At 46.5% G+C, this 237814-nt stretch overlaps 6 protein-coding genes and 1 pseudogene across 11 annotated transcripts; 1 reads left to right on the top strand and 6 right to left on the bottom strand.

Moving 5' to 3' along the window:
- Positions 1-21937: 21937 nt before the first annotated feature.
- LOC144695820 (class I histocompatibility antigen, F10 alpha chain-like) lies at positions 21938-41575 on the bottom strand. 4 transcript variants are annotated; one of them, XM_078566834.1, is made up of 8 exons: positions 41350-41575; positions 35431-35691; positions 32647-32922; positions 32251-32529; positions 31171-31287; positions 30372-30404; positions 22832-22871; positions 21938-22518 (listed from the first exon to the last, which is right to left on the bottom strand). In XM_078566834.1, the coding sequence occupies exons 1-7, from the start codon at positions 41399-41401 to the stop codon at positions 22834-22836; spliced, it is 1056 nt and encodes a 351-aa protein (XP_078422960.1). In that variant the 5' UTR covers positions 41402-41575; the 3' UTR covers positions 21938-22518; positions 22832-22833. The 4 variants fall into 4 exon arrangements, with proteins under 4 accessions (XP_078422960.1, XP_078422959.1, XP_078422961.1 ...); XM_078566833.1 differs by having other exon boundaries at positions 21938-22871; XM_078566835.1 differs by lacking the exon at positions 22832-22871.
- A 21380-nt stretch (positions 41576-62955) lies between these two features.
- Positions 62956-76917, bottom strand: LOC144695834 (class I histocompatibility antigen, F10 alpha chain-like; annotated as a pseudogene). The gene is made up of 5 exons (XR_013580021.1): positions 76760-76917; positions 68320-68595; positions 67943-68211; positions 64873-64908; positions 62956-63777 (listed from the first exon to the last, which is right to left on the bottom strand). The product of XR_013580021.1 is annotated as a class I histocompatibility antigen, F10 alpha chain-like (transcript).
- A 3803-nt stretch (positions 76918-80720) lies between these two features.
- Positions 80721-186425, top strand: LOC144695828 (class I histocompatibility antigen, F10 alpha chain-like). The gene is made up of 7 exons (XM_078566847.1): positions 80721-80951; positions 83846-84106; positions 96490-96765; positions 96883-97161; positions 184500-184616; positions 185379-185411; positions 186211-186425. The coding sequence occupies exons 1-7, from the start codon at positions 80900-80902 to the stop codon at positions 186237-186239; spliced, it is 1047 nt and encodes a 348-aa protein (XP_078422973.1). The 5' UTR covers positions 80721-80899; the 3' UTR covers positions 186240-186425.
- On the bottom strand, positions 115199-135105 carry LOC144695819 (class I histocompatibility antigen, F10 alpha chain-like). Its single transcript, XM_078566832.1, has 8 exons — positions 134960-135105; positions 133335-133595; positions 129260-129535; positions 128864-129142; positions 124247-124363; positions 123540-123572; positions 116104-116196; positions 115199-115775 (listed from the first exon to the last, which is right to left on the bottom strand). Exons 1-7 carry the CDS (start codon positions 135009-135011, stop codon positions 116126-116128), a joined length of 1089 nt encoding a protein of 362 aa, XP_078422958.1. The 5' UTR covers positions 135012-135105; the 3' UTR covers positions 115199-115775; positions 116104-116125.
- LOC144695824 (class I histocompatibility antigen, F10 alpha chain-like) lies at positions 155651-174495 on the bottom strand. Of its 2 annotated transcripts, XM_078566841.1 has the most exons (8): positions 174332-174495; positions 168847-169107; positions 163018-163293; positions 162631-162909; positions 160993-161109; positions 160288-160320; positions 157102-157137; positions 155651-156248 (listed from the first exon to the last, which is right to left on the bottom strand). In XM_078566841.1, the coding sequence occupies exons 1-7, from the start codon at positions 174381-174383 to the stop codon at positions 157106-157108; spliced, it is 1050 nt and encodes a 349-aa protein (XP_078422967.1). In that variant the 5' UTR covers positions 174384-174495; the 3' UTR covers positions 155651-156248; positions 157102-157105. The 2 variants fall into 2 exon arrangements, with proteins under 2 accessions (XP_078422967.1, XP_078422968.1); XM_078566842.1 differs by lacking the exons at positions 155651-156248; positions 157102-157137 and adding an exon at positions 156512-156611 and having other exon boundaries at positions 174332-174465.
- A 13421-nt stretch (positions 186426-199846) lies between the features above and the next one.
- LOC144695454 (class I histocompatibility antigen, F10 alpha chain-like) lies at positions 199847-213113 on the bottom strand. The gene is made up of 6 exons (XM_078566340.1): positions 212927-213113; positions 205344-205619; positions 204948-205226; positions 201231-201350; positions 200441-200473; positions 199847-200076 (listed from the first exon to the last, which is right to left on the bottom strand). Exons 1-6 carry the CDS (start codon positions 213111-213113, stop codon positions 200012-200014), a joined length of 960 nt encoding a protein of 319 aa, XP_078422466.1. The 3' UTR covers positions 199847-200011.
- Positions 213114-217198: 4085 nt separating this feature from the next.
- LOC144695826 (class I histocompatibility antigen, F10 alpha chain-like) lies at positions 217199-237177 on the bottom strand. The gene is made up of 8 exons (XM_078566844.1): positions 236972-237177; positions 234561-234821; positions 228716-228991; positions 228320-228598; positions 223710-223826; positions 222832-222864; positions 218151-218186; positions 217199-217779 (listed from the first exon to the last, which is right to left on the bottom strand). The coding sequence occupies exons 1-7, from the start codon at positions 237021-237023 to the stop codon at positions 218155-218157; spliced, it is 1050 nt and encodes a 349-aa protein (XP_078422970.1). The 5' UTR covers positions 237024-237177; the 3' UTR covers positions 217199-217779; positions 218151-218154.
- Between the last annotated feature and the right edge of the window lie 637 nt (positions 237178-237814).

Raw genomic sequence — 237814 nt, 5'->3', positions numbered from 1 at the left:
GTAATACGTTTATCCCACAAGGGCGTATTGTAAAAAGGACTGGCTGTTAACAGGCAGAATGGACAATGAACAATTTTCATAAGTACTGAACCCGCAATTAGTGAGTTTCTGTCTCATGATCTCTTCTGGACAGGCCCAGTGATTCCCTCCTTGGTGACACTTTGACAAATCTGCCCCTTTCTCAGCACCGTCCATTATGATGGCGTGAGATGGTGGGTTGCTCAAAGATATCCAAGTACCCTCATGATACTTGCCCACGTTATGAACTCTTTTTAAAGGGTTGGTCAAATTGCTTCCATGCCGGGGAATATGAAACACAGCCCCAACATAATATATCTCTGGTATGAGTCGCTACCCCAGTCAATATTCGCATAGGTGTGGTCCCAGTGGACCATAATTTTACCTCGACTGTCACTCCCCGATGGTCGCTCAATAAATGGGCCCACAAATTGACTAATGATTTTTCCCTCTGGGATTACTGACAATGTCACCTCTAGAACTTTATTGCATGAAAACTGTACTCCCGCTCCCTCCGGTATACCCAAAGTTTTTCCTGCGCACGTTAACCCATCCATTCCCGTATAATACAAATTTAATTCCTCTCTTTTCCCTTTGTTGGTTCGGACTGTCTTATTCTGCAGAGCAAAGTTGTTCCTGGTCTCGGGATATCCCTCCGCTGTCGACACTGCTTCAGGCACGTTCATTCGTTGTGACAGCTCCGAGGCAGGTTCAACCGCAGTTCTGATGATGGTCAATCCGATAGCAACAAAATGCACCATCCCCTTCATTTTAGGCTGGACCTGTAATGAAAAAGTGTAATTTCTGTCCTTATTTACAGTTTCTTTTGAGTACTATTTTAAGTCCAGTCTCTCCATATACTGAGCCAGACCGTCCATATCCTGTTCCCAATTTGTTTCAGATTCTAACCGTCCCTTTCTTCTAACCCACTTATTCCCCCTCTTTCTTTTATTTTTCTTTTGTTTTTTTTCCCTGGATTCGCCTCTGCATGTGAAAGGACAGTATCAAATTTGTTTTCAATCACCTCCTCTTTGATCTGTAGCTGGTCCTGTTCTTGATCTCCCTGACCTTCGAGATTCGGAACATAATTAGCATCGAGCAGTACATGCCAATGGTGATTATCTTGTTTTTCTCCCACTAACTTTAGCTGATTAATGTGATACCAGTCGCTCTTATCCGGTGTCGTTAATATCTTGTATACAGATGGGCTAGCTTTATCTACTCTCTCATAGGGGCCAGCAAACTTTGGACTCAAGAATGAGGTGGGCAGGTGTATTCTAATCATTACTCTTTATCCGGGGCTCAACTCTATCGGACTGGCTTTTACATAAAAATAAGCCTTGCTTTGTTGTTTCTTCTTTCCCTGTCGGTGAGCAGCTATATAATTTGCTTCTTTTACTGTTTCTACTAGCTGTTGTACTCATTTTTCTGATATATTGTGGTCTACCTCGGATTTGGACAAATCCAAACCTACCAACCCCTCCATTCCCCTCATGTCCCTTCCTGTCATGAGTCTATAAGGACTGTAGCCTGTTGATGAAGCCACGGTATTTCTGATTATCAGCAGCACATAGGGCAGAACGACCTGCCAGGTTGTCCTGTGCTGCTGCACCATTTTGGCTATCATGTTTTTCAATGTCCGATTCATTTTTCCACAATTCCATTAGACTTTGGCCTATAGGGTATGTGGAATCTCTGTCTGACTCCAAAAAGGGTCATAACATCTTGCATTACTTGGGCTGTAAAATGTGTTCCCTGATCTGATTCTATGCTTCGGGGTAAACCCCAATGGGTAAACACCTTTTCGAATAGAATTTTCGCAGTAATTTTGGCTGTTTGTTCTGATTGGAAAAGCTTCCACCCATTTAGTGAAGGTATCCACAATTACTAGAATATACTTGTATCCTCCTGGAGTGGGGGGAAGGGGTTCTACATAGTCTATCTGTAAATTAGTCCAAGGCCCTTCTACTGCTCTAGTATGTCAGAGGGCCCCTTCCCTAACATTTCTATCGGGGTTGTGTTATGCACAGATCAAACCATTCTTGACATAGTGTTCCACGTCACCTTTCATTCCGGGCCACCAGCACACCTCCTTTACCTGATCCAGGGTGCTCTCCGTCCCTTTATGTCCCCATAAGTCATGGTACCAGTGGATAATTTGGTTTCGTCCCCCCTCTGGCACCACAAATTTTCCCTCACATAAAACCTCTCCGTCTTGAATATTGACCCCCTCGTGCCTTTTGTACGTGTCTGACTCTGCTCCTTCTATTAGTTTTTTCAATTCTCCGTCTTTCTTTTGCTCCTCCGTTAAGTCCATTACTTTGACCTGCTTCTCTTTCTGGCCCCCGATTTCCCCAATCGGTGGCTGCCATTCCTGTCCATTTACAGCACCTCGTTTGGCTAGTTCATCAGCTTTCCTGTTCCCTTCGGGAGATAGTTTTGAATGAGCTTTCACTTTTGTGACCCCAAATCCTTTCCCCTGTGCTTCTTCAAAGATGTAACGTAATAGCGGGGCCGAAGGAAGGGGCCTTCCATCCGCTGAGACAAATCCTCTCGCTTCCCATAGGGGCAAATGTTCTGTGAGGCTATTACAGACATACATGCTATCAGAATATCTGACTGATCTAGGTGGAAAGTATTCCAGGTGGCCAACCACATATGTGATGGCTGCTAGTTCTGCTGCCTGCGCACTCATGGTTTTAGGTAATTTCAAAGCCGCACTATATCTTTCCTGTCCGTGTTCATCCTCCATGTATATCCCACAGCCAGTTCTCCTTTCCCCATCCTGTACTGATGAAGAGCCATCCACAAACATTTTAAAATAGAGATCTTCCTTTCCTGTTTCCTTTGTTTTTTACTACTTTCAGGCCCCGTCTTACTCCCTCCCTTTTTCTTTGATACAAATGGGCCCTTGGGGTCATTTGCTATCATCAATTGACACTCATGTTTTTCTCCCTGATAAACTAAGTTGTCTGCTAACATAGTGGTGGTTTTTACCCCCTTTACGGTTATATTTCTCCCTTGCAGCAACAATGTCCATCTAGCGATTCTATTTTGGCTAGCTGCACCATCCTTAATCCTTCCGTCTAACAGTAGCTGTACAGGGGTGTGTTCTGTTAATATTGTAAGTGGGTTTAGTCCTACTATTTAGGTAAAATGCTGCACTGCCCAAAAGACAGCTAGCAAGTGTTTTCCGCATACTGTATACCCCTGCTCTACTGGTGAGAGCATGCGTGAGGCATACGCTACTGGTCGTAATTTCCCGTGTGTCTCCTGTAATAGAACTGCCGATAGGGTGGTGTCTGTGGTAGCCACTTCCAATGAAAACGGCTCAGTTAGATTTGGGGTTTTCAGAGCAGGCGCGGCAGCTAGTGCTTGCTTTGGAGAGGTCATGGCCTGGGTGTGTTCTGTTTTCCACTCCCAGGCCACATTCTTTTTTAATAATTCCATCAGCGGGGCCGCTTTTGTGGCGAATCCATCAATGTGGTCCCTGCAATATCCCACCAAGCCTAAGAAGGACCTTAACCCTTTTACATCCCGCGGAACAGGGAGTCTGCCAAACGTCTCTATCCTTCGCTTGTCAATGTCCCTCTTCCCCGGTGTCAGAATCATTCCCAAGTAAGTAACTTTTTGTTTCATGATCTGCGCTTTTTTAGGGTTAATCTTTAATCCCAAGTCATGTAACAACTGCAGTAATTCACTTAGCAGTTGATAATGTTCCTTTTTGCTTTTTAGTTTGTAGGAGTAAGTCATCTACCTACTGCACTAGACATTCGGGCCTTGAGAATCCTTTTAACCCTTCCCTCAGCCGTTGGTGAAATATGGACGGGGAATTGTGAAATCCCTGCGGCAGGGCTGTCCATGTATATTGCTGTCCTTGGAAAGTAAACGCAAATTTATATTGATATTCCTTCTCCAGTGGAATAGACCAAAAACCGTTACTTATGTCCAAAACCGTAAACCACTGCACATCCTCATTTTGTCGAACTACTGTCTCTGGGCTAGTTGCTACAGTAGGGTCTGTTAACGGGGTGACTTTATTTAATTCTCTGCAGCCTATTGTTAGTCGCCAGCCACCGTCGGGTTTCCTCACCAAATAGGTGCGTTATTAGTAGAAGCTATTGGTCTTAATATCCCTTGCTGCAGCAGACTTTGTATCACCTTCCCTATCTCTTCTTCTGCTTGTTTTGGGAAACCGTACTGCTTTTGTGGTTTGGGGTCTGGACCTTGTATACACACACTCCCAGTCATTTCCCACAATCATGTTTATGTCGGGCAAATACTACTGAGTTTTGTGCGATAATTTGTTGTACTTCAGGATCGTCACTCATTTCTCCTGGTTCTATCCACATTTCCCCGATCGTGCATATCCTATCCTGTATTCCCCCACTGGGACGAGTGTGTGATTTATACTGCCTATGCCCAAAGGCATTTGCCAAATCATACAATTAACGGGGTCAAAGCAGAGTCCTGCTTTGGCCATATTTTCACTCCCTAATATATGTTCTTGTTCTCTGGGTAATTTGATAAGGACCACTGAATGCTCTATCACTATGTCTCCCACACTGACTTCCAATGGTACACTTACATATCCTACTTGTGAATGCCCTGTGAATCCGCTTAGAATAATTTTGTTTTGAATTTTCCTATCTACGCCATTGATCTGAGTGGTGTTAATGGTGGTGCGGGACCCCCCTGTGTCCCAAAGGAATGTAATAGGATGGCCTCCAACCCTTCCATTCATTAGGGGTCTCCCCGTGTCATCCTACCACGTATCACACACCCATAACAGAAAGGCCTGAGACCGTCAATGCAGTTCGGGGTACAACCCAGAACTCAGTGGTATTTCTATCATATCACACTGAGAAATTGGTCTATTCGGCCCTTCCACGGGTAGGCTCTGGTTTCCTCCTCGACCTGCATTCTCTCGTCTCGAGTTTGGGCAGTCCCTTGTGAAGTGACCCTCTTGGCCATAGTTATAGCATCTGGGCACCTCACCCTGAGTTCTCCCCGTTCCTGAGAAGTTTCCTTTTCCTCTGCCTCTACCTCTTCTCACTGTCTGATAAGCTGGAGGGGGTTCCCTCTGAGTAGGTCCCCTCCCTTCATTTCTCCAGGTTGTCGCCTGATTCTTAACAGGCATTGCTCTGTCCCTGGATGCCTTGGGTAGTTTTGGTGTTTCCTTTTCCCATACTCTAACCATCTTCCTAATTATCCAGGTCTCTGTATGTGTGTCATCAGTGGGATCAAACTGATCTAATGCTCTCCCCGTCTCCTCAGTACCCTGTGACACTAGCGTTCTCAGCCATCGGTTCCTAACCTCCGGCTGTAAGTTATCCCTATCTAGGCCTGTGCCATAGACCCCTTGAAACACCACCCAAATGCGAGCAGAAAATGCAGTGGGGTGTTCATCTTTTCTTTGATAGCATTTCATCAGCGCCTCCACTATGTCCCCTCTATTATCGCTCATGACAGATAATACCTGGTTCTTTAAGGCCTCATTTATGCCTCTACCAAGTTTTTGTTCCTCCGGTAGGGCGGAGTGTATATGTGGGTGTAGGCACATTAGGATTAATTTTCTTTCCTCAGCATCGTCTAAGTCGTGTACCCCTCCTTGTTGCCTGACCGCTAGGAACAACTCCCGAGGATCATCTGTTCCGATGATGCCACTTTCTAAAACAGTTCCTCTGACATGCCTTCCTTCTTCCTTAACTGAGGTTTTCCACCCATGGTCATTGACCGGGCCCTCAACCGTGTCCAGCCCATCTCCCGCGCATCCGCCCTCACACCTTCCTCTCCCTCCCAGAACCATGATAGGGTCCCCCTTGTCCTCACTTATCACCCCACCAGCCTCCGCATTCAAAGGATCATCCTCCGCCATTTCTGCCAACTCCAGCATGATGCCACCACCAAACAAATCTTCCCTTCACCCCCCCCACCCCTCCCCTTGGTGGCATTCCGCAGGGATCATTCCCTCCGGGACACCCTGGTCCACTCCTCCATCACCCCCTACACCTCAACACCCTCCCACATCACCTTCCCATGCAACCGCAGAAGGTGCAACACCTGCCCATTTACTTCTCCTCTCCTCACTGTCCAAGGGCCCAAACACTCCTTTCAAGTGAAGCAGCATTTCACTTGCACTTCCCTCAACTTAGTCTACTGCATTCGTTGCTCCCAATGCGCTTTCCTCTATATTGGAGAGACCAAATGCAGACTGGGTGACCGCTTTGTGGAAAACCTTCAGTCTGTCCGCAAGCATGACCCAGACCTCCCTGTCCCTTGCCACTTCAACACTTCACCCTGCTCTCATGCCCACATGTCCATCCTTGGCCTGCTGCATTGTTCCAGTGAAGCTCAACGCAAACTGGAGGAACAGCACCTCATCTTCCGACTAGGCACTTTACAGCCTTCCGGGCTGAATATTGAGTTCAACAACTTTAGATCATGAACTCTCTCCTCCATCCCCACCCCCTTTCCGATCCCCCTGTTTTCCAATAATTTATAAAGATTTTTCTTTTCCTACCTATTTCCATTATTTTTAAATGTATTTCCATCCATTGTTTTATCTCTACCTTTTAGCCTATTTCGATCCCTTCCCCCCACCCCACCCCCACTAGGGTTATCTGTACCTTGCTCGTCCTGCTTTCTACTCTTAATGTCACCTATTAGCACATTTCTTAGATAATATCACCACCGTCAACAGCTCTTTGTCCTTTTGTCTATGACATCTTTTGGCAATCTCCACCTATCACTGGTCCTCTATCCAGCTCTACCAGTCCCACCACCCCACCTTAAACCAGCTTATATTTCACCTCTTTTCTATTTTCCCTTAGTTCTGTTGAAGAGTCATACGGACTCGAAATGTTAACTGTGTTCCTCTCCGCAGATGCTGTCAGACCTGCTGAGTTTTTCCAAGTATTTTTATTTTCCCTAGGATCATCCCCGGGCGCACACGTCCCAATATCTTTCACAATATCCCTCAATTCTTGTACCCCAAGTAGGGTGGAATATGTCATATTCGGGCCGGCTGGCCGCTGGCCATCTGCCCCTGCTTGTGCTCTAGTGGTTACAAGGGGGGCCATTGGGGCAGACGGTTTTTCCGGCTCTGGAATATATGCCGGTGGTGGATCCTCTGGTGGAATTTCCCCGTCACTGCTGCTGTATCTATCTGCCCCGTCTGCTAAATCATCCCAATCTATATTCCCTTGACCACTTTTTTCACCTCTTCTGGGTGCGAAAGCACACAGTATGCCCCTCTGTGCGGCTAACTGATCTTGCAGCCTCACTATCAGTTTCAGACACTTTGCGTGATCACCAGTACTGCTCCTCTTTTCCTGAGCGGCTCTGTGAATCACATTCATAGCAGTTTCTAAATCACTACATTGTTGTTTCCATCCCTCCACCTCAGCTTTAGCTGCTTGGGTTTCTCCCTCTCTCTTACTCTTTTCATGAGCCAATTTTTTGCACTGTAACTGATATTGGTTCATGTGCATAAAATCCGCAATTCTCTGTCCCTTTAAATCAGTTACCTTCTCACTAAGGCGGGCTATCTCCTCACAGAGTTTTTTATTCTCTTCCCCTAGTCTGTCTCTCTCCCTCCTAGCCTGCTGTCGGCATTCTATCCATTCCTCAAATAAACATCCGATCGCTGTGGACTTCTGTACCTTTTTAAATTTCTTATCTGACATCTTTGTTTGTGCAATTCTCCAAAGGGCCTCCCCAGCGGGTTTTCCCTTGTCGCCAATGTGACCTGCATACTCCCCGTATTGCGGCCACTTCCCTATTACGTATTTTTGAGGAGTCCCTTCCAGTCAAAACAATCCAAGTCCCCAGGGCTTGGAGATTCCCTTTGATTCGTCATCTTATGTTAATAGTTATGAATTAACCCAAACTCCTGTTCTCTGTGTACATTGCCAACTCAGTTCGGCTCGAGTCTCCCGCTGACTCAACGGAGAGATTTATTCTCAAGCCCACCCAGGGACGCCAAATATGTTGCCAGAGGTCACCGGTAACGGTTGTTGGCTTAGTACAAAGAGGAGAAGAGTCAATTCTCTCTTAACTCTAAATTCGCTTTATTCACATCGTTAGATCATCTACATATAGCTTATACATCTGGTTAAATATAGACATGAAGTTTACAGCAGGTTATACGGTTTTATGCCCAAACTAGGATCTAAATGCACACCCACTAGGTTTCTCTGACACTCCCTTAGTAGTCACAGAATATAAAAGCTAATACCCGAAAAGGAGAGCTGGCGCTGGCCAAGTGTTCTGTTCTCTCTCTCTCGACGTCGACTCTACATTGCCGACGTAGGTTCTTCCGCTTCTGCGAAGGTTGGACTCCGGAGTTCTCGCTGGGTCCACACCCGAAATTCTCCACTCTTATACTGAATCTTATCTCTTCAAGCTGTGCTGTCTCTCTCCCGTTGGTTTAAGCTTGCTTGCCTAGTCTGTGTCATCTTCTCATTGGCTTTGTCCCAAGGACTTAAGTAGCATTACCTCATTACTCCTTTCCTAAATAAGGACTTGTGTCTTATCTCATTCCCTTTGTTTTTTAAGAAACTCAGCTACTTCAAGCCGGTTCCAGCCAGCTCAGACCAGTGACTGGACTCAGGTTATTTCAGGTCAAAAGTTGCTTTTGCCTATGCAAGCAGTTTGGCTGCAGCCCCTGGCCAACATAATGCCATTCACTCACCCCACCTTGGCCCCTCATACCCTCTGTACCAACTAACGTCATTTACTCACCCCACCATGGCCCCTCAAATCCTCTGTACCAACTAATGCCATTTACTCACCCCACCATGGCCCCTCATACCCTCTGTACTAACTAATGCCATTCACTCACCCCACCATGGCCCCTCATACCCTCTGTATCAACTAATGCCAATCCCTCACCCCACCATGGCCCCTCATACCCTCTGTACTAACTAATGCCATTCACTCACCCCACCACGGCCCCTCATACCCTCTGTATTAACTAATGCCATTCACTCACCCCACCACGGCCCCTCATACCCTCTGTATTAACTAATGCCATTCACTCACCCCACCACGGCCCCTCATACCCTCTGTATTAACTAATGCCAATCCCTCACCCCACCATGGCCCCTCATACCCTCTGTACTAACTAATGCCATTCACTCACCCCACCACGGCCCCTCATACCCTCTGTATTAACTAATGCCATTCACTCACCCCACCATGGCCCTTCATACCCTCTGTACCTAATAATGCCATTCACTCTCCCCCCATGGCCCTTTATAACTCAAGTTCCAAATTAATGCCGACTCGTGTCAACCCATGCCCCCCCACCCCGCAACTATTTCTCTTTTACCTACCATGCCAACCCACCCAGTATCCATTATGTGTAGTCCTCAGGACTAATGCTGAAATTAAAGCTTTTAAGTGTCTATTGATGAATTCAGTATTTCAAAAAAACACTTGCATTGAAAAGAAACTATTCATTACATTTAACTTCCTTTATTCCATTATAAAAACAGGCATTTGAATTCATAGTCTCACTTCAAAGAGTTTATAACTGCTTGCAGCTGTCAATCAAACTATGAACTGACAGGCACCCCACTGTGATAATGGGCGGTTGTGAAATCAGCCATGCAGCACTAACTCTGTAATGATAGATCACAGACTATTGGCAACAGAGAGAAAGGCAAAAACTGATATTTTCTAATAAGGCAGACAATGTTTTTCAAATATTGAAAGGGCAGGAGATTAAAATGCCTTGACAGCTTCACAGTCCTCTTGACAGTTCTCTTGCCAGCTCCAATGAGCTTGACAGTTCCAATGAGTTTATGCATTTTTTGGCATTTTCACATCTACTTTTAAAAACTTGAAAGGGCACCTGACCTCTCCCAAAGGACACCTGACCTTTCCAAAAGGACACCTGGCCTTTCCAAAAGGACACCTGACCTTTCCAAAAGGACACCTGACCTCTCCAAAAGGACACCTGACCTTTCCAAAAGGTGCCTTGGAATCATATGCAAAGGGGTACCTTATCTCTCCGAAAGCGTACCCTACTTCTCCAAAACACTCAGGCAGCTTTAGACTTTCCCCGACCAGGTCTAAATTGCACCAGTCTTGTTTTGGACATCCCACTAATCACATCAGCCTTTAACAAGTGCAGTTGCCTCTGTGAATCGCAGGTGTGCATTTTAGAACTTACCCCCATTCCCCAACACCTAACAGCCCCCATGAAAATTATGACTGCTGGGTCCAGGGGTGGGACTTCCAGATTCAGGCCTTCGCTGCCGTTTCCATAATGACAGAGAGTCTCTCTGTCTGCCCGCTACTTCAGGCTGTATGTCTGGAGGAACGTCAATATGTCTATTGGTATTAAAATGCCCAAACTCCTATAAACAAAAGCTAGTGAAAATCCATCACAGTTCGAGTACACATAACAGGGAGTTCAAAATGGAAAAAGGATAGAAGGCACAAGGTTCCTGAACTAAAACCTTTCGAGAGGCAAACTTCAAGGCCCAAAAGAAAGTCATTAAGAGAGTACCTCATCCAAAAAAGGACAATGGGGAACTGAAAGCTGAAACAGAAAGATTGGCTGCTGCAGACAGTGACAGCTGGAGCAGTTGGAAGATGGATGTGTGGATACCTGAATGAGAGCAGAGTGTGGGCTTGAGATGTTCATGTTTCTCTTGCTTCACCAGGAAAACCAGGGAAAAAATGTAATCCAGGTTCCTTTTTGTTCCCGTGCGGCCGGGATGTGTCAGCTCAGCACTATCTTGTCATGTTCCTTCCTCACTTTTAAGTATGAGCTTTATTCAATGTGGATACTTTGGAATTAACTTTCCCTTTATAAAGTGGGCAATGCGCTACACTGGCTACAAAGGTGATGACCTCCCTTGTGAATTTAAAAATCGACTCACTATCTAATAGAGACAATAGGGCACATCCCAGGTGAAAAGTTGTTAATTACAAATAATCTGAGATCATCAAAAGGCATTCCCAATGTTTTTTTATTCATTCACGGGATGTGGATGTTGCTGGCAGGGCCAGCATTTATTGCTCACCCCTAATTGCCCTTGAGAAGGTGGTGCTGAGTTAACTTCTTGAACCGCTGCAGTCCATGTGGTGTAGCACCCACAGTGCTGTTACGGAGGGAATTTGACCCAGCGATAGTGAAGGAACGGGGATATATTTCCAAGTAAGGATGGTGAGTGACTTGGAGGGGAACTTCCAGGTGGTGGTGTTCCCATGTGTCTGCTGCCCTTGTCCTTCTAGATGGTGGAGGTTGTGGGTTTGGAAGGTGCTGTCAAAGGAGCCTTGGTGAGTTTCCTTTTTTGAAATAAAGAAGATGATCGTCTGAACCTCCTCAGGATGAATGTCTTAAAACAATAAACCAGGATGTGGCTTATTAACCTGGTGACACCACCACAATTTCAAAAAGGAACAGTGAGAAGTCACATGGTAGGGCAGTCACGTTTATCTCCTTTTAATCTATATCTGCTGTCTGCAGAAAGATAGGGTAGAAAGGACAATAACATCTATGCCTTAAGGACTGGGGGCTATAACATCGTGAGGTCTCCATACCTGTACCACTTTAGGATCAAGAATATAGCGTACTGACTTCCTTCATTCTGAGACAACAAGCAACCAGCTTCATGACCTGCATGAAGTCCTCAAGAGAATCCTGAAAACAACTGTGGCCTTACACTTTGTTAAATTCACCCAAACTACACTTCAAGAGTCAGGACATCTTTTTATCAGATTTGTAACACATGTTTTCCCAAACAAGACAATCATGTGAATTATGAACTATTCCTTTTGTTTATAACTTATAAAAGTGCATTACTCTCTTCAACTATATTTTGCTTGAGTGTGTTTGTGTGTGTGTATGTGTGAGTTGGTGCCGTAGCGTTAGATTTCAGGGTGAATGATTAATCATGCAACCATCTTTCTTTATTTAAACCCACAAGAAACTTGCTGCTGGTTATTCACATTGTGCACACTCTAACACGTTAAACAAACACACACACACACACACACACACACAAACACACCTCTTCTTATCAGAAACTTACTGATTACAGACAGTTGGGAAGGGAACAGGAATTTCAGCAGTTCTCTCTCACTCTATCCGTAACAGTGTGTAAATGTTTATTAAGCTACCTTTAATTCTTTTGTTTTCCAGACACCAATTCATTGACTGTGATATACACTGCAGTCTCTGGAATCACAGGATTTCCTGAGGTTTCAAAAGTTACTCTGGTCAATGGAGTTCAAGTTAATTATCGTGATAGTAATAGTCGACAGACCATCCCCAGGCTGCAGGTCATGGCAGACGGTATCAATGTGGAATTCTGGGAACATCTCACAGATCTCTGCAACACAAAATCAGACATGGCGGGAGAGAATCTAAATACAATAATGAAGAATATAAACCAGACATCCGGTAAGATCAGAGATGTAGAATCATCCATTGATAGTCCGGTTTGATCAGGGCTGGACAGGTCCCCAGCCATAGCTATACTGCAGACTGTGACTCTGGGGTGTACAGTGTGTGGGACACCATGAATCACGTACAAATGGAGGGTTATTCAGTCCCTTCTCCCTGTCCCGATTGTGATATTTACAAAGTATTTTAAATAAGTATATTTACATTGATGAAGATGAGGAGATAGGTTTGTGATTGAACAAGTTGAGAATATGGTGAGATGGTTGAGATCATCCAGGAAAGGGCAGCTTGTTGGGGAATTCCTGTCCTCTTGCTGTGTCTCAATGTATCTTCATATATATGGGGGTGAGCTCGATCTTATCCAGTATTCCTGAATGGACAGTGTGAATCCAGGAGGCAGTGTGAAAGGAAAATGGGAATGTCTGTAATCAATACCCCTGTGAGGTAAGGAAGTGAAGATTATCAAGGACAGAAGCACTCACTCATGGATGGAGAATGTGAGGAGAACAATCAACAGATATTAACATACTGAGCATGTGTGTGTAGGGAGGAGGCCTCGATGTTCCTGCTCAAACAATGACAGGTTAACTGTTTGTACTTACACAGTAACTCAGATAGTGGAAATGTGATTCTGTATTAACCTAATGTAAGTTTCCCGTGATTCACCATTCACCAAGATTTTGGATTTGGGAACATTTTAGAAACTCTACCTTCTCTTGCAAAGTTCTAGCCTGTGCAATCTGGAGGACACAGAATACAAACCCATGATGGGTTCTCAGTTCATGAGTGCACTCGGTACTAGTATCATGTGCTCTGCATGTAGTCGATTGTATTAGTCTTGTTAGAATCTCCGGAGAGATTGTTTATTTTACAGAGAAATTCAATGAAGAAATCACTCCACAAGGTTTCTCATTTTTAAAAGATAAACAAACTTACTGGTTTCTAGTGACGCAGTCGGTTTGCAATATGGCAGTAAGGAGGCGCCTGAATTGCTGAAGTTGTGAGTTCAAGCCTTGCCTACAGCAGCTTTGTGCGGAGGTTGTGATGTAGTGGTAATGTCACCAGGTCAGTAATCCAGAGACCTATGCTAATGCTCTGGGTACACAGGTTCAAATCCCACCATAGCAGCAGTTAGAATTTAGATTCATTGAATAAGTCTGGAATTAAAAGGCTAGTCTCGGTAATAGTGACCGTGAAACCATTGTCGACTGTTGTAAAAACCCATCTGGTTCATTAATGTCCTTCAGGGTAGGGAATCTGCCATCCTTACCTGGTCTGGCCTCCATGTGACTCCAGACCCACAGCAATGGGGTTGTCTGTTAAATGCCCTCTGAAATGGCCGAGCAAGTCCCTCGATTGTATCAAACTGCTACAAAGCCTCAAAAAAGAATGAAACCAGACAGACCACCCGCCATCGACCTAGGCACCGGAAACGACAATGGCAAACTCAGTCCTGTTTTCCCTGCAAAGTCCTCCTTACTAACATCTGGGGGCTTGTGCCAAAACTGGGAGAGCTGCCTCACAGACTAGTCATGCAACAGCCTGACATAGTCATCCTCACGGAATCATACCTTATAGATAATGCCCCAGACACCACCGTTACCGTCCCGGGGTGAGTCCCGTCTCACCGTCACCGTCCCGGGGTGAGTCCCGTCGCACCGTCACCGTCCCGGGGTGAGTCCCGTCCCACCGTCACCGTCCCGGGGTGAGTCCCGTCCCACCGTCACCGTCCCGGGGTGAGTCCCGTCTCACCGTTACCGTCCCGGGGTGAGTCCCGTCTCACCGTTACCGTCCCGGGGTGAGTCCCGTCTCACCGTCAGCGTCCCGGGGTGAGTCCCGTCGCACCATCACCGTCCCGGGGTGAGTCCCGTCCCACCGTCACCGTCCCGGGGTGAGTCCCGTCCCACCGTCACCGTCCCGGGGTGAGTCCCGTCTCACCGTCACCGTCCCGGGGTGAGTCCCGTCTCACCGTCACCGTCCCGGGGTGAGTCCCGTCTCACCGTCACCGTCCCGGGGTGAGTCCTGTCCTACCGTCACTGTCCCGGGGTGAGTCCCCTCTCACCGTCACTGTCCCGGGGTGAGTCCCGTCTCACCGTCACCGTCCCGGGGTGAGTCCCGTCTCACCGTCACCGTCCCGGGGTGAGTCCCGTCTCACCGTCACCGTCCCGGGGTGAGTCCTGTCCTACCGTCACTGTCCCGGGGTGAGTCCCCTCTCACCGTCACTGTCCCGGGGTGAGTCCCGTCTCACCGTCACCGTCACCGTCCCGGGGTGAGTCCCGTCTCACCGTCACCGTCCCGGGGTGAGTCCCGTCTCACCGTCACCGTCCCAGGATGGGTCCTGTCCCAGAGGTGGCGGCACAATCGTATATAGATGGGAGGGAGTTACCCATGAGTTCTCAACATCAACTCCGGACCCTATGAAGTCTCATGGCATCAGGTCAAACATGGGCAAGGAAACCTCCTGCTGATTACCTCCTCCTGCCCCCTTGACCCTAGGTAGTTTGAGGTCCGTCATCTCAGCCCCAGGACATCACTGCAGGAGTTCCTCAGGACAATGTCCTAGGCCCAACCATCTTCCTCTGCTTCATCAATGAACTTTAAATAGCCGTTTGGTAGCACAGAGCTTGAGTATTAGTGAAAAAAGAGACATGTCAAAGCTTTTTGTCTTGCACACATCAGGGCACTCGCAAGAATACCCATATAAGGGGGAAAACAACAATTTATACATTATGTGAAGAGAGTGCTGATTTTTTGGCAAGTGGCATTACCATGGAGAATGCACCACTGATGGTGACTGACAGTTAACTGCCACGCATTGTTTGAAATTTAAACCAGGCTGCTTGAAACTGATTGGTCGAGGCATTGCCCTGAGGAATGAGTCTACTATGGTAGAGACCCCCCCAACAGATTTCTCAACTTGTATGTCAAGGAAGGGGAGTTCATTTGACTGCTCCATTTCAAACATGAGCTTGAAAGCAGGATGGAGCCCATTAAGACAGGTAAGGAAATTGTTACATGCAGATGCAGATTTAAATATAGCAAATATAGCATCCACACATCAGAAATATGCAGTGGTGGTGGTTCTAGATCGCAAATATCTCTGGCTTCCTTAAGTGGAACATTGGTGAATAGACTAGCAATGTCAAATGAGCACATGGACACAGCATTGCTATCAATACACAAGCCCTGTATGGCCATCGCAAATGCAAACGAGTCCCTCACCATGTATGTGGAGAACCTGGTCCAAACTGATTGTAACAATTCACCAAACCATTTGGCCAGTTCATGTTGTGCGGTGCCAGTCATAGATAAGATGGTGCGTAGGGGACATCACTTTTGTGTGTCTTGGGCACCCCATACGTACATGGACACAGCGAGCCGTGAGGATGAGCCCTGTAATATATATCACGTGGCAGCTCATCGCTCTTACACAAGTCCAGCAGGCATTTTTATCTACCTTACTTTTGAGCAAGGCTCTCCGGTCATGTTGAGCGGCAGGTCCAATGGATACGAATTTGGCCCTGTCATTAAGAATGGGGTGTATTCTGTTGATATAGTCACACTTTTTAAGGATGACTATTCCTGTCCCTTTGTCAGATTTACCGATGTGTATGTCTGGGCTGGTCTTAAGTCCTCGCAATGCTGTAAGACATTCGCGTTGCATGTGAAAGTTTGATAGGTTGTTTGGAATCCCGCAATATGCATGAGCTAGATCAGCTGGGCAACAATTGTTCCAATCAGTTTTGACCAAGTTTTCCACATACACTGTGAGAGACGTGATCTTCAAATCCTGAGATTGGAAACCTTAGTGAGAAAGACAAAGTTTCAGTGAGATTAGTTGGCTCAGAATGTGACAAACGTCAGTTTGGGTGGGTTGTTGAGAAATCCATGGAATCTGCTTTGGTTGCATCTGTCATCTGTGGTGTTCAGCGTGTGTGTCAGAGAGAGAAGACAGGAATTTTTAAGCTCTCGGAGAAGAAAAAGCTACACAGTCGTTAACTGAATAATCAGGTGTAGGACTCAGAGAGGAAATCAATTTAGTAGAGGTGTACTGGAAGCCTGAGTTTAAGGAACATATTTGTTTGTTCTGCAGTTGAAGAAACAGTGAGTTTAGAGCACAGTTTTTGGGTGTCTTGGGGAGAGATACGAGTTTGGTGAGAAACATCAAGTGGATGCTGAGGAATTCATCAGAAGATAATTATCTGCAACTGTACCAGCCTCAAGTGAGAAGCCTTTGTGTCGGGCTAGTGGTAACTCTTCACTGGTTTGTGTTTCTGGGTAAAGGAATAGTGGGAATTTGAATTATCTTCTTATGTTTGTATTGAGATCTTTCCAACTTTTTTGTCTGGTGTAATATAGTTCATCTTTCTCAAATGTTTCATTCTTTATATTAAAAGTTCATCAGCAGATTCCTGTGCATTTGTTCAGTAACTATCCTCCAAGGCTTCTGAAAAAATGTTAGGATCTATCAAGCCAGGTTTCACTCTGGGATTTGACTTGCCCATTATTAACATCAGCTGGGATTGTAACACTGCTTAGAATGGTGTAAAGTTTGGGTAACATCTATGAGGGTTCCAAAGGTTTTGCACCTTGTTTGGTCTTGTTAATCTTATCAAGGACAACATCCTTGCTGGAAATCCATCTGATCTGGATACTGGCTGTTGTGAACGGAAATCCCTGGGAGAAATTACTGATCATCTCACTTCTTACCCTCCACGTTTAGAAATTTCCCCTGCTTTTCTTTGAAGCTGAACATCAGGCTACCATCCAAGTTTTCTCTGCTGCTAGTTTCAGAGCTTTCATCCTCTCAAACAGACTCTGGACCATTCTGCTCAGGTTTTAACTCCTAATCTTCATTTTCATGCAGGGTAAGTTCTGGAGTCACATCCGACTACAGCTTTATAACTCTCCGAGTTTCACTGGTCCAATGCCCACCAAAAGACACACCTTTCCGGAACCTTCACAACACTTCCTCCCGGAATCGGCTCTTTTTGGTCTCCTTTGCCGGCTGTGCCAACACCTCCCACCTTAGCTGCATTTACACCCGGACTTTCACCGTCCATCTGAACTGTTCGATAGGTCACCAAATAGTGACAGATGTCGGAAAGATAATAAATTGAGAACCAAGCTGAATAGAGAATGTTCAGAGGGGAAATGAAAAAAGAAATAAATAAGGGCAGCCAAATTAAAATATGAGAAGCGATTGGAGTTAACATAAAGGGAATCCCAAAGTCTTCAATATAAATAGTAAAAGGGTTTTGAAAGTAGGGGTGCAGCCAAATAGGGACCTAAAGCAGGATTTACACATGGGGGCAGGGGCTTGGTTGAGATGCTAAGTGAGCACTCATACAACCCACACAGAATGGTCGTTATTTAAATTCATTCATGGGGTTGTGGGTGTCGCTGGCTAGGCCAACATTTGTTGCCCTTCCCTAATTGCCCTTGAGAAGGTGGTGGTGAGCTGCCTTCTTGAACCGCTACAGTCCATGTGGTGTAGGTACACCCACAGTGCTGTTAGGGAGGGAGTTCCAGGATTTTGACCCAGCGACAGTGAAGGAACTTAGCAATATTAATAAAAACAGAAAATGCTGGAAATACTCAACAGGTCAGGCAGCATTTCACAGAATCACAGTGCAGAAGAGGCCCTTTGGCCCATTGAGTCTGCACCGACACGTGAGAAACACCTGACCTACCTACCTGATCCCATTTACCAGCACTTGGCCCATGTCATTTGTGGAGAAAAACAGATTTAATGGGCGGAATGTTCTGCTCTCACTAGTGGTGAGCTTGGAGCTGGGAAGGCTCTGGAATTAGATGGGATAGTGACATCGCTGAAATCTGTTGCCATCCCGCCTCTGCCGGGATTCAGTTCTGGATTGGAAGGCTATGGCCGACTTTCCTGCCTCACCTCCTATTGAGGCCCCTCAGTGGTCAGTAATGACCACTTAAGACCCTCATCCCACCTCCACTGGTATTGACACAGCTACAGGAGGGTCTGTCACCATGCGTTGTGCACAGCGGCTGAAACCATGCAGCCGGCTTGTCACTTCCAGAGTCGGGGGGAGGGGGTGTTGGGTGGAGGGCGGGTGTGCTGGGTCCCTCAATCAATGGCACTTGGTGCCTGATCAAGGGACTGGACATCAGGCAGGGGGGATGAGGGCTGCTGAGAGCCACCCCTCTAAACCCCTCACCCCATGGCCCCAACACCCTGAACAGCTCCCCCGACCAGACCCCAGCACACAAACTGCCTGTGACCTGGGCCGCTCTGCAAGCCTGGATCTCCAGGAGGTGATTTTCCTGCAGCTGCCACCGCCTCCCCTGTGGCGCTGCTGAGCACCAGAGCTGCTGGCCTCTGATTGGCCAGTGGCCAGTGACCTCACCGCTCAGATTGTGCTTCCACGGGCTTTCCCGAAAAGAGGCAGCGAGGGTCTATAGCCGGCTCTCCACAAGTGTTATCTCTACCTTTTAGCCTATTTTGATCCCTTTCCCCCACCCCACCCCCAGTAGGTCTATCTGTACCTTGCTCGTCCTGCTTTCTACCCTTAATGTCACTTATTAGCACATTCCTTAGCTAATATCACCACCTGCAACACCTCTTTGTCCTTTTGTCCATGACATCTTTTGGTTATCTCCACCTATTACTGGCCCTCTATCCAGCTCTACCTGTCCCCGCCACCCCCCTCTTAAATCAGCTTATATTTCACCTCTTTTCTATTTTTACTTAGTTCTGTTGAAGAGTCATACGGACTCGAAACGTTAACTATGTTCCTCTCCGCAGATGCTGCCAGACCTGCTGAGTTTTCCCAGGTATTTTTATTTTTGTTTTGTTCTCCGCAAGCAGGACCTGGCTCCTCTCGATCAATTCGTCCAATGTTTCAGAACTGACGACAGGTCACTGACCTGAATCGAAACTCCGTTTCCCTCTGCATAGATGCTGCCTGACCTGCTGAGTATTTCCAGCATTTTCTGTTTCTATTTCAGATTTCCACCATCTGCAGCATTTTGCTTTTATCTCAATGTAGCAATTACAAACCTCCAGTCCACTGATTATTCATCATCATTTGCTCTCTGACAGGAATCCACATTTTCCAATGGATAGAGATTGTTGAGGTCACTGAAGACGGCAAAGGAGACTCGGAGGGAGAGGACAGCCTCTGAGATTCCTGGATGGATATCCCAGTGGTGTCCAGCTGCTGCTCCTCCTCCCTTCGGGTGTCTGAGGGCCCCGGCCTGGTTCCTGGAGGGGAAGGAGCACCTGGCGGGATATCGAGGTGCCCCATTTCCCTCTCGCGTTCCCACTGCAGCAACTCACCCATGGCTCCCGTGATGGATGGCAGGTCAGCACACATCTCCTGATGGGCCAGGGTCTGCCAAACTCCCCATGGAGGCCTCCATATGCGCACATGTGGGCATCGCTTCATCAGAGAGCAGGCAGACACACTCCTCCGCCTCGTGTGCCACTCTGTTGAGGGCTTCCAACAGCTCTGCATGATGTTCCCACGCCTTCTGCTGACTCTCCACAATGAGCTGGAAGGCCAAATCCACAGGCTCATCATCTGACTCGGGCCTCACAGATGCCTCTTCCCCAGCAGTCCTCCGAGTGCCAGGGAGCTCGGCTGAACCTGTCTCCTCCTGCTGCAGACACGTGTCCGTGTGGTGACCACCAGAATGTGAACCTGAACCTGCTCTAGATCTAGGTCCCACCGAGGTGTGTGTCTCTGCGCTGGTGGAGGGTGTGGGTAAGAGCTGTGATGGGTCTTCCAGGCTGCTTATTTCCAGCTCTTCAATGGAGGAGGTGTCCTCTTGGCTGGAGGTGAGGACCTGGATGGAGCTGAGGGACTGGCTGGCTGAGGATGTCGGTCACTGGACAGAGTTCCCTGTGAACCAAAGTAGAGATAGTTAGTGCATGGCAACAGAGTGAAAAGCAGGAGAGAGAGAGAGAGCTCTCACAGTTGTGTTGAGAGAGGGATGATATGGTGCAGGATCCACACGGAGGGTATTCACCGCCGACCTCACTGTCACCACAGGCAGGGTCCACATTCTCACCAGCCAGCGCGATGGCACACTCCTCAAAGTGAGTGATGGGCCTAATGTGGGCCACTGCACCCCCAGTCTGGGGCCTCTCCCTGTTGTGAGGAGCTTCTCCTGCCTGAAAACAGATGGAGTGCGAACAGGACACATGGCACTGCCAGGAATGTTTGTGTGGTGAGCGGAGACATGGACAGGATGAGCACACGAGCTCCAGAGGGTATGAGCCTGATGGAGATGTGAGGGTGTGTGTGTGTGTGTTAGCGGTGTTGTCCCTTGAGGTGTGAGATCCCTGAGAATGTGTGACGGGTTTGTGAGTGTGAGAGTTGAGAGCGATGGGGAGAGTGACTTACCCTGACAGAACGAATGAGACAATTCGCCCTGTAGTGGTATTGGCTGTCTGCCCTCTTTGACAGGGCATTGGTGCTGCCCACCACTGCCATCACTTACCAAGCCGGATTACTGATCTTGCTGAACCTCCTGCAGCCAGAGTGGGGTTAGGGGACATCACGGTGGGCCTGCACTGTGTACAAAAGGTGCTTGAGGGAGGTATCATTAAACCAGGCGGCTGCAGTCTTCTTGCCTTTCGGGGCCATGTCTTGTGCAGCAGTCCTGGGCTGGAAGCATGAACAGCTGTGCACGCGGCTGCACTTTAAATATGGTGCCCATTGTGATGAAGCGGCGAGGTGATGGCGTGGCGGGCGAATGAGACCCGCCCACAATTTAAACAGCCTGTTTCCCGGGAATACATAATTAATGAGGCAGGATTGGGACGATACAGCGTGAAAAGCCACCATTGCCACCAGTGGATAAAACGTCCTTTTTCCCACCCGCTACTGCACATAGTGTCAAATCTGGGATGGTTCTGCCCTCAGTGAGTGTGTCTCCAATGGCAACTGAATTTTACCAGCACTTGACATCATCCACCCCTGACCAACCCATAAACCCATTCACAGGATCTTCACTTCATTACCCATTAAATCTTCAATAAACATTTAAATGATAAAAACTGCAAGAACTCTACAAACCCTGTCAGATTGTGTGAACTCATTCCATTTCTTTCAACATTGCTGTGTGGACCATGGAACAGTGCAGTTAGCAGTCACACTCTCTGTCACCTCCTTCCACACCAAGACACTAACTTTACTCAGTAGCCCACACTTCTCATTACTGAGACACTAGGGACACTTCACCTCCACCTCACTGACAAATGTGTTGAAGTTTGATTCACTAAAGTTATAACACGTCTTCCTCTCGTCTGTCTTTTGCTCTGTCACCTTCTTGTCTGTAAACAAGTGAATAAACGCTGATGGAAAGCAGTGAATGATGCTGACATTTGGTATGAACTCACCCAGTTCACATTGAACTGAACCTCAACAACTGCCCATTCCAAGACCCACAAGCTGCTGAGTGAATGAATTAAACCTTTCTTGTGAAATCAGTAAAGAAGAATTTAGACAAGTCAACTACTGACAATTATTTATTGACAGCAAACCACAATGATCAGCACTTGTAGTGAAACATTGAGGATATAAATGTGTTTTATCTCTGTAAATACTTGTTAGTTGCAAAATTTACAAATGTACATTATATAACAGTGTAAATCTGACATTACAGAAAGTGCAAAATAGATCAGCTTCTATCAATATAAAATGTGTCTCTCTGAGTTGCCTCACGACATTTACTCTGTTCAGGTCAATCACTCAACCTGAACAAGTTGCTGAAAATATGAAAGTGTGAGGGAAAATCATCCCTGAAGTTCCCTTCGACTGTGAGAGCCATCACATTGTGGATACTGGATGGAAACGCTACTTGAGAAAGTCTCACTTGAAGAATCAGGATCCCAACCTGGTGGCTCCAGGATCCACTGCTCAATCTGTGGAAGCACATTCCCAGGAAAAATAGATCTCCATCATCAAAGAACTCAGTGTAAACAATGAGCTGTGATTCTGTGTGTCTGCTGTGATATGGAAGGATGGACGATGATGTCCATGTTCACACTAGAACAGGGGAATCCACTTATTCATCAATGAAGCTCTGGGAATGTCCTGCAGTGGAACACAGTAAACCCACGAGGTAAGGAATGGACAGAAACAGGGCAATCGGTTCAGGGTCAGGAGGGCAGTGAAATTAGTCTGACAGGTTTTAACAGTGTCTGGGAGGGTGAGACAGGGTCAGGAGGGCAGAGAAATTAGTGTGACAGGTTTTAATAGTGTCTGGGAGGGTGAGAGAGGATCCGGAGGGCAGTGAAATTAGTCTGATAGGTTTTAACGGTGTCTGGCATGGATTTGAACTCAGGGCCCGAGAGCATTAAGCTGGGTGTTTGGATTACTCGTGCTATGACAATTCCACTACGCCAACCTTTAGCTCCTGGAACATTCTGGAACAGTGACATCAGAAGCTGAGAAAATAAAAGAGAGCATGTGAGAAATGGGACAATGAGAGTGTGAGATATTCTCTATCCCTCACTGGGCCCAGGATAATCACCTCCCAGCATTAACTAAACTGACTCACACATGGGCCTGAATTTTACCTTCGTTGGGCCTGCACGATTGGCGGGCCCGAGAGCGGATGGGAACAATTAACGGGCAGCCAGCATGAAATGCACCCTCAGAATGGCTCAGCACTGCCGCTGGGAGCGGGAAGAGGGCGGGGTTGAAGTGAAGTCCCCTGGAATCATAGAAACTTTCAGCACAAAAGGAAACCATTCTGCCCATCTTCCCCTGCTGGCTCTTTGAAACAGCCATTATGCTTGGTCAATGCTGACGTCACCGTGGGTGCTGGTGAGCACTTCAACTGAGCTCCCTGAAGGCAGACAGATGGCTCAGGGAGCTGCAGACCTCCAAATAATAAAAGGAAACACTAAAATGCTGCAAAAACTGTCCCTGCAGCACAACCAAGCATCTGAAAGCAGACCTGATAAAAAATGCAGTCCCCAGATATTGCTATTTATTTTATACTCTAACGGTGATTCCATTCTGCCCTTGGATGAGGTTTCAGCAAAAATGTAAAGCCTGCCCGGCCATTTGGCCTGTACAGTTCGACGGGCTACGGAAAATCACTTACAATTGGGGCATTGATGATCTTAATTGCCCCTTTAATTGCCAGCGGGCGCTCTTCCGACTGCTGCACGTGCCTGCCAAGTAAATATCGCGCAAGTGCAACACTCTCCCAGCTTCATCTGGGGAGATTTTACACCCATTCGGGTCTGGTGCGTGTCTGCCCCCAGGACATAAAATTCTCTCCATGGTAAGTGAGCACAGAGGGAGTGGAGGGTGAGGGAGTTGAGGGTGAGGGAGTGGAGGGTAAGGGAGTGGAGGGTGAGGGAGTGGAGGGTGAGGGAGTGGAGGAACATTGTGAATCCCGCTGTGGAATTTGAGTAGAATGTTCCTATCTTCTCCAGTGTTGCCTTGGCTAAGAGGTGATCTCATTGAAACAGATAAAATTCTGAGAGGATTTGATGGGAAGATATTGAGAATCTCTTTCACCTGTCTGGAGAGTCTAGATCCAGGATTCCCAGTCTCAGGATAAGGGAACAGTCAGTTTGGGCTGAGATGGGGAAATGTCTTCACTCAGAGAGTTGTGAATCTTTGGAATTGTCTATCCAGAGGGTTGTGGGTGATCAGGTGATGAGTACATTCAGCACCGAGATCCATCGATTCTGCAGCACTGAGGGGATCAAGGGATCTGGGAATGAAATGGGAATGTGGAATTGTAACTCAGTTGAAGTGAAGTCCCCTAGAATAATAGAAACTTTCAGCATAAAAGGAAACCATTCTGCCCATCTTCCCCTGCTGGCTCTGTGAAACAACAATTATGCTTTATCCCAGATTCCCGCTTCTTGTCTTTATCCCTGTAAGTTCCTCATCTTCAAGTATCTGTTCAACCCCCTTTTAATATTATTTATGGGATCAGCTCCCACCACATTTTCAGGTGCAGCGTTCCAGATCCCAACAACTCCCAGAGTGAAAAACGTTTCTCCTCTTCTCCTCCCTGGATCACTGAGCGATGATCGTAAATCTATAACCTCTCGTTATCGATCACTCACCAGACAGAATCATTTTTCTCCATCTACGCTATCAAAACCTTTCATCATCTGGAAAATCTCTATTCAATGACCTCTTAACCTTCTCTGTTCCAAGGAAACAGTCTGAAGTTTTCCAAGGGAGGTTGGGAAGGTTTTAAACTAACTCGGCAGGGATATGGGAAGCAGGAGATGCCAAGGTGCACAGAATATTGGGAAAGATAGATCACACTAGAGCAGGGAATAGTAAGTTAATAGTTGGGGTTTGAATAAAAGAAATTAATGGAGTCTAAATCAGGGTTACAGTGCATGTGTGTGAATGTACAGAGTGTGATAAATAAGATTGGTGAGTTTCAGCTGCAGGTTACCATGGGGAATTGCGATGTTGTGCCGATATCAGAGTCCTGGCACAAAGAACTGCATGACTGGGCATTCAACATCCCTTGATACAAGGTGTTCAGGAAAGATAGGAAAGGATGAAAAGGAGGAGGGTGGTGCTATTGTTTAAGGGAAGTATTGTAGGGCTGGAGAATGAGGATGACCCAGAGGGGTCAAGGACAGAAGGTGTTAGGCTAGAGATAAGTAACAAAAAGGCTGCAGTTACATTGCTCTGTGTACGGTGTAGGACCACAAGCAATGGGAAGGATGTAGAGGAACAAATTTGCAAGAAATTAAAGAGCGGTCCAGAAAATATAATGTACTTGTAATGGGGAACTTTAATTATCCAAATATAGACTGGGATAGTATTAGTGTGACAGACAGAGAGGGTCGAATTCCTAGGGCAGAATTTTCTGCCTTTTGGGTGGGCCCGACCCAATCGCCGCCGGGCGTGGAGCAGATCGCCGCCAGCGAAGCGGGCCGCACCGCCATTTTACGTGGGCGGGGCAAGTAAGGCCCTCCCAGCGTGAACTCCGCTGGGAAGCTTGATGCGCTCCCTGTGTGGAGAGCCGGGGCGGAGGGGCAGAATTACTAATGTCAAGAGTGCGCTCTTTCACACATGCGCACGAAAGAGCGCACTCATCTCCCCGAGGCTAAGTGAAGCCTCAGGGAGATCGCTCCGACTTTTAAAACTATTAAAAACATAGAAAAGAAAAATCCCTTACATGTCCCCTCATGTGGCAATGTCACATGAGTTGGGACATGTTCGTGATTTACAGAACAACTTTATTACAATTTTTAAAACCCTGCATGAAACCTCCTCCCGCCGGTGGATGAGGTTTCATGTTTTTTCTATTTGCCGCCGGAGCTCCTGGACTGCCCGCTAACCTTAAGGTTGGAAGGGCAGCTCCTTAAATTGTATAAATGATCCTGGCAACGGCCTCAATTGGGCCCGGAGCTGATTTTGTTGCGCCCCCGCCTTCCTGAATATTTAAATGGGGTGAGATGATGTCGGAGGTTCCGCCCAACATCATCCCGCGTCATTTTACGCATCGGCGAGTGGGCACCACCCCCTGCTTGCCGACGGCAAAATTCTGCCCCTAAAGTGTGTTCTGGAAAATTTCCTCCAGGAGTCTATGTCCAGTCCAATTTGAATGGAGGCACTACTACACCTGGTTCTTGGGAATGAGTTGGGCCAAGTGGATCAAGTAGCAGACGGAAAGCATTTCAGGGAGAGTGGTCATTGTATCATAAGGTTTAGGCTGACGATGGGAAAACGGGAACGAATTGGAGTCAAAGGTTGGTTGGAAAAACAGCCAATAGTCAACGGACTACCTGCAAAGAAGAGACAGTTCAGGCACAGTCAAGGAGTATTCCCTCGAAAGGGAAAGGTAGAGCAAACAAACCCAGAGCTGCCTGGATGACAAAGGAGGTAGAAATTAAGATCGTGTGCTTGTGACAGGTGTCAGGCAGAAACTAACACTGAGAACCAGGCTGAATATAGAAGGCTCAAGGGAGAGGTGAAGAAGTAAAAAATAGAAGCAAAGAGTGAGTATGAAAAGAGACAGGCAGGTAATATAAAAGGGAATCCCAAAGTCTTATATTAGGCAGATAAATAGTAAAAGGATGACTAAAAGAAGGAGTAGGGATGATGAGGACCAAAAAGGGGTTTTAAACATGGAGGCAGAGAGAATATCTGAGGTATTAAATGAATATTTTGTGTCTGTCTTTACAAAGGAAGGAGGTGCCAAACAAGCCATGATAAAAGGGAATGCAATTTGGACACTAAAGAGGTTTAAAATTGAAAAGGAGGAGGCATCAGATAGGCTGTCTGCACTTGGAGTTGATAAGGCACCGGGACTGGATGAGATGCACCCAAGGATATTGTGAGAAGGGAGAGTGGAAATTGAGGAGGCACTAGCCATAATTTTTCATCTTCCATAGACTCAGGGGTGGTGCCAGAGGACTGGAGAATGGCAAATGTTCAAAAAAGGGTGTAAGGACCAGTCAGTTTAACTTCAATGGTGGAGAAACTTCTAGAAACAATAATTCAGGATAAAGTTAATAGTCATGTGTACAAATGGAGGTTAATTAAAGAAAGCTGGCATGGATTTCTTAAGGGAAAATCATGTTTAACTAACTTGCTGCAGTTTTTTGAACCGGTAACAAAGAGGATTGATGAGGACAGTGATGTTGATGTGGTGCACACGGAGTTCCAAAAGGCATTTGATACAGTTCCACATAACAAACTTGTGAGCAAGGTTATAGCTCATAGAATAAAATGGACAGGAGCAACATGGATATGGAATGAACTGAGTGACAGGAAACAGAGAGTTGTGGTTAATGGATGTTTTGCCGGCTGGAGGAAGGTTTGTCGGGGATTTTCCCAGGGGTCAGTGTTGGGGCCACTGCTTCTTCTGATCTACATTAATGACCAAGACCTTGGTGTACAAGACACAATTTCAAAGTTTGTGAATGATACAAAACTCAGCAGCATTGTGAACTCTGAGGAGGATAATGAAAAACTTCAAATGGATAACGAGAAGTTGGTGGAACGGACGGACAGGTGGAAGGTGAAGTTCAATGCAGAGAAATGTGAAATGATTCAATTTGGTAGAAAGAACATGGAGAGACAGTATAAAATAGCGGTACAGCTCTAAAGGGGTTGCAGGAGCAGAGGGACCTGGGTGTACATGTGCATTGAAGGAGGCAGAGCAGGCTGAGAGCGTGGTTAATACAGCATACGGCAGCCATAAGACATAGGTGCAGAAATTAGGCTATTCGGCCCATCGAGTCTGCTCCGCCATTCAATCATGGCTGATAAGTTCCTCAACCCAATTCTCCCGCCTTCTCCCCATATCCTTTGATCCCCTTACCAATCAAGAACCTATCTATCTCGGTCTTAAATACACTCAATGACCTGGCCTCCACAGCCTTCTGTGGCAATGAATTCCATAGATTCACCACTCTCTGGCTAAAGAAGTTTCTCCTCATTTCTGTTCTAAAAGGTCTTCCCTTTATTCTGTGGCTGTGCCCTCAGGTCCTAGTCTCTCCTACTAATGGAAACATCTTCCCCACGTCCACTCTATCCAGGCCTTTCAGTATTCTGTAAGTTTCAATCAGATCGCCCCTCATCCTTCTAATCTCCATCGCGTATAGACCCAGAGTCCTCAAATGTTCCTCATATGTTAAGCCTTTCATTCCTGGGATCGTTCTCGTGAACTTCCTCTGGACCCTCTCCAGGGCTAAAACATCCTTCCTGAGATACGGGGCCCAAAATTACTCACAATATTCTAAATGTGGTCTGACCAGAGCCTTATAAAGCCTCAGCAGCACATCGCTGCTTTTATATTCTAGTCCTCTCGATATAAATGCCAACATTGCATTTGCCTTCCTAACTACCGACTCAACCTGCAAGTTAACCTTAAAAGAATCCTGGACTGAGACTCCCAAGTCCCTTTGTGCTCCAGATTTCTGATTTCCTCCCCATTTAGAAAATAGTCTATGCCTCTATTCTTCCTACCAAAGTGCATGACCTCACACTTCCCCACATTGTATTCCATCTGCCACTTCTTTGCCCATTCTCCTAAGCTGTCTAAATCCTTCCGCAGCCTCCCCACCTCCTCAATACTACCTGTCTCTCCACATATCTTTGTATCATCTGAAAACTTAGCCAGGATGCCCTCAGTTCCTTCATCTAGATCATTAATGTATAAAGTGAAAAGTTGTGATCCCAATACTGACCCCGGCAGAACTCCACTAGTTACTGGCCACCATCCTGAGAAGGACCCCCTTATACCCACTTTCTGCCTCCTGCCAGACAGCCAATCTTCTATCCATGCTAGTACCTTGCCTCCAACACCATGGGCTTTTATCTTACTGAGCAGCCTTCTGTGCGGCACCTTGTCAAAGGCCTTCTGGAAGTCCAAGTAGATAACATCCATTGGCTCTCCTTTGTCTAACCTATCATTACCTCCTCAAAGAATTCTAACAGATTTGTCAGGCATGACATCCCCTTGATGAAACCATGCTGACTTTGCCCTATTTTACCATGCACTTCCAAGTATTCTGAAATCTGATCCTTAATAATGGACTCTAAAATCTTACCAGCGACGGAGGTCAGGCTAATCGGCCTGTAATTTCCCGTCTTTTGCCTCACTCCGTGGGCTTTATTAATAGGGACACAGAGTAAAAGGGCAAGGAGGTTAAGATGAACTTGTATAAGACACTAGTAAAACCTCAGCTGGAGTCTTGTGTACAGTTCTGGGCACCGCAATTTAGGAAGAATGTGAAGGCATTGGAGAGAGGGCAGAAAAGATCCACGAGAGTGGTTCCAGGATGAGAAACATCAGTTATGAAGATAGATTGGAGAGGTTATGAATGTTTTACTTAGAGAAAAGAAGGTTGAGAGGAGATTTAATTGAGGTCTTCAAAATCATGAGGGGTCTGGACAGAGTAGATATGGAGAAACTGTTCCTACTCGTGAAAGGATCCAGAAGGAGAGGGCACAGGTTTAAAGTAATTAGCGAAAGAAGGAAAAGTGAGATGAGGAAAAAACATTTCACACAGGGAGTGGTTAGGGTTTGGAATGCAATGCCTGAGAGTGTGGTGGAGGCAGGTTCAATTGAAGCATTCAAAAGGAAATTAGACTGTTATCTGAAAGGGAAGAATGTGCAAGGGTGTGGGGGAAAGACAGGAGAATGGCACAAAGTCATAATGCTCATTCGGAGAGCCGGTGCAGACACAATGGGCCAAATGGCCTCCTTCTGCACTGTAACAATTCTGTGATTCTGTGACTCAATGTCTCCTGTTGATATCGAGGATCAGCCATGATCTTATTGAATGGTGGATCATGTCTGAGGAGCCAAATGGCCAATTTCTGTTCCTATTTCTTATGTTCATCTCCCTGAGTCAGTGACTCCAGGTGTGGAAAGGGAGGGAGTGGGGAAGGAGGGAGTGGGGAAGGAGGGAGTGGGGAAGGAGGGAGTGGCGAAGGAGGGAGTAGAGAAGGAGGGAGTGGAGTAGGAGGGAGTGGAGAAGGAGGGAGTGGAGAAGGAGGGAGTGGAGAAGGAGGGAGTGAAGAAGGAGGGAGTGGAGAAGGAGGGAGTGGAGAAGGAGGGAGTGGAGGAGGGAGTGGATAGGGAGGGAGCGGATATGTTTCCATTCTGATCCCCAATTCTAGACTGACCCAGTCAACCTCGTGAATATAAGAAAGTCTCTGATAATTATTTCAATACTCGGTGCAATTAACGTTCATCAAGATTGTAAAATAATCCACAAACACAACAGAACAAGGGTCCATAACTTCCCTGTTGCTGTAAGATTATCAGAGGAACAGAGTGAAGTCTGGAAAAACAACTTCAAAGACCATTCACATCTTTCCAATTGTTTCTCCGTGGGATCGAGAATCTCCATGCAGAGAATTCCCAGGAAATTGTAACTGTACAACTTTCAATCCCTTTTATATCATTCCCAACAATCTGTCCCTCAGTCACTTACTCTGAGCTGTTGTGTAGGTCACACTTGGTGAATCTGCAGAAGCAAAATAAATGTCAGTTAGAATGGGGAATAATCCATTCTCAGAGAGTGAGAACACAACAAGTGTGAGGGAATGGAGATTGGGTAAGAAATACTCATTCCCACACTCCCCTCCATCCTTACACTTTATGGAGATCCTGTCGATCTCTCCCAATCCATCGATATTCAGTAGGTGAGGATGTGAGTGTGTGTGGTGGGTTTAATGATCAATATTAGACCTGGTCTGGCCTGATCACACAAAGGAAGGTCAGACAGGGAACAAGACGTGTTTATACGTGTGTATCTGTGTGTGGGAATTAAATCAGTTCCATTAAACACAGTGTCCTGTACTCCCAGTACTGGAGATTCCCTCACACTCACTCTATCCCCTCAGTTCTACATTCCCTCTCTCTCTCACTCTCCCCTCTCAGTGTCCTGTACTCCCAGTACTGGAGATTCCCTCACACTCACTCTATCCCCTCAGTTCTACATTCCCTCTCTCTCTCACTCTCCCCTCTCAGTGTCCTGTACTCCCAGTACTGGAGATTCCCCCACACTCACTCTGTCCCCTCAGTTCCACATTCCCCTCTCTCTCACTCTCCCCTCTCAGTGTCCTGTACTCCCAGTACTGGAGATTCCCCCACACTCACTCTGTCCCCTCAGTTCCACATTTCCCTCTCTCTCACTCTCCCCTCTCAGTGTCCTGTACTCCCAGTACTGGAGATTCCCTCACACTCACTCTGTCCCCTCAGTTCTACATTCCCCTCACTTGGATTCTTACCTCTCTGTTGCCTTTTCCAAATGAACATTCCAATTATCCCGAACATAAAAATTCCAGCGATCACTAATCCTGTTACAATTCCAAGATACAGAAGATCTCCACTGTTTTCCTGGATTTCTGAAACACATTTGTATAATATCAGGATTGTCTCTCTGTTCCCGGATCCATTTCCAGGTCTGACCAGGGACATTGGCAGGATGTGATAAGTTGTATTCCCCAGGGATCTGTACTGGGGCTTCAGCTTTTCACCATCTATATTCATGGCTTGGATGCAGGAACAGAGAGTTGTTGATCCAAGTTTACAGATGACACTAAGTTAGGAGACAGAGTGAAGGGACATTGTCAGATTAAATGAGTGAATTCCATCTGCCACAGTTTTCCCTAATGTGAGTAAGTGTGGGAACCTCCACATTAAATCTGGGAAAGGCAAATTGGAATATTTTCATCATTTTGAGATTCTAAGAGCTGTAAAAAATCAGAGATGTGGATGGCCATGTACACAAATCACTAAAAGCGCATTCACGGTTATAAAAAATCAGTCAGAAAGGCTAATGGGCTGTTGTCCTTTATCTCAAGGGGGTTTGAACACAAAGTGAGGAAATGATGCTTCAGTTGTACAGAGCTTTGGTCAGACTCCATCTGGAGAATGACATTCAGTTCTGGACACCAAACCTCACATCAGATATACTGGCCTTGGAGGGGGAACAGTGTAGATTCAGCAGAATGATCCCACAGCTCAGAGGGTTCAGTTATGAGGACTGCTTCTATAAAGCTGACATGTATTTCCTTGTGTTTAACAGGGTGAAGGATGGAGATGTTTAAAATGATAAAGGGAGTCGATAGGGTTGACAGAGAGAAACTATTGTCTGTAGTGATGGAATCCGGAACAATTTGAGGCCACTCAGGAGTGAAATCAGGAAGCGATTCATCACAAGCGATTCATAAAAAGGGCAGTGGACATCTGGAACTCTCTCCAGCAAGCGGCTGTGGGAGCCGGGAGTCAACACACAGGCATGCACGCACGCGCACACACACACACACACACACAGACACACACACACACACTCTACAGTTCCTTACCCCACTGATAGAGCTTGCTCTCTGCCAGGCTGCTGTGTTCAATTTGACAGGAGTATTGACCCTCATCCCCAGCATTTATTTCAATCTCTTTCTGGATCTGATGGGTCCCATCGTGGTTGGGTCGAACCCCCGAGGATAGTGTCTCAGACATTACCTCTCCATCCCTTAGCCAGCTCACCTCGATGTCTACAGGATAAAACCCAGTAACCAGGCAGGAGAGAGTGAGCGGCTTGTACTGACTATTGGGCTCACTTCTGGAGATGAACACTTCAGGCTGAACTGTAATGGGAAAGGGTGAAAACACAAACAATAGACAGACACTGAATGGAATGGGAGAACGCTTTCATAGACCAGTGAAGTTAGAACAGAACATGGGATTAAAATTGATATAAATACCCTTCCTTTCAAAATATTCCTTTCCAGCTTGCAAAAATAGCCGTAAATTTCTCACAAATCCTTGTTCCATATCCTCTTTCCAAAGTTGATTCCAAGATTCATCCGAATCCCATTTCTCTTTTGTCTTCACTGCAATGTGATTGGTTGCAACCCATCTCATTCTGTCTGGTTCTAAACTAATATAATCCTTTCCATCAAATCCAAACCGCATCGATCTCTTAATGGAGCCGTCTTCAGTGATCTCAACAATTGTTATCCATTGGAAAATGTGGATTCCTGTCAGTGGCAAAACAGGGGTCAGTAATCATTAGTGACTGAAAAACAGCAATAAATCAGGGGGGAAAGGAGATCTAATGTCAGATAGAAATGGGGGATTATAGTCACAGTCTATTCAGAGGGGAAAGGGGATCTAGTATCAGATAGAAATGGGGGATTAGAGTCACAGCCTAATCAGAGGGGAAAGGAGATCTAGTATCAGATAGAAATGGTGGATTAGAGTCACAGGCTGATCAGAGGGGAAAGGGGATCTGGTATCAGATAGAAATGGAGGATAGAATCACAGGCTGATCAGAGGGGAAAGGGGATCTAGTATCAGATCGAAATGGGGGATTAGAGTCTCAGTCTGATCAGACGGGAAAGGGGATCTAGTATCAGATCGAAATGGGGTTTGGAGTCACAGGATGATCAGAGGGGAAAGGGGATCAAGTATCAAATAGAAATGGGAGATTACAGTCAGTCTGATCAGAGGGGAAAGGTGATCTAATATCAGATAGAAATGGGGGATTAGAGCCACAATCTGATCAGAGGGGAAAGGGGATCTAGTATCAGGTAGAGATGGCGGAATTAGAGTCACAGTCTGATCAGAGGGGAAAGGGGATCTTGTATCATATAGTAATGGACAGAGTGGAGTGACCCAGGGGTCAGTGCTGGGAGATAAACTAAGTGGAGTGACCCAGGGGTCAGTGCTGGGGGATGGGCTGAGTGGAGTGACCCAGGGGTCAGTGCTGGGAGATGGACTGCGTGGAGTGACCCAGGGGTCAGTTCTGGGAGATGGGCTGAGTGGACTGTTCGTGATAGTCCAGTTATAGTGTAAGTTGACATGGTGAATGCGCCATTGTTTGAGCAGGAACATCGAGGCCTCCTCCCTACACACACGTGCTCAGTAGTGTTAACATCTGTGGATTGTTCTCCTTACAATCTCCATCCATGAGTGACTGCCTCTGTCCTTGATAATCTCCACTTCCTTACCTCACAGGGGTATTGATTACAGAGATTCCCATTCTCCTTCACACTGCCTCCTGGGTTCACACTGTCCATTCTGGAATACTGGAGAATATCAAGCTCACCCCCATTTATATGAAGAGACATTGAGACACAGCAAGAGGACAGGAATTCCCCAACAAGCTGCCCTTTCCTGGATGATCTCAACCATCTCACCATATTCTCAACTTGTTCAATCACAAACCCATCTCCTTATCTTCATCAATGTAAACACAACTTTGTAAATATCTCAATCAGAATAGGGAGAAGGGACTGAATAACTCTCTATGGGCCCCAGATTCATGGTGTCCCACACGCTGTACACCCCAGTGTCACAGTCTGCAGTATAACTGAAGCTGGGCACCTGAATGGCTCCCATCAATAGGAAAAGAACAAAATATGACTTTGATTGATGCAACAATTTCCTGGACCACAGGATATCTCAAAGTGTCTGTCAGCTAATTCCCTGTCGTCACTGATATAAAGTAGGAATTGGGACAGTGAACATGCACACAGAGAGCTCTTTCAAGCAGCAATATTGGAATGTGCGGATGTTTTTGGGATGTTGGTTTAGGGATAAATATGGACCAGGACATCATCATCTCTTCTTTGAAATAGTGCTCCATGTAGCTAATAGGGCAGACCAGGACTGGGTTTAGCATCTCATTGGAAAGACAGTAGCTCCAACAATGCAGCACTCTCTCAGCTCTGAACTGATGTGTTTGTTTTTTCTGTCCTCGAGTGGGACTTGAACATACAACATTCTGACTTAGAACGAAGAGTGATGCCAACTGTGTCACACCTGACACACAAGCCAGTCAGTGGGAGATTCTGCATCACTAGGGGAGCACTTAGTGAACAGTGTGTTATTCCCGAGGTTATAACTGGAGCTGTGCACCATTTCTGCTCTCCCTCTTTGTCCATTTTCCACACGTTTGTAATTAAAATTGTAAATGCCAGAGGTGTGCGTAGGAAACACGTGCAGTTCAGCAGCAAGGGGAGCTTTTCATGGGTGAACCAACACCACCAGCTGGAAGTTCCCTTCAAGCCACTCACCATCCTGACTTGGGAATATATCGCCATTCCTTCACTGTCACTGGGCAAAATCCTGGAACTTCCTCCCTAACAGCACTGTGGGTGTACCTACACTACATGGACTGCAGCGGTTCAAGAAGGCAGCTCACCACCACCTTCTCAAGGGAAATTAGGGATGGCCAATAAATGCTGGCCCAGCCAGTGAAGCCCACATCCCATGAATAAATAGGGAGAAACCTGCCATTAGTTGACAATGCTGCATCCGCAGGCTGGCTCGAGAAGAGCCCAAACCCCACGATGGACACAGGTTTGGACAGTACTGACACCACCTTTCAGGCCCCTCATTTCCTTACCTTCATCGACTGTCCCAATACCACCCCCCACCACAGCCAGGATGTCAGGCCATTCCCATGTCATCCGCCATGCTCCAACCCCAGCCCACACCCACTGCACCCCTCCACCCGCCCCCGCCTTCACCCCCGACCTTACCGGATGTCTGGTTTGTGCTCTTCATCATTGCCTTCAGATTCTCCTTTGCTATGTCCGATTTTCTATTCCCTACATCTGTGAGATATTCCCAATATTCTACGTTGAAAAAGTCTGCCATGAACTGCTGTCTGGGGATCATCCGATTGCTGTTAGAGTCATGATAATTCAGTTGAACTCCCTTGACAACCGCAATGTTAGAAACCTCGGGAAAATCCTGAATGCCGGAGGTTGCCGTGAATATGACAGTCAGTGAGTTAGTGTCTGTAAAACAAACAATTAAATGCTCATGTTAATAAACACGTACAGAACCTAGCACCTGATCAAAGTGAGGCCCACCCATATAGTGACAATCTCTAATAATCAACCACTTTCTCACAACTTCATTGTCGTTCCTTATAATTCTCTGCATGGGATCTGGGCTTCGCTGCCTAGACCAGCATTTATTGCCCATCCCTAATTGCCCTTGATAAGGTGGTGCTGAGCTGCCTTCTTCAACCGCTGCAATCCATGTGGTGTATGTACACCCACAGTGCAGTTAGGAAGGGAGTCCCAGGATTTTGACCCAGTGACAGTGAAGGAACTGCAATATATTTCCAAGTCACAGTGGCAAATTCCTTTGAGAGTGTTAGGGGGAATACAGTAAGAATTTATTGAAAGGGAATTACTTAAAAACCCCGCCAGTCAGTGCCATCAAGTACATTAACAGTTAAAGGTTACCAGATGAACTTTGCACTCCCTTAGGGCCTGCAATCACCAAAAAGACCCTGGGAACTAGACTGGAGACAGAGAAAAAAACAAGATAGATTAAGCATGCTCTTCAACGGATAAGGACAGATGGTCCCAGCTTAGATAGGGGGAGAAGGCTCTGCCTGGGTGAAAGGGGGGTATATGTGCCTAGAAATGTGAACCTATATGCTGACAAGATTGGAATCTGAACAATGTTCTTGCATGTGATCAGTGGTGTAAAAATAAGTTGTATACTTGTAATTTGGTAGAGTGCTATCTCAAGCTGCTTTGAGGTTGTTCTCTCCTTGCAATTGCTCGAATAAACGATCATGACCTGTACCTGAGCCTCCTGTGGTTTGTTTGTCAAAGATACGCCAACAAGAGGAACTGGCAGGTGGTCATGTTCCCATCTGTTACCCTCGCCCTTCCATGTGGTAGAGATTTTGGAATGTGCTGTCGAAGGTGCCTTGGTGAATACCCGCAGGGCATCTTGTAGATGGTACACACTGTTGCTACTGTGCATCAGTGAGTGTTGTGTGGATGTGGTGCCAATCAAGTGTCTGCTTTTTCCTGGATGGTGTCAAGCTTCTTGAGTGTTGTGGGAGCTGCACTCATACAGGCAAGTTGAGAGTATTCCATCACACTCCTGACTTCTGTTTTGTAGATGGTGGACAGGCTTTGGGGAGTCAGGAGGTGAGTTACTCGCCACAGAATTCATAGCCTCTGACCTGCTCTTGTCGTCACAGTATTTATATGGTTAGTCCAGTTCAGTTTCTGGTCAATGATGACCCCCAGGGTGTTGGTAGTGGGGGATTCAGTGATAGTAATCCCATTGAATGTCAAGGGCTGATGGTTAGATTCTCTGTTGTTGGAGATGGTCATTGACTGGCACATGTGTGACATGAATGTTACTTGCCACTTGTCAGCTCAAGCCTGGAGACTGTCCAGGTCTTGCTGCATTTGGACATAGACTGCTTCAGTATCTGAGGAGTCACATTGTGCAATCATCAGTGAACATCCCCACTTCTGATCTTATGATGGGAGGAAGGTCATTCATGAAGCAGCTGAAGATGGTTGGGCCGAGGAGACTATGTTCACTCTGTCTATCACTAACCTGGAACAGTAATCTGGGACACATCGGGTCTATCACGAACCTGGAACAGTAATCTGGGACACACCCAGTCTATCACTAGCCTGGAACAGTAACCTGGGACACACCGGGTCTATCACTAACCTGGAACAGTAACTTGGGACACATCCGGTCTATCACTAACCTGGAACTGTAATCTGGGACACACCTGGTCTATCACTAACCTGGAACAGTAACCTGGGACACACACGGTCTATCACTAATCTGGAACAGTAACCTGGGACACACCCGGTCTATCACTAACCTGGAACAGTAACCTGGGACACACCTGGCCCATCACTAACCTGGACCAGTAACCTGGGACACACACGGCCTTGGTGAATACCCGCAGGGCATCTTGTAGATGGTACACACTGTTGCTACTGTGCATCAGTGAGTGTTGTGTGGATGTGGTGCCAATCAAGTGTCTGCTTTTTCCTGGATGGTGTCAAGCTTCTTGAGTGTTGTGGGAGCTGCACTCATACAGGCAAGTTGAGAGTATTCCATCACACTCCTGACTTCTGTTTTGTAGATGGTGGACAGGCTTTGGGGAGTCAGGAGGTGAGTTACTCGCCACAGAATTCATAGCCTCTGACCTGCTCTTGTCGTCACAGTATTTATATGGTTAGTCCAGTTCAGTTTCTGGTCAATGATGACCCCCAGGGTGTTGGTAGTGGGGGATTCAGTGATAGTAATCCCATTGAATGTCAAGGGCTGATGGTAAGATTCTCTGTTGTTGGAGATGGTCATTGACTGGCACATGTGTGACATGAATGTTACTTGCCACTTATTAGCTCAAGCCTGGAGATTGTCCAGGTCTTGCTGCATTTGGACATAGACTGCTTCAGTATCTGAGGAGTCACGAATGGTGCTGAACATTGTGCAATCATCAGTGAACATCCCCACTTCTGATCTTATGATGGGAGGAAGGTCATTCATGAAGCAGCTGAAGATGGTTGGGCCAAGGAGACTATGTTCACTCTGTCTATCACTAACCTGGAACAGTAATCTGGGACACACCGGGTCTATCACGAACCTGGAACAGTAATCTGGGACACACCCAGTCTATCACTAGCCTGGAACAGTAACCTGGGACACACTGGGTCTATTACTAACATGGAACAGTAACCTGGGACACATCCGGTCTATCACTAACCTGGAACTGTAATCTGAGACACACCTGGTCTATCACTAACCTGGAACAGTAACCTGGGACACACACGGTCTATCATTAATCTGGAACAGTAACCTGGGACACACCCGGTCTATCACTAACCTGGAACAGTAACCTGGGACACACCTGGCCTATCACTAACCTGGACCAGTAACCTGGGACACACACGGCTGAGACCATAAGACATAGGAGCAGAAATTAGGCCATTCGGCCCATCGAATCTGCTTCGCCATTCAACCATGGCTGATAAGTTTCTCAACCCCATTCTCCCGCCTTCTCCCCGTAACCTTTGATCCCCTTACCAATCAAGAAACTATCTATCTCGGTCTTAAATACACTCAATGACCTGGCCTCCACAGCCTTCTGTGGCAATGAATTCCATAGATTCACCACTCTCTGGCTGAAGAAGTTTCTCCTCATTTCTGTTCTAAAAGGTCTTCCCTTTATTCTGAGGCTATGCCCTCAGGTCCTAGTCTCTCCTACTAATGGAAACATCTTCCCCACGTCCACTCTATCCAGGCCTTTCAGTATTCTGTAAGTTTCAATCAGATCGCCCCTCATCCTTCTAATCTCCATCGCGTATAGACCCAGAGTCCTCAAATGTTCCTCATATGTTAAGCCTTTCATTCCGGAGATCGTTCTCGTGAACCTCCTCTGGACCCTCTCCAGGGCCAGAACATCCTTCCTGAGATACGGGGCCCAAAACTGCTCACAATATTCTAAATGTGGTCTGACCAGAGCCTTATAAAGCCTCAGCAGCACATCCCTGCTTTTATATTCTAGTCCTCTCGAAATAAATGCCAACATTGCATTTGCCTTCCTAAGTAAGGCAAGTTAACCTTAAGAGATTCCTGGACTAGGACTCCCAAGTCCCTTTGCACTCCAGATTTCTGAATTCTCTCCCCATTTAGAAAATAGTCTATGCCTCTATTCTTCCTAACAAAGTGCATGATCTCATACTTCCCCACGTTGTATTCTATCTGCCACTTCTTTGCCCATGCTCCTAACCTGTCTAAATCTTTCTGCAGCCTCCCCACCTCCCCAATACTACCTGTCCCTCCACCTATCTTTGTATCATCTGCAAACTTAGCCAGGATGCTCTCAGTTCCTTCATCTAGATCATTAATGTATAAAGTGAAAAGTTGTGGTCCCAACACTGACCCCTGCAGAACTCCACTAGTCACCGGCCGCCATCCGGAGAAGGACCCCCTTATCCCCACTCTCTGCCTCCTGCCAGACAGCCAATCTTCTATCCATGCTAGTACCTTGCCTCTAACACCATGGGCTCTTATCTTACTGAGCAGCCTTCTGTGCAGCACCTTGTCAAAGGCCTTCTGGAAGTCCAAGTAGAAAACATCCATTGGCTCTCCTTTGTCTAACCTATTCGTTACCTCCTCAAAGAATTCTAAGATTTGTCAGGCATGACCTCCCCTTGATGAAACCATGCTGACTTTGCCCTATTTTACCATGCACTTCCAAGTATTCTGAAATCTCACCCTTAATAATGGACTCTAAAATCTTACCAACGACCGAGGTCAGGCTAATCGGCCTGTAATTTCCCGTCTTTTGCCTCACTCCCTTCTTAAACAGGGGGGTTACCTTAGCGATTTTCCAGTCCTCTGGGACCCTCCCTGACTCCAGTGATTCCTGAAAGATTACCCCTAACGCCTCCACTATCTCTTCAGCTATCTCCTTCAGAACTCTGGGGTGTAATCCATCTGGTCCAGGTGATTTATCCACCTTCAGACCTTTCAGTTTTCCTGGCACCTTCTCCTTGGTAATGGCCACCATACTCACCTCTGCCCCCGACTCTCTTGAACTTTGGGGATGTTACTCGTGTCTTCCACCGTGAAGACTGACGCAAAGTACCTATTCAGTTCCTCCGCCATTTCTTTGCTCCCCACTACTACTTCTCCAGCGTCATTTTCCAGTGGCCCAATGTCCACTTTTGTCTCTCTCTTACCCTTTATATATCTAAAAGAGCTCTTGCAATCTTCTTTTATATTACTGGCTAGTTTACCCTCATATTTAATCTTCTCGCTCCTTATTTCTTTTTTAGTTGTCCTCTGTTGGTCTTTGTAGGCTTCCCAATCCCCTGATTTCCCACTGCTCTTCGTCAAATTGTATGCTTTCTCTTTAGATTTCATGCTGTCCCTGACTTCCCTTGTCAGCCATGGTTGCCTCGTCCTCCCTTTAGTGTGCTTCTTCTTCCTCGGGATGAATTTTTGCTGTGTCTCCCAAATTACTCCCAGAAACTCCTGCCATTGCTGTTCCACTGTCTTTCTTGCTAGGCTCATCTCCCAGTCAATTCTAGCCAGCTCCTCCCTCATGCTTCTGTAGTTGTCTATCACTAACCTGGAACAGTAACCTGGGAAACACCGGCTCTATCACTAACCTGGAACAGTAACCTGGGAAACACCGGCTCTATCGCTAACCTGGAACAGTAACCTGGGACACAACTGGTCTATCACTAACCTGGAACAGTAACCTGGGACACACCCGGTCTGACTGAGGCTAGGGTAGCTTAAACATGGGTTATCCTTCTCCTCTCTGTTGTGTTTTGAAGAGTTTAGACCAGGAGTGATGAAACTCTTTTAATTCTCCCAATCGATGTGAAAATTAAAATAGTCAATTTGTACCATTTTCCATTTGCTCCAAGCTTCTCTGCTCTCGGTGTTTCTACATCCTGCTGTCAGGAGAGCTGGACACAAATCCCATCAGAGTCTTACAGACTGTGCTGACTTCAATGGTGTAAAATATCAGGCTGGCTGTATAACAGGCGGCTGATCAAACATCACCCATTTCAAACTCTCACCAAAAGATTCCAATTAACCCCAGAGAGAGAGAGAGAGAGTGAGAGTGAGAATGGAGGGCTGAATTCTGTACTTACCGGGAGAGACCCAGGAAATACACAGGGAGATGGAGAAAAGGATCAGCAACATTCTGGGAATCCACTGTCCCTGTTCCAATCAGGGACTGGGAATGAAACACTCTGAGGGAGAAACTAATACTATTCATAGACTGGGGAAAAACAACAAAAATAACAAGTTTATCGAGGATCCATTTTACTGTTTAACTTGCACTTTGATAATTTCCTGATTATAGAACTAAAGGGTGAATGATTGGTTAGTTTCAGAAAAATACCCAATTAAATGGATAAACAGTCACTAGTCACCAGTTACCAGGAAGATCAAACTGAGACAGGTTAAGATGTTGGCAGAGAACAACAACTTATATTTATATAGCACCTTTCACCTAATGAAATATCCACAAGACGCTTCAGGGGAACATTATAAAACAAAGGATGACCCTGAGCCACACAGGTCAATGCCCACGAGCTTTCTCAGGGAAGCAGCTTTTAAGGAATGTTTTACAGAGAGACTGAGAGGTGGAGGGAGGGAATTCCAGATCTAAGGGCCAAGGCTGCTGAAGGCACAGCCCCCATTGTGGGTGATTATAATTCCTGATGCTCACAGTGTCAGCATTAGAGGAGCACAGATATCTCACAGGGATGTGGGGCTGGAGGAGATTACAGAAATAGGGAGGGGCAAGGCTGTGGACAGATTGGAATTTCAAAATTGAGGTGTTGCTTGACTGGGAACCAATGGAGGTCAAAGAGCACAGGGGTAATTGAGGAACAGGACTTGGGTCGAGTGCAGAGAGCTCAGTATGGGGGTTCATGGAGTGAATCCTGTAGACAGAGCTCAGTGTGTGGGTTCTGTACTTACCGGGAGAGACCCAGGAAATACACAGGGAGATGGAGAAAAGGATCAGCAACATTCTGGGAATCCACAGTCTCTGTTCCAATCAGAGACTGGGAATGAAACACTCTGAGGGAGAAATAAATCCTTTTTATAGACTGGGAAAAACAACACAAATAGTTTATCTCAAGAAGCTAAAAGCTACTGCGGATGCTGGAAATCCAAAACAAAAACAGAATTACCTGGAAAAACTCAGCAGGTCTGGCAGCATCGGTGGAGAAGAAAAGAGTTGACGTTTAGAGTCCTCATGACATTTCGGCAGAACTGAAGTATAGTTAGGAGAGAGGTGAAATATAAGCTGGTCTAAGGTGGGGGGCAGGGGGAGAGAGAAGTTGAGGGTGGGGTGGTTGTGGGGACAAGCAAGCAGTGATAGGAGCAGATAATCAAAAAATGCCACCTTCAACACCTCTTTGATCCTTTTGTCTGTGACATCTTTTGATTATCTGCTCCTATCACTGCTTGCTTGTCCCCACAACCACCCCACCCTCAACTTCTCTCTCCCCCCGCCCCCCCCACCTTAGACCAGCTTATATTTCACCCCTCTCCTAACTATACTTCAGTTCTGCCGAAGGGTCATGAGGACTCGAAACGTCAACTCTTTTCTGCTCCACCGATGCTGCCAGACCTGCTGAGTTTTTCCAGGTAATTCTGTTTTTGTTTTAGTTTATCTCAAGGCTTGATCATTTCCTGATTCCAGAACCAGCGGGTGAATGATTGGTTAGTTTCAGAAAAATACCCAATGAACTGGATAAACAATTGCTTATCACCAGTTACCAGGAAGATCAAACACAGACACAGTGAGATTCAGGCTGGGAAACAGAAAGTAAAAGCTGAAATTTTAACAGGCAACAGGATCCGGGTGTGTTTAGGGGTCAGGAAGCTGCCTCCGGTGGGAAAGTGATGAAAGTTCAGATTTTCACAGGGTTGCCCCTGTAAGTGATCTGGAGACAGGTTCCCTGTCCACTTAGAGCCAGTGGGGGTGGGGATGGAGCTGGGTCAGATGAGGTGTGGGACTGATTGACACTCCCCACGACAGACATCACTGAAGTTGCTGCTTGTCCTCAGGGAGAAGCTGGTGTTTGTGCCAAAGCTCCCACAGCAGCAGAGGGAAGTGAGATGGCACAGGAGAGATGGAGGCCCTGGCACCTGGGACAGGGCTGCCCCTCACTTCATCGATGCCAACCTGGATGTAATGCTGGAGGCCGTGAGGGAGAAGAGGGAGGTGATCTTCCTGGAGGGTGGCAGGAGGAGGGCAGGGTGTCACACAGGGCACTGAGGGGGTCACTGGGGGGTGTTCTTACTGTCTCTCTCTCTCTGCTGTTTTCCTCTCTTTACACTGTGTACATGATGACAGTTTAAGTCAGACGTTGGGGACTCCGGTTATTGCTGCAGTGACAGGAAAAGTGGGATGAGGTGGTGAAAGAGATAATGGGATCCTCCACAGTGAGGGGAAAACCTCTGGACAGATGTGCTTCCACCATTGATGGTCAGTGATGAGATATTCCAGGCTGCCTCTTCTATACATGTATTAGCACAGGGATCTCAGAATCTCTTCCATCTCCTGTCCCTCACCCTGGGTTAGGGGGGGATTCAGCTGAAACGTTCCTGAATCAGTAGATTCCTGACATTCATGACATCCTCCCGACCCCTTCACACCCCCAGCTGTACCCGGCCGCCTCACTGTGCAGCCGGGTCACCTCTCTGTTCAGTGTCATCTCCCTCCACCTCCACTTCCTCCTCCTCTCTCACCTCCTGTTCCTCCCCCCGATGAACTGTCTCCTTCCAGGGCCTCACAATCCTCAGGGTCCACTCCTCTTTGGAGGGCCATGTTATGGAGAGAGCAGCAGACCACCACAGTGACCGAGACTCCTGCAGGAGGGTATTGGAGGACACCACCTGACCGGTTCAGACACCAGAGTCACATCTTCAGAAACCCGATACCCCGATCAATGTTTCTCTGAATGAGTCGGTGACATTGGGTGTATCACCTCTGTCCCTCTGTCTGGGGCTCCAGTAGAGGGTGAGTAACCATCTCCTCCAGGGATTTCCCTTGTCCCCTCGGATCCATCCACACACTGTGGGGGTTGGAGTGAAGATGTGAGGCGGACTGGACTGGCGGAGGATGAAACACCATTCCAGCTGCCAGGAGAGAGAGTGTACACACATGGAGGGAGCTCTTGTTGTGGTCACAGACCAGGTGGACATTGAGGGGGTGGGTGTTGTTCCTGTTGATGGATCTCACTGGCAGGTCACTGGGCGTCTCGATGGCCACCTGGGTACAATGGATGGTGCCCTGAACCAGGGAGAATCCGGCGAAGGAGGTGAACCCAATGCCCTCTGTGCCTGTGACGTTGGGTCTGTTGGAGGAGAGTGAGGGGAGGGAGTCAAATGAGCAGGAGGAGAGTGAGGGGAGGGGGTCAAAGTAACAGGAGGAGAGTCAGGGGAGGGAGTCAAATAAGCAGGAGGAGAGTGAGGGGAGGGAGTCAAATGAGCAGGAGGAGAGTGAGGGGAGGGAGTCAAATGAGCAGGAGGAGAGTGAGGGGAGGGAGTCAAATGAGCAGGAGGAGAGTGAGGGGAGGGAGTCAAATGAGCAGCAGGAGAGTGAGGGGAGGGAGTCAGATTAACAGGAGGAGAGTGAGGGGAGGGGGATCAAACTAACACCTCAAGATTTTGGGTATTGACCTGTGTGCCTCGGAGTCATCCTTTGTTTTATAATGTCCCCCTGAAGCTTGGGGACGTTTGATGAGGTGAAAGGTGCTATATAAATATAAGTTGTTCTTGTTGTTTGCTCTCAGTCTGAGTCTCACTCTGAGTTTGATCTTCCTGGTAATGTGGCAGATAACTGTTTATCACTTTAATTAGTTATTTTTCAGAGACTAACCAATCATTTACCCTGTGCTCCTGCAATAAGGAAATGATCAAAGTTCGAGTTAAACAGTGAAATAGAGTTTCCATAAACTTGTTATTTTTGTTTGTTTTGTTGTTTTCTTGTTTTTCCCCAGTTTATAAACAGTATTAGTTTCCCCCTCAGAGTGTTTCATTCCCAGTCCCTGATTGGAACAGGGACAGTGGATTCCCAGAATGTTGCTGATCCTTTTCTCCATCTCCCTGTGTATTTCCTGGGTCTCTCCCGGTAAGTAGAGAATTCAGCCCTCCATTCTCACTCTCACTCTCTCTCTCTCTCTGGGGTTAATTGGAATGTTTTGGTGAGAGTTTGAAATGGGTGATGTTTGATCAGCCGTCTGTTATACAGCCAGCCTGATATTTTACACCATTGAAGTCAGCATAAATTGCAGACCGATGTCCAGAATGATCTCTCTATTCACACCAAATAAACTGAAAATAGCATTTACTGTGTGCTACAGTTGTGCTTGATGTATTGTGCAATTGTTGAATAATGGGCTACTTGGTAAAGCAGTTGACGGTGACGATGAAGTCAGTGTCATGGACATGAAAGAGGCTGAATGTGATTTTGGACCAAGGATGGGTAGGAACTTCATGTGGAATCAATGGTTCTCTGTGCTGACCTGGCATATGCTCTTGACATGCCTTGTCCTGCTTGACGATAGCTTCAATGTCATTGTTCATATTCGGCCAGTAGACAGTCTCTCTTCTCATCCGATCTATGCCCATGTGTGAGTGAATGATGAAATCTATGTTGTCCATGAGATTGACAGTGTGAAAACTGTGTTACTGCTCTTCATCTCATCCGGCACATTGTCATTCTCTGGTTTGTTAATCACCTCATGTATATGTTTCTGAGAGGATACCGGATGGTCATTCTTATTGCCTGAAGATACCTGTTGTGTCCGGTCTGTTTGGATCTGTGCACGGCTCTTCACAGCTGCATCAGCCTTTGCTCTAGTGCACCACTGCTGCCAATGGCCCTTTCTACCGAATGCCTTGCAGAATTGCTGGAAAGCTGGGCATTTCCTTGGTGTCTGGAGAAGGCCACACCTTCCACATGTCTTGCTAGGTTTAGATGTTCTAGTGAGTGCATCAATAACTGGGGATGTACTTAGGACCTGTAAGCTTTATTAACCTGTGAGGATCGGTTAATACTCACATCCATCCTTCAGTAGATCTCCAATGCTAAATGTTTTGGGTTTGTCTAACAGATCTTTCTGGAAGGTTTTCATGGGAGTGGGTGTGATCAGAAAATCAACAATTCTGTCTGCCAGCTCTGTGTTTGAAAATTCACAGTACGTCCCCTTTTCTCTGTATCTACTGACCAAGTGGTCCATGGATTCTGTAGACTGTTGTCAAAATGACATGAACTCTCGTCGATGAATACGGAAGTTTAACCTGATTCTGAACCGGTCTTCCAATGTAGTCCATATCTCCTGGGGACCCTTTTGCTCTTCTGCTGTTAATCCTGATGTGTTCAGCCTGTGTAGACCTGCATTCCCAATTGCTAGGTGATTTTTTATGGCTTGCTTGTCTGGTTCAGACACACATGAATCAAGAAACCATAGCTCTGTGCACTATTTAAACATGTTTAATTCGGGCAGTGGGTCAGCTGCATCCCAATTCAATCTGGGGAATCTTCTGGACATTTTGACAATAACCCTTTGACCTTCCTTCTCCTATTGTACCCAGGATGAGTGTCAATCTAGCTGCTTTTTCCAGCTTAGAATCACAAACTTCTCTGGCTGATTTTTATGACATGTTTGGGTTTTTTTGGTTTGACTTCCCCCACTCGCTATCAGCCCAGCCCACCCCCTGGACACTCCCCTTTCCCGACGGAGCTAACCCAGCGCTGGTCCTCTCGACGCACTGACCCACTCACTGAACTGACAGGCTTTGCACTGCAATCTCACCATGAGGGATCGGTCTGTTTCCCAGCTCTTTATTTGAGTACTATCCTGGCAATGTGCCTTCAAAGCTTATCTGTGCAGTCACCACACTGCAATTTCCACACTCTCCAACGCCTCGCCTTTGTTGCAGTCTGACCCAAACACCAAGGGTCATCTCACGCTATGTGGTACAATCTAAGCTGTTTATCATGTCGGACCTTAATCTCGCTGCCAGGCCATTTGACCACCACTGAACACCATGTTCTGTTTTGATAATGATATAAAGGCACCAATCACTCATAAGGGATTGGGTAAACAGGTTGTGGATTTATTTCTTAAGACTTGGCACATGAAACAGATATACATGGAGAGAAAATTTGAAGATATCAGAGCTGTGCTACGTTCTGCTCATAGCCAAAAGTAAAACTAAAACTGGATCACATGACACACTTCCTTTCTAGTGATGTAAGGGTACTATCCCTTTAAAACATATAACAACAAAGACGCTAAACAACAGACCAGCCCAGAGTGACTCTGATTCTGGGTTTACTCCCTGTTCTGAGAGGCTGCAGCATCTAATTCTGACCCAGTTTAATCAGATTCTGTTTATAATATCAGACAGGATTCTGACCTTGTGATAAAGTGGTGGATTATTGGAGATTGTCCCTGTGTGGATGGGCCTCACTTTGATCAGGTGGCAGTGTGTGGAAATGTTTATTAACCTGTTCCTTTAATTGTTTAATTGTTTTACAGACATTAACATATTTACAGTGATTTTCACACCATCAGTGATGTTCCTGAGCTTTCTGGTATCATTATGATCAGAGAGGTTCAGGTGAGATGATTCTGATGCTCATGTTGGTGTTTATTAAAGTGTCCCTTTAACTGTTTGCTTCACAGACACTAACACACACATGGTGATATACACAGTAATCTCTGGCATTGAAGGTTTTCCTGAGATTACAAATGCTGCGATGGTGAATGGAGTCCAAATCGGTTATTATGACAGTGATGTCCGTCGGTGCATCCCCAGGCAGCAGTTCATGGCTGAATATTTCGATGTAAAATTCTGGGACCATGTCACAGATCTGGTGGCCTCACATTCAAACCTGGCAATGGAGAATCTGAATGAAATGCTGAAGATGACAAACCAGACATCCGGTAAGATCACAATGTAGAAACTCATTGTTGATTGTCCCGCATTATACCCTGGGTCACTCCACTCAGCCCATCCCCCAGCACTGACCCCTGGGTCACTCCACTCAGCCCATCACCCAGCACTGGCCCCTGGGTCACTCCACTCAGTCCATGTCCCAGCACTGACCCCTGGGTCACTCAACTCAGTCCATCTCCCAGCACTGACACCTGAGTCACTCCACTCAGTCCATCTCCCAGCACTGACCCCTGGGTCACTCCACTCAGTACATCTCCCAGCACTGACCCCTGGGTCACTCCACTCAGTCCATCACACACCATGGGCTAGGAATTAAGTTCTGTCTTTAAAGTGCCGGCAATTAATTCCTGTCAATAACGCGCTGGGAATTAACTCCTGTCGTTAACCTGCTGGGAATTAACTCCAGTCGGTAATGTGCTGGGTATTACCCCCTTTCATGAACCTATTTGAAATGATCTACTTTCGTTAGCTTGCTGCTAATTAACCCTTCTTGATGTGCTTGGAAGTTAAATCTGCATTGAGGAACGATCTCGAGGGGCAATGTGATGTTCTCATGCTGCTCCTCCTTGTTGATACATCAATCTGTTTTCCCCTGAAAGAGTTTTTGTTGGGTCAGCCCCTCTCTGGGAGCAGATGTCAGGTTAACAGAAGTTTATCTCTGCCCAGGTTAGATTTGATATTGTTTCCAAGTTGCCAAGCACACGGACTTTGTGATTGATGGGAAATATCTCAATTCCACTTACAGGTGTCTGAGCTGGTGGGGGAACGGAGCGCTGTGCAGGTTCTAACGTGTGCTTTTCATGCCAGAGCTCTGTATATCAGCGTAGCTTGGTGCATGCAAATGATCAAACCACCAGCAGGGCAGACGTTAAGTTGTGCAATTTAATTCAGCTCTCATTAATCAAGGTACATGAAAGCAAAGTATCATGTCTGTAACCAAGATGGAGCTGGGGCCTTCCAGTCTGCAGAGGATAGAGAACCAAATAATGAAGTAAATGTCTTGGAATCTTACTGTGCCTGGAATCTGCCAGCTATCAGATTGTCATGAGCCTCTCTGCCGTGTCATACCCTCACAATGGCCTTTGCATGTACCTCCACGACATCCCTGGCCCTGATCTCCATTGTCTTCACTGTCCTCATCGTCAGAGGAGACATCTCAGTCCTGCAGATCTCCCTCAGCCAAGACATTCCCCCTTTGTAGCGCTAATTTGTGCAGGGCACAGCGCACGATGATGATCCTGGACACTCTGGGTGGTGAGTATTGGATAGCCCCACCTGAGCGGTCCAAACACCTAAACCTCATCTTTAGGAGGCCTATCATCTGCTCAATGGTGGGCATTGTGGAGACATGTGCGGCATCATCGCACCCCTCAGCAGCACTTTGTGGGCAGCGAAGTGGTGTCATCAGACAGATTTTTTGGGGGTATCCCTTGTGTTCAAGGAGCCAGCCCTGCGATTGCTGAGTTACTTCAAAATGCTATGGTATCTGGGAGTGAGTCAGAATGTAGGTGTCATGAGATCTCTCTGGGAACTGAGCACAAACATGCAGGATTTCTCTGTTGTGATCACATATCAGCTGCATAGTCAAAGAGTGGAAACCTTTTCTGTTGATGACTGTGACTGGCTGTTGCCAGGGAGCTCTCAAGGCCGCATGTGTGCAGTGAATTATTCCCTGCACTTGTGGGAATCCTGTTATTACTGCAAATCCCAACACCCTTGCTGCCTTGTATTCCAGATCCAGGTGAAATTGGATCAATTGCTGCGCTCTCCTGAACAGGGAATCTGTCACCTCCCGGATGTACTTGTGTGTCACTGACTGGGAGATGCCACACTGGCCCCCAGTGGAGCCCTGGAAGGAAGTTTAAGTGACTGTTACATTTAATGCCACTGGCATGGGATTGTCTCCAAGTCTTTGCAGCCACAGCTCATCCAGGAGAAGCTGACAGATGTGTGCAACCAAATTCCGGGAGGTTCTAAGGTGCCTCCGGCATTGCCTTTCACTCATCTGTAGACAGGAACATTTGGAGCAGGAGTAGGTCATTCGGCCCCTCGAGCCTGCTTCACCATTTAACTAGATCATGGCTGATCTTCTATCTCAACCCCATCTCCCTGCACTGTCCCCGTATCCCTTAATGTCATTCGTATCTACAAACCTATTGACCTCTGCTTTAAACATACTCAGTGACGGAGCCTGGTTCCCATCCAGTTGCCTCATGATTATTAGGGTGTCCCTTTGGTTGGCCAATTGTGCTGACCCTGAACTCCATCCACGGGAAAAGACCCTCCCCTCAGTTCGAAGTATCACAGTTTTACAGTGATTGTGTTGCATCGGTGAGACTCTCAATATGGTGCATGTAAAATTTGAGACTCACACCACCAATTTCAAGGCCCTTCACACCCCCTGGCACCCCCAACTTTCCCCATCACCCTTGACCCACCAAATAGAACCATTCCCCTCCCCTCAGTTACACTTAAACCTCCGCCTGTTAGCCTTACACCTATAACCATCACCCTCCACATGACCTTCTGTCCCCTCAGAGCCTACTCCCATTACCATTCCCATACCTACACTGACCCCTCTTGTTACGCTTTCATGACCATTCCATGGAACCTTCAGCTACCCGACTGTCACCCTGGATCTGCCACCCCACCACATCCAACTCCCCCTCTCACTGTGCCTGGTCCTTCTGCTGCCCAGTGCCCTCAGTTCAACCCCCAGGACCCCACTGGAGACAGAACTGACCCCATCTCTAGGAGCATCTCTCTCCCACCATTCCTGCCCAGAAACTCCCTCCCTCACCCAGCCACAAGATCCCCAGACCCCACAAGCAAGGCCATTTCCTCCATCCCACATTGCTGCACCCTCGCATTCCCTTACTGCATCCCTTCCTGCTCCGGACGGTCTGTCTTTATTCCCTGGGCAATCTCCCCCCACTTCCACTTTTTGCCTAACTTCCATGTCCAACCCCCACTCCACCCCACACCCGCCTGCCCAACCTTAGCCGGCCTCTCATGTCCATCCTTCGCACAGCTTGGCCCGGCCACCCCCTGATATGAGTCAAGAGGCTGAGATTTGTGAGCAGCCCCCGAGACGGTCAAAGCAGCTTCCACTCACTTCATAGTCGCGGAAGAAGTCAACCTCACCAGGGGAACGTCATTTATATGCAGCTGTAAATGTGAATGTTCCAATTTCTGACTGACGGGGAACTTAATTTGGAGAGGAAACTGTTGGGAAACGATATCTCCAAGATCTGTATGTTCTTTTAAAATTTGGAAGGACATTGCATCATTAAATTTTAAAAAGGTTAAAAGTTCACCTTGGAATGTAAGCAAGCCTGTCTTTTCCAAGAAACCACCTGACCAGCATGGTACTTGAGGAGGAGAGCGATTTGCTTATTTCAACAGTAATTACTTTAATGGCTGGGGAAAAAAACTTGTAAAGGCAGAGGCCCTGGTGATTTACTGGAAATCACCTGATGAAGATTAGCTTTATGTTTTGTCCTGCGTGTATGTGTGTGTGTGTGTTTGTGTGCGCGCATGTGTTGATGTGTGTGTGTGTGTGAATACGTGTTGATGTGTGTGTGTGTGTGTTGATGTGTGTGCGCACGTGCATGTTGATGTCTGTGCGTGTGTGTTGATGTGTGTGCGCAATTGTATTTATGTATGTGTACACACGTGTTGATGTGTGCGCGCACATGTATTGATGTGTGTGTGTGCGAGTTTTGATGTGTGTGTGTGTGTTGATGTGTGTGTGTGTTGATGTGTATGTATTGATGTGTGTGTATTGATGCGTGTGTTGATGTGTGTGTGTGCGCCTGTGTGGATGTGTGTGTGTGTGTATGTGTGTTGATGCGCGCGCGTGTGTGTGTCAATGTATGTATGTGTTTGTGCACCTGTGTGGATACATGTGTGTGTGCGTGTGTTAATGTGTGTGAGCATGTGTTGATGTATGTGTGTGCGTGCTGATGTGTGTGTGCATATTGATGTGTGTGTTGATGTGTGTGTGTGTTGATGTGTGTGTGTGCGTGTGTGTGTGTTTTGATGTGTATGTGTGTGTTGATGTGTGTGTGTGTGGATGTGTCTGTGTGCATGTTGATGTGTGTGTGTGTGTGTGTTAATGTGTGTGTTGATTTGTGTGTTGATGTGTGTGTGTTGATGCGTGTGTGTGTGTGTTAATATGTGTGTGTGTGTGTGTGTCTGTATCTGTGTGTGTTGTGTGTGTGCACATGTGTTGATGTGTGTGTGCATGCACGTGCATTGATGTGTGTGTGCACGTGTGTGTTGATGTCTGTGCGCATGTGTTGATGTGTGTGCGCAAGTGTGTTGATGTGTGTGTGTGTTGATGCATGTGTGTGTGTTGTGTGTGTGTGTGTGTGCGCGCCTGTGTGGATGCATGTGTGTGCACGCGTGTTGATGTGTGTGAGCATGTGTTGATGTGTGTGTGTGCTTGCTGATGTGTGTGTGCATGTTGATGTGTGTGTTGATGTGCGTGTGTACGTTGATGTGTGTGTGTTGCTGTGTGTGCATTTGTGTAGATGTGTGTTTGTGTGTTGATGTGTGTGTGTGGTGCGTTGATGTGTGTGTGTTGATGTGTGAGTTGATGCGCGTGTGTGTGTTGATGCGCGTGTGTGTGTTGATGCGTGTGTGTGTCTGTGTCTGTATCTGTGTGTTGATGCGTGTCTGTGTGTGTCTGCGTGTGTTGAGACTTATGTGTGTGTTGATGCGTGTGTGTGTTTGTGTTGATGCGTGGCTGTGTGTGTGTTGATGTGTATGTATGTGTGTTGATGTGTGTGTGTGTTGATGTGTGTGTGTATTGATTTGTGTGTTGATGTGTGTGTTGATTTGTGTTGATGTGTGTGTGTGTGTGTGTTGATGTGTGTGTGTGTGTGTTGGTGCGTGTGTGTTGATGTGTGTGTGTTGATGCGTGTGTGTGTGTGTGTTGATGCATGTGTGTGTCTGTGTCTGTCTGTATCTGTGTGTGTTGTGTGTGTGTGTTGATGTATATGTGTAGATGTGTGTGTTGCTGCGTGTCTATGTGTGTGTGTGTTGATGCGTATGTGCGTGTGTATTGATGTGTGTGTGTGTATTGATGTGTGTGTGTGTGTGTTGATGCGTCTGTGTGTGTGTGTTGGTGCGTATGTGTGTGTGTGTGTTGATGCGTATGTGTGTGTTGATGCGCGTGTGTGTGTGTGTTGATGCGTGTGTGTGTCTGTGTCTGTATCTGTGTGTGTGTGTTGATGCGTGTGCGTGTCTGTGTCTGTATCTGTGTGTGTGTGTTGATGCATATGTGTGCATGTGTGTGTGTGTGTTGATGCATGTCTGTGTGTGTGTGTGTGTTGATGCATATGTGTGTGTGTGAGTTGATGCGTGTGTGTGCCTGTATCTGTGTGTGTTGTGTGTGTGTGTTGATGTGTATGTGTGTCTGTATCTGTGTGTGTTGATGCATATGTGTGTGTGTTGATGCGCATGTGTGTGTGTGTGTTGATGCGTATGTGTGTCTGTATTTGTGTATGTTGATGCATATGTGTGTGTGTGTTGATGCGCATGTGTGTGTGTTGATGCGTATGTGTGGATGTGTGTGTGTGTTGATGAGTATGTGTGCCTGTATCTGTGTGTGTTGTGTGTGTGTGTTTAATGCCCAGTTGTGCAGTTCTTTGTGCCAGGACTCTGATATCGGCACAACATCGCAATTCCCCATGGTAACCTGCACCTGAAACTCACCAATCTTATTTATCACACTCTGTACATTCACACACATGCACTGTAACCCTGATTTAGACTCCATTAATTTCTTATATTCAGGCCCCAACTATTAACTTACCATTCCCTGCTCTAGTGCGATCTATCTTTCCCAATATTCTGTGCAACTTGGCATCTCCAGCTTTCCATATCCCTGCCGAGTTAGTTTAAAACCTTCCCAACCTCCCTTAGAATACTTCAGACTTTCTCCTTGGATCAAAGAAGGTTAAGAGGTCATTGAAGAGAGATTTTCCAGATGATGAAAGGTTTTGATAGAGTAGATGGAGAAAAATGATTCTGTCTGGTGAGTGATCGATAACGAGAGATTATAGATTTACAATCATTGCTCAGTGATCCAGAGAGGAGAAGAGGAGAAATGTTTTTCACTCTGGGAGTTGTCGGGATCTGGAACGCTCCACCTGAAAATGTGGTGGAAGCTGATTCCATAAATAATATTAAAAGGGGGTTGAACAGATACTTGAGGATGAGGAAGTTACAGGGATAAGGACAAGAAGCGAGAATCTGGGACAAAGCATAATGGTTGTTTCAAAGAGCCAGCAGAGGTAGATGGGCAGAATGGTTTCCTTTTGTGCTGAAAGTTTCTATGATTCTAGGGGACTTCACTTCAACTCAGTTACAATTCCACATTCCCACTTCATTCCCAGATCCCTTGATCCCCTCAGTGCTGCAGAATCGATGGATCTCGGTGCTGAATGTACTCATCACCTGATCACCCACAACCCTCTGGATAGACAATTCCAAAGATTCACAACTCTCTGAGTGAAGACATTTCCCCATCTCAGCCCAAACTGACTGATCCCTTATCCTGAGACTGGGAATCCTGGATCTAGGCTCTCCAGACAGGGGAAAGAGATTCTCAATGTCTTCCCAGTCAAATCCTCTCAGAATTTTATCTGTTTCAATGAGTTCACCTCTTAGCCGGGTCAACACTGGAGAAGATAGGAACATTCTACTCAAATTCCACAGCGGGATTCACAATGTTCCTTCAGTCAATCATCCTCCACTCCTGCACCCTCCAGCGTCCCACCCTCCACATCACGCCCTCCTTTCTCTCATCCTCCACTGCCTCATCCTCCACTCCCTCTGTGCACATTTACCATGTGTGATTCCGTTTAGTTAATGCTGGGAGATAATCGAATGCTGGGCCCAGTGAGTGATATAGAATATCTCAGTTACTGAATTTTTATATTTTATTCCGTATCTCACATTCAGTTTTTATTTTCTCAGCTTCTGATGTCTCTGTTCCAGAACCTTCCTGATTCAGTGAGTGACATTTCTATTTGTCCGCCATCGATATTGTTGCATCTTTTTCACTACCTTCCTGAGCCTGTCTCACCCTCCCAGACACTGTTAAAACCTGTCAGACTAATTTCACTGCCCTCCTGACCCTGTCTCACCCTCCCAGACACTGTTAAAACCTGTCAGACCAATTTCACTGCCCTCCTGACCCTGTCTCACACTCCCAGACACTGATTAAACCTGTCAGACTAATTTCACTACCCTCCTGACCCTGTCTCACCCTCCCAGACACTGTTAAAACCTGTCAGACTAATTTCACTGCCCTCCTGACCCTGTCTCACCCTCCCAGACACTGATTAAACCTGTCAGACTAATTTCACTACCCTCCTGACCCTGTCTCACCCTCCCAGACACTGTAAAAACCTGTCAGACTCATTTAACTCCCCTCCTGACCCTGTCTCACCCTCCCAGACACTGTTAAAACCTGTCAGACTAATTTCACTGCCCTCCTGACCCTGTCTCACCCTCCCAGACACTGTTAAAACCTGTCAGACTAATTTCACTGCCCTCCTAACCCTGTCTCACCCTCCCAGACACTGTTAAAACCTGTCAGACTAATTTCACTGCCCTCCTGACCCTGTCTCACCCTCCCAGACACTGTTAAAACCTGTCAGACTAATTTCACTGCCCTCCTGACCCTGTCTCACCCTCCCAGACACTGTTAAAACCTGTCAGACTAATTTCACTGCCCTCCTGACCCTGTCTCACCCTCCCAGACACTGTTAAAACCTGTCAGACTAATTTCACTCCCCTCCTGACCCTGAACCGATTGCCCTGTTTCTGTCTATTCCTTACCTTGTGCGTTTCCATCCAGTATCTGCAATGTGAAGCTGATCCATTTTGCACTTTCTATAATGTCAGATTTACACTGTTATATATTGTACATTTATGAATTTTAGGATTAAAGTATATTTATGGAGAAAAATCTCATCATCAATGTTTCACTACAAGTGCTGATAATTGTGGTTTGTTGTCAATAAATAATTGTCAGTAGTTGACTTGTCTGAATTCTTCTTTACTGATTTCACAAGAAAGGTTTAATTCATTCACTCAGCAGCTTGTGGGTCTTGGAATGGGCAGTTGTTGGGGTTCAGTTCAATGTGAACTGGGTGAGTTAATACGAGTGTGAAATTTTCCCATCCCATTCTCATCAGACATCATGGACTCTGAAGGCGTGAAGGGTCTGGGGATAGAGCTGGTCAATGGCATCGAGATAGAGGGACCCCATGATCATATTGAATGGCGGAGCAGGCTCGAAGGGCTGAGTGACCTACTACTGCTCCTAGTTTCTATGTTTCTGTGGTGGGTGTGAGTGGACAATATGGCAGGAAGGTCAAAAATCCGTTTCACAACGTAGTAAAAGCAGTTTCCAATTGTCTGCTCCGCCCGTCAATGGCGGGCTGTGTTTCCCATTGCCGTATATCAGGAACTTCATTTTAATACGTCTGTGTATCATTCTAACCCCAGCCTGCCGGAACCTGTATAAAGTGACTATTTCTCCGCAGCTGAGACAGTTCAGGCACAGCCACATTGACATGTGTGGACTCGGGTCTCTAGATTATCTGCCCCCTCAGCAACACAGAGGCATGAAAGTGCCACCAAGTGCTCCTGAACATTTCACGCCTCGGGCACAGACTACAAACTAATGAGTGTTTTAGTGAACTGCAGAAGAGTTGGCCGACTGGGCCTCAGGAGGAAGGGGTGGCTGGGGCTCCCACACACACTGCTGAAGAGCCACAGGCAGCCGATACTGGTCGGTGCCCGGCTAGACCCAGGGTCTATAGACAGTGCTTGTCATTCCTGCACGTGACTGAGAACCAATGTCGCTGAAGGCTGCACATGTCGAGGGAACTGGTCAGTCACATCTGCCACCTGCTGCAGGGTTTAACACCACAGGGACGTGGAGGGCATCCACTGCCAGTGGCTGTGAAAGTGACTGTGGCGCTCAATTTCTACACCAGTGGCTCCTTTCAGGGCTCCGCAGGCGACCTCTGTGGGATCTCAGAAACCACAACTCACAAATACATCCATGGGGTCACAGATGCCATCTTCTCGAGGGCACAATACTTTGTGTATTTTACCCGGGATCAGGAGATTTGCCCACACCGCTGGTTCCGACAGGTGCAGCTACCATCGACTGCACTCACGTGTCACTCAGATCTCCATGGCAACAAGAGGGCAACTACCTGAACCGTAAGGGCTTCCACTCGCTGAATGTTCAGCTGGTGTGTGACCACCACAAGTGCATCCTGCAGGTCTGTGCACGGCTCCCAGGGAGTGTGTGTGACTCCTACATCCTCAGTCGGTCTCAGATCCCTGACCTCTTCCAGTGTCCAGAGAAGCTGCAGAGTTGGCTCCTCAGGGACAAGGGCTACCCACAGAGGAGGTGGCTGATGACACCCGTGTGGCAGCCTCAGACTGCAGCAGAGCGAAGGTAAAATGAGGCTCATGCAGCAACTCACAACTTGGTGGAGCAGATCATCGGGATGTTGAAAATGAGATTCCGGTGCCTGGACCGGTCTGGTGGAGCCCTGCAATACAGTCCACAGAGGGTGTCACACATCGTCATCGTCTGCTGTGTCCTTCACAACCTGGCACTGCAACGGGGAGAGGAGCTGGCTGAGGAGGAGATGGAGGAACTTCACGTCTCTTCCGCTGAGGAGGACATCAACAGGGATGAGGGTGAGGAGGTCCTCAAAGGCATTGATGAGGCCCTCGCACTGGCGAGACGAGGCAGGCACGCTAGGGAGGCCTCATAGCTGCTAGATTTCTGGAGGGAGATGATGACACCCTAGATCCTCATGTTGTACCTGTGAACATTTGACTCCAGTCTGGTTGATGGCAGCGCACATACCCTCTGTGATAAGGCTCCAGTCATGGAGACACAGCAGATACCCACAGTCCCTCCATTCCAGGAGGATGATGACATGCAGTTGGGACACTCCATAGATCCCCACGTATCTTATGTGAATGTCTGACTCCTGTCTGGCTGATGGCACCTCACTTTCCCTCTGTGAACAGAGTCATATCATGGAGACGCAGTGGGGAAACTTTAACTTCTCCTGATCCTATGTCATCCTTCGTGAGCTGAACCCTTCAGGACCAGACTGTCACCGGACACGGGTTGACATGACAGCGGATCATTGTCCCGAATTACTTACAGACATCTTGAACTTTTGAAAATAACCTATGTTTTTTTTAAAAAGCATATACAAGCCAAAGCTGGCTGAGACTGTAACCACTGGATGGAAAATTCCCACGTGGATTACACTTGACCAACTAGTCCTGAGGGAACAGAAAAGGAGTCAAAGTCTCTTTCAGACAGAGACACTTCAAAAGAAGAGATGCAATGCCAAGAAAATACTGATCACCACCTCAGCAGAAACCATCTCCTGTTGAGTTATATCCCAGACTGTGGACATGATCCGTGTTGAAAAAGGCCATTCAGCCCATCGTGTCTGCAGCAGCCAAAACAGAGAAAAATGAAACTAGCCACTCACTTTAATCCCACGTTCCAGCACCTGGTCCATAGCCCTGCAGATTACAGAGATTCAGGTGCAGGTCCAGGTACCTTTTAAATAAACTGAGCATTTCAACCTCAAACACCAATTTAGGCAGTGTATTCCAGACACCCACCACCCTCTGGGTGAAAATGTTTTTCCTCATGTCCCCTCTAATCCTTCTACCAATCACCTTCAATCTATGTCCCCTGGTAATTGACCCCTCATTAGGGGAAACAGGCCTTTCCTGTCTACTCCCTCTAGGCCACTCATAATCTGGTACCCCTCGATTACTGTTCTGGTGTGTGTGATGTGAAGGTCACAGCTGAAGAACAGCGACTGGACATCCCTGTGTTTGCAGCTAAAGAAGACTTTCTCTCTGATTGCTGGAAGCAGGTGCCAAGTCAGCAAAGCCACAGTCAAAAAGGAAACAGGACAACTCATTTCAGCAAACCTGCAGAACCAAGTGTCTCCAGACCAACTGCTCAACTGCCAGAGTCAGCTCCTCCAGAATCATCCAATCTCACTGCCGGAGCGTTTCACCATCTACCCCTCATGGACAAGCCAAAGACTGATTTGTTTATTGTTTTTAAGTGTTATCTTTGGACTCACTTCACATTTCTATTCATTGTGTATTTGTATTGCATTTTTATTATTTTTTTTTGTGATTTAATAACAAATAAACTGACACTTTCTTTAACTCAGGAAAGCCAGTTTAAACTGGTTCTTTCTAACTCATAAATACATTTGGACTGGGAAAAGGCATCCTCGAGGGAAGGGATCTTTTTTAAATTAAACTTGTTGTGACCAAATGAAGCAGTTGAATTAAGTAGCGGAACCAGGTCATTCCTCCTCATCTGGGAGCATAACAATTTGGGGAATCTCATCTGGGGGCAGTCGTAATAAAATGTAAGGATGGAGGGGAGTGTGGGAATGAGTATTTCTTACCCAATCTCCATTCCCTCACACTTGTTGTGATCTCACTCTCTGAAAATGGATTATTCCCCATTCTAACTGACATTTATTTTACTTCTGCAGATTCACCAAGTGTGACCTACACAACAGCTCAGAGTAAGTGACTGAGGGACAGATTGTTGGGAATGAAATACATTTACATTTTCTGCACATTTCTCTCATTCTAATTTATCTCAGTTTTAAAAGGTCCTTAAATGTACATGGATTTTTATCAGGAGTTTTCTGACTCAATATAAAAGACTCGTAAACACGTCAAGTGAGACAATTGAGGGGATAAAATCCCATTTCTGGAGCTTGGACAGGTGAGGGGTCACTCTCCAACCCTCTCCTGTTAAAGTGTCGGGGTTTGTGTTGGTCTCTTCCCCACTGCACAACTTTCCTCTGCAGGAAGGACCGACCCTTCACCTCACTGACCAGATTGTTCCAGAAATCGATGGAACGAAGGATCCCAACATGGATGTGACTGGAGCCAGGCCTCACAGAGAAGCTGAGGAAACTCCGACTGCAGCTGTCGGGGCAGCTGGAAAGCAGCTGGGAGCTGATACATTTGGACATTGAGAGTGAGAAAATCCCTCTCCCTCCCCCAGGAAATCAGACCAAAGAACAGTGTAGATGGAGAGTGAAACAAGTGACATTTTATTTTAACAGCAAATCCCCATTGCAAGACCTTCGAGGTAATCAGTGTTGAACAATGTAAACCTCAGAAAATTAGTCTAAAACATTAAATAACATTTATGTTAATGAGTTATTTTTCTACTTTGTAAATTGTTGTAATCTTAAAAGTTTCATGTTAATAAAAGTTATTTTGAATTATTTAGAATGACTCCAGGATGATGGGTAAATACAACAACAACAGACTCAAATAGAACACAGTCAATTTATAATTTACAAATAGAATTCTCATTAAATAAGACAACACAAACATTTCCTCAAAATGTAACAGCAACAAACCCCCCCTCTCTGTTCCTGAGGGTCACTGTCACAAAGGGGGAAGGGGTGAGATAAAGACGTCCACTCTGCAAGAGCTGCCACCCTAATGCCCCCTGCATCTTCCCCGTACCCGTGTCCTGCCCCCTCTTGTGCCAGAGACATGCCCAGCAGCTGATAACTCCTCACTGGGGAGCTGCTGACCAGAAGCTGCATCCATTCGAGGTCCAGCTGCTGTCTCGTGGTCCTGCTCTGTTTCTGTACTTGGAGCTGTCAGGAGTGGCTTTATTGGGGTTATTTGTATCACTGCAATGCTGAAGGTGCAACATTGGGGCAGGAGAGACAGTGTCACTTCACCTGCCCTCCCACCCAGGGTGCTCACCCTCCTGTTCGTCTGGATGTCACTCCCTTTCCCCGTCCAGCTCAGTCAGTGTCTCACTTCCCTCTGTGACCCGGGGCTCAGTGTCTTTTCCAGGTTCCCTTTCAACCCCCTGGGCTGCTCTCACTGACTCACCACCACCTCCAGCCACTGTGTCCAAAGACAGCACCTGTCAGGAGAAAACAGGAGCCTCACTATACCCACAGTTACAGTTTATATTGAACATACTCATTTCATGTCCATCACTCAAACCGAATATTTTACATGGTTTTCAGCCCCTCAGACCCCCGGAGGGTCTTAGTCAGTGGTCTTTCCCAATTGAGCCTCTGCAGCAGCTGCTCCAAGTTTTAATATGTCCCTCAGCATTAGTCCTGGAACTTGGAATGTGCCATTCTGCAACACTCACTCATCAACAACACTGGGCACTGGGAGAGCAACTAGTTTCAGACAGACCAAAGCACATCCCTCACTCAGTTGATGGTCCTCCAGCAGCAGATGCTGTTTATCTCGGTGTGTGTTCCTGGGAAGAGCCCGGAGAACACAGAGTCCTGCTTAATGGAGCTGCTGGGGTGAACAGTCTGTGACTCTCTGGGAACTCACTGCCTCGATTCTCACCTTCTCATAGCACACGACTTGTAAAGTGAAGTGACTCACTCATTTCTGCCTGTAACTGTCTAGTATAACCATCCACACTGACTTCTGGAACCTGTTCCTCTCTGTCCTGATTTACATTGTACTTGTTCAACTTCCCTTCAGTATCTGTGAAGAGAATCTGTGGAGTGGTATGTGTCACACACCCTCTGATATACATTGAAATGAAATATAAAACCCTTTCCATTCAATTCACCAATCTGGGTGGTACATACGACAGAAGGGTGAATCCCTCGTGGTGTCAATCACTTCGAACAGTTGTGTAAGTCTTCCTGAAGAACTCTCGGTTCATGAAGCCTGAATACCTCGACATGTCAGTCAGGAATACAACACTCCCTAATATCTCAATCTGTCCACAACAAGGGATGAACCCCACCCCAGAAACAGTCATGGGATATTTCTGGATATATGGATCTATAACGATGGGCGGAATTTTACGGATCCTCCTGCTGTCGGAATCTTCCGGTCCCGCCGAAGCCAATGGGCTTTTAAACTGTTCACCACATTTTGGGCCCCGCCCCCACTGTGGTGGGTCTGTAAAATTCTGCCTTATGTGTCTGACGTTTTTGTGTGTGTGTGTGACAGCGTGTGTGTGTGTGTGTGTGTGACAGCGTGTGTGTGTGGCAGTGTGTGTGACGTGGGTGTGGCAGTGTGTGTGTGTGTGTGACAGCGTGTGTGTGTGAGTTTGTGTGTCAGTGTGCGTGTGCATGCGTGTGTCACTGTGTGTGTCTGTTTGTGCATGTGTGTCACTGTGTGTGTGCGTGTGTGTGCGCATGTGTCAGTGGGTCTATGCCTGTGTCTGTGCGTGTACATGTGTCAACGTGTGTCACTCTTTGTGTCTGTGTGTGAGTGTGTGTCTGTCACTGTTCGTGTATGTGTGTGTGTGTCTGTGTGTGTTGTGTATACTGATGTATCTGACATTGTATCCATTTCTGTCTGTCTCCTTTTCCCTGTCTTCCTGTCCACTCTTTATGAATCTATCTATCCACAAGATCCTGCTTTATGTCTGTGAGATGTGGATCACATATTCTGACCACAATAAGAAATGGAATCACTTTCCCCCCGAGCTTCCTGTTTCCACAAATGAAGATCAGATGATTAAACAAGATCTCACACACCAAAGTTGTTATGACACAGCCGATGATAAATGCTGAGCTGTTCAAATCCCAGAGGGAGACTTGAAACAACTGTCATAACCAATTTTGCAATTGGTATTTCGAGATGCAGGCTTTGAATTCAGTAGTAATAAGACCACCGAGTCTCAAGAGGTTCTTATAAATTAAACATTTATTAACTAAAAGATTGTAAGCACATACATATGTCTAAAAATTACTACTATAATAGTTTCTAAAAATCCCCTAATTGCTCTGATTCCCAGTTACACCTCTGTTAAGACAACAGTAAACCACATATATTTAAACACGCTCCTGGCAAAGCGCACCCTGGACGCATTCAAAACAAGTTTCTTTCAGCTTTGGAACCATACAGGCAATGGCTTAAGGGTTACAGGCTGGAGGCTTTAGGTCTTTGAATCCCTCTCCTTTTACAAACAGACTTCTCTTCCTTCATACATATTTTCCTTTTTGAATGCAAATTCTCATTATATCACTAGATTCTTTGAACTTTACCTCTTACAACAATAAGGCCCTTTCATCATACCAATTTTATTAGAAAGCTTTGAAAAAAAATAAACACATTGTTTGGCTTCTTCTGGCTAGGTGTAATATTTCACCTTCTCTTCTGACTGGTCTATTTTAAAATGCAAATTACCCCCATGTTTATTGAATTAATAATTCAAACCTACTTCTCTTCTATACATCATTCACGTTGACTAGCTAGCTTTAATCCAATTAAGGCTCACACAGATAAACACAGGCACCACTAAACTCTATTTGAAATATAATTTCCAATAAAATTACAAACATTATTATATCTTCTTGACATAGACCATCAACAAGCTGAGCTTCCAGGTCTCAATGCTCCAATTGTGAATCACGGTGACAATGGTCAGCTCACGAGGTTCCAGTGTCTGTTGCACCAATCCCCAAGATGATCTTTTCTAGAACATTTCAGGGTGATCCTGAGAGTTATAAACTCTGTTTAAAAGGGAAACAGAAACAGTACAAGATGGACGTCCATAATTGGGAACAAGTTGTTGAAGACAAGAAAGGAGGAAGGAAAACAATCCCTGAATGTCCCTTCGGCTGTGAGAGCCGACACATCACCGATACTTGAGAAAACCTCACTTGAAGAATCAGGATCCCGATCTGGAGGATCCGGGATCAATCTCTGGAAACACATTCCCAGGAAAAATAGATCTTCATCATCAAAGAACTCAGGGTAAACAATGAGCTGTGATTCTGTGTGTCTGCTGTGATATGGAAGGATGGACAATGATGTCCATTTTCACACTAGAACAGGCAAATCCAGTTATTCATCAATGAGGCTCTGGGAATGTCCTGCAGTGGAACACAGTAAACCCACGAGGTAAGGAATGGACAGAAACAGGGCAATCGGTTCAGGATCAGGAGGGGAGTGAAATTTGTCTGACAGGTATTAACAGTGTCTGGGAGGGTGAGACAGGGTCAGGAGGGCAGTGAAATTAATCTGACAGGTTTAACAGTGTCTGGGAGGGTGAGACAGGGTCAGGAGGGCAGTGAAATTAGTCTGACAGGTTTTAACAGTGTCTGGGAGGGTGAGACAGGGTCAGGTAGGCAGTGAAATTAGTCTGACAGGTTTTAACAGTGTCTGGGAGGGTGAGACAGGGTCAGGAGGGCAGTGAAATTAGTCTGACAGGTTTTAACAGTGTCTGGGAGGGTGCGACAGGGTCAGGAGGGCAGTGAAATTAGTCTGACAGGTTTTAACAGTGTCTGGGAGGGTGAGACAGGGCCAGGAGGGCAGTGAAATTAATCTGACAGGTTTAACAGTGTCTGGGAGGGTGAGACAGGGTCAGGTAGGCAGTGAAATTAGTCTGACAGGTTTTAACAGTGTCTGGGAGGGTGAGACAGGGTCAGGAGGGCAGTGAAATTAGTCTGACAGGTTTTAACAGTGTCTGGGAGGGTGAGACAGGGCCAGGAGGGCAGTGAAATTAGCCTGACAGGTTTTAACAGTGTCTGGGAGGGTGAGAGCATCAGGAGCAGAGTGGAAATGTAACTGATACATCAATATTGAAAATTGAAGATGTCACTTACTGAATCAGGAAGGTTCTGGAACAGAGACATCAGAAGCTGAGAAAATAAAAACAGAAGGTGAGAAACAGGATACCATATAAGAACCGAGAGTGTGAGACATTCTATATCACTCACTGGGCCCAAGATCCATTCACTCATCGGCTCATAAACGTTTCCAGCACCGAATGAGGCCATTCAGCCCATCGTGTCCGCGCCGGCCAACCAAGGCCAGGCTACACTCATCCAATTTTCCAGCGCTTGGCCCATAGCGCTGGAAGCTATGGCAATGCAAGTGAATATCTAAATACTTCTTAAATGTTACGAGAGTTTCTGACTCAACCACCTTTTCAGGCAGTGAGTTCCAGACTCCCACCACCCTCTGGGTGAAAACATTTCTCCTCAACTCCCCTCTTAATAACCTCCCAGCATTAACTAAACTGACTCACACATGGTAAATGAACACAGAGGGAGTGGAGGGTGAGGGAAAGGAGGGTGACGGAATGGAGGGTGAGGGAGTGGAGGGTGAGGGAGCGGAGGGTGAGGGAATGGAGGGTGAGGGAGTGGAGGGTGAGGGAGTGGAGGGTGAGGGAGTGGAAGATAATTGACTGAGAAAGACAGTGAATCCCACTGTGGAATTTGAGTAGAAAATTCCTTTCTTCTCCAGTGTTGCTCAGATAAGATGTGATCTCATTGAAACAGATAAAATTCTCAGAGAATTTGATGGGAAGACATTGAGAAATTCTTTCCCCTGTCAGAAGAGTCTAGGTCCAGAATTCCCAGTCTCAGGATAAGGGATCTGTCAGTTTGGGCTGAGATGGGGAAAAGTCTTCACTCAGAGAGTTGTGAATCTTTGGAATTGTCTATCCAGAGGGTTGTGGGTGATCAGGTGATGAGTACATTCAGCACCGAGATCCATCGATTCTGCAGCACTGAGGGGATCAAGGGATCTGGGAATGAAGTGGGAACGTGGAATTGTAACTGAGCAGAAGGGAAGTCCCCTAGAATCATAGAAACGTTCAGTCCAAGAGGAAACCATTCTGACCATCTTCCCCTGCTGGCTCTTTGAAACAACCATTATGCTTTGTCCCAGATTCCCGCTTCTTGTCTTTATCCCTGTAAGTTCCTCATCCTCAAGTATCTGTTCAACCCCCTTTTAATATTATTTATGGGATTAGCATCCATCACATTTTCAGGTGGAACGTTCCAGATCCCGACCACTCCCAGAGTGAAAAACATTTCTCCTCTTCTCCTCTCTGGATCACTGAGCAATGATTGTAAATCTATAATCTCTCGTTATCGATCACTCACCAGACAGAATCATTTTTCTCCATCTACTCTATCAAAACCTTTCATCATCTGGAAACTCTCTACTCAATGACCTCTTAACCTTCTCTGTTCCAAGGGGACAGACTGTAGTTTTCCAAAGGAGGTTGGGAAGGTTTTAAACTAACCCAGCAGGGATATGGGAAGCAGGAGATGCCAAGGTGCACAGAATATTGGGAAAGATAGATCGGACTAGAGCAGGGAATAGTAAGTTAATAGTTGGGGTCAGAATAAAAGAAATAAATGGAGTCTAAATCAGGGTTACATTGCATGTGTGTGAATGTACAGAGTGTGATAAATAAGATTGGTGAGTTTCAGGTGCAGGTTACTATGGGGAATTGCGATGTTGTGCCGATATCAGAGTCCTGGCACAAAGAACTGCACGACTGGGCATTAAACATCCCTCGATACAAGGTGTTCAGGAAAGATAGGAAAGGATGAAAAGGAGGAGGGTGGTGCTGTTGTTTAAGGGAAGTATTGTTGTGCTGGAGAATGAGGATGACCCAGAGGGGTCAAGGACAGAAGGTGTGAGGCGAGAGATAAGTAACAAAAAGGCTGCAGTTACATTGCTCTGTGTACGCTGTAGGACCACAAGCAATGGGAAGGATGTAGAGGAACAAATTTGCAAGGAAATTACAGAGAGCTCCAGAAATTATATTGTACTTGTAATTGGGAAATTTAATTATCCAAATATAGACTGGGATAGTATTAGCGTGAAGGGCAGAGAAGGTCGAATTCCTACAATGTGTGCTGGAATATTTCCTCCAGCAGTATATGTCCAGTCCAACAAGAATGGAGGCACAACTAGACCTGGTTCCTAGGAATGAGGTGGCCAAGTGGATCAAGTAGCAATAGGAAAGGTCAGAGGGTTCAGTTATGAGGACTGGTTCTATAAAGCTGACATGTATTTCCTTGTGTTTAACAGGGTGAAGGATGATCTGATGGGGATGTTTAAAATGATAAAGGAACGATAGGGTCGATAGAGAGAAACTATTTTCTCTGGTGATGGAATCCAGAACAACAGAGAATCATCTTCAAATTAGAGTGAGGTTATTTAGAAGTGAAATCAGGAAATTCTTCCCACACATTGAGTTAATGTGACTGGATGAGTCATCCTGAGGCCCAGGAGTATTCTTGGGAACCCAGTCTCAAATACTGCCACACCAGCTGGTGGAGTTTAAATTTCAATTTATTTTAAAAATCGTGACTTGAAAACTACCATCGATTGTCATAAAAACCCATTTGGTCACTCGTGTCCTTTAGGGAAGGCAATTGGCTATCCTGACCTGCTCTGATCTATATGTGACTTCAGACCCAGAGTAATGTGGCTGCCTCTTACCCACCCTCTGAAATGGCCTAGCAAGGCACTCGGCTGGTCAGATCAGTGAAGGATGGGAAACAAATGCTGACCTTGCCAGTGATGGGCACATTCCAGCAAAGAATTCAAATGGGCAGTGGAAATCTGGAACGTTCTCTCATAGAAAGACTGTGGATGCTGACGGTCAACTGACTTTGTCAACACTGAGATGGGAAGATTTTTGTTGTGTAAGAGCAGCGAGAGATAAGGAGCAATAGGGAGTAAATGGAGCTGAGGTACAGATCAGTCAGGTTCCCACTGAACGGTGGAGCAGACTCAGTGGACAGAATGGCCTAGTCCTGTTCATATGTTACACGCACACACACACACGCACACACACACACACACACACACGCACGTGCACACGCACACACACACGCACGCGCGCACACATCCAGTACAGTTTTTTACCCCACTGAGATAGCTTGGTCTCTGCCAGGCTGCAGTGTTCAATTTGACAGGAGTATTGTTCCTCAACGACAGCATTTATTTCAATCTCTTTCTGGATCTGATGGGTCCCATCGTGGTTGGGTCGAACCCCCGAGGATAGTGTCTCAGACATTACCTCTCCATCCCTTAGCCAGCTCACCTCGATGTCTACAGGATAAAACCCAGTAACCAGGCAGGAGAGAGTGAGCGGCTTATACTGACTATTCTGGAGATGAACACTTCAGGCTGAACTGTAATGGGAAAGGGTGAAAACACAAACAATAGACAGACACTGAATGGAATGGGAGAACGCTTTCATAGACCAGTGAAGTTAGATCAGAACATGGGATTAAAATTACCTTTTCTTTCAAAATGCTCCTTTCCAGCTTCGAAATATCTTTTTAAATTTTGTACACCTATTTCTTCTATACTCCATTTCCAATACTTGTTCCAGGATTCATCCGAATCCCATTTCTCCTCAGTCTTCACTGCAAAGTGATTGGTTGCGACCCATCTCATTCTGTCTGCCTCTAAACTAATATAATCCTTTCCATCAAATCCAACTCGCATCGATCTCTTCATGGAGCCGTCTTCAGTGATCTCAACAATCTCTGTCCATTGGAAAATGTGGATTCCTGTCAGAGAGCAAATGATGATGAATAATCAGTGGACTGGAGGTTTGTAATTGTTACACTGAGATAAAAGCAAAATGCTGCGGATGGTGGAAATCTGAAATAGAAACAGAAAACCTGACAAAGGGACAGGAATAGTCATTCTTAACAAGTGTGACTATATCAACATAATACACCCCATTCTAAATGACAGATCCAAATTGATATCCATTGGACCTGTCGGTCAACATGACCGGAGAGCCCTGCTCGAAAGTAAGCTAAAAAGAAATGCCTGCTGGACTTGTGTAAGAGTGATGAGCTGCCACGTGATATATATTACAGGGCTCATCCTCACGGCTCGCTGTGTCCATGTACGTATGGGGTGCCTAAGACACACAAAAGTGATGTCCCCTACGCACCATCTTATCTATGACTGGCTCCGCACAACATGAATTGGCCAAATGGTTGGGAAAATTGTTACAATCAGTATGGACCAGGTTCTCCACATACATGGTGAGGGACTCCTTTGCATTTGCGATGGCCATACAGGGCTTGTGTATCGATAGCAATGCTGTGTCCATGTGCTCATTTGACATTGCTAGTCTATTCACCAATGTTCCACTTAAGGAAGCCAGAGATATTTGCGATCTAGGACCACCACCATTGCATATTTCTGATGTGTGGATGCTACATTTGCTATATTTAAATCAGCAGTTGCATGTAACAATTTCCTTACCTGTCTTAATGGACTCCATCCTGCTCTCAAATTCACCTTTGAAATGCAGCAGTCAAATGAACTCCCCTTCCTTGACGTACTAGTTGAGAAATCTGTTGTGGGGGGTCTCTACCACGGTCTATTGCAAGCCTACCTTCACTGGTCAATACACACACTGGGACTCTTGCGGTCCAACATGCTATAAGATTGGCCTTATCGGCAACTTCGTAAATAGAGCTCGAGCCATTTGTTCAGCATGCAAGCTTGATGCTGAAATAGGGCACATTAAAGCATCTTGCAGGATAATGGTTACCCTGATCAGATCATTTCACACTGTATATCACACAAACTCATGGACGGGCCTAAGACTGTCACTTTCAGCATTGAAAAGTGCCCAGTCTACCTCAGGTTACCCTGGAAGGACAAGGTATCTCAAAACGATGAGCAACAGGTGAAGCTAGCTGTTTCACACTGCTACTATGAAGCAGCAACACGAGTGGTATTCACCACTAACAGGATGCTGCCATCAAACCAATAAGGCATTCTGCCTATCACACAAATGAGTACTGTGGTATATGAATTGTAGTGACCATGTGATGCTCGGTATGTAGGCCATACATCCCAAAGACTGGTGGGTCATATCAAACAGCACGTTCCTTCTGCTGTTCACAACGGGCAAGGTACAGATCATACCCAACCAGCCCGTGCTTGCAAAACTCAAAACCACAGTGTCCAACACTAGATGTGATTCCACGATTGGACAACATTCAGTAAATAATCCTCAGTGTGCTGAGAATTACGCTGACAGTCAATTTAGGATTCTTAGTCAGGGTCGCAGTGTGGCGCATTGGTGTGTACTGAAAGCTACACATATTAACACACAGGGCCCTGTTCTTTGCAGCCGAAAGAATATGTACACACATTATGCATGTTTCAGCTCAACAAAATAAGTGACAGCCATTCGCTGACTCATTCCTCAGGGCAATACCTTGACCATCCAGGTTCAAGCTGCCTGGTTTAAATTTCAAACAATGCTTGGCAGTTAACTGTCAGTCACCATCAGTGGTGTATTCTCCATGGCAATGTCATTTGCCAACAAATCAGCACTCTCTTCACATAATGTATAAATTGTTGTTTTTCCTCTTATATCGGTATTCTTGCGAGTGCCCTGATGAGTGCAATACAAAAAGCTTTGACATGTCTCTTTTTTCACTAATACTCAAGCTCTGTGCTACCAAACGGCTATTTTAAGTTCATTGATGAAGCAGAGGAAGATGGTTGGGCCTAGGACATTGCCCTGAGGAACTCCTGAAGTGATTTCCCGGGGCTGAGATGACGGACCTCAAACTACCACCACCATCTTTCTTTGTGCTAAGTATAACTCCAACCAGTGGAAAGTTTTCCCCCTGATTACCACTGACTCCAGTTCTGCTAGGGCTCCTTGATTCCACACTCGGTCTAATGCTCCCTTGATGCTAATGGTAGAATGAGGGATATGCTGGACCATGAGGTTACAGATTGTTGTTGCTGCTGCTGATGGCCTACAGCATCTCCTGGGTGCCCTGTTTTGATTTGCTAGATCTGTTTGAAATCTATCCCATTTGGCACGGTGGTAGTGTCACACAACACGATGGAAGATATCCTCAATGTGAAGACGGGACTTCATCTCCACAGTGACTGTGCGGTGGTCACTCCTGCCGACACTGTCCTGGACAGATGCATCTGTGGCAGGCAGGTTGCTGAAGACAAGGTCAAGTAGGTTTTTCCCTCTTGTTGGTTCCCTCACCACTCGTCACAGATCTGGTCTAGCAGCTATGTCCTTTGAGACTCGGTCAGTAGTGGTGCTACCGAGCCACTCTCGGTGATGGACATTGAAGTCCCCCACCCAGCATACATTCTGTGCCCTTGCCTGACTTCAGTGCTTCCTCCAAGTGGTGTTTAACATGGAGAAGCACTGGTTCATCAACTGAGGGTCAAGGGGGCACGAAGTGGTAATCAGCAGGAGGTTTCCTTGCCGATGTTTGTCCTGGTACCTGAATTTCTCTGTAAAATAAACAGTCTCTCCGGAGATTCTAACAAGACTAATACAATCAACTACATGCAGAGCACATGATACTGGTACCGAGTGCACTCATGAACTGAGAACCCACCATGGGTTTGTATTCTGCGTCCTCCAGATTGCACAGGCTAGAACTTTGCAAGAGAAGGTAGAGTTTCTAAAGTGTTCCCAAATCCAAAATCTTGGTGAATGGTGAATCACGGGAAACTTACGGGAAAACATGTGTTACAAATCTGATAAAAAGATGTCCTGACACTTGAAGTGTAGTTTGGGTGAATTTAACAAAGTGTAAGGCCACAGTTGTTTTCAGGATTCTCTTGAGGACTTCATGCAGGTCATGAAGCTGGTTGCTTGTAATCTCAGAACGAAGGAGGTCAGTACGCTGTACTCTTGATCGTAAAGTGATACAGGCATAGAGACCTCACGATGTTATAGCCCCCAGTCCTTAAGGCGTAGATGTTATTGTCCTTTCTACTCTATCTTTCTGCAGACAGCAGATATAGATTAAAAGGAGATAAACGTGACTGCCCTACCATGTGACTTCTCACTGTTCCTTTTTGAAATTGTGGTGGTGTCACCAGGTTAATAAGCCACATCCTGGTTTATTGTTTTAAGACATTCATCCTGAGGAGGTTCAGACGATCACCTTCTTTGTTTCAAAAACAGAAACTCACCAAGGCTCCTTCGACAGCACCTTCCAAACCCATGACCACCACCAGCTAGAAGGACAAGGGCAGCAGACACATGGGAACACCACCACCTGGAAGTTCCCCTCCAAGTCACTCACCATCCTGACTTGGAAATATATCCCCGTTCCTTCACTGTCGCTGGGTCAAAATCTTGGAATTCCCTCCCTAACAGCACTGTGGGTGTACCTACACCACATGGACTGCAGCAGTTCAAGAAGGCAGTTCACCACCACCTTCTCAAGCGCAATTAAGGATGGGCAATAAATGCTGGCCCAGCCAGCGACGCCCACATCCCGTGAATAAATAAAACAGAATTGGGAATGCCTTTTGATGATCTCAGATTATTTGTCGTTAACAACTTTTCACCTGGGATGTGCCCTATTGTCTCTATTAGGCAGTGAGTCGGTGAGGTCACCTGACCTTGGACAATCACCTTTGTAGCACAGTGTAGCGCATTGCCCACTTTATATAGGGAAAGTTAATTCCAAAGTATCCACATTGAATAAAGCTCATACTTAAAAGTGAGGAACATGACAAGATAGTGCTGAGCTGACACATCCTGGCCGCACGGGAACAAAAAGGAACCTGGATTACATTTTTTCCCTGGTTTTCCTGGTGAAGCAAGAGAAACATGAACATCTCAAGCCCACACTCTGCTCTCATTCAGGTATCCACACATCCATCTTCCAACTGCTCCAGCTGTCACTGTCTGCAGCAGCCAATCTTTCTGTTTCAGCTTTCAGTTCCTCATTGTCCTTTTTTGGATGAGGTACTCTCTTAATGACTTTCTTTCGGGCCTTGAAGTTTGCCTCTCGAAAGGCTTTAGTTCAGGAACCTTGTGCCTTCTATCCTTTTTCCATTTTGAACTCCCTGTTATGTGTTCTCGAACTGTGTTGGATTTTCACTAGCATTTGTTTATAGGAGTTTGGGCATTTTAATACCAATAGACAAAGTGACGTTCCTCCAGACATACAGCCTGAAGTAGCGGGCAGACAGAGAGACTCTCTGTCATTATGGAAACGGCAGCGAAGGCCTGAATCTGGAAGTCCCGCCCCTGGACCCAGCAGTCATAATTTTCATGGGGGTTGTTAGGTGTTGGGGAATGGGGGTAAGTTCTAAAATGCACACCTGCGATTCACGGAGGCAACTGCACTTGTTAAAGGCTGATGTGATTAGTGGGATGTCCAAAACATGACTGGTGCAATTTAGACCTGGTCGGGGAAAGTCTAAAGCTGCCAGAGTGTTTTGGAGAAGTAGGGTACGCTTTCGGAGAGGTAAGGTACCCCTTTGCATATGATTCCAAGACACCTTTCGGAAGGGTCAGGTGTCCTTTTGGAAAGGTCAGGTGCGCTTAGGGAGAGGTAAGGTGCCCTTTCAAATTTTTAAAAGTAGACATGAATATGCACAAAAAATGCATAAATTCATTGGAACTGTCAAGCTCTAAGGAGCTGGCAAGAGAACTGTCAAGCAAACCATCAAGAGGACTGTGAAGCTGTCAAGGCATTTTAACCTCCTGCCCTTTCAATATTTAAAAAACACTGTCTGCCTTATTAGAAAATGTCAGTTTTTGCCTTTCTCTCTGTTGCCACAAGTCTGTGATGGATCATTACAGGGTTAGTGCTGCATGGCTGATTGCACAGCCTTTCATTATCACAGTGGGGTGCCTGTCAGTTCACAGTTTGATTGACAGCTGCAAGTGGTTATAAACTCTTTGAGGTGAGACGATGAATTCAAATGCCTGTTTTCATAATGGAATAAAGGAAGTTAAATGTAATGAATAGGTTCTTAACAATGGGAGTGTTTTTTTGAAATACCAAATTCATCAATAGACACTCAAAAGCTGTAATCTCAGCATTGGTCCTAAGGACTACCCATAATGGATACTGGGTGGGTTGGCATGGTAGGTAAAAGAGAAAAGGGTGGTGGATGGGGGGCATGGATTGACAAGAGTTGGCATTAGTTGGTACAGGAGCTATAATGGGCCATGGGGAGGTGAATGAGTGGCATTAGTTGGTACAGAGGGTATGAGGGGTCATGGTGGGGTGAATGAATGGCATTAGTTGGCACAGAGCATATGAGGGGCCATGGTGGGGTGGGTGAATAGCATTAGTTGGTACAGAGTGTATGAGGGGCCATGGTGGGGTGAGTGAATGGCATTAGTTGGTACAGAGGGTATGAGGGGCCATGGTGGGGTGAGTGAATGGCATTAGTTGGTACAGAGGGTATGAGGGGCCATGGTGGGGTGAGTGAATGGCATTAGTTGGTACAGAGAGTATGAGGGGCCATGGTGGGGTGAGTGAATGGCATTAGTTGGTACAGAGGGTATCAGGGGCCATGGTGGGGCGGAGTGGATGGGTTTCTTCTATAAAGCGCTGGAGCACTGAGGTTGTTCTTTCGACCAGTGGACCTCCACACCCGGCACCTTGCGAACTCTTTCTGGGGTCGCCCACCATGATTCCCATTTTCACCCTCCCGCCAACATCTCCTCCCCTCTACCCCCGGTACCAAAACTCTACCTCCCAGGGCACTTTTCTCCAGGTAGGGTTTGTGGAGCAGGGAATTGTCCTGAGCCTGTGGTCATGTCACAGGACTGAAAATTCAGGCCATAGTCTTCAGTGCGTTTTGGGCTATGTGGAAACTCAAGTTCGACTCTTGAGTCCTTGAGGAATAGTGTTTGGGTACTTTCCCTGTCCTTGTTTAGATCCTTAAACACCGTTCCTGCCAACCAGACCTCTGGTACATTCCCTTTGACCTCAGCTGCTTTTACCTCAGCTCCTTTACATTCCTCTGCCTTGGCTTCCTTAAATCCTTAAATCCTACTGGCTTTCCTTTAGCCTCTTTCACTTTACTGGCCCTATTGTCCCCTGTTGGGATTTTGGGACCGCCTCAGCCCGCTGCAGCTGCAGAATTTTGCTTCTTCCCCTCAGTTGCTCCATCTCCGTGGGCTGTTCTAGACCCTCTAGAAACAATATCATTCTTCCCCACAAGGCACTGCCCAGCAATAGGCCGACCCCCTGCATTGGGAAGTACAGAAAGACCCCGACCGTCACTACATCGGTGACCAGCTTACTGCGTAGGCAAACGGTAAATAAGGGAAGATGTAAACATTTGCCAGGAAGTCCTTTTACCAACACCGCGATGTTTGTCCTGTGTTCAGGTGACATCTCTGTGTTTGAAGCCAACTGCTAATCCTGAGGACAGTGATCTCTTTTCCTGGTGCCTGGGATACAAAAGGCATCATTTTCCCTTTTCACAAAAAGTTCTTGCAGTCAATGTGGTTCTCACCAATTACGTTTGAGCAGAGGCCTATCACGTTCAAGGCTGCAGACACTGTTCTGACTGTATCGCCTTCTGTTGGCTTTTTTTGGAACGACAACAATATTCCCTCATATTCCCAGACTTCACACACTGAAAACACACTGGTTGTGCCCCTGCTGGTTTACCATCCTGGTTCCTTCTTTTAAAAGTTGGAGACTGCTCTATTTCCCTTTCCTGCTCTCCTTTTCACTCATGCCCATTTCTACTTCTTGTGCATCCACTGTCTGAAAGTAAAAAGATGAAATTAAGATACAGACTGGCAGTGGGAGAAAATAAATTTATAATGGAGGACAGGGCTCATGGTCTGAAGTTGTTGAATTCCATGTTGATTCCATAAGGATGGAAAGTGTCTAACTGGAAGATGGGGTGCTGTTCCTACATCGTGTGTTGGGGTTCATTGGAACATTACAGCAGGCTGAGAACAGGAATGCGGGCATGAGAACAGGATGGTGAATTAAAATGGAAACTCACCAAAAGGTCAGGGTCAGGCTTCTGCACTGCAAAGTGGTCACTCAGTCTGCGTTTGGTCTTGTCAATGTAGAGAAGACCAGATTGTGAGCAGCGAATAGAGTGAACTAAATTGAAAAGAGTGCAATGAATCACTGCTTCACCTGGAAGGAGAGTTTGGGGCCCTGGACAGTGAGGAGAGAGGAGGTAAAGTAGCATGTCAGTCCCCACCCTGCACCCACCCTGCTCTCCGTTACAACTCCTCTTATCCATTCTTGATCTTTTCATTGGGGATTGTCAGCATGATATCAGTCATCGTGACCAGGGAACATGTGGTGTGAGTGAATTCCAGATTGAAATGAAGAGAAACAAGAATATTTGGGAGGATGAAGTGTGATACCATAGTGGGGGGGACAGTCACTGTATGAACAGTCTGACTGTCAAACAGGGTGATGGACAATCCAGAGCAGGGTCTCCACTGTCCCTCACAGAGCTTTTTAATCACCCCTTTATACAGGGTCAGGAGGATGTTGGTGGTCTGAGATAACCTGGTTTATTCAACCATGAGGGCGTCACAGCTGATCCTGGGTTGGGTTAAACATGGATTATCCTTCTCCTCCCCGTAGTGTTTTGAGGAGTTTAGACCGGGAGTGATGAAACTGTTTTGCTTCTCCCAATCGATGTGAAAATTAAAAGTGTCCATTTGAAGTATTTTCCATTTGCTCCAAGCTTCTCTGCTCTCGGTGTTTCTACATCCTGCTGTCAGGAGAGCTGGACACAAATCCCATCAGAGTCTTACAGACTGTGCTGACTTCAATGGTGTAAAATATCAGGCTGGCTGTATAACAGACGGCTGATCAAACATCACCCATTTCAAACTCTCACCAAAAGATTCCAATTAACCCCAGAGAGAGAGAGAGAGAGTGAGAATGAGAATGGAGGGCTGAATTCTGTACTTACCGGGAGAGACCCAGGAAATACACAGGGAGATGGAGAAAAGGATCAGCAACATTCTGGGAATCCACTGTCCCTGTTCCAATCAGGGACTGGGAATGAAACACTCTGAGGGAGAAACTAATACTGTTTATAAACTGGGGAGAAACAACACAAACTGTTTATCTCAAGAATTGATCATTTCCTGATCCCAGAACCAGCGGGTGAATGATTGGATAGTTTCAGAACAATATCGAATGAAATAAATAAATAGACGTTTGTCACCAGTTACCAGGAAGATCAAACACAGACACAGTTAGATTCAGGCTGGGAAACGAGAGTAAAAGCTGAAATTTCAGCAGGAAACAGGATCCGGGTGTGTTTTGGGGTCAGGAAGCTGCCTCCGGTGGGAAAGTGATGAAAGTTCAGATTTTCACAGGGTTGCCCCTGTAAGTGATCTGGAGACAGGTTCCCTGTCCACTTAGAGCCAGTGGGGGTGGGGATGGAGCTGGGTCAGATGAAGTGTGGGACTGATTGACACTCCCCACGACAGACATTACATGGAGGGAGCTCTTGTTGTGGTCACAGACCAGGTGGACATTGAGGGGGTGGATGTCGTTCCTGTTGATGGATCTCACTGGCAGGTCACTGGGCGTCTCGATGACCACCTGGGTACAATGGATGGTGCCCTGAACCAGGGAGAATCCGCCAATGGAGGTGAACCCAATGCCCTCTGTGCCTGTGCCACTGTGTCTGTTATGAAATGCAAGTACTGTCCAGCTGTGGGAAAGAGGGCATCAGTGCCCAGCCAGATGCAGTGGTGGACAGCTGTTTGTGAGATGTCACTAAGGCCCTCAGCTGATCCAGGGAAGGAGCCAGGAGTGAAGAGGTTAAAGGGCACAGAGACATTGACGGTTACAGGAAGGACCTAGCGGCCATGGCTGTGAGGGTCCAGCTCTTCGGCAACAGGGTGCAGATGTTTGTGACATTCTGCCTGGGGGGTCACAGTCTCCTGTGACCCTGGGTCTCAGTCACCTCCAGGTAGCTCTGTCTCTGCTGGTGAATCCTGTGTTGAGGGTATTATCTCCATGCCCTTCCTGCCCCCTTTCCTCTCCTGTACCCTCCAGCTGTTCAGGGTTTTGCCCGTCCTGCGGAAGGTGTTGTCCCTCTTCACACAATGTCTGACAGTCGTGCCCCCATTGCCAGCTTCAGCCTAACTCCTGTACAGGTGGCTGTCCCATTGTGATTGGCAGTCACACTACAGTCAAACTAACAGGAGGAGAGTGAGGGGAGGGAGTCAAACTTACAGGAGGAGAGTGAGGGGAGGGAGTCAAACTAACAGGAGGGGAATGAGGGGAGGGAGTCAAACTTATGGGAGGGGAGTGCAGTGAACGGGCTGAATCCCCCACACTGAGCTCTCGCTACAGGACCCACTCCATGAACCCCCTCACTGAGCTCTCTGCACTCGACCCAAGTCCTGTTCCTCAATTACCCCTGTGCTCTTTGACCTCCATTGGTTCCCAGTCAAGCAACACCTCAATTTTAAAATTCCAATCTGTCCACAGCCTTGCCCCTCCCTATTTCTGTAATCTCCTCCAGCCCCACATCCCTGTGAGATATCTGTGCTCCTCTAATGCTGACACTGTGAGCATCAGGAATTATAATCACCCACAATGGGGGCTGTGCCTTCAGCAGCCTCGGCCCTTAGATCTGGAATTCCCTCCTTCCACCTCTCAGCCTCTCTGTAAAACATTCCTTAAAAGCTGCTTCCCTGAGAAAGCTCGTGGGCATTGACCTGTGTGGCTCAGGGTCATCCTTTGTTTTATAATGTTCCCCTGAAGCGTCTTCAGGACGTTTCATTCGGTGAAAGGTGCTATATAAATCTAAGTTGTTGTTCTCTGCCAAAATCTTAACCTGTGTCAGTTTGATCTTCCTGGTAACTGGTGACTAGTGACTGTTTATCCATTTCATTGGGTATTTTTCTGAAACTAACCAATCATTCACCCTTTGGTTATATAATCAGGAAATTATCAAAGTGCAAGTTAAACAGTAAAATGGATCCTCGATAAACTTGTTATTTTTGTTGTTTTTCCCAGTCTATGAATAGTATTAGTTTCTCCCTCAGAGTGTTTCATTCCCAGTCCCTGATTGGAACAGGGACAGTGGATTCCCAGAATGTTGCTGATCCTTTTCTCCATCTCCCTGTGTATTTCCTGGGTCTTTCTCGGTAAGTACAGAATTCAGCCCTCCATTCTCACTCTCACTCTCACTCTCTCTCTCTCTCTCTCTGGGGGTAATTGGAATCTTTTGGTGAGAGTTTGAAATGGGTGATGTTTGATCAAAACAAAAACAGAATTACCTGGAAAAACTCAGCAGATCTGGCAGCATCGGTGGAGAAGAAAAGAGTCGACGTTTCGAGTACTCACAACCCTTCAACAGAACTCGAAACGTCGACTCTTTTCTTCTCCGCCGATGCTGCCAGATCTGCTGAGTTTTTCCAGGTAATTCTGTTTTTGTTTTGGATTTCCAGCATCCGCAGTAGTGTTTTGATGTTTGATCAGCCGCCTGTTATACAGCCAGCCTGATATTTTACACCATTGAAGTCAGCACAGTCTGTAAGACTCTGATGGGATTTGTGTCCAGCTCTCCTGACAGCAGGATGTAGAAACACCGAGAGCAGAGAAACTTGGAGCAAATGGTAAATGCTTCAAATGGACACTTTTAATTTTCACATCGATTGGGAGAAGCAAAACAGTTTCATCACTCCCGGTCTAAACTCTTCAAAACACTACGGGCAGGAGAAGGACAATCCATGTTTAACCCACCCAAGGATCAGCTGTGATGCCCTCCTGTTTGAATAGACCAGTTTATCTCAGACCACCGACATCCTCCTGACCCTGTATAAAGGGGTGATTAAAAAGCTCTGTGAGGGACAGTGGAGATCCTGCTCTGGATTGTCCATCACCCTGTTTGACAGTCAGACTGTTCATACAGTGACAGTTCCCCCTCTATGGTATCACACTTCATCCTCCCAAATATTCCTGTTTCTCTTCATTTCAATCTGGAATTCACTCACACCACAGGTTTTCTGTGAATCCTGTATAGAGGCTATGATCTCCGTGCCCTTCCTGCCCCCTTTCCTCTCCTGTACCCTCCGCCTGTTCAGGGTTCTGCCCGTCCTGCGGAAGGTGTTGTCCCTCTTCACACAATGTCTGACAGTCGTGCTCCCATTACCAGCTTCAGCCAAACTCCTGTACAGGTGGCTGTCCCATTGTGATTGGCAGTCACGCTACAGTCAAACTAACAGGAGGAGAGTGAGGGGAGGGAGTCAAACTGACAGGAGGGGAGTGAGGGGAGGGAGTCAAACTGACAGGAGGGGAGTGAGGGCAGGGAGTCAAACTTATGGGAGGGGAGTGCAGTGAACAGGCTGAATCCCCCATACTGAGCTCTCTGCACTCGACCCATTTTCTGTTCCTCAATTACCCCTGTGCTCTTTGACCTCCATTGGTTCCCAGTCAAGCAACACCTCAATTTTAAAATTCCAATCTGTCCACAGCCTTGCCCCTCCCTATTTCTGTAATCTCCTCCAGCCCCACATCCCTGTGAGATATCTGTGCTCCTCTAATGCTGACACTGTGAGCATCAGGAATTATAATCACCCACAATGGGGGCTGTGCCTTCAGCAGCCTCGGCCCTTAGATCTGGAATTCCCTCCCTCCACCTCTCAGTCTCTCTGTAAAACATTCCTTAAAAGCTGCTTCCCTGAGAAAGCTCGTGGGCATTGACCTGTGTGGCTCAGGGTCATCCTTTGTTTTATAATGTTCCCCTGAAGCGTCTTGGGGATATTTTATTAGGTGAAAGGTGCTATATAAATCTAAGTTGTTGTTCTCTACCAAAATCTTAGCCTGTGTCAGTTTGATCTTCCTGGTAACTGGTGACTAGTGACTGTTTATCCATTTAATTGGATATTTTTCTGAAACTAACCAATCATTCACCCTCTGGTTCTATAATCAGGAAATTATCAAAGTGCAAGTTAAACAGTAAAATGGATCCTCGATAAACTTGTTATTTTTGTTGTTTTTCCCCAGTTTATAAACAGTATTAGTTTCCCCCTCAGAGTGTTTCATTCCCAGTTCCTGATTGGAACAGGGACAGTGGATTCCCAGAATGTTGCTGATCCTTTTCTCCATCTCCCTGTGTATTTCCTGGGTCTCTCCCGGTAAGTACAGAATTCAGCCCTTCATTCTCACTCTCTCTCTCTCTCTCTCTCTGGGGTGAATTGGAATCTTTTGGTGAGAGTTTGAAATGGGTGATGTTTGATCAGCCGCCTGTTATACAGCCAGCCTGATATTTTACACCATTGAAGTCAGCACAGTCTGTAAGACTCTGATGGGATTTGTGTCCAGCTCTCCTGACAGCAGGATGTAGAAACACCGAGAGCAGAGAAGCTTGGAGCAAATGGAAAATGCTTCAAATGGACAATTTTAATTTTCACATCGATTGGGAGAAGCAAAACAGTTTCATCACTCCCGGTCTAAACTCTTCAAAACACTACGGGCAGGAGAAGGAGAATCCATGTTTAACCCACCCGAGGATCACCTGTGATGCCCCCCTGGTTGAATAAACCAGGTTATCTCAGGCCACCAACATCCTCCTGACCCTGTATAAAGGGGTGATTAAAAAGCTCTGTGAGGGATAGTGGAGATCCTGCTCTGGATTGTCCATCACCCTGTTTGACAGTCAGACTGTTCATACAGTGACTGTTCCCCCACTATGGTATCACACTTCATCCTCCCAAATATTCCTGTTTCTCTTCATTTCAATCTGGAATTCACTTACACCACAAGTTTTTTGGTCATGACTGTCATGTTTTGATAATGATATAAAGGCTCCAATCACTCATAAGGGATTGGGTAAAGACATTGGGGTTCATTTCTGAAGAGGTAGACACAGGAGAGCAGATAGACATGGATAGAAAGCTTGAAGACATCAGAGCTCTGCTATCTTCTTCCAGCCAAAAGTGAAGCTAAAACTGTGACACACTTTCCTTCAGGTGATTTAGAGCGACTGCCCCTTAAAAGTACATTACAACATCCCCATTTCTTTTTAGAGAGACTTTTCCCCCTTCCAACGAAGTTGAACTATTTACAATACATGTTCATGTCTCGTTATCATTACATAAGTGTGTGGAGCAGATGTATCTATCAGTGTCTAAAGTGTAGAGGTAATCTGCTCATTCATCCAGATCTTGTCATGGTCACCTTGTCTGGAGGTGTCTTTAATTGATCACAGTGATCTGTGGGATTGTCATTACTGGATGTTGCTCCTGTGTGGATTCGGGATCTTGTCCTAGATGCAGTCGGACTGTACGGTGATTGAGGAGCTGGAATGGATCTGATTTGTCCTCGATTACCCCTCACCATTGCGCCTTTGTGTCTGATGTCTTCATAGGAGCTTGGTCCTGAACTAATCCTTGTCACCTCGTCTGGTTGCCGGGTACATTCTGTGGGATCCTGGATGTGAACTTGTCCCAAATCTGAACAGATCTTTCTGGAAGGTTTTCACGGGAGTGGATGTGATCACAAAATCAACAATTCTGTCTGCCAGCTCTGTGTTTGAAAAATCACAGTACATACTCTTTTCTCTGTATCTACTGACCAAGTGGTCCATGGATTCTGTAGACTGTTGTTGAAATGACATGAACTCTTGTCGATGAATCCGGAAGTTTAACCTGATTCTGAACTGGTCTTCCAATGTAGTCCATAGTCCCTTTAGCTCTTCTGCTGTCAATCCTGATATGTTCAGCCTGTGTAGACCTGCATTCCCAATTGCTAGGTGATTTCTTATGGCTAGCTTATCTGCTTCAGACACACATGAATCAAGAAACCATAGCTGTGTACACTGTTTAAACATGTTTCATTCAGGCAGTGGGTCAGCTGCATCCCAGTTCAATCTGGGGAATTTTGTGGATATTTTGACAATAACCCTTTGACCTTCCTTCTCCTATTGTACCCAGGATGAGTGTCACTCTAGCCACTTTTGTGCGCTTAGAACCACAACCTTCTCTGGCCGACCTTTATGACATGTTTGGGTTTTTTTGGTTTGACTTCCCCCACTCGCTATCAGCCCAGCCCACCCCCTGGACACTCCCCTTTCCCGACGGAGCTAACCCAGCGCTGGTCCTCTCGACGCACTGACCCACTCACTGAACTGACAGGCTTTGCACTGCAATCTCACCATGAGGGATCGGTCTGTTTCCCAGCTCTTTATTTGAGCGCTATCCTAGCACTGTGCCTTCAAAGCTTATCTGTGCAGTCACCACACTGCAATTTCCACACTCTCCAACGCCTCGCCTTTGTTGCAGTCTGACCCAAACACCAAGGGTCATCTCACGCCATGTGGTACAATCTAAGCTGTTTATCATGTCGGACCTTAATCTCGCTGCCAGGCCATTTGACCACCACTGAACACCATGTTCTGTTTTGATAATGATATAAAGGCACCAATCACTCATAAGGGATTGGGTAAACAGGTTGTGGATTTATTTCTTAAGACTTGGCACATGAAACAGATATACATGGAGAGAAAATTTGAAGATATCAGAGCTGTGCTACGTTCTGCTCATAGCCAAAAGTAAAACTAAAACTGGATCACATGACACACTTCCTTTCTAGTGATGTAAGGTTACTATCCCTTTAAAACATATAACAACAAAGACGCTAAACAACAAACCAGCCCAGAGTGACTCTGATTGCAGGTTTACTCTCTGTTCTGAGAGGCTGCAGCATCTAATTCTGACCCAGTTTAATACGATTCTGTTTATAATATCAGACAGGATTCTGACCTTGTGATAAAGTGGTGGATTATTGGAGATTGTCCCTGTGTGGATGGGCCTCACTTTGATCAGGTGGCAGTGTGTGGAAATGTTTATTAACCTGTCCCTTTAATTGTTTAATTGTTTTACAGACACTAACACATTTACAGTGATTTTCACACCATCAGTGATGTTCCTGAGCTTTCTGGTATCATTATGATCAGAGAGGTTCAGGTGAGATGATTCTGATGCTCATGTTGGTGTTTATTAAAGTGTCCCTTTAACTGTTTGCTTCACAGACACGAACTCACTCACGGTGATATACACTGTAATCTCCGGCATTGAAGATTTTCCTGTGATAACAAATGCTGCGATGGTCAATGGAGTCCAAATAGGTCATTATGACAGTGATGTCCGTCGGTGCATCCCCAGGCAGCAGTTCATGGCTGAATCTTTCGACATGAAATTCTGGGACTATGTCTCAGATCTGGTGACCTCACATTCAAACCTGGCAAAGGAGAATCTGAATACAATGCTGAAGATGACAAACCAGACATCCGGTAAGATCACGATGTAGAAACTCATTGTTGATTGTCCAGCATTATACCCTGGGTCACTCCACTCAGACCATCTCCCAGCACTGACCCCTGAGTCACTCCACTCAGTCCATCTCCCAGCACTGTCCCCTGGGTCACTCCACTCAGTCCATCTCCCAGCACTGTCACTGGGTCACTCCACTAAGTCCATCTCCCAGCACTGACCCCTGGGTCACTCCACTTAGTCTATCTCCTAGCACTGACCCCTGGGTCACTCCATTCAGTCCATCTCCTAGCATTGACCCCTGAGTCGCTGCACTCAGTCCATCTCCTAGCACCGACCCCTGGGTCACTCCATTCAGTCCATCCCCCAGCACTGATCCCTGGGTCACTCCACTTAGTCCATCTCCCAGCACTGACCCCTGGTTCACTCCACTTAGTCCATCGTCCAGCACTGACCCCTGGGTCACTCCACTCAGTCCATCGTCCAGCACTGACCCCTGGGTCACTCCACTCAGTCCATCTCCCAGCACTGACCCCTGGGTCACTCCACTCAGTCCATCTCCTAGCACTGACCCCTGGGTCACTCCACTCAGTCCATCTCCCAGCACTAACCACGGGTCACTCCATTCAGGCCATCTCCCAGCACTGACCCCTGGGTCTCTCTACTCAATCCATCTACCAGCAGTGACCACTGGGTCACTCCACTCAGCCCATCTCCCAAAAGTGACCCCTGGGTCACTCCACTCAGCCCATCTCCCTGCAGTGACCCCTGGTTCACTCCACTCAGTCCATCACACACCATGGGCTAGGAATTAAGTTCTGTCTGTAAAGTGCCGGCAATTAACTCCTGTCAGTAACGCTCTGGGAATTAACTCATGTCGTTAACGTTTTTGGGAATAAACTCCTGTCGTTAATCTGCTGGGAATTAACTCCTGTCGTTAACGTGCTGGGAATTAACTCCTGTCATTAACGCGCTGGGAATTAACTCCTGTCATTAACACGCTGGGAATTAACTCCTGTCATTAACGTGCTGGGAATTAACTCCTGTCGTTACCGCGCTGGGAATTAACTCCTGTCGTTAACGTGCTGGGAATTAACTCCTGTCATTAACACGCTGGGAATTAACTCCTGTCGTTAACGCGCTGGGAATTAACTCCTGTCGTTAACGCGCTGGGAATTAACTCCTGTCGTTCACGCGCTGGGAATTAACTCCTGTCGTTAACGCGCTGGGAATTAACTCCTGTCGTTAACGCGCTAGGAATTAACTCCTGTCGTTAACGCGCTGGGAATTAACTCCTGTCGTTAACGTGCTGGGAATTAACTCCTGTCGTTAACGCGTTGGGAATTAACTCCTGTCGTTAACGTGCTGGGAATTAACTCCTGTCATTAACGTGCTGGGAATTAACTCCTGTCGTTAACGCGCTGGGAATTAACTCCTGTCCTTAACGCGCTGGGAATTAACTCCTGTCGTTACCGCGCTGGGAATTAACTCCTGTCCTTAACGTGCTGGGAATTAACTCCTGTCGTTACCGCGCCGGGAATTAACTCCTGTCGTTAACGCGCCGGGAATTAACTCCTGTCATAAACGCGCCGGGAATTAACTCCTGTCGTTAACGCGCTGGGAATTAACTCCCGTCGTTAACGCCATGGGAATTAACTCCTGTCATAAACGCGCCGGGAATTAACTCCTGTCCTTAACACGCTGGGAATTAACTCCTGTCGTTAACGCGCTGGGAATTAGCTCCTGTCGTTAACGCGCTGGGAATTAACTCCTGTCGCTAACGCGCTGGGAATTAGCTCCTGTCGTTAACGCGCTGGGAATTAGCTCCTGTCGTTAACGCTCTGGGAATTAACTCCTGTCGTTAACGCGCTGGGAATTAACTCCTGTCGTTAACGCGCTGGGAATTAGCTCCTGTCGTTAACGCGCTGGGAATTAACTCCTGTCGTTAATCTGCTGGGAATTAACTCCTGTCGTTAACGCGCTGGGAATTAACTCCTGTCGTTAACGCGCTGGGAATTAACTCCTGTCGTTAATCTGCTGGGAATTAACTCCTGTCGTTAACGCGCTGGGAATTAGCTCCTGTCGTTAATCTGCTGGGAATTAACTCCTGTCGTTAATCTGCTGGGAATTAACTCCTGTCGTTAACGCGCTGGGAATTAACTCCTGTCGTTAACGCGCTGGGAATTAACTCCTGTCGTCAACGCGCTGGGAATTAACTCCTGTCGTTAAAGTGCGGGGAATTAACTCCTGTCCTTAACGCGCTGGGAATTAACTCCTGTCCTTAACACGCTGGGAATTAACTCCTGTCATTAACATGCTGGGAATTAACTCCTGTTGTTATTGTGCTGGGAATTAACCCCTTTCATGAACCTATTTGAAATGATCTACTTTTGTTTGCTTGCATTTCATTAACTCCTCTTGATGTGCTTGGAAGTTAAATCTGCATTGAGGAACGATCTCGAGGTGCAATGTGATGTTCTCATGCTGCTCCTCCTTGTGGACACATCAATCTGTTTTCCCCTGAAAGAGTTTTTGTTGGGTCAGCCTCTCTCTGGGAGCAGATGTCAGGTTAACAGAAGTTTATCTCTGCCCAGGTTAGATTTGATATTGTTTCCAAGTTGCCAAACACACGGACTTTGTGATTGATGGGAAATATCTCAATTCCACTTACAGGTGTCTGAGCCGGTGGGGGAACGGAGCGCTGTGCAGGTTCTAACGTGTGCTTTTCATGCCAGAGCTCTGTATATCAGCGTAGCTTGGTGCATGCAAATGATCAAACCACCAGCAGGGCAGACGTTAAGTTGTGCAATTTAATTCATTCCTCATAAATCAAGGTACATGAAAGCAAAGTATCATGTCTGTAACCAAGATGGAGCTGGGGCCTTCCAGTCTGCAGAGGATAGAGAACCAAATAGTGAAGTAAATGTCTTGGAATCTTACTGTGCCTGGAATCTGCCAGCTATCAGATTGTCATGAGCCTCTCTGCCGTGTCATACCCTCACAATGGCCTTTGCGTGTACCTCCACGGCATCCCTGGCCCTGATCTCCATTGTCTTCACTGTCCTCATCGTCAGAGGAGACATCTCAGTCCTGCAGATCTCCCTCAGCCAAGACGTTCCCCCTTTGCAGTGCTAATTTTTGCAGGAGACAGCGCACGATGATGATCCTGGACACTCTGGGTGGTGAGTATTGGAGAGCCCCGCCTGAGCGGTCCAAACACCTAAACCTCATCTTTAGGAGGCCTATCATCTGCTCAATGGTGGGCATTGTGGAGACACATGTGGCACCATCGCACTCCTCAGCAGCACTTTGTGGGCAGCGAAGTGGTGTCATCAGACAGATTTTTTGGGGGTATCCTTTGTCCCCAAGGAGCCATCCTGTGATTGCTGAGGTCCTTCGAAAAGCTATGGCATCTGGGTGTGAGTCAGAATGAAGGTGTCATGAGATCTCTCTGGGAACTGAGCACAAACATGCAGGATTTCTCTGCTGTGATCACATATCAGCTGCATATTCAAAGAGTGGAAACCTTTCCTCTTGATGACTGTGACTGGCTGTTGCCAGGGAGCTCTCAAGGCCGCATGTGTGCAGTGAATTATTCCCTGCACTTGTGGGAATCCTGTTATTGCTGCAGATCCCAACACTCTTTCAGCCTGGTATTCCAGATTCAATTGTTCTGCTCTCCTGAACAGGGAATCTGTCACCTCCCGGATGTACTTGTGTGTCACTGACTGGGAGATGCCACACTGGCCCCCAGTGGAGCCCTGGAAGGAAGTTTAAGGTGACTCTGACATTTAATGCCACTGGCATGGGATTGTCTCCAAGTCTTTGCAGCCACAGCTCATCCAGGAGAAACTGACAGATGTGTGCAACCAAATTCCGGGACATTCTAAGGTGCCTCCGGCCTTGCCTTTCACACATCTGTAGACAGGAACATAGGAGCAGGAGTAGGTCATTCGGCCCCTCGAGCCTGCTTCACCATTTAACTAGATCATGGCTGATCTTCTATCTCAACCCCATCTCCCTGCACTGTCCCCATATCCCTTAATGTCATTCGTATCTAGAAATCCCTCCCCCCGTTACACTTAAATCTCTCCCTGTTAGCCTTACACCTATAACCATCACCCTCCACATGACCTTCTGTCCCCTCAGAGCCTACTCCCATTACCATTCCCATACCTATACTGACCCCTCTTGTTACGCTTTCATGACCATTCCATGGAACCTTCAGCCACCCGACTGTCACCCTGGATCTGCCACCCCACCACATCCAACTCCCCCTCTCACTGTGCCTGGTCCTTCTGCTGCCCAGTGCCCTCAGTTCAACTCCCAGGACCCCACTGGAGACAGAACTGACCCCATCTCTAGGAGCATCTCTCTCCCCCGATTCCTGCCCAGAAACTCCCTTCACTACCCAGCCACAAGCAAGGCCATTTCCTCCATCCCACATTACTGCACCCTTGCATTCCCTTACTGCATCCCTTCCTGCTCCGGACGGTCTGTCTTCTTTCCTTGGGCAATCTCCCCCCACTTCCACTTTTTGCCTAACTTCCATGTCCAACCCCCACTCCACCCCGCACCCGCCTGCCCAACCTTAGCCGGCCTCTCATGTCCATCCTTCGCACAGCTTTTTTTTTTTGCAAAAATGTACTTTATTCATAAAATATCTTCAGCCACATTCCAAACCATTTCAAAAACACCATTACAAAGGTACAATCAGTTTCAACTTTTACAACATGTATCACCAGGTGTATCAGTACAAACAATATTACAATCATTTGCAGACATTCATTTTGAGCTGTACAGCCCGAGGGGGTTTAAACAGTTCCCAGCCCCTCGGTGCGCTGTGGCAGAAAGGTCTTAGATAGTGACCCTTCCCCACTGCGCCTTTGCGGCAGCTGCCCCAAGCTTTAGTGCGTCCCTCAGCACGTAGTCCTGGACTTTGGATTGTGCCAGTCCGCAACAATCGGTCGGGGGCAACTCTTTGCGCTGGAAGACAAACAAGTTTCGGGCAGACCAAAGAGCGTCTTTCACCGAGTTGATGATCCTCCAGCTGCAGTTGATGTTTGTCTCGGTGTGTGTCCCTGGGAACAGCCCGTAGAGCACAGAGTCCTGTGTCACAGAACTGCTCGGGATGAACCTCGACAGAAACCACTGCATCTCTCTCCAGACCTTCTTTGCAAAGGCACAATCCACAAGGAGGTGATCAACGGTCTCGTCCCCACCACAGCAACCTCGAGGGCAACATGCAGAGGGGATGCAGAGGTGTGTAGGAAGGATCTGACGGGGAGGGCCTTTCTCACCACCAGCCAAGCTACGTCTTGGTGCTTGTTGGAAAGTTCTGGCGATGAGGCATTCTGCCAAATGACTTTGACAGTCTGCTCGGGGAACCATCCCACAGGACCCACCCTCTCCTTTTCCCTCATGGCCTCTAAGACGTTACGTGCTGACCACTGCCTGATGGACTTGTGGTCAAAGGTGTTTTTCTGCATAAATTTTTCCACGAGGGACAGGTGGTACGGCACGGTCCAACTACTTGGAGCGTTCCGCGGCAGCGTGGCCAGACCCATCCTTCGCAACACCGGGGACAGGTAGAACCTCAGCACGTAGTGACACTTGGTGTTTGCGTACTGAGGGTCTACGCACCGCTTGATGCAGCCACACACAAAGGTGGCCATCAGTATGAGGGCGATGTTGGGCATGTTTTTTTCCCCTTTATCTAGAGGCTTTTACATCGGGTCCCTCGGACACGATCCATTTTCGACCTCCAGATAAAGCGAAAGATGGCTCGGGTGATCGCCACCACGCAGGAGTGTGGAATGGGCCAGACCTACGCCACGTACAGCAACAGCGAGAGTGCCTCACACCTGATGACCAGGTTCTTACCCGCAATGGAGAGGGAGCGTCGCTCCCACATGCCCAGTTTCCTTTTCACCATAGGCACTCGCTCCTTCCAGTTTATAACGCATGCCCTGGTCCCTCCGAACCATATCCCCAGCACCTTCAGGCCGTCAGCCCTGACAGTGAAGGGGTCAAAGGATCGGTCAGCCCAGTTCCCAAAGAACATGGCCTCGCTCTTCCCACGATTTACCTTGGATCCCGAGGCCAGTTCGAACTGGTCACAGATGTGGATCAGTCTGCGCACCGACAGCGGATCCGAGCAGACGATGGCGACATCGTCCATGTACAGGGAGGCTTTTACCTGAGTGCCTCCACTGCCTGGGATCGTCACTCCTCTTATGCCCGGATCCTTCCTGATGGACTCAGCAAAGGGTTCTACGCAACACACGAAAAGAACAGGCGAGAGAGGACAGCCCTGCCTGACTCCAGATTTAATCGGAAAGCTATCTGATTCCCACCCATTGATTGAGACTGCGCTACTGATGTTAGTGTAGAGCAGTTGGATCCAATTTCGAATTCCCTCCCCAAACCCCATTTTGGAGAGCACATCCACCATGTAGATGTGCGATATTCTGTCAAAGGCCTTCTCCTGACCCAAGCTGATGAGGTAGGTATCCACACCCCTGTCCTGTATATAGGCAATCGTATCCCTGAGCAGCGCAAGGATGTCAGAGATCTTCCTGCCCGGCACAGTGCAGGTCTGGTCAGGGTGGATCACCAATTCCAGAGCGGATTTGACCCGATTGGCGATGACCTTGGACAGAATCTTATAGTCCACATTCAACAGTGAAATGGGTCGCCAATTTCTAATTTTCTCCCTTCCCCCCTTGTGCTTGTAGATGAGGGTGATAATGCCTTTCCTCATGGATTCTGACATACTGCCGGCCAGGAGCATACTCTCGTACACTTCTAGCAGGTCTGGCACGATCCAGTCGCACAGAGCCGAATACAACTCCGCCGGCAAGCCGTCGCTTCCGGGAGTTTTACTCTTCTTGAAGGACTCAAGGGCCTTAGTCAGTTCATCAGGAGTTAGCGGTTTGTCCAGGCTCTCCCGTATACTGTCGTCTAAGACCTCCGTGATAGAGAACAGGAAGGACTGGGAGGCCATGCTGTCCGTGGGCTTCACGTCATACAATCCGGCATAAAAGGATTTGCAGATCCTCAAAATGTCGGTCTGCGATGACTTTACTGAGCCGTCTTCTTCCTTCAGGCTGCTGATCACAGAGCTCTCTCTGTGTACCTTTTGGAAGAAGAAACGTGAGCACATCTCATCCTGCTCCACGGAGCGGACTCTGGAACGGAAGATGATCTTGGAGGCCTCCGAGGCAAAGCGCGAGGCTTGCTGGCTCTTCACCCCTTGGAGTTCCTCCTTGACATCGACCCCCATCAACCGCAGCCGGAGCAGATTCTGCATGTTTTTCTGGAGTCGAGACATTTCCCTCTGTTTCTTTCTAGCTTTCTGGCTGCCTTTGAGGGTGATAAACCTCTTGATGTTTCCCTTGATCGCTTCCCACCAGTGTGTCAGGGACTCAAAGAGGGGTTTCACGGTTCTCCAACCTTTGTAATCCCTCTTGAGCTCCTCAATGTTCTCTGGGATCAGCAGTTGCACGTTTAGCTTCCATGCCCCCCTGCCGACCCTCTGGTCCTTCTCTAAGTGGCAGTCAGCCAGTAGGAGGCAGTGGTCAGAGAAAAACACCGGCTTGACGTCGGTGGATCTGACTGCGAATGCACGGGACACAAACAGGAAGTCTATCCTGGAACGGATGGACCCATCTGGCCGCGACCAGGTGTATCTACCCTACGCTCCATCTGCAGGGTTGCTGAAGACGTCGTGCAGCTTGGCATCCTTAACTGTTTCCATCAGGGATCTGGACGTAGCGTCCAATCTGCTGTCGGCCCTGCTGGATCGTCCAGCCGCATCGATGATGCAGTTGAAGTCACCGCCCAGAATGACCGGCCTGGAGGTCGCCAGCAGCATTGGGAGCTGCTGAAAAACCTCCAGCCCCTTGGCCCCTTGTGACGGGGCGTACACATTAATTAACCGGAGTGGAGCGTTCTTGTACATTACGTCTGCTACAAGGAGGCACCCGCCCACCACCTCCTTAACCTCGGAGACGGTGAAGTTGCCTCCCCGCAGCAGAATACCCAGGCTGGAGGAACGAGAGTCATTTCCGCCCGACCAGATCGATGGCCTGTTGGACCACCATCGTGACCATTGCCTGTAGGAGCTGAGGTGCGGTATCACACACTCCTGCAGAAACAACAGGTCAGCTTTGACCTTGGCAAGGTAGTCCAAGGTCGCAACACATCGCGTAGTAGATTTAACGCTACGCACATTTATGGATACAATCTTTAAACCCATTTTAAAGCATTTATTCTCCTACCAAACCCGTTATCTCTGAGAGTCCCAGACCTTTAGTCTGCTCCTTCATACCCGTAGTGAGCTCAAATTGCTTCACTTTGGATGGGCTGAGGAAATCCTCATTGGCAGTGTTCTGCTCAGGTGGCATCTCGGGGTCCGTGCAGAGAGCGGGTTTTGAGATGACATTTGCTGGAGAAGCTTCTCCAAACCTCACCCCCTCTGGAGCGTTGCTGCTCCCGGCTTCCCGGAGCTGGGGTGCGCTGATTGCCTCGCTGCTCCCAGATTCCTGGGGCTGTGGTGCACTGGCCTCTTCAGGTTGCAGGCAAAGTTGGGGTGCGCTGGTCTCCTCATTGTCTCCAATGTTCTGGAGCTCGGGTGTCTCATCCTCCAATGCCCTGGAGCTTTGCCGCTTTTTCTGTCGGTGCCGCCCTGGCACTTCGTCATCCGAAGAGCTGCTGCCTTTGTCATCCATGTCGGATGGGAGACGCCTCTTGCCACTTGTCTGGGAAATGGCTTGGTTCCGTCTTAGCCCCTTCTTCCTTTTGGCTCTCTTCACCGTCTGCCACTCCCCCTGCTGCTTTTCCACTGCTGCCTCCTCCTCCATTGATTCGCTGTCCTGAGGACTGGGAGGTTCAGGGGGCAGTGCTGTTGATTTGCTCTCTGTTGCCTCAATCTTTTCCTCCACCTTGTCTCTCTCTGTGTCCTCCTTTGTCCCGTTGTTCTCCCTGGGGGCCTTGGTGGATGGAGTGACACGAAGCATTTCTTCTGCTTCCCCCTCGTTGGCTTTGGCTGCCTGTGCGTAAGTACGGCAGCGTTTGGGACAGGTCCTGTAGAGGTGACCTGCCTCGCCACACAGGTTGCAGCACTTAGCCTGTTTGCAGTCTTTTGTCTGGTGCCATACCTGTTTGCAGTTCTTGCAGAGGGAGGCGCTGCAGTTGGACGCCACATGACCAGCCTTGCCGCATGAGCGACAATGTTTGGGTTGCCCAGCGTAGACAAGGTAGCCACGGCTTCCCCCGATAGCGAATCTGGAAGGAGGGTGGAAGGTGGCTCCCTTACCGTCGGTCTTGAGCGTGACCTTAAACTGGCGTTTGCCTGTCCAGATCCCCAAATCGTCTCTAACCTCGGTGCAGCTCCCCACCTTATCGAAGTACCTGTTGAGGAAGGTGAGCACGTCGGCGACAGGGACGAAGGGGTTGTAAAGATGCACCGTCACCACCCGGTCCCGTTGCAACGGCAGAGCAAAGAGCGGCTCCGCCGTCAGGATCTTCATCTCCGTCAGGTCTCTCTTCTCCTCGAACACCTTCAGGAGCCTGACGCAGTCTGCCACCCGCTTGAACGTCACGTCAAAATATCCAGCGCTGGGGAAGTCCTGCAGGGAGTAGATCTCCGCAACTTCAAAACCACACACCGTTAACAAGATCCTCCTGGCAAAGAAGGCCTGATCCATAGGTGCTCCTCCTTCGCTGTCCTTCACTGTGACTCGGACGGTGTTAGATACCCCATGGTATGGGGTTCGATTGGTTATAGCATTTGCTTCCCGACCTTACCCTGGCAGAACCATGATCATGGTCTCTCCCCTGCCAGGTAAGTATGCTGTCTACATGACAGCCAATTAAACTCTTCCTGCCTGCCTGGGTTGGGAGTATAGACCATCCTTCGCACAGCTTGGCCCGGCCACCCCCTGATATGAGTCAAGAGGCTGAGATTTGTGAGCAGCCCCCGAGACGGTCAAAGCAGCTTTCACTCACTTCATAGTCGCGGAAGAAGTCAACCTCACCAGGGGAACGTCATTTATATGCAGCTGTAAATGTGAATGTTCCAATTTCTGACTGACGGGGAGCTTAATTTGGAGAGGAAACTGTTGGGAAACGACATCTCCAAGATCTGTATGTTCTTTTAAAATTTGGAAGGACATTGCATCATTAAATTTTAACAAGGTTAAAAGTTCACCTTGGAATGTAAGCAAGCCTGTCTTTTCCAAGAAACCACCTGACCAGCATGGTACTTAAGGAGGAGAGCGATTTACTTATTTCAACAGTAATTACTTCAATGGCTGGGGAATAAAACTTGTAAAGACAGAGGCCCTGGTGATTTACTGGAAATCACCTGATGAAGATTAGCTTTATGTTTTGAACTTGTTTTTTTTGAACTCAGTTGGAAATAAGCTGAGCTGGGGAAAGCTGCCCAACCCGCACAATCCTTCCCTTGCCTGAAAAGTGTGGTCATCAGTATTCAGCTGGCAATCCTCATCTCAGTGGAACTTGTCTGTATTTGGAAACCCAAGAGGCCGAGACAAGGATTCTTGAGTCCATTCTCTATTTTCCTCCAAGCCGAAGCTTTGTTGGTTTGAACCTCCAGGCATCTACTTGGACTAACGATCTGTCTTCACATGAGGGAGCTCCAGATCAACAGCTTCAAAACCCTGTCAACTTCATTCATTTTTTCATAAAGCCTTTTCTTCCACTGCCCATCTTTGCAGAGACCTTATTTGTTTCTCCTGTCTGTCTGTATGTGTTTGTGTGTGTGTGTGCGTTTCTGTGTGTGTGTCTGTGTTGATGTGTCTGTGTGTGTGTGTCTGTGTTGATGGGTGTGTGACTGTGTGTGTGTGTTTCTGTGTGTGTGTTGATGTGTGTGTGTCTGTGTTGATGTGTCTCTGTGTGTGTGTGTGTGTTGATGTGTGTGTGTGTGTGCTGGGAAACTTTAAAGGGGACAGCTTGTTATACTTCAAGATGACAAATTGTGCGTTAAACCTGTTTTTGCAACTTGTCTCAAAAAGCGGTTTCACGTTGTAATAAATCAATCACTCTGAGTTTATTGAAAGAAGCCTGGTTAGTGTCTCTTTTATTCAGTGTCTAACAGCAGCGAAGGTAAATAATTGGCCATTTTGGTGAGTGAATTAAACATTTATGCTAATGATGTGACCTGTGGAGTAGCGGGACTAGATAAACTGCGCACTCCTCCCATCCTGGTCTTAACAGAACTTCATTCCAGCAAGGTGGCCTTTTAATGAACATGCATCACATGCTAATCTGTGCAAAAGGGCTTCCTGACATTGTTCGTCAGGAACCTTTCCCACCTTTAACCCACCTTTACATTCTCAAGAACAGAATTCGCAAAGTTCATCCCGCCGTTTGGAAACTGACTTCCAACCTCCTGCCAAATTAACTAACCCACCCGCCAAGCTTCCCGCTGCTGGTGGGACTGGAAAATTCCATCCTGTGACACTACTCCTCCGATTCTGTATTATACAAGATCCCCTTTAGTACGACCCTCTTCCTGGTCTAAAGGTTTCTGTCTTGGATATCAACTTTACACAACAACTTGGATGCAGTTCCACAAAAGGTGATAGACCTTTATTAAACCACTAAGCAATTGTACACACTCACAACAATACCGGTTACTTATCTTCCCTGTGAGCTGGAGTCCGTCTCATTGGTCAATCCAATGACGAATCCTCCGTGCACGTCTTCTGAACAACTGACCAAATTGCCCTGACCGCTGCAGGAATGGTGATTCTGTGGACTCTTTATACTTTTTCTTGCTATGGTCCTGTGCCCTATAAGGTAAAGCCAGATTTTAGTCCATTTAATTGGTTTTTAATTACATCCCCGTACATGTACCCTGGCGTAACCCCCTTTGAAGGTCACACTTGATTTAACAAAGCCAGCTTGACTCCGCTTTGTTATCTCCAACACTTAGCAATCTCCAGAATGGGAAGAAGGCAGCACATTTATTGCCCCTTAATGAAGCTCAGTCTGTTTATCTTCCCTGGTATGAGCCCTTCTACAGGTTAAGCCATTTTACAGAACTTGCTGATTCCAGCAAGACTTTCACTTGACTAAATTAACCATCATTCTTTATGTTTTGAGCCCACAGTGCAGTTCAGTGCAGTTCTTTATATACCTTCTGTCTGGGTCCTCTTTATACCTTGATGTTCCGTGTTACCCCCATGACACACACTCCACACACGGGGTTACACCACAACCGGTCTACATTCATTAATGTAAATGTAATAAAGTAAGTTACATAGTTGAAAAGTGATTGTATGTTAAAAGGGCAGATAATATGTTGGTTTACACTTTCACCAATGTGATTGTCTATTAACTATCGATTCTCGATCCCCTGTTTGTTCATTGACAGGAATTCACATTCTTCAATGGATTTGGTCTGTTGAGATCACTGAAGACGGCTCCATTAAGAGATCGATGCGGTTTGGATTTGATGGGAAGGACTATATTAGTTTAGAGCCAGACAGAATGAGATGGGTCGCAACCAATCACATTGCAGTGAAGATGAAGGAAAAATGGGATTCTGATGAAACCTGGAACAACTACTGGGAACACGAGATACAACAAGTATGTGTTCCACATTTAAAGGAATATTTACGAGCTGGGATGGAATATTTTGAATGGAAAGGTATTTATTTTAGTTTTGACCCCATGTCCTGATCTAACTTCACTGGTCTATGAAAGCGTTCTCCCATTCCATTCAGTGTCTGTCTATTGTTTGTGTTTTCACCCTTTCCCATTACAGTTCAGCCTGAAGTGTTCATCTCCAGAAGTGAGCCCAATAGTCAGTACAAGCCGCTCACTCTCTCCTGCCTGGTTACTGGGTTTTATCCTGTAGACATCGAGGTGAGCTGGCTAAGGGATGGAGAGGTAATGTCTGAGACACTATCCTCGGGGGTTCGACCCAACCACGATGGGACCCATCAGATCCAGAAAGAGATTGAAATAAATGCTGGGGATGAGGATCAATACTCCTGTCAAATTGAACACAGCAGCCTGGCAGAGACCCAGTTCTATCAGTGGGGTAAGGAACTGTACTGTGTGTGTGTGTGCGCACGCGCGCTATAAGACGTAAGCCTGGTTATGCAGCAGTCCACATGCCACAGCCTTTACTGATTTGTGCACAACCAAATGTCCAACAAAATCCCTTTGTTATGGCAGATGAATTGCACTAATTTAATCTGTCAATGTCCCTTCACTGTGTCTCTTAACTTAGTGTCATCTGTAAACTTGGATATACAACTCTCTGTTCCTGCATCCAAGTCATGAATATAGATGGTGAAAAGCTGAGGTCCCAGTACAGATCCCTGAGGAATACAACTTATCACATCCTGCCAATGGGAGCACATTCCCTTTATCCCCATTCTCTGTCTCCAACCTCCCAACCAATCTTCACCCCATGTCAAAGATTATCTCCAATTCCAAACACTCTGATTATTGTTAATAATCTCTTGTGTGGAACCTGATCAATGAGCTTCTGGAAGTCCATCTAGACCAGATCCATAGACACTCCCTTATCCACCATGTTAGTGAGCTCCTCCCAAAATTCAGTGAGATGAGTCAGACATGAGCTCCCATTCACAAATCTATCCTGTCTCTCTTTGATCAGCTGATCCTTGCTAAGTGTCTGGAACTCAATCTCTGGACATTTGTGGAGAGTTTTCTTTGAGCTGGATTCTCTCACTTATTTCCTGTGTTGACCATGGTGAGTTCACTGCAGTAGTTTAGGACTAAGTCCTGCTGTTGTATTGTGCCAAGTGCTTCTTCTGAAGCGTTTGCTCTGTTTAGCTGTCGTTTTCCTCATTATCAGCTCAGCCCAGTTTCCTGCGGTCAGTTTCTTGCTCATCCCTTTGAAGTTTGATGTGAAAAGCATCAGTGATGCTGCCTCCTGGGCCATACAATGTAACCCTGGGGATTGAACAAGGACAGGACACTGAGACATCGGGGAGAATTAGAACTGAACTGTCCGGGAAGGGAACCCACGGGATTGGGACAACACGGCTTTTCCACCACCATCAATGGGACTCTTTAGTGACTTCACTGGAGAGTGAACTCGGGCGAGTGGAAAACCAGCGTTTCAACCAATCCCATCAATTCCCAATGGGCGGCTTTGGTTAAAATTGTCCCCAATTAACACAGAACTGGGAATGGATCCGGGAACAGAGAGACAATCCTGATATTATTCAAATGTGTTTCAGAAATCCCGGAAAACAGTGCAGGACACTCACATGTTGGAACGATAACTGGATTTGTCGCTGCACTGGCTGCTCTACTTCTGATAATCTGAATAATCATCTGGATGAGGCAGCAGAGAGGTAAGAATCAGAGAGAGGGAATGTAGAACTGAGAGGACAGAGTGAGTGTGGGGGGATCTCCAGTACTGGGAGTACAGGACACTGAGAGGGGAGAGTGAGAGAGAGGGGAATGTGGAACTGAGAGGACAGAGTGAGTGTGGGGGAATCTCCAGTACTGGGTGTACAGGACACTGAGAGGGGAGAGTGAGAGAGAGGGGAATGTGGAACTGAGGGGACAGAGTGAGTGTGGGGGAATCTCCAGTACTGGGAGTACAGGACACTGAGAGGGGAGAGTGAGAGAGAGGGGAATGTGGAACTGAGGGGACAGAGTGAGTGTGGGGGAATCTCCAGTACTGGGTGTACAGGACACTGAGAGGGGAGAGTGAGAGAGAGGGGAATGTGGAACTGAGGGGACAGAGTGAGTGTGGGGGAATCTCCAGTACTGGGAGTACAGGACACTGAGAGGGGAGAGTGAGAGAGAGGGGAATGTGGAACTGAGGGGACAGAGTGAGTGTGGGGGAATCTCCAGTACTGGGTGTACAGGACACTGAGAGGGGAGAGTGAGAGAGAGGGGAATGTGGAACTGAGGGGACAGAGTGAGTGTGGGGGAATCTCCAGTACTGGGAGTACAGGACACTGAGAGGGGAGAGTGAGAGAGAGGGGAATGTGGAACTGAGGGGACAGAGTGAGTGTGGGGGAATCTCCAGTACTGGGAGTACAAGACACTGAGAGGGGAGAGTGAGAGAGAGGGGAATGTGGAACTGAGGGGACAGAGTGAGTGTGGGGGAATCTCCAGTACTGGGAGTACAAGACACTGAGAGGGGAGAGTGAGAGAGAGGGAATGTAGAACTGAGGGGACAGAGTGAGTGTGGGGAATCTCCAGTACTGGGAGTACAGGACACTGAGAGGGGAGAGTGAGAGAGAGGGGAATGTGGAACTGAGGGGACAGAGTGAGTGTGGGGGAATCTCCAGTACTGGGAGTACAGGACACTGAGAGGGGAGAGTGAGAGAGAGGGGAATGTGGAACTGAGGGGACAGAGTGAGTGTGGGGGAATCTCCAGTACTGGGTGTACAGGACACTGAGAGGGGAGAGTGAGAGAGAGGGGAATGTGGAACTGAGGGAACAGAGTGAGTGTGGGGGAATCTCCAGTACTGGGAGTACAGGACACTGTGTTGAATGGAACTGATTTAATTCCCACACACAGATACACACGTATAAACACGTCTTGTTCCCTGTCTGACCTTCCTTTGTGTGATCAGCCCAGACCAGGTCTAATATTGATCATTAAACCCACTACACACACTCACATCCTCACCTACTGAATATCGATGGAATGGAAGAGATCGACAGGATCTCCATAAAGTGTAAGGATGGAGGGGTGTGTGGGAATGAGTATTTCTTACCCAATCTCCATTCCCTCACACTTGTTGTGTTCTCACTCTCTGAGAATGGATTATTCCCCATTCTAACTGACATTTATTTTGCTTCTGCAGATCCACCAAGTGTGACCTACACAACAGCTCAGAGTAAGTGACTGAGGGACAGATTGTTGGGAATGAAATAAAAGGGATTGAAAGTTGTACAATTACATTTTCAGGGAATTCTCTGCATGGAGATTCTCGATCCCACGGAGATACAATCGGAAAGATGTGAATGGTCTTTGAAGTTGTTTTTCCAGATTTCACTCTGTTCCTCTTACAGCAACAGGGAAGCTATGGACCCTTGTTCTGTTGTGTTTGTGAATTATTTTACAATCTTGATGAACGTTAATTGCACAGAGCATTTAAATAATTATCAGAGACTTTTCAAAATTCACGAGGTTGACTGGGTCAGTCTAGAATTGGGGATCAGAATGGAGACATCTCCACTCCCTCCCTATCCACTCCCTCGCCACTCCCTCCCTCTCCACTCCCTCCCTATCCACTCCCTCGCCACTCCCTCCCTCTCCATTCCCTCCCTCTCCACTCCCTCCCTCGCCACTCCCTTCCCCTCCACTCCCTCATCACATGCTCCCTCACCACTCCCTCCCTCTCCACTCCCTCCCTCTCCACACCTGGAGTCACTGACTCAGGGAGATGAACATAAGAAATAGGAACAGAAATGGGCCATTTGGCTCCTCAGGCATGATCCACCATTCAATAAGATCATGGCTGATCCTCAACATCAACAGGAGACATTGAATCACTGAATTGTTACAGTGCAAGAGGCCATTTGAGCATTATGACTTTGTGCCATTCTCCTGTTTTCCCCCACACCCTTGCACATTCTTCCCTTTCAGATAACAGTCTAATTTCCTTTTGAATGCTCCAATTAAACCTGCCTCCACCACACTCTCAGGCAGTGCATTCCAAACCCTAACCACCCCCTGCGTGAAATGTTTTTTCCTCATCTCACTTTTGCTTCTTTCGCTGATCACTTTAAACCTGTGCCCTCTCCTTCTGGATCCTTTCACGAGTAAGAACAGTTTCTCCATATCTACTCTGTCCAGACCCCTCATGATTTTGAAGACCTCAGTTAATTCTCCTCTCAACCTTCTTTTCTGCAAGTGAAATATTCGTAACCTCTCCAATCTATCTTCATAACTGATGTTTCTCATCCTGGAAACGCTTTCATGAATCTTTTCTACCCTCTCTCCAATGCCTTTACATTCTTCCTAAATATTTGGTGCCCAGAACTGTGCACAACACTCCAGCTGAGGTCTTACTAGTGTCATATACAAATTCATCTTAATCTCCTGCGCTTTTACTCTGTGTCCCTATTAATAAAGCCCAGGCTGCCGTATGCTGTATTAACCACGCTCTCAACCTGCCCTGCCCCCTTCAATACACATGTACACCCAGGTCCCTCTGCTCCTGCAACCCCTAGAGAGTTGTACCCCTCTTTTATACTGTCTTTCCATGTTCTGTCAACCAAAATTGAACACTTCTCATTTCTCTGCATTGAACTTCATCATCCACCTGTCCGTCCGTTCCACCAATTTGTCTATATCCCGTTGAAATTTTTCATTATCCTCCTCACAGTTCACAATGTCTCTGAGTTTTGTATCATTCACAAACATTGAAATTGTGTCTTGTACACCAAGGTCTTGGTCATTAATGTAGATCAGAAGAAGCAGTGGCCCCAACACTGACCCCTGGGAAACTCCCCTACAAACCTTCCTCCAGCCGGCAAAACATCCAATAACCACAACTCTCTGTTTCCTGTCACTCAGTTCATTCCATATCCATGTTGCTACTTCCCTTTTATTCTATGAGCTATAACTTTGCTCACACGTTTGTTATGTGGAACTGTATCAAATGCCTTTTGGAACTCCGTGTGCACCACATCAACATCATTGTCCTCATCAATCCTCTTTGTTACCGGTTCAAAAAACCCCAGCAAGTTAGTTAAACATGATTTTCCCTTAAGAAATTCATGTTAGCTTTCTTTAATTAACCTGCATTTGTCCACATGTCTATTAACGTTATCCTGAATTATTGCTTCTAGAAGTTTCCCCACCATCAAAGTTAAACTGACTGGTCCTTACACCCTTTTTTGAAGATTTGCCATTCTCCAGTCCTCTGGCACCACCCCTGAGTCTATGGAAGATGAAAAATTATGGCCAATGCCTCCGCAATTTCCACTCTCACTTCTCACAATATCCTTGGGTGCATCTCATCCATTCCCAGTGCCTTATCAACTATAAGTGCAGACAGCCCTTCTGATGCCGCCTACTTTTCAATTTTAAACCCCTCTGGTGTCCAAATTACATTCTCTTTTACCATGGCCTGTTTGGCACCTTCTTCCTTTTTAAAGACAGATAAAAATATTAATTTAATATCTCAGATATTCTCTCTGCCTCCATGTGTAAAACCCCTTTTTGGTCCTCATCATCCCTCCACCTCCTTTTAGTCATCCTTTTACTATTTATCAGCCTATATAAGACTTTGAGATTCCCTTTTATATTACCTGCCTGTCTCTTTTCATACTCACTCTTTGCTTCTATTTTTTACTTCTTCACCTCTCCCTTGAGCCTTCTATATTCAGCCTGGTTCTCAGTGTTAGTTTCTGCCTGACACCTGTCACAAGCACACGATCTTAATTTCTACCTCCTTTGTCATCCAGGCAGCTCTGGGTTTGTTTGCTCTACCTTTCCCTTTTGAGGGAATATATCTTGACTGTGCCTGAACTATCTGTTGTTTGCAGGTAGTCCATTGACTATTGGCTGTTTTTCCAACCAACCTTTGACTCCAATTTATTCCAATTTTTCCATCGTCAGCCTAAACCTTATGATACAATCACCATGGTCCCCGGAATGCTTTCCTATTGCTACTTGATCCACTTGGCCTAACGTATTCCCAAGAACCAAGTTTGCTCGTGCCTCCATTCTTGTTGGACTGGACATAGACTGCTGGAGGAAATTTTCCAGAACACAATCTAGTAATTTGACCCTCTCTGCCCTTCACACTAAGACTATCTCAGTCTATGTTTGGATAAGTAAAATTCCCCATTACAAGTACATTATAATTTCTGGACTTCTCTGTAATTTCCTTGCAAATTTGTTCCTACACATCCTTCCCATTGCTTGTGGTCCTACACCGTACACAGAGCAATGTAACTGCACCCTTTTTGTTACTTATCTCTAGCCTAACACCTTCTGTCCTTGACTCCTCTGGGTCATCCTCATTCTCCAGCACTACAATACTTCCCTTAAACAATAGCACCACCCTTCCTCCTTTTCGTCCTTTCCTATCTTTCCTGAACACCTTGTATCGAGGGATGTTTAATGCCCAGTCGTGCAGTTCTTTGTGCCAGGACTCTGGTATCGGCACAACATCGCAATTCCCCATGGTAACCTGCAGCTGAAACTCACCAATCTTATTTATCACACTCTGTACATTCACACACATGCACTGTAACCCTGATTTAGACTCCATTAATTTCTTTTATTCTGACCCCAACTATTAACTTACTATTCCCTGCTCCAGTGCAATCTATCTTTCCCAATATTCTGTGCACCTTGGCATCTCCTGCTTCCCATATCCCTGCCGAGTTAGTTTAAAACCTTCCCAACCTCCCTTGGAAAACTACAGTCTGTCCCCTTGGAACAGAGAAGGTTAAGAGGTCATTGAATAGAGAGTTTCCAGATGATGAAAGGTTTTGATAGAGTAGATGGAGAAAAATGATTCTGTCTGGTGAGTGATCGATAACGAGAGGTTATAGATTTACTATCATTGCTCAGTGATCCAGAGAGGAGAAGAGGAGAAATGTTTTTCACTCTGGGAGTTGTCGGGATCTGGAACGCTGCACCTGAAAATGTGGTGGGAGCTGATCCCATAAATAATATTAAAAGGGGGTTGAAAAGATGCTTGAGGATGAGGAACTTACAGGGATAAAGACAAGAAGTGGGAATCTGGGACAAAGCATAATGATTATTTCAAGAGCCAGCAGGGGAAGATGGGCAGAATGGTTTCCTTTTGTGCTGAAAGTTTCTATGATTCTAGGGGACTTCGCTTCAACTCAGTTACAATTCCACGTTCCCACTTCATTCCCAGATCCCTTGATCCCCTCAGTGCTGCAGAATCGATGGATCTCGGTGCTGAATGTACTCATCACCTGATCACCCACAACCCTCTGGATAGACAATTCCAAAGATTCACAACTCTCTGAGTGAAGACATTTCCCCATCTCAGCCCAAACTGACTGATCCCTTATCCTGAGACTGGGAATCCTGGATCTAGACTCTCCAGCCAGGGGAAAGAGATTCTCAATATCTTCCCAGTCAAATCCTCTCAGAATTTTACCTGTTTCAATGAGATCACCTCTTAGTCAAGTCAATACCGGAGAAGATAGGAACATTCTACTCAAATTCCACAGCAGGATTCACTGTCTTTCTCCAGTCAATCATCCTCCACTCCTGCACCCTCCACTGTCTCACCCTCCACATCACGCCCTCCTTTCTGTCACCCTCCACTGCCTCAATCCTCCACTCCCTCACCCTCCACTCCCTCTGTGCTCATTTACCATGTGTGAGTTAGTTTAGTTAATGCTGGGAGGTGATTGAATCCTGGGCTCAGTGAGTGACATAGAATTTCTCACAGTCTCAATATTTATATTTTATTCCGTTTCTCGCATTCTATTTTTATTTTCTCAGCTTCTGATGTTAATGTTTCAGTACCTTCCTGATTCAGTAAGTGACATCTTCAATTTTTCCCCCATTGATATTGTTGTAACATTTTCACTACCTCCTGACCCTGTCTCACCCTCCGAGACACTGTTAAAATCTGTCAGACTAATTTCACTGCCCTCCTGACCCTGTCTCACCCTTCCAGACATTGTTAAAACCTGTCAGACTAATTTCACTGCCCTCCTGACCCTGTCTCACCCTCCCAGACACTGTTAAAACCTGTCAGACTAATTTCACTCCCCTCCTGACCCTGTCTCACCCTCCCAGACACTGTTAAACCTGTCAGACTAATTTCACTGCCCTCCTGACCCTGTTTCACCCTCCCAGACACTGTTAAAACCTGTCAGACTAATTTCACTGCCCTCCTGACTCTGTCTCACCCTCCCAGACACTGTTAAAACCTGTCAGACTAATTTCACTGCCTACCTGACCCTGTCTCACTCTCCCAGACACTGTTAAAACCTGTCAGACTAATTTCACTGCTCTCCTGACCCTGTCTCACCCTCCCAGACACTGTTAAAACCTGTCAGACTAATTTCACTGCCCTCCTGACCCTGTTTCACCCTCCCAGACACTGTTAAAACCTGTCAGACTAATTTCACTGCCCTCCTGACCCTGTCTCACCCTCCCAGACACTGTTAAAACCTGTCAGACTAATTTCACTGCTCTCCTGACCCTGTCTCACCCTCCCAGACACTGTTAAAACCTGTCACACTAATTTCACTGCCCTCCTGACCCTGTCTCACCCCCCCCCCCAGACACTGTTAAAACCTCTCAGACGAATTTCACTTCCCTCCTGACCCTGTCTCACCCTCCCAGACACTGTTAAAACCTGTCAGACTAATTTCACTGCCCTCATGACCCTGTCTCACCCTCCCAGACACTGTTAAAACCTGTCAGACTAATTTCACTACCCTCCTGACCTTGTCTCACCCTCCGAGACACTGTTAAATCCTGTCAGACTAATTTCACTGCCCTCCTGCCCTTGTCTCACCCTCCGAGACACTGTTAAATCCTGTCAGACTAATTTCACTGCCCTCCTGACCCTGTCTCACTCCCACCCCAGACACTGTTAAAACCTCTCAGACGAATTTCACTTCCCTCCTGACCCTGTCTCACCCTCCCAGACACTGTTAAAACCTGTCAGACTAATTTCACTGCCCTCATGACCCTGTCTCACCCTCCCAGACACTGTTAAAACCTGTCAGACTAATTTCACTGCCCTCCTGACCTTGTCTCACCCTCCCACTGTTATATCCTGTCAGACTAATTTCACTGCCCTCCTGCCCTTGTCTCACCCTCCGAGACACTGTTAAACCCTGTCAGACTAATTTCACTGCCCTCCTGACCCTGTCTCACCCTCCCAGACACTGTTAAAACCTGCCAGACTAATTTCACTCCCCTCCTGACCCTGAACCGATTGCCCTGTTTCTGTCCATTCCTTACCTCGTGGGTTTACTGTGTTCCACTGCAGGACATTCCCAGATCCTCATTGATGAATAACTGGATTCCCCTGTTCTAGTGTGAACATGGACATCATTGTCCATCCTTCCATATCACAGCAGACACACAGAATCACAGCTCATTGTTTACACTGAGTTCTTTGATGATGGAGACCTATTTTTCCTGGGAATGGGCTTCAACAGATTGAACAGTGGATCCTGGATCCACCAGGCTGGGATCCTGATTCTTCAAGTGAACCTTTCTCAAGCATTTCCATCCAGTATCTGCAATGTGAAGCTGATCCATTTGCACTTTCTGTAATGTCATATACTGTTATATAATGTATATTTATCAATTTTATGATTAAAGTATATTTATGGAGAATAATCTCGTATCACTGTTTCACTACAAGTGCTGATAATTGTGGTTTGTTGTCGATAAATAATTGTCAGTCGTTGACTTGTCTGAATTCTTCTTTACTGATTTCACAAGAAAGGTTTAATTCATTCACTCAGCAGCTTGTGGGTCTTGGAATGGGCAGTTGTTGGGGTTTAGTGCAACGTGAACTGGGTGAGTTAATACGAGTGTGAAATTTTCCCATCCCATTCTCATCAGACATCATGGACTCTGAAGGTGTGAAGGGTCTGGGGATAGAGCTGGTCAATGGCATCGAGATAGAGGGACCCCATGATCATTTTGAATGGCGGAGCAGGCTTGAAGGGCTGAGTGACCTACTCCTGCTCCTAGTTTTTATGTTTCTGTGGTGGGTGTGAGTGGACAATATGGCAGGAAGGTCAAAAATCTGTTTCACAACGTAGTGAAAGCAGTTTCCAATTGTCTGCTCCGCCCCTCAATGGCGGGCTGTGTTTCCCACTGCCGTATAATCAGGAACTTCATTTTAATACGTCTGTGTATCATTCTAACCCCAGCCTGCCGGAACCTGTATAAAGTGACTATTTTTCCGCAGCTGAGACAGTTCAGGCACAGCCACATTGACATGTGTGGACTCGGGTCTCTAGATTATCTGCCCCCTCAGCAACACAGAGGCATGAAAGTGCCACCAAGTGCTCCTGAACATTTCACCCCTCGGGCACAGACTACAAACTAATGAGTGTTTTAGTGAACTGCGGAACAGTTGGCCGACTGGGCCTCAGGAAGAAGGGGTGGCTGGGGCTCCCACACACACTGCTGAAGAGCCACAGCGAGCCATTGCTGTTCCACGCCAGGCTGGACCCAGGGTCTATAGACAGCGCTTGTCATTCCTGCACATGACTGAGAACCAGTGTCGCTGAAGGCTGCACATGTCGAAGGAACTGGTCAGTCACATCTGCCACTTGCAACAACCTGAACCGTAAGGGCTTCCACTCGCTGAATGTTCAGCTGGTGTGTGACCACCACAAGTGCATCCTGCAGGTCTGTGCACGGCTCCCAGGGAGTGTGTGTGACTCCTACATCCTCAGTCGGTCTCAGATCCCTGACCTCTTCCAGTGTCCAGAGAAGCTGCAGAGTTGGCTCCTCAGGGACAAGGGCTACCCACAGAGGATGTGGCTGATGACACCCGTGTGGCAGCCTCAGACTGCAGCAGAGCGAAGGTAAAATGAGGCTCATGCAGCAACTCACAACCTGGTGGAGCAGATCATCGGGATGTTGAAAATGAGATTCCGGTGCCTGGACCGGTCTGGTGGAGCCCTGCAATACAGTCCACAGAGGGTGTCACACATCGTCATCGTCTGCTGTGTCCTTCACGACCTGGCACTGCAACGGGGAGAGGAGCTGGCTGAGGAGGAGATGGAGGAAACCACGTCTCCTCCACTGAGGAGGACGTCGACAGGGATGAGGGTGAGGGGGTCCTCGAAGGCGATGATGACGGCGATGAGGCCCTCGCACTGGCTAGACGAGGCAGGCACGCTAGGGAGGCCTCATAGCTGCTAGATTTCTGGAGGGAGATGATGACACCCTAGATCCTCATATTGTACCTGTGAACATTTGACTCCAGTCTGGTTGATGGCAGCGCACATACCCTCTGTGATAAGGCTCCAGTCATGGAGACACAGCAGATACCCACAGTCCCTCCATTCCAGGAGGATGATGACATGCAGTTGGGACACTCCATAGATCCTCACGTATCTTATGTGAATGTCTGACTCCTGTCTGGCTGATGGCACCTCACTTTCCTTCTGTGAACAGAGTCATATCATGGAGACGCAGTGGGGAAACTTTAACTTCTCCTGATCCTATGTCATCCTTCGTGAGCTGAACCCTTCAGGACCAGACTGTCACCGGACACAGGTTGACATGACAGCGGATCATTGTCCCGAATTACTTACAGACATCTTGAACTTTTGAAAATAATCTCTGATTTTTTAAAAAGCATATACAAGCCAAAGCTGGCTGAGACTGTAACCACTGGATGGAAAATTCCCACGTGGATTACACTTGACCAACTAGTCCAGAGGGAACAGAATGTTACACCTAAAAAAGTGTCAAAGTCTCCTTCAGACAGAGACACTTCAAAAGAAGAGATGCAATGCCAAAAAAATTCTGATCACCATCTGAGCAGAAACCATCTCCTGTTGAGTTATATCCCAGACTGTGGACATGATCCGAGTTGAAAAAGGCCATTCAGCCCATCGTGTCTGCAGCAGCCAAAACAGAGAAAAATGAAACTAGCCGCTCACTTTAATCCCATGTTCCAGCACCTGGTCCATAGCCCTGCAGGTTACAGAGATTCAGGTGCAGGTCCAGGTACCTTTTAAATAAACTGAGCATTTCAACCTCAAACACCAACTTAGGCAGTGAATTCCAGACACCCACCACCCTCTGGGTGAAAAGGTTTTTCCTCATGTCCCCTCTAATCCTTCTACCAATCACCTTCAATCTATTTCCCCTGGTAATTGACCCCTCATTAGGGGAAACAAGCCTTTCCTGTCTACTCCCTCTAGGCCACTCATAACCTGGTACCCCTCGATTACTGTTCTGGTGTGTGTGATGTGAAGGTCACAGCTGAAGAACAGCGACTGGACATCCCTGTGTTTGCAGCTAAAGAAGACTTTCTCTCTGATTGCTGGAAGTAGGTGCCAAGTCAGCAAAGCCACAGTCAAAAAGGAAACAGGACAACTCATTTCAGCAAACCTGCAGAACCAAGTGTCTCCAGACCAACTGCTCAACTGCCAGAGTCAGCTCCACCGGAATCATCCAATCTCACTGCCGGAGCGTTTCAGCATCTACCCCTCACGGACAAGCCAAAGACTGATTTGTCTATCGTTTTTAAGTGTTATCTTTTGACTCTTCACATTTCTATTCTGTGTGCATTTGTAATACATTTTGATTATTTTATCTTGTGATTTAGTAACCAATAAACTGACTATTTCTTTAACTCAGGAAAGCTAGTTTAAACTGGCTGCTTGTAAAACATAAATACATTTACACTTGGAAAAGGCATCCTCGAGGGAAAGGATCCTTTTTAAATTAACCTTGTTGTGACCAAATTAAGCGGTTGAACAAAGTAGGGGAACCAGGTCATTCCTACTCACCCGGGAGCATAACAATTTGGGGAATTTCTTCTGGGATCAAAACAAATTGGAGGAACCTTACCCGGGGGCAGTCGTAATAAAATGTAAGGATGGAGGGGAGTGTGGGAATGAGTATTTATTACCCAATCTCCATTCCCTCACACTTGTTGTGATCTCACTCTCTGATAATGGATTATTCCCCATTCTAACTGACATTTATTTTGCTTCTGCAGATTCACCAAGTGTGACCTACACAACAGCTCAGAGTAAGTGACTGAGGGACAGATTGTTGGGAATGAAATACATTTACATTTTCTGCACATTTCTCTCATTCTAATTTATCTCCGTTTTAAAAGGTCCTTAAATGTACAAGGGTTTTTATCAGGAGTTTTCTGACTCAATATAAAAGACTCGTAAACACGTCAAGTGGAACAATTGAGGGGATAAAATCCCATTTCTGGAGCTTGGACAGGTGAGGGGTCACTCTCCAACCCTCTCCTGTTAAAGTGTCGGGGTTTGTGTTGGTCTCTTCCCCATTGCACAACTTTCCCCTGCAGGAAGGACTGACCTTTCACCTCACTGACCAGATTGTTCCAGAAATCGATGGAACGGAGGACCCCAACATGGATGTGACTGGAGCCAGGCTTCACGGAGAAGCTGAGGAAACTCCGACTGCAGCTGTCGGGGCAGCTGGAGAGCAGCTGGGGGCTGCTACATTTGGACATTGAGAGTGAGAAAATCCCTCTCCCTCCCCCAGGAAATCAGACCAAAGAACAGTGTAGATGGAGAGTGAAACAAGTGACATTTTATTTTAACAGCAAATCCCCATTGCAAGACCTTCGAGGTAATCAGTGTTGAACAATGTAAACCTCAGAAAATTGGTCTAAAACATTAAATAACATTTATGTCAATGAGTTATTTTTCTACCTCGTAAATTGTTGTAATCTTAAATGTTTCATGTTAATAAAAGTTATTTTGAATTATTTGGAATGACTCCAGGATGATGGGTAAATACAACAACAACAGACTCAAATAGAACACCAACAATTTATAATTTACAAATAGAATTCTCATTAAATAAGACAACACAAACATTTCCTCAAAATGTAACAGCAACAAACCCCCCCTCTCTGTGCCTGAGGGTCACTGTCACAAAGGGGGAAGGGGTGAGATAAAGACGTCCACTCTGCAAGAGCTGCCACCCTAATGCCTCCGGCAGCTTCCCCGTACCCGTGTCCTGCCCCCTCTTGTGCCAGAGACATGCCCAGCAGCTGATAACTCCTCACTGGGGAGCTGCTGACCAGAAGCTGCATCCATTCGAGGTCCAGCTGCTGTCTCGTGGTCCTGCTCTGTTTCTGTACTTGGAGCTGTCAGGAGTGGCTTTATTGGGGTTATTTGTATCACTGCAATGCTGAAGGTGCAACATGGGGGCAGGAGAGACAGTGTCACTTCACCTGCCCTCCCACCCAGGGTGCTCACCCTCCTGTTCGTCTGGATGTGACTCCCCTTCCCCGCCCAGCTCAGTCAGTGTCTCACTTCCCTCTGTGACCTGGGGCTCAGTGTCTTCTCCAGGTTCCCTTTCAGCCCCCTGGTCTGCTCTCACTGACTCACCAACACCTCCAGCCGCTGTGTCCAAAGGCAGCACCTGTCAGGAGAAAACATTTACAATGAGGATTCACTTTCCTTTGTCACATCACAGAAGCTCGTGTGCTCAGACCTGGTTTAAACACCCAACTGCTGACACTCACCTTTCCTCACTCCAACATCTGCTTGGTCACCACTCAGTGAAGTATTACTGATTTCCAGCAGCTGTCTGACTCTCTCTTCATCATCATTCAAATCCTTCAGAAAGACCACTCCACCCGCGGGTAATGAACACTGCCGGACATTATGACCCATCTCACTCGAAACAGACATGGCAGATAAAGAGCACTTTGTGTGTCTTTGTTGGATTGGGTAAGACTTGTTGGGTAGTTTGGGGACAATTTCACACCCTCACTGTGTCGGGTGCAGAGAAGGGATCTTTACAAACACTGAGGGTGGATTTTTCTCTGGCCGCTGGCATCGGGCGTGTTCAGCAGCGAGTGGACAATATGGCGAGAAGGGAAAAATCAGTTTTACGATGTTGTGAAACCAGTTTGCGATCGTCCGCTCTGCCCGTCAATGGCTGGTCACGTTTCCCACCGTTGGGCGTTGGGAACCTCATTGTAACACATCCGTGTATCATTATAAGGCCAGCCCACCAGACTCAATCCCACTCGCGGACTGTCCGAGATCATCACTGTAGAACACGTCTTGACAAGTGTGACGTGCAGAAGTCGGCACTCACTGCCAGGGCCTTGCTCACATCGCGGACACCCGAGGAACAGAAGATGCTGGAGCCCGACAGCAACAGGATCCTGGAGGAACGTCCATGGTGAGCTGGGTGGATTCTCATGGACATGGCTCCACTGTGAAGCAGCTCACGGAAGGTGGGAAGTCACCGTTGAGGGGGAGTTCGGAGGGGGGGATGGAGTGCGGGGGGAGGAAGGAAACGGGTTGTGGCTGGTAGGTCACGGAGGGGAGGTGGAAAGTGATGCCGGAGGGTTAACAGTGATGGGGGGAAGGAAATGGGAGGGGAAAGGACAGGAGAGCAAAGGGAAACTGTAGCAGCACCGTGCTGGCTAATTCGAAAGTGAAACGAGAGTGGTGGTGGGTGAGATCAGGTGCTGCATGGGAGTGTGGTCAGTGGGTGGGCGGAGATACAGGTCGGCTCAGATGGACACCCGAGAGAGAACCCCAGCAGCAGCATTGAAAATGCTCGGGACAGTAAGATGAGTGTGATGGATGAAGGATCTGTGTGTGTGAGAGAGAGTTTGTACGAGGCTCTGAAAGGCCCTGCCACACACACACTTCTCCCTCCAGAATCACTCACGGTCCAGCTGTGTGCAGCTCAACTGTTAGTGGGGTGGGTGGGTGAGGGGCAGTGGGCGTGGGATGCAGTGGGAGGACTCGCAAAGCCTGTCAATGAATCTGAAAGACACCATTACACATTACTCAGTGAAAATGAATATATTTTCAGATTGTAAAGTGACAAAGTGTGTTCACCCGTACAACCAGCTGTGATCAGAATTGCTTAACTTTTGAATGCCTTAGACTTCTAGGTGCTGCCCTGACATCCGCAGCAGGGGTGGAGACAGCCTGTGCAATGGTCGGCCCTGTTGCCTCTGATGCCTTCAGCGTGGGTCCTCTGGAGAGCCGAGGCCTTGAGGGCCTGGGCTTGCTCTGGCTGTCCTCCTGTGGACCAGCTGCTCCCTGTGCGTTGACAGAGGACGAGGTTAAAGAGCTCAAAGGCAAAGGAGACTCAGAGGGAGAGGACAGCCTCTGAGATTCCTGGATGGATGTCCCAGGGGTGTCCAGCTGCTGTTCCTCCTCCCTTCGGGTGTCTGAGGGCCCCGGCCTGGTTCCTGGAGGGGAAGGAGCACCTGGCGGGATATCGAGATGCCCCATTTCCCTCTCGCGTTCCCACTGCAGGAACTCACCCATGGCTCCCGTGATGGATGGCAGGTCAGCACACATCTCCTGATGGGCCAGGGTTTGCCAAACCCCCCATGGAGGCCTCCATACGTGCACATGTGGACATCGCTTCATCAGAGAGCAGATAGATGCACTCCTCCGCCTCGTGTGCCATGAGTTAGAAGGCCAAATCCACAGGCTCATCATCTGACTCGGGCCTCACAGATGCCTCTTCCCCAGCAGTCCTCCGAGTGCCGGGGAGCTCAGCTGAACCTGTCTCCTCCTGCTGCAGACACGTGTCTGTGTGGTGACCACCAGAATGTGAACCTGAACCTGCTCTAGATCTAGGTCCCACCGAGGTGTGTGTCTCTGCGCTGGTGGAGGGTGTGGGTAAGAGCTGTGATGGGTCTTCCAGGCTGCTTATTTCCAGCTCTTCAATGGAGGAGGTGTCCTCTTGGCTGGAGGTGAGGACCTGGATGGAGCTGAGGGACTGGCTGGCTGAGGGTGTCAGTCACTGGACAGAGCTCCCTGTGAACCAAAGTAGAGATACTTAGTGCATGGCAGCATGGTGAAAAGCAGGAGAGAGAGAGAGAGCTCTCACAGTTGTGTTGAGAGAGGGATGATGTGGTGCAGGATTCACACGGAGGGTGTTCACCGCCGACCTCACGGTCACCACAGGCAGGGTCCACATTCTCACCAGCCAGCGCGATGGCACACTCCTCAAAGTGAGTGAGGGGCCTAATGTGGGTCACTCCACCCGCAGTCTGGGGCCTCTCCCTGTTGTGAGGAGCTTCTCCTGCCTAAAAACAGATGGAGAGAGTGTGAACAGGACACATGGCACTGCCTGGAATGTTTGTGTGGTGAGCGGAGACATGGACAGGATGAGCACACGAGCTCCAGAGGGTATGAGCCTGATAGAGATGTGAGGGTGTGTGTGTGTGTGTTAGCGGTGTTGTCCCTTGAGGTGTGAGATCCCTGAGAATGTGTGACGGGTTTGTGAGTGTGAGAGTTGAGAGCGATGGGGAGAGTGACTTACCCTGGCAGAACGAATGAGACAATTCGCCCTGTAGTGGTATTGGCTGTCTGCCCTCTTTGACAGGGCATTGGCACTGCCCACCACTGCCATCACTTACCAAGCCGGATTACTGATCTTGCTGAACCTCCTGCAGCCAGAGTGGGGGTAGGGGACATCACGGTGGGCCTGCACTGTGTACAAAAGGTGCTTGAGGGAGGTGTCATTAAACCAGGTGGCTGCAGTCTTCTTGCCTTTCGGGGCCATGACTTGTGCAGCAGTCCTGGGCTGGAAGCATGAACAGCTGTGCACACGGCTGCACTTTAAATATGGTGCCCATTGTGATGAAGCGGCGAGGTGATGGCGTGGCGGGCGAATGAGACCCGCCCACAATTCAAACAGCCTGTTTCCCGGGAATACATAATTAATGAGGCAGGATTGGGACGATACAGCGTGAAAAGCCACCATTGCTGCCAGTGGGTAAAACGTCCTTTTCCCCACCCGCTACTGCACATAGTGTCAAATCTGGGATGGTTCTGCCCTCAGTGAGTGTGTCTCCAATGGCAACTGAATTTTACCAGCACTTGACATCATCTACCCCTGACCAACCCATAAACCCATTAACAGGATCTTCACTTCATTACCCATTAAATCTTCAATGAACATTTAAATGATAAAAACTGCAAGAACTCTACAAACCCTGTCAGATTGTGTGAACTCATTCCATTTCTTTCAACATTGCTGTGCAGACCATGGAACAGTGCAGTTAGCAGTCACACTCCCTGTCACCTCCTTCCACACCAAGACACTAACTTTACTCGGTAGCCCACACTTCTCATTACTGAGACACTGGAGACACTTCACCTCCACCTCACTGGCAAATGTGTTGAAGTTTGATTCACTAAAGTTATGACACGTCTTCCTCTCGTCTGTCTTTTGCTCTGTCACCTTCTTGTCTGTAAACAAGTGAATAAATGCTGATGGAAAGCAGTGAATGATGCTGACATTTGGTATGAACTCACCCTGTTCACATTGAACTGAACCTCAACAACTGCCCATTCCAAGACCCACAAGCTGCTGAGTGAATGAATTAAACCTTTCTTGTGAAATCAGTAAAGAAGAATTCAGACAAGTCAACTACTGACAATTATTTATTGACAACAAACCACAATTATCAGCACTTGTGGTGAATCATTGAGGATATAAACGTGTTTTATCTCTGTAAATACATTTTAGATGGAAAATTTACAAATGTACATTATATAAGTGTAAATTTGACATTACAGAAAGTGCAAAATAGATCAGCTTCTATCAATATAAAATGTGTCTCTCTGAGTTGCCTCACGACATTAACTCTGTTCAGGTAAATCACAACCTGAACAAGTTGCTGAAAATATGAAAGTGTGAGGGAAAATCATCCCTGAAGTTCCCTTCGACTGTGAGAGCCATCACATTGTGGATACTGGATGGAAACGCTACTTGAGAAAGAGTCACTTGAAGAATCAGGATCCCAACCTGGTGGCTCCAGGATCCACTGTTCAATCTGTGGAAGCCCATTCCCAGGAAAAATAGATCTCCATCATCAAAGAACTCAGTGTAAACAATGAGCTGTGATTCTGTGTGTCTGTTGTGATATGGAAGGATGGACGATGATGTCCATGTTCACACTAGAACAGGGGAATCCAGTTATTCATCAATGAGGCTCTGGGAATGTCCTGCAGTGGAACACAGTAAACCCACGAGGTAAGGAATAGATAGAAACAGGGCAATCGGTTCAGGGTCAGGAGGGCAGTGAAATTAGTCTGACAGGTTTTAACAGTGTCTGGGAGGGTGAGACAGGGTCAGGAGGGCAGAGAAATTAGTCTGACAGGATTTAACAGTGTCTGGGAGGGTGAGACAGGGTCAGGAGGGCAGTGAAATTAGTCTGACAGGTTTTAACAGTGTCTAGGAGGGTGAGACAGGGTCAGGAGGGAAGTGAAATTAGTCTGACAGGTTTTAACAGTGTCTGAGAGGGATTTGAACTCAGGGATCTAGAGGATTAACCTGGGTGTTTGGATAACTCGTGCTATGACAATACCACTATGCCATCACCTCCCCTTTCGCTCCTGGAACGTTCTGGAACAGTGACATCAGAAGCTGAGAAAATAAAAGAGAGCATGTGAGAAATGGGATAATGAGAGTGTGAGATATTCTCTATCCCTCACTGGGCCCAGGATTCAATCACCTCCCAGCATTAACTAAACTGACTCACACATGGGCCTGAATTTTACCTTCGTTGGGCCTGCACGATTGGCGGGCCCGAGAGCGGATGGGAACAATTAACGGGCAGCAAGCATGAAATGCACCCTCAGAATGGCTCAGCACTGCCGCTGGGAGCGGGAAGAGGGCGGGGTTGAAGTGAAGTCCCCTGGAATCATAGAAACTTTCAGCACAAAAGGAAACCATTCTGCCCATCTTCCCCTGCTGGCTCTTTGAAACAGCCATTATGCTTTGTCAATGCTGACGTCACCGTGGGTGCTGGTGAGCACTTCAACTGAGCTCCCTGAAGGCAGACAGATGCCTCAGGGAGCTGCAGACTTCCAAATAATAAAAGGAAACACTAAAATGCTGCAAAAAGTGTCCCTGCAGCACAACCAAGCACCTGAAAGCAGACCTGATAAAAAATGCAGTCCCCAGATATTGCTTTTTATTTTATACTCTAACGGTGATTCCATTCTGCCCTTGGATGAGGTTTCAGCAAAAATGTAAAGCCTGCCCGGCCAATTGGCCTGTACAGTTCGACGGGCTACGGAAAATGACTTACAATTGGGGCATTAATGAGCTTAATTGCCCCTTTAATTGCCAGTGGGCGCTCTTCCGACTGCTGCGCGTACCTGCCAAGTAAATATCGCGCGAGTGCAACACTCTCCCAGCTTCATCTGGGGAGATTTTACACCCATTCGGGTCGGGTGCGTGTCTGCCCCCAGGACATAAAATTCTCTCCATGGTAAGTGAGCACAGAGGGAATGGAGGGTGAGGGACTGGAGGGTGAGGGAGTGGAGGGTGAGGGAGTAGAGGGTGAGGGAGTGGAGTGTGAGGGAGTGGAGGGTGAGGGACTGGAGGGTGAGGGACTGGAGGAACATTGTGAATCCTGCTGTGGAATTTGAGTAGAATGTTCCTATCTTCTCCAGTGTTGACTCGGCTAAGAGGTGATCTCATTGAAACAGCTAAAATTCTGAGGATTTGATGGGGAGACATTGAGAATCTCTTTCCCCTGTCTGGAGAGTCTAGATCCAGGATTCCCAGTCTCAGGATAAGGGATCAGTCAGTTTGGGCTGAGATGGGGAAATGTCTTCACTCAGAGAGTTGTGAATCTTTGGAATTGTCTATCCAGAGGGTTGTGGGTGATCAGGTGATGAGTACATTGAGCACCGAGATCCATCGATTCTGCAGCACTGAGGGGATCAAGGGATCTGGGAATGAAGTGGGAATGTGGAATTGTAACCGAGTTGAAGTGAAGTCCCCTAGAATCATAGAAACTTTCAGCACAAAAGGAAACCATTCTGCCCATCTACCTCTGCTAGCTCTTTGAAACAACCATTATGCTTTGTCCCAGATTCCCGCTTCTTGTCATTATCCCTGTAAGTTCCTCATCCTCAAGTATCTGTTCAACCCCCTTTTAATATTATTTATGGAATCAGCTTCCACCACATTTTCAGGTGGAGCCTTCCAGATCCCGACAACTCCCAGAGTGAAAAACATTTCTCCTCTTCTCCTCCCTGGATCACTGAGCAATGATTGTAAATCTATAACCTCTCGTTATCGATCACTCACCAGACAGAATCATTTTTCTCCATCTACTCTATCAAAACCTTTCATCATCTGGAAAATCTCTACTCAATGACCTCTTAACCTTCTCTGTTCCAAGGAGACAGCCTGATGTTTTCCAAGGGTGGTTGGGAAGGTTTGAAACTAACCCAGCAGGGATATGGGAAGCAGGAGATGCCAAGGTGCACAGAATATTGGGAAAGATAGATCGCACTAGGGCAGGGAATCGGAAGTTAATAGTTGTGGTTAGAAAAAAAGAAATTAATGGAGTCTAAATCAGGGTTACAGTGCATGTGTGTGAATGTACAGAGCGTGATAAATAAGATTGGTGAGTTTCAGGTGCAGGTTACCATGGGGAATTGCGATGTTGTGCCGATATCAGAGTCCTGGCACAAAGAACTGCACAACTGGGCATTAAACATCCCTCGATACAAGGTGTTCAGGAAAGATAGGAAAGGACGAAAAGGAGGAGGGTGGTGCTATTGTTTAAGGGAAGTATTGTAGTGCTGGAGAATGACGATGACCCAGAGGGGTCAAGGACAGAAGGTGTTAGGCTGGAGATAAGTAACAAAAAGGCTGCAGTTACATTGCTCTGTGTACGCTGTAGGACCACAAGCAATGGGAAGGATGTAGAGGAACAAATTTGCAAGGAAATTACAGAGAGGTCCAGAAAATATAATGTACTTGTAATGGGGAACTTTAATTATCCAAATATAGACTGGGATAGTATTAGTGTGACGGGCAGAGAGGGTCGAATTCCTAGGGCAGAATTTTCTGCCCGTTGCGCGGGCCCGACCCAATCGCCGCCGGGCGTGGAGCAGATCGCCGCCAGCGAAGCGGGCCGCACCGCCATTTTACATGGGCGGGCCAATTAAGACCCACCCAGCGTGAAATCCGCCGGGAAGCTTGATGCGCTCCCTGTGTGGAGAGCCAGGGCGGAGGGGCAGAATTACTAATGTCAAGAGTGCGCTCTTTCACACATGCGCACGAAAGAGCGCACTCATCTCCCCGATGCTAAGTGCAGCCTCAGGGAGATCGCTCCGACTTTTAAAACTATTAAAAACATAGAAAAGAAAAATCCCTTACATGTCCCCTCATGTGGCAATGTCACATGAGTTGGGACATGTTCGTGATTTACAGAACAACTTTATTACAATTTTTAAAAACCTGCATGAAACCTCCTCCCGCCGGTGGATGAGGTTTCATGTTTTTTCTATTTGCCGCCGGAGCTCCTGGACTGCCCGCTAACCTTAAGGTTGGACAGGCAGGTCCTTTAATTGTTTAAATGATCCAGTCAACGGCCTCAATTGGGCCCGCAGCTGATTTTGTTGCGCCCCCGCCTTCCTGAATATTTAAATGGGGTGAGATGATGTCGGGGGTTCCGCCCAACATTATCCCGCGTCATTTTACGCATCGGCGAGTGGGCACCGCCCCCTGCTCGCCGACGGCAAAATTCTGCCCCTAAAGTGTGTTCTGGAAAATTTCCTCCAGGAGTCTATGTCCAGTCCAATTTGAATGGAGGCACTACTACACCTGGTTCTTGGGAATGAGTTGGGCCAAATGGATCAAGTAGCAGAAGGAAAGCATTTCAGGGAGAGTGGTCATTGTATCATAAGGTTTAGGCTGACTATGGAAAAATGGGAACAAATTGGAGTCAAAGGTTGGTTGGAAAAACAGCCAATAGTCAACGGATCACCTGCAAAGAAGAGACAGTTCAGGCACAGTCAAGGAGTATTCCCTCGAAAGGGAAAGGTAGAGCAAACAAACCCAAGGCTGCCTGGATGACAAAGGAGGTAGAAATTAAGATCGTGTGCTTGTGACAGGTGTCAGGCAGAAACTAACAGTGAGAATCAGGCTGAATATAGAAGGCTCAAGGGAGAGGTGAAGAAGTAAAAAATAGAAGCAAAGAGTGAGTATGAAAAGAGACAGGCAGGTAATATAAAAGGGAATCCCAAAGTCTTATATTAGGCAGATAAATAGTAAAAGGATGACTAAAAGGAGGAGTACGGATGATGAGGACCAAAAAGGGGTTTTACACATGGAGGCAGAGAGAATATCTGAGGTATTAAATGAATATTTTGTGTCTGTCTATACAAAGGAAGAAGGTGCCAAACAGGCCATGGTAAAAGAGAATGTAATTTGGACACTTAAGAGGTTTAAAATTGAAAAGGAGGAGGCATCAGATAGGCTGTCTGTACTTGAAGTTGATAAGGCACTGGGACTGGATGAGATGCACCCAAGGATACTGTGAGAAGGGAGAGTGGAAATTGCGGAGGCACTGGCCATAATTTTTCATCTTCCATAGACTCAGGGGTGGTGCCAGAGGACTGGAGAATGGCAAATGTTCAAAAAAGGGTATAAGGACCAGTCAGTTTAACTTCGATGGTGGAGAAACTTCTAGAAACAATAATTCAGGATAAAGTTAATAGTCATGTGGACAAATGCAGGTTAATTAAAGAAAGCTGGCATGAATTTCTTAAGGGAAAATCATGTTTAACTAACTTGCTGGAGTTTTTTGAACCGGTAACAAAGAGGATTGATGAGGACAGTGATGTTGATGTGGTGCACACGGAGTTCCAAAAGGCATTTGATACAGTTCCACATAACAAACTTGTGAGCAAAGTTATAGCTCATAGAATAAAAGGGACAGGAGCAACATGGATATGGAATGAACTGAGTGACAGGAAACAGAGATTTGTGGTTAATGGATGTTTTGCCGGCTGGAGGAAGGTTTGTCCGGGATTTTCCCAGGGGTCAGTGTTGGGGCCACTGCTTCTTCTGATCTACATTAATGACCAAGACCTTGGTGTACAAGACACAATTTCAATGTTTGTGAATGATACAAAACTCAGAAGCATTGTGAACTGTGAGGAGGATAATGAAAAACTTCAAAGGGATAACGAGAAGTTGGTGGAACGGACGGACAGGTGGAAGGTGAAGTTCAATGCAGAGAAATGTGAAATGATTCAATTTGGTAGAAAGAACATGGAGAGACAGTATAAAATAGGGGTACTACTCTAAAGGGGTTGCAGGACCAGAGGGACCTGGGTGTACATGTGCATTGAAGGTGGCAGGGCAGGTTGAGAGCGTGGTTAATACAGCATATGGCAGCCATAAGACATAGGAGCAGAAATTAGGCAATTCGGCCCATCGAATCTGCTCCGCCATTCAATCATGGCTGATAAGTTTCTCAACCCCATTCTCCCACCTTCTCCCCGTAACCTTTGATCCCCTTACCAATCAAGAACCTATCTAGCTCGGTCTTAAATACACTCAATGACCTGGCCTCCACAGCCTTCTGTGGCAATGAATTCCATAGATTCACCACTTTCTAGCTAAAGAAGTTTCTCCTCATTTATGTTCTAAACGGTCTTCCCTTTACTCTGAGGCTGTGCCCTCGGGTCCTAGTCTCTCCTACTAATGGAAACATCTTCCCCACGTCCACTCTATCCAGGCCTTTCAGTATTCTGTAAGTTTCAATCAGATCGCCCCTTATCCTTCTAAACTCCATCGCGTTTAGACCCAGAGTCCTCAAATGTTCCTCATATGTTAAGCCTTTTATTCCTGAGATCGTTCTCGTGAACCTCCTCTGGACCCTCTCCAGGGCCAGAACATCCTTCCTGAGATACGGGGCCCAAAATTGCTCACAATATTCTAAATGTGGTCTGACCAGAGCCTTATAAAGCCTCAGCAGCACATCCCTGCTTTTATATTCTAGTCCTCTCGAAATAAATGCCAACATTGCATTTGCCTTCCTAACTACCGACTCAACCTGCAAGTTAACCTTAAGAGAATCCTGGACTAGGACTCCCAAGTCCCTTTGCACTCCAGATTTCTGAATTCTCTCCCCATTTAGAAAATAGTCTATGCCTCTATTCTTCCTACCAAAGTGCATGACCTCACACTTCCCCACGTTGTATTCCATCTGCCACTTCTTTGCCCATTCTCCTAACCTGTCTAAATCCTTCTGCAGCCTCCCCACCTCCTCAATACTACCTGTCCCTCCACCTATCTTTGTATCATCTGCAAACTTAGCCAGGATGCTCTCAGTTCCTTCATCTAGATCATTAATGTATAAAGTGAAAAGTTGTGGTCTCAACACTGACCCCTGCGGAACTCCATTAGTCACCGGCCGCCATCCTGAGAAGGACCCCTTATCTCCACTCTCTGTCTCCTGCCAGACAACCAATGTTCTATCCATGCTAGTACCTTGCCTCTAACACCATGGGCTCTTATCTTACTGAGCAGCCTTCTGTGCGGCACCTTGTCAAAGGCCTTCTGAAAGTCCAAGTAGATAACATCCATTGGCTCTCCTTTGTCTAACCTACTCGTTACCTCCTCAAAGAATTCTAACAGATTTCTCAGGCATGACCTCCCCTTGATGAAACCATGCTGACTTTGCCCTATTTTACCATGCACTTCCAAGTATTCTGAAATCTCAACCTTAATAATGGACTCTTAAATCTTACCAACGACCGAGGTCAGGCTAATCGGCCTGTAATTTCCTTTTGCCTCACTCCGTGGGCTTTATTAATAGGGACACAGAGTAAAAGCGCAAGGAGGTAAAAATGAACTTGTATAAGATACTAATAAAACCTCAGCTGGAGTCTTGTGTACAGTTCTGGGCACCGCAATTTAGGAAGAATGTGAAGGCATTGGAGAGAGGGCAGAAAAGATCCACGAGAGTGGTTCCAGGATGAGAAACATCAGTTATGAAGATAGATTGGAGAGGTTACAAATGCTTCACTTGGAGAAAAGAAGGTTGAGAGGAGATTTAATTGAGGTCTTCCAAATCTTGAGGGGTCTGCACAGAGTAGATATGGAGAAACTGTTCCTACCGTGAAAGGATCCAGAAGGAGAGGGCACAGGTTTAAAGTGATCAGCGAAAGAAGGAAAAGTGAGATGAGGAAAAAACATTTCACGCAGGGGGTGGTTAGGGTTTGGAATGCACTGCCTGAGAGTGTGGTGGAGGCAGGTTCAATTGAAGCATTCAAAAGGAAATTAGACTGTTATCTGAAAGGGAAGAATGTGCAAGGGTGTGGGGGAAAGACAGGAGAATGGCACTAAGTCATAATGCTCACTCGGAGAGCCGGTGCAGACACAATGGGCCAAATGGCCTCTTGCACTGTAACAATTCTGTGATTCAATGTCTCCTGTTGATGTCGAGGATCAGCCATGATCTTATTGAATGGTGGATCATGTCTGAGGAGCCAAATGGCCCATTTCTGTTCCTATTTCTTATGTTCATCTCCCTGAGTCAGTGACTCCAGGTGTGGAAAGGGAGGGAGTGGGGAAGGAGGGAGTGGAGAAGGAAGGAGTGGATAGGGAGGGAGTGGATATGTTTCCAGTCTGATCCCCAATTCTAGACTGACCCAGTCAACCTCGTGAATGTAAGAAAGTCTCTGATAATTATTTCAATACTCGGTGCAATTAATGTTCATCAAGATTGTAAAATAATTCACAAACACAACAGAACAAGGGTCCATAGCTTCCCTGTTGCTGTAAGAGGAACAGAGTGAAATCTGGAAAAACAACTTCAAAAACCATTCATATCTTTCCGATTGTTTCTCTGTGGGATAGAGAATGTCCTTCCGGAGAATTCCCAGGTAAATGTAATTGTACAACTTTCAATCCCTTTTATTTCATTCCCAACAATCACCTCAGTCACTTACTCTGAGCTGTTGTGTAGGTCACACTTGGTGAATCTGCAGAAGTAAAATAAATGTCAGTTAGAATGGGGAATAATCCATTATCAGAGAGTGAGATCACAACAAGTGTGAGGGAATGGAGATTGGGTAAGAAATACTCATTCCCACACTCCCCTCCATCCTTACACTTTATGGAGATCCTGTCGATCTCTTCCATTCCATCGATATTCAGTAGGTGAGGATGTGAGTGTGTGTAGTGGGTTTAATGATCAATATTACACCTGGTCTGGGCTGATCACACAAAGGAAGATCAGACAGGGAACAAGACGTGTTTATACGTGTGCATCTGTGTGTGGGAATTAAATCAGTTCCATTAAACACAGTGTCCTGTACTCCCAGGACTGGAGATTCCCCACACTCACTCTGTACCCTCAGTTCCACATTCCCCTCTCTCTCACTCTCCCCTCTCAGTGTCCTGTACTCCCAGTACTGGAGATTCCCCGACATTCACTCTGTCCCCTCAGTTCCACATTCCCCTCTCTCTCACGCTCCCCTGTCAGTGTCCTGTATTCCCAGTACTGGAGATTCCCCCACGCTCACTCTGTCCCCTCAGTTCTACATTCCCCTCTCTCTCACTCTACCCTCTCAGTGTCCTGTACTCCCAGTACTGGAGATTCCCGCACACTCACTCTGTCCCCTCAGTTCTACATTCCCCTCTCTTGGATTTTTACCTCTCCGTTGTCTTTTGCAAATGAACACTCCAATTATCCCGATTATAAGAATTCCAGCGATCACTAATCCTGTTACAATTCCAGGATGCAGGAGTTGTCCACTCTTTTCCGGGATTTCTGAAATACATTTCAATAACATGACGATTGTCTCTCTGTTCCCAGATTCATCTACAGTGCTACCTTGTCTGCACTGAGTGCTGTCTTTGGCTGCATTTGAGTGCTTCAGTTGAAGTTTACTGAATGAGGGAGTTCAGTGAAGAGGGGATGAGGTGATCCTTTCAGTTTCAACCTTTCCTCAGACAGAAGTGCAGTGACCTTAGTAAGTAGGACTTGATGAGTGTTTCTACAGCCCTTAATATTCTCTAAACTAGTGGAAGTAATATGAAAGAGAGTAATTTAAGGGTAAGTCATGGCAGGGTAGCTAAGTCACATGGAATGCTCCTCCTGTGCAATGTGGGAAGTCAGGGGCACTTCCAGATTTCATGGTGACCATATGTGTAAGAAGTGTCTCCAGCTGCAGCTACTTGAATTCCGCTTTTTGGATCTGGAGCAGCAGCTGGAGTCACTGTGGAGCATCTGCAGGGCTGAGATCTTCGTGGATGGCACAACAGTGAGGTGATCACACCGCACGTGAAGAGTGCACAGACAGAAAGGGAATGGGTGACTGCCAGATAGAGTAAAAGCACGATGCAGGTACTGCAGGAGCCCCCTGGGTCCATCTCCCTCTCTAACAGCTTTTCCGTTTTGGATACTGCTGGGGGAGATGGTGTCTCAAGGGAATACAGCAGGAGCCAAGTCTGTGGCACCATGAGTGTCTCAGCTGCACAGCAGGGGAGAAAACAGAGTGGGGGAGCAATAGTGATCGGGGATTCTATTGTAGGGGGAGCAGATAGATGTTTCTGTGGCACCAGGATGGTTTATTGCCTCCCTGGTTCCAGGGTGAAGGATGTCACTGGGCGGCTGCAGGACTTTCTGAAGGGGGAGGGTGAATAGCCAGATCGTTGTCCATATCAGTACCAATGACATCGGTAAAATAGAGATGACGTCCTGCAAGCAGAATATAAGGAGCTAGGAAATAAATTAAAAAGCAGGATCTCAAAGGTATTAATCTCAGGATTACTCCCAGTGCCATGAGCTAGCGAGATCAGGATTAGGATAATAGATCAGATGAATCCATGGCTGGCGAGATGCTGTAGGAGGGAGGGATTTAAATTCCTGAGGCATTGGGACCGATTCTGGGGAAGGTGGGACTTGTACAAGCTGGACAGTTGGCACCCCAGCAGGACTGGGACCAATATTCTCACAGGGTATTCCCTAGTACTGTGAGGGAGGGATTAAACTAGGTTGGCAGGGGGATGGGAACCTGAGTGGGGAGACACAAGAGAGGGAAATAAAGATAGAATGAAAAACAGAAAAATAAAAAGTCAAAGTGGAAGGCAGAGGGAACAAGGGCTAGCAGAAAATAAGGCCATAGTACAAAAAAGATGTGTAAAAAGGCAACTCTAAATGGACTGGATCTGAATGCATGGAGCATTCGCAATAAGGTAGATGAATTAACAGCGCAAATAGATGTAAACGGTTACGATATGATTGCGATTACGGAGACATGGCTGCAAGGTGACCAAGGCTGGGAACTGAATATCCAAGGGTACTCAATATTTAGGGTGGACAGGCAAAAAGGATAAGGAGGTGGAGTGGCGTTGTTAGTTAAGGATGAGATCAGTGCAATAGTGAGAGAGGATATTGGCTCAGAAAATCTAGATTTAGAATCAGTCTGGGCGGAGCTAAGTAGCAACAAGGGGTGGGAAACATTAGTGGGAGTTGTCTATAGGCCTCCAAACAGTAGTGGTAATGAAGGGGGTGGTATTATACAGGAAATTAAAAGTGCAAGTAATGAGGGTGCTACAGTAACCATGGGTGACTTTAATCTACATATAGACTGGGCAAACCGATTTAGCAATAATACTGTGGCGGATCAATTCCTGGAGTATGTACAGGATTTTTTTTTAGATCAGTGTGTCAAGGGACCAACTAGTGAACAGGCTCTCCTAGATTTGGTATTATGCAATGAGATGGGGTTAGTAAATAGTTTTGTGCAGGGTCCTTTAGGGAACAGTGACCATAACATGATAGAACTCTTCCTTAGGTAGGAAAGTGAAGTAGTCCAAACCGAAACTAGGGTCCTAAATCTAAACAAGGAAACTACGAAAGTATGGGGCATGAGTTGGCTAAGGTAGACTGGGGAACTTCAGTAAAAGGCATGATGGTGAATAGGCAATGGCTAATACTGAAGGAATGAATGCATGCAATGCAAGAGTTATATATTCCTTTCTGGCACAAAAACACAACATGAAAAGTGGCCATAGGTAACAAAAGAAATTAGGGTTAGTTTTAGATCCAAAGAGGAGTCATAGAAAGTTGCTCAAAAAAGTAACAAGCTTGAGGATTGGGAGCAGTTTAGAATTCAGCAAAGGGAGACCAAGAGATTGATTAAAAGGGGAAAAATAGAGTTTGAGAGTAAGCTTGCAAGGAACATAAAAGAGGACTGGAAGAGTTTCCAGAAGTACGTAAGAAGAAAAAGATTGGTAAAGACAAATGTAGGTCCCTTACATTCCGAAATGGGAGCAGCACAAGTAAACAAATACTTTAGTTCCACCTTCACAGAGGAAGACACAAATAACTTCACAGAAATATTAGGGAACCAAAGGTCTAATGAGAAGGAGGAATTGAAGGAAATTAGTATTACTGAAATAACAGTGCTAGAGACTTGGATGCAGGAACAGAGAGTTGTATATTCAAGTTTACAGATGACACTAAGTTAGGAGACACAGTGAAGGGAGATTGACAGATTAAATGAGTGAATTCCATCCGCCACTGTTTTCCCAATGTGGGGAAGTGTGGGATCCCCATATTAAATCTGGGAAAGACAAATTGGAATATTTTCATCATGTTGAGAGTCTAGGAGCTGTAAAAAATCAGAGATGTGGATGGCCATGTACAGAAATCACTAAAAGCCCATTCACTGTTATAAAAAATCAATCAGAAAGGCTAATGGGCTGTTGTCCTTTATCTCAAGGGGGTTTGAACACAAAGTGAGGAAATGATGCTTCAGTTGTACAGAGCTTTGGTCAGACTCCATCTGGAGTCATGCAGACATTCAGTTCTGGACACCAAACCTCACATCAGGTATACTGGCCTTGGAGGGAGAACAGTGTAGATTCAGCAGAATGATCCCACAGCTCAGAGGGTTCAGTTATGAGGACAGGTTCTATAAAGCCGACATGTATTTCCTTCTGTTTAACAGGGTAAAGGATGATCTAATGGAGATGTCTAAAATGATAAAGGGAGTCGATAGGGTCGATAGAGAGAAACTATTTTCTCTGCTGATAGAATCCAGAACTAGAGAGAATCATCTTCAATAAGAGTGAGGTCATTTAGGAGTGAGATCAGGTAGCGATTCTTCACAAAAAGGGCAGTGGACATCTGGAACTCTCTCCAGCAAGAGGCTGTGGGAGCTGGGGGTCAACTGAAATTTTCCAGACTCAGATGGGGAGATTTTTGTTGGGTAAGAGCAGTGAGAGATATGGAGAAATAGTGGGTAAATGGAGCTGAGGTACAGATCAGTCAGGATCCCAATGAATGGTGGAGCAGACTCAAGTGGTTGAATGGCCAGTCCTGTTGCTATATTGCTCTTCTTAGCCAGTCCCTTGGTATCGAGGATGACTTGTTTCCACTCCAGTTCAGTGGGTTCTGAGATGATCGATAAGTCCAATGTGCGATCTGCAGCCTCTGCCACATGAGGGACAGATAGTGCTTGAAGAACAATCAGGTAGATGAAGCGTTTTGAGGTGTTTGTTCTCTCTCTCCAATGCCTCGAATTTGCCTCTCCTGGCTCCTGGTAAAGTCTTTGCATGTTCAGTGCCTTCCTGAATTAACCCTTCTCCATTTTAGTTGATCACAAGTCCGGCTCTCCAGTGATTCAGTGAGATGTTTCTCCTCTTCACAGATGCTTTGAAGATTTCACTCAAGGATTTCTGCTGTCCTCTGGTATATGATCCTCCATCCACAGCGGAGCTGGTTTTGAGGGGTTAGCACTCTGATGCAGTGTATGTTAGCTCGGAAGAGCACACTGCTGTTGCTCCGCCATTCTTGCCACTGGATATGGAGAATCTTGTGAGGGAACCAATGGTGATGCTTCTCCAGTGCTTTGAGGATCCTGCTGTAGGCTGTCCAAGTCTCTGGAGCATATAGGAGAGCAGGGATCACTGCTGTCTGATGAAGCATGATCTTAGTCTCGGGATTCAGAGCCTGGTCAACAAATACTCTGTGGAAGCTGCTGAGTAGAGACTTTAGCTTTCAGTGTGGTCAGTGATAGATTTTCTCAATGTGCATTTTGCGAGTCTGCAGATGATACTTGTGTGTCTGCATAAACACACACACGCACACACACACGCACACACACACACACGCACACACACACGCACACACACACACACGCACACACGCACACACACACACACGCACACACACGCACACATACAAACACACGTACACGCAGACACATGCACACACACACACACACACAGACACACACACACACACAGTACAGTTCCTTACCCCACTGATAGAGCTGGGTCTCTGCCAGGCTGCTGTGTTCAATTTGACAGGAGTATTGATCCTCATCCCCAGCATTTATTTCAATCTCTTTCTGGATCTGATGGGTCCCATCGTGGTTGGGTCGAACCCCCGAGGATAGTGTCTCAGACATTACCTCTCCATCCCTTAGCCAGCTCACCTCGATGTCTACAGGATAAAACCCAGTAACCAGGCAGGAGAGAGTGAGCGGCTTGTACTGACTATTGGGCTCACTTCTGGAGATGAACACTTCAGGCTGAACTGTAATGGGAAAGGGTGAAAACACAAACAATAGACAGACACTGAATGGAATGGGAGAACGCTTTCATAGACCAGTGAAGTTAGATCAGAACACGGGATCCAAACTGAAATAAATACCTTTCCTTTCAAAATATTCCTTTCCAGCTCGTAAATATCCTTTTAAATCCTGAACAAATCCTTGCTGCAAATGCTTTCTCCAATATTCGTTCCAGGATTCATCCGAATTCCATTTGTCTTTAATCTTCACTGCAATGTGATTGGTTGCGACCCACCGCATTCTGTCTGGCTCTAAACTAATATAATCCTTTCCATCAAATCCAGCTCGCATCGATCTCTTCATGGAGCCGTCTTCAGTGATCTCAACAATTGTTATCCATTGGAAAATGTGGATTCCTGTCAGTGAACAGAGATCAATAATCAATTTTTCATGGAATGTCACAAACAGTCTGATCAGAGGGGAATGGGAGATCTAGTATCAGATAGAAATGGGGGGTTAGATTCACAGTCTGATCAGAGGGGAAAGGGGATCTAGTATCAGATAGAAATGGAGGATTAGAGTCACAATGTGATCAGAGGGGAAAGGGGATCCAATATCAGATGGAAATGGGGGATTAGAGTCACAGTCTGATCAGAGGGGAAAGGAGATCTAGTATCAGATAGAAATGGAGGATTAGAGTCACAGTCTGATCAGAGGGGAAAGGGGGTCGAGTATCAGATAGTAATGGGAGTATAGAGTCACAGTCTGATCAGAGGGCAAAGGGGATCCTGTATCATATAGAAATTAGGGATTAAAGTCACAGTCTTATCAGAGGGGAAAGCGGATATAGTATTAGATAGAAATGGGGGATTAGAGTCACAGCCTGATCAGAGGGGAAAGGGGATATAGTATTAGATAGAAATGGGGGATCATAGTCACAGTCAGATCAGAGGGGAAAGGGGATCTAGTATCAGATAGAAATGGGGGATCAGAGTCATAGTCTGATCAGAGGGGAAAAGGGATCTAGTATCAGATAGAAATGGGAGACTAGAGTCACAGTCAGATCAGAGGGCAAAGGGGATCTTGTATCATATAGAAATTGGGGATTAGAGTCACAGTCTGATCAGAGGGGAAAGGAGATATAGTATTAGATAAATATGGGGGATTAAAGTCACAGTCTGGTCAGGGGGAAAGGGGATCTAGTGTAGATAGAAATGGGGTATTAGAGTGAGTGGACTGTTAGTGATCGTCCAGTTATGGTGTAAGTTGACATGGTGAATCCGTCATTGTGTGAGCAGGAACATCGAGGCCTCCTCCCTACACACACATGCTCAGTGGTGTTAATATCTGTGGATTGTTCTCCTCACATTCTTCATCCATGGGTGACTGCCTCTGTCCTTGATAATCTCCACGTCCTTATCTCACGGAGATATTGATTACAGAGATTCCCATTCTCCTTTCACACTGCCTCCTGGGTTCACACTGTCCATTCTGGAATACTGGAGAAGATCGAGCTCACCCCCATATATATGAACAGACATTGAGACACAGCAAGAGGACAGGAATTCCCCAACAAGCTGCCCTTTCCTGGATGATCTCAACCATCTCACCATATTCTCAACTTGTTCAATCACAAACCCATCTCCTCATCTTCATCAATGTGAACACAACTTTGTAAATATCTCAATCAGAATAGGGAGAAGGGACTGAATAACTCTCCATGGGCCCCAGATTCATGGTGTCCCACACACTGTACACCCCAGAGTCACAATCTGCAGTATAACTATAGCTGGTTACCAGCCTGGCACAGAAAAAGAAATACAATGAACCCTATATTTCAAAGCAACTTTGTGGACCACAGGACCTCCTGAAGCATTTTACAGTAGTCACTGTTGTAATGTTGAAAATGAAGCTGCTAATTTGAATCCAGCATACTCATACGAACAGCAATGTGATAATAATCAGATTATGGCCTGTCACTTTTGGTGGAGTGGTAGGTGTGTCGGATTGCCACTCTCATCGTAGTTACTGACCTTGAAATCCAGCTCCTCCTCTCTCGTCCAACATTGTGACTCAGCCCAGGCGAGAGACACGTTGCCAAGCGAGCTCCTGATGCCTACAGTCGAGAGCATCTCAGTGACAGATAGGTCAGCCTCACCCACTTTTTACAGCACTAGCTGCAGTAACCAGCTACGTTATAAGGTCCATCAAGTTTAAAGTTCTTCGACAAGCCAGGGAGAAGGTAAGCATATAAGGCAAGTAGTCAGATTTTGGACAAACTAAACCAAAAATTGCTGGAAAAACTCAGCAGGTCTGACAGCATCTGTGGAGAGAAAAACAGAGTGAACGTTTTGAGTCCATATGGTTCTGGAGGAGAGTCACATGGACTCGAAACGTTAACTCTGTCTTTTTCTCCACAGTTGGGAGTCAGGTTGGGCCGGGGTGGGGGTTGGGGGAGTTGTGTTGTGGGGGAGGTGGCGGGGGGCTCAGGTCGGGCCAGGCAGGGTTGGTGGGCAGTGGGGTGGGTAGTTAGGGGTTGGGCTAATGGGGGATTTGGGGAAGTCCTGTGGGGTGTTGGGTAGGCTAGACCTATGCAAGGTTGTGGTGAGATAGTTGGGGGGGGAGGGAGTGTGTGGGGACCTGTGGGGGGTCAGCAGGGTGAGCCAAGTGCCGTGGGAGGGCCAGGGTGGGTCAGTGATATAGTTACCCAGAAGCTACGAGTGGTTTTAATTTTTCTAACCTTTTCTGGATAACTATTGATGTGAGACAGTCGGAACCATCCGAAGTTTGTGATTTAAGTCACATTTTCGGATGGTTCCCAGTGCAGGGCAATTGCCCATCTTTACCTGGGTACCCCCTTAGTTACACTACCCTGGAGCTCAGACATTACAGCTCAATGATTTCTTGTGATGTTGATTTAGTGATAAATATTAAGCAGGACATCGGGGATAAGTCCCATGCTCTTCTTCAAAATAACACCTTGGGATTGTTCACATGCAGCCGACAGGACAGACAGAAAATCAGTTCAGCATCTCACCTCAAAGACAGCACCTCCAGCAATGCAGCAGGCCCTCTCTCAGCACTGTGCTGGAGCACCAGCTCTGAGTTTTGTGCTTGTGCCTTGGGGTGAGGCCTGAACACACAGGGAGAGTCAGTGTAGTGTCCTCGGCCCAACCATCTTCAACTGCTTCATCAATGAACTTCCTTCCATCATAAGGTCAGAAGTGGGGATGTTTGCTGATTATTGCACAATGTTCAGCACCATTCACGACACCTCAGATACTGGTGAAGTCCATGTCCAAATGCAGCAAGACCTGGACAATATCCAGGCTTGGGCTGACAAGTGGTAAGTAACACTCACGCCACACAAGTGCCAGGCAATGACCATCTCCAACAAGAGATAATCTAACCATCGCCCCTTGACATTCAATGGCATTACCATCACCGAATCCCCCATTATCAACATCCTGGGGGTTTCCATTAAGCAGAAACTGAACTGGACTAGCCATATAAATACTGTGGCTACAAGAGCAGGTCAGATGCCAGGAATCGTGCAACGAGTAACTTGCCTCCTGACTCCCCAAAGCCTGTCCACCATCTGCAAGGCACAAGTCAGGAGTGTGATGGAGCGCTCCCCACTTGCCTGGATGAGTGCAGCTCCCACAACACTCAACAAGCTTAACACCATCCAGGACGAAGCAGCCCACTTGTTTGGCACCATATCCACAAACATTCACTCCCTCCACCACCAACGCACAGTAGCAGCGGTGTGCACCATCTACAAGATGCACTGCAGGAATTTACCAAGGTTCCTTATACAGCATCCTCCAAACCCACGACCACTACCACCTAGAAGGACAAGAGCAGCAGATGGATGGGAACATCACCACCTGGAAGGTCCCCTCCAAGTCACTCACCATCCTGACTTGGAAATATAGCACCATTCCTTCACTGTCGCTGGGACAGAATCCTGGAACTCACTTTCTAACAGCACTATGGGTGTACCTACACCACATGGACTGCAGCGGTTCAGGAAGACAGCTCACCACCACCTTCTCAAGGGCGATTAGGGTTGGGCAATAAATGCTGGCCTAGCCAGCGAAGCCCACATCTCCTGAATGAACAAAAAAAATTCACACTGGACAGAGGGAGAAAGCACAGTGGAAACCGGACACCCAGGGCAGATACTGGGCAATTCTGCATCACTGATCTCACCGGACGTCTGGTTTGTGCTTTTCATCAATGTGTTCAGATTCTCCTTCGCCATGTCTGACCGTGTGTTCCCGAGACCTGTGAGGTATTCCCAATATTCCACACTGAAAGATTCTGCCATGAACTGCTGCCTGGGGATCATCCGCCCAATATTAGTGTCGTGGTAATTTAGTTGAACTCCGTTGACCAGGGCAACATTGGTAACTTCGGGAAAATCCTGAATGCCGGAGATTGCCGTGTATATTACAGTCAGTGTGTTAGTGTCTGTAAAACAATTAAACAAGTGAAGGGAAAGGTTAATAAACATTTCCACACATGAACACCTGATTAAAGTGAGGCCCATCCACACTGACAATCTCCAATAATCCACCATTTTATCACAATGTCAGAATCCTGTCTGATATTATAAACAGAATCTGATTAAACTGGGTCAGAATTAGATGCTGCAGCCTCTCAGAACAGGGAGCAAACCCAGAATCAGAGTCACTCAGACACCTGATGGAGTCAGTGTGGACACGTGGGAGAGTCTGGGACACAATCCAGGGATTAGAGTGTTAAACAGAAGATCACTACCCTGGTACAGTAACTGGGACACATCCGGTCTATCACTAACCCGGAACAGTAGCCTGGGACGCACCGGGTCTATCACTAACCTGGAACAGTAACCTGGGACACACCAGGTCTATCACTAACCTGGAACAATAACCTGGGACACACCGGGTCTATCACTAGCCCGGAACAGTAGCCTGGGACACACCCGGTCAATCACTAACCTGGAACAGTAACCTGGGATACACCCGGCCTATCACTAACCTGAAACAGTAATCTGGGACACAGCCGGTCTATCACTAACCTGGAACAATAACCTGGGACACACTCAGTCTAAGACTAACCTGGAACAGTAACCTGGGACACAGCGGGTCTATCACTAAGCTGGCACAGTAACTTGGAACACACCTGGTCTATCACTAACCTGGAACAGTAACTTGGGGCACACTTGGTCTATCAACAATCTATAAACTAACCAGGGAATATCTGGAGAGAGATACTGAGGAGACCCTCCTGACCAGGGAACATCTGGAGTGTGATATTGAGGAGATCCTCCTGATCAGGAAACACCTGGAGTGAGGAATTCTGCATAACCTGAGGGCAGGTCTGTTGTTCATCATCATAACCAGGGAACATGTGGTGTGAGTGAATTCCGGATTGAAATGAAGAGAAACAGGAATATTTGGGAGGATGAAGTGTGATACCATAGTGGGGGGAACAGTCACTATATGAACAGTCTGACTGTCAAACAGGGTGATGGACAATCCAGAGCAGGATCTCCACTGTCCCTCACAGAGCTTTTTAATCACCCCTTTATACAGGGTCAGGAGAATGTTGGTGGTCTGAGATAACCTGGGCTATTCAACCAGGAGGGCATCACAGCTGACCCTGGGGTGGGTTAAACATGGATTATCCTTCTCCTCCCCGTAGTGTTTTGAGGAGTTTAGACCGGGAGTGATGAAACTGTTTTGCTTCTCCCAATCGATGTGAAAATTAAAATTGTCCAAAATTAAAAGATTCCAATTAACCCCAGAGAGAGAGAGAGAGAGTGAGAATGAAGGGCTGAATTCTGTACTTACCGGGAGAGACCCAGGAAATACACAGGGAGATGGAGAAAAGGATCACCAACATTCTGGGAATCCACTGTCCCTGTTCCAATCAGGGACTGGGAATGAAACACTCTGAGGGAGAAACTAATACTGTTTATAAACTGGGGAAAACCAACACAAACTGTTTATCACAAGACTTGATCATTTCCTGATTCCAGAACCAGCGGGTGAATGATTGGTTAGTTTCAGAAAAATATCCAATGAACTGGATAAACAGTCGTTTGTCACCAATTACCAGGAAGATCAAACACAGACACAGTGAGATTCACGCTGGGAAACAGAAAGTAAAAGCTGAAATTTCAGCAGGAAACAGGATCCGGGTGTGTTTTGGGGTCAGGAAGCTGCCTCCGGTGGGAAAGTGATGGAAGTTCAGATTTTCACAGGGTTGCCCCTGTAAGTGTTCTGGAGACAGGTTCCCTGTCCACTTAGAGCCAGTGGGGGTGGGGATGGAACTGGGTCAGATGAGGTGTGGGACTGATTGACACTCCCCACGACAGACATCACTGAAGTTGCTGCTTGTCCTCAGGGAGAAGCTGGTGTTTGTGCCAAAGCTCCCACAGCAGCAGAGGGAAGTGAGATGGCACAGGAGAGATGGAGGCCCTGGCACCTGGGACAGGGCTGCCCCTCACTTCATCGATGCCAACCTGGATGTAATGCTGGAGGCCGTGAGGGAGAAGAGGGAGGTGATCTTCCTGGAGGGTGGCAGGAGGAGGGCAGGGTGTCACACAGGGCACTGAGGGGTGTTCTTACTGTCTGTCTCTCTCTGCTGTTTTCCTCTCTTTACACTGTGTACATGATGACAGTTTAAGTCAGACGTTGGGGACTCCGGTTATTGCTGCAGTGACAGGAAAAGTGGGATGAGGTGGTGAAAGAGATAATGGGATCCTCCACGGTGAGGGGAAAACCTCTGGACAGATGTGCTTCCACCATTGATGGTCAGTGATGAGATATTCCAGGCTGCCTCTTCTATACATGTATTAGCACAGGGATCTCAGAATCCCTTCCATGTCCTGTCCCTCACCCTGGGTTAGGGGGGGATTCAGCTGAAACGTTCCTGAATCAGTAGATTCCTGACATTCGTGACATCCTCCCGACCCCTTCACACCTCCAGCTGTACCTGGCCGCCTCACTGTGCAGCCGGGTCACCTCTCTGTTCAGTGTCATCTCCCTCCACCTCCACTTCCTCCTCCTCTCTCACCTCCTGTTCCTCCCCCCGATGAACTGTCTCCTTCCAGGGCCTCACAATCCTCAGGGTCCACTCCTCTCTGGAGGGCCATGTTATGGAGAGAGCAGCAGACCACCACAGTGACCGAGACCCCTGCAGGAGGGTATTGGAGGACACCACCTGACCGGTTCAGACACCAGAGTCACATCTTCAGAAACCCGATACCCCGATCAATGTTTCTCTGAATGAGTCGGTGACATTGGGTGTATCACCTCTGTCCCTCTGTCTGGGGCTCCAGTAGAGGGTGAGTAACCATCTCCTCCAGGGATTTCCCTTGTCCCCTCGGATCCATCCACACACTGTGGGGGTTGGAGTGAAGATGTGAGGCGGACTGGACTGGCGGAGGATGAAACACCATTCCAGCTGCCAGGAGAGAGAGTGTACACACATGGAGGGAGCTCTTGTTGTGGTCACAGACCAGGTGGACATTGAGGGGGTGGGTGTTGTTCCTGTTGATGGATCTCACTGGCAGGTCACTGGGCGTCTCGATGGCCACCTGGGTACAATGGATGGTGCCCTGAACCAGGGAGAATCCGGTGAAGGAGGTGAACCCAATGCCCTCTGTGCCTGTGACGTTGGGTCTGTTGGAGGAGAGTGAGGGGAGGGAGTCAAATGAGCAGCAGGAGAATGAGGGGAGGGAGTCAAATGAGCAGCAGGAGAGTGAGGGGAGGGAGTCAAATGAGCAGGAGGAGAGTGAGGGGAGGGAGTCAGATTAACAGGAGGAGAGTGAGGGGAGGGAGTCAAATGAGCAGGAGGAGAGTGAGGGGAGGGAGTCAAATAAGCAGGAGGAGAGTGAGGGGAGGGAGTCAAATGAGCAGCAGGAGAGTGAGGGGAGGGAGTCAAATGAGCAGGAGGAGAGTGAGGGGAGGGAGTCAAATGAGCAGCAGGAGAGTGAGGGGAGGGAGTCAAATGAGCAGCAGGAGAGTGAGGGGAGGGGGTCAGATTAACAGGAGGAGAGTGAGGGGAGGGGGATCAAACTAACACCTCAAGATTTTGGGTATTGACCTGTGTGCCTCGGGGTCATCCTTTGTTTTATAATGTCCCCCTGAAGCTTGGGGACGTTTGATGAGGTGAAAGGTGCTATATAAATATAAGTTGTTCTTGTTGTTTGCTCTCAGTCTGAGTCTCACTCTGAGTTTGATCTTCCTGGTAATGTGGCAGATAACTGTTTATCACTTTAATTAGTTATTTTTCAGAGACTAACCAATCATTTACCCTGTGCTCCTGCAATAAGGAAATGATCAAAGTTCAAGTTAAACAGTGAAATAGAGTTTCCATAAACTTGTTATTTTTGTTTGTTTTGTTGTTTTCTTGTTTTTCCCCAGTTTATAAACAGTATTAGTTTCTCCCTCAGAGTGTTTCATTCCCAGTCCCTGATTGGAACAGGGACAGTGGATTCCCAGAATGTTGCTGATCCTTTTCTCCATCTCCCTGTGTATTTCCTGGGTCTCTCCCGGTAAGTACAGAATTCAGCCCTCTGTTCTCACTCTCACTCTCTCTCTCTCTCTGGGGTTAATTGGAATGTTTTGGTGAGAGTTTGAAATGGGTGATGTTTGATCAGCCGTCTGTTATACAGCCAGCCTGATATTTTACACCATTGAAGTCAGCATAAATTGCAGACCGATGTCCAGAATGATCTCTCTATTCACACCAAATAAACTGAAAATAGCATTTACTGTGTGCTACAGTTGTGCTTGATGTATTGTGCAATTGTTGAATAATGGGCTACTTGGTAAAGCAGTTGACGATGACGATGAAGTCAGTGTCATGGACATGAAAGAGGCTGAATGTGATTTTGGACCAAGGATGGGTAGGAACTTCATGTGGAATCAATGGTTCTCTGTGCTGACCTGGCATATGCTCTTGACATGCCTTGTCCTGCTTGACGATAGCTTCAATGTCATTGTTCATATTCGGCCAGTAGACAGTCTCTCTTCTCATCCGATCTATGCCCATGTGCGAGTGAATGATGAAATCTATGTTGTCCATGAGATTGACAGTGTGAAAACTGTGTTACTGCTCTTCATCTCATCCGGCACATTGTCATTCTCTGGTTTGTTAATCACCTCATGTATATGTTTCTGAGAGGATACCGGATGGTCATTCTTATTGCCTGAAGATACCTGTTGTGTCCGGTCTGTTTGGATCTGTGCACGGCTCTTCACAGCTGCATCAGCCTTTGCTCTAGTGCACCACTGCTGCCAATGGCCCTTTCTGCCGAATGCCTTGCAGAATTGCTGGAAAGCTGGGCATTTCCTTGGTGTCTGGAGAAGGCCACACCTTCCACATGTCTTGCTAGGTTTAGATGTTCTAGTGAGTGCATCAATAACTGGGGATGTACTTAGGACCTGTAAGCTTTATTAACCTGTGAGGATCGGTTAATACTCACATCCATCCTTGAGTAGATCTCCAATGCTAAATGTTTTGGGTTTGTCTAACAGATCTTTCTGGAAGGTTTTCATGGGAGTGGGTGTGATCACAAAATCAACAATTCTGTCTGCCAGCTCTGTGTTTGAAAACTCACAGTACGTCCCCTTTTCTCTGTATCTACTGACCAAGTGGTCCATGGATTCTGTAGACTGTTGTCGAAATGACATGAACTCTCGTCGATGAATACGGAAGTTTAACCTGATTCTGAACCGGTCTTCCAATGTAGTCCATATCTCCTGGGGACCCTTTTGCTCTTCTGCTGTTAATCCTGATGTGTTCAGCCTGTGTAGACCTGCATTCCCAATTGCTAGGTGATTTTTTATGGCTTACTTGTCTGGTTCAGACACACATGAATCAAGAAACCATAGCTCTGTGCACTATTTAAACATGTTTAATTCGGGCAGTGGGTCAGCTGCATCCCAATTCAATCTGGGGAATCTTCTGGACATTTTGACAATAACCCTTTGACCTTCCTTCTCCTATTGTACCCAGGATGAGTGTCAATCTAGCTGCTTTTTCCAGCTTAGAATCACAACCTTCTCTGGCTGATTTTTATGACATGTTTGGGTTTTTTTGGTTTGACTTCCCCCACTCGCTATCAGCCCAGCCCACCCCCTGGACACTCCCCTTTCCCGACGGAGCTAACCCAGCGCTGGTACTCTCGACGCACTGACCCACTCACTGAACTGACAGGCTTTGCACTGCAATCTCACCATGAGGGATCGGTCTGTTTCCCAGCTCTTTATTTGAGTACTATCCTGGCAATGTGCCTTCAAAGCTTATCTGTGCAGTCACCACACTGCAATTTCCACACTCTCCAACGCCTCGCCTTTGTTGCAGTCTGACCCAAACACCAAGGGTCATCTCACGCTATGTGGTACAATCTAAGCTGTTTATCATGTCGGACCTTAATCTCGCTGCCAGGCCATTTGACCACCACTGAACACCATGTTCTGTTTTGATAATGATATAAAGGCACCAATCACTCATAAGGGATTGGGTAAACAGGTTGTGGATTTATTTCTTAAGACTTGGCACATGAAACAGATATACATGGAGAGAAAATTTGAAGATATCAGAGCTGTGCTACGTTCTGCTCATAGCCAAAAGTAAAACTAAAACTGGATCACATGACACACTTCCTTTCTAGTGATGTAAGGGTACTATCCCTTTAAAACATATAACAACAAAGACGCTAAACAACAGACCAGCCCAGAGTGACTCTGATTCTGGGTTTACTCCCTGTTCTGAGAGGCTGCAGCATCTAATTCTGACCCAGTTTAATCAGATTCTGTTTATAATAACAGACAGGATTCTGACCTTGTGATAAAGTGGTGGATTATTGGAGATTGTCCCTGTGTGGATGGGCCTCACTTTGATCAGGTGGCAGTGTGTGGAAATGTTTATTAACCTGTTCCTTTAATTGTTTAATTGTTTTACAGACATTAACATATTTACAGTGATTTTCACACCATCAGTGATGTTCCTGAGCTTTCTGGTATCATTATGATCAGAGAGGTTCAGGTGAGATGATTCTGATGCTCATGTTGGTGTTTATTAAAGTGTCCCTTTAACTGTTTGCTTCACAGACACTAACACACACACGGTGATATACACAGTAATCTCTGGCATTGAAGGTTTTCCTGAGATTACAAATGCTGCGATGGTGAATGGAGTCCAAATCGGTTATTATGACAGTGATGTCCGTCGGTGCATCCCCAGGCAGCAGTTCATGGCTGAATATTTCGATGTAAAATTCTGGGACCATGTCACAGATCTGGTGGCCTCACTTTCAAACCTGGCAATGGAGAATCTGAATGAAATGCTGAAGATGACAAACCAGACATCCGGTAAGATCACAATGTAGAAACTCATTGTTGATTGTCCCGCATTATACCCTGGGTCACTCCACTCAGCCCATCCCCCAGCACTGACCCCTGGGTCACTCCACTCAGTCCATCCCCCAGCACTGACCCCTGAGTCACTCCACTCAGCCCATCACCCAGCACTGGCCCCTGGGTCACTCCACTCAGCCCATCCCCCAGCACTGACCCCTGAGTCACTCCACTCAGCCCATCACCCAGCACTGGCCCCTGGGTCACTCCACTCAGTCCATCTCCCAGCACTGACACCTGGGTCACTCCACTCAGTCCATCTCCCAGCACTGACCCCTGGGTCACTCCACTCAGTCCATCACACACCATGGGCTAGGAATTAAGTTCTGTCTTTAAAGTGCCGGCAATTAATTCCTGTCAATAACGCGCTGGGAATTAACTCCTGTCGTTAACCTGCTGGGAATTAACTCCTGTTGTTAACGTTTTTGGGAATTAACTCCTGTCGTTAACCTGCTGGGAATTAACTCCAGTCGGTAATGTGCTGGGTATTACCCCCTTTCATGAACCTATTTGAAATGATCTACTTTCGTTAGCTTGCTGCTAATTAACCCTTCTTGATGTGCTTGGAAGTTAAATCTGCATTGAGGAACGATCTCGAGGGGCAATGTGATGTTCTCATGCTGCTGCTTCTTGTTGATACATCAATCTGTTTTCCCCTGAAAGAGTTTTTGTTGGGTCAGCCCCTCTCTGGGAGCAGATGTCAGGTTAACAGAAGTTTATCTCTGCCCAGGTTAGATTTGATATTGTTTCCAAGTTGCCAAGCACACGGACTTTGTGATTGATGGGAAATATCTCAATTCCACTTACAGGTGTGTGAGCTGGTGGGGGAACGGGGCGCTGTGCAGGTTCTAACGTGTGCTTTTCATGCCAGAGCTCTGTATATCAGCGTAGCTTGGTGCATGCAAATGATCAAACCACCAGCAGGGCAGACGTTAAGTTGTGCAATTTAATTCAGCTCTCATTAATCAAGGTACATTAAAGCAAAGTATCATGTCTGTAACCAAGATGGAGCTGGGGCCTTCCAGTCTGCAGAGGATAGAGAACCAAATAGTGAAGTAAATGTCTTGGAATCTTACTGTGCCTGGAATCTGCCAGCTATCAGATTGTCATGAGCCTCTCTGCCGTGTCATACCCTCACAATGGCCTTTGCATGTACCTCCCCGGCATCCCTGGCCCTGATCTCCATTGGCTTCATGTCCTCATCGTCAGAGGAGACATCTCAGTCCTGCAGATCTCCCTCAGCCAAGACATTCCCCCTTTGTAGCGCTAATTTGTGCAGGGCACAGCGCACGATGATGATCCTGGACACTCTGGGTGGTGAGTATTGGATAGCCCCACCTGAGCGGTCCAAACACCTAAACCTCATCTTTAGGAGGCCTATCATCTGCTCAATGGTGGGCATTGTGGAGACATGTGCGGCATCATCGCACCCCTCAGCAGCACTTTGTGGGCAGCGAAGTGGTGTCATCAGACAGATTTTTTGGGGGTATCCCTTGTGTTCAAGGAGCCAGCCCTGCGATCGCTGAGTTACTTCAAAATGCTATGGTATCTGGGAGTGAGTCAGAATGTAGGTGTCATGAGATCTCTCTGGGAACTGAGCACAAACATGCAGGATTTCTCTGTTGTGATCACATATCAGCTGCATAGTCAAAGAGTGGAAACCTTTTCTGTTGATGACTGTGACTGGCTGTTGCCAGGGAGCTCTCAAGGCCACATGTGTGCAGTGAATTATTCCCTGCACTTGTGGGAATCCTGTTATTACTGCAAATCCCAACACCCTTGCTGCCTTGTATTCCAGATCCAGGTGGAATTGGATCAATTGCTGCGCTCTCCTGAACAGGGAATCTGTCACCTCCCGGATGTACTTGTGTGTCACTGACTGGGAGATGCCACACTGGCCCCCAGTGGAGCCCTGGAAGGAAGTTTAAGTGACTGTTACATTTAATGCCACTGGCATGGGATTGTCTCCAAGTCTTTGCAGCCACAGCTCATCCAGGAGAAGCTGACAGATGTGTGCAACCAAATTCCGGGAGGTTCTAAGGTGCCTCCGGCATTGCCTTTCACTCATCTGTAGACAGGAACATTTGGAGCAGGAGTAGGTCATTCGGCCCCTCGAGCCTGCTTCACCATTTAACTAGATCATGGCTGATCTTCTATCTCAACCCCATCTCCCTGCACTGTCCCCGTATCCCTTAATGTCATTCGTATCTACAAACCTATTGACCTCTGCTTTAAACATACTCAGTGACGGAGCCTGGTTCCCATCCAGTTGCCTCATGATTATTAGGGTGTCCCTTTGGTTGGCCAATTGTGCTGACCCTGAACTCCATCCACGGGAAAAGACCCTCCCCTCAGTTCGAAGTATCACAGTTTTACAGTGATTGTGTTGCATCGGTGAGACTCTCAATATGGTGCATGTAAAATTTGAGACTCACACCACCAATTTCAAGGCCCTTCACACCCCCTGGCACCCCCAACTTTCCCCATCACCCTTGACCCACCAAATATAACCATTCCCCTCCCCTCAGTTACACTTAAACCTCCGCCTGTTAGCCTTACACCTATAACCATCACCCTCCACATGGCCTTCTGTCCCCTCAGAGCCTACTCCCATTACCATTCCCATACCTACACTGACCCCTCTTGTTACGCTTTCATGACCATTCCATGGAACCTTCAGCTACCCGACTGTCACCCTGGATCTGCCACCCCACCACATCCAACTCCCCCTCTCACTGTGCCTGTTCCTTCTGCTGCCCAGTGCCCTCAGTTCAACCCCCAGGACCCCACTGGAGACAGAACTGACCCCATCTCTAGGAGCATCTCTCTCCCACCATTCCTGCCCAGAAACTCCCTCCCTCACCCAGCCACAAGATCCCCAGACCCCACAAGCAAGGCCATTTCCTCCATCCCACATTGCTGCACCCTCGCATTCCCTTACTGCATCCCTTCCTGCTCCGGACGGTCTGTCTTCTTTCCCTGGGCAATCTCCCCCCACTTCCACTTTTTGCCTAACTTCCATGTCCAACCCCCACTCCACCCCACACCCGCCTGCCCAACCTTAGCCGGCCTCTCATGTCCATCCTTCGCACAGCTTGGCCCGGCCACCCCCTGATATGAGTCAAGAGGCTGAGATTTGTGAGCAGCCCCCGAGACGGTCAAAGCAGCTTCCACTCACTTCATAGTCGCGGAAGAAGTCAACCTCACCAGGGGAACGTCATTTATATGCAGCTGTAAATGTGAATGTTCCAATTTCTGACTGACGGGGAACTTAATTTGGAGAGGAAACTGTTGGGAAACGATATCTCCAAGATCTGTATGTTCTTTTAAAATTTGGAAGGACATTGCATCATTAAATTTTAAAAAGGTTAAAAGTTCACCTTGGAATGTAAGCAAGCCTGTCTTTTCCAAGAAACCACCTGACCAGCATGGTACTTGAGGAGGAGAGCGATTTGCTTATTTCAACAGTAATTACTTTAATGGCTGGGGAAAAAAACTTGTAAAGGCAGAGGCCCTGGTGATTTACTGGAAATCACCTGATGAAGATTAGCTTTATGTTTTGTCCTGCGTGTATGTGTGTGTGTGTGTTTGTGCGCACGCATGTGTTGATGTGTGTGAATGCGCATGTGTGTTGATGTATGTGTGTGTGTGAATACGTGTTGATGTGTGTGTGTGTGTGTTGATGTGTGTGCGCACATGTGTGTTGATGTCTGTGCGTGTGTGTTGATGTGTGTGCGCAATTGTATTTATGTATGTGTACACACGTGTTGATGTGTGCGCGCACATGTATTGATGTGTGTGTGTGCGAGTTTTGATGTGTGTGTGTGTGTTGATGTGTGTGTGTGTTGATGTGTATGTATTGATGTGTGTGTATTGATGTGTGTGTTGATGTGTGTGTGTGCGCCTGTGTGGATGTGTGTGTGTGTGTATGTGTGTTGATGCGCGCGCGTGTGTGTGTCAATGTGTGTATGTGTGTGTGCACCTGTGTGGATACATGTGTGTGTGCGCGTGTTAATGTGTGTGAGCATGTGTTGATGTATGTGTGTGCGTGCTGATGTGTGTGTGCATATTGATGTGTGTGTTGATGTGTGTGTGTGTTGATGTGTGTGTGTGCGTGTGTGTGTGTTTTGATGTGTATGTGTGTGTTGATGTGTGTGTGTGTGGATGTGTCTGTGTGCATGTTGATGTGTGTGTGTGTGTGTGTTAATGTGTGTGTTGATTTGTGTGTTGATGTGTGTGTGTTGATGCGTGTGTGTGTGTGTTAATATGTGTGTGTGTGTGTGTGTCTGTATCTGTGTGTGTTGTGTGTGTGCACATGTGTTGATGTGTGTGTGCATGCACGTGCATTGATGTGTGTGTGCACGTGTGTGTTGATGTCTGTGCGCATGTGTTGATGTGTGTGCGCAAGTGTGTTGATGTGTGTGTGTTGATGCGTGTGTGTGTGTTGTGTGTGTGTGTGTGTGCATGCCTGTGTGGATGTGTTTGTGTGCACGCGTGTTGATGTGTGTGAGCATGTGTTGATGTGTGTGAGCATGTGTTGATGTGTGTGTGTGCGCGCCTGTGTGGATGCATGTGTGTGCACGCGTGTTGATGTGTGTGAGCATATGTTGATGTGTGTGTGTGCTTGCTGATGTGTGTGTGCATGTTGATGTGTGTGTTGATGTGCGTGTGTACGTTGATGTGTGTGTGTTGCTGTGTGTGCATTTGTGTAGATGTGTGTTTGTGTGTTGATGTGTGTGTGTGGTGCGTTGATGTGTGTGTGTTGATGTGTGAGTTGATGCGCGTGTGTGTGTTGATGCGCGTGTGTGTGTTGATGCGTGTGTGTGTCTGTGTCTGTATCTGTGTGTTGATGCGTGTCTGTGTGTGTCTGCGTGTGTTGAGACTTATGTGTGTGTTGATGCGTGTGTGTGTTTGTGTTGATGCGTGGCTGTGTGTGTGTTGATGTGTATGTATGTGTGTTGATGTGTGTGTGTGTTGATGTGTGTGTGTATTGATTTGTGTGTTGATGTGTGTGTGTTGATTTGTGTTGATGTGTGTGTGTGTGTGTGTTGATGTGTGTGTGTGTGTGTTGGTGCGTGTGTGTTGATGTGTGTGTGTTGATGCGTGTGTGTGTGTGTGTTGATGCATGTGTGTGTCTGTGTCTGTCTGTATCTGTGTGTGTTGTGTGTGTGTGTTGATGTATATGTGTAGATGTGTGTGTTGCTGCGTGTCTATGTGTGTGTGTGTTGATGCGTATGTGCGTGTGTATTGATGTGTGTGTGTGTATTGATGTGTGTGTGTGTGTGTTGATGCGTCTGTGTGTGTGTGTTGGTGCGTATGTGTGTGTGTGTGTTGATGCGTATGTGTGTGTTGATGCGCGTGTGTGTGTGTGTTGATGCGTGTGTGTGTCTGTGTCTGTATCTGTGTGTGTGTGTTGATGCGTGTGCGTGTCTGTGTCTGTATCTGTGTGTGTGTGTTGATGCATATGTGTGTGTGTGTGTTGATGCATGTCTGTGTGTGTGTGTGTGTGTTGATGCATATGTGTGTGTGTGAGTTGATGCGTGTGTGTGCCTGTATCTGTGTGTGTTGTGTGTGTGTGTTGATGTGTATGTGTGTCTGTATCTGTGTGTGTTGATGCATATGTGTGTGTGTTGATGCGCATGTGTGTGTGTGTGTTGATGCGTATGTGTGTCTGTATTTGTGTATGTTGATGCATATGTGTGTGTGTGTTGATGCGTATGTGTGGATGTGTGTGTGTGTTGATGAGTATGTGTGCCTGTATCTGTGTGTGTTGTGTGTGTGTGTTTAATGCCCAGTTGTGCAGTTCTTTGTGCCAGGACTCTGATATCGGCACAACATCGCAATTCCCCATGGTAACCTGCACCTGAAACTCACCAATCTTATTTATCACACTCTGTACATTCACACACATGCACTGTAACCCTGATTTAGACTCCATTAATTTCTTATATTCAGGCCCCAACTATTAACTTACCATTCCCTGCTCTAGTGCGATCTATCTTTCCCAATATTCTGTGCAACTTGGCATCTCCTGCTTCCCATATCCCTGCCGGGTTAGTTTAAAACCTACCCAACCTCCCTTAGAATACTTCAGACTTTCTCCTTGGATCAAAGAAGGTTAAGAGGTCATTGAATAGAGATTTTCCAGATGATGAAAGGTTTTGATAGAGTAGATGGAGAAAAATGATTCTGTCTGGTGAGTGATCGATAACGAGAGGTTATAGATTTACAATCATTGCTCAGTGATCCAGAGAGGAGAAGAGGAGAAATGTTTTTCACTCTGGGAGTTGTCGGGATCTGGAACGCTCCACCTGAAAATGTGGTGGAAGCTGATTCCATAAATAATATTAAAAGGGGGTTGAACAGATACTTGAGGATGAGGAAGTTACAGGGATAAGGACAAGAAGCGAGAATCTGGGACAAAGCATAATGGTTGTTTCAAAGAGCCAGCAGAGGTAGATGGGCAGAATGGTTTCCTTTTGTGCTGAAAGTTTCTATGATTCTAGGGGACTTCACTTCAACTCAGTTACAATTCCACATTCCCACTTCATTCCCAGATCCCTTGATCCCCTCAGTGCTGCAGAATCGATGGATCTCGGTGCTGAATGTACTCATCACCTGATCACCCACAACCCTCTGGATAGACAATTCCAAAGATTCACAACTCTCTGAGTGAAGACATTTCCCCATCTCAGCCCAAACTGACTGATCCCTTATCCTGAGACTGGGAATCCTGGATCTAAACTCTCCAGACAGGGGAAAGAGATTCTCAATGTCTTCCTAGTCAAATCCTCTCAGAATTTTATCTGTTTCAATGAGTTCACCTCTTAGCCGGGTCAACACTGGAGAAGATAGGAACATTCTACTCAAATTCCACAGCGGGATTCACAATGTTCCTTCAGTCAATCATCCTCCACTCCTGCACCCTCCAGCGTCCCACCCTCCACATCACGCCCTCCTTTCTCTCATCCTCCACTGCCTCATCCTCCACTCCCTCAGTGCACATTTACCATGTGTGATTCCGTTTAGTTAATGCTGGGAGATAATCGAATGCTGGGCCCAGTGAGTGATATAGAATATCTCAGTTACTGAATTTTTATATTTTATTCCGTATCTCACATTCAGTTTTTATTTTCTCAGCTTCTGATGTCTCTGTTCCAGAACCTTCCTGATTCAGTGAGTGACATTTCTATTTGTCCGCCATCGATATTGTTGCATCTTTTTCACTCCCTTCCTGAGCCTGTCTCACCCTCCCAGACAATGTTAAAACCTGTCAGACTAATTTCACTGCCCTCCTGACCCTGTCTCACACTCCCAGACACTGTTAAAACCTGTCAGACTAATTTCACTGCCCTCCTGACCCTGTCTCACCCTCCCAGACACTGATTAAACCTGTCAGACTAATTTCACTACCCTCCTGACCCTGTCTCACCCTCCCAGACACTGTTAAAACCTGTCAGACTAATTTCACTGCCCTCCTGACCCTGTCTCACCCTCCCAGACACTGATTAAACCTGTCAGACTAATTTCACTACCCTCCTGACCCTGTCTCACCCTCCCAGACACTGTAAAAACCTGTCAGACTAATTTCACTCCCCTCCTGACCCTGTCTCACCCTCCCAGACACTGTTAAAACCTGTCAGACTAATTTCACTGCCCTCCTGACCCTGTCTCACCCTCCCAGACACTGTTAAAACCTGTCAGACTAATTTCACTGCCCTCCTAACCCTGTCTCACCCTCCCAGACACTGTTAAAACCTGTCAGACTAATTTCACTGCCCTCCTGACCCTGTCTCACCCTCCCAGACACTGTTAAAACCTGTCAGACTAATTTCTCTGCCCTCCTGACCCTGTCTCACCCTCCCAGACACTGTTAAAACCTGTCAGACTAATTTCACTGCCCTCCTGACCCTGTCTCACCCTCCCAGACACTGTTAAAACCTGTCAGACTAATTTCACTCCCCTCCTGACCCTGAACCGATTGCCCTGTTTCTGTCTATTCCTTACCTCGTGCGTTTCCATCCAGTATCTGCAATGTGAAGCTGATCCATTTTGCACTTTCTATAATGTCAGATTTACACTGTTATATATTGTACATTTATGAATTTTAGGATTAAAGTATATTTATGGAGAAAAATCTCATCATCAATGTTTCACTACAAGTGCTGATAATTGTGGTTTGTTGTCAATAAATAATTGTCAGTAGTTGACTTGTCTGAATTCTTCTTTACTGATTTCACAAGAAAGGTTTAATTCATTCACTCAGCAGCTTGTGGGTCTTGGAATGGGCAGTTGTTGGGGTTCAGTTCAATGTGAACTGGGTGAGTTAATACGAGTGTGAAATTTTCCCATCCCATTCTCATCAGACATCATGGACTCTGAAGGCGTGAAGGGTCTGGGGATAGAGCTGGTCAATGGCATCGAGATAGAGGGACCCCATGATCATATTGAATGGTGGAGCAGGCTCGAAGGGCTGAGTGACCTACTACTGCTCCTAGTTTCTATGTTTCTGTGGTGGGTGTGAGTGGACAATATGGCAGGAAGGTCAAAAATCCGTTTCACAACGTAGTAAAAGCAGTTTCCAATTGTCTGCTCCGCCCGTCAATGGCGGGCTGTGTTTCCCATTGCCGTATATCAGGAACTTCATTTTAATACGTCTGTGTATCATTCTAACCCCAGCCTGCCGGAACCTGTATAAAGTGACTATTTCTCCGCAGCTGAGACAGTTCAGGCACAGCCACATTGACATGTGTGGACTCGGGTCTCTAAATTATCTGCCCCCTCAGCAACACAGAGGCATGAAAGTGCCACCAAGTGCTCCTGAACGTTTCACCCCTCGGGCACAGACTACAAACTAATGAGTGTTTTAGTGAACTGCGGAACAGTTGGCCGACTGGGCCTCAGGAAGAAGGGGTGGCTGGGGCTCCCACACACACTGCTGAAGAGCCACAGCGAGCCATTGCTGTTCCACGCCAGGCTGGACCCAGGGTCTATAGACAGCGCTTGTCATTCCTGCACGTGACTGAGAACCAATGTCGCTGAAGGCTGCACATGTCGAGGGAACTGGTCAGTCACATCTGCCACCTGCTGCAGGGTTTAACACCACAGGGACGTGGAGGGCATCCACTGCCAGTGGCTGTGAAAGTGACTGTGGCGCTCAATTTCTACACCAGTGGCTCCTTTCAGGGCTCCACAGGTGACCTCTGTGGGATCTCACAATCCGCAACTCACAAATACATCCATGGGGTCACAGATGCCATCTTCTCGAGGGCACAATACTTTGTGTATTTTACCCGGGATCAGGAGATTTGCCCACACCGCTGGTTCCGACAGGTGCAGCTACCATCGACTGCACTCACGTGTCACTCAGATCTCCATGGCAACAAGAGGACAACTACCTGAACCGTAAGGGCTTCCACTCGCTGAATGTTCAGCTGGTGTGTGACCACCACAAGTGCATCCTGCAGGTCTGTGCACGGCTCCCAGGGAGTGTGTGTGACTCCTACATCCTCAGTCGGTCTCAGATCCCTGACCTCTTCCAGTGTCCAGAGAAGCTGCAGAGTTGGCTCCTCAGGGACAAGGGCTACCCACAGAGGAGGTGGCTGATGACACCCGTGTGGCAGCCTCAGACTGCAGCAGAGCGAAGGTAAAATGAGGCTCATGCAGCAACTCACAACTTGGTGGAGCAGATCATCGGGATGTTGAAAATGAGATTCCGGTGCCTGGACCGGTCTGGTGGAGCCCTGCAATACAGTCCACAGAGGGTGTCACACATCGTCATCGTCTGCTGTGTCCTTCACAACCTGGCACTGCAACGGGGAGAGGAGCTGGCTGAGGAGGAGATGGAGGAACTTCACGTCTCCTCCACTGAGGAGGACATCAACAGGGATGAGGGTGAGGAGGTCCTCAAAGGCATTGATGAGGCCCTCGCACTGGCGAGACGAGGCAGGCACGCTAGGGAGGCCTCATAGCTGCTAGATTTCTGGAGGGAGATGATGACACCCTAGATCCTCATGTTGTACCTGTGAACATTTGACTCCAGTCTGGTTGATGGCAGCGCACATACCCTCTGTGATAAGGCTCCAGTCATGGAGACGCAGCAGATACCCACAGTCCCTCCATTCCAGGAGGATGATGACATGCAGTTGGGACACTCCATAGATCCCCACGTATCTTATGTGAATGTCTGACTCCTGTCTGGCTGATGGCACCTCACTTTCCCTCTGTGAACAGAGTCATATCATGGAGACACAGTGGGGAAACTTTAACTTCTCCTGATCCTATGTCATCCTTCGTGAGCTGAACCCTTCAGGACCAGACTGTCACCGGACACGGGTTGACATGACAGCGGATCATTGTCCCGAATTACTTACAGACATCTTGAACTTTTGAAAATAATCTCTGTTTTTTTTAAAAAGCATATACAAGCCAAAGCTGGCTGAGACTGTAACCACTGGATGGAAAATTCCCACGTGGATTACACTTGACCAACTAGTCCTGAGGGAACAGAAAAGGAGTCAAAGTCTCTTTCAGACAGAGACACTTCAAAAGAAGAGATGCAATGCCAAGAAAATACTGATCACCACCTCAGCAGAAACCATCTCCTGTTGAGTTATATCCCAGACTGTGGACATGATTAGAGTTGAAAAAGGCCATTCAGCCCATCGTGTCTGCAGCAGCCAAAACAGAGAAAAATGAAACTAGCCACTCACTTTAATCCCACGTTCCAGCACCTGGTCCATAGCCCTGCAGGTTATAGAGATTCAGGTGCAGGCCCAGGTACCTTTTAAATAAACTGAGCATTTCAACCTCAAACACCAATTTAGGCAGTGTATTCCAGACACCCACCACCCTCTGGGTGAAAATGTTTTTCCTCATGTCCCCTCTAATCCTTCTACCAATCACCTTCAATCTATTTCCCCTGGTAATTGACCCCTCATTAGGGGAAACAGGCCTTTCCTGTCTACCCCCTCTAGGCCACTCATAATCTGGTACCCCTCGATTACTGTTCTGGTGTGTGTGATGTGAAGGTCACAGCTGAAGAACAGCGACTGGACATCCCTGTGTTTGCAGCTAAAGAAGACTTTCTCTCTGATTGCTGGAAGTAGGTGCCAAGTCAGCAAAGCCACAGTCAAAAAGGAAACAGGACAACTCATTTCAGCAAACCTGCAGAACCAAGTGTCTCCAGACCAACTGCTCAACTGCCAGAGTCAGCTCCGCCAGAATCATCCAATCTCACTGCCGGAGCGTTTCACCATCTACTCCTCACGGACAAGCCAAAGACTGATTTGTTTATTGTTTTTAAGTGTTATCTTTGGACTCACTTCACATTTCTATTCATTGTGTATTTGTATTGCATTTTTATTATTTTTTTTTGTGATTTAATAACAAATAAACTGACTCTTTCTTTAACTCAGGAAAGCCAGTTTAAACTGGTTCTTTCTAACTCATAAATACATTTGGACTGGGAAAAGGCATCCTCGAGGCAAGGGATCTTTTTTAAATTAAACTAGTTGTGACCAAATGAAGCAGTTGAATTAAGTAGCGGAACCAGGTCATTCCTCCTCATCTGGGAGCATAACAATTTGGGGAATCTCATTTGGGGGCAGTCGTAATAAAATGTAAGAATGGAGGGGATTGTGGGAATGAGTATTTCTTACACAATCTCCATTCCCTCACACTTGTTGTGATCTCACTCTCTGATAATGGATTATTCCCCATTCTAACTGACATTTATTTTGCTTCTGCAGATTCACCAAGTGTGACCTACACAACAGCTCAGAGTAAGTGACTGAGGGACAGATTGTTGGGAATGAAATACATATACATTTTCTGCACATTTCTCTCATTCTAATTTATCTCAGTTTTAAAAGGTCCTTAAATGTACATGGATTTTTATCAGGAGTTTTCTGACTCAATATAAAAGACTCGTAAACACGTCAAGTGGGACAATTGAAGGGATAAAATTCCATTTCTGGAGCTTGGACAACCCTCTCCTGTTAAAGTGTCGGGGTTTGTGTTGGTCTCTTCCCCATTGCACAACTTTCCCCTGCAGGAAGGACTGACCTTTCACCTCACTGACCAGATTGTTCCAGAAATCGATGGAACGGAGGATCCCAACATGGATGTGACTGGAGCCAGGCCTCACGGAGAAGCTGAGGAAACTCCGACTGCAGCTGTCGGGGCAGCTGGAGAGCAGCTGGGGGCTGATACATTTGGACATTGAGAGTGAGAAAATCCCTCTCCCTCCCCCAGGAAATCAGACCAAAGAACAGTGTAGATGGAGAGTGAAACAAGTGACATTTTATTTTAACAGCAAATCCCCATTGCAAGACCTTCGAGGTAATCAGTGTTGTACAATGTAAACCTCAGAAAATTGGGCTAAAACATTATATAACATTTATGTTAATGAGCTATTTTTCTACTTTGTAAATTGTTGTAATCTTAAAAGTTTCATGTTAATAAAAGTTATTTTGAATTATTTAGAATGACTCCAGGATGATGGGTAAATACAACAACAACAGACTCAAATAGAACACCAACAATTTATAATTTACAAATAGAATTCTCATTACATAAGACAACACAAACATTTCCTCAAAATGTAACAGCAACAAACCCCCCCCTCTCTGTGCCTGAGGGTCACTGTCACAAAGGGGGAGGGGGGGGAGATAAAGACGGCCACTCTGCAAGAGCTGCCACCCTAATGCCTCCTGCATCTTCCCCATACCCGTGTCCTGCCCCCTCTTGTGCCAGAGACATGCCCAGCAGCTGATAACTCCTCACTGGGGAGCTGCTGACCAGAAGCTGCATCCATTCGAGGTCCAGCTGCTGTCTCGTGGTCCTGCTCTGTTTCTGTACTTGGAGCTGTCAGGAGTGGCTCTATTGGGGTTATTTGTATCACTGCAATGCTGAATGTGCAACATGGGGGCAGGAGAGACACTGTCACTTCACCTGCCCTCCCACCCAGAGTGCTCACCCTCCTGTTCGTCTGGATGTGACTCCCCTTCCCCGCCCAGCTCAGTCAGTGTCTCACTTCCCTCTGTGACCCGGGGCTCAGTGTCTTCTCCAGGTTTCCTTTCAACCCCCTGGGCTGCTCTCACTGACTCACCACCACCTCCAGCCACTGTGTCCAAAGACAGCACCTGTCAGGAGAAAACAGGAGCCTCACTATACCCACAGTTACAGTTTATATTGAACATACTCATTTCATGTCCATCACTCAAATCGAATATTTTGCATGGTTTTCAGTCCCTCAGACCCCCGGAGGGTCTTAGTCAGTGGTCTTTCCCAATTGAGCCTCTGCAGCAGCTGCTCCAAGTTTTAATATGTCCCTCAGCATTAGTCCTGGAACTTGGAATGTGCCATTCTGCAACACTCACTCATCAACAACACTGGGCACTGGGAGAGCAACTAGTTTCAGACAGACCAAAGCACATCCTTCACTCAGTTGATGGTCCTCCAGCAGCAGATGCTGTTTATCTCGGTGTGTGTTCCTGGGAACAGCCCGGAGAACACAGAGTCCTGCTTAATGGAGCTGCTGGGGTGAACAGTCTGTGACTCTCGGGGAACTCACTCGCTTGATTCTCACCTTCTCATAGCACACGACTTGTAAAGTGAAGTGACTCACTCATTTCTGCCTGTAACTGTCTAGTATAACCATCCACACTGACTTCTGGAACCTGTTCCTCTCTGTCCTGATTTACATTGTACTTGTTCAACTTCCCTTCAGTATCTGTGAAGAGAATCTGTGGAGTGGTGTGTGTCACACACCCTCTGATATACATTGAAATGAAGTATAAAACCCTTTCCATTCAATTCACCAATCTGGGTGGTACATACGACAGAAGGGTGAATCCCTCGTGGTGTCAATCACTTCGAACAGTTGTGTAAGTCTTCCTGAAGAACTCTCGGTTCATGAAGCCTGAATACCTCGACATGTCAGTCAGGAATACAACACTCCCTAATATCTCAATCTGTCCACAACAAGGGACGAACCCCACCCCAGAAACAGTCACGGGATATTTCTGGATATATGGATCTAAAACGATGGTCGGAATTTTACGGATCCTCCTGCTGTCGGAATCTTCCGGTCCCGCCGAAGCCAATGGGCTTTTAAAATGTTCACCACGTTTTGGGCTCCGCCCCCACTGTGGTGGGTCTGTAAAATTCTGCCTTATGTGTCTGAGGTTTTTGTGTGTGTGTGTGACAGCGTGTGTGTGTGACAGTGTGAGTGTGTGACGGTGTGTGTGTGTGTGTGACAGCATGTGTGTATGTGTGACAGTGTGTGTGTGTGTGACAGCATGTGTGTGAGTTTGTGTGTCAGTGTGCGTGTGAACGCGTGTGTCACTGTGTGTGACTGTGCATGTGTCTCACTGTGTGTGTGCATGTGTGTGCGCATGTGTCAGTGGGTCTATGCCTGTGTCTGTGTGTGTACATGTGTCAATGTGTGTCACTCTTTGTGTCTATGTGTGTGTGTGTCTGTCACTGTTCATGTCTGTGTGTGTGTGTCTGTGTGTGTTGTGTATACTGATGTATCTGACATTGTGTCCATATCTGTCTGTCTCCTTTTCCCTGTCTTCCTGTAAACTCTGTATGGATCTATCTATCCACAAGATCCTGCTTTATGTCTGTGAGATGTGGATCACATATTCTGACCACAATAAGAAATGGAATCACTTTCCCCCCGAGCTTCCTGTTTCCACAAATGAAGATCAGATGATTAAACAAGATCTCACACACCAAAGTTGTTATGACACAGCCGATGATAAATGCTGAGCTGTTCAAATCCCAGAGGGAGACTTGAAATAACTGTCATAACCACTTTTGCAATTTGTATGTTTCGAGATGCAGGCTTTGAATTCAGTAGTAATAAGACCAGCGAGTCTCAAGAGGTTCTTATAAATTAAACATTTATTAATTAAAATATTGTAAGCACATACATATGTCTACAAATTATTACTATAATAGTTTCTAAAAATCCCCTAATTGCTCTGATTCCCAGTTACACCTCTGTTAAGACAACAGTAAACCATATAGATTTAAACACGCTCCTGGCAAAGCACACCCTGGCAAGTTTCTTTCAGCTTTGGAACCATACAGGCAATGGCTAAAGGGTTACAGGCTGGAGGCTTTAGGTCTTTGAATCCCTCTCCTTTTACAAACAGACTTCTCTTCCTTCATACATATTTTCCTTTTTGAATGCAAATTCTCATTATATCACTAGATTCTTTGAACTTTACCTCTTCTAACAATAAGGCCCTTTCGTCATACCAATTTTATTAGAAAGCTTTGAAAAAAAATAAACACATTGTTTGGCTTCTTCTGGCTAGGTGTAATATTTCACCCTCTCTTCTGACTGGTCTATTTAAAAACGCAAATTACCCCATGTTTATCGAATTAATAATTCAAACCTACTTCTCTTCTATACATCATTCACGTTGACTAGCTAGCTTTAATCCAATTAAGACTCAAACACATAAACACAGACACCACTAAACTCTATTTGAAATATAATTTCCAATAAAATTACAAACATTATTATATCTTCTTGACATAGACCATCAACAAGCTGAGCTTCCAGGTCTCAATGCTCCAATTGTGAATCACGGTGACAATGGTCAGCTCACGAGGTTCCAGTGTCTGATGCACCACTCCCCAAGATGATCTTTTCTAGAACATTTCAGGGTGATCCTGAGAGTTATAAACTCTGTTTAAAAGGGAAACAGAAACAGTGCAAGACGGATGTCCATAATTGGGAACAAGTTGTTGAAGACAAGAAAGTGTGAGGGAAAACAATCCCTGAATGTCCCTTCGGCTGTGAGAGCCGACACATCACCGATACTTGAGAAAACCTCACGTGAAGAATCGGGATCCCGATCTGCAGGATCTGGGAACATTCTCTGGAAACACATTCCCAGGAAAAATAGATCTTCATCATCAAAGAACTCAGTGTAAACAATGAGCTGTGATTCTGTGTGTCTGCTGTGATATGGAAGGATGGACAATGATGTCCATGTTCACACTAGAACAGGCAAATCCACTTATTCATCAATGAGGCTCTGGGAATGTCCTGCAGTGGAACACAGTAAACCCACGAGGTAAGGAATGGACAGAAACAGGGCAATCGGTTCAGGGTCAGGAGGGCAGTGAAATTAGTCTGACAGGTTTTAACAGTGTCTGGGAGGGTGAGACGGGGCCAGGAGGGCAGTGAAATTAATCTGACAGGTTTTAACAGTGTCTGGGAGGGTGAGATAGGGTCAGGAGGGCGGTGAAAATAGCCTGACAGGTTTTAACAGTGTCTGGGAGGGTGAGACAGGGCCAGGAGGGCAGTGAAATTAGTCTGACAGGATTTAACAGTGTCTGGGAGGGTGAGACAGGACCAGGAGGGCAGTGAAATTAATCTGACAGGTTTTAACAGTGTCTGGGAGGGTGAGACAGGGTCAGGAGGGCAGTGAAATTAGTCTGACAGGTTTTAACAGTGTCTGGGAGGGTGAGAGCATCAGGAGCAGAGTGAAGATGTTGCTGATACATCAATATTGAAAATTGAAGATGTCACTTACTGAATCAGGAAGGTTCTGGAACAGAGGCATCAGAAGCTGACAAAATGAAAACAGAAGGTGAGAAACAGGGTAACATATAAGAACCGAGAGTGTGAGACATTCTATATCACTCACTGGTCCCAAGATCCATTCACTCATCGGCTCATAAACGTTTTCAGCACCGAATGAGGCCATTCGGCCCATCGTGTCCACGCCGCTCAACAAAGGCCAGACTACACTCATCCTATTTTGCAGCGCTTGGCCCATAGCCCTGGAAGCTACGGCAATGCAAGTGAATATCTAAATACTTCTTAAATGTTACGAGAGTTTCTGACTCAACCACCTTTTCAGGCAGTGAGTTCCAGACTCCCACCACCCTCTGGGTGAAAACATTTCTCCTCAACTCCCCTCTTAATCACCTCCCAGCATTAACTAAACTGACTCACACATGGTGAATGAACACAGAGGGAGTGGAGGGTGAGGGATTGAAGAGTGAGGTAGTGGGGTTTGAGGGAGTGGAGGATAATTGACTAGAGAAAGACAGTGAATCCCACTGTGGAATTTGAGTAGAATGTTCCTATCTTCTCCAGTGTTGACTCAGATAAGATGTGATCTCATTGAAACAGATACAATTCTGAGAGGATTTGACTGGGAAGACATTGAGAATCTCCTTCCCCTGTCTGGAGAGTTTAGATCCAGGATTCCCAGTCTCAGGATAAGGGATCAGTCAGTTTGGGCTGAGATGGGGAAATGTCTTCACTCAGAGAGTTGTGAATCTTTGGAATTGTCTATCCAGAGGGTTGTGGGTGATCAGGTGATGAGTACATTCAGCACCGAGATCCATCGATTCTGCAGCACTGAGGGGATCAAGGGATCTGGGAATGAAGTGGGAACGTGGAATTGTAACTGAGCTGAAGTGAAGTCCCCTAGAATCATAGAAACTTTCAGCACAAAAGGAAACCATTCTGCCCATCTTCCCCTGCTGGCTCTTTGAAACAACCATTATGCTTTGTCCCAGATTCCCGCTTCTTGTCTTTATCCCTGTAAGTTCCTCAAGTATCCGTTCAACCCCCTTTTAATATTATTTATGGGATCAGCTCCCACCACATTTTCAGGTGCAGCGTTCCAGATCCCGACAACTCCCAAAGTGGAAAACATTTCTCCTCTTCTCCTCCCTGGATCACTGAGCAATGATAGTAAATCTATAACCTCTCGTTATCGATCACTCACCAGACAGAATCATTTTTCTCCATCTACTCTATCAAAACCTTTCATCATCTGGAAAATCTCTACTCAATGACTTCTTAACCTTCTCTGTTCCAAGGAGACAGTCTGAAGTTTTCCAAGGGAGGTTGGGAAGGTTTTTAACTAACTCGGCAGGGATATGGGAAGCAGGAGATGCCAAGGTGCACAAAATATTGGGAAATATAGATCGCACTAGCGCAGGGAATCGGAAGTTAATAGTTGGGGTCAGAATAAAAGAAATTAATGGAGTCTAAGTCAGGATTACAGTGCATGTGTGTGAATGTACAGAGTGTGATAAATAAGATTGGTGAGTTTCAGGTGCAGGTTACCATGGGGAATTGCGATGTTGTGCCGATATCAGAGTCCTGGCACAAAGAACTGCACGACTGGGCATTAAACACCCCTCGATACAAGGTGTTGAGGAAAGATAGGAAAGGACGAAAAGGAGGAGGGTGGTGCTGTTGTTTAAGGGAAGTATTGTAGTGCTGGAGAATGAGGATGTCCCAGAGGGGTCAAGGACAGAAGGTGTTAGGCGAGAGATAAGTAACAAAAAGGCTGCAGTTACATTGCTCTGTGTACGCTGTAGGACCACAAACAATGGGAAGGATGTAGAGGAACAAATTTGCAAGGAAATTACAGAGAGGTCCAGAAATTATATTGTACTTGTAATTGGGAAATTTAATTAGCCAAATATAGACTGGGATAGTATTAGTGCGAAGGGCAGAGAGGGTCGAATACCTACATTGTGTGCTGGAAAATTTCCTCCAGCAGAAAATGTCCAGTCCAACAAGAATGGAGGCACAACTAGACCTGGTTCCTGGGAATGAGGTGGCCAAGTGGATCAAGTAGCAATAGGAAAGCATTTCAAGGAGACTGATCATTGTATCATAAGGTTTCGGCTAACTATGGAAAAATTGGAGTCAAAGGTTGGTTGGTAAAACAGCCAAAATATCAACTAGACCACCTGAAAAGAAGAGACAGTTCAGGCACAGTCAAGGAGTATTCCCTCGAAAGGGAAAGGTAGAGCAAACAAACCCAAGGCTGCCTGGATGACAAAGGAGGTAGAAATTAAGATCGTGTGCTTGTGACAGGTGTCAGGCAGAAACTAACACTGAGAACCAGGCTGAATATAGAAGGCTCAAGGGAGAGGTGAAGAAGTAAATAAGAGAAACAAAGAGTGAGTATGAAAAGAGAGAGGCAGGTAATATAAAAGGGAATCCCAAAGCCTTATATTGGCAGATAAATAGTTAAAGGATGACAAAAAAGAGGAGTAGGGATGATGAGGACCAAAAAGGGGTTTTACACATGGAGGCAGAGAGAATATCTGAGGTATTAAATGAATATTTTGTATCTGTCTTTACAAAGGAAGAAGGTGTCAAACAAGACATGAAAAAGAGAATGCAATTTGGACAATAGAGGGGTTGAAAATTGAAAAGGAGGAGGCATCAGATAGGCTGTCTGCACTTGGAGTTGATAAGGCACTGGGACTGGATGTGATGCACCCAAGAATAATGTGAGAAGTGGGAGTGGAAATTGCAGAGGCACTGGCCATAATTTTTCATCTTCCATAGACTCAGGGGTGGTGCCAGAGGACTGGAGAATGGCAAATCTTCAAAAAATGGTGTAAGGAACAGTCAGTTTAACTTCAATGGTGGAGAAACTTCTAGAAGCAATAATTCAGTGTAAAGTTAAGAGACATGTGGAGAAATGCAGGTTAATTAAAGAAAGCTGGCATGGATTTCTTAAGGGAAAATCATGTTTCGCTAACTTGCTGGAGTTTTTCGAACTGGTAACAAAGAGGATTGATGAGGGCAATGATGTTGATGTGGTATACATGGAGTTCCAAAAGGCATTTGATACAGTTCCACATGTGTAACCCTGAGTTACTCCCAGGGGAATGTAATTATACAACTTGCAATCCCTCCTATTTCATTCCCAACAATCTGTCCCTCAGTCACTTACTCTGAGCTGTTGTGTAGGTCACACTTGGTGAATCTGCAGAAGCAAAATAAATGTCAGTTAGAATGGGGAATAATCCATTCTCAGAGAGTGAGAACACAACAAGTGTGAGGGAATGGAGATTGGGTAAGAAATACTCATTCCCACACTCCCCTCCATCCTTACACTTTATGAGATCCTGTCGATCTCTTCCATTCCATCGATATTCAGTAGGTGAGGATGTGAGTGTGTGTGGTGGGTTTAATGATCAATATTAGACCTGGTCTGGGCCAATCACACAAAGGAAGATCAGACAGGGAACAAGACGTGTTTATACGTGTGTATGTGTGTGTGGGAATTAAATCAGTTCCATCCAACACAGTGTCCTGTATTCCCAGTACTGGAGATTCCCCCACACTCACTCTGTCCCCTCAGTTCCACATTCCCCTCTCTCTCACTCTCCCCTCTCAGTGTCCTGTACTCCCAGTACTGGAGATTCCCCCACACTCACTCTGTTCCCTCAGTTCCACATTCCCCTCTCTCTCACTCTCCCCTCTCAGTGTCCTGTACTCCCAGTACTGGAGATTCCCCCACACTCACTCTGTCCCCTCAGTTCCACATTCCCCTCTCTCTCACTCTCCCCTCTGTGTCCTGTACTCCCAGTACTGGAGATCCCCCCACACTCACTCTGTCCCCTCAGTTCTACATTCCCCTCTCTCGGATTCTTACCTCTCTGTTGCCTTTTCCAAATGAACATTCCAATTCTCCCGAACATAAAAATTCCAGCGATCACTAACCCTACTACGATTCCAAGTTGCAGAAGATCTCCACTGTTTTCTGGGATTTCTGAAACACATTTGAATAATATCAGGATTGTCTCTCTATTTCCGGATCCATTCCCAGGTCTGACCGGGGACATTGGCAGGATGTGATGAGTTGTATTCCCCAGGGATCTGTACTGGGGCCTCAGCTTTTCACCATCTATATTCATGGCTTGGATGCAGCAGCAGAGAGTTGTATATCCAGGTTTACAGCTGACACTAAGTTAGGAGACACAGTGAAGGGAGATTGACAGATTAAATGAGTGAATTCCATCTGCCACAGTTTTCCCAATGTGGGGGTGTGGGATCATCCACATTAAATCTGGAAAAGACAAACTGGAATATTTTCATCATGTTGAGAGTCTAGGTGCTGTAAAAAATCAGAGATGAGGATGGCCAATTACACAAATCACTAAAAGCTCGTTCACTGTTATAAAAAATCAATCGGAAAGGCTAATGGGCTGTTGTCCTTTATCTCAAGGGGGTTTGAACACAAAGTGAGGAAATGATGCTTCAGTTGTACAGAGCTTTGGTCAGACTCCATCTGGAGAATGACATTCAGTTCTGGACACCAAACCTCACATCAGATATACTGGCCTTGGAGGGGGAACAGTGTAGATTCAGCAGAATGATCCCACAGCTCAGAGGGTTCAGTTATGAGGACTGCTTCTATAAAGCTGACATGTATTTCCTTGTGTTTAAAGGGTGAAGGATGATCTGATGGAGATGTTGAAAATGATAAAGGAACGATAGGGTTGAGAGAGAGAAACTATTTTCTCTGGTGATGGAATCCAGAACAAGAGAGAATCATCTTCAAATTAGAGTGAGGTTATTTAGAAGTGAAATCAGGAAATCTTCCCACACATTGAGTTAATGTGACTGGATGAGTCATCCTGAGGCCCAGGCGTATTCTTGGGAACCCAGTCTCAAATACTGCCACACCAGCTGGTGGAGTTTAAATTTCAATTTATTTTAAAAATCGTGACTTGAAAACTACCATCGATTGTCATAGAAACCCATTTGGTCACTCATGTCCTTTAGGGAAGGCAATTGGCTGTCCTGACCTGCTCTGATCTATATGTGACTTCAGACCTAGAGCAATGTGGCTGCCTCTTACCCACCCTCTGAAATGGCCCTGCAAGGCACTCGGCTGGTCAGATCAGTGAAGGATGGGAAACAAATGCTGGTCTCGCCAGTGATGGGCACATTCCAGCAAAGAATTCAAATGGGCAGTGGAAATCTGGAACGTTCTCTCACAGATAGACTGTGGATGCTGACGGTCAACTGACTTTGTCAACACTGAGATGGGAAGATTTTTGTTGTGTAAGAGCAGTGAGAGATAAGGAGCAATAGGGAGTAAATGGAGCTGATGTACAGATCAGTCAGGATCCCACTGAACGGTGGAGCAGACTCAGTGGACAGAATGGCCTAGTCCTGTTTATATGTCACACACACACACACCCACGCACATACACACATGCATACACACACACACACACACACAGACACACACACACACACACACACACACACTACAATTCCTTACCCCACTGATAGAGCTTGCTCTCTGCCAGGCTGCTGTGTTCAATTGGACAGGAGTATTGACCCTCATCCCCAGCATTTATTTCAATCTCTTTCTGGATCTGATGGGTCCCATCGTGGTTGGGTCGAACCCCCGAGGATAGTGTCTCAGACATTACCTCTCCATCCCTTAGCCAGCTCACCTCGATGTCTACAGGATAAAACCCAGTAACCAGGCAGGAGAGAGTGAGCGGCTTGTACTGACTATTGGGATCACTTCTGGAGATGAACACTTCAGGCTGAACTGTAATGGGAAAGGGTGAAAACACAAACAATAGACAGACACTGAATGGAATGGGAGAACGCTTTCATAGACCAGTGAAGTTAGATCAGAACATGGGATTAAAATTACCTTTTCTTTCAAAATGCTCCTTTCCAGCTTCGAAATATCTTTTTAAATTTTGTACACCTATTTCTTCTATACTCCATTTCCAATACTTGTTCCAGGATTCGTCCGAATCCCATTTCTCCTCAGTCTTCACTGCAAAGTGATTGGTTGCGACCCATCTCATTCTGTCTGCCTCTAAACTAATATAATCCTTTCCATCAAATCCAACTCGCATCGATCTCTTCATGGAGCCGTCTTCAGTGACCTCAACAATCTCTGTCCATTGGAAAATGTGGATTCCTGTCAGAGAGCAAATGATGATGAATAATCAGTGGACTGGAGGTTTGTAATTGTTACACTGAGATAAAAGCAAAATGCTGCGGATGGTGGAAATCTGAAATAGAAACAGAAAATGCTGGAAATACTCAGCAGGTCAGGCAGCATCTATGCAGAGGGAAACGGAGTTTCGATTCAGGTCAGTGACCTGTCGTCAGTTCTGAAACATTGGACGAATTGATCGAGAGGAGCCAGGTCCTGCTTGCGGAGAACAAAACAAAAATAAAAATACCTGGGAAAACTCAGCAGGTCTGGCAGCATCTGCGGAGAGGAACATAGTTAACGTTTCGAGTCCGTATGACTCTTCAACAGAACTAAGTAAAAATAGAAAAGAGGTGAAATATAAGCTGATTTAAGAGGGGGGGGGTGGTGGGACAGGTAGAGCTGGATAGAGGGCCAGTAATAGGTGGAGATAACCAAAAGATGTCATGGACAAAAGGACAAAGAGGTGTTGCAGGTGGTGATATTAGCTAAGGAATGTGCTAATAAGTGACATTAAGGGTAGAAAGCAGGACGAGCAAGGTACAGATAGACCTACTGGGGGTGGGGTGGGGGAAAGGGATCAAAATAGGCTAAAAGGTAGAGATAACACTTGTGGAGAGCCGGCTATAGACCCTCGCTGCCTCTTTTCGGGAAAGCCTGTGGAAGCACAATCTGAGCGGTGAGGTCACTGGCCACTGGCCAATCAGAGGCCAGCAGCTCTGGTGCTCAGCAGCGCCACAGGGGAGGCGGTGGCAGCTGCAGGAAAATCACCTCCTGGAGATCCAGGCTTGCAGAGCGGCCCAGGTCACAGGCAGTTTGTGTGCTGGGGTCGGGTCGGGGGAGCTGTTCAGGGTGTTGGGGCCATGGGGTGAGGGGTTTAGAGAGGTGGCTCTCAGCAGCCCCCATCCCCCCTGCCTGATGTCCAGTCCCTTGATCAGGCACCAAGTGCCATTGATTGAGGGACCCAGCACACCCGCCCTCCACCCAACACCCCCTCCCCCCGACTCTGGAAGTGACAAGCCGGCTGCATGGTTTCAGCCGCTGTGCACAACGCATGTGACAGGCCCTCCTGTAGCTGTGTCAATACCAGTGGAGGTGGGATGAGGGTCTTAAGTAGTCATTACTGACCACTGAGGGGCCTCAATAGGAGGTGAGGCAGGAAAGTCGGCCATAGCCTTCCAATCCAGAACTGAATTCCGGCAGAGGCGGGATGGCAACAGATTTCAGCGATGTCACCATCCCATCTAATTCCAGAGCCTTCCCAGCTCCAAGCTCACCACTAGTGAGAGCAGAACATTCCGCCCATTAAATCTGTTTTTCTCCACAAATGACATGGGCCAAGTGCTGGTAAATGGGATTAGGTAGGTAGGTCAGGTGTTTCTCACGTGTCGGTGCAGACTCGATGGGCCAAAGGGCCTCTTCTGCACTGTGATTCTGTGAAATGCTGCCTAACCTGTTGAGTATTTCCAGCATTTTCTGTTTTTATTAATATTGCTAAGTTCCTTCACTGTCGCTGGGTCAAAATCCTGGAACTCCCTCCCTAACAGCACTGTGGGTGTACCTACACCACATGGACTGTAGCGGTTCAAGAAGGCAGCTCACCACCACCTTCTCAAGGGCAATTAGGGAAGGGCAACAAATGTTGGCCTAGCCAGCGACACCCACAACCCCATGAATGAATTTAAATAACGACCATTCTGTGTGGGTTGTATGAGTGCTCACTTAGCATCTCAACCAAGCCCCTGCCCCCATGTGTAAATCCTGCTTTAGGTCCCTATTTGGCTGCACCCCTACTTTCAAAACCCTTTTACTATTTATATTGAAGACTTTGGGATTCCCTTTATGTTAACTCCAATCGCTTCTCATATTTTAATTTGGCTGCCCTTATTTATTTCTTTTTTCATTTCCCCTCTGAACATTCTCTATTCAGCTTGGTTCTCAATTTATTATCTTTCCGACATCTGTCACTATTTGGTGACCTATCGAACAGTTCAGATGGACGGTGAAAGTCCGGGTGTAAATGCAGCTAAGGTGGGAGGTGTTGGCACAGCCGGCAAAGGAGACCAAAAAGAGCCGATTCCGGGAGGAAGTGTTGTGAAGGTTCCGGAAAGGTGTGTCTTTTGGTGGGCATTGGACCAGTGAAACTCGGAGAGTTATAAAGCTGTAGTCGGATGTGACTCCAGAACTTACCCTGCATGAAAATGAAGATTAGGAGTTAAAACCTGAGCAGAATGGTCCAGAGTCTGTTTGAGAGGATGAAAGCTCTGAAACTAGCAGCAGAGAAAACTTGGATGGTAGCCTGATGTTCAGCTTCAAAGAAAAGCAGGGGAAATTTCTAAACGTGGAGGGTAAGAAGTGAGATGATCAGTAATTTCTCCCAGGGATTTCCGTTCACAACAGCCAGTATCCAGATCAGATGGATTTCCAGCAAGGATGTTGTCCTTGATAAGATTAACAAGACCAAACAAGGTGCAAAACCTTTGGAACCCTCATAGATGTTACCCAAACTTTACACCATTCTAAGCAGTGTTACAATCCCAGCTGATGTTAATAATGGGCAAGTCAAATCCCAGAGTGAAACCTGGCTTGATAGATCCTAACATTTTTTTCAGAAACCATGGAGGACAGTTACTGAACAAATGCACAGGAGTCTGCTGATGAACTTTTAATATAAAGAATGAAACATTTGAGAAAAATGAACTATACTACACCAGACAAAAAATTTGGAAAGATCTCAATACAAACATAAGAAGACAATTCAAATTCCCACTATTCCTTTACCCAGCAATATCTTTACAGATACACAAACCAGTGAAGAGTTACCACTAGCCCGACACAAAGGCTTCTCACTTGAGGCTGGTACAGTTGCAGATAATTATCTTCTGATCAATTCCTCAGCATCCACTTGATGTTTCTCACCAAACTCGTATCTCTCCCCAAGACACCCAAAAACTGCACTCTAAACTCACTCTTTCTTCAACTGCAGAACAAACAAATATGTTCCTTAAACTCAGGCTTCCAGTACACCTCTACTAAATTGATTTCCTCTCTGAGTCCTACACCTGATTATTCAGTTAACTACTGTCCCGATAGCCTTGTGGTTTTTTCTTCTCCGAGAGCTCAAAAATTCCTGTCTTCTCTCTCTGACACACACGCTGAACACCACAGATGACAGATGCAACCAAAGCAGTTCCATGGATTTCTCAACAACCCACCCAAACTGACGTTTGTCACATTCTGAGCCAACTAATCTCACTGAAACTTTGTCTTTCTCATTAAGGTTTCCAATCTCAGGATTTGAAGATCACGTCTCTCACAGTGTATGTGGAAAACTTGGTCAAAACTGATTGGAACAATTGTTGCCCAGCTGATCTAGCTCACGCATATTGCGGGATTCCAAACAACCTGTCAAACTTTCACATGCAACGCGAATGTCTTACAGCATTGCGAGGACTTAAGACCAACCCAGACATACACATCGGTAAACCTGACAAAGGGACAGGAATAGTCATCCTTAACAAGTGTGACTATATCAACAGAATACACCCCATTCTTAATGACAGGGCCAAATTCGTATCCATTGGACCTGCCGCTCAACATGACCGGAGAGCCTTGCTCGAAAGTAAGGTAAATAAAAATGCCTGCTGGACTTATGTAAGAGCGATGAGCTGCCACGTGATATATATTACAGAGCTCACCCTCACAGCTCGCTGTGTCCACGTATGTTAGTCAGGGTCGCAGTGTGGCGCATTGGTGTGTACTGAAAGCTACACATATTAACACATAACGCCCTGTTCTTTGCAGCTGAAAGAATATGTACACACATTGTGCCTGTTTCAGCTCAACAAAATAAGTGACAGCCATTCACTGGCTCATTCCTCAGGGCAATACCTTGACCAATCAGGTTCAAGCTGCCTGGTTTAAATTTCAAACAATGCTTGGCAGTTAACTGTCAGTCACCATCAGTGGTGTATTCTCCATGGCAATGCCATTTGCCAACAAATCAGCACTCTCTTCACATAATGTATAAATTGTTGTTTTCCCTCTTATATCGGTATTCTTGCGAGTGCCCTGATGAGTGCAAGACAAAAAGCTTTGACATGTCTCTTTTTTCACTAATACTCAAGCTCTGTGCTACCAAACGGCTATTTGAAGCTCATTGATGAAGCAGAGGAAGATGGTTGGGCCTAGGACATTGTCCTGAGGAACTCCTGCAGTGATGTCCTGGGGCTGAGATGACGGACCTCAAACTACCACCACCATCTTCCTTTGTGCTAAGTATAACTCCAACCAGTGGAAAGTTTTCCACCTAATGACCACTGACTCCAGTTCTGCTAGGGCTCCTTGATTCCACACTCGGTCTAATGCTCCCTTGATGCTAATGGTAGAGTGAGGGATATGCTGGGCCATGTGGTTACAGATTGTTGTTACTGCTGCTGATGGCCCACAGCATCTGCTGGGTGCCGTGTTTTGAGTTACTAGATCTGTTTGAAATCTATCCCATTTAGCACAGTGGTAGTGTCACACTACATGATGGAGGATATCCTCAATGTGAAGACGGGACTTCATCTCCACAGTGACTGTGCGGTGGTCACTCCTACCGACACTGTCCTGGACAGATGCATCTGTGGCAGCAAGGTTGCTGAAGACAAGGTCAAGTAGGTTTTTCCCTCTTGTTGGTTCCTTCACCACTCGCCACAGAACTGGTCTAGCAGCTATGTCCTTTGAGACTCGGTCAGTAGTGGTGCTACCGAGCCACTCTTGGTGATGGACATTGAAGTCCCCCACCCAGGATACATTCTGTGCCCTTGCCTGACCTCAGTGCTTCCTCCAAGTGGTGTTCAACATAGAGGAGCACTGATTCATCAACTGAGGGTCAAGGGGGCACGAGGTGGTAATCAGCAGGAGGTTTCCTTGCCCAGGTTTGACCTGGTACCTGAATTTCTCTGTAAAATAAACAGTCTCTCCGGAGATTCTAACAAGACTAATACAATCAACTACATGCAGAGCACATGATACTGGTACCGAGTGCACTCATGAACTGAGAACCCATCATGGGTTTGTATTCTGTGTCCTCCAGATTGCACAGGCTAGAACTTTGCAAGAGAAGGTAGAGTTTCTAAAGTGTTCCCAAATCCAAAATCTTGGTGAATGGTGAATCACGGGAAACTTACATTAGGTTAATACAGAATCATATTTCCACTACTGTGTAAGTACAAACAGTTAACCTGTCATTGTTTGAGCAGGAACATCAAGGCCTCCTCCCTACACACACGTGCTCAGTATGTTAATATCTGTGGATTGTTCTCCTCACATTCTCCATCCATGAGTGAGTGCCTCTGTCCTTGATAATCTCAAATATCTCAATCAGGATAGGGAGAGGGGACTGAATAACCCTCCATTTGTACATGATTCATGGTGTCCCACACACTGTACACCCCAGTGTCACAGTCTGCAGTATAGCTATGGCTGGGGACCTGTCCAGCCCTGATCAAACAGGACTATCAATGGATGATTCTACATCTCTGATCTTACCGGATGTCTGGTTTGTATTCTTCATTATTGTATTTAGATTCTCTCCCGCCATGTCTGATTGTTTGTTGCTCAGATCTGTGAGATGTTCCCAGAATTCCACATTGATACCGTCTGCCATGACCTGCAGCCTGGGGATGGTCTGTCGACTATTACTGTCATGATAATTAACTTGAACTCCATTGACCAGAGTAACTTTTGAAACCTCAGGAAATCCTGTGATTCCAGAGACTGCCATATATATCGTAGTCAATGAATTGGTGTCTGGAAAACAAAAAAATTAAAGGTAGCTTAATAAACATTTACACACTGTTACGGACAGAGTGAGAGAGAACTGCTGAAATTCCTGTTCCCTTCCCAACTGTCTGTAATCAGTAAGCTTTTGATAAGAGGTGTGTGTGTGTGTGTGTGCGTGTGCGTGTGTGTGTTTGTGTATGTGTTTAACGTGTTAGAGTGTGCACAATGTGAATAACCAGCAGCAAGATTCCTGTGGGTTTAAATAAAGAAAGATGGTTGCATGATTAATCACTCACCCTGAAATCTAACGCTACGGCACCAACTCACACATACACACACACAAACACACTCAAGCAAAGTACGGTTGAAGAGAATAGTGCACTTTTCCAAGTTATAAACAAAAGGAATAGTTCATAATTCACATGATTGTCTTGTTTGGGAAAACATGTGTTACAAATCTGATAAAAAGATGTCCTGACTCTTGAAGTGTAGTTTGGGTGAATTTAACAAAGTGTAAGGCCACAGTTGTTTTCAGGATTCTCTTGAGGACTTCATGCAGGTCATGAAGCTGGTTGCTTGTAGTCTCAGAACGAAGGAGGTCAGTACGCTGTACTCTTGATCGTAAAGTGATACAGGCATAGAGACCTCACGATGTTATAGCCCCCAGTCCTTAAGGCATAGATGTTATTGTCCTTTCTACCCTATCTTTCTGCAGACAGCAGATATAGGTTAAAAGGAGATAAACGTGACTGCCCTACCATGTGACTTCTCACTGTTCCTTTTTGAAATTGTGGTGGTGTCACCAGGTTAATAAGCCACATTCTGCTTTATTGTTTTAAGACATTCAACCTGAGGGGGTTCAGATGATCACCTTCTTTGTTTCAAAAACAGAAACTCACCAAGGCTCCTTCGACAGCACCTTCCAAACCCACAACCTCCACCATCCAGAAGGACAAGGGCAGCAGACACATGGGAACACCACCAGCTGGAAGTGCCTCTTCAAGTCACTCACCAACCTGACTTGGAAATATGTCGCCGTTCTTTCACTGTCGCTGGGTAAAAATCCTGAAATTCCCTCCCTAACAGCACTGTGGGTGTACCTACACCACATGGACTGCAGCAGTTCAAGAAGGCAGCTCACCACCACCTTCTCAAGGGCACTTAGGGATGGGCAGTAAATGCTGGCCCAGCCAGCGACACCCAAATCCCGTGAATGAATAACATTGGGAATGCCTTTTGATGATCTCAGATTATTTGTCGTTAACAACTTTTCACCTGGGATGTGCCCCATTGTCTCTATTAGACAGTGAGTCGGTTTTTAAATTCACAGGGGAGGTCATCTGACCTTGGACAATCACCTTTGTAGCACAGTGTAGCGCATTGCCCACTTCATATAGGGAAAGTTAATTCCAAAGTATCCACATTGAATAAAGCTCATACTTAAAAGTGAGGAACATGACAAGATAGTGCTGAGCTGACACATCCCGGCCGCACGGGAACAAAAAGGAACCTGGATTACATTTTTTCCCTGGTTTTCCTGGTGAAGCAAGAGAAACATGAATATCTCAAGCCCACACTCTGCTCTCATTCAGGTATCCACACATCCATCTTCCAACTGCTCCAGCTGTCACTGTCTGCAGCAGCCAATCTTTCTGTTTCAGCTTTCAGTTCCTCATTGTCCTTTTTTGGATGAGGTACTCTCTTAATGACTTTCTTTTGGGCCTTGAAGTTTGCCTCTCAAAAGGCTTTAGTTCAGAAACCTTGTGCCTTCTATCCTTTTTCCATTCTGAACTCCCTGTTATGTGTACTCAAACTGTGTTGGATATTCACTAGCTTTTGTTTATAGGAGTTTGGGCATTTTAATACCAATAGACATATTGACGTTCCTCCAGACATACAGCCTGAAGTAGCGGGCAGACAGAGAGACTCTGTGTCATTATGGAAACGGCAGCGAAGGCCTGAATCTGGAAGTCCCGCCCCTGGACCCAGCAGTCATAATTTTCATGGGGGTTGTTAGGTGTTGGGGAATGGGGGTAAGTTCTAAAATGCACACCTGCGATTCACAGAGGCAACTGCACTTGTTAAAGGCTGATGTGATTAGTGGGATGTCCAAAACAAGACTGGTGCAATTTAGACCTGGTCGGGGAAAGTCTAAAGCTGCCTGAGTGTTTTGGAGAAGTAGGGTACGCTTTCGGAGTGGTAAGGTACCCCTTTGCATATGATTCCAAGGCACCTTTTGGAAAGGTCAGGTGTCCTTTTGGAGAGGTCAGGTGCCCTTTCAAATTTTTAAAAGTAGATGTGAATATGCGCAAAAAGTGCATAAGCTCATTGGACCTGGCAAGCTCATTGGAGCTGGCAAGAGAACTGTCAAGAGGACTGTGAAGCTGTCAAGGCATGTTGACCTCCTGCTCTTTCAATATTTGAAAAACACTGTCCGCCTTATTATAAAATATCAGTTTTTGCCTTTCTCTCTGTTGCCAATAGTATGTGATCTTTCATTACAGAGTTAGTGCTGCATGGCTGATTGCACAACCTTCCATTATCACAGTGGGGTGCCTGTCAGTTCATAATTTGATTGACAGCTGCAAGTGGTTATAAACTCTTTGAGGTGAGACTATGAATTCAAATGCCTGTTTTTATAATGGAGTAAAGCAAGTTAAATGTAATGAATAGTTTCTTATCAATGCGAGTGTTTTTTGAAATACCAAATTCATCAATAGACACTTAAAAGCTTTAATTTCAGCATTAGTCCATAATGGATACTGGGTGGGTTGGCATGGTAGGTAAAAGAGAAAAGAGTTGGGGGGTGGGGGGGCATGGGTTGACACGAGTCAGCATTAATTTGGCACTTGAGTTATAATGGGCCATGGGGGGTGAGTGAATGGCATTATTAGGTATAGAGGGTATGAAGGGCCATGGTGGGGTGAGTGAATGGCATTAGTTAGTACAGAGGGTATGAGAGGCCATGGTGAGGTGAGTGAATGGCATTAGTTAGTACAGAGGATATGAGGGGACCTGGTGCGGTGAGTGAATGGCATTTGTTGGTACAGAGGGTATGAGGGGCCATGGTGGGCTGAGTGAATGGCATTAGTCAGTACAGAGGGTATGAGGGGCCATGGTGGGCTGAGTGAATGGCATTAGTTGGTTCAGAGGGTATGAGGAGTCATCGTGGGGTGAGTGAATGGTATTAGTTGGCACTGAGGTTATGAGGTGCCATGGTGGGGTGAGTGAATGGCATTAGTCAGTACAGAGGGTATGAGGGGCCATGGTGGGGTGAGTAAATGACGTTAGTTGGTACAGAGGGTATGAGGGGCCATGGTGGGGTGAATGAATGTTATTAGTTGGTACAGAGGGTATGAGGGACCATGGTGGGGTGAGTGAATGGCATTAGTTGGCACAGAGGGTATGAGGGGCCATGGTGGGGTGAGTGAATGGCATTAGTTGGTACAGAGGGTATGAGGGACCATGGTGGGCTGAGTGAATGGCACTAGTTGGTACAGAGCATATGAGGGGCCATGGTGGGGTGAGTGAATGGCATTAGTTGGTACAGAGGGTATGAGGGACCATGGTGGGCTGAGTGAATGGCATTAGTTGGTACAGAGGGTATGAGGGGCCATGGTGGGCTGAGTGAATGGCATTAGTTGGTACAGAGGATATGAGGGACCATGATGGGCTGAGTGAATGGCATTAGTTGGTACAGAGGGTATGAGGGGCCATGGTGGGCTGAGTGAATGGCATTAGTTGGTACAGAGGGTATGAGGGACCATGGTGGGGTGAGTGAATGGCATTAGTTGGTACAGAGGGTATGAGGAGTCATCGTGGGGTGAGTGAATGGTATTGGTTGGCACAGAGGGTATGAGGGGCCATGGTGGGGCGGAGTGGGTGAGTTTCTTCTATAAAGCGCTGGAGCACGGATGTTGTTCTTTTGACCAGTGCACCTCCACACCCGGCACCTTGCGAACTCCTTCTGGGGTCGCCCACCATGATTCCCATTTTCACCCTCCCGCCAACATCTCCTCCCCTCTACCCCCGGTACCAAAACCCTACCTCCCAGGGCACTTTTCTCCAGGTAGGGTTTGTGGAGCTGGGAATTGTCCTGAGCCTGTGATCATGTCACAGTACTGAAAATTCAGGCCATAGTCTTCAGTGCGTTTTGGGCCATGTGGAAACTCAAGTTTGACTCTTGAGTCCTTGAGGAATAGTGTTTGGGTACTTTCCCTGTCCTTGTTTAGATCCTTAAACACCGTTCCTGCCAACCAGACCTCTGGTACATTCCCTTTGACCTCAGCTGCTTTTACCTCAGCTCCTTTACATTCCTCTGCATTGGCTTCCTTAAATCCTTAAATCGTACTGGCTTTACTTTAGCCTCTTTCACCTTTATTGGATCTATCATCCCCTGTCAGATTTTTGGGACCTCCTCAGCCCGAGTGGACTACTCCTGTCCTAAATTCACATGTTCATATGTAGAATGTAGCAGAGCTCTGATGCCTTCAAGCTTTCTATCCATGTCTATCTGCTCTTCTGTGCCTAGTATTAAGAAATAAATCCACAACCTGTTTACCCAATCCCTTATCAGTGATCGCTGCCTTTATATCGTTATCAAAACATGACAGTCATCACCAGGAAACATGTGGTGTGAGTGAATTCCGGATTGAAATGAAGAGAAACAGGAATATTCTGGAGGATGAAGTGTGATACCATAGTGGGGGAACAGTCACTGTATGAACAGTCTGACTGTCAAACAGGGTGATGGACAATCCAGAGCAGGGTCTCCACTGTCCCTCACAGAGCTTTATAATCACCCCTTTATATAGGGTCAGGAGGATGTTGGTGGTCTGAGATAATCTGGCCTGTTCAACCAGGAGCGGATCACAGCTGATCCTGGGGTGGGTTAAACATGGATTATCCTTCTCCTCCCCGTAGTGTTTTGAAGACTTTAGACCGGGAGTGATGAAAGTCTTTTAACTCTCCCAATCGATGTGAAAATTAAAAATGTCCATTTGAAGCATTTTCCATTTGCTCCAAGCTTCTCTGCTCTCGGTGTTTCTACATCCTGCTGTCAGGAGAGCTGGACACAAATCCCATCAGAGTCTTACAGACTGTGCTGACTTCAATGGTGTAAAATACCAGGCTGACTGTATAACAGACGGCTGATCAAACATCACCCATTTCAAACTCTCACCAAAAGATTCCAATTAACCCCAGAGAGAGAGAGTGAGAGTGAGAATGGAGGGCTGAATTCTGTACTTACCGGGAGAGACCCAGGAAATACACAGGGAGATGGAGAAAAGGATCAGCAACATTCTGGGAATCCACTGTCCCTGTTCCAATCAGGGACTGGGAATGAAACACTCTGAGGGAGAAACTAATACTGTTTATAAACTGGGGAAAACCAACACAAACTGTTTATCTCAAGGATTGATCATTTCCTGATTCCAGAACCAGAGGGTGAATGATTGGATAGTTTCAGAACAATATCGAATGAAATAAATAAATAGACGTTTGTCACCAGTTACCAGGAAGATCAAACACAGACACAGTGAGATTCATGCTGGGAAACAAGAGCAAAAGACGAAATTTCAGCAGGATCCGGGTGTGTTTTGGGGTCAGGAAGCTGCCTCCTGTGGGAAAGTGATGAAAGTTCAGATTTTCACAGTGTTGCCCCTGTAAGTGATCTGGAGACAGGTTCCCTGTCCACTTAGAGCCAGTGGGGGTGGGGATGGATCTGGGTCAGATGAAGTGTGGGACTGATTGACACTCCCCACGACAGACATTACATGGAAGGAGCTCTTGTTGTGGTCACAGACCAGGTGGACATTGAGGGGGTGGGTGTCGTTCCTGTTGATGTTTCATCACTACTGGCCTAAAGTCCTCAAAACACGATGGGGAGGAAAGGATAATCCATGTTTAACCAACCCCAGGATCAGCTGTGATGCCCTCATGGTTGAATAGAGCAGGTTATCTCAGACCACCAACATCCTCCTGACCCTGTATAAAGGGGTGATTAAAAAGCTCTGTGAGGGACAGTGGAGATCCTGCTCTGGATTGTCCATCACCCTGTTTGACAGTCAGACTGTTCATATAGTGACTGTTCCTCCACTATGGTATCACACTCCGTCCTCCCAAATATTCCTGTTTCTCTTCATTTCATTCCGGAATTCACTCACAGCACTTGTTCCCTATCATGTTTTGATGACGATATAAAGGCACAAATCATTCAAAAGGGATTGGGTAAAGACATTGGGGCTCATTTCTGAAGAGGTAGACACAGGAGAGCAGATAGACATGGGTAGAAAGGTTGAAGACATCAGAGCTCTGCTACATTCTACGAATGAAGATATGAATTTAGGGCAGGAGTAGTCCACTCAGTCCCTCGAGCCTGCTTTGCCATTCAATAAGATCATGGCTGATCTGAATTTAACCTCAACGCCACCTTTCTGCCTACCCCCGATAACTATTCACCCCCTTGTTAATCAAGAATCTATCTAGCTCTGCCTTAAAATATACACAGACTCTCCTTCCATCGCCTTTTGAGGAAGAGAGTTCTGAAGACTCGCTGCCTTTTGAGAGAAAAAAATTCTCCTCATCTCTGTCTTAAATGAGCGACTCCATCTGCTCACAGCCAAGGGTGAAGCTAAAACTGTGACACACTTTCCTTCAGGTGATTTAGAGCGACTACCCCTTAAAAGTACATTACAACATCCCCCTTAAAGAGACTGTTCCCCCTTCCAAAGAAGTTGAACTATTTACAATACATGTTCATGTCTCGTTACCATTACATAATTGTGTAGAGCAGATGTATCTATCAGTGTCTAAAGTGTAGAGGTAATCTGCTCATACCTCCTGATCTTGTCATGGTCACCTTGTCTGGAGGTGTCTTTAATTGATCACAGTGATCTGTGGGATTGTCATTATTGGATGTTGATCCTGTCTGGATTCGGGATCTTTTTCCAGATGCAATAGGACTGTACGGTGGTTGAGGAGCTGGAGTGGATCTGATTTGTTGTTGATTATGCTTCATCATTGTGCCTTTGTGTCTAATGGCTTCATAGGAAGTTGGTTCTGAACAAATCCTTGACACCTCGTCTGGTTGCCATGTACCTTCTGTGGGATCCTGGATGCAAATCTGTTGTCCCAGCTGTAAACTTGACAATTCTGTACCTGCTTTTTTATCTTCTACGTTGGTAATCTTCTCTTGCAGTTTTAGTAGTTCGGTTCCAGTTTTTGAGAGGGTAGAATGGGTAAGAGTAGGTAAATTGGTATGCACCGATCTATCAAACATGAGCTCTGCTGGTGATGCACATAAAGGTGTCACTCTCAGATGTAACATTGCAATGTGTAGACCTTGCTTGGTCTGTCAACATTTGAGAACGAAGGATTTCATTGTGCAAATCATTCGTTGAGCTGAACCGTTAGAAGTAAAGAAGTAGTGTGATTAATATTCCACTTCCCCCACATATCCTGAAATGGCTTAGCAATAAATTGCAGACCGTTATCCAGAATGATCTCACTATTCACACCAAATAAACTGAAAATGGCATTTACTGTGTGCTACAGTTGTGCTTGATGTATTGTGCAATTGCTGAATAATGGGCTACTTGGTAAAGCAGTTGACGATGACGATGAAGTCAGTGTCATGGACATGAAAGAGGTTGGAGGTGATTTTGGACCAAGGATGGGTAGGAACCTCATGTGGAATCAATGGTTCTCTGTGCTGACCTGGCATATGCTCTTGACATGCCTTGTCCTGCTTGACGATAGCTTCAATGTCATTGTTCATACTCGGCCAATAGACGGTCTCTCTTCTCATCCGATCTATGCCCATGTGTGAGTGAATGATGAAATCTATGTTGTCCTTGAGATTGACAGTGAGAAAACTGTGTTACTGCTCTTCATCTCATCCGGCACATTGTCATTCTCTGGTTTGTTAATCACCTCATGTATATGTTTCTGACAGGATACCGGATGGTCATTCTTATTGGTTGAAGATACCTGTTGTGTCCGGTCTGTTTAGATCTGTGCACGGCTCTTCACAGTTGCATCAGCCTTTGCTCTAGTGCACCACTGCTGCCAATGGCCCTTTCTGCCGAATGCCTTGCAGAATTGCTGGAAAGCTGGGCATTTCCTTGGTGTCTGGAGAAGGCCACACCTTCCACATGTCTTGCTAGGTTTCGATGGTCTAGTGAGTGCATCAACAACTGGGGATTTACTTAGGACCTGTAAGCTTTGTTAACCTGTGAGGATCGGTTAATACTCACATCCATCCTTCAGTAGATCTCCAATGCTAAATGTTTTGGGTTTGTCTAGAAGATCTTTCTGGAAGGTTTTCATGGGAGTGGATGTGATCGGAAAATCAACAATTCTGTCTGCCAGCTCTGTGTTTGAAAACTCACAGTATGTCCCCTTTTCTCTGTATCTACTGACCAAGTGGTCCATGGATTCTGTAGACTGTTGTCGAAATGACATGAACTCTCGTCAATGAATACGGAAGTTTAACCTGATTCTGAACCGGTCTACCAATGTAGTCCATATCTCCTGGGGACCCTTTAGCTCTTCTGCTGTCAATCCTGATGTGTTCAGCCTGTGTAGACCTTCGTTCCCAATTGCTAGGTGAATTTTTATGGCTTGCTTGTCTGGTTCAGACACACGTGAATCAAGAAACCATAGCTCTGTGCGCTATTTAAACATGTTTAATTCGGGCAGTGGGTCAGCTGCATCCCAATTCAATCTGCGGAATTTTGTGGATATTTTGACAATAACCCTTTGACATTCCTTCCTCTATTGTACCCAGGATGAGTGTCACTCGAGCCACATTTACACACTTAGAATCACAACCTTCTCTGGCCGATCTTCATGACATGTTTGGGTTTTTTTGGTTTGACTTCCCCCACTCGCTATCAGCCCAGCCCACCCCCTGGACACTCCCCTTTCCCGACGGAGTTAACCCAGCGCTGGTCCTCTCGACGCACTGACCCATTCACTGAACTGACAGGCTTTGCACTGCAATCTCACCATGAGGGATCGGTCTGTTTCCCAGCTCTTTATTTGAGCACTATCCTGGCACTGTGCCTTCAAAGCTTATCTGTGCAGTCACCACACAGCGATTTCAACACTCTCCAACGCCTCGGCTTTGTTGCAGTCTGACCCAAACACCAAGGGTCATCTCACGCCATGTGGTACAATCTAAACTGTTTATCATGTCGGACCTTAATCTCGCTGCCAGGCCATTTGACCACCACTGAACACCATGTTATGTTTTGATAATGATATAAAGGCACCAATCACTCATAAGGGATTGGGTAAACAGGTTGTGGATTTATTTCTTAAGACTAGGCACATGAGAACAGATATACATGGAGAGAAAACTTGAAGACATCAGAGCTGTGCTACGTTCTGCTCATAGTCAAAAGTAAAACTAAAACTGGATCACATGACACACTTCCTTTCTAGTGATGAAAGGTTACTATCTCCTAAAAATATATTACAACAAAGATGATAAACAACAGACCAGCCCAGAGTGACTCTGATTCTGGGTTTACTCCCTGTTCTGAGAGGCTGCAGCATCTAATTCTGACCCAGTTTAATCAGATTCTGTTTATAATATCAGACAGGATTCTGACATTGTGATAAAGTGGTGGATTATTGGAGATTGTCCCTGTGTGGATGGGCCTCACTTTGACCAGGTGGCAGTGTGTGGAAATGTTTATTAACCTGTTCCTTTAATTGTTTAATTGTTTTACAGACACTAACACATTTACAGTGATTTTCACACCATCAGTGATGTTCCCGAGCTTTCTGGTATCATTATGATCAGAGAGGTTCAAGTGAGATTATTCTGATGCTCATTTTGGTGTTTATTAAACTGTCCCTTTAACTGTTTGCTTCACAGACACGAACTCACATATGCTGATATACACCATAATCTCTGGCATTGAAGGTTTTCCTGAGGTTACTGGTGTTGCAATGGTCAATGGAGTCCAAACGGGTTATTAAGACAGTAATATCGATCGGAACATCCCCAAGCAGCATTTCATGGCTGAATCTTTCGATACGCAATACTGGGAGTATATTACAGACCTGGCAAAATCGCATATAAACCTGGCAAAGGAGAATCTGAATGAAATACTGAAGATGAGAAACCAGACATCCGGTAAGATCATGATGTATAAACTCGTTGTTGATTGTCCCCCATTATACCCAGTGCCACTCTACTCAGTCCATCTCCCAGCACTGACCCCTGGGTCACCCCACTCAGTCCATCTCCCAGCACTGACCCCTGGGTTCACTCCACACAGTCCATCTCCCAGCACTGACCCCTGGGTTCACTCCACACAGTCCATCTCCCAGCACTGACCCCTGGGTCACTCCACTCAATCCATCTCCCAACACTGACCCCTGGGTTCACTCCACTCAGTCCATCTCCCAGCACTGACCCCTGGGTCACTCCACTCAGTCCATCCCCCAGCTCTGACCCATGGGTCACTCCACTCAGTCCATCTCCCAGCACTGACCCCTGGGTCACTCCACTCAGTCCATTACGCACCACGGGCTAACCAAGACATTCCCCCTTTGTAGCGCTAATTTGTGCAGGGCACAGCGCACGATGATGATCCTGGACACTCTGGGTGGTGAGTATTGGAGAGCCCCACCTGAGCGGTCCAAACACCTAAACCTCATCTTTAGGAGGCCTATCATCTGCTCAATGGTGGGCATTGTGGAGACATGTGTGGCATCATCGCACTCCTCAGCAGCACTTTGTGGGCAGCGAAGTGGTGACATCAGACAGATTTTTTGGGGGTATCCCTTATGCCCAAGGAGCCAGCCCTGCAATCGCTGAGGTCCTTCGAAAAGCTATAGCATCTGGGAGTGAGTCAGAATGTAGGTGTCACAACAGCTCCCTGGGAACTGAGCACAAACATGCAGGATTTCTCTGTTGCTACATATTCAAAGAGTAGAAACCATTCCTGTTGATGACTGTGACTGGCTGTTGCCAGGGAGCTCTCATGGACACATGTGTGCACTGAATTATTCCCTGCACTTGTGGGAATCCTGAAATGTGAAAGTTCGAGTTTCTGACTTAACTTAATTTGGAGAGGAAATTGTTGGCACACCATATCTTCAAGATCTGTATGTTCTTTTAAAATTTGGAAGGACATTGCATCATTTGGACACTTGGATTTTTATTTTAAAAAAGGTCAAAAGTTCACCTTGGAATGTGAGCAAGGATGCCTTTTCCAAGAAACTACCTGACCAGCATGGTACTTGAGGAGGAGAGCGATTTGCTTCTTTCAACAGTACTTACTTTAATGGCTGGGAAACAAAACTTGCAAAGGCAGAGGCCCTGGTGATTTACTGGAAATCACCTGATGAAGATTAGCTTTATGTTTTGAACTTGTTTTTTTTGAACTCAGTTGGAAATAAGCTGAGCTGGGGAAAGCTGCCCAATCCGCACAATCCTTCCCTTGCCTGAAAAGTGTGGCCATCAGTATTCAGCCGGCAATCCTCATCTCAGTGGAACTTGTCTGTATTTGGAAACCCAAGAGGCCGAGACAAGGATTCTTGAGTCCATTCTCTATTTTCCTCCAAGCCGAAGCTTTGTTGGTGAGAACCTCCAGGCATCTACTTGGACCAATGATCTGTCTTCACATGAGGGAGCTCCAGACCAACAGCTTCAAAACCCTGTCAACTTCATCCTTTTTTTCATAAAGCCTTTTCTTCAACTGCCCATCTTTGCAGAGACCCTATTTGTTTGTCCTGTCTGTGTGTATGCGTGTGTATGTGTGTGTGTGTGTGTGTGTTGATGTGTGTGTGTCTGTGTGTCTGCGTGTATGTGTGTATGCGTGTTGATGCATGTTATGTGTGTTGATGCGTGTGTGTTGATGCGTGTGTGTCTGTGTTTCTGCATGTGTGTGTGTGTTGATGCGTGTGTGTCTGTGTTGATTTGTCTCTGTGTGTGTGTGTGTTGATGTGTGTCTGTGTGTGTGTGCTGGGAAACTTTAAAAGAGACAGATAGTTATACTTCAAGATGACAAATTGTGTGTTAACCAGTTCTTGCAACTTGTTTCAAAAAGAGGTTTCATGTTGTAATAAATCAATCACTCTGAGTTTATTGAAAGAAGCCTGGTTAGTGTCTCTTTTATTCAGTGTCTAACAGCAGCGAAGGTAAATAATTGGCCATTTTGGTGAGTGAATTAAACATTTATGCTGATGATGTGACCTGTGGAGTAGTGGGACTAGATAAACTGCGCACTCCTCCCATCCTGGTCTTAACAGAACTTCATTCCAGCAAGGTGGCCTTTTAATGAACATGCATCACATGCTAATCTGTGCAAAAGGGCTTCCTGACATTATTCGTCAGGAACCTTTCCCACCTTTAACCCACCTTTACATTCTCAAAAACAGAATTCACAAAGTTCATCCCGCCGTTTGGAAACTGACTTCTGACCGCTCGCCAAATTAACTAACCCACCCGCCAAGCTTCCCGCTGCTGGTGGGACTGGAAAATTCCATCCTGTGACACTACTCCTCTGTTTCTATATTATACAAGATCCCCTTTAGTACGACCCTCTTCCTGGTCTAAAGGTTTCTGTCTTGGATATCAACTTTACACAACAACTTGGATGCAGTTCCACAAAAGGTGATAGACCTTTATTAAACCACTAAGCAATTGTACACACTCACAACAATATCGGTTACTTATCTTCCCTGTGAGCTGGAGTACGTCTCATTGGTCAATCCAATGACGAATCCTCCGTGCACGTCTTCTGAACAACTGACCAAATTGCCCTGACCGCTGCAGGAATGGTGATTCTGTGGACTCTTTATACTTTTTCTTGCTATGGTCCTGTGCCCTATAAGGTAAAGCCAGATTTTAGTCCATTTAATTGGTTTTTAATTACATCCCCGTACATGTACCCTGGCGTAACCCCCTTTGAAGGTCACACTTGATTTAACAAAGCCAGCTTGACTCCGCTTTGTTATCTCCAACAATTAGCAATCTCCAGAATGGGAAGAAGGCAGCACATTTATTGCCCCTTAATGAAGCTCAGTCTGTTTATCTTCCCTGGTAAGAGCCCTCCTACAGGTTAAATCATTTTACAGAACTTGCTGATTCCAGCAAGGCTATCACTTGACTAAATTAACCATCATGCTTTGTGTTTTGAGCCTACAGTGCAGTTCAGTGCAGTTCTTTATATACCTTCCGTCTGGGCCCTTCTTATACCTTGATGTTCCGTGTTACCCCCATGACACACACTCCACACACGGGGTTACACCACAACCGGTCTACATTCATTAATGTAAATGAAATAAAGAAACAGTTACATAGTTGAAATGTGATTGTACATTATAAAGATAGATAATATGTTGGTTTACACTTTTACCACTGATCACACAGTTTGTGATTGTCTATTAACAATCGATTCTTGATCCCTTTATGGTCACTGACAGGAATTCACACTCTTCAATGGATTTGGTCTGTTGAGATCACTGAAGACGACTCCGTTAAGAGATCGATGCGGTTTGGATTTGATGGGAAGGACTATATTAGTTTAGAGCCAGACAGAATGAGATGGGTCGCATCTAATCACATTGCAGTGAAGACGAAGGAAAAATGTGATTCTGATAAATCCTGGAACAACTACTGGGAAAACTATCTACAACAAGTATATGTTCAACGTTTAAAGCAATATTTACGAGCTGGGAAGGAATATTTTGAAAGGAAAGGTGATTATTTCAGTTTTGACCCCATGTTCTGATCTAACTTCACTGGTCTATGAAAGCGTTCTCCCATTCCATTCAGTGTCTGTCTATTGTTTGTGTTTTCACCCTTTCCCATTACAGTTCAGCCTGAAGTGTTCATCTCCAGAAGTGAGCCCAATAGTCAGTACAAGCCGCTCACTCTCTCCTGCCTGGTTACTGGGTTTTATCCTGTAGACATCGAGGTGAGCTGGCTAAGGGATGGAGAGGTAATGTCTGAGACACTATCCTCGGGGGTTCGACCCAACCACGATGGGACCCATCAGATCCAGAAAGAGATTGAAATAAATGCTGGGGATGAGGATCAGTACTCCTGTCAAATTGAACACAGCAGCCTGGCAGAGACCAAGCTCTATCAGTGGGGTAAGGAACTGTACTGTGTGTGTGTGTGTGTGTGTGTCTGTGTGTGTGTTTGTGTGTGTGCGTGTGTGCTATAAGATGTTAGCCAGGTTTATGCAGCAGTCCACTAGCCATAGCCTTTACTGATTTGTGAATATGGCCAACCAAATCTCTGTTTTTTCACATCTTCTAGATTCTCAACATGATGAAAATATTCCAATTTGTCTTTCCCAGATTCAATGTGGATGATCCCACACTTGCCCACATTGGGGAAAACTGTGACAGATGGAATTAACTCGTTTAATCTGTCAATGTCCCTTCACTGTGTCTCCTAACTTAGTGTCATCTGTAAACTTGAATATACAACTCTCTGTTCCTGCATCCAAGTCATGAATGTAGATGGTGAAAAGCTGAGGACCCAGTCCAGATCCCTGGGGAATACAACTTATCACATCCTGCCAATGGGAGCACATTCCCTTTATCCCCATTCTCTGTCTCTGACCTCCCAACCAATTTTCACCCCATGTCAAAGATTATCTCTAATTCCAAACACTCTGATTATTGTCAATAATCTCTTGTGTGGAACCTGTTCAATGACCTTCTGGAAGTCCATCTGGACCAGATCCATAGACACTCCCTTATCCACCATGTTAGTGAGCTCCTCACAAAATTTAATGAGATGAGTCAGACATGAGCTCCCATTCACAAATCCATCCTGTCTCTCTTTGATCAGCTGATCCTTGTCTAAGTGTCTGGAACTCAATCTCTGGACATTTGTGGAGACTTTTCTTTGAGCTGGATTCTCTCACTTATGTCCTGTGTTGACCATGGTGGGTTCACTGCAGTAGTTTAGGACTAATCCCTGCTGTTGGATTGTACCAAGTGCTTCTTCTGAAGCGTTTCCTCTGTTTACCTGTTGTTTTCCTCATTATCAGCTCAGCCCAGTTTCCTGCGGTCAGTTTCTTGCTCATCCCTTTGAAGTTTGATGTGAAAAGCATCAGTGATGCTGCCTCCTGGGCCATACAATGTAACCCTGGGATTGAACAAGGACAGGACACTGAGACATCGGGGAGAATTAGAACTGAACTGTCCGGGAAGGGAACCCACAGGATTGGGACAACACGGCTTTTCCACCACCATCAATGGGTCTCTTTAGTGACTTCACTGGAGAGTGAACTCGGGCGAGTGGAAAACCAGCGTTTCAACCAATCCCATCAATTCCCAATGGGCGGCTTTGGTTAAAATTGTCCCCAATTAACACAGAACTGGGAATGGATCCGGGAACAGAGAGACAATCCTGATATTATTCAAATGTGTTTCAGAAATCCTGGAAAACAGTGCAGGACACTCCCATCTTGGAATGATAATTGGATTAATCGCTGCACTGGCACCTCTACTTCTGATAATCGGAATAATCATCTGGAAAAGGCAACAGAGAGGTAAGAATCAGAGAGAGGGAATGTAGAACTGAGGGGACAGAGTGAGTGTGGGGGGATCTCCAGTACTGGGAGTACAGGACACTGAGAGGGGAGAGTGAGAGAGAGGGAATGTAGAACTGAGGGGACAGAGTGAGTGTGGAGGAATCTCCAGTACTGGGAGTACAGGACACTGAGAGGGGAGAGTGAGAGAGAGGGGAATGTGGAACTGAGGGGACAGAGTGAGTGTGGGGGAATCTCCAGTACTGGGAGTACAGGACACTGAGAGGGGAGAGTGAGAGAGAGGGGAATGTGGAACTGAGGGGACAGAGTGAGTGTGGGGGAATCTCCAGTACTGGGTGTACAGGACACTGAGAGGGGAGAGTGAGAGAGAGGGGAATGTGGAACTGAGGGGACAGAGTGAGTGTGGGGGGATCTCCAGTACTGGGTGTACAGGACACTGTGTTGAATGGAACTGATTTAATTCCCACACACAGATACACACGTATAAACACGTCTTGTTCCCTGTCTGATCTTCCTTTGTGTGATCAGCCCAGACCAGGTGTAATATTGATCATTAAACCCACCACACACACTCACATCCTCACCTACTGAATATCGATGGAATGGAAGAGATCGACAGGATCTCCATAAAGTGTAAGGATGGAGGGGAGTGTGGGAATGAGTATTTCTTACCCAATCTCCATTCCCTCACACTTGTTGTGTTCTCACTCTCTGAGAATGGATTATTCCCCATTCTAACTGACATTTATTTTGCTTCTGCAGATTCACCAAGTGTCACCTACACAACAGCTCAGAGTAAGTGACTGAGGGACAGATTGTTGGGAATGAAATAGGAGGGATTGAAAGTTTTAGAATTACATTCCCCTGGGAGTAACTCAGGGTTACACGGGGGGGAACCTCACCCTCCTCTCCCTCACCCTCAACTTCCTCACACCCTAATCTCTCCCCCTCCTCTCCCTCACCCTCTATTCCCTCACCGACCCCCTCCATTCCCTTATCGACCACGCCCTCACCTTCCCCTCTCTCTCCCTCACCCTCAACTTCCTCTGTACACATTTATAATGCGTGAGTCAGTTTAGTTAATGCTGGGAGGTGATTGAATCCTGGGACCAGTGAGTGATACAGAATAGGTCACACTCTTGATTTTTATATTTTATTCCATTTCACGCATTTTGCTTTTCTTTTCTCAGCTTCTGATGTCTCTGTTCCAGAACCTTCCTGATTCAGTAAGTGACATCTTCAATTTCCGATATTGATGCATTTGTGAATTTTTAACTCCCTCCTGACCCTGTCTAACTCACCCAGACACTGTTAAAACCTGTCAGACTAATTTCATTGCCCTCCTGACCCTGTCTCACCCTCCCAGACACTGTTAAACCTGTCAGACTAATTTCACTGCCCTCCTGACCCTGTCTCACTCTCCCAGACACTGTTAAAACCTGTCAGACTAATTTCATTGCCCTCCTGACCCTGTCTCACCCTCCCAGACACTGTTAAAACCTGTCAGTCTAATTTCACTGCCCTCCTGACCCTGAAGCGATTGCCCTGTTTCTGTCTATTCCTTACCTCATGGGTTTACTGTGTTCCACTACAGGACATTCCCAGAGCTTCATTGATGAATAACTGGATTCGCCTGTTCTAGTGTGAACATGGACATCATTGTCCATCCTTCCATATCACAGCAGACACACAGAATCACAGCTCATTGTTTACACTGAGTTTTTTGATGATGGAGATCTATTTTTCCTGGGAATGTGCTCCCACAGATTGAACAGTGGATCCTGGATCCACCGAGTTGGAATCATAACTCTCCAAGTGAGACTTTCTCAAGTGGCGTTTCCATCCAATATCCACAATGTGACGGCTCTCACAGTTGAACAGAACTTCAGGGATGATTTTCTCTCACATTTTCTTATCTTCAACAACTTGTTCAGGTTGAGTGATTTACCTGAACAGAGTTAATGTCGTGAGGGAACTCAGAGAGACACATTTTATATTGATAGAAGCTGATCTATTTTGCACTTTCTGTTATGTCAGATTTACACTGTTATATAATGTACATTTGTAAATTTTATAACTAAAATATATTTAGGGAGATAAAACATATTTGTAACCTCAATGTTTCACTACAAGTGCTGATCATTGTGGTTTGTTGTCAATAAATAATTGTCAGTAGTTGACTTGTCTGAATTCTTCTTTACTGATTTCACAAGAAAGGTTTAATTCATTCACTCAGCAGCTTGTGGGTCTTGGAATGGGCAGTTGTTGGGGTTCAGTTCAATGTGAACTGGGTGAGTTCATACCAAATGTCAGCATCATTCACTGCTTTCCATCAGCGTTTATTCACTTGTTTACAGACAAGAAGGTGACAGAGCAAAAGACAGACGAGAGGAAGACGTGTCATAACTTTAGTGAATCAAACTTCAACACATTTGCCAGTGAGGTGGAGGTGAAGTGTCTCCAGTGTCTCAGTAATGAGAAGTGTGGGCTACCGAGTAAAGTTAGTGTCTTGGTGTGGAAGGAGGTGACAGAGAGTGTGACTGCTAACTGCACTGTTCCATGGTCCGCACAGCAATGTTGAAAGAAATGGAATGAGTTCACACAATCTGACAGGGTTTGTAGAGTTCTTGCAGTTTTTATCATTTAAATTTTCATTGAAGATTTAATGGGTATTGAAGTGAAGATCCTGTGAATGGGTTTATGGGTTGGTCAGGGGTGGATGATGCCAAGTGCTGGTAAAATTCAGTTGCCATTGGAGACACACTCACTGAGGGCATAATCATCCCAGATTTGACACTATGTGCAGTAGTGGGTGGGAAAAGGACGTTTTACCCACTGGTGGCAATGGTGGCTTTTCACGCTGTATCGTCCCAATCCTGCCTCACTAATTATGTATTCCCGGGAAACAGTCCGTTTGGATTGTGGGCGGGTCTCATTTGCCCGCCACGCCATCACCTCGCCACTTCATCACAATGGGCACCATATTTAAAGTGCAGCCGCGTGCACAGCTGTTTGTGTGCCCTCCTGGTGTGGTAAACCAAGTATGGTGAGTATAGAACCAATACTAACTGGGCGATAACCGAAACATGGGAGATGATCCTCATCACTTGGTGTGCCTGTACATTCCAACCCCAATTCAAAAGGTCTTCCCACCAAGCGGGGGTATCTATTTTTCTGCACATGGTCAGTGTTTTAACCCGTTGTTGCAGCAATATAGCATGTTATTGTACCCGTTAGGCTCATCACTGATATCACAGGATCATAGAATCACACAGTGCAGAAGAGGCCCTTTGGCCCATCGAGTCTGCACAGACACGTGAGAAACACCTGACCTACCGACCTAATCCCATTTACCAGCACTTGACCCATAGCCTTGAATGTTATGATGTGCAAGTGCTCATCCAGGTACTTTTTAAAGGATGTGAGGTAACCCGCCTCCACCACCCTCCCAGGCAGTGCATTCCAGACCATCACCACCCTCTGGGTAAAAAAGGTTTTCCTCACATCCCCTTAAACCTGCCCCTCACCTTGAACTTATATCCCCTTGTGACTGACCCTTCAATTAAGGGGAACAGCTGCTCCCTATCCACCCTGTCCATGCCCCTCATAATCTTGTACAACTCGATCAGGTTGCCCCACAGTCTTCTCTGCTTCAACAAAAACAACCCAAGTCTATCCAACCTCTCTTCATAACTTACATGTTTCATCCCAGGCAACATCCTGGTGAATCACCTCTGCACACCCTCCAGTGCAATCACATCCTTCCTATATTGTGGCGACCCGAACTGCACACAGTACTCCAGCTGTGGCCTCACCAAGGTTCGATACAACTCCAACATGACCTCCCTACTTTTGTAATCTATGCCTCGATTGATAAAGGCAAGTGTCCCATATGCCTTTTTCACCACCTCACTAACATGTCCTTCCACCTTCAGAGATCTATGGACACACATGCCAAGTTCCTTTTGTTCCTCAGAACTTCCTAGTGTCATGCCATTCATTGAATACTTCCTTGTCAAATTACTCCTTCCGAAGTGTATCACCTCACACTTTTCAGGGTTAAATTCCATCTGTCACTTATCTGCCCATTTGACCACCCCGTCTATATTTTCCTGTAGACCAAGACACTCAACCTCACTGTTAAGCACCCGGCCAATCTTTGTGTCACCCGCAAACTTACTAATCCTACCCCCCACATAGTCATCTATGTCGTTTAGATAAATGACGAATAATAGATGACCGAGCATAGATCCCTGTGGTTTGCCACTGGACACTGGCTTCCATTCACTAAAGCATCCTTCTGTCATCACCCTCTGTCTCCCACAACTAATCCAATTTTGAATCCACCTTAACAAATTACCCTGTATCTCATGTACATTTGCCTTCTTTATAAATCTCCCATGTGGGACCTTGTCAAAGGCTTTGCTGAAATCCATATAAACTATATCAACTACACTACCCTCATCTGCACACATGGTCACCTCCTCAAAAAATTCAATCAAATTTGTTAGGCATAACCTCCCTCTGACAAAGCCATGCTGACTATCCTTGATCAAACCTTAACTCTCCAAGTGGAGATAGATTCTCTCATTCTGAATTTTCTCCAATAGTTCCCCAACCACTGATGTGAGACTCAGTGGCCTGCAATTTCCTGGCTTATCTTTACAACCCTTCTTAAATAGCGGAACCACATTAGCTGTTCTCCAGTACTCTGGAACCCCCCCCGTGGCCAGAGAGGAATTAAACATTTGGGTCAGAGCCCCTGCGATCTCCTCCCTTGTCTCCCTCAGAAGCCTGGGACACAAATCATCTGGACCTGGAGATTTGTCCACTTTTAAGCCTGCCAACACCTCCAATACCTTGTCATTCCCTATATCAATTTGATTAAGAATCTCTGTCCCTGAATTCGATACCTTCATCCTCATTCTCTTGGGTGAAGACGGATGTGAAGTATTCATTCAACACCTTAGCGATGTCCTCTGGCTCCACCCATAGGTTTCCCCCTTGGTCCCTTATGGGCCCTTCTCTTTCCCTGGTTATCCTCTTCCCATTGATATACTTATAGAATATCTTGGGATTTTCCCTACTTTTACCAGCCAGAGCTTCCTCATATCCTCTCTTTGCTCTCCTAATTGCTTGCTTAAGCTCCACCCTGCACTGTCTGTACTTCACTTATGTCTCTGCTGATTTGCTTCCCTTGTACCTGCTAAAAGCCTCTCTTTTCCTTCTCATCGTAACTTGAATACCTCTGGTCATCCATGGTTCTCTGGGCTTGTTATTCCTCCCTATCACCCTAGAGGGAACATGTTGAACCTGTACCCTCCCCATTTCCTATTTGAACACTCCCCCACTGATCCTCTGTAGATTTCCCCACAAGTAACTGTTCCCAGTCTACCTTGGCCAGATCCTGACTTATTTTACCAAAAGCCACCCTCCCCCAATCCAAAACATTTTTTTGCAACTTGTCGATTTCTTTGTCCATAACAAACTTAAACTGTGCCATGTTGTGGTCACTATCACTAAAATGCTCGCCCACCACCACCTCAGCCACCTGTCTGGCTTCTTTCCCCAGAATGAGATCCAGCAATATACCATCCCTTCTTGGACCCTCCACATATTGACCGAAAAAGTTTTCCTGTACACATTTCAAGAAATCCACTTCATCCAAGCCCTTAACATTATGTCTATCCCAATTAATGTTGGGAAAGTTGAAATCACCTCATATAATTACCCTATTGTTATGGTTTTTACACAACTCCACAACTTGTGCACATATTTGCTCCTCAATTTCCCGCTGACTATCTGGGGGTCTGTAATAAACACCTAACAATGTGGCTGCCCCTTTTTTATCTCTAAGCTCTACCTACAAAGCGTCATTTGATGCCCCCTCCAAGATATCATCTCTCCTTACTGCAGTAACTGACTCCTTAAATAATAATGCAATGCCTCCTCCTCTTTTACCGCCTCCCCTGTCTTGCCTGAAGATTCTATATCCCGGAATGTTGAGCTGCCAATCCTGCCCTTCCCTCAGCTAAGTCTCAGTGATGGCTCCTATGTCACAATTCCACGTGTCAATCTTCACCCTTAACTCATCTGTTTTACCTGTCATACTCCTGGCATTAAAGTAGAGACCATCCAGCCTTGCCTTACTCCCTTGAAGCTTAATGCAGCTGTACTCCCTCTGACTTGATTGTTTTACTGTATTATGATGTGTCCCTATTCTGCTAACATTCTGTGTCCCCTCCCCCTGCTGAGTTAATATAAACTCCTCCCAACAGCACTAGCAAACCCGCCCGCAAGGATGTTAGTCCCGCTCTGGTTCAGATGTATACCGTCCCACTTGTAGAGGTCCCACCTTCCCCAGAAACAGTCCCAGTGATCCAGGAAGATAAAACCCTCCTTCCTGCACCAACTCTTAAGCCACGTATTCATCTGCGCTATTCTCCTATTTCTGAGCTCACTAGCACATGGCACTGGGAGTCATCCAGAAATTACAACCCAAGAGGCCTTCCTTTTTAGTCTGCTGCCTCACTCCCTGAATTCTTGATGCAAGGCCTCAAGGGACAACACCACTAACTCTCACACACACCCTCAGGCTCATACCCTCTGGAGCTCGTGTCCTCATCCTGTAAACGTCTCCGCTCACCACAGAAACATTCCAGGCAGTGCCATGTGTCCTCTTCACACTCTCTCCATCTGTTTTCAGGCAGGAGAAGCTGCTCACAACAGCAGGGAGAGGTCCCAGACTGGGGGTGCAGTGGGCCACATGGGGCCCCTCACTCACTTTGAGGAGTGTGCCATCGCGCTGGCTGGTGGGAATGTGGACCCTGCCTGTGGTGACAGTGAGGTCGGTGGTGAACACCCTCCGTGTGGATCCTGCACCACATCATCCCTCTCTCAACACAACTGTGAGAGCTCTCTCTCTCTCTCCTCCATGGGGGGTTTGGCAGACCCTGGCCCATCAGGAGATGTGTGCTGACCTGCCATCCATCACGGGAGCCATGGGTGAGTTCCTGCAGTGGGAACGCGAGAGGAAAATGGGGCATCTCGATATCCCGCCAGGTGCTCCTTCCCCTCCAGGAACCAGGCCGGGGCCCTCAGACACCCGAAGGGAGGAGGAGCAGCAGCTGGACACCCCTGGGACATCCATCCAGGAATCTCAGAGGCTGTCCTCTCCCTCTGAGTCTCCTTTGCCTGTGAGCTCTTTAACCTCGTCCTCTGTCAACGCACAGGGAGCAGCTGGTCCACAGGAGGACAGCCAGACCAAGCCCAGGCCCTCAAGGCCTCGGCTCTCCAGAGGACCCACGCTGAAGTCATCAGAGGCAACAGGGCCGACCATTGCACAGGCTGTCTCCACCCCTGCTGCAGATGTCAGGGCAGCACCTAGAAATCTAAGGCTCCAAGTTAAGCAATTCCGATCACAGCTGGTTGTGCAGGTGAACACATTTTGTCACTTTACAATCTGAAAATATATTCATTTTCACTGAGTAATGTGTAATGGTGTCTTTCAGATTAATTGACAGGCTTCGCGAGTCCTCCCACTGCATCCCACGCCCCCTGCCCCTCACCCACGCCCCCCACTAACAGTTCAGCTGCACACAGCCGGACCGTGAGTGATTCTGGAGGGAGAAGTGTGTGTGTGGCAGGGCCTTTCAGAACCTCGTGCAAACTCTCTCCCACACACAGGGATCCTTCATCCATCACACTCATCTTACTGTCCCGAGCATTTTCAATGCTGCTGCTGGGGTTCTCTCTCAGGTGTCCATCTGAGCCGACCTGTATCTCCGCCCACCCACTGACCACACTCCCATGCAGCACCTGATCTCACCCACCACCACTCTCGTTTCACTTTCGATTTAGCCAGCACGGTGCTGCTACAGTTTTTCCTTTGCTCTCCTGTCCTTTCCCCTCCCATTTCCTTCCCCCCATCACTGTTGACCCTCCGGCATCACTTTCCACCTCCCCTCCGTGACCTACCAGCCACAACCCATTTCCTTTGGGAATGTCCAGGTGAACGTGCATGTTCCCTTCCTTCCCGAAAATCCTACCCCCATCCGCATTCGCCCTCCTGACCTCCTCCTTCCCACCCCCAGGGTCAGTGTCTGCCTCCGGGTCCCCACCAACCTCCCTCGCTTTTCCCCTTCTACACTACCGTCGAACCCTCACCCTCCCACCCTATCGCCTCGCTCTGCACTCAGTCACTCTCACCATTCCCTCATATCACACCTACCCTCAGTTCGCTGCCCAGGAGGCCAACATGGCCTCATCAGAGTTCTCCCCTGCACGTTCACCTGGACATCAGCCCCTCCGAATTCCATCCCCTCTCTGCACTCCTTCCTCCCCCTGCACTCCATTCCCCCCTCCAAACTCCTTCCCCTCTCTGCGCTCCTTCCTCTCCCTGCACTCCTTCTCCTCTCTCAACTCCTCCCCCACTCTGAACTCCCTGCCTTTCACCTTCCACCTCCCTTATACCGATCTCCCCTGTTGCTGTCTTCTCCGTTACTCCCTCTTCCCCCCCATAGCCCCTCCCCCTCCCAAACTCCCCCCAACAGACATCTTCATTCCCCCACTCCCAACCTCACCTCCCGACACCTTCATTCACCTTCACAACCTCACTCCCGACACCTCCTCCCCTCCCAGTCAATCCTAGACCTTCCGGTCCATCTCCTTCTCCCAAACACAGCTGGACCTGCCTTTCCACCCCCTCGACCATCATCTGTTGTGATCAGACCCTCAACGGTGACTTCCCACCTTCCGTGAGCTGCTTCACAGTGGAGCCATGTCCATGAGAATCCACCCAGCTCACCATGGACGTTCCTCCAGGATCCTGTTGCTGTCGGGCTCCAGCATCTTCTGTTCCTCGGGTGTCCGTGTGAGCAAGGTCCTGGCAGTGAGTCCCGACTTCTGCACGTCACACTTGTCAAGACGTGTTCTACAGTGACGCTCTCGGACTGTCCGTGGGTGGGATTGAGTCTGGTGGGCTGGCCTTATAATGATACACGGATGTGTTACAATGAGGTTCCCAACGCCCAACGGTGGGAAACGTGACCAGCCATTGACGGGCAGAGCGGACGATCGCAAACTGGTTTCACAACATCGTAAAACTGATTTTTCCCTTCTCGCCATATTGTCCACACGCTGCTGAGCATGCCCGATGCCAGCGGGCAGAGAAAAATCCACCCTCAGTGTTTGTAAAGATCCCTCCTCTGCACCCGACACAGTGAGGGTGTGAAATTGTCCCCAAACTACCCAACAAGTCTTACCCAATCCAACAAAGACACACAAAGTGCTCTTTATTTGCCATGTCTGTTTAGAGTGAGATGGGTCATAATGTCCGGCAGTGTTCATTACCCGCGGGTGGAGTGGTCTTTCTGAAGGATCTGAATGAGGATGAAGAGAGGGTCAGACAGCTGCTGGAAATCAGTAATACTTCACTGAGTGGTGACCAAGCAGATATTGGAGTGAGGAAAGGTGAGTGTCAGCAGCTGGGTGTTTAAACCAGGTCTGAGCACACGAGCTTCTGTGATATGACAAAGGAAGGTGAATCCTCATTGTAAATGTTTTCTCCTGACAGGTGCTGTCTTTGGACACAGCGGCTGGAGGTGTTGGTGAGTCAGTGAGAGCAGCCCAGGGGGTTGAAAGGGAACCTGAAGAAGACACTGAGCCCCGGTCACAGAGGGAAGTGAGACACTGACTGAGTTGGGCGGGGAAGGGGAGTGACATCCAGACGAACAGGAGGGTGAGCACCCTGGGTGGGATGGCAGGTGAAGTGACACTGTCTCTCCTGCCCCCATGTTGCACATTCAGGGTGTTAACGCGGGGAGTGTCCCGAGTCTGGGACGATACTCTGATCACCAGCTCTCCATCTCCGAGCCCCTCTTGATCTGAGCGAGGCATTAGGACAGACATGAAGATGATGCCATGGGGTTACTGGGAGGATGTGTGATAAACCGGTCTGATCTGTCGGGTGGTGAGGAACCTCCAACATTTCAAGTACTTGCTCCGTGCTCCTCAGTGACACATGGACCACATGAGCCCCATGTTGACACTCTGCAGGAAGAGGCGTTCATTCCAGAACTGAGGAATGTACTGGTGGCTCCACATGACAAACACCTTGACACCCTGGACTTGAGCAGACAGGAGATGAGGGGGTTTAAGACAAGTGTTTATCATCAACTGACCCTTCGTATAAAAAGCATTCCTGACACATTGACGGGTACCCATCTCAATCCTTATACCCACATGAAGGATGCTGCAAGGCACCATAACCAGAGCCCAATAACACATGAGTTATATACCTGGTCCAGCAGAGATACAAATAACCCCAATAGAGCCACTCCTGACAGCTCCGAGTACAGAAACAGAGCAGGACCACGAGACAGCAGCTGGACCTCGAATGGATGCAGCTTCTGGTCAGCAGCTCCCCAGTGAGGAGTTATGAGCTGCTGGGCATGTCTCTGGCACAAGAGGGGGCAGGACACGGGTACAGGGAAGATGCAGGGGGCATTAGGGTGGCAGCTCTTGCAGAGTGGACATCTTTATCTCCCCCTTTGTGACAGTGACCCTCAGGCACAGAGAGGGGGGGTTTGTTGCTGTTACATTTTGAGGAAATGTTTGTGTTGTCTTATTTAATGAGAATTCTATTTGTAAATTATAAATTGAACAGGGCAGTGTGGTGTGATACAGCAGCTTCTGGGTTTTGTCATGGCAATGCACATGTGTGCACATTGGGCAAGGCTGCAGTGCAATAATGTCCAATAATGGCAAACATTGAACGTGCCTCTGCTATTGCAACTGTAAAAAAGGGGCACTGTTTCTGCACCTGTCTACGTGACTTTCTGTGTGTATGTATACTGATGAATCTAGACGTCTGTGTACATATCTCCTTGTACATTAATTTGTGTTTGTGTATGTGGATATGTCTAACTTTGTAGCTATACGTATTGATACATCTCTTTCACTGTGTGTGTGTGTTTATGTGTATTTGTGTCTGTGTGCATACTGATGTCTCAAACTTTGTATCTATATCTGTTTGTGCACATCTCTCCCTCTCCATTAGTGTATGTGTGTGTGAGATTGTGTGTGTGCCTTTGTGTGTATTGTGCGTACCTATATCTGTGAGTGTACATCTCTCTCTGTACATTAGTTATGTATGTTTGTGTATCTGTGTGTTTACTGATGTGTATCTAATATTGTATCTATATCCATGTGTGTACATCTCTCTCTGTACATTCGTTAGAGTGTGTGTGTATGTGTTCTTGAGTGTGAGAGTTTTTCTTTATTCATTCACGGGATGTGGGCTTCGCTGTCTGGGCCAGCATTTAGTGCCCAGCCCTAATTGCCCTTGAGAAGGTGGTGGTGAGCTGCCTTCTTGAACTGTTGCAGTCCATATGGCGCAAGTACACCCACAGTGCAGTTTGGGAGGGGGTTCCAGGCTTTTCACCCAGTGACAATGAAGGAACGGGGATATTGTTCCATCAGTGGCGGAGGGACTGAATGTTTGTGGAGTTGGTGCCAATCAAGTGGCTGCTTTGTGCTGGATGGTGTCAAGCTTCTTGAGTGTTGTGGGAGCTGCAGTCATCCAGGCAAGTGGGGAGTATTCCATCACACTCCTGACTTGTGCCTTGACTTGGACAGGCTTCGGGGAGTCAGGAGGTGAGTTACTCGTCACACAATTCCCAGGCTCTGACCTGCTCTTGCAGCCACAGTATTTATATGGCTAGTCCAGTTCAGTTTCTGGTCAATGGTAAAATCCCCCCAGGATGTTGATAGTGGGTGATTCAGTGATGGTAATGCCATTGAGCATCAAGGGGCAATGGTTGGATTCTCTCTTGTTGGAGATGGTCATTGCCTGGCACTTGTGTGGCACGAATGTTACTTGCCACTTGTCAGCCCAAGTCAGGATATTGTCCAGGTCTTGCTGCATTTGGACATGGACTGCTTCAGTATCTGAGGAGTCGCGAATGGTGCTGAACATTGTGCAATCATCAGCGAACATCCCCAGTCCTGACCTTATGATGGAAGAAAGGTCATTGATGAAGCAGCTAAAGATAGTTGGGCCTAGGACACTACCCTGAGGAACTCCTACAGTGATGTCCTGGAGCTGAGATTACTGACCTCCAAAAACCACAACCATCTTCCTTTGTGCTAGGTATGACTCCAACCAGCAGAGAGTTTTCCCATGATTCTATTGACTCCAGTTTTACTCGGGCTCCTTGATGCCACACTCGGCCAAATGCTGCCTTGATGTCAAGGGCAGACACTCTCACTTCACCTCGGGAGTTTAGCTCTTTTGTCCATGTTTGAACCAAGGCTGCAATGTGGCCAGGAGCTGATTGGCCCTGGCGGAACCCAAACTGGGCGTCAGTGAGCAGTTTATTGCTAAGCAAATGCCGCTTCATAGCACTGTTGATCCCTTCCATCACTTTACTGATGATGGAGAGTAGACTAATGGGGCGGTAATTGGCCGGGTTGGATTTGTCCTGCTTTTTGTGTACGGGACATAACTGGGCAATTTTCCACATTGCCGGATAGATGCCAGTGTTGTAGCTGTACTGGAACAGCTTGGCTAGGGGCATGTTCTGGAGCACAGGTCTTCAGCACTATTGGTGGAATATTGTCAGGGCCCAAAGCCTTTGCACTATCCAATGCCTTCAGTTGTTTCTTGACATCACGTGGAGTGAATCGAATTGGCTGAAGACTGGCATCTGTGATGCTGGGGACCTCTGGAGGAGGCCGAGGTGGATCATTCACTCAGCATTTCTTGCTGAAGATTGTTGCAAATGCTTCAGCCTTATCTTTGGCATTGATGTGCTGGGCTCCTCCATCATTGAGGATGGGGATATTTGTGGAGCCTCCTCCTCCAGTGAGTTGTTAAATGTCCACCACCATTCACGACTTGATGTGGCAGGGCTGCAGAGTTTAGATGTGATCCATTGGTTGTGGGATCGCTTAGCTCTGTCTATCACATACTGCTTATGCTTGACGCAAGGAGTCCTGTGCTATAGCATTACCAGGTTGACACCTTATTTTTAGGTATGCCTGGTGCTGCTTCTGCGTGGGTTTATGTGTGTGTATATATATTATATATATGTATGTATATCAGTGTGTGTGTATTTTTATATTATATATATATATCTGTGTGTGTATGTGTGTGTGTGTATATTTTATATATATATATGCTTAATCTTTGTGTGTGTGTGTGTGTGAGTATGAGTGTGAGTGTATGTCTGTTTGTCTGTGTATATATGTATTGATTTAACTAACATTGATATCCAGATAGTGAACATTGTATCTTTCAGCTGGATTTTCACTCCCGAGGTGGACAGAGTGAGCCGGAAAAATTCCCGCTTGCCGCACCCACCTTGGGAAAAAGTGCCCCGACAGAGCTGATTTTCATTGTGAGGAGGGGGCAAGTACAGGGTGGAGTCAGGTCACAGTGGCTGCCGAGTGCTGAGTTGGACTGTGTAAAAGGCCTGGCTTGGTCCTCTGGGACTTCGTCACAGCTGTTTTGATAAAAAAAAGCTCGTCCCCACCCCTCCCCCCACCAGTCCCCATTCCCCCTCCAAGACAATTTATGCCAACCCATACCAACTCACATGTCCCACCTACTCCCATGGCCCCCCAATACCCCCCATGCCAACTCATCCCTTCCCATCACCTCACCCCTAAGGCCCCTCATACCCTCCGTGCTCATTCATTCCCTCCCGCCACCCCATCCCATGGCCCTCATACCCTGCATGTTAATTTTTCTCCTCCCACCACCCCTCCACCATGGCCCCTCATACCATCCACGCTAAATCATGGCACTTCTATGCCCCTTGACCCATTCTGTACAGTGCCAATGAACCCTACATTAACAATGTCATGTGTGGAACTGCTTTAAAAAAAAAACCCACCCAAATATCATTTTCTTTTTAAAAAATGCCATTGCAACAGCTTCATAAAACTGTCAATCAACCAGACCTTTAAAATATCGATAACAGAAGCAATAAGCATTTGACACCACTTTATCCTTTTTAAATAAACGTTGAGTCATTGACAAAAGAGATCACAGAAAATTGGTGAAATTAATGATTTAATTAAGGGATTAAAGATTAATGGTACATTTTAGGTGGTAAAGGTTAAGGGTATATATGGGGGTAATGATTAATAGTCTTTTTAAGATCATAAATATGAATGATATAGTTAAACTAGTTAACAGCAATCATACATTTAAAGTGGAAAAGACGAATGGTACATTTAAGGTAAATAACGGGCTATTTTAAGGGAGATGGTGGTGTGGTGGTATTATCACTGGACCCATAATCCAGAGGCCCAGGCTAATGTTCTGGGGACAGGGGTTCAAATCCCATCATGGTAGCTGGTGGAGATAAAATTTACTTTGTAAAACCTGGAACTGAAAGCTATTCTCAGCAATGGTGACCATGACAACTACCATTGATTGTTATAAAAACACATCTGGTTCACTTATGTCCATTCGGGAAGGAAATCTGCCATCCTTATCCGGTCTGGCCAACATGTGACTCCAAATCCACAATGTGGTTGACTCTGAAATGGCTGAGCAAGCCACTCAGTTCAAGGCCAATTAGGGATGGGCAACAAATGCCAGGAATTAATGGTGCATTTAAGGTGGTATAGATTAATGATATATTTAAGGTGGGAAAGGTTAATGGTGTATTTAAATTGGTATGGATTAATGATATATTTAAGGTGATAAATATTAATGGGGCAATTAAGGTTATATGGAATAATGGTACTTTTAAGGTGGTAAACATTAATGGCATATTTAATGTGGTATGGATTAATGATATATTTAAGGTGGTAAAGATTATGGTGTATTTAAGGTGACATGGATTAATGATATATTTAAGGTGGTAAAGATTAATGGTGTATTTAAGGTGGTAAAGAATAATGGCGTATTTAAGGTGGTAAAGATAAATGGTGTATTTAAGGTGGTAAAGATTAATGGTGTATTTAAGGTGGTAAAGATTAATGGTGTATTTAATGTGGTATGGGTTAATGATATATTTAAGGTGGTAAAGATTAATGGTGTATTTAAGGTGGTAAAGATTAATGGTGTATTTAAGGTGGTAAAGATTAATGGTGTATTTAAGGTGGTATGGGTTAATGATATATTTAAGGTGGTAAAGATTAATGGTGTATTTAGGGGGATATTGCCTGAGTGCGTGTTGGCTGCGGCATTTCCCACTCTGCAAGAGTGATGGTAATTCATGTACTTTTGAGAGAGTGAAAGGCATTATATAAATGCATGTCTTCTTTGGTTTCTGTCTTTCTGCTGAGGGGTGGGCAGTTCCACCTGCCGGGTCCAACACTATTTGTCACTGCAGACTGGGCACTGACTGACGGATGGATTGAACTTAGAGACAAAAACATCAGCTGCAAGAAAATTGAAATTCACTCACTGAAACACGTGCAGCTGGAACAGAGACATCAGAAGCTGAGGAAATAAAAGCAGAACATGAGAAATTCAGTCAAATATTAAATATTTTATCACTCGCTGGGCCCAGGATTCAATCATCTCCCAGCATTAACTAAACTGACTCACAAAGAAAATGAGCACAGAGGGAGTGGAGGATGAGGGAGTGGAGGGTGAAGGAGTGGAGGGTGAAGGGGAGCAGGGTGAGGGAGTGGAGGGTGAAGGGGAGGAGGGTAAGGGAGTAGTCGATAAGGGAATGGAGGGTGAGGGAGAGGAGGGTGAGGTTCCCCCCTGTGTAACACGGAGTTACTCCCAGGAGAATGTAATTCCATAACTTTCAATCCCTCCTATTTCATTCCCAACAATCTGTCCCTCAGTCACTTACTCTGAGCTGTTGTGTAGGTCACACTTGAAGAATCTGCAGAAGCAAAATAAATGTCAGTTAGAATGGGGAATAATCCATTCTGAGAGTGTGAGAACACAACAAGTGTGAGGGAATGGAGATTGTGTAAGAAATACTCATTCCCACACTCCCCTCCATCCTTACACTTTATGAGATCCTGTCGATCTCTCCCATTCCATCGATATTCAGTAGGTGAGGATGTGAGTGTGTGTGGTGGGTTTAATGATCAATATTACACCTGGTCTGGGCTGATCACACAAAGGAAGATCAGACCGGGAACAAGACGTGTTTATACGTGTGTATCTGTGTGTGGGAATTAAATCAGTTCCATTCAACACAGTGTCCTGTACTCCCAGTACTGGAGATTTCCCCACACTTACTCTGTCCCCTCAGTTCCACATTCCCCTCTCTCTCACTCTCCCCTCTCAGTGTCCTGTACTCCCAGTACTGGAGATTCCCCCACACTCACTCTGTCCCCTCAGTTCTACATTCCCCTCTCTCTCTGTCCCCTCTCAGTGTCCTGTACTCCCAGTACTGGAGATTCCCCCACACTCACTCTATCTCCTCAGTTCCACATTCCCCTCTCCCTCACTCTCCCCTCGCAGTGTCCTGTACTCCCAGTACTGGAGATTCCCCCACACTCACTCTGTCCCCTCAGTTCTACATTCCCCTCTCTCTCACTCTCCCCTCTCAGTGTGCTGTACTCCCAGTACTGGAGATTCCCCCACACTCACTGTTTCCTCAGTCCTCCATTCTTGTCTCAGATTCTTACCTCTCATTTGCCATTTCCAAATGATTGTTCCGATTATCCTGAATATAACAAGCAGTGCTGCGATCGTGAGTCCAATTACAATTCCAAGTTGTGAGGATCCCACACCGTTTTCTGGGATTTCTGAAACACATTGGAATAATACCAGGATTATATGTCTGTTATGGATTCATTCCCAGTGGATAAATCAGGGACAATTTTAACCAAAACAGCTCATTTGGAACTGATGGGATTGGTGGGGACCTGATGGGATTGGTTGAATATCCCCTCCGGAAGTCCATCGGGACCAGATCCATAGACATTCCCTTATCCACCATGTTACTGAGCTCCTCATAAAATTCAATGAGATGAGTCAGACATGAGCTCCCATTCACAAATCCATCCTGTCTCTCTTTGATCAGCTGATCCTTGTCTAAGTGTCTGGAACTCAATCTCTGGGCATTTGTGGAGACTTTTCTTTGATCTGGATTCTCTCACTTATTTCCTGTGTTGACCATGGTGGGTTCACTGCAGTAGTTTAGGACTAAGTCCTGCTGTTGGATTGTCCTGAGTGCTTCTTCTGAACTGGATACTGTCCAAGTCTTGCTGCATTTGACTATGGACTGCTTCAGTATCTGAGGGTTCGCGAATGGTGCTGAACATTGGGCAATCTTCAGTGAACATCCCCACTTCTGACCTTATGAAGGAAGGTAATTGAAGGGGCAGCTGCAGAGGGCTGGACCGAGGACACTACCCTGGGGAACCCCTGCAGTGATGTCCTGGAGCTGAGGTGACTGACCTCCAACAGCCATCGTCCTTTCCGTTAGATATGACCCCAACTAGTGGAGAGTTTTCCCCTGATTCCCATTGACTCCAGTTTTGCTAGATGCTACACTGGGTCAAATGTTGCCTTGATGTCGAGAGCAATCACTCTTACCTCACCTCTTGAGTTCTGCTCCTTTGTGAATGTTTGGACTGATGCTGTAATGAGGTCAGGATCAGAGTTCCCCTGATGGAACCCAAACTGAGCATCTGTCAGCAGGGTTTTGCTGTATAACTACCACATGATAGTATTGTCAAAACCCCTTCCATCACGTTGCTGATGATTGAGAGTAGACCGATAGGGCAGTAATTGGCTGGATTGGAATCGTCCTGCAAGGTTTTGTTACAAGCCTTGGTTTTCCATTGTCGATTGAGAAGGAGAGAGAAGCTTGTGAAATACCTCCCTTATAGCAAAAGTGGGTGCCTTGCAGTAATATTACTGGACGTTTTATAGATTAAGAATCTATATGGACTGTTGCCTGGAAAAGGGTGTTAATTTGAAAGTCTAGCTAAGTAGGAATCTTTTGGGAAATGCTGGAAGACTAAATTTAACTGGGTAACTGTAATCTTATGTGTTTAAGTTTTCTTTTCTTTTGTTTATAAACGTTACAATTTAATATTTAAAATCTCCAAAAGCAGCAGTGGGATATTTACTTCTGACTTCAGTACATACACCTTCTCGCAATAAATACAAGTTGCAAATCATTGTGCTGGCTTGACCAAGTTTCCCTTTGGGATTTGGTCAGCCTGGTAATTACCACCTGCCATATCAGAGCATCCTTTTCGTAAATAACTGAGATTTTGGATTTATTCAAGTCAAATAAAAGTTACTGGTCTCTCCCGAGATGGTAACAAAGTTAGTGAGCGGCATGGGTTTTTTACAACAATCCAATTGCTTCATGGGTTATCATACTAAAACTAGCTTTTAATTCCATATTTATTAATTAAATTTAAATCCCTGTAACTGCTGTGGTGGGATTTGAACTTGTGTTTCCCAGAGCATTAGCCTGGGCCTTTGGATTACTTAGGCCTGTAACATCTGGAACAAGACAGTGCAGCCTTAAAATTAGAGCGAAGTCATTTCGGAGCGGAAGCAGAAAGCACTTCTTCACAAAAAGGGCAGTGGAAATCTGGAACTCTCTCCCCCTCAATCTGTGGATGCCGGGAGGATGGGGGGGAATGGGGATGTGTCAATTAAAATGATCAATACTGAGATGGGGATATTTCTGGCAGCAAACAGATATAGAGCAATAGTGCGTAATGATATCACACATCCGCACAAACATAGACACACTTACGGACAGGAGAGAGATAGGAAAACTGAACATATTTCCTCTTCCCACCTGTCCACAAACAGTGGGTGTTTTAAATTAGTTAGGGCTTATTAGGTGGCGTCGTTTCCCAATCCCCTGGATTTTCTGATCCAATTTACCAACAACTCGCAGCAAACTCGCATTATGATTAACTCAGAATGTTAGTTTAATTCACATTCAGGAAGAAACCCGGGGAAGGAGTGTCCACAATTGCCCACTCCAAACACACTCATACACATGCACACATACACACACACACACACACCACACACATGTGCACGTACACACACATGCACACACACACACACACACACGTGCGCATACACACACACAAACACACCACACACACGTGCATGCACACACACACCACACACATGTGCGCATACACACACATGTGCACACACACACGCGTGCGCATACACACACCACATACACATGCGTATACACACACGTGTGCATACACACACGTACGCGCATGCGCATACACACACACATACACACACACGCATACACACATGTGCATACACACACACGCGCATACACACACCACACACACGTGCACAGGCACACACACACGCACGCATGCACACACACCACACACACGCACGCGCGCACAGTAACTGGAGGATAGAAGATAAGAGTTTTACAGTACAAGAACCACTGAAATTAATATTAGTTCACGTGATTTCTAGAGCCCATGAGGCAAAGTGTAGAGGGCGTTTCCTTTGTGACAGGGTTCAGTTCTGATTAGTTTCTGGTTGGAGATAACAAGACATAAATCCTTGAAACAAACAATGCTGCAGCACTCTGGGCTTCTGCGCTTACACCGCTTGGCAGGCATCGATCAGAGATTTTTAAAATCAAGCAGGCTTGGTGGGCTGGAGAGGTGGTAGCTGACTGCTCACTGAGCCAGGTGGCTGGAATCCTGTCCAGTTGATGTTAAACAGCAGCCTGAGGATTTCTCAGTTCTCAAAGGAATATATGGATTTCAAAATGGTCCCTCAAGTCATGTGACCTTCTTCCTCCTCAATGACTTCAAAAGGGACTTTTACCCAGTGCCTGGAACTGGCATTGATTTCAGGACTGATAATGACCCAGTCCTTAGTTATTGAAAGGTTTACCATCCCTATTGAGGGTCTGGTGTTGGGAAGCCATTGTCTAGGCAGACTCACTGACTCCACTAGCAAGGTGAGCTTAGCAGACGCAAATGGCATCTTTGTTCCCCCTTTGAAATGGGCCTGGACAGTCTCAGGAGTGACATGAGTGCATCAGCAACTCTGTAGGCTCGACGAGTTCTAATGTATGAGTCTCCTGGTCTTTTGTGATTACAAGGGGGCTGTACAATGAGATGTGAGATTCCACAGCTGAGAAAATAATTCTTTTGTTCTTGTAACTTCTGGGAGAGGGGGTTTAGGGGGGGGGTAACTCCCAGACAAAGGGTCAATACTGTGGTCATGTGACTGAGAGCAGCCATCTTTTATTAGTTCATCAGAAAGTCAATTTTTTTAAAACAGCAAAAGAATAAAGTTCTGGATTTCTTTTCATGTCCCAAAGACCCAGCACACACACAGACACACACACACACACACACACTACAATTCCTTACCCCACTGATAGAGCTGGGTCTCTGCCAGGCTGCAGTGTTCAATTTGACAGGAGTACTGATCCTCATCCCCAGCATTTATTTCAATCTCTTTCTGGATCTGATGGGTCCCATCGTGGTTGGGTCGAACCCCCGAGGATAGTGTCTCAGACATTACCTCTCCATCCCTTAGCCAGCTCACCTCGATGTCTACAGGATAAAACCCAGTAACCAGGCAGGAGAGAGTGAGCGGCTTGTACTGACTATTGGGCTCACTTCTGGAGATGAACACTTCAGGCTCAGCTGTAATGGGAAAGGGTGAAAACACAAACAATAGACAGACACTGAATGGAATGGGAGAACGCTTTCATAGACCAGTGAAGATAGATCAGGACATGGGGTCAAAACTGAAATAATCACCTTTCCTTCTGAGGTATTCCTTTCCAACTTGTAAATATTTCTTTAAGAGGCCAACTAGATCTTCTTCCAACTGCCATTCCCAATGCTTGTTCCAGGATTCATCCGAATTCCATTTCTCTTTAATCCTCACTGCATTGGGATTGGTTGCAAACCATCTCATACTGTCTGGCTCTAAACTAATATAGTCTTTCCCATCAAATCCAAACCGCATCGATCTCTGAACAGAGCCGTCTTCAGTGACATTAACAGTCCTTATCCATTGTAGAATGTGAAATCCTGTCAGTAACCAACCAGAAATCAGCAATCAATAATTCACTGCTTGTTAGAAATGCCTTCTTGCAATTCAGAGAGGACAATTTCAGTGGAACCCACTTGATAAGGAAATTGACAGGCCAATATGCAACACTGGTCCTACATCCCGTTAGATTCTACACTAAATTGAATTTAGCAGAGAACAACATGGAATGTGGTGCAAATCCAGCTTTCCACTCAGTCCGTTAGCTTGATGGTCTAATGCGTTATGTTAAAATTACTGCAGTTTTTGGGAAACAATCACACAGGAGAGAGTTACAATCTGATCCTGGCCACAGTCTGATCAGAGGGGAAAGGGGATCTAGTATCAGATAGAAATGGGGGATTAGAGTCACAGTCTGATCAGAGGGGAAAGAGGATCTAGTACCAGATAGAAATGGGGGATTAGAGTCATAGTCTGATCAGAGGGGAAAGAGGAGCTAGTACCAGATACAAATGGGGGATTAGAGTCACAGTCTGATCAGAGGGGAAAGGGGATCTAGTACCAGATAGAAATGGGGGATTAGAGTCACAGTCTGATCAGAGGGGAAAGGGGATCAAGTTTGCAATTGGTACAAGGATAGGGGGAGGGAGTGGGTCATTGGGATTAAAACAAAACTATAGGGATGGGGTGGAGCATTGTGATTAGACTGGGATTAATAGAGGGCTATGGGTAGAGAGCGGGCCAGTGGGATTAATATAGAATTGATCTAGCAATTGCATGTCAGTGGTTTGGCGTCATGGTGATCTTATGTGTAAAATGCAGTTACATGATCCACTGCCGCTGGCTAGTTTACTGCGAAGAGGGACCGAGTGTGTAAATCTCTCCCATCAATACAGAGTCTCAGCATCACACGAACCCCAGTTGTGCCTCCTCACAGTGACTAATGCCAACAAGGTATATTTGGCCCTCGGCTGAGCTGCAGGGGATGTAGGAGAAACCTTGGCTTCTAGTGAAGTGAGAAACAGGTCCACCGGTATGTGGACACACTCCAGCTATGAGTCAAATAATACCAATTGCCTTGTGTGGCTGGCTCAGGACAGTCAAAGGCACTGGAGTGGAGTCCTATCAGCAGCTGGTGATCCCTTTAAACAAGCACCTTTTGGCAACTCATACTACCGGGTGGTCTCCAGAAGTAGGGGCTCCTGCACATCTGGATTCAGTCCAAAAGGGCGACAGGGAGATGCAGATACTGGGCCAGTCTCTGTCTCCAAATCATGCCCAGGCTATTCAGACAAAAAGAAAATAGACAGGATACTTCACCATTAATAACAAATACAGGGAGAACACTTCACCATTAATAACAAATAAAGAGGATGCTTGTCGAAGGAGCCTTGGTGAGTTACTGCAGTGCAATTTGTAGATGGTATACACTGCTGCTACTGTGCGTCGGTGGTGGAGGGAGTGAATGTTTATGGATGGGGTGCCAATCAAGCGGCTGCTTTTTCATGAATGTTGTCCAACTTCTTGAGTGATGTGGGAGCTGCACTCATCCAGGCAAGTGGGAGCTTTCCATCACACTCCTGACTTGTGCCTTGTAGATGGTGGACAGGCTTTTGGGGAGTCAGGAGGTGAGTTACACACTGCAGGATTTCTAGCCTCTGACCTGCTCTTATAGCCACAGTATTTATGTAGCTAGCCCAATTCAGTTTTGGTCAATGGTAATCCCCAGGGTGTTGATAGTATGACACTCAGTGATGGTAACGCCATTGAACGTCAAGGGGAGATGGTTAGATTCTCTCTTGTTGTTGATGGTCCTTGCCTGGCAATTGTGTCATGTGAATACTACTCCTCAGTTATCAGCCCAAGTCTGAATCTCTTCCAGCACTTAATGCATTTGGACATGGACTGCTTCAGTATCTGAGGAGTCATGAATGGTGCTGAACATTGTACAATCATCAATGAACATCCCCACTTCTGTCCTTAAAATAAAAGGAAAGTCATTGATGAAGCAGCTGAAGGTGGTTGGGCCAAGGACAATATCCTGAGGAACTCCTGCAGTGATGTCCTGGAGTGAGATGACTGACCTCCAACAACCACAACCATCTTCCTTTGTGCTAGGTATGATTTTAACCCACGGAGAGTTTTCCCCTCCGATTCCCATTGACTGCAGTTTTGCTAGGGCCCCTAGATGCCACACTCGGTCAAATGCTGCCTTGATGTCAAGGGCAGTCACTCTCACCTCACCTCAGGAGTTTAGCTCTTTCATCCATGTTTGTATCAAGGCTGTAAATAGGTCAGGAGCTGAGTGGCCCTGGTGGAAACCACACTGTCAGTGAGCAGGTTATTGCTAAGCAAGTGCCGCTTGATAGCACTGTTGATAATCTCTTCCATTACTTTACTGATGATGGAGAGTAGACTGATGGGGTGGTAATTGGTTGAGTTGGATTTGTCCTGCTTTTTGTGTACAGGACATGCCTTGGCAATTTTCCACATAGCCGGGTAGATGCCAGTGTTGTAGTTGTACTGGAACAGCTTGGCTAGGGGCGTGGTAAGTTCTGGAGCACAAGTCGTCAGTACTATTGCCGGAATATTGTCAGGGCCCAAAGCCTTTGCAGTATCCAGTGCCTTCAGCCATTGCTTGATAGCATGTGGAGTGAATCGAATTGGCTGAAGACTGGCATCTGTGATGCTGGGGACCTCCGGATGAGGCCGAGGTGGATTATCCACTCGGCACAAAAACAGAATTACCTGGAAAAACTCAGCAGGTCTGGCAGCATCGGCGGAGAAGAAAAGAGTTGACGTTTCGAGTCCTCATGACCCTTCAGCAGAACTGAGTGAAGTTAGGAGAGGGGTGAAATATAAGCTGGTTTAAGGTCGGGTGGCGGGGGGGGGGGCGGTGGGGGGAGAGAAGTTGGTTGGGGGGGTGGTTGTAGGGACAAGCAAGCAGTGATAGGAGCAGATAATCAAAAGATGTTACAGACAAAGGAATAGGGAGGTGTTAAAGGTGGTGATATTATCTAAGAAAATGTGCTAATTAAGAATGGATGGCAGGACACTCAAGGTACAGCTCTAGTGGGGGTGGGATGGAAAGACTGACAGGGTATTATAGTTATAGATTTAAAAATAATGGAAATAGGTGGGAAAAGAAAAATCTATATAAATTATTGTAAAAAACAAAAGGGAGAGGGAAGAAACAGAAATGGGGGTGGGGATGGGGGAGGGAGTTTAAGATCTAAAGCTGTTGAATTCAATATTTAGCCCGGAAGGCTGTAAAATGCCTAGTCGGAAGATGAGGTGCTGTTCCTCCAGTTTGCGTTGGGCTTCACTGGAACAATGCAGCAAGCCAAGGACAGACATGTGGGCAAGAGAGCAGGGTGGAGTGTTGAAATGGCAAGCGACAGGGAGGTTTGGGTCATTCTTGCGGACAGACCGCAGGTGTTCTGCAAAGCGGTCGTCCAGTTTGCGTTTGGTCTCTCCAATGTAGAGGAGACCGCATTGGGAGCAACGAATGCAATAGACTAAGTTAGAGGAAATGCAAGTGAAATGCTGCTTCACTTGAAAGGAGTGTTTGGGCCCTTGGACGGTGAGGAGAGAGGAAGTGAAGGGGCAGGTGTTGCATCTTCTGCGTGGGCATGGGGAGGTGCCATAGGTGGGGGTTGAGGAGTAGGGGGTGATGGAGGAGTGGACCAGTGTGTCCCAGAGGGAACGATCCCTACGGAATGCCGCCGGGGGGGTGAAGGGAAGATGTGTTTGGTGGTGGCATCATGCTGGAGTTGGCGGAAATGGCGGAGGATGATCCTTGGAATGCAGAGGCTGGTGGGGTGATAAGTGAGGACAAGGGGGACCCTATCATGTTTCTGGGAGGGAGGAGAAGGCGTGAGGGCGGATGCACGGGAGATGGGCCGGACACGGTTGAGGGCCCTGTCAACGACCGTGGGTGGAAAACGTTGGTTAAGGAAGAAGGAGGACATCTCAGAGGAACTGTTTTTGAAGGTAGTATCATCAGAACAGATGCGACGGAGGCGAAGGAACTGAGAGAATGGGATGGAGTCCTTACAGGAAGCGGGGTGTGAGGAGCTGTAGTCGAGGTAGCTGTGGGAGTCGGCAGGCTTGTAATGGATATTGGTGGACAGTCTATCATCAGAAATTGAGACAGAGAGGTCAAGGAAGGGAAGGGAAGTGTCAGAGATGGACCATGTGAAAATGATGGAGGGGTGGAGATTGGAAGCAAAATTAATGAATTTTTCCAGGTCCCGACGAGAGCATGAAGCCGCACCGAAGTAATCATCGATGTACCGGAGAAAGAATTGTTGGAGGGGTCCGGAGTAGGACTGGAACAAGGAATGTTCCACATACCCCATAAAGAGACAGGCATAGCTGGGGCCCATGCGGGTACCCATAGCCTCACCTTTTATTTGGAGGAAGTGGGAGGAGTTAAAGGAGAAATTGTTCAGTGTGAGAACAAGTTCAGCCAGACGGAGGAGAGTAGTGGTGGATGGGGATTGTTGGGGCCTCTGTTCAAGGAAGAAGCTAAGGGCCCTCAGACCATCCTGGTGGGGGATGGAGGTGTAGAGGGATTGGACGTCCATGGTGAAGAGGAAGCGGTTGGGGCCAGGGAACTGGAAATTGTTGATGTGACGTAAGGTGTCAGAGGAATCACGGATGTAGGTGGGAAGGGACTGGACAAAGGGAGAGAAAAGGGTGTCAAGATAACGAGAAATGAGTTCCGTGGGGCAGGAACAGGCTGACACGATCGGTCTGCCAGGACAGTTCTGTTTGTGGATTTTGGGTAGGAGGTAGAAGCGGGCCGTCCAAGGTTGGGCAACTATCAGGTTGAAAGCTGTGTTTCCACCCCACCCCCACTAGAGCTGTACTTTGAGTGTCCTGCCATCCATTCTTAATTAGTACATTCTCTTAGATAATATCACCACCTTTAACACTTCCCTATTCCTTTGTCTGTAACATCTTTTGATTATCTGCTCCTATCACTGCTTGCTTGTCCCTACAACCACACCCCCCACCAACTTCTCTCTGCCCCCCCCGCCCCCCGACCTTAAACCAGCTTATATTTCACCCCTCTCCTAACTTCACTCAGTTCTGCTGAAGGGTCATGAGGGCTCGAAACGTCAACTCTTTTCTTCTGAGCCGAAGCTGCCAGACCTGCTGAGTTTTTCCAGGTAATTCTGTTTTTGTTTTGGATTTCCAGCATCCGCAGTAGTTTTTTGTTTTTATCCACTCGGCACTTCTGGCTGAAGATTGTTGCGAATGCTTCAGCCTTGTCTTTTGCACTGATGTGCTGAGTTCCCTCTTCATTGAGGATGGGGATATTTGTGGAGCCTCCTCCAACAGCGAGTTGTTTAATTGTCCACCACAATTCACAACTAGATGTGGCAGGGCTGCAGAGCTTAGATCTGATCCATTGTTTATGGGGTCACTTAGCTCTGTCTATCACTTGCCGCTTATGCTGTTTTGCAAGCAAGTAGTCCTGTGTTATAGCTTCACCAGGTTGACACCTCATTTTTAGGCATGCCTGGTGCTGCTCCTAGCATGCCCTCCTGCACTCTTCATTGAACCAGAGTTGATCCCCTGGCTTGGTGATAATTGTAGAGTGGGGGATATGCCAGGCCATGAGGTTACAGATTGTGTTTGAGTACAATTCTGCTGCTGCTGATAGCACACGGCACCTCATAGATGCCCAGACTTGAGTTGCTAGACCTGTTTGAAATCTATCCCATTTAGCACAGTGGCAGTGCCACACAACACGATGGAGGGTATCCTCAATGTGAAGACTGGACTCCACAAGGACTGTGCAGTGGCCCCTTCTGCCGATACTGTTATGTACAGATGCATCTATGACAGGTACATTGGTGAGGACAAGATCAAGTAATTATTTCCATCTTGTTGGTTCCCTCACCACCTGCCGCAGACCCAGTCTAGCAGCTATGTCCTTTAGGACTCAGCCAGTTTGGTCAGTAGTGGTGCTACTGAGCCACTGTTGGTGACAGACATTGAAGTCCCCCACACCCTTGCCACCCTCAAGTGCTTCCTACAAGTGGTGTTCAACATGGATGAGCACTGATTCATCAGCTGAGGGAGTGCAGTACATGGTAATCAGCAGGAGGTTTCCTTGCCCATGTTTGACTTGATGCCATAAGATTCATGCACTCCCAGAGCAACTCCCTCCTAACTGTATGCCACCTTTAATGGGTCCATTCTGTCCTGGGGTTGGGATAGGACACACCCTAGAAAGGTGATGGGGTCATTGTGTGTCAGGTATGATCCCGTGAGTATGACTATGTCAGGCTCAACAGCTTGACTAGCCTGTGAGACAGTTCTCTCAATTTTGGCACTAGCCCCCAGGTGTTAGTAAGGGGGACTTTGCAGGGTCGATAGGGTTGAGTTTGCCGTTGTCGTTTCTGGTGCCTAGGTCGATGCCGGGTGGTCCATCCAGTTTCATTCCCTTTTCACTTTTCCGTATTGGCTTTCTGTTACAACTGAGCGTCTAGCCCGGCCATTTCAGAGAGCTTTTAACAGTCAGTCACTTTGCTGTGGGTCTGGAGTCACATGTAGGCCAGACCGGGTAAGGACGGCCAATTTCCTTCAACAAAGGGCATCAGTGAACCAGATGGATTTTTATGACGCTCGACAATTACTGAGATGAGCTTTAAATTTCTTATTTATTACTTGAATTTAAATTCCACCAGCTGCCATGGTGGGATTTGAACCTGAACATTAGTCTGAGTCTCTGGATTGTCAGTCCTGTAACAATGCCAATACTGCCTCCCCTCACCCCACCACCTCCGTTCATGCCATGCTTTTCCCCATATCACTCTCTGTCTCCACTATCACCCTGTCTGCTAATGTTTCCTGCTCCTTTCTCCATCTTGGGTGTCTCTCCTTCTCCTTTGTTAACCTTTCTCTAGTCCTCCATGTCTGTCTCTCCCCTCTCTCCCTCCCCCTCACTCACTTCCCTAATTCCCTCTCTCCACGTCTCTCTTTTTATCAACTTGCTCAACTTCTCTCCCTCACCTTTTCCCACCATCACCCGATATCATTTATGTTTGAACTGAGAGAGTGGGAATTGTCAGGAAGAGATGGCCAGGCTGCGGGGAAGAGGGAAGCCCCAGCAGCGGGAATAAAGCAGGAAGTACAAAAACCAGGAATGGTCCACGAGCTGATATGGGGTTGACTGGGAAAGTGGAAGCAGCTGGGGGTCGGAGAGTGGGCAAAACAACACAAAATCTCATTGCTTCATTACCAATGGGACAGTACCACTACCGCTGCACACCCCCACTCCACCCCAGTTAACCTGGCCGCCAGTGGGAGATCCCAGTCTGACTGGACATACCAGTCGTGTGGTTCATCCCTTTCATGATCGTGTTAAACGTCTTCTTCATTACGTCGTAACGTTCCTTTCCCAGGCGGTTGAGGTAATCCCAGTTTTCTACATTCAGATAGTCCGTTATGAACTGCTGCCTGGAAGCCATCTGCATGGTGTCACTGTCATAATAGGATAACATTACTTCATTGAGCATTGCCACACCTACAAACTCAGGGCAATCAGGAATGCCGGAGATTCCCGTGTACAGCACTGTGAAGCAGTCAGTGTCTGTTAAAGAAGCAAATAAAGGGACTGGTTAATAAGGAATCAATGATATTTTCCAAACAGCACCAACTGACCAAGATGAATAACAACCATATAGTGGCAATCTCCTGTAGTCCCTCACTTCATTTTAACACCAGGATCCTGTCTGAAATGAGAAACTAGATTTCTTTTTGATTCATGGGATGTGGGCATTACTTGGCTAGGCCAGCATTTATTGCCCATCTCTAATTGCCCTTGTTCAGAGGGCATTTAGGAACCAACCACTTTGCTGTAAGTCTGGAGTCACATGTAGGCCAGAACAGCTGAGGGCAGCTGATTTCCTTTCCTAAAGGACTTTAGTGAACCAGATGGGTTTTTATGACAATCGGCAATAGTTTCATGAGCATAATCAGACTTTTAATTCCAGGTTTTTATTGAATTCAATTTTCACCATTTGCTGTGGGGAGATTCAAACCCAGGACCCTGGAGCATTACTCAGGGGTCTCTGGATTACTAGCCCAGCAACAATACCACTACGCCACTGCCTCCAGCTCGAAATGTGTACTGGAGAACTTTTTAGGTCAATATGTAGAGGGTCCAACAAGGGACGGTGCATTGCTGGACCTAATTCCGGGGAATGAAGCTGGACAGGTGGCTGAGGTGGTGGTGGGCGAGCATTTTAGTGATAGCGACCACAACATGGTACAGTTTAAGTTTGTTATGGACAAAGAAACCAACAAGTTGCAAAAAAATGTTTCGAATTGGGGGAGAGTGGATTTTAGTAAAATAAGGCAGGATCTGGCCAAGGTAGACTGGGAACAGTTAGTTGTGGGGAAATCGACAGAGGAACAGTGGGGGGTGTTCAAAAAGGAAATGGGGGCGGTGGGTACAGGCTCAACATGTTCCCTCTAGGGTGATAGGAAGGAGTAACAAGCCCAGAGAACCATGGATGACCAGAGATATTCAAGTTACAATGAGAATGAAAAGAGAGGATTTTAGCAGGTACAAGGGAAGCAAATCAGCAGAGGCATTAGTGGAGTACAGAAAGTGCAGGATGGAGCTTAAGAAAGCAATTAGGAGAGCAAAGAGGGGATATGAGAAAACTCTGGTTGGTAAAAGTAGGGAAAATCCCAAGATATTCTATAAGTATATCAATGGGAAGAGGATAATCAGGGAAAAAGTAGGGCCCATAAGGGCCCAAGGGAGCAATCTATGGGTGGAGCCTGAGGATATCCCTAAGGGTGTTGAATGAATACTTCACATCTGTCTTCACCCAAGAGAATGAGGATGAAGGTGTCGAACTCGGGGAGAGAGACTGCGAGGTTGTTAATCAAATTGATATAGGGATAAACAACGTATTGGAGGTGTTGGCAGGCTTAAAAGTAGACAAATCTCCAGGTCTGGATGATTTGTGTCCCAGACTGCTGAGGGAGACAAGGGAGGAGATCGCAGGGGCTCTGACCCAAATTTTTAATTCCTCTCTGGCCACGGGGGAGGTGCCAAAGGCCTGGAGAACAGCTAATGTGGTTCCGCTATTTAAGAAGGGTTGTAGAAATAAGCCAGGAGATTACAGGCCAGTGAGTCTCGCGTCAGTGGTAGGGAAACTATTGGAGAAAATTCTGAAGGAGAGAATCTATCTCCACTTGGAGAGGCAAGGTTTGATCAGGGATAGCCAGCATGGATTTGTCAAAGGGAGGTTAAACCAAACAAATTTGATTGAATTTTTTGAGGAGGTGACCGGGTGTTTAGATGAGGGTAGTGCAGTTGATGTAGTTTATATGGATTTCAGCAAAGCCTTTGACAAGGTCCCACATGGGAGAATTATAAAGAGGCAAATGCACATGGGATACAGGATGATTTGATAAGGTGGATTCAAAATTGGCTTAGTTGTAGGAGGCAGAGGGTGATGACAGAAGGATGCTTTAGTGACTGGAAGCCAGTGGCCACTGGCATACCACAGGGATCTGTGCTGGGTCCCCTATTATTTGTCATTTATCTAAACGACATAGATGACTACGTGGGGGGCAGAATTAGTAAATTTGCGGATGACAGAAAGATTGGCTGGGTGGGTAACAGTGAAGTTGAGTGTCTTGGGCTACAGGAAGATATAGACAGGGTGGTCAAATGGGCAGATACGTGGCAGATGGAATTTAACCCTGAAAGGTGTGAGCTAATACATTTTGGAAGGAGTAATTTAACAAGGAAGTATTCAATGAATGGCATAACACTAGGAAGCACTGAGGAACAAAAGGACCTTGGCGTGTGTGTCCATAGATCTCTGAAGGTGGAGGGGAATGTTAGTGGGATGGTGAAAAAGGCATATGGGACATTTGCCTTTATCAATCGAGGCATAGATTACAAAAGTAGGGAGGTCATGTTGGAGTTATATAGAACCTTGGTGAGGCCACAGCTGGAGTACTGTGTGCAGTTCTGGTTGCCACATTATAGGAAGGATGTGATTGCACTGGAGGGGGTGCTGAGGAGATTCACCAGGATGTTGCCTGGGATGATACATTTAAGTTATGAAGAGAGGTTGGATAGACTTGGGTTGTTTTCGTTGGAGCTGAGAAGACTGAAGGGCCTCCTGATTGAGGTGTACAAGATTATGAGGAGCATGGACAGGGTGGATAGGGAACAGCTGTTCCCTTTAGTTGAAGGGTCAGTCACAAGGGGACATAAGTTCAAGTTGAGGGGCAGGAGCTTTAGGGAGGATGTGAAGAAAAACCTTTTTACCCAGAGAGTGGTGATGGTCTGGGATGCACTGCCTGGGAGGCTGGTGGAGGCAGGTTGCCTCACATCCTTTAAAAAGTACCTGGATGAGCGCTTGGCACATCATAACATTCAAGGCTATGGGCCAAGTGCTGGTAAATGGGATTAGGTAGGTACTTCAGGTGCTTCTCACTTGCAGACTCGATGGGCCAAAGGGCCTCTTCTGCACTGTGTGATCCTATGATCCTGTGATATCAGTGATGAGCCTAATGGGTACAATAACATGCTATACGCTGCAACAACGGGTTAAAACACTGACCATGTGCAGCAAATAGATACCCCCGCTTGTTGGGAAGACCTTTGGAATTGGGGTTGGAATGTACAGGCACACCAAGTGATGAGGATCATCTCCCATGTTTCGGTTATCGCCCAGTTAGTATTGGTTCTATACTCACCATGCTTGGTTTACCACACCAGGAGGGCACACAAACAGCTGTGCACGCGGCTACACGTTAAATATGGTGCCCATTGTGATGAAGTGGTGAGGTGATGGCGTGGCGGGCGAATGAGACCCGCCCACAATCCAAACGGCCTGTTTCCCGGGAATACATAATTAGTGACGCAGGATTGGGACGATACAGCGTGAAAAGCCACCATTGCCACCAGTGGGTAAAACGTCCTTTTCCCACCCACTACTGCACATAGTGTCAAATCTGGGATGATTATGCCCTCAGTGAGTGTGTCTCCAATGGCAACTGAATTTTCCCACCACTCGACATCATCCACCCCTGACCAACCCATAAACCCATTAACAGGATCTTCACTTCATTACCCATTAAATCTTCAATGAACATTTAAATGAGAAAAACTGCAAGAACTCTACAAACCCTGTCAGATTGTGTGAACTCATTCCATATCTTTCAACATTGCTGTGCGGACCATGGAACAGTGCAGTTAGCAGTCACACTCTCTGTCACCTCCTTCCACACCAAGACACTAACTTTACTCGGTAGCCCACACTTCTCATTACTGAGACACTGGAGACACTTCACCTCCACCTCACTGGCAAATGTGTTGAAGTTTGATTCACTAAAGTTATGACACGTCTTCCTCTCGTCTGTCTTTTGCTCTGTCACCTTCTTGTCTGTAAACTATTGAATAAATGCTGATGGAAAGCAGTGAATGATGCTGCCATTTGGTATGAACTCACCCAGTTCACCTTGAACTGAACCCCGACAACTGCCCATTCCAAGACCCACAAGCTGCTGAGTGAATGAATTAAACCTTTCTTGTGAAATCAGTAAAGAAGAATTCAGACAAGTCAACTACTGACAATTATTTATTGACAACAAACCACAATTATCAGCACTTGTAGTGAAACATTGAGGATATAAATGATTTTCATCTCCGTAAATATATTTTATTAATACAATTTATACATGTACATTATATAACAGTGTAAATCTGACACTACAGAAAGTGCAAAATAGATCAGCTTCTATCAATATAAAATGTGTCTCTCTGAGTTGCCTCACGACATTTACTCTGTTCAGGTCAATCACTCAACCTGAACAAGTTGTTGACGATAAGAAAGTGTGAGGGAAAATCATCCCTGAAGTTCCCTTCGACTGTGAGAGCTATCACATTGTGGATACTGGATGGAAACGCTACTTGAGAAAGTCTCACTTGAATAATCAGGATCCCAACCGGGTGGATCCAGGATCCACTGTTCAATTTGTGGAAACCCATTCCCAGGACAAATAGATCTCCATCATCAAAGAACTCAGTGTAAACAATGAGCTGTGATTCTGTGTGTCTGCTGTGATATGGAAGGATGGACGATGATGTCCATGTTCACACTAGAACAGGCGAATCCAGTTATTCATCAATGAGGATCTGGGAATGTCCTGCAGTGGAACACAGTAAACCCACGAGGTAAGGAATGGACATAAACAGGGCAATCGGTTCAGGGTCAGGAGGGCAGTGAAATTAGTCTGATAGGTTTTAACAGTGTCTGGGAGGGTGAGACAGGGTCAGGAGGGCAGTGAAATTAGTCTGTCAGGATTTAACAGTGTCTGGGAGGGTGAGACAGGGTCAGGAGGGCAGTGAAATTAGTCTGACAGGTTTTAACAGTGTCTGGGAGGGTGAGACAGGGTCAGGAGGGCAGTGAAATTAGTCTGACAGGTTTTAACAGTGTCTGGGAGGGTGAGACAGGGTCAGGGGGGGAGTCAAAAAGTTACAACAATATCAATGGAGGAAATATTGAAATGTCACTCACTGAATCAGGAAGGTTCTGGAATGGAGAGATCAGAAGCTGTGAAAATAAAAACAGAATGTGAGAAATGGAATAAAATTTGAGAGTGTGAGATATTCTGTATCACTCACCGGGCCCAGGATTCAATCACCTCCCAGCATTAACTAAACTGGATCACACATGATAAATGAGCACAGAGGGAGTGGAGGATGAGGGAGAGGTGGGTGAGGGACTGGAGGCTGAGGGTGCAGAGACAGGGTGTGGGGAGTGAGTAAGTGGAGGGTAAGTGAGTGGAGGGAGAGGTGTGAAGGGTGAGGGAATGGAGGCTGAGGGAATAGAAGCGTCAGGAATTGAAGGGTGAGGGAATGAAGGATGAGCGTTTGGAGGTTGAGTGTGTATAGATAGGGAGTGGAAAGTGAGGGAATAGAGGGCACAGCAAGTGGAGTGTGAGGGATTGGAGGTTGAGGGAGTGGAAGCTGAATGAGTGGAGGCTGAGTGTGTATAGATAGGGAGTGGAGGCTGAGGGAATAGAGGGGACAGCAAGTGGAGGGTGAGGGACCATAAGACCATAAGATGTAGAAGCAGGCCACTCGGCCCATCGAGTCTGTTCCACCATTTAATGAGATCATGGCTGATCTGATAATCCTCAACTCCACTTTCCTGTCTTTTCCCCATAACCCTTGATCTTCTTACTGATTAAAAATCTGTCTATCTCAGCCTTGAATATACATAACAACCCAGCCTCTACAGCCCTCTGCGGTAAAGAATTCCACAGATTGACTACCCTCAGAGAGAAGAAATTCCTCCTCATCTCTGTTTTAAATGGGTAACCCCTTACTCTGAGATTATGCCCTCTGGTACTAGACTCTCCCACAAGGGGAAACAGCCTCTCAGCATCTATCCCGTCAAGCCCATAAGAATCTTGTATGTTTCAATAAGGTCGCCCCTCATTCTCCTAAACTCCACTGAGTACAGGGCCAACCTACTCAATCTCTCCTCATAAGAAAACCCCTCCATACCCAGGATCAACCTAGTGAACCTTCTCTGGACTGCCTCCGATGCCAGTGTATCTTTCTTTAGATAAAGAGACCAAAACTGTTCACAGTATTCTAGGTGTGGTCTAACTAGTGCCTTGTATAGTTTTAGCAGGGCTTCCCTATTTTTATACTCCATTCCCTTTGAAATAAAGGCCAACATTTCATTTGCCTTCCCTATTATCTGCTGAACTTGTATGCTAGCTTTTTGGGATTCATGCACGAGGACCCCCAATCCCTCTGTGCTGCAGCTTTCTGCAGTCTTTCTCCATTTAAATAATATTCAGCTCCTCTATTCCTCCTGCCAAAGTGCATAACCTCAAACTTTCCCACATAAAATTCCATCTGCCAAATTTTTGCCCACTCACTTAACCTGTCTACATCCCTCTGTAGACTCCTTGTGTCATCCTCACCACTTGCCTTCCCACCTATTTTGTGTCATCTGCAAACTTGGCAATAGTACATTCACTTCCCTCACCCAAGTCATTAATAAATATTGTAAATAATTGTGGCCCCAGCACTGATCCCTGTGGCACTCCACTGATTACAGGTTCCCATTTTGAAAATGCACCCCTGTATCCCAACTCTCTGTCTTCTATTAGTTACCCAATCCTCTACACATGCTAATATACTACCCCCAATGCCATGGGCTCTTATCTTATTAAGCAGCCTTATGTGTAGTACCTTATCAAATGCCTTTTGGAAATCCACATATATCACATCTGTTGCCTCCTCAAAGAATTCAAATAAATACGTCAGGTATGATTTCCCCTTCATGAAGCCATCCTGACTCTGCTTGATTAGATTATGTATTTCTAAATGCTCTGCTACTACATCCTCTATATTAGACACCTACATTTTCCCAATGACAGATGTTAAGCTAACTGGCCTATTGTTAGCTGTTGTTTGTCTGCCACCCTTTTTGAATAAGGGTGTTCCATGTCCCAATCCTCTGGGACTTTTCCAGAATCTAAGGATTCTTGGACAATTACTACCAGTGCATCCACTATCTCTGCAGCTATTTCCTTTAATATCCTGGGATGCAACCCATCAGATCCAGGTGACTTATTGGCCTTTAGCCCGATTAGTTTCTCCAATACTTTTTCTCTAGTGATGGTTATTGTATTTATTCCCTCCCCACCTTTTGCCCCTTGATTATTTAGTACTTTAGGAATGCTATTAGTGTCTTCTACTATGAAGACTGATGCAAAGTATTTATTCAACTCCTCTGCCATTTCTTGGTTCCCCAATATTATTTCCCCAGCCTCATTCTCCAAGGGGCCTATGTTCACTTGGCCTCTCTCTTCCTTTTTATATATTTAAAGAAGCTCTTACTGTCCGCTATTATATTACTTGCTAGTTTACCCTCAAAGTTTATTTTCTCTCTCTTTATTTTTTTGTCATCTTCTATTGGTTTTTAAAACTTTCCCAATCTGGCTTACCACTAATCTTTGCCACATTGAATGCTTTATCTTTCACTTTGATACTATCCTGAACTTCTTTGATTAACCATGGTTGGTTTATCCCCCTCCTACAATCTTTCTTCCTCACTGGGATATATCTTTGTTGTGAGTCATGAACTATTGTCTTAAACGTCTGCCATTGTTCACCAACCGTCTTTTCTGCTAAACTCCTTTCCCAGTCCACTCCAGCCAACTCTGCCCTCATTTCCTTGTAATTATCCTTATTTAAGTTTAGTAAAGATATTTCTAAACTAAGTTTCTCACTCCAACTGAACTCTGAATTCCACCATGTTATGGTCACTGTTTCCCAGGGGATCTTTGACTCTGAGGTCAATTATTAAACATGCCTCGTTCAGATTACCGGATCCAAAATAGCCCGATCCCTGGTTGGATCCACAACATATTCTTCGAGGAAATTGTCCAGAATACACTTTATGAATTCTTGCTCGTGGCTACCTCTGCCAATTTGATTTTTCCAATCAATATGGAGATGAAAGTTGCCTATGATTAATATACTACCTTTTTTACATTCCCTCATTATTTCCTGATTTATTCTCTGTCCTACAGTATAGCTACTGTAGACTATTCCAATCAGAGCCTTCTTCCCCTTGTTATTTCTTCTCTCCACCCATATGGATTCTACATCTTCCGATCCAAGATCCTTTCTTGCTTTCGTACTTATTCCATCTTGTACCAACAAGCTACCCCAACCCCCTTTCCTTCCTGCCTGTCCTTTCAAAAAGTCACATACCCCTGAATATTTAGTTCCCAGCTTTGACCTCCTTATAACCACATCTCCATAATGGCAATAAGATCATACCCATTAACCTTAAGGAATCAAAGGATATTGGGAGAAAGCGGGAACAGGCTATTGAGTTGGATGATCAGCCATGATCATGATGAATGACGGAGCAGGCTCGAAGGGCTGAATGGCCTACTCCTGCTCTGAGTTTCTATGTTTCAATGTTTCTAACCTCTAATTCTGCTGTTAATTCATTTATTTTGTTCTGAATACTATGTGCATTTCAGTAAAGAGCCATTAATTTTGCCTTTTTACAATTTTTTTACCCCTTTGACGCTATTTGCTGCTTTTTTTAATGTTTGTACCCTCTGTCCCTTCTTGTCACACTCTGGGTATCATTACCTAAATAGCTGCCCTGCAAGGCTGCCATATTGTTTTGCTTTGTAAGCCTACGTATCCCCTTTCCAGAACCCTCCCCCCTCTAATTAGTTTAAAGCTCTCTCTACAGCCCGAGTTATTTGATTCACCAGGACACTGGTCCCAGCATGGTTCAAGTGAAGCCGATCCCACTGGAACAGCTAGTTTCTACCCCAGTTCTGATGCCAGTGCCCCATGAACTGAAACCCATTCCTCCCACGCCAATCGCTGAGCCATGCATTTAACTCCTTGACTTTATTTACCAATTGCCAGTTTGCCCGTGGCTCAGGTAGTAATTCCGGGATTATTACCTTGGAGGTTCTGCTTTTTAATTTAGCTCCTAACTGTTCAAAGTAGTAAAGTCTGAGGGAGTGGAGGTATCAGAAAGTGGAGGGTGAGGTAATGGAGGGAGAGAGAGTGCAGGTTGAGGGAGTAGAGGGTGAGAGTCTGGCTGAACAAGTTGATGGTGAGAGAGGGGACGGTGAGGGGGAGGTCGCTGGGGGGATGGAAGGTAAGGGAGTGGAGGGTGAGTGAGAGGAGGGTGAGGCGTGAAGGGTGAGTGAGTGGAGGTTGAGGTATGAAGGGTGAGTGAGTAGAGGCTGAGGAAATAGAAGGGTCAGGAAGGGGAGGGTGAGGCAATGAAGGATGAGGGAATAGAGGGTGAGGGAGTGGAGACTGTGTGTGTACAGATAGGGTGGACGGTGAAGGAATGGATGGAGGGAGTGGAGGGTGCGGGAGTGCAGGGTGAAGGAGTGCAGGGTAGGGGAGTGAAGCTGAGTGAGTGGAGAGTAAGGTGTGGAGGATGATGGAGTGGAGGCTGAGGGAGTGGAGAGATCAGCAAGAGGAGTTGAGGGAGTGAAGAGAGAGTGAGAGGAGGATCAAAGAGTGGAGGGTGAGGTAGTGGGGTGTGAGGGAGCAGGGTGTGAGGGAGTTGAGGGTGAGGGAGAGGAGGGTGAGGTTCCCCCCTGTGTAACCCTGAGTTACTCCCAGGAGAATGTAATTCTACAACTTCTATTTCATTCCCAACAATCTGTCCCTCAGTCACTTACTCTGAGCTGTTGTGTAGGTGACACTTGGTGAATCTGCAGAAGCAAAATAAATGTCAGTTAGAATGGGGAATAATCCATTATCAGAGAGTGAGAACACAACAAGTGTGAGGGAATGGAGATTGTGTAAGAAATACTCATTCCCACACACCCCTCCATACTTACACTTTATGGAGATCCTGTCGATCTCTCCCATTCCATCGATATTCAGTAGGTGAGGATGTGAGTGTGTGTGGTGGGTTTAATGATCAATATTAGACCCGGTCTGGGCTGATCACACAAAGAAGGGTCAGACAGGGAACAAGACGTGTTTATACGTGTGTATCTGTGTGTGGGAATTAAATCATTTCCATTCAACACAGTGTCCTTTACTCCCAGTACTGGAGATTCCCCCACATTCACTGTGTCCCCTCAGTTCTACATTCCCCGCACTCTCACTCGCCCCTCTCAGTGTCCTATACTCCCAGTACTGGAGATTCCCCCACACTCACTCTGTCCCCTCAGTTCCACATTCCCCTCTCTCTCACTCTCCCCTCTCAGTGTCCTGTACTCCCAGTACTGGAGATCCCCCCGCACTCACTCTATCCCTCAGTTCCACATTCCCCTCTCTCTCACTCTCAGTGTCCTGTACTCCCAGTACTGGAGGTTGCCCCACATTCACTCTGTCCCCTCAGTTCTACATTCCCCTCTCTCTCACTCTCCCCTCTCAGTGTCCTGTACTCCCAGTGCTGGAGATTCCCCCACACTCACTCTGTCCCCTCAGTTCCACATTCCCCTCTCTCTCACTCTCCCCTCTCAGTGTCCTGTACTCCCAGTACTGGAGATTCCCGCACACTCACTCTGTCCCCTCAGTTCTACATTCCCCTCTCTTGGATTCTTACCTCTCCGTTGTCTTTTCCAAATGAACACTCCAATTATCCCGAATATAAAAATTCCAGCGATCACTAATCCTGTTACAATTCCAGGATGCAGGAGTTGTCCACTCTTTTCTGGGATTTCTGAAATACATTTTAATAACATGAGGATTGTCTCTCTGTTCCCAGATCCATCTACAGTGCTACCTTGTCTGCACTGAGTGCTGTCTTTGGCTGCATTTGAGTGCTTCAGTTGAAGTTTGCTGAATGAGGGAGTTCAGTGAAGAAGGGGTGAGGTGATCCTTTCAGTTTCAACCTTTCCTCAGACAGAAGTGCAGCGACCTTGGTAAGTAGGACTTGGTGAGTGTTTCTCCAGCCCTTAATATTCTCTAAACTAGTGGAAGTAATATGAAAGAGAGTAATTTAAGGGTAAGTCATGGCAGGGTAGCTAAGTCACATGGAATGCTCCTCCTGTGCAATGTGGGAAGTCAGGGGCACTTCCAGATTTCATGGTGACCATATGTGTAAGAAGTGTCTCCAGCTGCAGCTACTTGAATTCCGCTTTTTGGATCTGGAGCAGCAGCTGGAGTCACTGTGGAGCGTCTGTAGGGCTGAGATCTTCGTGGATGGCACAACAGTGAGGTGATCACACCGCAGGTGAAGAGTGCACAGACAGAAAGGGAATGGGTGACTGCCAGATAGAGTAAAAGCACGATGCAGGTACTGCAGGAGCCCCCTGGGTCCATCTCCCTCTCTAACAGCTTTTCCGTTTTGGATACTGCTGGGGGAGATGGTGTCTCAAGGGAATACAGCAGGAGCCAAGTCTGTGGCACCATGAGTGTCTCAGCTGCACAGCAGGGGAGAAAACAGAGTGGGGGAGCAATAGTGATCGGGGATTCTATTGTAGGGGGAGCAGATAGATGTTTCTGTGGCACCAGGATGGTTTATTGCCTCCCTGGTTCCAGGGTGAAGGATGTCACTGGGCGGCTGCAGGACTTTCTGAAGGGGGAGGGTGAATAGCCAGATCGTTGTCCATATCGGTACCAATGACATCGGTAAAATAGAGATGACGTCCTGCAATATAAGGAGCTAGGAAATAAATTAAGAAGCAGGATCTCAAAGGTATTAATCTCAGGATTACTCCCAGTGCCATGAGCTAGCGAGATCAGGATTAGGATAATAGATCAGACAAATCCATGGCTGGCGAGATGCTGTAGGAGGGAGGGATTTAAATTCCTGAGGCATTGGGACCGGTTCTGGGGAAGGTGGGACCTGTACAAGCTGGACAGTTGGCACCCCAGCAGGACTGGGACCAATATTCTCACAGGGTATTCCCTAGTACTGTGAGGGAGGGATTAAACTAGGTTGGCAGGGGGATGGGAACCTGAGTGGGGAGACACAAGAGAGGGAAATAAAGATAGAATGAAAGACAGAAAAATAAAAAGTCAAAGTGGAAGGCAGAGGGAACAAGGGCTAGTAGAAAATAGGGCCATAGTACAAAAAAGATGTGTAAAAAGGCAACTCTAAATGCACTGGATCTGAATGCATGGAGCATTCGCAATAAGGTAGATGAATTAACAGCGCAAATAGATGTAAACGGTTACGATATGATTGCGATTACGGAGACATGGCTGCAAGGTGACCAAGGCTGGGAACTGAATATCCAAGGGTACTCAATATTTAGGGTGGACAGGCAAAAAGGATAAGGAGGTGGAGTGGCGTTGTTAGTTAAGGATGAGATCAGTGCAATAGTGAGAGAGGATATTGGCTCAGAAAATCTAGATTTAGAATCAGTCTGGGCGGAGCTAAGTAGCAACAAGGGGTGGGAAACATTAGTGGGAGTTGTCTCTAGGCCTCCATACAGGAAATTAAAAGTGCAAGTAATGAGTGTGCTACAGTAACCATGGGTGACTTTAATCTACATATAGACTGGGCAAACCGATTTAGCAATAATACTGTGACGGATCAATTCCTTGAGCATGTACAGGATTTTTTTTCAGATCAGTGTGTCGAGGAACCAACTAGTGAACAGGCTCTCCTAGATTTGGTATTTTGCAATGAGATGGGGTTAGTAAATAGTCTTGTGCAGGGTTCTTTAGGGAACAGTGACCATAACATGATAGAACTCTTCCTTAGGTAGGAAAGTGAAGTAGTCCAAACTGAAACTAGGGTCCTAAATCTAAACAAGGAAACTACGAAATCATGAGGCATGAGTTGGCTAAGGTAGACTGGGGAACTTCATTAAAAGGCATGATGGTGAATAGGCAATGGTTAATACTGAAGGAATGAATGCATGCAATGCAAGAGTTATATATTCCTTTCTGGCACAAAAACACAACATAAAAAGCCCCAACCATGGCTAACAAAAGAAATTAGGGTTAGTTTTAGATCCAAAGAGGATCAACTGTCATAGAAAGTTGCTCGAAAAAGTAACAAGCTTGAAGATTGGGAGCAGTTTAGAATTCAGCAAAGGGAGACCAAGAGATTGATTAAAAGGGGAAAAATAGAGTTTGAGAGTAAGCTTGCAAGGAACATAAAAGAGGACTGGAAGAGTTTCCAGAAGTACGTAAGAAGGAAAAGATTGGTAAAGACAAATGTAGGTCCCTTACAGTCCGAAATGGGAGCAGCGCAAGTAAACAAATACTTTAGTTCTATCTTCACTGAGGAAGACACAAATAACTTCCCAGAAATATTACGGAACCAAAGGTCTAATGAGAAGGAGGAATTGACGGAAATTAGTATTACTGAAAAAACAGTGCTGGAGACTTGGATGCAGGAACAGAGAGTTGTATATCCAAGTTTACTGATGACACTAAGTTAGGAGACACAGTGAAGGGAGATTGACAGATTAAATGAGTGAATTCCATCTGCCACAGTTATCCCCAATGTGGGATCATCCACATTAAATCTGGGAACAATAATTTGGAATATTTTCATCATGTTGAGAGTCTAGGAGCTGTAAAAAATCAGAGATGTGGATGGCCAATTACACAAATCACTAAAAGCTCGTTCACTGTTATAAAAAATCAATCAGAAAGGCTAATGGGTTGTTGTCCTTTATCTCAAGGGGGTTTGAACACAAAGTGAGGAAATGATGCTTCAGTTGTACAGAGCTTTGGTCAGACTTCATCTGGAGAATGACATTCAGTTCTGGACACCAAACCTCACATTAGATATACTGGCCTTGGAGGGGGAACAGTGTAGATTCAGCAGAATGATCCCACAGCTCAGAGGGTTCAGTTATGAGGACAGGTTCTATAAAGCGGACATGTATTTCCTTGTGTTTAACAGGGTGAAGGATGATCTGATATGGATGTTTAAAATGATAAAGGGAGTTGATAGAGTCGACAGAGAGAAGCTATTTTCTCTGGTGATAGAATCCAGAACAAGAGAGAATCATCTTCAGTTAGAATGAGGTCATTTAGGAGTGAAATCAGGAAGCGATTCTTCTCAAAAAGGGCAGTGGACATCTGGAACTCTCTCCAGCAAGAGGCTGTGGGAGCTGGGGGTCAACTGAAATTTTCCAGACTCAGATGGGGAGATTTTTGTTGGGTAAGAGCAGTGAGAGATATGGAGCAATAGTGGGTAAATGGAGCTGAGGTACAGATCAGTCAGGATCCCAATGAATGGTGGAGTAGACTCAAGTGGTTGAATGGCTTAGTCCTGTTGCTATATTGCTCTTCTTAGCCAGTCCCTTGGTATCGAGGATGACTTGTTTCCACTCCAGTTCAGTGGGTTCTGAGATGGTCGATAAGTCCAATGTGCGATCTGCAGCCTCTGCCACATGAGGGACAGATTGTGCTTGAAGAACAATCAGGTAGATGAAGCGTTTAGAGGTGTTTGTTCTCTCGCTCTAATGCTTCGACTTTGCCTCTCCTGGCTCCTGGTAAAGTCTCTCAATGTGTTCAGTGCCTTTCTGAATTAACCCTTCTCCATTTTAGTTGATCACAAGTCCGGCTCTCCAGTGATTCAGTGAGATGTTTCTCCTCTTCACGGATGCTTTGAAGATTTCACTCAAGGATTTCTGCTGTCCTCTGGTATATGATCCTCCATCCACAGCGGAGCTGGTTTTGAGGGGTTAGCACTCTGATGCAGTGTATGTTAGCTCGGAAGAGCACACTGCTGTTGCTCTGCCATTCTTGCCACTGGATATGGAGAATCTTGTGAGGGAACTGATGTTGATACTTCTCCAGTGCTTTGAGGTTCCTGCTGTAGGCTGTCCAAGTCTCTAGAGCATATAGGAGAGCAGGGATCACTGCTGTCTGATGAAGCATGATCTTAGTCTCGGGATTCAGAACCTGGTCAACAAATACTCTGTGGAAGCTGCTGAGTAGAGACTTTAGCTTTCAGTGTGGTCAGTGATAGATTTTCTCAATGTGCAATTTGCGAGTCTGCAGATGATGCTTGTGTGTCTGCATAAACACACACACGCACACACACACGCACACACACACACACGCACACACACACGCACACATGCAAACACACATTCAAACGCACATGCACACGCAGACACATGCACACACACAAACACACACACACACACACACACACACACAGACACACGCGCGCACACACACACACACACAGACACACGCGCGCACACACGCGCACGCACATCTAGTACAGTTCCTTACCCCACTGATAGAGCTGGGTCTCTGCCAGGCTGCAGTGTTCAATTTGACAGGAGTATTGATCCTCATCCCCAGCATTTATTTCAATCTCTTTCTGGATCTGATGGGTCCCATCGTGGTTGGGTCGAACCCCCGAGGATAGTGTCTCAGACATTACCTCTCCATCCCTTAGCCAGCTCACCTCGATGTCTACAGGATAAAACCCAGTAACCAGGCAGGAGAGAGTGAGCGGCTTGTACTGACTATTGGGCTCACTTCTGGAGATGAACACTTCAGGCTGAACTGTAATGGGAAAGGGTGAAAACACAAACAATAGACAGACACTGAATGGAATGGGAGAACGCTTTCATAGACCAGTGAAGTTAAAACAGAACATGGGAACAAAACTGAAATAAATACCTTTCCTTTGGAAACATTCCTTTCCAGTCTGGAAATGCAACAGCAAATACTTAGCAAAGCTTTCTTCTAGACGTCTTTTCCAATACTTGTTCCAGGATTCATCGGAATTCCATTTCTCTTTAACCCACACTGCAAAGTGATTGGTTGTGACCCATCTCATTCTGTCTGGCTCTAAACTAATATAGTCCTTCCCATCAAATCCAAACCGCATCGATCTCTTAATGGAGCCGTCTTCAGTGACATCAACAATCATGATCAATTGGAAAATGTGAATTCCTTTCAGTGACCAAACAAAGATCAATAATCAATAATCGATTGTTAATGAAACGTTACCAACAGTTTGAACAGAGGGGAAAGGGGATCTAGTACCAGATAGAAATGGATGCAACAGAGGGTGGTAGTGAGAAGTGACTGAAGCATTCTGGGAGAAGTCAGCACAGACACTGCGACTCTGAAGGAGATTGAGGAGAAGGACTCTTGCACTCAACAGTAGGAAGAGCATCCAACAGAGGGCGGTAGTGAGATGTGACTGAAGCTTTCTGGGAGAAGTCACCACAGACACTGCGACTCAGAAGGGGATCGAGGAGAAGGACTCTTGCACTCAACAGGAGGAAGAGGATCCAACAGAGGGTGGTAGTGAGATGTGACTGAAGCTTTCTGGGAGAAGTCACCACAGGCATTGCGACTCTGAAGGGGATCGAGGAGGACCCACTGTCAAAGAACGGAATAGCCCCAAACATTACATTGCTGTAGTGTTTCCATCCCTCCCTCCTCCTCAAACCAAAAATAAAAGAAAGGGAGAGGCAGTACCTTCAGGAGTGCAGCAGACCTGAGAGGGATACTCAAGTGGATTTTTCTTAAAAAGCAGCTGATTGGTGAGTAAAATCTGGTGAGTTTTTTTTCAATCTATGAAAGTTATTCATTGCTTAATACTGAGATAGGAGCTAAAAAAAAGTATAGAGTAGTACTGTACAAGTATAATTAGTCAAGAAATAAGATTCCTAGCTAACATAAATAAGGCCCCGAGCTACCCTAGCATATTTTTAAGGGAGTAACTAGCTTAATCGAGAGGGACGTCATGGCAGGACATCTCAGACCCATGATATGCTCCTCCTGCAGGATGTGGGAAATGTGGGACGATTCCAGCATCCCTGTCGACCATGTGTGCGGAAGGTGTATCCAAATGCAGCTTCTAGCAAACCGGATTTCGGAGCTGGAGCTGCGGGTGGACTCATTGTGGAGCATCCGCGATGCTGAGCAAGTCGTGGATAGCACGTTTAGCGAGGTGGTCACACCGCAGGTGAAGATTACACAGGCAGAAAGGGAATGGGTGACCATCAGGAACAGTAAAAGACTCAGGAAGGTAGTGCAGGAGTCCCCTGTGGTCATCCCCCTCTCTCACAGATATATCGCTTTGGATACTGTTGGTGGGATGGCCTCTCAGGGGAAAGCAGCAACAGCCAAATTCACGGCACCGTGGGTGGCTCTGCTGCTCAGAGGGGCGGGAGGAAAACAAGTGGCAGGGCTATAGTGATAGGGGATTCAATAGTTAGGGGCACAGACAGAGGCTTCTGTGACCGCAAACGTGAATCAAGGGTGGTATGTTGCCTCCCTGGTGCCAGGGTCCAGGGTGTCACGGAGCGGCTGCAGGACATTCTGGGGAGGGAAGGTAAGCAGCCAGTGGTCATGGTACACATTGGTACCAACAACATAGGGAAACTAAGGGATGAGGACCTGCAAGCTCAGTGCAGGGAGTTAGGAGATAAAATGTAGTAAAATGTAGGATCTCAAATGTAGTAATCTCAGGATTACTCCCAGTTCCACGTGCCAGTGAGAGCAGGAATAAGTGGATAGACCAAATGAACACGTAGCTGGAGAGATGGTGTAGTTGGGAGGGATTCAGATTCTTGAGGCACTGGGACCGGTTCTGGGGGAAGGTGGGACCTGTCCAAACCGGATGGGCTGCACCCAGGCAGAGCTGGGACCAGTGTCCTTGCGGGGGCTTTTGTTAGTTCTATTGGGGAGTATTTAAACTAGTGTGGCAGGGGGATGGGATCCCAGGAGTAGGATCAGATAGGTCAGATTCAAATCAGAAAAATGGAGGTAGAACATTAGCTAGGGACATTGTGATAGACATGGAGTTACAGGAGAAGCAAAGTTTAAAAAGTGTCCAGCAAGGGAAATTGACGGGATTAAACTGTTTATACTTCAATGCAAGGAGTATTACAAACAAGGTAGATGAGTTAAGGGCACAAGTAGACACATGGCAGCAGGATGTCATTGCTATAACGGAGACCTGGCTAAAGGAGGGACAAAACTGGCAGCTTAATATCCCTGGTAATAAAGTCTTCAGACACGATAGAGTAGGAGATAAAAAAGGAGGGAGGGTAGCACTAATGATTAAAGAATCAATTCCAGTTGTGAGAAGGGATGATATACTAAATAGGTCAACAAACGAGGCTTTATGCATTAAGCTTAGAAATAAAAAAGGGGCAGTCACACTACTGGGAGTATACTACAGACCCCCAAATAGTGAAAGGGAAATAGAAGAACAAATATGTAGACAAATTTCTGCTTGTAAGAACAAGAGGGTAATAATAGTAGGAGACTTCAACTATCCTAATATCAACTGGGATTCAAACAATATAAGGGGCACTGAGGGAGAAAAATTCATGCAGTGTGTCCAGGAAAATTTTTTCAACCAATTAGAGACAAACCCAATGAGAGGAGATGCAATTCTAGACCTAGTCTTGGGGAACGAAGAAGGGCAAGTGGGTGAAGTGACAGTTGGTGACCATATCGGGGACAGTGATCACAATTCAGTTAGATTTAGCATTACCATGGAAAAGGACAGAGATAAGGCAGGAGTAAAAGTCTAGAACTGGGGGAAGGCAAATTGTGCAGAAATGAGAAATGACTTGGCTGAGGTGGACTGGACAGCACTGCTGGAGGATAAAACAGTGGAAAACCAGTGGGAAGCACTAAAAAGTGAGATCCTAATTGTACAAAGTAGACATGTCCCCTACAAAAATAAGAGTGGTAATGCCAAATCTAGACCTCCCTGGTTGTCTAGAGGAATACAGGGGAAGATCAAACAGAAAAAGAAAGCGTACGATAGGCACAAAGAACTAACTGCAGAGAGCCTAGACGAATATAAGAAGTGCAGGGACGAAGTAAAAAAGGAAATAAGGAAATCAAAGAGAGGGTATGAAAAAAGATTAGCAAGTAAAGTTAAAGATAACCCAAAGATGTTTTACCAATACATTAATGCTAAAAGGTTAGTTAAGGAAAAAGTGGGACCTATCAGAGATGAAGATGGAAACTTGTGTGTAGATGCAGAGGCTGTGGGAAGGGTTTTGAATGAATATTTTGTCTCCATGTTTACAAAGGAAAGGGAGGATGTAGATATAGTAGTCCAGGAGGAACACTGTGAGATATTGGACAGGATAGTCATAAAGAGAGAGGAAGTACTCAAAGGGTTGAAATCCTTGAAAGTTGATAAGTCACCAGGGCCAGATGGATTGTTGCCGAGGCTGCTGAAGGAAGTCAGGGAGGAGATAGCAGATGCTCTGAGGATGATTTTCCAATCTTCACTAGATACAGGGAAGGTATCGGAGGACTGGAGAAATGCATAGTGCCATTGTTTAAAAAGGGATCAAAGGAAATGCCAAACAATTATAGGCCAGTTAGTCTTACATCGGTGGTGAGCAAATTAGTAGAATCAATCCTGAGAGATAGGATTAACTGTCATGTGGAAAGGCATGGACTAGTCAGGGATGGTCAGCATGGATTTGTTAAAGGAAGGTGTTGCCTCACAAATTTGATTGAATTCTTTGAGGAAGTAACAAGAAGGGTTGATGAAGGTAGTGCAGTGGATGTTGTGTACATGGATTTTAGCAAGGCATTTGACAAGGTCCCACATGGCAGATTGGTCAGGAAAATAAAAGCCCATGGGATTCAGGGTAATGTGGCAAAGTGGATAAAAGGTTGGCTTTGTAACACGAAACAAAGGGTAATGGTCAATGGATGCCCTTGCGAATGGAAAGTTGTCTCAAGTGGTGTTCCACAGGGCTCGGTGTTGGGACCCTTGCTGTTTGTGTTATATATTAACAATTTGGACGTGAACGTGGGGGGCATGATTGGGAAATTTGCAGATGACACAAAGATTGGCCGAGTAGTGGATAGTGTAGAGGACAGCCATAATCTCCAAAACGATATAGATGGGTTGGTGGAGTGGGCGGTAAAGTGGCAGGTGGATTTTAATACAGAGGAGTGTGAGGTCATACATTTCGGGAGGTCAAACAGTTACAGGGATTACACAATAAATGGGAATATACTAAGAGGGGTAGATGAAGTGAGAGATCTTGGTGTACAAGTACACAGGTGCCTGAAGGCAGCAGTTCAAGTAGACAAGGTTGTAAAGAAGGCATATGGAATGCTCTCCTTCATTGGCAGAGGTATAGAATATAAAAGTAAGGATATAAATTTGGAATTGTATAAAACACTGCAGAGGCCACAACTGGAGTATTGTGTGCAGTTCTGGTGACCACATTACGGGGAGGACGTAATAGCTGTGGAGAGAGTGCAGAGGAGTTTTACAAGAATGTTGCCAGGGTTAGAAAAGTGTAGCTATGAGGAGAGATTGGATAGGTTGGGGTTATTTTCCTTAGAACAAAGAAGGCTGAGAAGAGACTTGATTGAGGTGTACAAAATTATGAGGGGAATAGATAGAGTGGACAGGATAAAATTGTTTCCATTGATGGAGAATTCTAGAACCAGGGGACATAGATTCAAGATAAGTGGCAGAAGGTGTAGGGGGGACATGAGGAAGAACTTTTTTACGCAGAGGGTAGTGGGTGTCTGGAATTCGCTGCCCAAGTTGGTGGTAGAGGCAGAAACTTTAAACTCTTTTAAAAAGTACCTGGAACTGCACCTAAAGTTCTGTAAACTACAGGGCTATGGGCCGGGTGCAGGAAGGTGGGATTAGAAAGGGCACCTGGGTATCCTCGAGCTGGCATGGACAAGATGGGCCGAATGGGCTCCTTCTGTGCTGTAACATTTCTATGGTTCCATGGAGGGTTAGAATCACAGTCTGATCAGAGGGGAAAGGGGATCTAGTATCAGATAGAAATGGGGGATTAGAGTCACAGTCTGATCAGAGGGGAAAGGAGAAAAAGAACCAGATAGAAATTGGGGATAAGAGTCACAGTCTGCTCAGAGGGGAAAGGGGGTCTAGTATTAAGTTGAAATATGAGAGGAATTTTCAATGATTATTGGACCGTATGTCCCAGGGGTCAGTGCTGGGAGATAGACTGAGTGGAGTGACCCAGGGGTCAGTGCTGGGAGATAGACTGAGTGGAGTGACCCAGGGGTCAGTGCTGGGAGATAGACTGAGTGGAGTGACCCAGTGGTCAGTGCTGGGAGATGGACTGAGTGGAGCGACCCAGGGGTCAGTGATGGGAGACGGACTGAGTGGAGTGACCCAGGGGTCAGTGCTTGGAGATGGACTGAGTGGAGTGACCCAGGGGTCAGTGCTGGGAGATAGACTGAGTGGAGTGACCCAGGGGTCAGGGCTGGGGGATGGACTGACTGAAGTGACCCAGGGGTCAGAGCTGGGGGATGGGCTGAGTGGAGTGACCCAGGGGTCAGGGATGGGGGATGGGCTTAGTGGAGTGACCCAGGGGTCAGTGCTGGGAGATGGACTGAGTGGAGTGACCCAGGGGTCAGTGCTGGTGGATGGACTGAGTGGAGTGACCCAGGGTCAGTGCTGGGAGATGGACTGAGTGGAGTGACCATGGGTATAATGAGGACAATCAACGCTAAGTGTCTATCTGCCGGATCTCACCGGATGTCTGGTTTGACATCTTCTTTATGTTATTCAGATACTCCTTTGCCTGGTCTGAATGTGACAGTGCCAGATCTGTGACACGGTCCCAGAATTTCTTGTCCAAATATTCAGCCATGAACTGCTGCCTGGGGATGCACCGCCGGATATTACTGTCATAATAACCGATTTGGACTCCATTGACCATCGCAACACCAGTGACCTCAGGAAGATCTTCAATGCTGCAGGCGACAGTGCACATCACGGTGAGTGATATAGTGTCTGTGAAGCGAACAATTAAAGGGATGGGTTAATAAACATTTCCACACACGAACACCTGATCAAAGTGAGGCCCATCCACACTGACAATCTCCAATAATCCACCACTTTATCACAATGTCAGAATCCTGTCTGATATTATACACAATCGTATTAAACTGGGTCAGAATTAGATGCTGCAGCCTCTCAGAACAGGGAATAAACCTGGAATCAGAGTCACTCAGACACCCGATGGAGTCAGTGTGGGCACGTGGGAGAGTCTGGGACACAATCTAGGCATTAGAGTATTAAACAGAAGATCACTAATCTGGAACAGTAACCAGGACACACCCGGTCTATCACTAACCCGGAACAGTAGCCTGGGACACACCCGGTCTATCACTAACCTGGAACAGTAACCTGTCACACACCCAGTCCATCACTAACCTGGAACATTAACCGGGACACACCCGGTCTATCACTAACCCGGAACAGTAGCCTGGGACACACCGGTCTATCACTAACCTGGAACAGTAACCTGTCACACACCCAGTCTATCACTAACCTGGAACAGTAACCTGTCACACACCCTGTCTATCACTAACCTGGAACAGTAACCTGGGACACACCCAGTCTATCACTAACCTGGAACAGTAATCTGTCACACACCCAGTCTATCACTAACCTGGAACAGTAACCTGGGACACACCCAGGCTATCACTAACCTGGAACAGTAACCTGGGACACACCCAGTCTATCACTAACCTGGAACAGTAATCTGTCACACACCCAGTCTATCACTAACCCGGAACAGTAGCCTGGGACACACCCGGTCTATCACTAACCTGGAACAGTAGCCTGTCACACACCCAGTCTATCACTAACCTGGAACAGTAACCTGGGGCACAGCCGGTCTATCACTAACCTGGAATAGTAACCTGTCACACACCTGGAATAGTAACCTGTCACACACCCTGTCTATCACTAACCTGGAACAGTAACCTGGGACACACCCAGTCTATCACTAACCTGGAACAGTAACCTGGGACACACCCAGTCTATCACTAACCTGGAACAGTAATCTGTCACACACCCAGTCTATCACTAACCTGGAACAGTAACCTGGGACGCACCCAGGCTATCACTAACCTGGAACAGTAACCTGTCACACACCCAGTCTATCACTAACCTGGAACAGTAACCTGGGACACACCCAGGCTATCACTAACCTGGAACAGTAACCTGGGACACACCCAGTCTATCACTAACCTGGAACAGTAACCTGGGACACACCCAGTCTATCGCTAACCTGGAACAGTAACCTGTCACACACCCAGTCTATCACTAACCTGGAACAGTAACCTGGGATACACCCGGTCTATCACTAACATGGCATAGCTGACCAGGGAACATGTGGGGTGAGGTATTGAGGAGATTCTTCTGACCAGGGAAGATCTGGAGAGAGATATTGAGGAGACCCTCCTGACCAGGGAACATCTGGAGTGAGGAATTCAGGGTAACCGGAGGGCATGTCTACTGTTTATCGTCATAACCAGGGAACAAGTGGTGTGAGTGAATTCCGGATTGAAATGAAGAGAAACAGGAATATTTGGGAGGATGAAGTGTGATACCATAGTGGAGGAACAGTCACTGTATGAACAGTCTGACTGTCAAACAGGGTGATGGACAATCCAGAGCAGGGTCTCCACTGTCCCTCACAGAGCTTTTTAATCACCCCTTTATACAGGGTCAGGAGGATGTTGGTGGTCTGAGATAACCTGGTCTATTCAACTGGGAGGGCATCACAGCTGATCCTGGATTATCCTTCTCCTCCACATAGTGTTTTGAAGACTTTAGACCAGGAGTAATGAAACTCTTTTAATTCTCCCAATCGATGTGAAAATTAAAATTGTCCATTTGAAGCATTTTCCATTTGCTCCCAGCTTCTCTGCTCTCGGTGTTTCTACATCCTGCTGTCAGGAGAGCTGGACACAAATCCCATCAGAGTCTTACAGACTGTGCTGACTTCAATGGTGTAAAATATCAGGCTGGCTGTATAACAGACGGCTGATCAAACATCACCCATTTCAAACTCTCACCAAAAGATTCCAATTAACCCCAGAGAGAGAGAGAGAGAGTGAGAGTGAGAATGGAGGGCTGAATTCTGTACTTACCGGGAGAGACCCAGGAAATACACAGGGAGATGGAGAAAAGGATCAGCAACATTCTGGGAATCCACTGTCCCTGTTCCAATCAGGAACTGGGAATGAAACACTCTGAGGGAGAAACTAATACTGTTTATAAACTGGGGAAAAACAACAAAAATAACAAGTTTATCGAGGATCCATTTTACTGTTTAACTTGCACTTTGATAATTTCCTGATTACAGAACCAGAGGGTGAATGATTGGTTAGTTTCAGAAAAATACCCAATTAAATGCATAAAGAGACTTTTGTCACCAGTTACCAAGATGGTCAAACTGAGACAGGTTAAGAGTTTGGCTGTATGAAAACAGAAACAACAACTTATATTTATATAGCACCTTTCACCTAATGAAACGTCCCCAAGACGCTTCAGGGGAACATTATAAAACAAAGGATGACCCTGAGCCACACAGGTCAATGCTCACAAGCTTTCTCAGGGAAGCAGCTTTTAAGGAATGTTTTACAGAGAGGCTGAGAGGTGGAGGGAGGGAATTCTAGATCTAAGGGCCGAGGCTGCTGAAGGCACAGCCCCCATTGTGGGTGATTATAATTCCTGATGCTCACAGTGTCAGCATTAGAGGAGCACAGATATCTCACAGGGATGTGGGGCTGGAGGAGATTACAGAAATAGGGAGGGGCAAGGCTGTGGACAGATTGGAATTTTAAAATTGAGGTGTTGCTTGACTGGGAACCAATGGAGGTCAAAGAGCACAGGGGTAACTGAGGAACAGGACTTGGGTCGAGTGCAGAGAGCTCAGTGAGGGGGTTCATGGAGTGGGTCCTGTAGCGAGAGCTCAGTGTGGGCGATTCAGC

This window comes from Cetorhinus maximus, chromosome 21, assembly GCF_964194155.1.
Source record: "Cetorhinus maximus chromosome 21, sCetMax3.hap1.1, whole genome shotgun sequence".
Taxonomy (NCBI): domain Eukaryota; kingdom Metazoa; phylum Chordata; class Chondrichthyes; order Lamniformes; family Cetorhinidae; genus Cetorhinus; species Cetorhinus maximus.
Note: the sequence above shows the minus strand (reverse complement) of the source record. Positions and strands in the feature narration are given on the sequence as shown.

What these genes read in the sequence shown, in the direction of transcription:
- LOC144695820 (XM_078566833.1), bottom strand. Translation starts at nt 41,401, where the DNA reads ATGTTGCTGATCCTTTTCTCCATCTCCCTGTGTATTTCCTGGGTCTCT. An exon ending in TATTTCCTGGGTCTCTCCCG is followed by an intron (nt 35,692 to 41,349) that starts GTAAGTACAGAA and finishes TTTGTTTTACAG; the next exon opens with ACACTAACTCACTGACTGTC. An exon ending in TTGGAAAAGGCAACAGAGAG is followed by an intron (nt 30,405 to 31,170) that starts GTAAGAATCCAA and finishes TTGCTTCTGCAG; the next exon opens with ATTCACCAAGTGTGACCTAC.
- LOC144695828 (XM_078566847.1), top strand. Translation starts at nt 80,900, where the DNA reads ATGTTGCTGATCCTTTTCTCCATCTCCCTGTGTATTTCCTGGGTCTCT. An exon ending in GGAATATTTTGAATGGAAAG is followed by an intron (nt 96,766 to 96,882) that starts GTATTTATTTTA and finishes TTCCCATTACAG; the next exon opens with TTCAGCCTGAAGTGTTCATC. An exon ending in GACCCAGTTCTATCAGTGGG is followed by an intron (nt 97,162 to 184,499) that starts GTAAGGAACTGT and finishes AATGTGTTTCAG; the next exon opens with AAATCCTGGAAAACAGTGCA.
- LOC144695819 (XM_078566832.1), bottom strand. Translation starts at nt 135,011, where the DNA reads ATGTTGGTGATCCTTTTCTCCATCTCCCTGTGTATTTCCTGGGTCTCT. An exon ending in AAGCACAAACCAGACGTCCG is followed by an intron (nt 129,536 to 133,334) that starts GTGAGATCAGTG and finishes GTTCACTGACAG; the next exon opens with GAATCCACATTTTCCAATGG. An exon ending in TTGCAAAAGACAACGGAGAG is followed by an intron (nt 123,573 to 124,246) that starts GTAAAAATCCAA and finishes TTACTTCTGCAG; the next exon opens with ATTCACCAAGTGTGACCTAC.
- LOC144695824 (XM_078566841.1), bottom strand. Translation starts at nt 174,383, where the DNA reads ATGTTGCTGATCCTTTTCTCCATCTCCCTGTGTATTTCCTGGGTCTCT. An exon ending in TATTTCCTGGGTCTCTCCCG is followed by an intron (nt 169,108 to 174,331) that starts GTAAGTACAGAA and finishes TTTGTTTTCCAG; the next exon opens with ACACCAATTCATTGACTACG. An exon ending in GAATACAAACCAGACATCCG is followed by an intron (nt 163,294 to 168,846) that starts GTAAGATCAGAG and finishes GCTCTCTGACAG; the next exon opens with GAATCCACATTTTCCAATGG.
- LOC144695454 (XM_078566340.1), bottom strand. Translation starts at nt 213,113, where the DNA reads ATGCTCAATGAAGTAATGTTATCCTATTATGACAGTGACACCATGCAG. An exon ending in AGGGATGAACCACACGACTG is followed by an intron (nt 205,620 to 212,926) that starts GTATGTCCAGTC and finishes GGTTACTGACAG; the next exon opens with GATTTCACATTCTACAATGG. An exon ending in TTGGAAATGGCAAATGAGAG is followed by an intron (nt 200,474 to 201,230) that starts GTAAGAATCTGA and finishes TTGCTTCTGCAG; the next exon opens with ATTCTTCAAGTGTGACCTAC.
- LOC144695826 (XM_078566844.1), bottom strand. Translation starts at nt 237,023, where the DNA reads ATGTTGCTGATCCTTTTCTCCATCTCCCTGTGTATTTCCTGGGTCTCT. An exon ending in TATTTCCTGGGTCTCTCCCG is followed by an intron (nt 234,822 to 236,971) that starts GTAAGTACAGAA and finishes TTCGCTTCACAG; the next exon opens with ACACTATATCACTCACCGTG. An exon ending in GGAATGTTTCCAAAGGAAAG is followed by an intron (nt 228,599 to 228,715) that starts GTATTTATTTCA and finishes TTCCCATTACAG; the next exon opens with TTCAGCCTGAAGTGTTCATC.